Genomic DNA, 272,517 nt, shown 5'->3' on the forward strand with positions numbered 1-272,517 from the left:
ATTGAGAAATCAGGAATTACGCCTGCTGTCCGAGCTGTTTACCTTAAAAATTCCTGAACAGTTATTGCCACTCACTGTCCAGACCCAGCAGGACGTAAGTCTAGATCAGCTCTTGGTTGATCTGATAGATCACCAAGGATCCATTTATTATTGGATTTATTCCTCCCTACACTAAGTTAAATCATTTACCGGTAAATGAAGAAGGTTTAGGATGACCAAGCATGGGCCTTTTTCTGGGTTGAAGGAATGATGCTCTTCCATCTGCCCACCTTAGCAGGTGGGTTCCATGAGGTGGTCTTCATCATCCTGGTGGAGAGGTTGCCTTAGACCTCCCTTGACCCATTTAACTTAATAGTTTCTACACTGGCTGGCAGCTGCTCTCCAGGGTCTGAGAGACAGGAGTCTGTCCCAGCCTTAGCAGGGGCTCTCAGATACTGACCCTGGAATGTTCATGTTCCAGGTTTCTTTTCTTGGAGACTTGCTTTTTTTTTCTCTTCAGGATCAATGGTAAAGGTAAAGGTTCCCATTGATATTTAGTCCAGTCATGTCCAACTCTAGGGCACAGTGCTCATCCCCGTTTCCAAGCCATAGAGCCAGCGTTTGTCCATAGACAGTTTCTGTGGTCCCATGGCCAGCACGACTAGACACGGAACGCCGTCACCTTCCCACCAAGGTGGTACCTATATATCTACTCGCATTTGCATGCTTTTGAACTGCTACATTGGCAGGAGCTGGGAGAAGCGAAGGGAGCTCACTCTGTCACGTAGATTCGATCTTACGACGGCAGGTCTTCTGACCTTGCAGCACAGAGGCTTCTGCGGTTTAACCTGCAGTGCCACAACGTCCCCTAGGATCAGTGAAAACATAAAAGTGACTAAGCTTCCGTGTGTTTTTGTATTATCGAAGATATTTTTTTTTCCACTAAGCCACAGCCCTACTTTTAGCTTCTGCCTTGAGGCCATCGGGGAAATTTTGTGGCCATTGGAACTCAGATGTCTGCCTCTCTATTCGAGTCCCACAGTCCAGAGTCTATGCTAGAGGTGAGCATCTTCAACAGCAGGCCATTCCCACCCCCAACCTATAGATTCTATAGTCACTATCAGTCTCTGCCCCAGGTGTATCGTGTCCATCATCCACCGGTCTGCTTTTCTATATGACATCACAGTGTTAGAATCCCTGCTGGAAACTCACTGTTTGCTGGCATTGGTAAATAATAATAATGATAATGATAATAATAATTGTTACATACAGCACTGATGTTACCTGTCTGTCATGGGTTTGGAGGGAAAGTTCCATCCTATGGGGAGTGGAAGGCGGGACATCAGGAGGAGGGGCTGTACTGTATATATATGTGGAGCGTGTGTGGTGAAGTTAGGAGACGCTAAAGAGAAGAAGCAGCAGCTGGGAAGAAGAAGCTGGTGTGGGAGTCTGTGTGTCAGACAGGGTACTACTGTGTGTCAGTCAGTACCAACCTGATAGGTTCAGGTGTCTGTAGGGTTAGCCAGAACTGATAGGTTCAGGGTCTGTGCTTCAGGTTAAGTGTTCTGTGTGAACCAAACTGTGTGCATGTATGAATGAGACTAAGCCACGTTACTATATCTTATTCACCTGATCATTTTATTTTCCCTGTGTGTTGTTTTAAATAAACCTTATTCTTTTATTTGTTGAAAATCCATCCCTGGTCTGTGTGACTTCTTATAGGGAATGGTTGGTGGCAGCTTAGTTAACGTGTGGCAGATCCCAGTAGGTCTGGGTTTGTCACATTGATTGGTGTCCAGCGTGTGGGATACGACTGGTCCAGTTGTCCAGTGGTCCAGCAAAGCCTTGGCAAGTGTGCCCAGAGCAAGGGGGGTCTAGTCAGGGACAATCTGAGAGCACGTAGGTAATCTTCTAGGTGTACCTCACGGGGGGGGTGCACTAGTAGAAGAACGTGTAACCTCAGATTGGGGACTAGATTAGGGAGCTCTGAGGCAACTTGTTTTGGCGGGAAAAAAGCTGAGGCAAAACTGTGAAATAGCAGTGAGCTAGCCTGCCTGCTGAGAGGCCCAGCAGAGGGGGGTAGACTCTAACTCGCTACAGTTGCAAGTAGTGCTGAAGGACAGCAGCAATCTATAGGGAAAGCTGGTTCTGAGGCAAAAGAGAAAAAAAAAGTGGTCGTTTTATTTTGAGGCTTGACTTTTTAAAGCAGCCTGTTCTGAGGGGGGATTATGCCCTTGACTCGAAGCCAGATGGCAGAAATGGGTGAAGTGAAAGACCCCCAGGTTGACCAAGGTTCTGAGGATGAATTTGGCTCAGTGCAGGGTGACAGCACGGGAGAGCAGAACCCAGAACTCAGAAAATTGCTCCTAGCCCAACAGCATGAACTGAGGGTGAGGGAAATGGAGGAAAGATTAGAGAGAGAAAGAAGGGAGGAAAGGGAGAGGCAAAGACAATTTGAATTAGAGAGAGAGAGAGAGAGAGAATGGAGAGGGAAGAAAGAATGGAGAGAGAGAAAATGGCGTTTGAATTAAGAAAATTGGAACTGATGAACCAGAACAATAATAACAATAGGGATTCTGAGGGAGGCCAACTGTCTAAAGCTGACCTGAAGAAATTCCCTGTGTACCACAAGGGAGATTGTCCTGAGGTGTTCTTTTCCCTAGTGGAAAGAGCGTTTGTGGACTTCTCAGTGAGGGAAACTGAGAAGATGACCATCATGCGATCTTTAATCAGTGGTAGCCTGGCTGAGGTTTATTCAGAGATGCCACAGGAACTGATGAGAGATTTTGCAGAGTTTAAAAAACTGGTGTTTGCAAGACATGGGATAAATGCGGAACAGCTGAGGCAAAGATTCAGGTCCCTCACAAAGAAACCAGAGCAGACTTTTACCCAAGTGGGGGCTCAATTGGTGAGGCTGCTAGAGAAATGGCTATCTCAGGAGGGGACAGAGACCTTTCAGCAGCTTAAAGATTTGATAGCGCTGGAACAGTTCTATTCAGTCCTGCATGGGGAACTGAAATTCCAGGTGAGGGAAAGGAAACCGAAATCTGTGGCAGAAGCAGCCGAGATCGCAGATTTTATTTACCAGATAAGAAAGCCCTTAGGTGAGGAGAAATCTGTAGGAAAATCCAAAGAAACCTACAGCAAGTACTCTCAGGGACCAGGGAAAAACCAGCAAGGGGGAGGGGCCCATGGTGAAGGGAAGCCCTCAGACATGAAACCAAGACCTCAGATTTTGGAGGGAAAACCAAAACAAGATGAGAAAGACTCAAAATATAGCAGAAAATGTTATTTCTGTCAGGGAAAGGGCCATCTAATCTCAGAGTGTGAGAAATTAAAGCAGCTAAAAGGAACTGTGCCTCAGGAGTCGAGTGGAACCAAGCCAAAAGCTGTGTTCTGTGTCCAGAAAGAGCAAGGCTCATTGTCACTGAGGGAGCCTGTTGCCATGGCTACTCGATCTGGAACAGCTACATCTGCTGATCAGGCTGAGGAAAATGGTCCTCTTGTAGAGGTCAGGCGCTGCCTACTGGTGAGAACAGATTCTCAATTGTTTGAGACAGCAGGGGTGGACGTAGGAATACTTGACCGTCAGTATCGGGGGCTGCGGGACACTTGTTCTCAGGTGACCCTGTGCCATCCAGATATTATTCCTAGGGAATATCTAATCCCAAATGAGAGCATGAAGGTGGCAGGGATTGAGGGGCAGGTAATCTCACTGCCAGTCGCGGAGGTACCTGTCAACTTTCAAGGCTGGAGGGGAGTTTGGCGGCTAGCGATTTCATCGACTCTGCCAGCAGCCGTGCTCGTGGGAAATGACCTGGCTGAACATGTGAAACGGGTGCTAGTGATTACACGTTCACAAGCCACCACGGGGACAGTTCAAGGGGGTAATGATGAGCCAGAGACGGAAGCAGAGGGGAGTTCCGAAGCTGTGGTGGAAACCTTAACCACAGACAGCAGATTTGGACAAGAGCAAAAGGCAGACGCCACTCTCCAAAAGTGTTTTGAACAGGTGACTGACGCCCAGCTAACACCTGAAACCCCAGTGAGATTTCTGGAGAAAAAGGGGATTTTATATAGAGAGACCCTGAGGAATATCTCAAAAGGGGGAGATGGGATCAGAAGTCAGCTGGTGGTACCTGCAAAGTATCACCCCATGATCTTACAAAGGGGGCACTCTGACATGTTTGCTGCACACTTAGGGGTGAACAAAACACAGCAGAGAATCACACAGAATTTCTACTGGCCTGACATAGGAAAGCAGATCAGGGAGTTCTGTAAACAATGTGATGTGTGTCAAAGGCAGGGGAATAGCCGCGATAGGACCAAAGCAAAGTTGTGCCCTTTGCCTGTGATTGACACTCCGTTCAAATGCATAGGGGTGGATATTGTGGGACCTTTGCCCAAGGCCACAAAGAGGGGGAACAGATTCATTCTCACCATTGTGGACCATGCCACAAGGTACCCTGAAGCCATACCCTTGACTAACATTGAAACTAACACAGTGGCAGATGCCTTGGTGGGGTATATGTCCAGGATGGGATTTGCCTCAGAAATAATCACAGATTTGGGCGCATCGTTCACATCAAAGCTCATGAAACGCTTATGGCAAATCTGTGGAATTAAGCACAAGGAAACTACTGCCTATCATCCTGAAAGTAATGGGTTAACTGAGAAGTTCAATGGGACTCTAATGCGCATGATTAGGGCTTACTTGGCAGAGAATCCAAACAATTGGGACCAGAAGCTGCAATCCCTTTTGTTTGCTTATCGATCAGTGCCACAAGCCAGTACCGGGTTCAGTCCATTTGAACTTTTATTTGGGAGAAGGGTGAAAGGGCCCCTTGAATTGATCAAGCAAAATTGGGAGCAGATCACCCAGGATGACCCACAAGATGTTGTGACATACATAGACACCTTAAGGAATGACCTAAAGAGAAACCTAGAGCTAGCAACAGAGACCCTGCAAGCTCAAAAGGTCAGAAAGAAAACTTGGGATGACCAGGAAGGCAGGGAGAGGCACTTTGACCCAGGGGAGGAAGTGCTTGGGCCTAGGCTCTGCAAAGAGGGCAAGTGTCAGCTGGGTAGCCCAGGAATAAAGTGCTTGGGTCACATAGTAGGGGGAGGAGTGATAAAACCCCTAGAGGCCAAAATAGAAGCAGTTCGTGATTGGCCCAGACCCACCACCAAGAAAAAAGTCAAATCATTTCTTGTGTTGGTGGGCTACTACAGAAAGTTCATCCCGAGGTTTAGCGAGATTGCGGCTCCGCTGACCGATCTGACGAGGAAGAAGGCTGATGACCGCATCCCGTGGGCCAGCGACTGTGAGGAGGCGTTCCAGAGGTTGAAGCAGGCGCTAATCAACTATCCAGTGCTGCGTGCTCCAGACTTCGACCGGGAGTTCATCGTCTACACCGATGCGTCTAACAGCGGGGTAGGAGAAGTTCTGTGCCAGGAGGATGAGAATGGTGACCAGCATCCAGTGTCCTACCTGAGTAGGAAACTTCAAAAAGGTGAGAGACATTTGGCAACCGTGGAGAAGGAGTGTTTGGCCATAGTCTACGCGATCCAGAAGGCCAAGCCTTACATCTGGGGAAGACATTTTGTTCTGTGCACTGACCATTCACCACTGCAATGGTTAAAGACAATGAAAACCCACAATAGCAAACTTATGAGGTGGGCTTTAAACCTACAGGACTATGACTTTGAAGTGAAGGTGGTCAGAGGGTCAGTGAACTGTGTTGCTGACGCCTTGTCAAGAAGACCTGAAGAATGAAGACGGCGAAAGAACAGGGACTATGTATATATTTTGGTGAACAAAAAGTTAAATGTACCTGTTTTTTGAACTTGGTTTGTATGAATAAAGGTAAATTGATGTAATGTATATGGTAAATGTTTAAATGCCTAATTGCTATGGTTAACTTAGAATGTAAGTATAAGTAAGTATGATATGGTATGTATAACTGTTGTTGTGTGTTTTATCCAGGTTGTTTTTTGGGAAAAAGCACCTTAGCTTTCCCCCTACAAAACAACTTATAAAGAGGGGAGGTGTTACATACAGCACTGATGTTACCTGTCTGTCATGGGTTTGGAGGGAAAGTTCCATCCTATGGGGAGTGGAAGGCGGGACATCAGGAGGAGGGGCTGTACTGTATATATATGTGGAGCGTGTGTGGTGAAGTTAGGAGACGCTAAAGAGAAGAAGCAGCAGCTGGGAAGAAGAAGCTGGTGTGGGAGTCTGTGTGTCAGACAGGGTACTACTGTGTGTCAGTCAGTACCAACCTGATAGGTTCAGGTGTCTGTAGGGTTAGCCAGAACTGATAGGTTCAGGGTCTGTGCTTCAGGTTAAGTGTTCTGTGTGAACCAAACTGTGTGCATGTATGAATGAGACTAAGCCACGTTACTATATCTTATTCACCTGATCATTTTATTTTCCCTGTGTGTTGTTTTAAATAAACCTTATTCTTTTATTTGTTGAAAATCCATCCCTGGTCTGTGTGACTTCTTATAGGGAATGGTTGGTGGCAGCTTAGTTAACGTGTGGCAGATCCCAGTAGGTCTGGGTTTGTCACAATAATGACCATGTGCCATCATATCAATTTTGACTTATGGCAAACATTTTTCAGGCTTTTCCAAGCAGAAAATCGAATTCGTTTCCCATTCCCCTCTTCTGGGGGCACCCTGGGGCTGAGCAGCTTGCCCAGGGCTACACAGGCTGGCTCTGCTCATAGGAGGCACAGTGGGGAAATCAAACTCCCAACCTCTGGCTCCACAGCCAGATACACTGAGCTATTAGACCACTACGTTGGCAAAACCTCTCCTTAAATATCAATGCACCTTGAAAAGCCGATGAAGGTCTCTGTTAAGTCAGATGCAACTTGACGGCACATAGCAAACAAAAACATCTGGATAAAATTTACCTATAGCATGCATAAAGGAATATTGTGTGCAGTGGGGGGAAAGCTTGGTCTGACAAAGTTATCTCACTCCCCCCTCCCAGAACAAAATATTTGGGAATTAGTTTTTGCTATCAGGACAGCTACCTCTGCTTTTAAAATGACAGATCTATATGGCTGTCTGCCGGTCTTTTTCTGTAAAATGTACCTTTGTAATCTTGGAACTGCAGAAGTGGAAGAGACCTTATGGATCGTCGAGTCCAGCCCCTGTCAAGGAGGCACAGTGGGGAATCGAACTCCCAACTTCTCACTCGGTGTCACTTACCTAAACCACTGAGCTATCCAGCAGTCATCTGGGTGTCTATAGGTTAATCAGTCTATAGGTTAAGAAAACATGCATCTTAACCTACATCAGTATCCGTGTCTTTCTGAGCATATGGAGAGGAGAGTGATTTTTTTTTTTGTTACTGAGTGCAAAATAATTCGCACTCTATGAAACAAAAGAAATTATCAACAGATTGAAGGAAAGGCCACATTTGATGTTTTTGTTTCTGTGGCTATTATAGCTCACAAGAACCACATGACTTATAAAGTAAACAAACAGGTCTTTGAACCTCCGTCCTCCTTCCTTTGATTTCATCCAGGAACACATAATTTTGCTACATCAAAGGATACAAAGCAAAAGATACCAAACAAGAAAATAAATATTTTTCAGCAGGGGAAACCTCTGGTGCTGATTCAATATGCAAGCATTTTGAATTATACCAAACTCTTCACCAGTTACAAGTGAGTAAAGTTTCCTATTGCTAATCCCAGCTAGAGTAGGCACATTGACTCAGTGGGGTCTACATTAGTATTGAGTTATTGCTCACCAATTGGTTCAGTGGGTTTACCCTTTACTGTGAGATAAGTAGGATGCTGGCCAATGTAAACATTCATCTGTGCCAAGGGCTTCAATGATGGATTATGCTGTATAAGACAGATGGCAGTCTGATCACAAAATCATACATTTTTAAAACACATTAATATATCAACTCTTGCTGTGAGCCAAGAGTCTGAGGGCACCTTCCCACATGAGAATGTTGCATGCCACTGCAAGTCATATCCACAAAGAATTAAAATCTTTTTTTAAAAACCCTCTGGTTTATGAAAGTGGAATACAGTGGTGCCTCGCATAGCGAGGTCAATCCGTTCCAGATTAACCTTCGCTATGCGAAAACATCGCTAAACGGGTATAAAAAAGCCATAGAAACGCATTGAACGAAGTTCCTATGGCTTGAAAACTCACCGTTAAGCGATGTTTTTTCCATAGCGCCGCCATTTTCGCGCCCTCGGTAAGCGAGGGCAGGGCGCGAAAATGTGGCGCGGACCTTCCGGCGGCCATTTTGGAACCACCGATCAGCTGTTCTCCCCGCTTCGTTCTGCGAAGATCGCTAAGCAAATCGCTTAGCGATCATCGCAAAGCGAAAAATCGCCATAGGGGCCATCGCTGAGCGAACGCTCCAGCGATGGCCTGGACCCCCTCGCTATGCGAATCCATCGCATAGCGAAGCACTCGCTAAGCGAGGCACCACTGTACTGTGCTTCTGTACCCACAATTCAAAAGGCCAAAAAAATAGCCCAATATTGCTGCACAGTATCATGCCCGCATTGCCAAAAGGAACAAGGATGCTAAGCTTTACATGGTAAAGGGCAGCCAGAGTGTTGATAACACCAGTGTCAGCAGTCAAGATGGTCTACAGGATATCCTCTTATGCTTACTACCATTCACAAAATAACACCACACAAGGGAAAATCGCAGAAGCTGGCTCCTTTTTGCAGCAGTTAACCACTTCTCACCCGAACACAAAGCAATTGTCAGGGCTGATTTTCAACAAGAGTGAATATGAAATTTGGTGCTGATCCATAATCCAGTATCAGTTTCACAGTTATAAGCTTTTGTTTGGGACAACCCTATTTTTTGAGTTGGTTTATGGAATGCTGAATCCTGCTGTGAGCACAATATAGTCCACGAAGCCATGCCTGATTGCTGTTGTAATCCTTAGCCGTTGTGTCACTATTGTTTATACATTGTTTGCTGCCTTTAGCTGTTTTTCATTGTTTTTAAGCTGTTGTTTAGAGGGTTTAACTGGATGGTGGTGACTTGCGGTACTAATTGTTTTCTTCCTTGTAGTTATCTGTATAACGTTTGACTAAGGATAGTTGTTCATTCCAACTAAAAATCATGTTGTAACTATTCACTACATTACTTGTTACTCAAAAGTAAACAGTTATAGGTAACTACATGACTTTTAACTTGTGTCTCTCAAGATTGGAATTTTGCCAGCAAATACCACCAAAAAAAAATCATGGGGGCCAAGCATACTCAAAACTCACAGAATGTTGGCTGTCAGTTTGAACAGAAGAATGAAATGTGATGTGGTAGGTCGCACAGAGTATTCCAGACGAAGTTGGGTCTGGCTGGCTAGCCGGCTGGAACTCTGAACAGGAGCTGGAGGCAAGGACATACATTCTGTTCCACATCTCACTTGTAGAACTAGACATGATCACAACATAGAGACAATATTCTAACTTGTTTTGATCCAGTTTATCTACCTGTGTTTTCCTGGAAAGTACGTAGTTGTTGTTTATTTCCCAGGTGTCCCTTTGGTGTCAAGAGGGGTGAATCATTTGGTACACAGTACATTCAGGTGAGCCTGGCATCAAAGCTGGTGGTTTGTTGGCTTTCTGCATGCCTGGATAAGCATATTGATTCATTTTCGGCAGGGAATTATAATGCAGACACGTATTTATTGATAGATGGATTTGTCCAGCATGCTATCTATCTGCTATAGCATTCACAACTCAGTAGGGTTTTAAAAATACACAAACCAGATAAAACCAGAGGACATGCCATTAAACAATTGTAAGAGTTACCCACCCTTGCAGAACCGAAAATTAGGGAACCAGAATCTTGAGTATAACCCAGAACTTCGGAAGACTGAGAAGATTCTAAGACAGATACTTCAAGAGGCTCTAATTCAGGCCCTGGCCTTTTCTGCAACAGCAAAGGGGACATTATAAGGACCCAACAATGAATAGGTACCTACGAAGGGAAAGCATGCCACTAAAGGGTTCTAGATCTTAGTCCACTGGCTGGGGTCTCAGAAGGTTGCTGCTTACTCAGGTATCTGAGCAAGGAAACAATCTCAAGGTGAGCAGCATTAGAGGATGCCTTGGGAAGCAATTCACTCTTCATTCTCCATGAAGCACCAGAACTCTCCAGCTCAACACAAAGGCATTTGAATGTACTTTGCACGTAAGTAGAGATGGGCATGAACTGCTGAACCATCAGTTTGTGTCAATTCGTCCTTTGGCTGAACAGGTGCTCAGTGCTTCCCAGTCCCGCCTCCTCCGGTGAGCACCCACTCAGAGGCAGCATCCTCGCTTCCCTGTCCCGCCTTCTCCAGGTACTGCTTCGGAGTGGATACCCATTGGAGGAGGCGGGGCTGGGAAGTGCCAAACACCTGTTCGGCCAAAGGACGAACCAGCTCAGACTGCTGGTTTGGCAGTTCGTGCCCATCTCTACACACAGGATGTAAAGCAGGAACTACAGAGCTGGAAGGGAGCCTATAGATCATCAAGTCCAGCCCCTGTCAAGGAGGCACAGTAAGGAATCCAACTCCCAGCCTCTAGCTCCTGAGACAGATGCCTAGTCTACTGAGCTAGCCAGAAATTTTTTGATATAAAACCTTCTATACTTTTAGAGCAAATCTTTGTATACACAAATTGGTGGTCAACATTTGGAAGACCCTATTACAGTGGGGTCTTGACTTAAGAACGGCTTGAGTTAAGAACATTTTGACTTAAGAACCACTCTCATAGGAAAATATTGACTTGACTTAAGTACTTAGATTTGAGTTAAGAACTGAAAAAAACCCACGTGGGAGGCAGGGAAAGTGCAAAATTTGAACTTTCAGTTAACTGTTGGCCAGTGAAAAGGGTGCCTGTCTGCTTCCTCACTCCTCCCAGCGTTTAGAGAGTTGATTGGGAGACAGTCTTCGGACTGCCTGGTACTGTACTGCCTGGACTGTATTTGCCCTGCCTTCCCTGAACCTTTCTTGACCTAAGAAAAAAAGAAACAAAATATCCCCCTCTAGTGGTCGAAGGCGGAATAGCAGCTTCCCATTAGTTTCTATGGACAGAAAAGAGCAGATACAGATCAAATGGTTTTCAATGCATTCCTATGGGAAATGCAGATTTGACCTGAGAACTTTTTGACTTGAGAACCGCCTTCCAATACGGATTAAGTTCTCAAGTCAAGACCCCACTGTAGATGCAAGGATGAGATCTCTTGAGTGGGCATACAAGGTGCTGACGGAGCCCACCCAAATGTACCTTGGCTTCATGGCCCTCAAAAAACATGCACTCTTACAGTGGTCCCATGTTATATGCTGTCAAGTCTCCTTGGCTTATGGCAGCTATATGAATGAGTGATCTCAAAAATATCCTATCATACTAATGAGAAAATAATAAAAAATATATATACATGCTTATTGAAATATGACTTGGAGGATGAGAGGGTGAAGGAAACGATGGTAAAATGGGCACAAAATTTTGGCTCTACTATTGATATTGATGAATGGGCAAAGATGTGGAGAGAGAATCATAAAATGATTAAGTCAATGAATCTCAGAGAAAATATCCTTAAAATGTTTCATAGATGGCATTTTACCCCTGTAAGACTGGCAAAAATGTCAGAAGGTAACAATAATGTTGGTTGGAAGTGTAAAAAAAAGAATCCAGGGACTTATTATCATATGTGGTGGTCATGTGAAAAAGCAAATAAATAAAAAATGGAGACAGATATTTTGTTGTTGTTTAGTTGTTAAGTCGTGTCTGATTCTTCGTGACTAATTTTTAAAACTAATTTTTAAACCTGAAATGTTATTATTGAATATAATGCCAGAAATTATTGACAAGATAATAAAATATAGTCTACTGTATATATTCACAGCAGCTAGGTTACTCTGGGCCCAAAAATGGAAGAATAAAGAGACACCAACGACGGATGAGCTATTAAAGAAACTATTGGACTTTGCAGAACTAGACATGCTTTCAGAAGCACTATGGGATCAACCAAAAGACTTTGTAAAGCAAAGCTGGAAGCTGATACATAATTGGGCCCAGAAAAAGACAGGAGCTTAGAGGGAAACTTACACTATAGCAAACTCAGTGCTCGCCAGAATCCTCTTGAAGACATTTGAGGTCCAGACGATGGTGAAATCTCTGATCCATAGGGGAAGGAAGGATGTTAGTTGGTAATTTTTCTTTTTGTCTGTCTGTTTTGTTAAATATAGGTTAGATTGCTAATGTTTGTAAGCTTGCATGTCATCATCATATATGTGTATATATGTGCAACTAACCAAGAGCTGAGAAAACCCATACCTTCGTGTGCAACTGCCCTTCCATGTGCAGTAAAAGTCAACAGGACGTTGGCCTATAATTGGGATACAAGGCATCCCACTATTATATGGACATCTGTGACCAGGCAACCCATGTATCTGCTGTCCAGGTGCTCACTGTAGACTAGCAACTTTTAAAATCATGGAATCCAGCCCCTACCAAAGCAGGAAACCGTAACGCAAAGTGGCCATTCAACCTCTGCTTAAACACCTTCCATGCTGACAAATCCATCGCCTTAAGAGGCAGTCAATTCCATTCTTAAAACAGATCTTGCTTCTAGGAAGGTCTTCCTAATGTTAAACTGGAATCTTTCCTGTAATTTACCGGTAAATCCATTCCTTTGAGACCTACCCTCTGGAACGACAGAAACAAATTAATCTTTCCCTTCAAATATTTGAAGCCTACGGTCGTATCACCTCTTCACAAGACTAAGCATGCCCATCTACCTCAATAGCTTTTTGTAGGGCTCAGTTGTCATACACTTTATCACCTGGTCATCCTGTTCTGGACACAGTCCAGCTCAGAAATGTTCTTGATATGTTCTTAAACTGCGATGCCCAGAACTGGACACAGTATTTGAAAAGAGGCCTGACAAATGCAGAATAGAGTGGTGCTATTACTTTCCCTGATTTGGATAATATACTCCTGTTGATGCAGCTGAGAAACACATTAGTTTTCTTTGCTGCTTGAGTCAACAGTATCACACTGTTGACTCATGCTTTGCTTGAGGGCTACTAAGAAACCTAGATTTTTTTGCACATACTATTTTATATGTGCCGGCATCTTCAGAGGACAGAGGGCATGCTGTGGCTGGCATCTTCGGGGGGGAAAAGAGGAAAGTTTGAAACTCAACAAAACTTGGCTCCCAGCACTGAAAAACACAGCGTGCAAAAAGTAAACGAACTCTACCCAGCCACAAGGACCGGGGATCACCACACACATCATCATAGGCCTCCTTCAGTCTCGAGAGACTATGGTAACGTGCTCAGAATGGAGGATTTGGAACAGCGTCTAATGTTTTGATGCTGTACGCGAAGCTGGAGCGTCCTCTCCAGGGCACAAAGCCTGGGTAAAATAATATGGAGGATAGGCTGTTACCCATCCAGCAAATTCCCCCTCTCTACGTCACTGAAATAGTCCAATGGAAAGGTAAGAGCCAATACAACTGGTTCCAGCGACGTCGCAGGAGTTGCCAGAATGACACGAACTGCCTCCGGGACTCTGGCTCCAGATTTTGCCCCGAGGTTAACTCCTGAAGCCTTTTCCATCAGTGGATATAGCCACAAGGCAGTGGAAGTTTGAAGTCAGAGTTTTCCTTCACACACAAAAGACCAGCTAACGACACCCATCAATCACAGTGATAGATAATCTCTCCTCCTTATCACAACAATACACCCACAACAAAAACACACTGATCACCATAATCACCCATCTCCTGAAAAGGACAAAAGCTGATCTCACAGCCATAAATACTCAACTCCCAAACAAACTGCACCAGAGCACAGAGTGCTGCCCTCTGAAGATTCCAGCCACAGAGACCGGCGAAATGTTAGGAAGAGCAATCTTCAGAACATGGCCTAAGAGCCCGAAAAACCCACAACAACCATTAGATCTCGGCCATGAAAGCCTTCACAAATACATTAAGCCAACTGTTTCCTGTTTTGTGCATCTGATTTTCCCTGCCTAACTGCAGAACTTTATATTTTTCTCTGTCGAAACTCATTTTGATTGTTTTGACCCAGTTCTCCAGTCTGTTAAGGTCTCTCCAAGTCCTGATTTTTTTCTTCTAAGGTATTAGCCACCTCTCCCAGTTTAGTGTCATCTGCAAATTTGAGAAGCATCTCCTCTTCACCCTCATCCAAATCTTCACGTGATTTTTTTTTTTACCTTTAAAACAACCGGACCTGGACTTGGCAGACCTTCAAACACTGGAATGTCCTCTGACAGTCCCTCAAATAGATTGCACTTTGTAAGGTAAACCGTGGGACTGCCTAGTTTCTTCCCACATGATATGACGGCAAGATATTGCGAGATTAGCCTATGCCAGATCATGTATAGAATGACGACATTGCGTGTTATCTCTTTCACTGAAAAGGAGACTTGATATGAGGACTGCCTAAATGGGAAGGAAATGAGGCCAGTAAAAGAGGCAATAAGATATTATAAGACGCCAACAAGTGCCAGCCACCCTCAGTGCTAATAAACTCTGCACACGGCTATGAAAAATGATAAGGTTAGTCCTCTGGCTAACAGGACACAAGTTGTATTCAAAGAAGAATACAAGAAGATTGAGTGGATTATTTAAAGCATGGAAGATCTATTCCCTCAAGTCAACCCGTTTTTGAATGGAAGGCCAGAACTGTCCAGGAGCCCGGATATAGCCTTCACCCATATTTACAGTATTGTATTTTGTTATGATCTTTTTTTAAAAAGTGAGTTGCAAGGCCAAAAACAACGGTAATTATCCAGGTGAACTTCCAGCTGGTGAGAAAAGTCAATGGTCGGTCTGTATGGATGAAGTCCCTCCAAGATCAAGTTATCCTTTGTTGTACATGAATGCTCCAACCTACAGTCCCAATGGGATATCAAGATCATTATGTAGAACGCCAAGGCCCAGACCACTTCTGACATCATCTACCTTCTCAGAGAAATCTGAAGGACCATATTTCAGGGTTGCTCAGAGATTCTAGAACCCTCAAGATGGACTCTTCTGGCCTCAGGATAGCATTAAAATGAGGCGATGAGGTGAAATGGAGGCAGACTTCTTGTACCTTTTCATAGTTATGTGGAAGAGGAAATTTCAGTAAGTGTAGCTGGTCATGCAGGCCACCCTTTCGCAAATTTCATTTTGACACCTTACTTTGGAAGGAAGCTGAGGACTTTGGCATGAGCATGGAATGAAGCTGGCTGCAAATTTGGTCTCATGTCTGTCATGAATTATCTTACAGAAATGTTCCAGAAGGTTATCAGTGGTATCATATGACATTGCTATTAGGAAAAGCAGGACGCTGCCTCCCCATAAGCCTGGTGGCTAGAAAGGATGGTAGGGGGCACATTTTTCCTATTGATATATGTATTAGTAGAGGACAGCAGCCAGAGACAGAGCTTATGACTACTGAAGAGAAATGTTTACTCTAGAGCAGTGGTTCCCAGCCTTGGCTAAACCAGGTGTCTTAGGACTGCATTTCCCAGAAGCCTTCACCACCAACCGTGCTGGCTAGGGTTTCTGGGAGTTGTAGTCCAAGAACACCTGGGTTACCCAAGGTTGGGAACTTACTGCTCTAGAGCAAGGGTCTCCAAATTACAACCTGCAGGCCACATCCAGCCCACGTTGCCATTTTGTCCGGCCCGTCCCCTTCAGCCCATGTGCATGGGGAGGGGTCAGTGGCATGCATGTGGGCAGGTGTCCATGCAGGCAGGCAGGGCGTGTGTGCATACATGCATGCATGCATGTGTACATGTGGGGGGCAGATAGGTAGGGGTGTGTGTGTGTGTGTGTGTGTGTGTGTGTGTGCACGCGTGCATGCATGTGGCAGCACGAACACACACACACACACGTTCCTGTTCCTTTGGCCCTGAAAAATAGAAAATATCCAGTGTTTCGTTTTGTTTCGTTTAGTCGTTTAGTTGTGTCCGACTTTTCGTGACCCCATGGACCAGAGCACACCAGGTCCTCCTGTCTTCCACTGCCTCCCGGAGTTGGGTCAGATTCATTTTGGTTGCTTCAGTGACACTGTCCAGCCATCTCATCCTCGGTCGTCCCCTTCTCCTCTTGCCTTCACACTTTCCCAACATCAAGGTCTTTTCCAGGGAGTCCTCTCTTCTCATGAGATGGCCAAAGTACTGGAGCCTCAGCTTCAGGATCTGTCCTTCCAGGGAGCACTCAGGGTTGATTTCCTTTAGAATTGATAGGTTTGTTCTCCTTGCAGTCCAGGGGACTCTCAAGAGCCTCCTCCAGCACCACAATTCAAAGGCATCAATTCTTCGGCGGTCAGCTTTCTTTATGGTCCAGCTCTCACTTCCATACATCGCTACTGGAAAAACCATAGCTTTGACTATTTGGACCTTTGTCGCCAAGGTGATGTCTCTGCTTTTTAAGATGCTGTCAAGGTTTGTCATTGCTTTCCTCCCAAGAAGAAGGCGTCTTTTAATTTCGTGGCTGCTGTCTCCATCTGCAGTGATTATGGAGCCCAAGAAGGTAAAATCTGTCACTGCCTCCATATCTTCCCCTTCTATTTGCCAGGATGTGATGGGACCAGTGGCCATGATCTTAGTTTTTTTGATGTTGAGTTTAAGACCGTTTTTTGCACTCTCCTCTTTCACCCTCATTACAAGGTTCTTTAGTTCCTCCTCACTTTCTGGTATCATCTGCATATCGGAGGTTGTTGATATTTCTTCCGGCAATCTTGATTCCAGCTTGGGACTCCTCCAGTCCGGCCTTTCGCATGATGCCCAGTGTTTACCTCACTGTAAAAGATTTGGAGACCTCTGCTCTACAGCAAGGGTCTCCAAACTACAGCCTGTGGGCCACATCTGGCCTGCCTTGCCTTTTTATCCAGTCTGGCAAATGTCGCAGGCTCGCGTCCATTCCCTTCAGCCCGTGCACGCGTGCGTGCATGTGTGTGCGCATGCATTCCTTTGGCCCTCAAAAGTGTGTAAAATATATGATGTGGCTCTCAGGCTGAAATGTTTGGAGACCCCTGCTCTAGAGATTGGTACAGTAAAACAAAAAATGAAAAGAAAAACCCTCTGTGAATAGAACAAGATAAGGCCTTTTTCCAAAAGCCCCCGGAACTGAACCCAATGCATGCAAAGTCCTCTTACAGCCACAGTGGAGAAGCCACATATTGCTGTCTTCCTCTAGCTATGAGGAGGAACAAACAGGAAGTGAACTGGAGCAAACAGGAACACACCTCTAGCACTTTTCAAATACAGTACTTGAAAGGCTGTCATTCAGAGGGACAAGTTCTGTCCTTGATCATTCCAGAGTGCAGGACATGTAACAATGGGCTCACGTTACAGGAAGCCAGATTTAGGGTATGAGGAAAAATTTCCTAACTGATAGAGCACTACAGCAATGGAACCAATTACCTCAAGAATTACCTCCAACACCGGAGGCAAACAAGAGGAATTTGGACAATATTTGGCAGATCTCCTTTGATTTGTCTTCTTCCATTGAGCAGGGCGTTGGACTCAATAGCCTTATAGCCCCTTCTGACTTCATGATTCCAGCTACTATCCCCACGAGTCCAGGTCACTTATTATATGTGTTGATACCCTATTCCAACAATGAGCCTGCAGCAGCACAAAAGAATATGTGGCAGCATTTCAAAGACTTATGTATAATTATTGAAAGCCGGAAATGTCACTGTTTTAGATTATAACTTCCAGAACCTCCCAACCAGTATGGTTGACTGGGGGATTCTGGTTTTTTTTCCCCCTATGAAAGTAATGTTTCCAAGCTCTGTTCTTGTGACTGAAGATCTCATGCTTAAGTGGGGTCAAATGCCCTAAGGTTAATATCACAATAAATCTGTTAATCTTTAGGGTCCCACAAGACATGCTGCTCTCAGTGACCCAAATTCCTTAAATACCTGCTGCATGAAACACCTCACTTCGTTGTTACTGCTGTTGTTCACTTTTTTCCCCCACATTAAAAGGAGAGAAGAATGTACTTGACCAAAATATTTATCCACTGGGAAATAAAACATGTCACTCTTGTCAGATAATTTTTATGGCCAGTAAAAAAAAAGCTCCTGACAAAAAAACAAGTCATTGCTGTAATCTAAAGAAACCATCACAATGAACAAACATTGTTACCTGGCCCTGCCAAATGAGCCGGGATCCTTTATTTACTGCCAAAGAGAGGTGAAAGCAGCCAAGAGATTCCTGATGAAACATCATCATATTCGGTGCCAAAAGCATATTGCAGAATTTCCCCACCTATACCTCTCTGCCAAAATGAAGTCCAAATAATGCATGTGAGACAATGGCACTTTTTCAAAGTCAGTGAACTCAAAAATAAATGGATCTGGACTCTCATTAAGAAAGATGTTGACATACTGGAAAGAGTGCAGAGACCAAGCTGATGATCAGAGGAATGGAAAGCAAATGTTATGGAGAAAGGTCGAAGGAAACTGGGTGTGTAGCTTGGGGAACAGAAGACTGACTGAGGCCTTTTTTTTTTCAGATGGAGCAAACATGCCACCCAGTTTTTTCTCTCACTTGGTCATGAAAGAGTGTGGGCTTTATCAGGATTTATATCCAGACTTCCCATTTAAAAGTTACTTCTCTTCTCCCTAGGAAACCACTTTGTTTAGGAAATCTTTCTAAAACTTTGAACAAATCTTTAAGAAATGCACTTCACTGCTGGAGCTTTTTCCTCTTGGAGCTTTTCTCAGGGTGCTGACTGAATAAATGAAAATTTCTGAGGAGGAGGAGGAGGAGGCTGTGATTGCAGGCACGATGCGTTCAAACTGGAAGCATGATAGCACTAAACTCCAGAACAAAGCAATAAACCATGGTGAAAGGAAGAATGAAAAGCCTTGGAAAGTCATGATGGGTTGCGCTTGGGGGGGGGAATGAACAAAGCGAGTCAAGCCTCATGGTATATGGTTGACAGGAGATGCCAGAATCATCACTGCAGAATCTGGTACTTTAGTTCAAACCTGGTATTTTCATAAGTTCAGAGGAGGTCATGATGGCCATCTTTCGAATACCTTGAGGGTCGACACACAGAAGGCAGCACCACAAATTCAGAGAATAGATTCTTTTTGAATGAATATTAGAAGGAACAATGGAATCAGACCCTACGGGGCCTCCCCATTCCAGCCACTTGGTTTTCAATAAGCAGGTGACTACATGATCCATTATTCTGGCTTGTAGCAAACCCAAGGATAGGCTAGCTTGAGAAGCATGTTACTTTCAATGAGACTGAAGTGCTGGCTAGTTTAGCAGATTAGACATCCGGCTTCAGAGCCAGAGGTTGGGTGTTTCATTCCCCACTGAGCTTCCTTGACAGGGGCTAGAATCGATGATCCACAGGTCCCCTTCCAACTCTTGCAGTTCAAAGATGATGATGCTGTTAAGCAATAGATGCAAAGATGGGAAAAGTTACTTTTCTGGAGCACAACTTTCAGAATCTCTCACATACTGCCTGGTCACCCTCACCCTTGAAAAGTATTTTCCTGACCCTGGATTTCCATATTACAGTACCTGATTCCCTTGGTTTAATCTGGATTCTTGGACAATTTCCCTGGATGCCCTTGTGCCCATTTCCCCATGCTGCTGCAACCTATCCTGCCATCTGGGGTAAGAAAAGAAGCATCACTATCCACCACACCCCAGCCCCAGTCCTACAACACGTAGCAGTGTCACTTCTCTGGTTCTTAGGAATGCCTTTGCAGTTGCACAGAACTGTATCTCCATTACATGGTGGCTTTTTTAAAATGATATGGGTGTAAATACAATTTTTTGCGTCAGCTAGAGTAGACCCATTATATAAGTGTTGACTTACCTGTTGATTCAACTTTGATTCAGTCAACCTCCTCTGCTTGGGGCTAAAAAAACAAACAACAACAACAAAACTAAGTGTACTGCTTATCTATTGGCCGCACAACTCTTAAAGCACTCTTTGGGCTGTTTCCCAGTTAATTATGCAGGCTACCCATGGCAGTCCCAGCAAGCTAGGAATTCATTTTGGCAACCTCAGAAGGATGGAAGGCTGAGCGAACCTCAGGTCTTGCTACCTGGGATTGAACCCTGGGTCATGAGCACAGTTGTGGTGCACTAAAGCTGTTTAACCAATATGCCATGGGGCTGTTTTGCAAATGGATTAAGGACTGGCAGTGGTGGACCTACATTTTTGAGGCCCTGAAGCTTGAAGTGCTATGGGGCCCTCTCCACAACCAGCCACAAGGTCTGAGTAACCACTGTTATCTCCTTCATTCAATAAGGTTGTTCCATGAGAGATCATTACAATTTTTTTTTAAAAATGGACTAAAATAGCTTCTGAGGTGCCTCCAGGATTAGGGTCCCTGAAACTTAAGCTTCATCAGTTTCATAGTAGATCTGTCCCTGAGGCCAGGACCTTTTCAAAAATAAGATCTGTTAATTTACTACAGTCTGTTCCTCAGTTTAAAAACAACACTCCACCAAAAGCTCAACCAGCCTGTTTTGCTGTTTGTCTGGGACGGCAAGATGGATGTGTGTGTAAAGACCCCAGGAAGCCACAGTAAATGACCTGTGGTGTCTGAAGTGATGGTTCACAAATACAAGCCTGTGGAACCACCACAGTTAACGCGATGCACAACTGTCACGAGAAAGACATCAGCTTGAACACACACTAAACACTTCTGGCAAGCCAACTGGGTCTCAAGTGTTTGTTACGCAAAACTAACGAGGAGGTGGCTTGAAGAACTGGGACTGGCTGAATTCTTTCCACTTACAATTTAAGGCTCGTTTCGGTTAAACATTAATACGGGCCATGGAACTTTCATAGCTGAGCCAGCTGAAGTTTGATCCAGGAGTCAAAGCTAACAAAAGAATATGAGACAAGGCAATCTGGAGCAAGAGAGCCAAGCTGGTGAAGCTGATACGTTATGAAGGACAACGTTGGGAGAAAATGACACTCTTTCTAAAAAAAAATATGAAAATTCAATTACTCCCCGTCCCAACCCCCAACCCCCACAAAAACAATACAATTCACATTTATGGATTTGGGACATTGTGCTTCTACAATACAAAACACCAAGAAATGGCCCAATATTGCTGATCAAACTCATGCCTGCATTGCCTTGTAAAATGCCAGACTTTACAAGGGCAACCTGAATGCTGATGACACTCATGTCAGCAGTCAAGATGGTCTACAAGATACCTTCTTGTGTTCACTACCATTCACAAAGAGACACCAAGCAGGGGAAATTCCAAGAAGCTGACTCCACTTCTCACCCAGCCACAAAGCAATTGTCTGTCTTTTGAGAAGTTCTCTAGATATCCAAATTGCAGCCATAAAAGACAGTGGCCTCATCTCCCTCACAGGAAATTCCTATTAGGGTCGCTATATGTTGGTTCTAACCTGACAGCACATAATAGAGGAAACAGATGTGCTGCATCTTTGTAAGAGTCTACATCTTTATCCCAGAAAACATGAACCCTAATATAATTAATGCCAGCTCACCTCCCAAAGGGTGTATGCATGTGATCTGCATAAAATTGCATTCACTAGTCTATATGTGGAAGGGATGGCCACTCTCAAATTGGCCTTCCAAGCCACACTAGATGCTGTTCCAAGTCCTCTATTCAGAGCATGTTACCATCGTCTCTCGAGACTGAAGGATGCCTAAAGAACGTCTGTATGTTTGTTGCTCTTCTGTGCCATCAAGTCGGAACCAACTTATAGCAACCCAGACAAGGTTTGCAAGGTCAGTGAGGTATTTAAGGAGTGGTTTTGCCAGTTCCACTCCTCCAGTGAGTTTCCATGATTGGTCAGGGAAATTAAGTCCTGCTCTCCAGAGTCCTGGTCTGTCATTTTATCTACTATACAAAGCTGGATAGACAGTCTACATGTTGTTGTTGTTGTTGTTTAGTCATTAAGTCGTGTCCGACTCTTCGTGACCCCATGGACCAGAGCACGCCAGGTCCTCCTGTCTTCCACTGCCTCCCGGAGTCGGGTCAAATTCATATTGGTAGCTTCAATGACACTGTCCAACCATCTCGTCCCCTTCTCCTCTTGCCTTCACACTTTCTCAACATCAAGGTCTTTTCCAGAGAGTCTTCTCTTCTCATGAGATGGCCAAGGGATTGGAGCCTCAGCTTCAGGATCTGTCCTTCCAGTGAGCACTCAGGGTTGATTTCCTTCAGAACGGATAGGTTTGTTCTCTTTGCAGTCCACGGGACTCTCAAGGGTCTATATGTGCCCATTCAAAATTAGACATTATTTAAAAAAATAGATTTGCAAGGCCTGTCACCCTAATGGGGAAACACTGTGACCCAGGTGATGTGTGCTGGCTGAGTCTGCTACCCAGTTCCTATTCACCGTGGGTGGGCAGCTGCCCCTTCCCGACCACCTCCCTTCTGTTTCTTTATCCTTAAATCAAAAATGGAGGAGACCTTCAAAAGCAGAATCGTCCTCTGGCTGCCTTGCAGGGTGAGGACTCTGTTCACTAAAAGATTTTATCTGGCCACCCCGCCACCCACTTCTTTACATGTGTGCTTCTCCCACTCTCGTCTCTTTATTTACTGAGATTTATTTATTACTGCAATTTGTATACCTCTTGATGTAGTGAAAAGCACTGCTCTGGGAGGTTGGCCATCATGTAAATAAGCCTCCAAACTAATACCAGATCCTGATCTGTCACCCCACCACCCCAGTCAAATTGCCAACAACCCTCTATGAGAAGGTTGTCCCAAACATGTGGGACCACTGCTGAGAAGACTGTGGTGTGCTTCTCCTCCACCCTGGAGAATATTGGTTCCAGATCCCACCTTTCCAGTTGGTTGCCAAGTGCAGGAAATGCCTGGGGCCATTAGCTCCCTTTAAGAAAATCTTCCCATGATTGCTGTTAATTAGCAAGCAATAAGGCCAGTTCTGTCCTCTTTTTTTAAAGTATTTATTTAAAGACAGGGGTAGGGAATACAAAAGGTAAAGGGGAATACTGTAGGTAAAATGGGAAAAGGGTGAGGGGGATAGGAGAACACAAAGTATACCATCATCCGATCAATTCATATTACAATAACAAATCAACTTTTTGCTTTCATCTTATCATTTAATTTTAGTTTAATTCTATGTTACTCCACCACTATCTGGTAACTGCAGCCATTTATACAATACATCCCATCGTTCAGTTTCCTTTTGAGTTGAACAGTCTTTCAGCCCATCTGACATTTTTTCCACTTCCCGTATTTTCACAATAAGATTCTCTTTTCTCAGGGTCTCTGCTTCCTTGAGATTTTTAACATAATATTTTTTAATTTTGGAAGCTGCATAGGTCACTGGATAACTCTCTATCCCATTTATATTGCCTGGTGTCATGCCTAATAAAGACGGCTCTAAAGTTTGCACAGCTTCATTTAAGTTTTGTTTGGCATCTCCTGTCCTGACACACCATTAATTTCTGCTACATCCTCTAATGCTTTCTTAGAGCAAGAATGCCTTGAACCATATGTGTAACAATGTTCATTTCGGAGTTCCATAATTCACTGCCATCATTCATTATTTTATTCATGTCCTCAGGCATTCATTAAATTCAGACTCATGGCATTAATCATATGTTGAAATTATATTCATTTTGTCCTCTTCTTTCACTGTTTCATTTTATGACTCTTATTTTTGCTGCCACTTGAATGATGGCCACAGAACTTCCCCCATGGCAGCTGATCCCACTGATTTTAGGGGCACTAAAACCAGTGGGATCTACTGCCAAAGAGATGTGAATTGAGAGCAACAGAACAGAGCAAAATGCAGCAGGGGCTGATGCTCATTGATGGTGCGAGACATTTATGTCACAGATGGGTGGAGCCAGAAGAAACTGGTGGAATCAGACGCCAAAATGGAGATTCATACACACAGACAAGGGGAGGTGAACACAGGTAGGATCCTGATCTTCTGCCTCTGCTAAGGAGGCAGGCAGGAGTGGGTCATCTGGATATGGTATGAGCATCAAGTGGGGCAGTTTTGAAGGTGCTCTCCAAGGTACTGAACATGTTCAGGATTATGGGATACTTTGGACCTGCTCTTGTAAAGTTCAGAGGTAAATGGTAGGAGTATATCTGTGAAGATTCTCAGTCATCCAGGTCAAGTTATCTGGAAGCTGAGTAATGGCAACTGGACTTCTTTCTTGTTGCAATGTTACGCTACTCATCCAAGTAGCTTCTTCAGTCTGATGAGAGTTGGTAGGAGATCCCTGATATATCCTCATCTGTCCCCAGAAAGATTAGGACTGCACACACCCAAAAGATCACTGTTAACTACTTTTAATGACCCGTGACTATGGGTGGAGAAGGACTGCAGAGGTGGGATTATCCCTCACCCCCCCCCAGTCCTTTGTCCTTCTAATGAGCCTATTCAGACCAGGGGAAAGTGAAACCAACATTGAGGATATATTAGGGGTCTCCTACCAACTTTTCTCAGACTGAAGAAGCTACGCGGATGAGTAGCAAAACGTTTCAATCTAGCAAGAAAGAAGTCCAGTTGCCATGACTCAACTTCCAGATAAATGATGGGAGGTTGAGGATAGATGAAGAACTTCTTCACATAGGTCATCATTAAACTGTGGAGCTCACTGCCTCTAGAAACAACAATGACTGCCAGCCTGGACTGCTTGAGAAAGAGATTTGCTAAATTTGTGGATGACTGGAATGTTAGTGGCTCTAATCATTATGGATATATATTTTCCATCACTGACCATATACAATATGCATCTGTATCAATGGAATCCTAATTCAAAGATGATAAGCTTCTTGGATCGGAAAGATGAGGTCCAAAATTAATTTACTATTTCATTCAGTGAAGGAACAAAAAATGAATGTTGTTTTGGTTTTGACTAAGGACTTGTTTATGATAGAGCTCTTCTGCCTGAGAGCATATTTTTAGCTTCTCTTAGCACAGAATTTTAGGCTACAGGTCTGCTCTGTTTACTGATTCTCCTTTTCCTCTCTTTCTTCCTATTCCTGACAGATATGGGAGCTTTATTCTCTCAAGAGCCTTGTGTCTCTTCTAGAAATCTGTTGGCAGTTTACAGTCAATGCTTCAAGTGTCTGTCTTCAGCAGCTGGTTGTAGCGCCAGCTGGAAAATGAACGGATAGGACAGAGAGAAAAACATTTTGGTGCCCCAACTTAGCCCAGAGGGTTGTGGGTAGCATCGACCTGACCCCGACTCTCCAACTGCTAATTGCACCTCAGCCAAATGACAAAGGCGTACAGTCATCTGCTGAAGTTTCCTACGTTTCTTTTATGCTTGGGAAACAGACTGGAAGGAAATAATGTATTAAAAGTGTATGTGCATGCACTCACACGCAGACACACACACACACACACACACACACACACACACACACAGAGTGCAGGCGTCAACAAAGAGAATTTCTTGATACTACAATTATTTTTTTATAAACCTGACAGTTGATGTATAGAGTAAAGAGTGTTTTATGGCAGTTCAACTTTCCCAGACTCAGGAAACTGGAAGCGAAGGCTGATGCCCTGACATTCATGCCTTTTGATCATGAATGAGTTTGGATGATGTCGCCAATTGTATTTGCTTACAAGTTGCCCTCCGTGTGCCAGGACTTTGCTTTGGTCTTTCAGACCCAAATCCAGATGTAAAAGATGGAACAAAAATGGACCAGCAAAGATGGTCTACCTTGTCTTACTCATCAAATACCTTATGAAGCCGTTGGACGTTGTTACATCGCTAGGGGAAACCTCCTGTCAAATGAGACATGGCTGCTTTATTGGTCACATCAGTGCCAAAAGGAGGGGCCAACAGTGGAAGGATTTTAGCTATGCTTCATGTTATTAGCTCAATAGGTCTCATTTTTATAAGCAACAAAATTATACAAACAGTGGAACTTGTACTCCTTTTTTTAATTATTATTTTTGTAATTCATTTAATAACTCATAAGAACATCAGGATCAGGCCAAGGGCCAATCTAGTCCCTGTATCTCACAGTGGCCCCAGCAGATGCCTCTGGGAGCACACGAGACAACTGGAGACCTGTCCCCTGATCCCCCTCCCCTGCATCTGGCATTTTGGAATACCTTCCTTTTAAGCCTGGAGCTTATACATCCCCATCATGGCTTGTCACCTGCGATGGACTTTTCCTTCAGGAATCTGTCCCATTCCCTTTTAAAGGCATCTAGGTCAAATGCCATCACTACATTCTGTGGCAAGGAGTTCCACAGACTAACAACATGCTGGGTAAAGAAATATTTTCTTTTATCTGTTCTCACTCTCCCAACACTCAACTGGAGTGGATGTCCCCTGGTTGTGGTATTGCGTGAAAGGGAAAAGAGCTTGCCCCTATCCACTTTATCCATCCCCTGCATCATTTTATACGTCTCTATCATGTTCCCCCCCCCAGGTGCCTTTTCTCCAGACTAAAAAGCCCCAAATTCTGTAGACTTTCCACATAAGAGAGGTACCCCAGCCCAGTCATCATTTGAGTTGCTCTCTTCTGCACCTTTTCCAGTTCCACAACATCTTTTTTGAGGTGCGACGACCAGAACTGTACACAATACTCCAGGTGCAGCCTTACCAGCATTTTGTGCAATGGCATTATAATGTTGGCTGTTTTATTTTCAATCCCCTTTTTAATAATACTCCTTTAATAGCATTTAATAATCATGTAAAGAGGCCATGTGTCTTCTGTGAGAAATGTGAGATGTTCAAGCTGCATTCAGAAAAGGAAGAGGCACTAGAGACCGTATTACAAATATGCATTGACTGTAGGAGAAGACCAAAGAAAGACAGTTTGTCTTTTACAGGTTACAGTAAAGCCTAGGATTGCATGCATCATGCGAAACCATGGATAATTTTAAATGAAAAGGGTGTGCCATGACATTCCATTGTCCTGATACATAAGCAATCTTCTGGACCAAGGACTGCTGTTACAACACAAAGAAACAGAATTGTTTCCTATTAGGAAAAATATCAGACAAACTGCCATTTTATTTCCCTCACTGCTCAATCTATAGGCACAATATGTAATCCATAAAGAGGCTCAGATGAAGGAACACTGAAAATTGGTGGAAGAAATATCAATAACTTAAAATGACACCATGTGACCAGCAGAAAACAGCCAATAACTTGAAACAACGGCTGATGAAGTTTACAGAAGAAAGCACAAAAGCTGGATTACAGCTGTCTACTGGGAAGATGAAAACATGATTAGAGAGGAAAAAATATTTATTTAAACATTAATTATGAAGAAATCAAATTTCTTAAAAAGTCTTCTGAACCCGGGCTCGACCATCAATCCAAGCAGAGACCGCAGCCAAGAAATCAGAAAGAGGAGACTTGGAGGAACAGCTATGGGGGAATTAGAAAAGATCTGCTGATTTAAGGAGACTAAGGTCATGATCATCCATAATATAGGGTTCCGATTCGTGAAATAAGGATGTTAAAGCTGGACAGTGAAGAAAGCTCACAGGAAAAGCAATTCATTCAAAATTGGTTTTGAAAGAGAGCTTTGTCAATACCATGAACCATCGGAGAAAGGGTTTCTAGAATGGGTTCGAATCAAGCTTAAACTCTCACTAGAAGCTGAAATGAGTAAACAGAGACCATTGTACCTTGGACATATCAAGACTTATTGAAAAAGGCAATAATATTAGGAAACGTGGAAAGTGGTAGGGGAAGAGGAAGACCTAACATGAGATGGATTGCCTCAATAAGGGGAACCACAATCTTCTATTCCCAACATCTAAGCAGGGCTTTTATTAATCCTAGGGTTCCTATAAATCAGGAACAACTTGATGGAATAAAACCTCATGGGGCTGGAAAGAGCACAACTAACACAGTTAATCAAATAAAATGGTTCTTCTTCAGAGAGTTCTAGTCCCAGCAACTTCGTGGTTTCTCTTTGCTTTTATTTGACCTGAATTATCTTAGCTGCATCCTCAGACAGACACCATGAAAGAACATACATTGCCAGGGGTGTGGGTTCAAAGTAGGCTCTTTTGCAGAAATAAAGAGGCACAATTGAAATGTTCAAAATTATTTTGGAAAGAACTTCCAGTTTTAGTTGCAGCAGTGCAGCATATTTATTTGTTTTGAGTAGCCGTCCTATACTCATTCACTCTGGAATAAGTCCCATGGAATTTGACATCACATACACAAGATCACACTGTTGGTTAGCTCATCCTAGATCACATTGCTTTAACTGGAAAGGTGAGTTGAGCTGAGTGAGAAATTTGAATGCTTTTCTGTGGCTTTTTAGAGCTAGAAAACATGTATGTTGGGGAGACGGTCCACATCAGGGAGGGCACTCCAGAACCACCATCTCCCTTGAATGCTTCATTTCTACATACAGGGAGCCATTTTTAAATGCGAGAGAGCAGTCAAACATCAGCAAATCTACCAATGGGAAAAAATATTGTTTTTTACCATGTATGTTATCTTGTGCTACGTAGGCTCTCCTACAGAATAATCTCGTAGTACAACAGTTACCCTGTTTCCCTGAAAATAAGACCTAAACTAAAAGTAAGCCCTCGTATGATTATTCAGGATGCTCGTAATATATGCCCTACCCCAAAATAAACCCCAGTGAAGTGAAACCCCGCCCTCTATCATTGTGCAGCAACCAGAAGAAGATGACATGACTGTGTTTGAATAAATGTAGATTGTTGTACATGACAAAAAACAAAACATCCCCTGAAAATAAGCCCTAATGCATTTTTGGAGCAAAAATTAATATAAGATCCTGTCTTATTTTTGGGGAAACACAGCAACTAGATGACCCATTCGTCAGATTCCATGGAGACCTTACAATTTATTTATTTTAGAGATTAGGCTGTAATTTATTATGACAAAAGCAGCGATTTAACTGAATTCTAGCCAGTAACACATACAAGGTCATCTTGTCTTGTAATACTTTTTATTTTATTTTTTTACTATTTGCTAAAAGTTCACTCTAATTCATTCCAGATTTATATACTCCTCCTTCTATGAGAAGTAATCATGAACTAAAGAGGCCACTCTCTGAGGTTCAGGAGATGGCAGGAATTGGGGTTTCCATGTTCCAGGAACGTTTGAGAAACCACTGGAACAAAACCTTATTCTGCATTCTGGCTGCTGGTTTTCCAGAGGGTCTCATCTGTTTACATTTTTGTCCCGGCCAGTTTTTTAAAAAAATCCAACTTAACCACACCTTAGAAATGGAAAACGTGTGATTAAAGCCTAGCAGAGATTTCTGCAGCATAAATAACCTCTGCCACAGAACCCAGAGCTGAAATATTTGAAATAAAATAAAATCATACAATTCTCCTTATTCTGGACATAATGTAGCAATACCCTCTGTGCCCATTGCAGAGGTGGGGAAGTTGCTTTTTAAAAAGAACAATAGCCAGAATCCCTCCACCAACCGTCCTGCTGAAGTAGCAGAGATGTAGCCCCTTATCCCCAACTTTTCCCATTTTTAATCCCTTAGCTCATCTTGCCCAGAGACCAGCGAGGCTGTGTTTGGACTTGCTACAAACCAGGAAGAGATGGTTGGCTGCTTAATTCTGTGGTTGGCTGCTTATTCAAAGCCATGGTTGGCCACCACTACTTGAGGGTAGCGGTGGGAAGATTCCATAGAATCTATTCATTTTGTGGTTACGCCACAGCTTCTCAAATGTACCTTCTTATTTGAGGTTAGTTCCCACCAGTTCTTCCTTCTTCTGCTGCAGCAGAAGAGTGTGAGCTGCAGGGCAGAGCCGGCTTTTCTTTATCATGCATGTTGTTGTTATGTCTCGTCAGGTTGCCTCCAAGTTATGGCAGCCCTATGGATGATCAGTCTCCAGAATGTCCTCTCCTCAACAGCACGGCTCAGCTCCTGCAAACTCAAGCCCATGGTTTCCTTTAGGGAGTCAATCCATCTCATTATGGGTCTTCCTCTTTCCCTGGTGCCTTCCGACTTTCTCAGCTTGATTGTCTTTTCCAGAGAATCCTGTCTTCTCATGATGTGTACAAAGTAGGCCAGCCCCAGTTTCAGTGTTTTTGCATCCAGAAATTGATTGGTTGGTTGGTTGGTTGGTTGGTTGGTTGGTTGGTTGGTTGGTTGGTTGGTTGGTTGGTTGGTTGGTTGGTTGGTTGGTTGGTTGGTTGGTTGGTTGGTTGGTTGGTTGGTTGGTTGGTTGGTTGGTTGGTTGGTTGGTTGGCTTGGCTGGCTGGCTGGCTGGCTGGCTGGCTGGCTGGTTGGCTGGCTGGCAGCTTAATCTGATCTAGGACCCACTTGCTTGTCTTTCTGGCCATCCAGGGCAGCCACAAAACTCTCCTCCAGCACCACATTTCAAGCAAATCAGTTTTTTCCTTCCGGCTTACTTTGCTGTCCAGCTTTGCCTGACTTTAGGAGTTGTATTGCTTTCTGATTCACAAGGACACTAGCTCATATATTCCCCAAGCCTGAGGGAATTGTGGAGGGAGATGGAGATAATATAAGACAGGGAGGATTCACTGTCTACTTCTGGGCTGGTCCAAGACATTTTGCTTCACGAAAGACAGAACCTCCCCAAAATTCCAGACATGGAAACCAGGTGGAATGTGGGTCACAGGACTGCTTGTCACACAGAACTTGAGAGTTGCTGGCTAGTTAAAGAGAATAAGGATAAATTGCATGGCCTACAACTGCAGGCTCCAATAGCTTGCCATTGCTTTGATTTGCACATAGCTGGCATTTGCCACTTGAGGCCATTGTGTCATGGTGCCAAATTAAAGGGCCAACGTTGGGTATACACTAAGCAGCCCACCTTTGCAGTCTGGCGGGAGTTTTTAGCAAATCTTTTTGGGAAATTCCAGCAGGAAGGAGTTGCATCAGAATTTTCATCCTGCCAGGAGATGCCTGGGCCGGCCCTACCATTAAACATCAAAAAGCATCTGATTCAGTTAAGAGTCTTTCATGTTATAAGAGGACAACAATTTATTAGTCATTTCTTATTTTTACTGCTAGGACAGGAAGACACACTCGTGGAATTTTCTGCTTCACGTACAAAAATAACTTGGCTTGCTTTAGATCCCGTGTTCCTTGTCTTGGATTGGGCAGGAATATGTAAGCCAGACATTGCTCCACTTCAACCTGACGAATGTCTTGGGAGACACCATGTTTTTGTTTGTTGCTTTCTAAGCTTGCCAGCCCCTGGGACTCCCGTCAGACAATCCTGTTGTGACCTTCCCCATCTTGTCTCCCTGTCTGGTTCAGTTACCAAGGTGGGAGAGAGGAAACTGCATTCAACAGACTGTTGGTAGGAATGTTGGTTTTGGCTTGGCTTCCTGGAGTGGCTGGGATATCCTGCTGCTAAAGGCTGGGTTTTCCTGGATACCTCGGTGTTTATAGATGCACTATGGATGCTCGTCTTGGAACATGCTTTTCCTCTGGGGCCCAGTCCCATCACTGTGCTCTTGACTGCGTGTTGCCTTGGGAATCAGCTGCACTGTTGACTAATAAAGCCGGTTTGCAACACACAAATGCTTGTATACATGCAGACAGACACATAAAAACATACAGAAACTTATAGTAAATGCTCTTTGCAAAAAAAAATAGAAACCATGCAAGACTGCATGGAAGAAAACCCATTCCCACTCCACAGGGAGAAAATCTCCAAATTTATCAAAATAATGAGCAAATCCAGCCAAGAAACTGTTCTAGGTTAAAAGAACAGCGTCCAGAACTCAGAAAGGTTTCTTTTCGGACCACAGTTCTGGAATTCCCTAACCAGCTTGACATCTGGGGAATTGCACTCTTAAAAAAGTAACTTTTCTAAGTCCTGGTATCATCAGTCCTGTTCTGTCCCACATGGCTTGCTTCAGAGTTTAGAAATGTTCCTTCAATGACTACAGAACGTAGAACCAGCTAACATTGCCTAGAGGAAGTTACTGTCCTCAAAAATAACACGTTCGAAGTCTGCCCCCAATGATTTCATTCTGAAATGAAAAGATGGCAGTTCCCAGCCTGTAAAATTTGAGGGTCTTAACATTTTTCTAAATTAGACATCCTTACATATGGAGCAAACATTTAAAATATGTATCTTCTTGGTCACTCAGGGCTTAACTCATTAAAATATTTGCATGGGAAAACAACCAATTATAGGCATAAGCATTTTATGAACCAGTGCATGAGAGAAAAATCATTCCACTGTATAGACATTCCCTGAACTTTTTGGCTGATGTGATTCATAACGAAGATATTTCTGGCCACAATCCAGTAAGCATAAGGCCCGATAAAATAAGCGAAGTTTAATGTTGGGGCATCGGAGACTAAATGAGACACTTTATGCTCCTGGCTATTCCAGGAAATGTTACAGAGTTTTGAATTTTTGGTTGACCTCCTTTCTTGCTGTGCAGCAGAAGAGCAGGAGGGATTTACAGGAAATAATAGCTTCAAGTTACCCAGAACAGTCCACCCTTTTTCTCATCAACTGGCACTTACAGTCTCAATAATTTACTCTGAAATGTTAGTGGAAGAAAGAACAAAAAAAATCATTACTTACAATTGAAGAGATCTATAGCAATTCAAAGAATAATTCACTCTATTGCATATAAAAGAAAATGCAACAAATTGAATTCCTCATCGCAATGCCAATTCCTTTTCTGGGTTTTTTAAAAACTTCAGATTGATAAGAGAATCACATAGAAGTTCACAATATAATATAATGTTAGAAGAGCAGAGCTGGAAGGGACCCGGTGGATCACTGAATATCAAGGAGGCCCAGTGGAGAATCAAACTCCCAACCAGATGCCTAAAGCACTAAGCCATCCACCAGTTCAAAATGTCTGTGCAAACACCATCAGCTTGAATAAAACTTTTGGTGTCTTAAGGGTGTGGTTTGTTGTTGGTTTGGAGTTACTATAGTCTCAATAACTCACTCTGAGACATTTATTGGATAAAGAATTTAAAAATATTTTTTTACTTACGGTTGTGAACAGATCAACAGCAAAGAAAAAAACTCAACTGACTTCAACACAGTAAAGAGAGGGAAAGGAAAAATCAATAGAAAAGCGAGGCTCTCTTTGAATTCAGAGGCAGGAGAGAAATATTGGTTAGGGTTGGACAAATTGACAGTCAGCCCAGCCCAGAAAAGTCCCTTCCCAGTCAAACAAACTGAAGGCAGCATGTGAGGTTGTAAAAATCCCGATACATTCTTCCTTCTAAGGAAACTGATTACATCCATCATCTTAAAATGATGGCCAACCACCACATCTTGTGAACTCTGCATGTTAGTAATCTGTTGTTACAATGCCAAGAATGGGAAAATGGCACCCTTTACCAATTGCTGCTGGGGGATGATGGAGATGATATTCAAGCAACATCCAGGAGGCCACAAGTTGCCAGTTTTGATCTGCTATTTATGGTGTCTTTTGTTCCATGTACTTTGTTTTAACCGTTTGTAAACCACCCAGAATTGTGCTTTGGCACTTATGGGCTGGTATATAAATCAACGTAATCAATAAATAATAAATAAATCTGAAATGCAGTGTTCAGATGCTACTTTTTAGAGCAAATATCCCCAAGCAATGAGACCTGGAGGAGATTTTGTGCTGCCCACGCCTAGCAAGCTACATATGTGTGTGTGGGAGTGCACATGTGCTTGAGGTATCTTTCATCTAAATCTTATTTATTATGGCAACACAGGGGAGGGACACGTCACACTGGTTTCCAGTTAAAATAGGACTTATCCCATGGCAGATTTTAGGCAGCATGTGGGAAATCCTGTGGTCTCGATGTGGGTTAAAATTATCAAATGCAGCCACAGCCAAGAAATGTAATACATTTTCTCTTGTGTTCCCAAGGAGATTTTATAATAGTCATATCTGTTGCTAATGTGAGATGTGCAGAGCAGAAAGAAAAACACTGGAGGAGGAGGAGGAGGCCAGCAGTGGTGAGTGGCTAAATGATCCCATTTCCTCTCACAAGGAGAACAGCCTGGCCACTTACTCATGGGAGACACAAGGGGAGATGTTTCTGACCACGAATGATTCATACAAGCCTCCATTCATCCATCAGCCCTCCCTTTTCAGCTTGATCCACATGAATCCTAGCTTGGGGCCAAAAATGGGAACGCTAACCGTTGCTTTTCCCTGTAGATCATGGTGGAAATATGCTTTTTCCTCGCAATCCCATCAATAAAAGCTCTAGTTCATACCTCAAAGGGGAATGTTTTTCTGTGGACTACAATACCCAGTATTCCCTTCCAGACTGGCTAGGGAGTGCTAAGTTTTGTAGACCAACAGAGTTCACTTTTCCAGGTTCTTCTTGGAAATTGCTGTGTATGTCCGCCTCCAAGAGGGCTGGCAAATGTGATCCCTCTTTTTAAAAATTTGGCCAAAGAGGATGTCCGAACTACATAGTTATATCATCGTGATGCCCCATGAATACCAAAAACCTGAAATTTGTAGTTTGATGTAGTTTCTCTTGAAACAACATCATGTCACGGATAGGCTAGGACTCAGGAGACCTGAGTTCAAATCAGTGCTCAGCCACTGAAACTCAAGTGATGGAGGGTGGCAGTAGTAAACGCATTCCTTAAATATCTCACATACCTTGGAAATCTTTACTAGGGTGGCCCGAAGTTGGAACTGACTTGATGGCACAGAACAACACAGTGGTACTTAGAATTCTGTTGTACAGAGCACTTTCCTGAGCTAAGATAGTCAATTCCAAGTACGTTACCAAACAAACAATGTGGGGGTTTTGTACGGTTTGGCCATGACCGTTAAAACTGTATCAGACCAATATAATCTGTGGAATGTTGTCTAACTCTCAGCAGGGAAGGAAACAAGGAAGCATGTTGAATGAGTCTCATGCATACCGTCAAGGTCTTGGTCAATGTGATAAGCCTCAAGTCAGACCTCGGGGACAGTGGATCACCCTCGGTACATCTCACAGGAAATATCCAGCAGGCGATCCTGAAACAGTTGCTCAAACAGCGAGGATCCTGGCTGACATCACGAGGATGGTGAGAGGGTAGAAATGACATATTGTTAACTTCTTATCTGGGACATATCAACAGAAGGCCTGCTTAAGTAGCTTCATGGCACAGTGGTTAAACTGCAGTACTGCCATCAACACTCTGCTCGTGACCTGGGTTCAATCCCAGGTAGCCGGCTCAAGGTTCACTCATCCTTCCATCGTTCCAAGATTGGTAAATTTTAGTGAATCCTTGCTGTAAGCCGCCTAGAGTGGCCTTAAGTGGCCAGATAGGCAAGATATAAATGAATGAATGAATGAATGAATGAATGAATGAATGAATGAATGAATGAATGAATGAATGAATGAATGAATAAATAAATAAATAAATAAATAAATAAATAATGCCCAGCTTGCTGAAGGGCAGCATTGTGTAGCCTGCAAAATTAAATGGTAAACCACACAGAGAGTGCTCTAAGCGCTATGGGGTGGCATATAAGCAGCACTCTTTGTTCTGCTTTGTGCTTTAAGTAGATTAACATCTTTACTGTTTAATAGGCCAGGAGCATTTCTACAGTTCCTTTTTCAAGAAAGAAAAAGTCAGGAACTCAAACCGTACATTCATCTGTCAGCATCCAGAAGACCTGCTCATCTGTCTTTAACATGTTTTGTGTTTTTGCATTGGATTGATAGCAGTGTAAGTGGCTTTGGGAGCCCATCTATTTTGCATTAAACGTACTACAGAGAAGCTAAATAATCAAATTGTCTGGTGTTGCAGAAATATTCACCGACTTGTATCCTCAATGCAATTCTAGCTGTAAAAATATGTAAAATTAGTTATTTGCAATAAATACTTTACAAAGCATCATAGATGATAAAAGGAATCTCCATGCCAAAAGTATATTTTAAAAAACAATTCTTCCCCACCCATGGTGTCTAGACATACTTAAGTATACAATCACTTTTCTATTGTGATGCATGACTGATGTGTATGTCTCCGAGAAGTATCTGAGCAATGGTAGGTAGACCTATTCACTGATAATGCAGACAAGACAGGACAAGCAACTTTTGAAACAACTACACACTTGTTAATGGTTTCCTTAATTCTTTTGAAAAGTGGTGTTGGAGAAGAATTTCACACAGGCCATGGAGTGCCTGAAAGAGAAATACTTGAGTTCTAGACCAAATAAAGCCTGAAATTTCATGAGGAAATAAAATGACTAAACAGAGGCTATTGCACAATTTACTGGCAATAACAATAAAGGCTGGAAAAGTTGAAGGCAATAGGAAAAGAAGAGAACTGGACATGAGATGATTGACTCAATCAAGGAAACCACCGCCCTCCACCTGCAAGGCCTGAGCAGGACTGTTAAGGAGAAGAATTTTTGGAAGCCATTAATTCTAGGATTGCCAGAAGTGACATGAGGGCATATAATGAGTCATTTTGCTTCCAGACTCTTGGCTCATCCAAACAACCCCTTTTGGAGCAGGCTGGCACAGTGAGGTCATGTGAGGTCACTTGAGGTCAGGCGGAGGTACACTATGCTATTTGGTGTGATCCTTGCATCCAAGTGGCATATGGACCTCAAGTGACCCCGTTTAATTCAGCTCCTTCTGCTGTCAGTTTCCAGCTTAATAATAATATAATTTCAGGATATTGGCAATCTCTTTCAGCAGCAAGCGGTTTTTCAATCAGCACTTCAGACAGGGCAAAGAAACGTCTTTTTAAAAAAATTTAATCCAGGTGATGTAGTACATCAGCAATGGTCTAGCAGAGTAAAATAATAATAATCATCTCGCTTCCCCTATCCCTCCGCTGAGGAACAGGGGAAGTGTTCCATTTGCTGACATCCTGAAGTGGCTTGCTTTTTAAGCCTCTTTACAATACAAGAAATTGACAGCAGAAGGCCCCTTGACAGCTTATGGCTTGCATCTTGGTCCATGCCCAGCCATCGCTCCCTCTGAAAACATAAGGCACACAGCTTGGGGGTTCATTGATTCATCTCTGAGCCTGGATGGCCAGGTTTCAGCATTGGCCAGGAGTGCTTTTGTATAGTTAAAACGAGGGCGCTTGCCGTGACCGTTTGTCAGGGGCCAGGTTGTGCATGGTTGTCTTCAACAGCAAGGTCAACAGGACCCAACCAACAGCACAGAGTGCCAAGCCCAAACTCACACACACAGACCAACTAGCCAGGTTAGGAGCAGAAGCCAGAGCACTGGGCCACAGGAGAGGGACCACTGAGCCACAGCGAAAACAGCACAGCCAAAGACCTATGTTGCCGAGCAGCTTCTGGGAGGAAGAGTCAATCCTTAAGTAGGCCTTCCCTCAGGACTCCCAGGTGGACCTATGAGAACCCTGGCAGTTGCTGCCCCAGCAGGGCTCGATCCTGCACAGGCCAGCTCCTCCTAGGACCAAGCTGGCCCCGATCTTGCAGCTGCCAAGGCGGTGCTACAGGGGAAGGCCTGCCGCCACCCGGATCCTGACACCATTTCTCAAGAGGTCTGATCTGGCCACAGTGACACACGCTCTGGTTACATCTCAGCTGGATTACTGTAAGGTGCTCTATGTGGGGCTGCTTTTGGAAAGTGTTCGGAAACCCCAAAGGGTCCAAAATGCCACGGCCAGATTGTTAACTGGGACTGGTTACAGGAAATATATTGCTCCCCTGTTCCAGCAGCTCCACTGGCTGCCGATCCATTTCTGGGCACATTTCAAAATCTAGTATTTCTCTCAGAAATACATTGTGATGGCAAATAGGAATCCTATTTCAAGTTAACTAAGAGCTTATCTACTCTTTATATTTGCCCCTGCTTAAGACGGGATTCAGTTGCCCGTTGATTTGGATTAGTTTAACATATCCATATGATGTTACTGCAGTCTTTAATTAACCCTTCCAGTTCTTTTTCTATTTCATGGTTATTTCGCTTCACTTAAGAAATGGGTTTTAAATTATAGCCTTCCAGATCTGTTACACTTGTCTGTGCCTTTGTTCAAACGAGCCCAGGACCTTTGGGGCATGTGCATTTACAACTCCTCTGACATCAACTGTGTTGTTATACACACAGTAGTGTTCTCTACATAGAACTGGGCTGCATTTTGCTAACACTCTGAAGGGCGTTGGGGCAGTTGGGAGTGTTCTCTCCAGCACTACTGCCTCTTGCCCTCTGCTTCATGCTTGCCAGGAACACAGTTTTATTCTGCAAGGGGAAAAAAGAGAGAGAACTAATAGTTCTAAACTATCTCTAAAACTGTGTAGACTATTCTCTATATTAGGAAGAATCCAGCACCACAAAATGGAAGCTTCCACACCAAACTAAGAGCCGCTGACATGGGCTGTGATCAGTCATGATGGGAAGGGGTGAAAATCATTCTTTGATTGTTCCAAATGAGCACTGCTTACTTTTCAAATCAACCACAATGATATTGGGGATGGGGAAGACAGATTGTTGTTGTTTTGTTTTCAGTATGCTGAGTCAATAGACCTCAACAGATGGGAAACTCTGACATCTGATCGTTCAGCCTGGAGGCAGGCGGTACATCACGGCCTCTCCCAATTTGAAGAGACCCTTGTCCAGCAGGCCGAGGCAAAGAGGAAGTCACAAAGGAAGCAAAACCAGGGAGCTGGACAGGGGACAGATTGGATTTGTATTTAGTGTGGAAGAGATTGTAACTCTCGAATTGGCCTCCTCAGCCACACTAGACGCTGTTCGAAGTCCTCCATACAGAGCACGCTACCATAGTCTTTCGAGACTGAAGGATGCCTACAATGCTGAGTCTCTCTCATATGGATTTCCAGGCAATGTCAAGGGTGATAAGGTAGAGAATGGGGAAGGGACAGAGAAGAGGAGGCAGAAGGAAGGGAATGCATGTGCAATGATGTAGAAACTTAATCTCAAGTACTTTGAAGGATAATTGACTACAGGAATGAAAACATGGAGTGAGTAAATCTGGATCAATGGGGGGAAAGCCACAGTGTTGCTTGGATTGATTTATATGAACCCACATAAATCAATCCAAGCAACACATCTTCTCTGGATGAACCTTAAGGTGGAGATGCAGGAGCCATGGCTTCTCCCCCCCGCCCCCAAACAAAAGCAAAATGTCTTCTCTATAATTACTGAAAGGAACTGAAGACAGATAATGTGAAAAGGAAAGGAAATGACATCAGCAGCTCTAAGAATATCAGCTGAGGTCGGTGGTTCCCAACTTTGTTCTTGAACTAAAGAACATAGAAGCCTTAACCTCTAGTGGTGCTGGACAGGATTTCTGGATGTTGTCGTCTAAGATCATCTGGGTACCCAAGGTTGGGAGCCACTGGCCTAGGCTGAAGGAAAATCAGCACAGGTCAGAAGAAGTAAAAAGCAGTCCAGTTATCTCAAAAAGCCGGAGCCATCACCCTCTTTTTCTCTCCATGTAGAGACATAGATCTTGTTCCATCACAGCTGTGGGGTGCATAGCCACTTCCAACAAACCAAACTATTTGATTGTGGCCCCAGTTCTGGCTAGCTGGGGGTAAGGAGAGAAACACTCAACGCCACACATTCTTTCCAAATGGCATTGATAGCCGCCTCATTTTGCCCACAGTGGTTTCCATGATTGAGTCTTAACAAATCTTGGAGCGACTCCAGTAAAAAAAATCCCCCATCTCTCCATTCTAGGAAGCATGAAGCATTACTAACTCTGTGGCCAGAACTATTCTGTTTACTTCCCACAGCCATGAAAAAATATCCTGCTTTTCCCCCCCTCAAAAAGGAAATGCTGAGACAGCATTTAATTGTGTCATGCCAGAAAAGAGGTAAAGGGTCCCCTTTTCCCCCCTGCTGTTGATTTCAAACAATGAAACCATCAGGGTTTCCTGAGGAAGAGACATTAGAATACTGTCTTTGCTCTTTCTTTTCTTATTCTTTGTGTTTTTGGGTCTATCTCTGCATAAATCTGAGATATGTCATGCCAGTGCTAAGGGGAGGGGGAGAGAAACCAGGTTCTTTTTAAATCCCTATTTTCTCTTTGTCTTTCTGTCTCTTTCCCAACCTTTTTTTTCCCCACAATGTAAAAAGATAGCCATCTTCTGAGAAAGAGAATGTATGAGCTGTCGTGTTTATAATCGGTCACTTTTGCCAAAGGGTCACAGAAGAGCCAGTAGAACTGAGAAAGAACACGACGTTTCCTTACCCCCCTCAGCCAATCTGCCGGGATGGGAGCATTCAGTATTACCACAGAATTTGGAGCTGGATGGATATTGACCACCTACACACAACTTCCCGGGTGAACTTCCTGACATGTCCAGCTATTTATTACTCAGCGATGACTCAGGCGGGTTCACATAGGATCCAAAATGGTCGAGAGAGATCACCACCACTGTACCCCATCCACTCCAGGCTCTTGGGAAAGAAGAAAATCGTCAAGAACACTCAGTTTTCTATCTGTTTAAAAGAGGAAAATTAACTGCTAACTGTCCAAGGGGGAAGGGCAGATCTTTCAAAACCTTGCTTTTCAATGTGATTGCTGACTGGAGCTGGTTACAAGGACCCCATAAACCCCTGTTACAACAGCTCCACTGGATGTCGATCCATTTCCAGGCACAATTCAAAGTGCTGGTTTAAATCTATAAAGCCCTAAATGGCTTGGGGCCAAGCTATATCAAGGACCCCATCTCCCCTCGTTAAGATCATCAGGAGAGGCCTTTTGGTTTTGCCACCTTCACAGCTGCACTTGGTTGGGTACACAGGAAAGGACTTTCTCTGTTGCTTCTCTCAGACTCTGGAACTTCCTCCCACTGGAGGCCAGACTGGCCCCATCTTCGCTGTCCTTCCTCAAGCAAGTGAGGGGCATTCAAGTTTTCTCTGAGTAACTGGTTGCCTGGGTGGAGTTTTTTAATGGATTCCTGTACCTTACTGCGTTGAATGCATTTTGCTGTTGCTTATACTTTTTAGTATGGTATCCATCTGATTTTTTTTTAGTATCTGTATATTCACTGTTGTTCTCTTTAATATAATGTTTGTAATGATGTAAGGCAGAGTGGACCATAAAGAAGGCTGACCACTGAAGAATAGATGCTTTTGAACTGTGGTGCTGGACGAGACTCTTGAGAGTCCCCTGGACTGCAAGGAGAACAAACCTATCCATTTTGAAGGAAATCAACCCTGAGTGCTCACTGGAAGGACAGATCCGGAAGCTGAAGCTCCAATACTTTGGCCATCTCATGAGAAGAGAAGACTCCCTGGAAAAGACACTGATGTTGGGAAAGTGTGAAGGCAAGAGGAGAAGGGGACGACAGAGGATGAGATGGTTGGACAGGGTCATCGAAGCAACCAACATGAATTTGACCCAACTCCGGGAGGCGGTGGAAGACAGGAGGGCCTGGCGTGCTCTGGTCCATGGGGTCACGAAGAGTCGGACTAAACAACAACAACAAGGCAGAGTGGAGATTTGAATGCCTGGCCCCTGGCCCTTCATATAAATTCTCCAACCTAAAGAGCTATATAGTACGATTCCTAGTGATAGGATTTAGGCCAATGACTTGCATGTAATCATTTAACTACCTTCTGGGCTGAGCAAGAATTTGAATCCAGACTGTCTTAGTTCTCAATACAGCATGGCTTCTACTGTTCAGCGCTGGGTCCCTTCTGGAATCCTGTAGCCCTGAAGCTCATTTAGTAAATTGTTTGGCTGGAAATGTAAGCTATGAGCCAGGGGGTCGTAAAGTAACAAGACAGCGAAGCCTCGGTCTCCGAGCCTCAGTTTGCTTTCAAGGAAAGGGGAATAATGATACTGCCTCCATCTTTTATGGTTATTGTAAGACTTATGTAGTACTTTAATGGACACTGGACTTTTGCAGTGTGGTGTAGTGGATAGAGTGACACATTAGGAGTCTGGAGACCAGGGTTCGAATCCCTGCTCAGCAATGGAAACTCACTGGGGGGATGGACTTGGTAAAACCACTCCTTAAATATCTCAATTACCTTGTAAGTCCTGTTAGACTCACTATACATTGGTTCTGACTTCACAGAACAACCACTACAGAGATGATGATGGTGTTGTTGTTGACAATGATTTGCTATAGGCTGAGCTGTCAGTGTCAACACCAACCCAGAGCTGAATCAGAAAAGTTATTTTTTTTTTACTAGCAGAGTCTTGGAGCTGTAGTCTTTCCAAACAAAACTTTTCCCAGCTCTGACCAGCCCTGCCGTTAGGCAGACTGAACCACCTGCCTCCAGAAGCAGTTTTGGGGTGTTGTGAAAGGGAATTAATTGTTTTACTTATTTTATTTACAGTTGCTGTATTTTTTTTTTTTTTTTTTTTTTTTTTTTTTTTTTTTTTTTTTTTTTTTACTCACAGAGATGTAAAGACGTGCTTGTGGCAATTTTGGTCTGATTTGCCACCATGTCTTGGGGTTACGATGAAATTTATCCTGGGTAGGTGGGAGTTCCTTTTGATACGTCTCAGGCAGCTAAATGTCTTTCCACTGGCCCTGAGTTTATGGTATTCAGTCACACCAAGAAACTTCAAACAGTTGTGATCAAGTCCCCCAAACCAGTCCCCCATCTCCCGTACAGAATCTAGGCTTGAAATGCACTGGAAACCATTGAACTTCTAAATTAAACTTTCAGTTATCTATTGGAATTTATTTTCTGTTTACTTAGAGAACTGCTATCTGCTCAGGGGACGAAGTGGGCCTGTTTGGCTGCTTTCCTGCAATTTACAGTCCTGTTTTTTTTTTTCCTTCAGCCCACGCTTAATTTTGGTTTCTGCAATTTCTGTGTTATGGTTTTTCTGAATGGAAAAACTGTACGGCTGTCCAAATAAGTGACAGCCAAGTTATTTTGGCACATGAGACAGAAAAATCTCTCTGACATGTTTCCTCATACCTGGCAATAAAAATGCAAGTAGAATGTTCACATGTTAAATAATTTACAATTTGCTGTTCCTCCATGGTATTCAAAGTCTGCTTCCTGGGATGTCTGCTTGGCTGTACTTGATGATAGTGCCATCTGTTAAAAAAAATTATCTCAGTCATCAAACATTTACAATTCTTCCACAATAGACAGAAGGCTGGAATTTGATATGGAAATAACCTGGAGTTCAAGATTTTTCCCCTTTTAAAAATCAAGAGAATGACAAAATAATCTTTCTCACAATGTCTGATATTGCCCTAGGTCAGACCTTCTAAATATTTTCTTCTCTGCTAACATTTGGTGGAAGGCACGTGTGATGTAGGTTGACTGGATAGCTCAGTGGTTTAAGAATCTGGCTACAGAGCCAGAGGTTAGGAGTTTGATTCCCCACTGTGCCTTCTGGGAGAAGAGCCAGCCTGTGTGGCCTTCGGCAAGCTGCTCAGTCCCAGGGAGCCCCCAGAAGAAGGGAATGGTAAACTTTGTTGTTGTTGTTGTTTAGTCATTAAGTCATGACCGACTCTTCGTGACCCCATGGACCAGAGCACGCCAGACCCTCCTGTTTCCACTGCCTCCCGAAGTTGGGTTAAATTCATGTTGGTCACTTTGATGACCCTGTACAACCATCTCATCCTCTGTCGTTCCCTTCTCCTCTTGCCTTCACCCTTTCCCAACATCAGGGTCTTTTCTAGGGAGTCTTCTCTTCTCATGAGATGGCGAAAGGTTTGGAGTCTCCACTTCAGGATCAGTCCTTCCAATGAGCATGGTAAACTACTTCTGTGTATTCTCTACCTGAGAATCCATGAAAAGGGTTGCCATAAGTCAGAATTGCTCTGATGCACATGGTTATTGATGAAAGTTGTTATCTGTAGCAGGTTACCCTTTATCTCTTGAAAAGTGAACAACCTCCCAAGCCAAGGAGAGATCATATCATTTGGAAACCTTTTCAGCCTAACCTTCCAAGCTACTTCACACTTTTCTTTTGTTTGTTCTCTTTATCAAGTTCTTATCTTGACCCCCTGCCTCTGAACTTCTGACATCGTAGGTTGTCCCCATGCCAAGAAACAAAGTGGAAAGGAAAGTTTGCACTGAGCTGGGCCTCTAGAAACCACAAAGAGAGAGACGTGCCCTTCACAGGCCAAAAACAAACAGACTGCCATGTTAGAAAAGCTCATACTAAATAAATAAATAAATTCATTTGCATGCAATATTGTGCAGGATGCAAGAGACAGCCAGCACTAATAATGATTGTTACAGTCACATAGTCTGTCTTAGCATGTTGGCAAAGGAAAAGAAAAAAAAGCAGAAGATAGTGGAACTTGAAAGATTTCACAGAACTGCACATCTGACTGCAAAAAAGTCAAATGTGATTTTTAGGATGCATTGAGAGAAATATAGTCTCCACATCCCATGAGGCACTAGTCCCCCTCTATTTGGCACTGGTTAGGCTTCACCTTGAGTATTGTGTCCAGTTCTGGACACCACACTTCAAGAAGGAGACTAACAAACTGGAACAAGTTCAGAAGAGAGCAACAAGGATGGTCAGGGGGCTGGAAACCAAGCCCTAGGAGGAAAGACTGAAAGAACCGGACATGTTTAGCCTTGAGATAAGAAGACTGAGGGGAGAAAGGATAGCACTTTCCAAATACTTGAAAGGTAGTCATACAGAGGAGGGGCAAAATCTGGTCTCAGTCATCCCAGAGTGCACGGCATAAAACAATGCACTCGTGTTACAGGAATCAAGATTTAGGCTGAATATCAGGAAAAACTTCTTACTGTTAGAGCAGTACAACAATGGAAACAAATGAACTTGGGAGAGATGGTGAGCACTCTAACACTGGAGACATTCAAGAGAAAATTGGACAACCCTCTGTCAGATCTACTTTGATTTGGATTCCTGCACTGAACAGGGCGTTGGACTCAATGGTCTCACAGGCCCCTTCCAACTCCAGTATTCTATGAATGTCAGTGTGAATTTTCATGGATCAAAAACCACCTCTCCAAACACAAGAAAACATGCCCCCTTTATTTATCCCAATGGTGGTGAAATTTATGTCTAGGTGGTGATAGAGATAAAAGACAAAGAGAAAATGATTAATTAACATAGGAAAGTGACTGAAAGTGACTATCAAGCTAATAATTAACTAGGGTGATCAGCAGCAGGTCAGAGCAACTCGCCTGTCACAGTAATGCAAAGAGATTCTTGTGGAGTAGAAGTCAGAGTCTGCCAAGGGAGACAAAAATTTTATATTCATAAAATCTTATGGAATGCTGAGTTACAAATACTGTGTATATAATACACTAAAAGCCTCAATCTCTATTTAGGCCTTTAGAGATTCAATGGTGGCAACTTTGAATCTTCTGCTCTCTCGCTCTCTCTCCAGTCGCCCTTTGTAAATTCCTGTGCTAGTGTTCTGTGTTTATTAACGAATCAAAAGAGGTAGCTAGCTATTCAGTGCCAAATATCAGAACTTTTTTGCTGTATAAGTAAAAGTAACAGTTCCTCTTGACATTTAGTCCAGTCATGTCCGACTCTATGGCGCAGTGCTCATCCCCGTTTCCAAGCCATAGAGCCAGCGTTTGTATGAAGACAGTTTCCGTGGTCATGTGGCCAGCACAACTAAACACAGAATGCTGTGACCTTCTCACTGTATTTATCGCATTTTTACATGCTTTCGAACGGCTAGGTTGGCACAAGCTACGGGAGGTCGCTCCGTCGTGTGGATTCGATCTTACGACTGCTGGTCTTCTGGCCTTGTAGCACAGAGGCTTCTGCGATTTAACCCGCAGTGCCACCACGTCCCTGGATAAAGCAGGAGGAAATGAGAGACAGCAGACGGGAGGAGAGCGCTCAGCCCTTCCTGTGCACCACCCCTTCTGAGTCCCAGTTCAGATCTAAGATGGTGACAGTAGCTAAAACAGCCGGTAGAAGAAGCTGTTGAGCAAAAATGATAGGACTTAGGAAAGCAGGAAGCTGCCTTTCTGAGTAGCGTCTGTGATCCTTATCAACCACTCTTCTTAACTTCTCTTTCCGGGTTCTACCAGCAGGTGATTATTTCCTGGGTCTCCCATTCACATACTTACCAGCTCTGACCGTGCTTAGCAGGTGGCATCAGAAGAGACAAAAGTGTGTTAATTTGGCATCCTGTAAATCAGGGGTGTCCAACCTTTCACCTTCCCTGGGCCACATTAGAAGATGAAAATCTGGTTTGGGCCACACATAAATTTGGTTTGGGCCGCATGGGGGGGCAGCCCTAGCCGTCCTCCGCAGCCCCGCTCCAAGTGCGCTTACCGGCAGCTGCGATCTCAGACAGCAGAGGCTGCCAGCTTCGACTCCAGTGGCTTTATGGGGCCGGGAGGGGATCCACCTATTGACGGGGATGGTGCAATGCAGTCACACAGCCCCCCTCTCCCCTCCCCTCCCACTCCTTCCTTCCTTCTCCCCCCCCCTACCGTTGTGACATACCCCAGCTGCATTCAGGCCGCAAGTGCCGGCAGTGTAACTTGAAACTTTGGAATTTCTTTAAAAATAAAAAATTGCACTGGGCCTCATTATGAGCCGACCTGGGCCGCATGCGGCCCTCGGGCCACAGGTTGGACAAGCCTGCTGAAAATGCTGCTGAATGTGAAGTTCCGGCAAGAATTTCAAATGAAATACAAGGCACGTGTGCTAGGACCATTCTTATCTCAAAAGAGGGAGCACTGATATTCAGTCCTGGCGTTCAGTCTTAATGTTCTTGTTCTCAATCTTAATCTTCTGTTTGCAAGCCTAATCTCTTTGCCCAGCAGGAGTGTAGCTATCACAAAGGTCACTGCTGAATAGTGAGAGCTTAGGAACATTACCTATTTGAACTACAACTCCCACAGTCTCAATAGTCCATAGGTCCTTTGGACTGGTGGATTCTGGGAGCTGTAGTTCAAAAATATAACTTCTACAAATCTTGATGGCAGTTTGCCAGCTGTGGGCAGCTCACATCAAGGAGAGGGAGGCAAGTCTATTTAGCAAGTAGATCACTTGCCACCATTTCAAAGGAAGCACTTGTGCTACAAGGGAAAAAAAAGCTTTCAATCCATATTGCTGTGCATGTAAAAATGAGTATGTTATCAAAGACTATGTTATCAAAACAAGCCCGAACTATCTCTGGAGGCAAAAATGTTGATGCTGAGGCTGTCAGACTCTGGAGACATCCTGAAAAGGCAAGATTCTTTTGAAAAGACAATAATGGTGGAAAGATGGAAGGCAGTAGGAAAAGAGGAAGGCCAAATACGAGATGGACTCTCGTTAAAAGAAACCACAGGATTGAATTTACAGGGGCTGAGCAGGGCAGTTGAGGACAGGACATTTGGGAGATCACTCATTCATAAGGTTGCCATATGTCAGAGTTGGCTTGATGAGACATAACTAAAACAGAAGCAACAACATCAAATAAGTTCTCCAAAATGCCTTAGCATTAACAGCTCTGCTAGTTTCTTGCAAACTGAAGCCTGTAGTTCCTTTAGGGAGTCAGTTCATCTCATACATACTTGTCTTCTCTTCCTGTTGCTTTCAACATTTCCCAGCATTATCGTCTTTCCCAGAGAATTTTGCTTTCTCATGATTGCTCAACAGCCTCAGTTTCATCATTTTTGCTTCTAGACACATGACAACAACAAATCAAATATGAAGAAACCAACCACAAACATACAAAGATAATTAACATTACGGAGGAATCTGGCAGGAAGAAGAGGAAAAACAAATATGGTTTAATACGTGATGCACAGGGATTCTTACAGCACAAAGCCCAAAGCTTATTGCACACATTGTAAAAACATCTATCATATAAAGACATATACAGTGTGATACATGATACATGGAGATTTCTGCTAACACAGTGCTTGTCTCATGAATGCTCATTTTTAATTTACAGATTTTTAAATGGTTTTTAATCTTGGTTAGTAATCTTGTTGTTGTTTAGTTGTTAAATCATGTCCAACTTTTCGTGACCCCCATGGACCAGAACATGCCAGGCCCTCCTATACTGTATTCTTAATATAGGTTAAATTGTCTTTAATATAATATTTGTATAGTATTCCAAAACTGTTTGATTTATAGTTTTATCAGTTGTGAGGTATCTTGGGTCCCCTATGGATTATTGCATGTAAAAGGCTGCACCAAGTTAGACCATTTAACCTAACATTGCCAGCATGGACTTGCAACCTCTCTCTAGTGTAGACCTTTTGTCTAGATGGGTGGGATAGAAATCCAATAAATAAATAAATAAATAAATAAATAAATAAATAAATAAATAAATAAATAAATAAATAAATAAATAAATAAATAAATAAAATAGTGTTTCAGACTAGAGTTTACCTAGCCCTGCCTGGAGAAAGTGGAGGACTCCATCTGAGACCTTTTACATGCCAAACATTTTCTCCATCACAGAATTAGTGAACTTTCCCTCTTTAACCCAGTATCTCTGCTTGCCTGTTTTCCCAGTTTGATCAACCATGATCCAGCCTGTGTGGTAGAAAGGGTTCTCAGTAATTGCTAAGAGACATTCTGCCATTTCTCCCTTGCAAATTGCATCTTGATCACACCCTGGAAGAATGTGGCATTAAGTGCTGAACATCTAGCTTCACTACAGAGATTACCACAGGTGGGAAGTGTCACCTTTTTTAGTCTACAATTGCTAGAATCTCCCAGCCTATGCTGGAAGGGGAATTTATGGCAGTTATCATTCCCTCAGGTGCTCCCATTTCTTTTCCATCCACTGACTGGAATCCTGTTGCACAGCTCTGCTTCCACAATGGGGATGACATCATCCACTGCACCAAATCACCACTGATTAAAGGCAATTTTGGTTGCATGCAACTTGTACACAATGCAGTGAAATCATGTGCACCTCCAGATTCCCAAAGAAAGCCTTTATTTGCTTGCAGATGATGCCATCATCACTGTTGCTCATGTGGAGCTCTGTAACACAATTTCAACTCATGAACAATTAGACAGTAAAAATGCTAAAGATTTTTATAAATAAAAGCAGCTGTGTTATTTGTGGCTTAGGGAAGGCCACAGGACCAAAAAGAAGAAGAAAATAAATTGGAACTGGAACTTTTATTGAAAAGAACTTTTAATCTCTAGAGATTAAACAGGGCTTTGATACACACAGCCATCCGCTACCTACAGCACATCTAACTCCGAAGCAGAGCTAGGAATATGAACTCTGCTAAGACTCAAAAATTCAGCAATCAACAGAAACATGGACAACTGTTTTGTTAGGTTCAAAGGTAGCTTTGAGAATGCCCTGTGATAAATTGTAGGACTGGAAAATCTTAATGTGTCGTCATAAATAGGGATAAGTTAAAATTGGGTCTGACTGAGTAAGACAAACTTGTTCCCACAAAGACAGTCAAGACCGATGTAGTCTAAACAAATTAGTAAAGTCTCAACAAACAGCAAAATATGAAACATAAAGTGCCCTTTGGATTTTTGGCCTATATCTTTTCAGGCTGTAGACTTGCAACTATATGGCTAATGTGCACTCTCCCATCGGTCCGTGCACTGATGATGATGATGATGATGATGATGATGATGATGACGACGACGACGACGACGACGATGACGACATCTAGTTCAGGGACTTGCATGGTGTGGTGTTTAGAGACTTAGAATTTTCAGAACTTTATATACTGTACCTTGGTTTTCTTTTAAAAATGAGGAAGACAAGAAAATGCCTACCATGACAATCACTGGTCTTTCAAGACTTAAGGAATTTCTGCTTCTAAGGATTTCATTTCTGCATCAGTCCTGCTATCTCTGTCATATAGCTAGTTAATTCCAAGGCTTCTACTGGTGCTTGTTCCAAGGCATGTTTACTCAGAAGTAAGCTACTGTTGCAATGTTTTGAGACTGGAGAATGCTGTTATTTCTACCAGGCCCTTATCAGGGGATATTTAGCAGGCGATCTAAAACTCCTAGTGCAATACACAGTCAAAACTCTGCTTATGACCAGTGTTTGATCCCAGTGGATTCAAGTAGCTGGCTCAAGGTTGACTCAGCTTTCCATTCTTCTGAAGTCGGTACACTGTGTACCCGACTTGGAGGGGGGGCACAATAATTATATTGTAAACCACCCAGAGAGTGTTTTAAGCACTATGGGGCAGTATATAGGCAACACACTTTACCCTACAGTCTTCTTCAATGTATTTTTAAATATAATATGAATACAGAGCCAGGCACTGGGTCTGTGAATCTATCCAAAACATTTTGCTTAATCCTTACAGATGTTTTCTGTCTGTATGATGGATGCTTTGGCAAACATCAAGACAAGGGCTTATCATGCAAAGATATTCACGAGGTCAGTACTGGATGAGGAAGTTCAATGACATAAGTAAGAGAAGGGGAGAGAGAAGTTGTTTCCAACTATTCCTCATCTGGATGTTGTTCATTTCATCTGTGACCTTGGACACGTGCCTTAATCTCTGTGTGTCATGGGTTTCCCACTGGAGCAAATCTTCTTCAGATCACAAGACGTCTGGTGTCTTCCAGTTTTCTCAAGAAACTGAATACTTAGGACAGGGTTTCAAGATTCCTTTGAAATTAGAAAAAAAATCTGAGGACATTTATGACCTCCAATAATGTACTTTTAAAATAAAAGGTGAATACATGGTAGTTACTACTGAGTTTGCAAACCTATATACCACCTCCGTGGGGTGTAATCCCACTGAAATTAATAAGGCTTACTTCTGAGTAAACATGCCTTGGAACAAGCACCAGTAGAAGTCTTGGAATTAATTTGTTACAAACAACTGGTTATTTGTATTCAAACATTGGGGAAGTTCTCATTGGGAAAGTACATTGGAACAATGTAGCCTCTATCCAAAAAAAGTCATTTATTATCTCAACTCCTAAATGCTTCTTTAAACAAAGATATTACTTAGTCACATTGCAACAGTAACTTAATCAGGGATAATACCACCCATTTTGCTGAATAATTGTAACTTTAAAAAGTTTAAAAACTTTTAAAACTGTAACTAGTCGGGGACCACATAATAAACCAGAGAAAGTGTATTTGTTGTGAGTTAGCTACAATCAGGTGTGACCCCTGCTAGCAATATGTGCATCCCAACAGCAGCGTCTTTTCCCAGTGTGCACACTGTCACCATGGGCATGTTATATTATCAATATCTTTTTTTTATTTTTTAAATAAGGTGTTTATGTACATTTTGGAATGTGCAGTTGTAATGACAGGTTGAAGAAAAAGGAATCATACATCCATGGAGATACAAAGTGGGGAGGAGGAAATGATCTAGGAAACCACAATACGACTCTGTACCATAAAGACCAGAGGAGAAAAGGGTTGGATTGGGCTAAGCCATCTAGGTCTTTTTGAACTAGGGGCAAGGAAGATTACTTGGAGAAGATCGCTTCACTTCCTTCAAGGGTCTGCTTAGGTTCAACCATGATCTGTTTTATTCCTTCTCTTCTGTAATGGTTGTCTCTATCTGTATTGAAACAATTAACAAGTATCCTATGATGTACTCTTGCCAGCACAATTCCATCGACATAAATCTTGATAGAGAACTGCCCCTACTTAAGAGGTCAGAATTTGCATTAGGTGTCACATATCACTCACATGAAAACATGTACACCAACTTCTTAACTAGTGACCATTCATTCATAGAATCATAGAATAATGGAGTTGGAAGGGACCTATAAGGCCATCGTGTGCAAACCCCCCCCCCCCCCCCGCTCAAGGCAGGAATTGAAATCAATTCAGATCTAACGGTTGTCCAATTTTCTCTTGAATACTTTCAGTGTTAGAGCACTCACCTGAGGTAATTGGTTCCATTGTCATACTGCTCTAACAGTTAAGAGGTTTTTCCTGATATTCAGTCAAAATCTGACTTCCTGTAGCTTAAGACTATTATTATGTGCCCTGCACTCTGCGATGACTGAGAACAGATCTTGTACCTCCTCTGTATGACTACCTTTCAAGCATTTTAAAAGTGCTATCATATCTCCCCGCAGTCTTTTTTTCTCAAGGCTAAACATGCCCAGTTTTTTTAAGCCTTTCCTCATAGGGCTTGGTTTCCAGTTCCCTAACCAGCTTTGTTGCTCTCCTCTGTCACCATCTTTCTTAAAATGCAGTGTCAGAACTGGAAACAGTACCAAGATGAGGCCTAACCCGTGCTGAATAGAGGGAAAATTAGTACCTCACAAAAGTTGGAGACTATACTTCTGTTAATGCATCTTAAAATAGCATTTGCCCTTTTCTTGGCATCCACATTGTGCCGTTGGCTCATATTCAGCTTTTGATCTACAAGGTAAAGGTAAAGGTTCCCCTTGACATTTTTTAGTTCAGTCGTGTCCGACTCTAGGGGGCGGTGCTCATCCCGTTTTCAAGCCGTAGAGCCAGCGTTTTGTCCGAAGACAGTTTCCATTGTCACATGGCCAGTGTGACTAGGGAACGCCATTTTACCTTCCCACTGAGGTGGTACCTATTTATCTACTCGCATTTACATGCTTTCAAACTGCTGGGTTGGCGAGGAATTGGGACAAAGCGACGGGCGCTCACTCCATCGATTTGATCTTACGACTGCTGGTCTTCTGACACTGCAGCACAGACATCTGCGGTTTAGCCCACAGCACCACCACGTCCCCAGCTTTTGATCCTTCTCACATGCAATATGACTGAGTCAAGTATCCCCCATCTTGTAAGTATACATTTGGCTTTTTCCCCTTAGCTGTAGAACTTTGCACTTATCCCTGTTCAATTTCATTCTGTTGGTTTCAGCCCAGTGCTCATGCTTATCAAGATATTGTTGAATTATTTTCTTGTCCTCCTAGGTATTACCTATTCCACCTGATGATGTGTCGTCTACAAATTAGGTAAGTATTCCCTGCTCCCCCTCATACAAGTTATTAATAAAAATCTTGAAGAGCATTGGGCCCAGCACTGAGCCTTGTGGTACCCCACTTGTTACCTCTGTCCAGTTTGAGTAGGAACCATTCTCTGTTGAAATGTATACCAGCAGAATGCTGTTGTTACTGCTGCTGTTGTTACATGCTGTCAAGTCACCTCTGACTCATGGAGACCCTATGAATGAGCAATTTCCAAAAAGTCCTGTCCTCAACTGCCCTGCTCAACTCTTGACTAACCAAGTCTATGGCTTCCATCAGAGAGTCAATCCATCTTGTATTTGGTCTTCCTCTTTTCCTGCTGCCTTCCACCTGCCCCAGCATGATTGTCTTTTTCAATGGACTTACACGGCACTGTAGGGAAAGAGATTCCTGAGAGCAAACCCCACTAAGAGAGTTTCTGACAACAGTCCTCTCTCCTATACACAAGCTGAAATCCTGTTAGCATTTTTGGAGGCGTTGACTCACCTAACCCTCATTGATTCAGGGGGCCTACTCTAGTTGCAAAACTTACTAAGCCTGTCAACAGGATTTCAGTCAATGTATCAGAGTTTCTTGGGGCAGGGAGAACTCTTGAAGAAACAGACCTCTTGAAGAAATAGACCCCAGCTCTCAGATTTCCCCAGCCATCATGGCCAGTATGGCTACTTGCTCAGCTGACTGGAGCATTCTGGTAGCCGCAATCCAAAGTAAAATAACTTTCCTAAATTCTGTTTTTACATTTCTGTTTATATCCTCTTTTCCATTAGCTCACTTTAGCTACGGGGGGGGGGGAGGTGGTATTTATTTATTTATCGTGGAGATTTACGGGTTGTCCAATAGCAAAGTGTTCTCAGGGTGATGGTTTGCCATCAAAGGAAAGCAATTATCTGAAAAAGATAATCTGGCTGAGTGCAGAAAGATTATCCAAGAGGATATGGAGAGGAGCCACTTCTCCAGCTGTGCCAACAAACTGCCAGTTTGCTCATCCGCGGAGAGGGCCTGCATAATCTCTCCTGTTTGTTCTTACGGGGATAGGTCAGCGGCAAGGCTAAGCTTTGGTTTGTTTTGTGGGAGGCTGTTGAACTTGGGAGTTGACCTCTGTGTCATGTTGCTTTGGCATCCGTTCAGGGGCTCATTTCCACCGAGCAAGCCAGGGGTACTCTGGGAGTCAGCTGGCTGAAAGGGACCCAAATCCCTTTGCTCAACTTTAAGTGCCCCTATCAATGAAAACAAAACAAAGGTTTTGCACAGAGAAAATAGGCAGAGGGTTGCCAGCTCATTTCTTTTTAAGGGTTCTGGGTCCTTTGCTTTTAATACCCACTTGATATACAAACATTTGCTGGCCTCCAGGCTATGAAAACCTTCCTTCCCTGTTTCCTGAATATCAGGCCATGGTTAACAGCACTGGAACACGACAGGTCAGTGTCTTATCTGATCAATTGGCAACCCTACCCTGTCAATAATGCAGTGGGCTCTGTGAGTCTGTAATCCTGTTGTTGCTGTTTTGGATTTGGGCGTAGGGAGCAATTACTACAAATCAATCCCTCATCAACCTCCCTTCCGCTCCTCCTAATGAGCAAACAGAAAAAAGCAAATTTGCTCATAATTTTATCAGCTTTTTCTCTTCCTGAGGCAGCTGTTCTGCCAAATGCTGAGTTCAGGCTTAGGATTCTTGGCCCTCAAGAGCTGCTGTAACCTAAAAGTACAACATCTGGGGGATTTAAAAGGGTCGGGCTAGGAATCCAAAAGCTCTCTCCCCTCTCCTTTTCTCTCCACCAGACACCTTTCTTGCACATTATGCCATTAGAACATTCTACCAGTGCTTGAAAACATACTACTTAAAAGTAATTCATTTCCATTACTATTACAGTCCTCAAAAGCTACCTCTTATGGTTGGTTAGGTTGCTTGCTGCACTCCTTGTTACTTTCCATTATCTCTGGGAGGTGGATTTAAGATTGAAAAGAGAACGGGATAAAAACTGAAAAAAAATCTTTTCGAATCCCTCTGAAATACCCTTGTAAAAAAGTAATTTGAAAAAAAAAACCAAAAGGACTACTCATTAACTCATAAAATAACTTCAAACTTGCTAGTTATAATGTCAATCTTTGTGAATACAATGCCAATCTTGTTATATGACTGGCCCCATTGCCTTCCTACCTGGTGTGGACTGGATCACCTTCTAGGATTTGCCAATTTTTCTGATTGGTGGTTTGGTTTGTGCCCCTCTCTAGTTGAATTTCTTGGATGTTGTCAATTCTTTTTCCTAATTCTAGATTTTACGGGGATATTTGTATTGATGATATAACTACTATCTGTATATCACCATACAGTTTTGGAAGGTATGCTTTATCATTGTGGGGTTTGAGGGTTTTGAGTTTTAATCTTGTAAACGACTGCTTGAATTAATGAGCAGTATATAAATCAACTGAGGGACATGGTGGCGTTGTGGGTTAAACCACAGAAGCTGCAGGGTCGGAAGACCAGCCGTCGTAAGATCGAATCCACACAACGGAGTGAGCTCCCGTCACTTGTCCCAGCTCCTGCCAACCTAGCAGTTCGAAAGCATGCAAATGCAAGTAGATAAATAGGTACCACCTCGGTGGGAAGGTAACAACGTTCCGTGGCTAGTTGCGCTAGCCACGTGACCATGGAAACTGTCTACGGACAAATGCTGGCTCTATGGCTTGGAAATGGGGATGAGCACCACGCCCTAGAGTCGGACACGACTGGACTAAATGTCAAGGGGAACCTTTACCTTTACCTATATAAATCAACTAGACTAGACCAGTCATTGAGTTAGGTAACTGATTGTAGAGATAGAAGTTGGAAGTTTGATTCTACACTGTGGCTCCCTGATGAAAATCCAACCTGTGTAGCCTTGGGCAAGCTGCCCAGTGTTCCCAGGGGAAGAAGGGAATGGTATACCATTTCTAAGTACCCTCTGCCTAGAAATCCCTGAAAAGGGTCGTCATTAGTCAGAATCATTTTGATGGCACAAATGCTATTAATTATAAAATTCAACTGAGTTTTCCAGGTAGGAAGCTTGTACTGGGCCTTATTCTTGATCAGACAGGCAAAGGGTTGAGTCATACTTGGTGGGAGAACATCCCAATGTATGAGAAGAACATTTGTCCCATCATCATCTTAAATATGAGTCCACTTAGCATCACGACTGCTAAACCATGCCCATCTCTTGAGACACTTCCAAGATGTGAATCAGGCCAAGGCTGAAAAGCATTCCTTGCTTCTCATCTAGTCCATCATCCCCCCCCCCAACACACTCTGATTGGCATTGGCTTTCCAGAGCCTTTGGGAGAGACAGTTCTTTTTTACCAGCTGCCGGCTGCTATTTTCATCTACATGTAATGGTCTCCAGTTACTGAAGGGCAGATTTTGGAAGAATTTCGGTGTTCTATATGAAAAGAATACAGCAGGATAGTGACGAATGTATGGTTATTAAACAGGAAAAACTACTGTGGAAGCTCGTGGTTGAGTAAATATAGAAAATATTGTTTTCTTGCTTCAGGAAATTCATTGTGGGATAATGCAGAGGAACAGCCTTAAACATGATTTTGGAAATTCCTGAAACTCACAGGTCTGCTCAGCCATTATGAAAAAGCTATATAATTGGCCCCAATCTAGCAAAGTGAGGGGGAAAGAGAAAGTGGGCTTAGAGAAAGAAGTAGGGCGGAATGAGTCTAAGAGTAGCAAACTAAACATAGATCAAGAAAGGACAAGTAGTGAAAAGGTTATCTTCCTATCCTCCTCTTGCCTCCACACTCATCCTATCGACATTGCTGCATGTGCTATTACTCTATTCCAGCTCAATATTAGGATGAAGATCTTAAAGACAAAGGCAGCTTGACAATTGAATCAAGGAAGAAGAGGAGGGGTATGTGTCATTCAGCTATATTGACTCTGGTGACTGTTTTGGCAGTAGTGATCAATCTTGCTGAGGCTTTTCGGCTGAGTTTACAAGCATCTATTGGCCCTGAACTAATTTTGGCAATAGGATTCTGCATCTTGAAGAGGAACTGTCAAGTGCAAAGTAAAACCTGAAGCAGATTAACTGTCCTGTTGGCTTCACTTACCTCCTATCCCTACATGGAAGTCTTAAGGAAGAGGCTGGACAACAATATACTAAGAATTCCCCAGCTCTAGATTTCTTACACTGAGCCAAGGGGGCAGAGGAGAAAGATTTATAGAACAGAAATACAAAATTTGTACCCTGATGTACAGCTGGAAAGCTCTCAAGTGGCTAATAGATAGCTGTTATTGCTGTTATTTTTAAGATAGCCCCTACAGTTAGGATTGAAATTTGAAAAGCAAAAGTATGAAAACTTGCATCATCATCATCATCATCATCATCATCATCATCATCATCATCCTACTACTACTACTACTACTACTACTACTACTACTACTACTACTACTACTACTACTACTACTACTACTAATAATAATAATAATAATAATAATAATAATAATAATAATAATAATAATAATAATAATAATAATAATAATAGAACTGCAAAGCTGGAAGGGACCCTGTGGCTCACTGAGTCCAGATCCTATCAAGGAGGCAGAGTGGGGAATCGAACTCCCAAATTCTACCTAAACCACTGAGTTATCCAGCAGTTTTTGGACAACTGTACTCCATACTTTGGGTAGTGTGGGCGGCATATACATTAAATCAATCAATCAATCAATCAATCAATAAAGTAACTTTCCCCCATCTCTTTTAAAATATATGGTGACAGGGAGGAGGCAGCTCATCATCCCTTGGAAGGGACATTCACAACATACGAGCACCTGCCTAGAAGGGGAATTTTGCATATATTGTGCTCCCTTTGATAAGAAGCTTAGACCCTTTCCTTTTAAAAGGAATTCACTAGGGTTCCAACAACTTCTTGGCAGCTAGATTGTCATTATAGTTGCCCTTGTCTATTAAGTAATTAGTGTTGGGGATTATTAATATGGTACATTGCCATCACCAACAGAGTAGGAACATTCAGGGAAATACTCTCTGGTGCCATCTAGAGAGTATTTCTGATACTGCATTTTGGAAATATTTTGACAACGACAGAAGACAACTTTAGATAATATTTCCCTTGCCACTCAAGGATGTTAAGAGAGGATAAAAATAATAACCATAGGGCATCAAATCAATTCTGACTTATTGTGACCCCTTTCAGGGTTTTCCAGGTAGAAAGTACGTACTCAAATGTGCTTTACCATTCCTTTCTTCTGAGGGCATCCTGGCACTGTGCAGCTTGCCCAAGGCCACAAAGGCTGGCTCTATTTGCGGGAAGCACAGTGAGGAACTCCCAATCTCTGGCTCCCCAGCCATATATCTAAACCACTGAGCTATCCGGCCAGCTTTAATACAAGATGATAAAGGATGATAAAATAAATTTCAGTTAAAATGACTCTAAAAATGCTCTAAAGTGTCTTTGAAAAGTAACTTAAAAGTAACAAGGCTTTACATGTTACTTCTAAATAACTTAGGTTTACCCCTACACGTTCAAAAATATTGTAATAACAGATAAATTGCTCTTTGTCTCCTAAAGAAATTAGTTACATGCAAAAACATAAGTTATAATTAGTTATACATAACATTACTTGTAACTAGTTACTTCCAAGCACTGCACCAGGATCAAAGGAAATGTGTCACCATGCATCACTGGGAGGGAACATCTGTGTGCCCAAGATGATGGTTGCGTACTCGTCATAAGTTGCTTAGGAGCTTCCCTCCTTCATTTGGTTGGTCAATTTGTGAACAGAATGTGAACAGAGAAGCTTTGGGAATCCGAGAAGGCTCCTCCTCCATTCGTAATGTCTAAAATAATTTGTATATAAAAGGCTTTTGTCCCTCAGAAGGAGGTAAGGGGAAAGGTTGGCTGCTCATTTTGCCGCTTGGTTAGGCCTCATCTGTACTTTTCGCTGAGCCTGCTAATTAGTTTTAATTGGGCCAATTTGTTGTTCTGGGTTGTCAGAAGTCGTCATCGTTATGCCTTCTGGCCTCGTGTAAAAAATGAAAGAAGTGTGGCAGGCAGTTGACAGCACGACAGGCTTAATCTGAGGCCCACATGGATGCAAAATGGCTCTTGGCAGACCCAGGAGGGCAGGGCCATGCTCAAAAAAACATATTTCCTTGCCCTGCTCAACAAGACAACCAAGACAACTGAAAGCATTCTTGGAGAAAATCCAACTGGACCCTCCCTTCTCGTTTAATTACCACAGGGGAAAACATTGTGGGAAATTCTCCCTGTCATGTTCCTGCCTTTCCTCCTTGCGGTCCTCCAACAAGCCAAGATTCTCAGCACGTGGCTTGGTTTCCATCACATTTCCTCCCAGCTTGTTCTACTTGGCCAGGTTGTTGTGAGAGAAAATGAGGAGAGGAGTGTCATGCATGTCACCTTGAGCTAGTTGAAGGAAAATCAGGATATGTATTTAAAAAGAAAAGAAAGGAAAGTAAATTGGAGAAGTAAACTTATCTGCTCAGTTTTAGAAGAGGTAGCCATGTTAGTCTATGCTAACATAACAGGCAAAATCTGTTCTGAAACCTTTAATGGCATTTACGAGTTACAACCACACAAGCAAAATGGAAAAAGTGAAATTACACAGATTTCGCAAATTAGGAGCGAGAAGCAGGGGACAATTTCAGAACTGCAGATAGGAAACCTGCAACAGCAGCAATCAGGGCATTACATTCATCGCTCGTGAAAATAGAAAGAATTGTCTCAGGAGAATTGGAAAAATAAGAGATCCAAGGTTCAAGAAAAAAAAATCGGAGGTCGGAATGAGCAGGGCATTGAAACAGTAACAGGCAAAATCAAAAGAAAAAAAAATAAAGAAGACAAAATGTTATGGCAGCTTAAAGACTAACTGCTATGTTTTAACAGACCTGATATTATTTAGGTCTGAGTAAGTGGATTTGTCCACAAAAGCTCACATTAAAATATAGCAGTTAGTCTTTAAGGTGCCACCACATTTTTAATCTTCTTCATTTTTCTTTTGTTTTTGCCTGATCTGGTCAGACTTGTATAAATATCTATCTTGTAGACTAGATAGGAAAGCTCTCTTGAAACAGTGAAGATACACCAAAATGTTGCATTGCCAATCCTACTTTATCGATCAGTGCCACCTGCCTAATGTAAACTTCCATATCCAGGAAAGACTGCGTCGTGTAGTGCATAGAGTGTTACATTAGGACCAGTAAGAGCTGAGTTCAAATCCTTACTGGGCCATGAAATCCACTGAGTTCAACCTTGGGCCTGCTGCTCTCTCTCGGCACCAGCCTACCTTATATGGTTATTGTCCTAGTAAAGTGGGTGAGAGGGAGAACAATGTATACCATATTAAACATTCTGGAGGAAAGACAGGATACAGACATAATAAACATGTAAATAAAATCTGTTCAGTGCTTGCCAGTGGTATTATAATTAGCCCATGTGGTGAACGATAAACTGCATTCACACTGCAACTGTATTTTTAAACATGTACATCTTGTTTCTTTGATGAGGAACAAATCAAAGGGATACAGTTAGAGACCCTGCGTCAGGACACATCACGAATGTAAATATGGCTTGATAGAGATAACAAAAACTTGGTGAGATAGCTCCCATGACTAGAATACAGCAATCAAAGAATCTAAACAGTTCGAAAACTAGATAGAGTTGCAGAATATGTCAAAAATTTAATAAAATCAGAACAATGGTAAGTATGGTCGCATGGCGGGAGATCTGGAGAGGAAAAGGAGTCCGAGATAGGTTGGAGTTTCTTAAAAAAGAAATTATAAAGGCACAACTACAAACAATTCCAACAAGAAAAAAGGCAGAGGACGGCACAAATCACCAAAATGGCTTCACAGAAACCTTAGGCAGGACCTGAAAACGAACAGGATATATATAGGACATGAAAGGAAGGCCAAGCCACAAAGGAAAAATGCAGACAAGTAGCAAAGATTGCAGGAATGGTGATAGGAAGGCAAAAGCTGAGAATGAGCTGAAGCTAGCAAGTGATCCTAAAAGCAACAACAACAAAAAAACATTCTCCTGGCAAAAGACTTAGAAAAGAAATTGTAGCTCAGCTATTCAACAGGGATGACAAAAAAAGGGTAACAGATGACAAAGAAAAGGCAGAAGTGCTCAATTCCTACTATTGTTCAGTTTTTTCCCAAAAAAACCAGCCTGTGACTCTCCAGGCAAATGTGAAGTGCAAGTAGAAGGGACAAGATTGCAGCTGGAGATTGATAAACAAATGGTCAAGGAAGATTTTGAATTAGTTCCAGGGGCAGATAAACTGCATCCAAGAATATTGAAGGAACTGGTGGAAGAACTCTCAGAACCACTATCTGTTATTTTCTTAAAATCATGGAAGATGGGTGAAAGTGCAGGATCTTTGGAAGAGGGCTAAAATTGTCCCTATCTACAAAAAGGGCAAAAAGGAAGAACCTGAGAAATACAGACTGGCCAGCCTGACACCAAACTCAAGTAAAATTTGGTACTGGTTAGGCCTCATCTTGAATGATGTGTCCAGTTCTGGACACCGATTTTTAAGAAGGATTCTGACAAACTGCAGCAAGTCCAGAGGTTGGCAAGAAGGATGATCAGGGGACTGGAAACCAAGCCCTGTGATGAAAGACCGAAAAAACTGGATATGTTTAGCCTTGAAAAAAAGAAGACTGGGGGATATATGATAGCACTTTTCAAATACTTGAAAGGTAGTCATACAGAGGAGGGGCAGGATCTGCTCTCGATCATCCCAGAGTGCAGGACATGTAATAACGGGCTCAAGATATAGGAATCAAGATTTAGGCTGAATATCAGGAAAAACCTCTTAACTGTTAGAGCAGTATAACGATGGAACCAATGACCTTGGGAGGTGGTGAGCACTTCAGCACTGAAGGCATTCAAGAGAAAATTAGAAATTATCTGTCAAATATACTTTGATTTTGGATTCTTACACTGAGCAAGGAGTTGGACTCGATGGCCTTATAAACCACTTCCAAGTCATTGTTCTATGAGTCTATGTTTCTAACTGTTTGCATATTGAGTTTTTTATTATTTCTTGGTCTTTATTCTTAGCATCTACATTTCAGATGCTTCCATTGTTTTTACACACTGATCTGTGTTAACGTCCATGACCTACAGTGGAACCAATAATTTGTAACACCATAGAATGCAGTTTTTGCCAAGAAACTTTTCGACCAACGTTGCAGGCTGGAGTATTCCCAGCACTGCTTGCAGTTCATGGGGCTTTCCATAGGCAAAGCATATGTTTCTCACCACTGAGCTGCTTCCCCTCCCCTTTGGCCTAGATGGGCAGGATAGAAATCCAATCAATCAATCAATCAATCAATCAATCAATCAATCAATCAATCAATCAATCTAACTGGCATGGAGATTTGGGGAATCATTGTCCATAAAATTTCCAAATTCTTGAGAGGCATTTCAGTGGTTTTGGCCATGAACTGAATATTTTAGTGTCTAGAGTATTTTGAAATCCATATTATGCAGATACTTTTATAGGCAAATCAAAATGGCAAACTAATCTGGACACATAGCTCAGCATAGCAATTTCACTTAAACGCCTTTGCCAACCAAAACCAAGAAGCAACAGTTACAAGAAATGTAGCTCCCTGCAACTAGTTACTTTTAGAATGTCACAAGCAATACCTAGTTACTGAGTAACACATAGTTACTTTTCAAGCATTACCTTTAAAGCCACATTTAGGCATTTTAAAGATATTTTTTACAAGAACCTCCCATGTTTTAAGCCATCCTCTCACCTATCTTAAGTGGTAGGGGAAGTATTTGTATCTTCCATATTTTTACAAATCTTTTTTATTGCAATATCAGAATTCACCCCTAGAGGGAACCCAAGAATATTTCCCCATATAGTACTTTCTTTTTTGTTCGTTCAACCCCGAGTGCTCACTGGAAGGACAGATCCTGAAGCTGAGGCTACAGTACTTTGGCCATCTCCTGAGAAGAGAAGACTCCCTGGAAAAGACCCTGATGTTGGGAAAGTGTGAAGGCAAGAGGAGAAGGGGACGACAGAGGAGGAGATGGTTGGACAGTGTCAACGAAGCTACCAACATGAATCTGACCCAACTGCGGGAGGCAGTGGAAGACAGGAGGGCCTGGCGTGCTCTGGTCCATGGGGTCACGAAGAGTCGGACAGGACTTAACAACTAAACAACAACAACATCTTGTTGGTAGCTGCGAAATGACGCTTTCTGCCATGCAATGTAGCCATAACTTTAAAAGGCGTGATTTGCAAAAACAAACAGACAAAAAACCCAAGGAGCCATGAGTAACGAAGCGAGTTCCCGTTGAAAGATAACGTCCCAAGGACAATATTGACAATCACTGCGCCCCAGTTTCTCTTTGGAGCTAACCCCTTGAAGGTCGTGCCCCCCTTGATGTAAATCCCAAGTCCAGTCTCTCGTTCTCCCCCAGCCCCGGCAGCAGTCCAGGGCAAACGGAGGCGTAACGCTCCCGGAACGACCGAAACGTTACCCTTCCTCCGCGGATCAGCCGTTCCTTCACCGATGCGCGAGACCAAGGGAGGGCGGGAGCAAGGAGGCGGAGGCGCCGGTGTCTCCGCCGCAGCAGCCAGTCCCCGGCCGGCGAAGCCGTTACTTGATCTGCTTCCTGGGGCTTGCTTTCGTTTTTCCCGGGGTCGCCGCGCTTCCTCGCCAGGGCGCCTCGGAGGCACCGTCCCGGCCAGCGATCCTGATCTGGTGGGAGGGTAAAGCCAGAACGAGGGACGCAAGGAAGCCGCCCTTTCCCCGCTACACCTGGGGAGGTAGGGAGAGGGGGGGCAAGGATCGAGGGGGTTTGGGGGGGTTGGAACCCTACAAAAATCCCACCCACCCCCATCCTCATAACCCATCGTCCACGAGCGTGGCTCAATAGAAGTCCCTCTTTTCCCATCTTGTCCGAAGGACAGCGCAGGTGAGCAGCGCCGCCCGCCCTGCGGTCCAGGATGCTGGGGACGATGATCCGCGGGAGTCTCCTTCTTCGGAGGATCGGGACCACGTCCCGGCCACGCCCCGGGTTCAGGATCCCCCGAAGCCGACGCGCCTTCCATTCAGGAGACACCTACCCTTCCCCTTCTAAAGGCGCCGGGATCAAAAAGAGGGGCTATGACGTCACGAGGAACCCCCATCTCAACAAGGTTAGACTCGCAAACCTCCCAACCAGAAGCATGACCTCTTTTTGTATTCATTTAGCTTGAGGACTATTTAGGAAACACCTTTAAAATGCTCCTAAAATTGAGGGATGTTCCTTTTTCTGACAGCGGCTAGGATCCTGTGGCCTCATTTATGTTGGCTTCTGGAAAATCAAGTACTGTACGTGGCAGCAGCAAGTTGATGCTTGTTAGTAAGGTGCTGATGGATGGATGGATGGATGGCTCAGGGAGTTGGGTGTCTGGTGGTACAGCCAAAGGTTGGGTGTTCGATTCACCCACTAAGCAGCTCCTGTCAATAGAGCCAGCCTGGGTGGCCTTGGGCTTCCTCAGAGGAAGTGCAGGGTTTTAAACCACTTCTGAGAAGTCTCTACCTGGCCAATCCTGAAAAGCATATCAGGATGTTGTTTTTCTTTGGCTTCTTTCTATTTGCCGCGAACATCTGTGGCCCACAGGTCTGAAAGATTTCAGGGACTTGTACCGAAAGTAATCAGAATAACCTCAACCTGCAATGATATGCATGTTTTCCTTAGAAATACAGTGGTGCCTCGCTTAACGAGTGCACCGTTTAACGAAAAATCCGTATAGCGATCCCTCTTTGGGAATCGCTATACGGATCAGCCCCAATCGCCGCACTCGCTTTGCGACGATTGGGGCTCCGGCGGCCATTTTGGAGCCGCCGATCAGCTGATCGGCGGCTCCAAAATGGCCGCCGCATGACCCGAAATGGCCCCTATCAGCGTTTTCGCGCCCTCCCCTTGCTTAGGGAGGTCGCGAAAACGCTGCGGGGGGGGCATTTCGGGCCATCCGCGGCCATTATAAGTTTAATGCGTTCCAATAGGTTTCCCTGCCCCGCACAGCGATGTTTTCGTATAGCGAAGGTTAATCCGGAACGGATTAACCTCGCTATACGGGGCACCACTGTAATTTGTACTGATTTGTACTGGAATTCTCCTTATAAGTAAATGTGTTTAGGATGGGCCTGCCAGCTACCTCTTCTATTGCTGATTCAGATCATAGCAGCATCCTTCTCTGCCATCAAGTTGTTTCTGGCTTACAGAAACCCCAACAGACTTTTCTAAGTACAGTAGTGCCCTGCATGACAACAATAATCCGTTCCAGGAAAATCGCTGTACAGCGAAATCGTCGTCATGCGAAAAACAGTTCCCTATTGAAATGCATTGAAACCGGTTTAATGCGTTCCAATGGGGAAATTACCTCGTCGTCCAGCAAAGATCCTCCATAGGGAAGCCATTTTGAGAGCACCAATCAGCGTAAAATGGCTGTCCTGTGAAGTATGGGCCTGGAAAACGCAGGGCAGCCATTTTAGGAACCCGACGATCAGCTGTAAAGATCATCGTCTTGTGAACAAATGGTTCGCAAAGCAAGGACCTAATCGACGTCCAGTGAAAAAAACCCATAGGAAGCATCATTTTGCGATCGCTATAGTAATCGCAAAAAAGTCACCATCCTGCGGATTCGTCATACAGCGGGATCATCATCATGCAAGGTACCACTGTATACAGTCCTCATAATATATAGTTGTTTGCCATTATCTCCTTCTGGTGGCACTTGGAGCCCATGCTGCCTTCCCAAGTAATCCATCAACCACTCATAGCTCTGGGTGATCTCTCTTGGACCCTCTTCCTGGGAGGCACTGGGGGGGGGGGGAATTCAAACTCCTGTCTCTGCAGACATTCTACCCCACTGAGCTATCAGATTCATTACTTTGGAGTAGTATAAGGGATACTGTTTGGTACCTTTTACCAGTAATGATTTGATGTATTCCTGATGAAATAGCTTATTGGTTGCTATTGTTTTCCCCAACCTCCATCAGTTCCAACATTTTTCCAGCCTGTTTTGGAAACAGCGAGCCATTGACGCAGAGTCAGTTTAAGTCATGTTTTAAAGTGTACACTACTAACATAGCACAAAGTGTTTCAGAAATTATCGGTTGAGGTCACCATTTCTGTCTTGGCTGTCCTTCTGTGCTTTTAACCATGACTGAAATTGTTGGATTCAAGCCCAACCAAGATCTGTTGGAGATCCAGCTAAGGTAGTCTTATTGAATCCGGTTGATCTACCTAAATCAGTGTTGACTGATTTACCATTCAGCAGTTGATTTAGTCAATCTACTGTGACTGAAATTAGTGATGTTGTTGTTGTTGTTTAGTTGTTAAGTTGTATCCGACTCTTCATGACCCCATGGACCAGAGCACGCCAGGCCCTCCTGTCTTCCACTGCCTCCCAGAGCTGGGTCAGATTCATGCTGGTAGCTTCGATGACACTGTCCAACCATCTCATCCTCTGTCGTCCCCTTCTCCTTTTGCCTTCACACTTTCCCAACATCAGGGTCTTTTCCAGGGAATCTTCTCTTCTCATGAGAGATTAGTGATAGGGTTTAGCAAATAAGACTGGCAACTGTAGCAGATTCAATTATGTTTTACTTTGACTAGAAACATTTTTAAAATATTGTTTATTTTATGACCTTTAATATCCCAAGTAAAAATACACAAGAAGAAGAAATTGAAAGCTTCTGTGCAAGGACCAAGGAGGAAGTTGATCACACATGAAAACAGAGTATGCTGATAATCTTGTGTGACTGGAATGGAAAAGAAGACAGTATATCAGAATCATCAAACATTACTGAAGAATTTTGCTTAGGAGTCATGAACAAAGCAGGAGACTGGCTCTGTGAAGTCAGTGGTTTGTCTATTGCAAATGCATGCTGCAGGCAACCTACTACACAATATCACATGTGGACATTATTGGATGGCCAATATGAGAGTCAAACATAGTACATAATCAGAAGCAGAAGATGACAAATTATTATCAACTCAGTAAAAGTGAGCCATAGATCGTGGTACAGACTATGAAGTGCTAATATAAAAAATTGAGATAAAACTGAAGAAGACCACTAAAACAATTATAGAGCCACAGTATAATTTAAACGGCATTTCTGAGGAATTCAAGGACTAAATCAGAATGATTTTATTTACTAAAGCTGTTGCTATTGTCGACTTGTGTTTTCAAGTCAGAACTGAATTATAGTGACCCTAATAGAGCTTTAAAGGTAAGTGAGATATTTAAGGAAAGGTTTTACCAGGTCTCTTCCCCTAGTGAGTTTCCATGGCTGAACAGGGATTTGAACCCAGGTCTCCTGTTTCCTAGTCCATCAGTCTATCCACTACACCACACTGGCTGCTAAAGTTAATTGACGGAAAATGAGAAGAACTTTGGATTGAGAGCAAAGAAGTTATAAGGGACGAATGAAAAAAGGGTATTCCTGTAATCAGAATAAAAGAAGTCAACAGATGACTGATGACACCCTTAAAATTGTTAGCAAAGAAGAAACAAAAATAAAAAATGACAGAAACAGGGTTAGCATCCTAAATGCAACTTTTCAACCAATACCAGAAAGCAACAACAAAAAGAACCAAAAAAAGAATACTGTATTCACCAGTGCAGGGTGGATTTGATTTAATCCCAAACCTTTGAAAAGAGACACAAACAATAGCAATAGGACCATTGCATTAATTTTCCGTGCAGTGAAGTGATGATCCAGATTTTGCTACAAAGTATTTCACCGTAGATGAAGTGAGAAATGTCAGATGATCAAGCTGGATTCAGAAAAAAAATAAGCTGAAGATCCCACTGCAAATATATGTTGTCTGCTGGAGCTTTATAGTTTGTCATAGTCTTTAACTTTGTGGATCATGAAAGGTTATAGGTTGTGCTAAAAGAAATAGGTATGTCAGAACATTTTATTGTTCTAATGCAGTGGTCCCCAACCTTGGGCCTCCAGATGTTCTTGGACTATAACTCCCAGAAGCCTTCACCACCATCCCTGCTGGCCAGGATTTCTGGGAATTGAAGTCCAAGAACATCTGGAGGCCCAAGGTTGGGGACCACTGTTCTAATGTATAATCTTTAATCTAGAGCCTACTATTAGGAAAGAGTGTCATGACAGAAGGCTTTCCTATAAATAAAGGTGCCACAGAAGGGTGTATTTTATCTTCTTGTCTGTTCAAGTTATGCACAATGTGCAGAGTAAAACACAATGTATACACAATGTATACTTTATAGTGTATACTGACAGGTTTAGGCTAAACCTGATAGAATTGTTAAATCAAATTTTGTACATGACAATAAGTAATTGTCAGGATCAGTACAGTTAAGAGAAGCAAAGCTTGAATGTATACAGCTGAGGTGATTAGAACAGCTGTGATTGTAGCCCTAGGATTGGTCATACATGGGATAAAACTAGCAGACCAAGCATACACAATTTGTGGGTTGTTGTTGGTGATGCTGGTTGATGTGTTTGTGGAGAAGAGTCGTCTTGTTCCTGTGCTGGAGAATCCTGGAGGAAGCCGTGTCTGCGAGCTTGGAGTTGAAGAGGAACTCTCGCTACCTGGATGGAACTTATTTACTGAACATTGACTCTGATATATGCACTAAACTCTGTGGAAACTGTTGTGCATTACTTTGGGACTGAGAACAAAGACTTAGCTGTAAATATACCTGTATATTCTATAAATAATACAATATCTGCTGTCAACACTACTCTGGTGCTTGGCGTATTCATCATCTCAGAGAAGATCTTTTTGGTAATCATCCCCTGGTGTTTACCTGTACTACTGCTACTCTGTCATATACAATGCTTTACACAATGTATACAGAATGTATCATATGAAAACTAGAATAAATATGAATAAATCTTTACAGAAGCCTGATGTAGGAGAAATGGAAATTGGTGGAAGACACACCAATTTTTTAGGCATCCTTCAGTCTCAAGAGACTATGGTAATGTGCTCTGAACAGAACGGCTGCATCATCGGTGAAGAGGAAGTCCCGTATGCATTTCAGTTGGACTTTGGTCCTTGCTCTCAATCTAGAGAGATTAAAGAGCTTTCCATCTGATCTAGTTTGGAGATAGACACCTTCGGTTGCAGTTCCAAAGGCCTGCTTCAGCATGACAGCAAAAAAAGATCCCCAACAGAGTTGGTGTGAGGACACAGCCCTGTTTTACTCTGCTTCGGATGTCAAAGGGATCTGATGTTGAGCCATCAAAACTTACAGTTCCCTTCATTCCCTCATGAAAGGACCTGATGATGTTAAGGAGTCGAGGTGGACATCCAATCTTGGGAAGTATTTTAAAAAGGCCATTTCTGCTAACCAAATCAAAGGCCTTTGTGAGATCTATGAAGGCCACAAAGAGTGGATGTTGTTGTTCCCTGCATTTCTCCTGCAACTATCTGAGGGAAAATACCATGTCAGTGGTGGATCTATTTGCTCGAAATCCACACTGTGACCCATCAATAATTTTAAGATATATAGATGATGCCATGTTACTAACAGAAAGGATTTGAAGTAACTACTGATGAAGATTAAAAAAGAAAATATGAATGCTTGAACACCAAGAAGACAAAATTCATGAGTGCAAAAGAATTACATAACTTTAATGTTGATAGTGAAGAAATTGAAGTTGTTAATGATTTTCTGTATCTCTACTTACTCGTCAGTCAAACGGAGACTTCGTGATTTGCAACCATTCAGGTAACATAGTGTAGAATGCCAGCCTTTCAAAAGTCTAGTTTATAGGTTCTGCAGTAAACATAGACTGTAGGAGACTAAGATGTCCCATATTAGTTTATGGGGGGGGGGCTTAAACACTAGACTGTCTTTCCTTTTTCCAGTACCCACTAGCCTAGTAATTATTAGTTGCACACCAGTGACTTTTGTGAGCTTATTTAAAAGGCTAGAACTGTTGGTGGAATAAGGAATGATTTATAGACTTTTGAAGCTTAGCTTTTCTTGCTTTTTGGAGAAGTATTACTGTAAGCCTTGCAGATTTACAATTCAAGAATCAGCAATTTTATTTTATTTTTAGAACACAAGAGTATTGGCAAAACAATGGTTTGTCAGCTCTTTCTCTCATTGCAAGTTTTCTGCGTACTGGTATCTAGATCAAAAATACTACTTTTGAGATGACAGCCATTGTATCTGTTGGCTGGAGGATTAGGAGAGTTGTAGTCCAAAAAGTAACTTTTTTTGGGGGGGGGGAGATCTGGTAATATCTCAGAATGCAGTGTGGTGCTCCAATTCTGCATGGTATGTTTTGCTGGTGCGACAGAACTCTGCTCCAGGTAACCATTTTAAAAACTGCCAATCTACATACAACCAAATGAAGGTAGCCAGAGATGGATTGCTGCCCCTTCATGGATTGCTGCCTTGTCATGGCGAAGGGGCTTGAGTAACTCAGAAAAGCTATGGGCTATGCCATGCAGGGACACCCAAGACGAACAGGACATAGTGGAGTGTTCCGACTAAACGCAATCCACCTGGAGTAGGAACTGGCAATGCCACTCAAGTATCTTTGCCAAGAATGCCCCTTGATCAGAAACAAAAGGCTAAAAGATATGACGCTGGAAGATGGGACCCTCAGGTCGGAAGGCGTCCAACATGCTACTGAGGAAGAGTGGAGGACAAGTACAAGTAGCTCCACAGCTAATGAAGTGGTTGGGCCAAAGCCGAAAGGACACTCAGCTGTGGACGCGCCTGGAAGTGAAAGGAAAATCCAATGCTGCAAAGAAAAATACTGCATAGGAACCTGGAATATAAGATCTATGAACCTTGGGAAGCTGGAGGTGGTCAAACAGGAGATGGCAAGAATAAACATCGACATCCTGGGCATCAGTGAACTAAAATGGACAGGAATGGGCGAATTCAGCTCAGATGATTATCATATCTACTATTGTGGGCAAGAATCCCGTAGAAGGAATGGAGTGGCCCTCATAGTCAACAAAAGAGTGGGAAAAGCTGTAATGGGATACCATCTCAAAAATGATAGAATGATATCAATACGAATCCAAGGCAGACCTTTCAACATCACAATAATCCAAGTTTATGCACCAACCACCACTGCTGAGGAGACTGAAATTGAACAGTTTTATGAAGATTTACAACACCTTCTAGAACTGACACCAAGGAAAGATGTACTCTCATTCTAGGGGACTGGAATGCTAAAGTAGGGAGCCAAGAGATAAAAGGAACAACAGGGAAGTTTGGCCTTGGAGTTTAGAACGAAGCAGGACAAAGGCTAATAGAGTTTTGTCAAGAGAATAAGCTGGTCATCACAAACACTCTTTTCCAACAACACAAGAGGCGACTCTATACATGGAAATCACCAGATGGGCAATATCGAAATCAGATTAATTATATTCTCTGCAGCCAAGGATGGAGAAGCTCTATACAGTCAGCAAAAACAAAACCTGGAGCTGACTGCGGCTCTGATCATCAGCTTCTCATAGCAAAATTCAAGCTTAGACTGAAGAGAGTAGGAAAAACCACTGGGCCACTCAGGTATAATCTAAACCAAATCCCCTATGAGTACACAGTGGAAGTAAAGAACAGATTTAAGGAACTGGATTTGGTGGACAGAGTGCCTGAAGAACTTTGGATAGAGGCTCGTAACATTATCCAGGAGGCAGCAACAAAAACCATCCCAAAGAAAAGGAAATGCAAGAAAGCAAAATGGCTGTCCAACGAGGCCTTAGAAATAGCAGAGAGGAGAAGGGAAGCAAAATGCAAGGTAGATAGGGAAAGTTACAGAAAGTTGAATGCAGACTTCAAAAGAATAGCAAGGAGAGACAAGAGGGCCTTCTTAAATAAACAATGCAAAGAAATAGAGGAAAATAACAGAAAACGAAAAAACAGATCTGTTCAGGAAAATTGGAGATATTAGAGGAACATTTCGCGCAAAGATGGACATGATAAAGGACAAAAATGGGAGGGACCTAACAGAAGCAGAAGACATCAAGAAGAGGTGGCAAGAATACACAGAGGAATTATATCAGAAAGATGTGGATATCCCGGACAACCCAGACAAAGTAGTCGCTGACCTTGAGCCAGACATCCTGGAGAGTGAAGTCAAGTGGGCCTTAGAAAGCCTGGCTAACAACAAGGCCAGTGGAGGTGATGGCATTCCAGTTGAACTATTTAAAATCTTGAAAGATGATGCTGTTAAGGTGCTACATTCAGTATGCCAGCAAGTTTGGAAAACCCAACAGTGGCCAGAGGATTGGAAAAGATCAGTCTACATCCCAATCCCAAAGAAAGGCAGTGCCAAAGAATGCTCCAACTACCGCACAATTGCACTCATTTCACACGCTAGCAAGGTTATGCTCAAAATCCTCCAAGGTAGGCTTCAGCAGCATGTGGACCGAGAACTCCCAGAAGTACAAGCTGGATTCCGAAGAGGCAGAGGAACTCGAGACCAAATTGCTAACATGCGCTGGATTATGGAGAAAGCCAGAGAGTTCCAGAAAGATATCTACTTCTGCTTCATTGACTATGCAAAAGCCTTTGACTGTGTGGACCACAACAAACGATGGCAAGTTCTTAAAGAAATGGGAGTGCCTAACCACCTTATCGATCTACTGAGAAACCTATATGTGGGACAGGAAGCAACAGTTAGAACTGGATATGGAACAACTGATTGGTTCAAAATTGGGAAAGGAGTACGACAAGGCTGTATATTGTCCCCCAGCTTATTCAACTTATATGCAGAATACATCATGCGGAAGGCTGGACTGGAGGAATCCCAAGCCGGAATTAAGATTGCCGGAAGAAATATCAACAACCTCCGATATGCAGATGACACCACTCTGATGGCAGAAAGTGAGGAGGAATTAAAGAATCTTGTAATGAGGGTGAAAGAAGAGAGCAAAAAACGGTCTGAAACTCAACATAAAAAAAACTAAGATCATGGCCACTGGTCCCATCACCTCCTGGGAAATAGAAGGGGAAAATATGGAGGCAGTGACAGATTTTATGTTCCTGGGCTCCATGATCACCGCAGATGGAGACAGCAACCACGAAATTAAAAGACGCCTGCTTCTTGGGAGGAAAGCGATGACAAACCTTGACAGCATGTTAAAAAGCAGAGACATCACCTTGCCAACAAAAGTCCGAATAGTCAAAGCTATGGTTTTTCCTGTCGTGATGTATGGAAGTGAGAGCTGGACCATAAAGAAAGCAGACCGCCGAAGAACTGATGTCTTTGAATTGTGGTGCTGGAGGAGACTCTTGAGAATCCCCTGGACTGCAAGGAAAACAAACCTATCAGTTCTAAAGGAAATCAACCCTGAGTGCTCACTGGAAGGACAGATCCTGAAGCTGAGGCTCCAGTACTTTGGCCATCTAATGAGAAGAAAAGACTCCCTGGAAAAGACCCTGATGTTGGGAAAGTGTGATGGCAAGAGGAGAAGGGGACGACCGAGGATGAGATGGCTGGACAGTGTCTGCGAAGCAACCAACATGAATTTGACACAACTCCGGGAGGCAGTAGAAGATAGGAGGGCCTGGCGTGCTCTGGTCTATGGGGTCACGAAGAGTCGGACACGACTAAACGACTAAACAAGCGAAACGAGAGAGATGAAAGATATTGATTGATGCTTTTATGCATAAACTCAATACAGTTCATTAGCTAGCACTGAAATGCAAATAATTGTTTTTCTTTTTTCTTTTTATCCCATTGAATGCATTCCTATATAAATGCCAAGAAATCGGTTATCCAGTTCAGGAGAACTACAGAGTTTGGCCTTCTTAGCAGATGTGCAAATCTGAATTAAAAGCCAAACCATACGTTACACATAGCGATAGGCACAGACCGGTCTGTCCCAGTTTGTCCCAGTTTGATGGCAGCACAGGTGCTGCTGCTCCCCTTCCCCGCCTCCTCTGGTTCAATCAGCCCCCCCCCACCAGGCCCAGCACGGTAACTTCCTGCACCTTTTGAACTGATCTCTCGGTCCTCGCAACGGCTCAGGCTTCTCTGCCCCGCCCCCTTGGCTGATCTGTCACTCAGATAAAAGGGCGGGGCAGAGAGGTCTGTGCTCTTGCTTGTGACCGGGAGATTAGCCGAGGAGGGGGGAAAAATTAAGAAAGCTGGGCCTGGTGAGGGGCTGAACTGGCTGAGGAGGCGGGGGAAGGGAACAGCAGCGCCTGTGTTGCTGCCTTTATGAACTGGGACGAACCGGTTCGTGTCCATCTCTAGTCACACATAGAGCATTATTAGAAACTGAAATTTATTAGTGTTCTAGAGACATTTGGCCTTCTGAGAGATGAGCCAGCCTGTGTAACCTTGGGCAAACTGCAAAGTCCCAAGATGCCCCCAGAAGAAGGGAATGCTGGACCACTTCTATGTATTTTATACCCCCAAAAAATCCTGGAAAAGACCATCGTGCCTGATCTACCAAGACCCCTAGATACTTACATATACACCGCTTCTAAGCCAGCTTTTATCTATTCTATATGTGTGCATCTGGTTTTCCTCCCTCATGACAGTAGATTACGCTTCTTGTGCAGCAGGTTTTGTACTATAATTCCCGGGTACCCCAGTCTGCATGGCCATAGTGATACTGGAGATTCTGGAAGACAGAGAAGGAAAAAAATGAACTTTTTCAGTCTATGTTGAGTGGATATAAGTGAAGACATTTAGGGACTTGTGGTAGCATTTCCAATGGTATTCATCAGAGGGGTGTAGATTTTTTGGGGGGGCTACAATTCCCAGGCACCTTTTCTGAGAATTGCAGTCAGTACCACAAGTCTGTGCCACTTTTAGTTACATGCCATCAAGTCAGAACCAACTTATAGTGACCCTAATAGGGCTTTCGAGGTAAATGAGAGATTTAAGGAGTGGTGGCACTGCGAGTTAAACCGCAGAAGCCTCTGTGCTGCAAGGTCAGAAGACCAGCTGTAGTAAGATCGAATCCACGCAACGGAGGGATCTCCTGTTGCTTTTCCCAGCTCCTGCCAACCTAGCAGTTCGAAAGCTTGTAAAAATGAGAGTAGATAAATAGGTACCACCTTGGTGGGAAGGCAACTGCATTCCGTGTCTAGTCGCGCTGGCCCCATGACCACGGAAACTGTCTTTGGACAAACGCTGGCTCTATGACTTGGAAACAGGGATGAGCACCGCCAACTAGAGTCGGACACGACTGGACTAAATGTCAAGGGGAACCTTTACCTTTACCAGTCCCTCACTAGTGAGTTTCCATAGCCAAGTGAGGATTTGAACCCTAGTCTTCAGAATCCAAGTCTGTCACTCTATCCATTATACCACACTGGGAACCTGTGCAGTACTAGTTTTCAAACATTACACCAGAGAGCAAATCAGCTTGGGAAATTTTACTTGTTCTGACTGCTAATCATAGAATCTGTCCACCACCATGGCCAGCGTTTATAGGATTATGGAATCTGAAGCTCCCTGAGGCACTTTTCGCAAACACAGCAAAAACCTTAATAATTAAACATTTTGTTTTGCCTTTATAGGCTCTTAGCATTTAGTATCTTCATAGGGTTCAGTGACTGCAACCAAAATAGCACCCATAAATTTTGAAGTCTCTTTTTAATATCTGTCCACCACATTTTCAGGAATAGTGGCAGATCACTGAAGCTCAAATATCATTTTCAATAGCATCTGAATGATAATGGCCTGAGTCCTAAAATGAATAAGGACCTTTATGGAAGGAAAAATTCATATCACATTTTTTTTCCTGGCAGCTGTTCAGAGGCCCTTCCTAAACAATGTGGGCTAGGATGGGGGACAAAGAGGGGAGGGTGGGATAATTTTTGATCCATGAATGTCCTTAGCAGAACTTGTCTTAAGATCTCAGTCATTATGACTTGGATGTGGTCAAAAAGGAAGTGTCAGCTCAATTAAGAGATGAATTCGTTCCTGCCAACCACATTCATTGTTGTGGTGAACAATTTTTATCACCTCAGCTGACGAATAAAAATGACTTCATTGTGCAACTTATTAAATTGGACTAAGTGATCCATAAAGAGGTTTCCTTTCTAAGCCGCTGGCACAGCTCCTGATAGATAGATATGGCATTTCAAAGAGGGTTTTAAACAGAGTGGGTCAATGCCGAGGGCTTCGAACACATGCTTAAGCATGGATTGAGTTGTTATAGATGGCACACAATAGGAGATCTGTTCTCTTTGCTGGAAATTTAATGGTAAAAGATTAGCAAAGGGTGACTGCAGATGGAATCCTGTGTGCATTTAAATTAGAACCAAACCCTGGCAATGTTACTGAATTTTATCTCGGGTATAATCAAATATGTACTGACCTGTTCCACTTGCAAGGAATAGAAAAATACTTCCAATGTTGTAAAAAAAAATTTTTAAAGGTCTTCCACATTTTAATACTATATTCTCTTCCCTTTTGGGGTCCTTTTGTATGCACTGTGTGAAATACAAATTTTTTTGTGTCTACTTTGCATCCTTGCCTCAAGATGGTGACCGATCGAGAAGTGCTAAGGCCAATGAGTAAACACCAAGAAATTGCAAAACACACAGAGAGAGCCAGAATTCTTCTGTCACCTCATGAGAAATGAAAAGTCCAGGTTGCTTCAGTTGATCATTCAGAGTAAAATCAAAATGGGAATAGAAGGAAAGGAATTTACTGGATAAAGAAACTTGCAGGCTGGTTTTGGGTGTACCACAGCGTTATTTTTAGAGTAGCTGCATCTAAAGTCAGAGTAGCCATGGTGATGTCTAGTAGAATTGGAATTTGAAAAAAAGAAGAATGTTTTCCAAATAACATCATCCCTGCGTGCCAGGGAAATACTAGGGGCCCCGAGGGAGGAAGACTGAAAGCAGCTCACAGAGGTTTGAGCATGCTCAGTGGGTATGGAGTTCTAATCAGTTTTTGGAGGAATAGTGTGGTGAAAGGAAATAGAAGAGCATCTCCTGGAAAAAGTCAAGCCAGGTTGGCTGGAATCTTGTAGAGGAGAACCACACACTGCAACATTTATTCTGCATGTAGTGCAGTGTTTCCCAACCTTGGATCCCCATAAGTTTTTGGACTAAAGCTCCCAGAAGCCTTAGCATCTAGCTGTGCTGGAGAGGATGCAAGCCAGTTTTGCTCAGGGATCCTAGCAAGTCTTTGGGCGAGTCCCAAGTCTGAGTCAAGTCCTTGGTACCAAGTCCGGAGTCTCAAGTCCTAAGTCAGAGTCCCTATTTAAAATCAGCTTCCCCCTCCCCAGGGGAAAAAAAACTCCCCAATCAACCAGTTGGCAGAAACAAGCAGCTGAATTAGCTTGCTTGCAAGTTGTCGGCAGCCGGCAAAAGAAGAAGCGATAAATCAGCCAATTTAACATCTTCCTTATCACTGGGTGAGATACAAAATCTTAATTATGCTGCTTTATGACTATCCCTTTAACAGAAAAAAAAGTGTTTCTTAGCCCCACCACTAAATTGAGCAGCGGTGGATCTGGAGAAGGGGAAAGAGACACAAAGAGACGCAAAGAAAATAAATTGGACATTAATTTAAAACTTAATTATACTTCAAGGAAGGAAGTATGGTATTACTTTGGCGTTAAACTTAAGAAATTTTCCTCTTAAAATTATTTTAGCCAAACAACGCTGGGAGTTAAACTGTTATGGCTATCTACAATGTTGGCAAAAAGCCCAGAAAATGACCTTGAATACTCAAACTTGGAACTCTGTTTTGACTTTCCTTTTTTTTTTTTTTTTTTTTTTTTTTTTTGACAAAAACATAGACAATTAACTTTGGAAAGTCTAATACAAACATCGAGTGAACGGGCTGGCAACTTACGTCAGACTGGATTCAAATTAACCCTAAAGGTGATCAGCTTAACAAAGCCGACTTACTGAAGCAATTATTGATGGGTCTGGACTGATTGCTCTAAACTACTTGAATTTCCCAGATTTTTTATCATTGTAGGTTCTGCGAGGATGAGTGGAATTGATGCCTAGATTCATGGTGCTGCTTTAATTTGATGTATAGTTTGTTGACTGTGGCGCTGCAGGTTAAACCACAGAAGCCTCTGGGCTGCAAGGTCAGAAGACCAGCAGTCATAAGATCAGATCCATGCAACAGAGTGAGCTCCCAACACTTGTTCCAGCTCCTGCCAACCTAACAGGAGCTAGGTTGAAAGCATGTAAAAATGTGAGTAGATAAATAGGTACCACCACAGTGGGAAGGTAACAGCATTCTGTGTCTAGTCGCACTGGCCACGTGACCACGGAAACTGTCTTCGGACAAACGCTGGATCTATGGCTTGGAAACGGGGATGAGCACCATCCCCTAGAGTCGAACATGACTGGACTAAATGTCAAGGGGAACCTTTACCTTTACTTTTTTGACTGTGATGCCCATTTGTTTGGCATGGTGTCTGGATTAAACAGCGTGAACCAACAAGCTGGTCTTCTAGAACAGAGGTCCCCAACCTTGGGCCTCCAGATGTTCTTGGACTACAACTCCCAGAAGCCTTCACCACCTCCTCTGCTGGCCAGGATTTCTGGGAGTTGAAGTCCAAGAACATTTGGAGGCCCAAGGTTGGGGATCACTGTTCTAGAATACAGCCCGGGGATATTATGACCTTGAAACATGGCCAACTTGTGATCCACCATTATCATGTCATGAGACATGCCTTATGATCTTTCACAGCCTTCGCTGTTTTATAATACTTCTATAAAAAATGTTCTGGCTGTATATACAAGTCCCCTTTATAGGCACTAGTTCTTAAAGTTGGCACCTACACATCACAGACATCTGGAAAGCTGGGGCAACTGTCCATACTCCCACAGGCTGGCAGCTGCGTGATATCTAGCTTGGAATGATCACCCAAGGCAGTGAAGAAGGTTCATCTTGTATCTCTCCATGGAAGAGACTAATTTGCGAGTAATGTGTCAACCTCTTAAAGTTCTTGGCTGAAATGAGACCTGAGCAGCTGCCTTTACACTTCATCAGACGTTGGGTAACGACTCAGCTGCTCGAGGAGCAGTAAACCAAAAGTGTAAACCAATGACGAGGCCCTTGCGAGATGTGGTATTGCTGATTCAGCAGCTGATGGAACTGTTTGTGCAACATCATGGGAGATTCCACTTTTCCGCTTGATCCATTTCATACAACAGGCATGGGTTTCAGGTCCATGTGCTCCTTCTGGTTACCATTCCAGTCCCATTTTTCTTGGAAGTCACTTTCGTAGTAACTTCCCTCGTAAATTTGGCTAGGATTGTAGGTCAAAAGAGTTCTACATGGAACTCATTTGCCATCTGTGCTTTCTTATAGGAATCAGTAGCTCCTCATTCAGTTACATGAATAGCCATGTAGCTTTGCAAAACCATGTTGTAACAACAATTGTTAATGTGCCATCAGTTATCAAGGAATTAAGGTTTACTTACTTACAGACTGACTGACTGACTTACTTACTTACAGTGGTGCCCCGCATAGCAACATTAATCCGTTCCAGGATTAATGTCACTATCCGGATTCGTCGCTATGCGGGGGGGGGGGGGACCCATAGGAACGCATTAAACTCAGTTTAATGCATTCCTATTGGGGAAAAACTCACCAGTAAGCGAAGATTCCCCCATCCGGCCGCCATTTTCACTGCCCGGTAAGCAAGGGCAGGGCGCGAAAACGCTGCAGGTGGCCATTTTCTGCACCTGGCAGCCATTTTCTAAACATCGCAATGCGAAGATCGGTAAGCGAAACGCTTACTGATCATCGCAATGCGATGTTTAGCCTATCTAAACATCGCAAAAAATGTGTCGCTATGCGGATTCGTCATTAAATGGTGCACTTGTTAAGCGATGCACCACTGTACTTTGTTTGATAAATTTGTTATTTGATCATCCTACCGTTTTCCAGCTTGTAATGGCTCTATTTTTCCATCCAGGGAAAGTGTCTGTTAGGGATTAGAGACCAGAAAGATTAGAAGGAGAACCAGAGGGGTGCGATGATTTAAATGTTGTGCTAACAACCTGGGAGACACTGGTTCAAATCCCCACTCAGCCGTGAAATATACTGGATGACCCTGGGCCAGTAACATTCTTGCAGCTCGAGTTACATCAGAGTGTTTTTGTGGAGATAAAGTGGGGAGGAGTTGAACCATACATGTCACCTCGAATACTTTGGAGAAAAGATGAGGTATAAACGTAGCACATAGATAAATGTTAGGACCAGTAAGTGCCCTATTGCTAGTCCAACTGAGAGTAGGCCCACTGAATCAACTGCTGAATGGTAAGTCAAAACGCTTGTATAGATCCAATTGAATCAATTCTTGTTGTGACTGACAATAAAATATTTATGTGTGTCATGTGCTGTAAAGTTATAACTGACTTACACCAATCCTAACAGGGCTTCTAACACACACACACAGAGAGAGAGAGAGAGATTACATGACTGCATGGGGATTTAAACCCGGCTTCCTGTATCCTAGTCTGTCTGTATCCTAGTCTGCACCACCCTGGGTATCCAACCATAAAATGCCATGTTCACTAAGAGAAATCTGCGAACCAAGGATAGGCCTGCTAGTTGAGATGACTTTTCAAAATGGAGTGTCTAAGGGTGTGATTGCATGGTGAAATAGATGACAATTTGGACTGCTTGTGAGGTGCTCTAGTGCAGTCTACCTCCTGGTGATCACACAATGGGCAAGGAAATGCAGTCCAACCTGATCCGAATCCAAGCTGGACGTTTTGGTCCATCTGTAGGGCCTCTACTTTTAGGGGGACGAGCTGGAACGATGACCTGGAAGACAAAAGGATCAATCCCATGAAAGTGAGCCTTGCCTGTTGAAGCAGGGGCGTGCTAGTACAGTGAGGTCTTGACTTGAGAACTTAATCCGTATTGGAAGGCGGTTCTCAAGTCAAAAAGTCTGTAAGTCAAGTCTCCATTGACCTACAGTGCATTGAAAACCGATTAATCCCGTAACAGGCCGTTTTTGTTCCATTTTGGTTTTTTTCTGGTCTGTAAGTCAATTCTCAGGCTGCAAGTCAAACCTAAATCTTGCGGCCAGAGAAGTCTATAACTCAAAAAGTCTGTAAGTCAAGCCGTCTGTAAGTCAAGAGTCCACTGTATGCTGATGGGTTTTGTAGCAATGGTGATTGGGGCTGAGGATTATGGGGCTTTTTAAATACATTTTATGGTTTACAAAAAAACCCCCAGATATGTTAACCATCAGTGCCAGTTTTTGCATAGCTCAAAAGAGTCAGATTTTGGTGCTGGTCATCAGAGGGTCAGCAAATACTGTAGTCCCTTGTAGTATGTGTGTGAATGTGCTGAAGAGCAGAACTGTCTCCAGGGTTTTGACTTAAATCCCAGATTATTTTTACTGCTGCAGAAATGAATGGAGGATTTTGTGAGGATAAGGAAGGCGATGGGAAAGAGCTATCTAGTCTGCCTCAAGCTTTCCAAAGGAAAGGCATAATATAAATGTAAATAGCAGCTGCTGGTGTCATCATCACACCAAAATTACAGTCCTTTTCCCAGATAGTTTGGTAAAATATGTTTGAAACTATATCTACAGCCTAGGAATGAAGAATGGATATATTGAACTCAGGTTGTATTGTGCTCTGTGACGTACTTTGCATCCCAGATTTTCAATAATATTACTTTTCTTCAATAAATTCCTTTTTGTTAACACTGGTTAGATATGGAAGGTTGTGTGTTTCTTGATGTGTGGACCTGAGTTTCTCTGTCTCCACAGAGAACAGCTCCTTTCTGGTTCTCTTTATGTGGCTCAAAAGATTCAGGTCTTAGTGCCTGATGCCGCTTGGGAGTAGAGGCAGCATTGGTACTTGGACACCATGGGGACTAGAATTTTAAATTAAAGTCTCTGGATGTTTGTTACACAGCATAATCCGTGTTTATGTGTTGCCCCCCTGCCGAAGAGCATGCTTTTATAGCGACAGAAGAGAAAACTGTAGTCTGAATGCCAATGTTAATGTTGTGACATTAACCACATAATTATGGTTTGGAAGTCACACCCTGTGCATCAGTTTTTCAGAAGATGTTTGGGTGATTACATAATTAATATGAAGGCATTTGGTGAAGTAATTACAGACACTCATTGTTTGTTATGGCCCATCAAATCCTAAACAACTTATAGAGACCCTAACAGAGCTTTTATGGTAAGTGAGATTTTTAAGAAGTTGTTTACCATTTCCAGCGAGCAAGGTTTTGAACCCAAGCCTCCTGACTCCTACTCCGTCTCTCTCTCTCCGCTACGCCACACTTACAGAACTAGTAATGTGATTCTTAGTAGTATAAATTGCCATTTAGCAGGGTTGATTTATTTAACTGAAATATCCTGATTGTCTGTATGAGATCCATCATATTATGTGCTGGCTGGAAAGCCAATGGCTTTCCTCTGTGAGTGCAAACAATATGTACCATTATTTATAAGTCCATTTCCAAATAATGCCAACATCAGACAATTGTTGGGACTCCAACAGCCTCAGTCCTTGGAATGCTGGCGCTTCTAGTGCTGTCAATGAGATTTTTCTTCTTATTATTATGGGTGTATTTCAGGTAGACCAGCATTGTGCAGAGGAGGAGGTGGAACAGAATTACAGGAAAGGGTATATAGTCAACAGGCTGTCTGAAGGCTAATTTAGCATCAAAGGCAATATCTAGCTGCCAGCATGATCCTTCATATCAGGATGTGAGGTGCCAGTGAGCCTTGAACTTGTAAACTGTCTGGCAACATGTGCTCCACTGCCAGATCATGACCAAGAAGGGAACTGGACGAAAACAGCAAAAGGATGATATTTGCTCTAATAAGACAGAACAAGTCAGGTGATACTCTCTATAAAACCCCCTCGAATAGGCTTCCTTGCTGATTTTGATTAGGAGTGGGTCCACCTTGGGCTACGTTTTGCTGGTGAAAGAAATAGGAACACAATTCCTTGTTTGTGTTGTTCTCACCCGTAAGAAGGAGAAACTACGGAATTATTTTCCTTGTCTAATGAGTCCAGAGAGTGTCTCTTGTCTCTCTGCTGTAGGACATGAATCTTACAAGGCTTGAAAATTCCTTCTTGGAGTGTCTTATTGAGTCAAGCAGCCTAAAGCACGAGAGTGGAGCATGTAGGGAATCATTCTTTACATCTCTGCAGAAAAAGGGCAAAATGACACGATATGTCCTTTCCAGGGGGAAATAACAGCGGAGTCTGTGTGTGAGCCAAGGCATGGGGTATGGGCGGCTAAAGGGTGCATCAAGGGACATGTCAGAGAGAGACCCATTGCTATTTGGCCTTGGAAGGAAGCTGTTAATGAGCCTTTTGTCTGTGACTGGCATATGTGGGATGTGAATTAAGTTGCTCACCTTTATAGGCCATTTGCCAACTGTGGACTTATGGGAATGACATGGGACATGTGGTGGGTGTTCTCGTTTGTGGCTAATTAGGTCTAGGGTTATTGCTGTGTCTCAGTGGGAAAGGGTTCGGGGAAGGGAGAGAGAGAAAAAGGTTAACATTTACAGCTGTGCTAAAGAGGCTATAAACATTCTTGAGCATTTTCAGAATGCCAGTGTGTTGTATCATTGGGTACTGTTCTGTTGTGGTGCTGTTGACATCAAGGGTGCTGGTGGCCAAGGAGATCCTTTGTTTCCTAAATTATGAGCATTGTTGCATGCAGTCATTGGTGTGTACAGCCAATTGCGACAGTGGTTGCCCCATGTAGGATTTTGTTCCTTTAGTGGAAATCTGTGTTACTTGCCTTTCAGTCTGTTTAAGATTCTAAGGCTTTTGACAGTGTTTTTAAAATAAAACCTATAAATCTCTGAATGTCACTGGATCCACATTTGTTGGGATTTCTTTTTCTTTTCTTTGTGCCAGTAGAATGGTGTGACTCATTGTGTAAAATATTAATTTTGAAAGGAACTGGTTGCGTCAAAGACTGCATGCAACAATGTTCATATTTTAGGGAACAAAGGGTTTCCTTGGCCACCAGAACCTTTGACATCAACAGCACCACAACAGAGCAATACCCAATGATGCAACACATTGGCATTCTCAAAAATGCTTAAGAATGACCCAAGACTGTTGGAACTGGTTGCGTCATGTCTTGGAAGCTAGGGTGCCATTATAATTGTTGTGGTTCCAGTTAGGTATTTGACTGCAGAGTCAGAGGTTGAATGAAAAAACAAACGAATGAACGAATGGCCTTGAGATTTGTGATAACCACAAAAAAGTTGTAGAATGGCTGGAGAACTGCTTTGAGAGGCATCTGACAAGCAAGTGACAGGTTCCTTATCCTTATTCTAAAACACAATGGTTACCAACCTGGGGTCCCCATATGTTCTTGAACTACAATACCTAGAAATTCTGGCCAGCACAGTTAGTGGTGAAGGCTTCAGGGAGCTTTCGTTTAAGAACTCCCAAGATTGGGAACCACTGCTAAACATGAGAGGAAGATTAGGAGTGATGGCTGAACCAGCATGCTATTGACTAGAATATGCACATGACATGCAGATGGGAAATGAGAATGTTACTAACTGTAACACACACACTCTGTGTGTGTGTGTGTGTGTGTGTGTGTGTGTGTGTGTGTGTGTGTGTGTGTGTCCATCTCCTCACTCCCCATCCCTTAGAGGTAAGCAACTCTGATTGGCCTGGGTGACCAACACACAGAGGGTGTGTGAGTCACAGTTAGGAACACTCTCATTTCTCATTTGCATGTCATTTGCATATGCCAATTGGGCATTTATGTATATGAAGCGGTGAGGGAGGAAAAACTGGTTATTTAGGGATGTTAAATATGAGATGAAGGGGAGGGGGATTGGCTGTGGCAGTTGAAAGGTAAATTGTCAATATTGGTAAGTATAGATGTAAGTGCAGGAATCAATAGTTCTGCTGGGAACCGATGTGATGGTTAGAATGTCAGAGTAGGACTCGGGGGTCTGAGTTCAAGTCCTTGCTGATGTTTGGAAACTCACTATATAGGAAACAGTGTAAAATTATTCCTTAAATATCTTACACACCTTGAAAACTCTGTTAGGATCGCCATGAATTTAAATGGACTAGACAGACAGACAGACAGACAGACAGATCTTCTCCTTTATTATTTTTTAAGTCTTAACATTTCCATCTTGTTCTGGAAAAATCACAAGTAGCTCAAATGCAAATAATAAATGTTGTTCATTCCTGAAGCTGTTTGTGAAGTGAGACAGCAGCCGGTAGCTAATTCAAGACGTTGTTCTTCTAACGTTCACATTTCCCTCCCCGGGATGACCTGCCTTTTATATTGTTCTTCTTCCAAGTCTCTTGTTTTGTCTCCCTTGTTTTTCCACCCCATCTCTTATATAGGAGGAAGACATTTATTAAGAATAAGGAACATCCTGTTCTTTTCTGTTGTGTTATCTGATCATTCCTTTTCCCTGTTATAGTCTGTGTTGAAGAAGCTGCTGATTTGCAGCTGCCTTTTCATGTGCGAACATTTATGATAAAAGATATCATCATTTCCCCCAAGGAAAAATGCCTGGGGTGATGTTGGCTTTCCAATATCAACATTTGTGTAGTCTAGTGATAAGAGTCCTGGATTGTGACCAGGAAGGTCCGGTTCGAATGGCTACCTAACCCTGAAGCGCAGCATAAGTGGTCTCCTTTCTCAGTCAGACATACCTAGCAAGGTTGTGGAAGTAAGAAGGAGCTACGAGACGCTATCGCTGTTACGGGACCCTGCTGTGAAACAACAAGTGAAACAAGCATGAAAAGTTGACAGGATTCAAAATCTGCACTGTGACCCAGGCTTGGCATTTAGTGCAGAGGTTATTTGGACATGCAGATACGTTAGGAGGCAGGGAAAGTCAATTGCTGTACAGAGTTCAGATCCCATACCAGCCTGTGAATTCCAGAATCCACGTCATGGCCATCACTTTGTTGCTGAATCCTTGCAACCGTTCACTGAAACCTTTTCTTCTCTCATGCATGGATGTTTCAAAAAGCTTGTGAAACAACTCACATAACCTTTCTAACCACAGATTTGGATAGGTACGTATTTTTGTGGCATGAAAAGCTACCTCATCCTCATGGAATGTCACAGATGTTATATCAGAGTAAGATGTGTGTCGTTTGGATGACGGGACATCTAGTGATATTTCCCAGATCTATAAGCCAGCCTGGAGCATGATAAAACCCCTGCCTGGTTTTTCCCACTGGGTCATACCCCCGATCTGTCAACTCTTTTTTTAAAAAACTTTACTATGGTCAAAGACCAGCCACAAATAAAACATCAAAATATATAAATATACAGAGGTATACAAAAATATTGGGAACAAATGCAAATACTCGGTTCTGAGGTGAACAACAACAGCATCAAAACATGTCCCCTAAAGCAATTCCAGAATTTCTAGAAAACCATGCTCTAACTACAGAGGCTCATACGCTTTTAGGGTCCTTTTTCTAATGCCCATTGCAGCAGTAAGAAATTTGGCAACCCTATGTGTAAGAATGGGATTGGAGTCAGACAGCAACATATGCATATACAGTGGTGCCTGGCTTAACGAGCGCACCGCAGAACGACGAAATCGCATAGCGATGAGGTATTTGCGATTGCAAATGCCGATGGCCCCTATGGGCAAAACTCGCATTGCGAAGATCGGTAAGCGTTTCGCTTACCGATCTTCGCATTGTGATGTCGGGGGAACAGCTGATCGGCGGTTCCAAAATGGCCGCCGGAAGCCCCAAAATGGCCGCGCGCAGCGTTTTCACGCCCTCCCCTCACTTACCAAGGGCACGAAAATGGCTGCCGGACCCTGGAAACATCGCTGAACGGTGAGTTTTTTGCCCATTTGGAACGCATTAAACGATGTTTAATGCGTTCCAGTGGGCTTCCCCGTTCCGTACAGCGATGTTTTCACATAACGAGGGTTAATCCGGAATGGATTAACCTCGCTGTGCGAGGCACCACTGTATTGTGCTCCATACAACCAGGAAATCAGAGAGGAAACAAGTTCTTCACGTACATCCTTGTAAAATGTGCACTACAACAGGACGTGTTCAATTGTTTCTATCTGCTCCATTCCACATGGGCAAAGGTGCTCTGCCCAGGGGATCTTTTTGTACCGTCCCTCCTGCACTGCTGAAGGTAGTGCGTTAAGCTGGGCCAGAGTAAACGCCCTTCTATGTATGCCTGGGTTGCTTCAACTAGGCAAAATTAAGGTGTTGCTGTAACCTTGTATAAATTGTCCTCCCTAAGGTAGAATTCTGGGGCACTGCTTAAATCATTTTGTCTCTCAATGTCCTCAAAACGCTGTTTGATTATTTTCTTTGCCTGTTCCATTCCCATGGTTAACAGAGTCAACCTAGAGAGACCCAAAGAGGCTATTTTTTGCTCAATTAACTGAACTCATTTTGACTTTAAGGTGTCTTGCAGAATCAATGGTGCAAGACCAATAGGGAGATGAGAAAGTCTGAGTCAGTACATGAGAATTGCAACCCATATCCTGGCTTTGATTTTAAGTTTCCAATCTTAGTTTTACGTTGGTGACATCTCTGGGGATTCCTAACATTGGGCTCAGGAATTTTGATTGTACACATTCTAAGGTTGCAATATTTGGGAAGAGGGCTGTCAACTCTGGTATTGTCAACACTTACTGATGGCCCTGCCGGGACATTGAACTGGGGACCTTTTTGCGCTCAAAACGTGTTGGCACTGAGCTACAACCCACCTTCAGCGTGTATAGGGTTGGTTGGTGAGACTTTTACCTGTTAGTCCACACTACAGTTCACTGGGCTCTAGACAATAGGTGTATCCTTGGACTTGATCCTCTTTGCCAAGAATGTAGAAATCACAGCTATATCTATTATTAGGCAGCTGTTTTAACAGTGGGAGAAAGCGCCAATTCTGGAATGAGTAACACTATTTTGCAACAGGATTGCTTAAACATATTATTTTTGGTTTGTTTTCCTGACTTAGCACTGAAGTCACTTTTTGCTACATCAGCTTAATTGTGTTTGGCATTTTTTAGAAGATCAGTCATCCTTGTGTATGAGGGAAGCACCAAAAATATACATTAATCCAAGAAAGCTTGATGAGTTTCTTTGTAGCCAGTACATTAGAAAGGCATCTCAAGAACCGGTTCTCCCTCTCCCATTGTGGGTCTGAAAGCCGTCTATTAAACTTAAAGGGCCCAGATGTTCAAAATGATTAAGTTAGAAAAGAACTTGGAAAAATCACAGTGACAATGGCTATTCTGACTGGGAGATAGGGGAGTTCTAGTCTAAAAATGTAACTTTTTCAAGCTCTCTGGTTCAAAATGTTCCAGTGTAACCTCAAATGTTGTGTTCTAAAAAAAAAAATAATCCAAGTCACTTGAGTGTGACTTATTTTCAGATAAATATGTATATTGGGTTTTCCTAATGCTCTTTATAGGGATGTGGTGGCGTTGTGGGCTAAACCGCAGAAGCCTGTGCTGCAGGGTCAGAAGATCCGGCAGTCGTAAGATCGAATCCACGCGACGGAGTGAGCGCCCGTTGCTTGTCCCAGCTCCCGCCAACCTAGCGGTTCGAAAGCATGCAAATGCGAGTAGATAAATAGGTACCATCTCGGTGGGAAGGTAAACAGTGTTCCGTGTCTAAATCACACTGGCCATGTGATCACGGAAGATTGTCTTCGGACAAACGCTGGCTCTATGGCTTGAAGAACGGGATGAGTGCCGCCCCCTAGAGTCGGACATGACTGGACAAAAATTGTCAAGGGGAACCTTTACCTTTACCTAATGCTCTTTAATGGTGATGATTATGTGCCATCAAGTCAGTTCTGGCTTATGGCAATCCATTCCAGGGTTTTCCAAGTAGAGAATACTCAGAAGCAGTTTACTATTCTGATCTTCTGGGGACACCCTGGGACTTTGCAGCTGGCCCAAGTCCAACCAGGCTGGCTCTTCTACCTGGAGGCACAATGAAGAATCTAAACTCCCAACCGCTGGTTCCCTATCAAGATACCTAAGCCATTGAGCTATCCAGCCAGCTACTGCTCTTTAGGTACTCTGAACTTCAATTCCCCAAAATTCTTCACCAACTGAGGCTTGTGGGATTTGCCACCCGAAACATCTGGACTTTACTGGAATGTACCAGACCGGGGGAGATCGCTATCTAGATTGCCATCTAGTTTTAATCATTTTAACCTTTGTGTACCAGATTGTACTCTCTATCCAGGTACTGTAACGACAGTAGGGCTTCAAAGGTTGTATCACAACAGTCCTGTGCATTTTGTTGCTGTTGTTTAGTCATTAAGTCGTGTCCGACTCTTCGTGACCTCCGCTGCCTCCCAGAGTTGGGTCAAATTCATGTCGGTCGCTTCAATGAGACTGTCCAGCCATCTCGTCCTCTGTCATCCCCTTCTCCTCTTGCCTTCACCCTTGCCCAACATCAGGGTCTTTTCCAGGGAGTCTTCTCTGTGCATATACTGTACGTATTCAGAGGATCTACTGAGTTTGAGAAGAGGGATTTCTCCAAAGTATTTGTTCATATTTGCACCATTTTGGGTAAAGATTAATCCTGCCCTGGATTGATTAGTTTCACAGTTTACAGTAAACATGGTTTAATAGTAGCTGATTATAAAAAGTGCAGCATTTCATTGGTTAACATGTGAAATTAACTCAATTACTAAACTTTCTGGGTAATCTGAAACGGCATCTCTTTTTAATCTTCTTTCTTTAAGAGAAAGAAATGCTGAGCATTTCCAACGTAAGCATTTACAAGAATGGAAAGTGGCAGGCACGGTTATAAAAGTCACATTCCCCTTTCGTGCTCACACGGGAGACTGTGGCCTAAATCCAATTGCTAATCCTTTCTAAAGAAGGTACATTGAATCAGCTGCTGAATAGGGGGTCAATGCTTTTTTAACAAATACTATTTATTCAATGCTAATACAGTGGGGTCTTGACTTAAGAACGGCTCGAGTTAAGAACATTTTGACTTAAGAACCACTCTCATAGGAAAATATTGACTTGACTTACATACTTAGATTTGAGTTACAAAATGAAAAAAAACCACGTGGGAGGCAGGGAAAGTGCAAAATGTGAACTTTCAGTTAACTGTTGGCCAGTGAAAAGGGTGCCTGTCTGCTTCCTCACTCCTCCCAGCGTTTAGAGAGTGGATTGGGAGACAGTCTTCAGACTGCCTGGTACTGCCTGGACTGTATTTTCCCTGCCTTCCCTGAACCTTTCTTGACCTAAGAAAAAAAGAAACAAAATATCCCCCTCTAGTGGTCGAAGGCGGAATAGCAGCTTCCCATTAGTTTCTATGGACGGAAAAGAGCAGATACGGATCAAATGGTTTTCAATGCATTCCTATGGGAAATGCAGATTTGACCTGAGAACTTTTTGACTTGAGAACCGCCTTCCAATATGGATTAAGTTCTCAAGTCAAGACCCCACTGTACAGGCCCTACTGTATTAGTCTTAGGCAAACTGTCTAGATTTAATTATTTTTAAACTCTTTTTATTGGTTGACAATAGATGGAGTGATCAATCAATTTATTGATTGCCACTTATGTCCTCCCTTTCCTCCAGTTATCTCAAGGCATCAAAAATGGTTCCTCCTTCTCTTTTTATGCTCACAAAAGCCCCGTATGGGTTTAGAGTGCTGTGCCAGGAGTTGGGAAGTCAATATTCTGGCTTCGACTGAGCCATGAAACTCCCAACGTTTCTAGAGCATTCAAACTACAACTGCCATTATCTTTAGCCAGCGTGGGCAAGATGAAGGATTGTGGGACTTTCAGTCCAACAACTTGCAGATGGTCCCTGTCGGCTGGGCCTGGAAGTACCATAGCAGATCTGTAAGAGTCTACAGATGTAGTAAGAAATAGTGATCTAGGAGTTCAGCAGCACTTAAGACGGTTTGGCCAGAGTGTGGAAAACCACAGTCAGAGTCAAGTTAATCTTCAGCATTTTCTTCACATGGCCCCGAAAACTGGGGAAGATGTAGAGCAGGTACTTGAACTTCTACAGCCCTGGTTCTTCAACATGAGTCTTTAGATGTTCTTGGACATCAGCTCCCAGAACCCCCAACCGTGGTAAGCCATTCAAGAAGTTGTGATCCAGCAACATCTGAGAAACATGTGCTCTAAACATCCTGCTGAGACAGTTCTAAAAGTTGTAGTGGAAACTAACTTTTCTAAGGTCTGTTTGCACACATGGTTCATTCCTTGTTCTTAAGGTTTGGGAAGAGAGGGGGGAATTATGAGTTAAGGATTTTCCTCTCATCTCTTCAGAAATTCCACACCGTCTCTTCATCACTCTGCCCTCTCTCTTCCTGACCAGATAGTATTCAAGTCTCCTTTTAGCCTTTCAGGCCTCCCTGTACAGTGGTCCTTTCCAGCTCTGCAATTTGCTGCTGCTAATGATGAGTCTGTGTCACCAGCAATGTCAAACACTCTTTCTTCTGATGTCAGATATCTGCCAATTATCCTAGTTTTACCAATTACCTATTTTTGCAAGGTTTTCCAGAGTAATTCAGTTTTACCTTCTGTTTTGATGGATAATATGAATTGATCCAAATTTTATATATTGTTTTGTGTTGTATATTTGATTTATTATTGCATACCAGTTTGAAATCTTCAGCTGTAAGTAGCTTATGAATTCTCATAAATCAAGCAACCAGATTGGAAAAAAATGGACCATCAAACTCCACCCACCTCTTGGCTTTGATCCATGCCACTTTGACCAGGCACAAAGTGGCATATTCAGAATCTGCCCAGTAGCTGAACTTCCCATTCCCGTCAACATGAAAAAGAAGTATTTTAAAGCTGAAGTCATTTCCTAATATCTAACCAGTTAATTATGTTCTTCCACCATGACGGACTCAGTACCTCCCTTAGATTAATGACAGCAGGTAATTGTCATACGAATTGCTGGTTTCAAAACAATCACAATCTTGTGGTTTACTTGGGGAAGGAATTTCTCCCATTATGGAGGACTGCGAGAAGCACAGTCGTTGGAAGCCTGTTTGAAGTGTGTGCTATTTTTGTGTGTTAAAGAACCAGGACATATTTCAGCCTTATTAGGTGATCCTACTCTATAGGCCAGAGTTTTGGAAGATGCTGAGTTCCAAATTGCTGAAGTTGAGCTATAGCTTCACTCTGCTTCCCAGCTGAGTGTTTGTTGAAAAGTTGTTTCTTTAATAATCTTGAGAGATGCCTCTCAGGGTTGGGTGGGGAACGCAATTTTTGAAGACAAACATTGACCTTTGCTACATAATACATCAACAATTTACATTGGCTGCAGTTGTATTAATGTCCCATAGGTCCTGTACAGTATCATTTTTTTCTCATCAAGTTTTGGATGGAAAGAATCAAGCTTGCCTTTGTCTTCTGCCTAATGGCTTACCTGTGTTAAGGAATGATTCTGATTTTTATAAGCTGGGGTGAACATCATTCAAAGTGACCTTAGAGAACCTTGCAGCGCAGTGGTTAAACTGCAGTCCTGCAATCAAGACTCTGCTCATTACCTAAATTTGATCACAACAAGTTCAGGTAGCTGGATCAAAGTTGACCTCTGTCCTTCTAAGGTTAGTAAACTGAGTACCCAACTGGCTTGAGGGGGGAGCAATGTGTAGCTTGCATAAATAAACTGTAAACTGCCCAGAGAGTGCTGTGCTGTGCTGTGCTTTGCTGTGCTTTGCTTTGCTTTGCTTTGCTTTGCTTTGCTGCCTGACTGGATGCAAACGTTTGCCGAATTTGTGCGCTTGGAGGCAAACTCAAGTTTGGAAGCAAACTGGTTAACCATAGATTAACCAACTAAGATTTTGATTAACCAACAAAATATATTTAACTGTATTTTGCACAACCCAGCAAGAAAGTAGAGTATATACAGCATGATATATGCTGTATATACATATATCATGTATAATGTGATATATGTATATACAGCATGGCCAAATAGTTGATGAAATGGCCAAATAGCTGATGAAAATTACCATAGTGTAAAAGCATAATAACGCAAATCAGGGGGAAAAAACACCACTAATACAAAGGTACCCCTTCTCCCACTGGGACCATCTGGAGACATAAGCGATTTTCCATGTTTATGGAGCGCCGTTCCCCTTCCAAAACTGCATTGATTCTCATGAAGGTATAGAGCTCTTCCCTTTTAAAATACAAACTTAATAAATTCTCCCAACGTATCAACAAAATGTCCTTATTAAACTTCACATTTAACTTCCCATTGCATGTTAAATTTATCATAAGGAAGCAAATTTAAAGGAGCATTAAAATGCACAGAAGTTTTTTCAGGGGGGAGGGAGCATTGTTCCATGATGTACATTTGTTCTTGGCAATAGGGCGCTTGTTCTGCAAATCCATTTAAGAAGGGTGTTGCAACCGTTTATTGGGTGTAATGTTATGCCTTTATTCATATGTGGCACATGGGGGGAAAAAATTCTGTTCGCTTCTTTTCTGCTGATGCCATCTCTCCGCAGATGCCAAGGCACCCCATTGGTGGCAACGTATTCCAGAGAACTCTGGCTGCATGCTCTTGAACTTCACGTGGCTCCTTCCCTCACACTCTTTCCTTGCTCCTCCTTGGGAGGTCCTCATAATGGGAGGCGCTCATAAAGGAACCTTATGATACCCAACGGCATGGAACAGCCGGCCATCCCTCTGTGGTTTGAAGACAGCCCAGAGGGGATTAAGAAAAGAAAAAAAGCTCTCTGAAATAGAACTAGAGAAATTGATGGGTGGAGTAGTTGTATTCTTAGTCATTCCCAAATTTGAAGAAAAGAATTTTCCTTTTTTTCCCACCCTTACATACTTTTTCCTTCTTCATTCCACTTGCAGCAAGTCAACTTTGACTGAGTCAACTTTGACATGAAGTGCTGGGTAGCTCAGTGGTTTAGGTCTCTGCCTGCAAAGCCAGACATTGGGAGTTTGATTCCCCCACTGTGCCTCCTTGACAGAGGCTGAGCTTGATCTTTTATAGGTTCTTCTTTGTAGCCTCTGTGAATCACACTGTGAGTGATCCGTGCCTGCACGGAGCCTCTTTGGAATATTCTAGAACTTCTGTGGTAGCAAAAAAACACATTAGAATAGATTGTTGTGGGTTTTTCGGGCTCTTTGGCCTTGTTCTGAAGGTTGTTCTTCGTGACGTTTCACCAGTCTCTGTGGCTGCATCTTCAGAGGACTGGAGTAGGAACTCTGTCCGTGCTCTTTTGGTGTTTGTTGGATAGTTGAGTATTTATAGTTGTGGGAAACAGCTTTTGTCTCCCCCCCCCCCGAGATAGGGTGATCAGCATGTTTTTGTTGTGATAAGGGGGGGAGAGATTATCTGTCACTGTGATGCTGATCACCCTATCTCTGGAAAAAAGACAAAAGCTGATCCCACATAAATACTCAACTATCCAAACAAACTGCACCAGAGCACGGACAGAGTTCTGACTCCTTTCCTCTGAAGATGCCGGCCACAGAGACTGGCGAAACATCAGGAAGAACAACCTTCAGAACGTGGCCAAAGAGCCTGAAAAACACACAACAACCATCAGATCCCGGCGGTGAAAGCCTTTGAGAATACATTAGAATAGACCTCTCCCCCTCCTTATAAGTACCTTGGCACCAGGACTCTCCCTTCAGTTTCTTTTAACCACTGCCTTGAAGAGCCTCATACATCTATCTTCTGTGAGTCTGAAAGCAAAACAAGTTCCTTTTACTGCTAATTTTAAACTATTTTTCTTTATTATTAATACAAAGACACATATTATGAACTGTTTTTAGTTTTTTTCCTCCGGCCATCTCTCTCTCACACACACACACACCCTCATCTTTTTTTTCCTTAATTGTTCGTGGCTCCTTTGGGCCCGTTCAAGCACTGCGTGATCTGCGATAATAAGATCCTGCTATCGGATGGTCACACGAAGTGCCTTTTTTATCTAGGCGAAGCTCATCAAACCTCCTCGTGCCCTCATTGAAAAAAATTTAAACAAGGAGTCCTCCGTTCTTGCCTGTCCCAACTCAAACTCCATCTCTGGGAACAGTCCTTGCAACTGGCAAAACCTATGGCTCAACCTCTGTGTAAAGCCATTTCACAGGCTAAAGCCATGGAAAAAGCCATTGCAGATCAGCTGCATTGAATGATCAGCTGAAACAACCTGTGTTTTTTTGCTTCCTGCTATGCATCTAGAGTATTCTAGCCTTCTTCATTTTACGCATTTTATTTATTTGCTTTACTCTTTCTCAGTCCAAAAAATTCTTAGCATCCTTTGGTCCATCCCCATTTCAAATACTTCTGACTTTTTTATATATAACAGCCTATATGTTGAAGTTTGCAGCTTCATGAGAACCTAGAGTAAATAGCACCAATTTGGTCTAGAATCCACAGGTCACCTCGCAAGCATGGGCAGTAGCAATTCTGAGAACAGCCATCCAAAGGGGTAAATTTTTCCAGCTGTGCCGCTGATCTAGAGGCATGCTGAAGCATTGTTGCCACCTTTTGCTTCGTGATGTGTTCTGTCCCCCAGTGACCTGTGACGGGCATTTTTTAAACAGGAAAAAAAAAAGTTGGAAGGGAATTGTTCTTGTCTGCTTCAAGGCATTGAACAAATGTGTTGTTATTTACGTCTGTTTTCTATTGAGCTACTAGCTGTACTTTGGGAATTAGATTCTTTCAGCGGCTGATCTCGATTTATTTCCCTAGCAAAAACTGTGAAATAGAAGAACAGCACATGGATACTTCACTGTTGAAACAGCCACACACTGGAATTATGTGCAGGTGCAATTTGTGTTCAGAGGATTTCACAAGAGTGTTAAAACAGCCCTGGAAATCTCACTTCCCTGCTTCGTATTTCCTAGCAATGATGGCAGCAGGCTGTATTAATAACATCTTGTCATCCAGGAGATACACCCGAGCAAACACTTCCTCACATTTTTCATCTGCTTTGTAAGATCTAAACACAGACATCCCCTGGGAGAGGCAAGCAGGAATGCTTTGAAAAATTAAACCAGAGGGCCAACACCATCTTTTAACAATCAGAGTCTAGTTTGACTTCCTCATTAAAGCCAACGACACCCTGTGACCCATATTTTTCAACACAGAGGCAGCATGCAAGCTCTGCCTTTGCCCAACCGTTCTGCGGTCTTTGACATTTGTCCCTTAAGCTTAGGAGGGGAGGGAGCTGCCGTACGCTGAGAGTAGAAGCTGGGAAGTTGGAAGGTTTGTAACTGGAAGGTGATAAAATGTGCCTAGTCCACGATGCATTCTTCAGAACTGCTGTATTTGCACAATCAATATGGAAATGAAAGCTGGTGTGTTTACCTGTTGATGAAACCAATCATCGCAAATTTTCGACCTATTTTTTTATTTTATTTTATTTTATTTATATCCCGCCTATCTAGTCGCGGTGGACTACTCTAGGCGGCCAACAACAGAGATAAAATACAATAAGAATAAAACAGCAAATTCAAAACAATTAAAGGTAGAGAGACAATAAAAGAGAAAAGACAATCAAAAGTAATCTGGTGAGAAGGCCTGCCGAAACATCCAGGTCTTTAATAAATTCTTAAAGGTGCCCAGCGAGGGAGCTCCGCGAATACCAGGAGGTAAATTATTCCACAGGCGAGGAGCCACCGCCGAGAAGGCCCTATTTCTTGTTTTCTCTTTTCGGGCCTCCCTCGGCGTTAAGCTCCTCAGCCTCCCTCCTGGCTCGCCCGTGTGACCCGGGTAGAACTTGGTGGGAGTAGGCGTTCCGCCAGGTATCGAGGCCCTAAACCGTTTAGGGCTTTATACGTAAGCATTAACACTTTGAAGTCGATGCGGAATCTGATGGGCAGCCAATGCAATTCGGCCAGAGTGGGCGAAATATGTTGGAATTTTTTCACTCCACTGAGTAATCTGGCCGCCGCATTCTGCACCACCTGTAATTTCCGCAGCAACCTCAAAGGAAGCCCCACGTAGAGCGCATTACAGTGGTCTAATCTTGAAATGTAGAACTTAATGAAACTGTGAAAAATGATCTGTCCTTTACTTCCTAAGGCAGTTCTCACAGTTGGATAGCTGTCATTGTTTCTGTTTCTGCCCTGAATCAGACTCTCGGCCCATTTAATTCTGTATTGCCAACTCTTGACCAACAGCAGCTATGTAGGATTTCAGGCAGAAGTTTTCCAAGCCTCACTCAGACATGCTTTCATCTCACCCTCTTCCCTCTAGTCGTCTTCTGTCAAATGCTTAACTTTCAACCTTATTGGGGCAGGAGAAATCCCCTTTAAAATCCTTGGAAAGCATTATGCAAACTGATGGTGTCATCCTCGCATGCCTCATTGTGGTGCCCAAGAGTAAGAGTTTTTCCCATCTTGTCTGTGAGATGGAGATCTGTTTACCGCTGGTCCTGATAAAAAATATTTGCAATGGTAAGAATGATTTTGATGCATTTTTCACATAACTATGATAGCTGCTGCTGTGTCTCATGCATTTGAAAAAGAGAAGCAGTAAGTAGATGGGTAGTTTCTGTCTTTTTTTAATCAGTGAGGCAGTCTTTCTGAGCTACTCCCTGTGTGTGCTTTGCTTCACAAAGGGAAAAGAAAGGGGTTTTGTACAGAGACATATTTCACAACTTCCAGAAAATCTTGACATGAGTAGGGCAATCCCTCGTCTTGTTCTTGTGCTGAGAGCAATCTCACTGAAAACAGCGCATGAGCCCACCTTGCCAGGAATGAGTAATTTTGGAAGGATTCTTTCCGTCTTTAGTGTCATTCTCTTTGCCATCTTTACAGAATTGTAAAATTGCAAAGTCAACATGTTATTTAGCCCAATTTCCCCGTCAACAGAAGAGCAAACATGGTTATCCTCATCGTTCTTTAACCAGGATACCACTTGAATGCAGGTGCTCAGAAACCTGGAGTTGTTATAGTGATGGGTAAGCCTCGCCCTTGGCTTTCGCCAAGTTCTTCTTTCCTGCCATTTTTTAATAGGGAGGGCAGAATTTCAGAAGTATATCTATTTGTGCATTGGGAGAATAGACAAAGTGAGTGAGGGACTTACACTTTGTTTTACTCCACCCCTTAACAAATAAATGTGCCCCCCATTCCCAACTAAATTTTTTTTAATTAAAAAAAATTCTCCCTACTTCACTGCACACTGCTTTCATCAGTCTGCTAAAAGGAAAAAATAAATGAAATAATCAGCATACGATACTAGGTGGCTGTTTCACTCTCTTGTGGCTTACATGGACCCATATCCTGGATAGAGGACATACACTTAACACACAAAAGTGCCCGTGTTGAAATTTGGATATTCCTTTTTAGAGGTCAGAGACCAAGCCAAGGATTAGGAAAAGTCTTGAAGGACTGCAAACCATCAGAATAAACTCTGTTGGACAAGATGGGTGAAGGACTTCAGGGGATGAGATCATTTTATACATTCTCCTGTCTTTCTGGCCTTTTCAATGTTCTGTATATATTTTAATTAGGCAAGAAGGACCCTCCATCATTTCTCTCCAAAGGTGAAGTAGGGTGGACATGTCTGTTCTTCTAGAGAGACCAGCTGACTGTTTGAAAGCGGTGCCACAGGATAGTCTTCTTGCTCAAGATACCCCCTGTGCAAGTTTGATTTAAGATAAAGAAGCATAAGGAAGGAAAGCTGAGGCCTTGAAGTCACAAATCTAGATGTCAGGCTCAGAAGGCAGACAGGCCACCTCTTCACAGTCTTCTCCGCTGAGGTGAGATGTACAGTAGGGCCACCACAACCGGTATCCACATATTCAGTCTCTCAAAGTTTACCAAAGCCCTATATACAGCATACAGGAGCACCCCCTTGTGACCTTTGGCCCACCACCTTATATATGCAGATATATGAACCCTATATGTGTGTGGGGGGGGTTTCATATATCTGCAGTTTCAGGTATCCACGGTAGATCATGGCTACTGTGGCTACAGGGGGCTAATGTATTGATATTCTATAATTAATTTGTAAAAATCATTTCAAGTATGTATTTTAAATTATTGCATTAAGAAAGTGTAGTTTTGTACTGAAGCCATGTGCTAATAAGATGAGGAATAAGGTAAAAGAGAAATCAGGAGAGGTAGCAGAGAAGTAGCTAGTTTTAAATTCGGAGTCATCAAATATATTTGATTGATTGATTGATTGATTGATTGATTGATTGATTGATTGATTGATTGATTGATTGATTGATTGATTGATTGATTGGATTTTTACCCCGCCCCTCTAGACCATGTCTACTTGAGGCGGCTTACAAAATAAAACAGAACAGTGTAAAAATATATATTGTATATCATAAAGTGTAAGAATATGTCACTGATGATCAAGATCAAAATCATACACACTCTTGTAATTCTGATCCCCACGTATGGGTGTGAAAGCAGGACAGTTAAGAAAGCTGGCAGGAAAAAATTGATTCATTTGAAAGGTGGTGCTGGAGGAGAGCTTTACAGATGCGCTGGACTGCCAGAAAGATGAACAAGAAGGTCCTAGAGCAGATCAAGCCTGGACAATCTGTGGAGGCAAAAATGGTGAAGCTGAGGCTGTCCTACCTCACGCACCTCATGAGAAGGCAGGATTCTGTGGAAAAGAGAATAATACTGGGAAAGGTGGAAGGCAGCAGGAAAAAAAGGAAAACCAAATATGAGATGGATTGATCTCCTAAAGGAAGCCATAGGTTTGAAAATTGCAAGAATTGAGTAGGACTGCTGATTACAGGACATTCTGGAGATGGCTCATTCATAAGGTCACCATGAGTCAGAAGCAACTTGACAGCACGTAGCAACAGCAACAAATATGGGGCCTGGGATATTGAGGAATGGTGGAGAAATAAAACTGGTGGAATGTTCTTTGAGTTTGTTCCTAACCTTCTGGAGTGAGGAATAAGTAATCTGCCAAGAGCAAATGTGATGAGCTTTTACATAAAGGCATGAATGGGTGGCTATTTTGCAGGTGAACAGGCAGCCATTCAGCGTGTTGTGAACAAAACGGAACATTTTTTGTGTGGAGGAGGTGAAAAGAACAGGGTAATGAATAAAGATGTTGGAAAATATGCAACCTTTCAAACAGAAGAGTTCATTTGTAATAAGTTATCATGCCTGAGTCATGCACGAAACATGCTGGATATAAAGAAAATAATTTGAATGGTGCTATGGAGAGATGCTTTTTCCGTCATTTCTGCTTACATGTGGATGCAATTAAGGCCTCAAGGTTTGGTTTTGTTCTATTTTAGTTAAACATAGAATAGACTCCCCCATTCAAATATGTGATTTTTCTAAACTGTTAAGAAAAATCTGATAAAAAGAGGCAAAAACCAGCCATGAACCCCTTTGTGGGTAGAGGCTGGGGACAGAGAAGTGGCGCAGATTTCACTCATATTAAAGGTAAAGTTAAAGGTTCCCCTTGACATTTAGTCCAGTTGTGTCCGACTCTAGGGCGTGGTGCTCATCCCCGTCTCCAATCTGTAGAGCCAGTGTTTGTCCATAGACAGTTTCCGTGGTCAGGTGGCTAGTGCGACTAGACACGGAAGGCCGTTACCTTCCCACCGTGGTGGTACCTATTTATCTACTCACATTTTTACATGCTTTCAAACTGCTAGGTTCACTCATATTAGGAAAGAGTTAAATGGTAGACCCAGCCTGGGTGACCTTGGGCAAGCTGCTGCACAGTCTCAGGGCATCCCCAGAAGAAGAGGATGGGAAACTCCTTCTGAGTACAATATTTGCTGCCTAGGAAACCCAGGAATTGGTGGCCGTAAGTCAGAATTGACTTGACAGAACAGAGAGAGAGAGAGAGAGAGAGAGAGAGAGAGAGAGCACCCTTTTGGAGGCAAGGACCTGTGTTTTCAGAAGTGATCCAGCCTATGACTGAGATTTGCCATAATATCTTATCAAGTACAGTGGTGCCTTACTTGACGATGTTAATTTGTTCCAGCGAAATCGCCGTAGGGTGAAAATATCATCAAACGAAATGAAAAAACCCATTGAAACACATTGAAAACCGTTCAATGCGTTCCAGTGGGCTGAATACCTGCTCGTTCAGCAAAGATCCTCCATACGGCGGCCATTTTCGGTGCCTGTAAAGCGAGGAATCCATCCTAGAAAACAGCAGGGGGCCATTTTCTTCAGCCGGTAGCCATTTTGAAACCCCACGATCAGCTATTTGCTGATCGTCATAAAGCGAAAATCGGTTCCCGAAGAACCGAACATCATTAAACAAAAAAACCCATTTAAAACATCGTTTTGTGATCGCAAAAGCGATTGCAAAAACCTAATAGTATAGGAATTTCCTCGTTAAGCGAGGCACGACTGTATCTTCAGCCTGGTGGGATTCCAGCTACCCCATTGTACATAGCGCTTTCAGAGCGAACGGGACTTTACACAGGACAAGGAGAAGGCAGTTAGTTTCCCTTCTTCCTGCCTCCAGACGTCCGACCCAAACTTAGTGCTCTTGATTTGGACAGCATGACTTGGCAATGTTGGGGAAATGCCTTGTCAAGCCTGAGAGCCTGAAATTCCAATGTGCCTTATCTGCTGATCTGAATGCACTGGGCAGTCCTTTTGCCTCTAATTTCCGTCCTGCGCACTCCTTTCTCCACGGTAGACTTGTCATGCTAGGACTGCTAAGAGGCAAAACAGGCCGTGTGATCAGTGACCGGATACCTGACCCTCGGTTGTTACTGTTAACTGCAAAGCAGAAAAGAGAGGGTTTTGATTTTGATCTGAGTCGCAGCTCCCTGGGAAGGAGAATTTGACCCTTCCTCCTTCAGTCGTGCAATTTTCTCCTGTGAGCTTTCCAGTTCTCATGTCCAAAGAATCAGTCTCTGAGCTCATACGCATACAAACCAAATTGAAGTACTGTACCCTTTTGTTTTCTCCTATTTCCAAGTGAATTAAAATAGAAGATATTTGCATTTATAAAACTGCATGGGGGAGAGTTTAAGCCTTGCCTCTCTGTGCTACTGTCCGATCAAAATTGCAGTCTTTCATGCCTGCTTTAGACTAATGTAGTGCTTTTTGGTGGTATTATGTTTAGAGCAGGGACAGGATTTTCTGCTTCCTGCACCAAACGGGGGGAAAAAACCACACACACAGCCCAGTGGCAGAATCATATTTCAAGGGGGCACAGTTCTTCTCTGAAAAATGTGTACCTCCTGCTCACACCTTATTTTGCCCACGACATTGTTTTCAAAAGTTTAGAAGCATTTGTTGAAAAGTGGAAAGGATCAGTATAAGAGTGGTCTTAACCAACCAGATAGGCGGGATATAAATAAAATAAAATAAATAAATAAATAAATAAATAAATAAATAAATAAATAAATAAATAAATATAATCCTTAGTGGGGTGGGAATCATTCCCAGGGTGCCCTCATATGGCCTATACATACCTGGTTTAGAGTGTGGCACTAGTTCTCGTCCCTAAATCTAGAGGTTCAGATTCTAGTCTGTACTGGCCCATAGAAACTGGTTGGATACTCTTAAACCAGTTACAGTGGTACCTTGATTTACGAACTTAATCCATATTGGAACAGTGTTTGTATGTCAAAAAGTTCGTAAGTTGAGGCAGACTTTTCCCTAGGAATGCATTGAAAAACATTTAATCAGTACCTTCTGTTTTTCGTTCGTATTTCTAGGCGCTGTTTGTATGTCAATGCATTAGTTCCCATAGGAACTAATGCAAAGCCAATTAATCTGTACTCTACCACTAGGGGGATAAAAAAAATTTATTTTTTTTCTTCTTTTGACCTAAGATGAACTTAGGTCAAAAAAGGGCAGGAAAGGGGTTTTTTTTTCCCCTTTGGTTTTTTTTTCCGTTCGTAAGTCGAGGCTCCGTTCGCAAGTTGAAGCAACTTTTTACAAATGGAGCCATTCGTAACTCAAATCGTTCACAAGTGGAGACATTCGTAAGTCGAGGTGCCACTGTATTAACCTCTCAGGACTTTTTGGGGGGACAAAAGTTGGAACTTGGAAGTTACTTTCATCTCACTGGAGAATGGTGTGATATAAATATCGTAGTTCTTCCATATACTGTAGCATCTCCTTTGTCCCAGTCATTTTTTTTTTTAAGATTCTGGTCTTGTAGAAAGGGCCAGAATAAGAAATCATAGTTGAGTAGACCGGATCCTGAGTTCAAATCTCTTTATTACCTACAAACCCCCTGCCTGTTCTTTTCTTCTTTAATCCACATAGGCAGATGTTTGTGGATCTGTGAGCTTCCTTACAATGTACTGTATATAAGATCTGAGGCTATAGTTGATAACTGCTCATCTCCCTCCTGCATGGTTGTTTTTACAAATAATATGAATCATTTTTTAAAAAAAAAACTTTTTTTCTGCTTGATGTCAGGATATTTCCAAGATATTTTTCTGTCGTCCTTTCCTAGAGCTCCTCCTTTTAAAAAAAAAAAATCCAGTCTGTCTTGCAACTATTTGAAAAGCCTATGTTAGTCATCAGAATTTGGCCCATGGGTGCTATAAACATTAAAAGTTCTATATCGGACCAGCTCAAAAGCCTATTTTGTCTAGTTCCTTGGAGTGACCAACCAGATGCCTCATGCAGGACAGGCATCTGAAGAAATCAAGATGCACTCAGACAGCTACAAAGGACCACGTCCAATTGGCCAGAAAGGGTCACTTTAATAGAAGCCATCTCCCTTAAAGCCGCCCTTCTGTCTGCCAGGAAATCTTTCCAGCCCAGCCCTCAAAAATAGAATTCCTATGGTTGGACCCCAAAGGTTAAGCTTTTAGGAATCAGGCTGTACTTAAGCTGTGCTAGTTACACAATTTATGTAAAGAATATTGTTTGCAAATCTAGAAGGGCAGAATTTATCTTCCACTTTCTCCCGGGCAAGAAGAAAAATTCTGCGATTTCTCATTCGTGTATGAGAGAATGAGACAAGCCAAAGCATACGCCTCTTAGACGTTCGCCTCTCAGAATCTAGTTTTGCTAGTTTTCTGCTTCTGACGGGGTTTTCCTTCTCCTTGCCAACCCATAGTCAGTCCACCCTGTTGAAGAACCTTATTAATCAAGATGGAACTTGTTCCTAACTTTCCTCCTTTCTCTCTCCATATCCTTTTTTCCTTGTGTGAACTGCTAGATAGCTCAGTGGTTTAGGTATTTGGCTGGGGAGCCAAAGCTTGGGGGTTCGATTCTGGATGCCATGATCCATAGGGTCCCTTCCAGTTCTGAGATTATTGTTGCAGCTTTTTGGAAAATATAGGCCGTAAGCTTGAGAGCGAGGACTGCCTTGTTGTCGTTTTAATTGATATGTGAAGCATATTGAGAGCCTTTTCAGCTTTACAGCAGGAGGTTCATAAATAAACAGGCTGATCCTTGATGAGTATGTGTCCTTGTTATTCAGCTCTCAATGTTTTGTGGGCTGCAGGAGTAAAGAACCCATCTGTGTTCTTCTGTTGATACGGCCCTGAATGGAGGTCTCTTCTGTAAAACAGAAGCTGTGGTGCAGAATGAATCAACCAGCGGGGTCCCTGGCAAAGGACGGCTTCGGTTCCAGCCAAATCCTGGTTCCCCTGACAAAAGGGTACAGTGTGTATCCGTGGTTAGAAGCTGGCTGGGTTCTGTGAGCTTTGCCTAAATGTTAGAAGGAGAAAGAAGGGAAGAAATAAAGAAATTGCTTGTGGTTTCAGAGGTGCCAAATGGACGACAAGCTTGAATTTACATTTGAAGTGAGCAAAAGCCCCCTTGGAGGCCATTGTCCGTGCTTGTCTATAGATGTCATCAAGAATTTCACTTCTGAACTGCAAATGAACAGCTGGAAAAAAAAAAGGAGAAAGGTACTGAAAGAGTGGCATTGTGTGCGCGTTTTTTAAGGGAAGTTGTTTTCAACAGCTCACTCTTCATGTAATTTGGCTGGCATCAGGAGAAACAAAAGGGTCACTTTTCGTTGTTGCTGTGACTGACCTGGAATACATTTCCCTTTTATCAGGACGGAGAACAGAGCGTTACACTAGCTCTTTTGTCAGCTTACAACACAGCTGAAAGCGCTGTTTTGGGAATGTGCAAAAAGTTGTCTACTCATGTCCAATCTGATCTTTTCTTGTGGGCAGATTAAAGCTGCCCTTTGGTCCAGAGGTTAGGTCTTAGAAATTTAAAGCTTCTGGTGGGGTGCATTTGAGACGTTTCCATTTATAAGGACATAAAAAAGTGTCCTGCTGGATCAGACAAGATGCCTCTCTACAGCGGGTACCCGTGGTTAGAACGTTGGACTAGAACTTGTGAATTAGACTAGGACTTAAGCCATGAAACTCATTGGATGACCTCTTGATCAACCTTACAGGGTAGTTGAGAAGGTGGTGGTACAAGGAGGTGAGCCATGCTAAGTTATTTTGAGCTTTTTGGAAGAAGAGATGGGAGAGAAACAAAACCAATAAATAGGGTAGGCATGTTTTCTAGGAGTAAGAGATCTTATTCAGTCTGAGGACTGTATTTCTCATAGCTAACCTTTCCAGGAGTTGCATACCCATGATACGTAGGATCAGGACCAAAGAGGGCAGAGCAAAAACCAGCTGGAGAGATATTGCACATGCAACACAGAACCCTCCAGGAGTTTCCTTGGAAGTCCACAATTGTAGATGAAGCCATCTTTTCCTATGCTTGTTCCTCAGGATCTGAGGTTCAGAGATGCAGTGCCTCTGCTCATGGATGTTCCACAGAATGATCATAGTTGACAACCCCTGCGGGGCTCTTCCCAGCAGGGCATTTTTGTCATCGTTTGTTCTTGATGCTGCCTTGATAGTATCCCAATGTTGAAATGATGTTCTTTCTATAATACTTGTACTGTTTTCCTCCCCTTTGACTTCCTGGATTGTCCCACTTTGCCAAACCATTTTTTTTTTTTTGGTAGTTCTGGACGATGGAGTTTAGTCCTGTGGTATTTCCCAAACATTTCAGTTGTCATCTTCTCTCAGCATTCCAACCCAGGGAAGCATGTGTAAACGTTACTGGACAGCCATGGATTCTTGTTGGATCCTGGCAGGCCGACGTGCCGGATGCGTACAACCCTGAAGCAGAGAGCCAGTTCAGTGTTGGATCACCTTCTGTCAGGACACAGCTCCTGGTAACCCCGATGAGCCTCTGCCATCAAGTAAGGGAGCCAAACGTAGAGGTACAAAGGCCCACAGCAAGCTTATAAAAACAACGACAACCTCAGTCAGCTCTTACAGGCCCCAACATTTGCAAGACCTACTCCGCATAGACATTTTGGCAAGCCAGCAGTCTGCCTTTTGAAAACCAGCACCCAAAAAAAAAAAAGATTGGTACACCAAAATCATTATTTCAAATGGTGGTGGACCACAGGGGGCAGGAGGAATGAATGAGTGCAGTGATGGTGTGTATACACATGGGACAAGGGCCGTATGTTGTTGGCCTGAAACCACATGAGACTGAATTCAAGGAGGAACAGCAGAAGTCTTAGTTCAGTCTGAGTGAAGTAGTTGGCTCAGGCAACAAATGCTAGGATGTGGTCCTTAAGATGCTGGAGAAGGAAGCGTTCGGCTGTGCAGGCTTGAACTTTCGATAAGAATGCACTGTATCACTTTTGTTGTTGCTGCTATGTTCCACTTTTAAGAAGAGCCAAGTAGGTTTTATCCTCAATGTTTTGTAATAAGTAAGTGTGTGCTATCAAGTCAATTCTGACTTATGGCAACCCATTTCAGAGTTTTCTAAGTAGAGAATATTCAGAAGCAGTGCATCATTCCCTTCTTCTGAGAGCATGCTGGGACCGCCCAGCTTGCCCAAGGCTACACAGGCTGGCTCTTCTGGGACGCACTGTGGGCAATCAAACTCCCAATCTCTGGCACCATGGCCAGATACCTCCCGCACTGAGCTATCCAGCAAGCTACTTATTTTCTAAGAAACTGAAAAATTAGGCGTTCATTTTATTTTTATTTTTCATTTAAAATCTATATTTATAATTTAAATAAAAACACTGAAAACATTTTTAAATTGTGGTTGTAAGTTTTTCGGGCTGTTTGGTTGTGTTCTGGAGGTTTTTCTTCCTAGCGTTTCGCCAGTCTCTGTGGCCAGCGTCTTCGGAGGACAGGAGTTAGAACTCTTTACTTCCTATTTTATTGTCAGCTTATGTATTGGGAGAATACAAAAATCTCAAAAAATGCAATGTTTCTTCCCATTAATAGAAGATGGGCCACGCCCTTGGCTGCCTGAGCCGTATCATCTGCAGTTCTTATTGAGTTTTTATTTGAACTGCAAGGTCAAAGGGGAGCAAAGTTCATCCTGCAGGATTTGCTCCCATTCTCTTCTGATTCACAAAAAAACCCTTCTCATCAGCGTTTGCTGGACTGAGAGGCTTCATCAGGAAACCATCACAGGAAAACTGATTCTTTCATGATATTTCCTTTGGCCGCAGCGACCGCTCCAGTTCCAGGACCTAAGATTTTTGGAACTCAGAGAACTGGGATCAGAGCCTTGTCCGTTAGGAATAAAATAAACCACTGCCAAAGAATATCAAGCAGCGTGGCCAGGAAAACTTCTACTTGAAGTCTATGAACTTTTGTACAAGTCAGCAGTGTGCGGACATGACGTTGCTGATTGGCCATCCCCTTGCAATGTGCCCTGCTTGATATTAGAAGAAGGGGCCAACCAATCAGCAGCCCTGTTCTTGGATGAAGCTGACCGGGCTCCCACTACATCTAGTGGTGTTTCCAAAGGGTTCCTCAGTCTCCCTTACTGAACCACTTCACCAGCTACCACTACATAACAGCACACCCAGATCTTTACCATCTCTACTGAAATCCAAGTCCAGGTTCCTATGCCAACATGGAGCAAGTTTTGTATCATAGTGTGGCTGAAATCTAGTAGTAGTCTTCAACTAGAGTGGACCCGTTGAATCACTGGAACATATGGAGGAGTTAAGTCACCATATCCCCACTGGTTCAGTGGGCCCACTCTAATTGTTACTTACTATTGGATTTACTGTTGGATTTCTAAGGGACACAGTGGCGCTGCTGGTTAAACCGCAGAAGCTTCTGTGCTGCAGGGTCAGAAGACCAGCCGTCGTAAGATCGAATCCACGCGACGGAGTGAGCTCCTGTCACTTGTCCCAGCTCCTGACAACCTAGCAGTTCAAAAGCATGTAAATGCAAGTAGATAAATAGGGACCACCAAGGTGGGAAGGTAAGTGTTCTGTGTCTAGTCACGCTGGCCACGGAAACTGTCTACGGACAAACACTGGCTCTACAGCTTGGAGACGGAGATGAGCACCACGCCCTAGAGTCAGACACAACTGGACTAAATGTCAAGGGGAACCTTTACATTATTGGATTTCAGCCATTGTTTCCTTTGACTTCTGAAAGGATGGTTCAGCCATGTGGGTAGCCGAACAGGAAGACTATGATAAGACCTGCTGCCTCCCCAGACAGACTCACTCCAAGTTTTTTTGTTTTTTTTAGGCAGACTGCTCTAGCCAGATTGTGTCCTGATAGCCTTGCTATTGGGCTCATTGGTAGCCTAACCTAGCTGTAGTGACAGTGTTTCAAGCAATCATTACATATCTTAGGAGTCCCCGAGAACAGAACAATCCCTTAATCCTGTATGTCTGCTGTGGGAAATGCCCCTTAGAATCATAGAATGCTTGATTTGGAAGGAGCCTCTAAGACCATCGAGTCCAACCTCCCATTCAGGACAGGAATCCAAGTCAAAGCAGGCCTGTCAGAGGGTTGTACAATTTTCTCTTGAACATCTCCAGCGCTGTAGCACTCACTCATTGGTTCCATTGTTGTACTGGGCTAACAGTGAAGATGTTTTTCCTTATAGTCAGCCTAAATCTGGCTTCCTTTTGTTCCTATTATGACATGTCCTGCACTCTGGGATGATTGAGAACAAATTCTGCCCCTTCTCTGTATGACGACCTTTTAAATATTTGAAAAGTGCTGTCATTGAACTAGTCTTTTGTGTAAAATGCATCCTAATCCAGTAGGTCTGTAGATCAGCTTTGCTGTGGAAAAAGAAAGAAAGAAAAGGAGTCGTGAAAAGAACAAAATATATTGTATGTTGTTGTTTTTCTAAATCTGTTTTTTATTTTTTTAAAGCTTTTAAATTTATTAATGGATTTCAAAATTATGATTGTGTATTTAACTGCTTTTTAATTACGATGGACAACGGTTGTGCCAGAAATAATATTGTTTTCATGTCAGTTATTGCATTTGGGAGTATAAAGAAATGAAACATATGCATTATGTTTTTTAAAAAGGTCTCGTTGAAAGGGTCTCCAAGGGTTGACATGAGTCTTGGCTTCCACATCATAACAAACAACTCAGCATGTGGTATCACGTTAGCAAGGACTGGACGAAAATACTTTTATTAAAATATTGGCTTTTGAGTTCTTTTATGTGGAAGAACTTGTGAATGATTTATAACATGAGTTTTTAAAATGTCCTGTTCTACCTCAGAATTTTTTGTTTCTGATTCTGTTGCCCATCATAACCCATTGTGAGATCACAACAGCTATTATGAGCTGCCCGCTCAGAGGTTGTAACTCACAACTTGCAGATGATTCTCATGATGTGCCCTAAGTATGCCCTAATGAACTTACTGCTCGTCATTAGGAGAGAGAAATCCTAAAATGTTGAGCTTTTCATTTCATAGAATTGCCGTAGGGTTGGAAGGGGCCTTGGAGGTCTTCTAGTCCACAACCCTGCCCAAGGCAGGAGACCTCATACCATCCAGGACCTCCTACCATCTTGGACAGATGGCTATCCAATCTTTTCTTGAAAACCTCCAGCCATGGGGCATCCACAACATTGAGAGGCAAGCAGTTCCACTACTTAATGGTTCTCACCATCAGGAAATTCCTCCTTATTTGGATCTCCCTCTGACAAGTTTCCACCCATTGGTTCTTGTCCTATTCTCAGGTGCAATGGAGAATAAATTGATGCCCTCTTCCCTGAGGCAACCTTTCAGATATTGCAAGACTGCTATCATGTCCCCCCTCAGTCTTCTCTTCGTTAAGCTAAACATACCTAGTTCTTTTAGTCATTCTCCAGTCCCCTTATCATCTTTGTTGCTATTCTCTGCCCCCTTTCCAGGGCCTCGGCGTCTTTTTTGTAGACTGGACACAGCACTCCAAGTGCGGCCTCACCAGCATGGTATAGAGTGGTTCTATCATTTCCCGTTATCCTGATGCTATCCTGTTGATGCAGCCTAGGACGGTGTTGGCTTTCTTGGCAGCTGCAACACACTGCTGACTCATCCTTAGGCGGTGGGCCACCAGGACACCTAAATCCCTCTCACAGGTTGAGCCAGGTACCACCTGTCCTGTACCTGTGCATCTGGTTTCTCTGCCTACGTGCAGGACCTTACTTTTCCTGCCACTGAACTGCATCTTATTGGATAAGAACATTTGTTCTGTGGTTTGCAAATTAACTTGTTTTGTTTTGTGATTGGTCATGGAGCAGACAAGTACAGACTTTGCTTGGAGATACGGTAGCTCGGACATCAAAGTGGGCCAGAATCCTTCTGACGCAGGAATGGAATTTCAGCTTCTAATGATGTTTTGTCTTTAGTGTGTCATTTGGCACTGAGTTGTTGAGAGGATATGGAGTGTGGGGGGGGGGGGGAGGTGAACAAATTTACTCCTTTTTAGTGCATCCTGAAGAACATCCACTGAAGTGGAAATCTAATTATACCTCTTTCTATTAAGAGGACCGACCTAGTCTGTTGCTTTAACGCACCTGCCTGCTCTTCTTTCCTAGGGAATGGCTTTTACCCTTGAAGAGAGGCTGCAATTGGGAATTCACGGCCTGCTTCCTCCTTGCTTCTTGAGCCAAGACGTTCAAGTTCTCCGTGTCCTCAGAAGCTATGAGACCAAATCCAATGATCTAGACAAGTAAGCAGATGAGAGCTGGAGGATGGAATGGGGTGGGGGAAGGAGATTGTGAAATCTGTGACTGAAGCTGACCATTGTGGGATATTCACAGAAAGCAAGTTTGCCCGACTCTGATTGACTCTTGTCGGCTGCCTCTTGTGATGCTGGAGAAGTTTGGAATGAAATTACACAACATCATGCAGTTTGCAGTACAAGATGCTTCTATGCATGAAGAGTAGCAGTGAATCTGTACACTCACATGTCCTCTGTATCCAGCTCAGATACTGTATATGCTTTATGAACAGTCTTCTCAGGCTTGCTTGGGTAGCTCTTGATACATCTCCTTCACATCGAGAGCATTGTCCTGTCAAATTTGTCAAAACAGCCCCTAAAAGCATATATGCACATGTGCATTAGATTCTTGACATCCCTTTGAAGCACCAGCATCCTAAAATTCCACCCTTGGCAACAGAAGTGGCAGCAGAAGTGCCTCGCTTAGCGACGTTAATCCGTTCCAGAAAAAACGTTGCTAAGCGATTTCATCACTAAGTGAAATTAAAAAGCCCATAGAAACGCATTAAAAAGTGATTAATGTGTTCCTATGGGCTTAAAAACTCACCTTAAGTGAAAATCCTCCATAGCGCCGCCATTTTCTTAAGCGAGGCAAAACAGCGGGCGGCCGTTTTGTTTTTCCAGCAGCCATTTTGAAACCGCCGATCAGCTGGCCGAAAATGTGTTTCTTGTATTTTTTAGCCGTGTAACTACTATTATGTGTATCTCTATTTACTATTAATTTCCCAAGTGTATGTTTTTAAGTTTCCTATGCCCATAAAGGTTACCGAATTGAACTACCCTTCCAATCTATATTTCCTCAGCAGAGTTCTGGCCTTCATGTTTTCTCAGGGTTGTGGAGCATCAAGGAGCTTCTTCGTGGTCAGGAAAGTTGCTTTTTTGAATTATTGTATAGGTAATTGTAGTTCTAAAAAGTAACTTCTCCAAGGTTTGCACTAGCCCTTTCCCCCTGTATATCATAAGCTGCAGTCCTGGGTGTGCCTGGAAGTAAACTGCGTCAAACGCTAGAGGACTTCTGAGTAGATATGTATGGGTAACTGCTAACCCACCTGAGTATGCCTTAACCTCCAGCCTGATGTACTTCCTTGGACATTGCTCACAACCTTTGAAGTAATCCTTCTTAATTGGGTATCCTGCAGAAAAATAATGCTGCAGCACCCGTCATCTCCAGATGACAGAGCTGCTGTGTGGGACTGGTCTTGTTGTTCAACCATCCGGAAGGCTTCTGGTTGGGGAAGTCTGCTTTGGAAGAGTGTTGTGCAACTCTAAAACTAGCACCTTGTTTTTATAAGAGAGGTAGAGGAAGATTGAGAGCAGGGGAAGCTCATTCAGAGGAAACCTAAGTGCTTTCCCATACTTCCATGTAATCAGAGCATTGGCACAATCAGTGAAGTGCTCAGCCACCTTAATGAAAATATTGAGACGTCCTGATTAAGAGGCTTGAAACTTTTCCAAATCTTGCAGAGAGTCAGCTGAAATGTTACACTTGGCATCAACGACACCTTTCATCTCCCTCTCACTTATTTTCCAATTATTCCCCCAGATATATCATCTTGATGACCCTTCAAGACCGAAACGAGAAGCTCTTCTACCGAGTTCTCACATCAGACATTGAGAGATTCATGCCAATCGTCTACACTCCTACCGTTGGCCTGGCCTGTCAGCAGTATGGGCTAGCTTTCAGGAGACCTCGGTGAGTCAGGGGATCTATTTTAAAAATTCTCCTTACCCCATCTTTCTGTTCCTTCCCCTGCCCCCACAAACCCACTGAACCTTAATCAGAAATAAATGTACATTTTGTCAGTTGGTACACCTCATGCTATGGGTGGTCTCCCAAGAGGAGGGAAAAGGCGGTCCTTGATTACATGATGTAGTTGTCAAACAGCTTGGATTGTGTTTGTGTTTGTTTACAACGAGCTGGGGGGGGGGGAATTCTTGTGCTTCATCCCCTACAGCAACAAGACAAGAGCGCTTTTGTTCCAGAACTGTACTTCTTTTACAATCAAGTACAGAAGACTCCCTAAATGCAGCCACAAAATGTCACTGAGATTTCTCACATTGGCCTACCCCTCTGCCAGCTCCAAGCCCGCCATCATTCTTGTGTTGGGCAGCCTTGGACGTAAAAGCTATAAGGGCATGGGGGGGGTTATGATTTCTGAGCCAAAATACCTTTTTCCTAAGTAAGGAAGGACTCGAAATAGTCACTTTTTTGGACTACAGCCACCATGAGGAATGCTGATCCGAAAGAAAATAGAAAAAGCAACTTCCCTGGTGCTTGGTGGCAAAGTAGACTTGGCAAAGACTAAGTAAGTGAGAGAAGAGAAGAAGGCAAAATTGGCAAATAAACACAAACAAGCTGGTTTAGGACAGTCAGAGGCCTTGCAGCTAGAAGAGTTGAGTAGTCTGTTGATGGGCTAGATAACTAGGACTTTCTGGAAGCTGCCTGTTACTCATTAAGGAGAAAAAGGCTTGTATGCATAAAAATAATGACTGTGTGTCATCAAGGCAATTCCAGCTTGTGGCAATCCCCCCCCCCCCCCAGTGTTTCCCAGGTACAGAGTACACCACTTCTGTCTACCATTCCCTTCTTGTAGGGTTGCCCCGGGGTTGTGCTGCTTGCCCAGGGTTACACAGGCTGGCTCCTCCTAAGAGGCACAGTGGGGAATTTAACTCCCAACCTCTGTCTCTGTTGGTGTAAGTTAGCAGAGTTTTGTTTCAGTCCAAGCAGTCCAGTTGAATGACACAGACAAAGACAGCTTCTTCCAACACCAAGTGTATTTACAGTATATACAGAAGTTCAGCAGTACAGACCAGCAGCATAACAGCATGACATTCATAGAAGAGATCCGTACCTCTTCCCCACATGTCCGCAGTTATACACATGCACAGCCAATCAGTGTGGACATTGCATCATCCCAGACTGCATGATTCAGCATTTTGCACACTTGTCAAGTATGGCTGCTGATTATCGTGGGCCTTGTTCTGCCTCAGTGTGGACAGTCTCCGCCACCAGGTACCTAACTCACTGAGATATTCATCCAGCTCCTATGTGCATACAGGTCTTCTTTGCATTTGGAAATACTCAACTGGCCATAGTCCTTGACTGTAAGAAGCTGCCGCATATATGTAAGGCTCTCTGTCATTAATGCTGAATCTCAGCTGTGACAAGGAATATCTGTACGAGCCTCTAGGACTCCCAACTTTCAGCTTTACAATCCTGTAGGAGAAGTGTGGCTTAGGCCGAGAAAACCTGATCGATCTGAAATCGGCTTCTTGGTTGAGTGAGCTGAAGCTGAGTCTCCCCAATAAATCTAATGCACCACACTAGCTAACATATAAAGAGGAAAGGCGCACAACTGGTGGCCTCCAGATGTTGCTGGATGGCAAACTCAACCAATGATGAGGGACAATGTGAGTTACAGTCCAAAGCATCTGGAGGGATGCATGTGGTCCACCCTGATCTATTGTTCTGAATATTGTAGTGCAATGTTCCCCAACCTTGGGCCTCCAGATGTTCTTGGACTACAACTCCCAGCTCTCAACTTCACCACCACTTCTGCTGGCCAGGATTTCTGGGAGTTGAAGTCCAAGAACATCTGGAGGCCCAAGGTTGGGGACGACTGTTGTAGTGCATTCCTATTGATGACAGCAAGTGTAGGTGTGACGGACAGGTCAGGAACCACTCCTGTCCATCACAGTGGAACCCTGATTCAGGAGCCAATGGCTGTAAAGAAAAGGCGGGACTAAGGATATATAAGAGAATGGAAGTCAGTTAAAGAGCAATTAGAGTTAAGGATTTCAGTTAGAGAGTTAGGGTTGAGTTAGGGACCTCAGCTAGAGAGATGCAGTTTTGGCAGTTAGGACCAGCCTGGTGTTAGAGAAGAATAGAGATATAGAGAATAAGATGTGAAATGACTAAATACTTGGATTGACATGATTCTATCTAAGCAAATATGTTATAAAAGCACAGTTGATTGCATGAATAAAATAAGACCATTCATGATTTACTTTACATGATTTACTTGCGAACACTTTAATAAACATTGTTTAATTGAATAACACTGATTGAAGAGTCCTATTTGATGTGGTGAGGAATATTACCTCTGGTGGCAGCGGAAAAGGATTGAAAATTAAATGTCACACCCAAAAGTGAACCTGGGTTGTGTGGAGAAACAAACAGGGGAACGGGTGCGTGACAGTAGGCAACCTAGGGTAGTGGCTAGACTTCAATGTGTTTGCATGGAATCCTTCACCAAATATCAGAAGCCTTCTAGCAGTGGTAGGTTCAAGCCTTTTCGAGTATGATCTGCCCCTGTTCCCAGAGCATTTTCCACCCATAGTCTCCATACCTGGTTAATGGACAATATGGGTGTCTGTTTCCTTGGTATCTCTCTTCTCCCTGTCCTCATTCCATCTTCTTTGTTTGCATCTGTTGGACTGCAGTTGACACCAAATGTTTGCAAAACGGGGGTGGAAGAAGTTCATTGAGAACACAAGACAAACTGATACATGTTTCGAGGGAGTCTGCACTTTGTCAAAGGATATAATTGAAAACAAACTGTAAAAATAAGGCCGCACGCTGCACCAGAGCGTGGATGTTATTTGTGTCAACTCTGCAGAATCACGGGTGAAAAGTAATTCATTTTGTCGTACAAAACTAAGCCACAAAGAAATGTGGTTAAACTGCAGTTTCTTGGATGACAACAGATAAACACTGTAAGATGCACATATTTTCCAAATGTTTAAAATCTGTATGAAATATACTTATTAGCTTTCCAGAAGGAAGGAAGGAAGGAAGGAAGGAAGGAAGGAAGGAAGGAAGGAAGGAAGGAAGGAAGGAAGGAAGGAAGGAAGGAAGGAAGGAAGGAAGGAAGGAAGGAAGGAAGGAAGGAAGGAAGGAAGGAAGGAAGGAAGGAAGGAAGGAAGGAAGGAAGGAAGGAAGGAAGGAAGGAAGGAAGGAAGGAAGGAAGGAAGGAAGGAAGGAAGGAAGGAAGGAAGGAAGGAAGGAAGGAAGGAAGGAAGGAAGGAAGGAAGGAAGGAAGGAAGGAAGGAAGGAAGGAAGGAAGGAAGGAAGGAAGGAAGGAAGGAAGGAAGGAAGGAAGGAAGGAAGGAAGGAAGGAAGGAAGGAAGGAAGGAAGGAAGGAAGGAAGGAAGGAAGGAAGGAAGGAAGGAAGGAAGGAAGGAAGGAAGGAAGGAAGGAAGGAAGGAAGGAAGGAAGGAAGGAAGGAAGGAAGGAAGGAAGGAAGGAAGGAAGGAAGGAAGGAAGGAAGGAAGGAAGGAAGGAAGGAAGGAAGGAAGGAAGGAAGGAAGGAAGGAAGGAAGGAAGGAAGGAAGGAAGGAAGGAAGGAAGGAAGGAAGGAAGGAAGGAAGGAAGGAAGGAAGGAAGGAAGGAAGGAAGGAAGGAAGGAAGGAAGGAACATGTTAAACTGGAAATGACAATTTTGCTTGGAGAAATGGATGGCTATAGAAAAAGAAGACAACCAAATATGAGATGGATTGACTTAATAAAGGAAGCCACAGCCTTAAGTTTGCTAGAGCTGTTAACGAAAAGAACTTTGTGGAGATCTTTAACGGTCAAGATTTGCCACAATATTATCAGCGTAAACACATTTCTGTGATAGACATCATTATCAGAATTTAGAATTAATTCTAATTTAAACTTCTATTACGTTTTTGTGTTTATTTATAATTTATTTATTTATAACTCCAGAAAAGCAGCTGGACCCGACTTAATTCCTGGTCGGGTGGTAAAAGACTGTGCTGATCAGCTAGCCGGGATATGGACTGTGATTTTTAATCGATCCCTGACACTATGCGCAGTTCCCGTCTGTCTCAAGGCTTCCGTCATCGTTCCACTGCCTAAAAAGTTGCCTACAAACAGTCCGAATGACTACAGGCCGGTGGCACTAACTTCAATCTTAATGAAGTGCTTTGAGCAGTTAGTTTGGAAATATATTATCTCCTGCCTTCCTGATCCCTTTGATGGGCTTCAGTTTGCTTATAAAGAAAATAGATCAACCGAGGATGCGATCAATACTGTGCTTTATATGGCTTTATCCCACTTGGAAACACAAGGGAATTATGTAAGAATGCTGTTCGCGGACTTTAGCTCTGCTTTTAACACCATTATACCCCACAGATTAATAGACAAACTTAAAGATCTTGATTTTCCAGATTCTATCTGTCTGTGGATTTTGGATTTTTTAACAAATCGTCCACAAAGGGTTAAACTGAATGACTACATCTCTACTGACAAGATACCCAGCACTGGCACTCCACAAGGCTGTGTCCTTAGTCCACTACTGTTCTCCATTTATTCATCGGATTGCACCAATAACCATCCCAGTAATAGGATTGTCAAATTTGCAGACGATACTACACTAGTAGGACTTATCTCTGGGGATGATGAGTCTGCGTATTGGGACGAGGTATTACAGCTATCCCGCTGGTGCAAAAAAAACGATCTTTTATTTAACATCCAAAAAACCAAGGAATTCATAGTGGACTATAGGAAAAAAAGAGCAGACATTCAGCCACTGTATATAGATGGAGTTTGTGTGGAACAGGTGGTTGAATGTAAGTTTCTTGGGACTATCATAACAAATGACCTGACTTGGAGTGCAAACACCGCTGCGTTAATCAGGAAGGCACAACAACGGTTGTATTTTCTAAGGATTCTTAGAAAGCAACAATTGACTGAGAGTTTGTAATCACCTTCTATCGGAGTTCGATTGAGAGCATATTATCCTACTGTCTCTGTGTATGGTTCACGAGCTGCACAGTGGCAGAGAAAAAGGCAATTCAAAGGGTGATTAAGACGGCCCAAAACATCATTGGCTGTTCACTCCTCTCTTTGGAAGAATTGTATAAGAACAGATGTAAGAGGAAGATATCTAACATACTGAAAGACTCCTCTCATCCGGGATATCAGCTCTTTAAACTATTACCATCAGGAAGGAGATTCAGGGTATTGAAAGCAAGGACAAGCAGATTCAAGAACAGTTTTTACCCAAGTGCAGTATTGAGTTTAAATGCGGGGCCATAGGTTTTTGGTGGAATTTTAATTGCTGAGAGAAAATGGGGTATCTATATTTGGATGGTGAAAGTTGTGTATATTGTAACTTTTTTTTGTAGTGTTGTCCAGTTTTACCTTGGGGAAGAGCACCTCATTTCATTGCACCCACTTGTGAGCGCAATGACAAATAAATTTCTTATGTCTTATGTCTTATGTCTTATTTTTAATGTTATATTACTATATATATATATAAAATTAAAATTATTTATATAGTTAAAAGGGGGTGGATGGTGGTAAAAGAGGTTTGGGGGCAGAATATGGCAGATTCTTGAAATCAAACATGGTTTGGAACACTTTGGGAACTGCTGTAATTCTGAGTTATGCAAGGCATTGGGGGGTGGGGGTGACAGGATAAAGGAAGAGGGTATGGGATTTGCTGTTACTGTGGAAGTGTAGCCACATGGCAGCATTGTCTGTTTTACCACCTCACTTTGCAATTTTAATGTTATGACAGGGTGGCGGTTTTTTGTTTTTTACGTTAGGGGTAGACATTTGGCAAGCGTTCTTTAGCTTCTTGAAAGAAATAGCAATTTTTGCGGCTGGAGTTATACAGAAAACAGATGTACGTAAAGAAGGGAAGCCAGTTTTATGAGGGGAAATGGGAAAAAAAATAGGGAAAGGAATTTTGGCTCCTTTTTCCATAAACACAAAAATCATAGTAAATACCTTAAAAATGGCTTCCTCATATCTAACAGCTTTCTATTTCTAAAAAAAACACAAATCTTTCAAACCACTTGGGCATTTTTGCCCATAAGAACAATCACTGCTTTTAGCATTATGCATTCCCTTTTTGTGTTATTGAAATTCGTTTATGTGAGAACAGCTAGCTCTTAAATCAAGCATACGCATTTCAGTATAGATGCAGTGACCCCTCTGTGAAACTAGAACAGATGGTCAGGAGAGGCCTGTCTCTCAGTCCCACTACCTTCACAGGTGCATTTGGTGAGGACATGGGAGAGAGCCTTCTCCGTGGCTGCTCCATTAGACTATGGAACTCCCTCCCACAAGAGGCCAGGCCCCCTCTTGGCTGGCCTTCCTCAAGCAGACAAAGAACTTTCTCTTCAAGCAAACTTTCTCTTAATAACTAGCTGCCTGAGTGTGATCCTTAATTAGATGGTTGTGCCTTACTACTTTGAATATGTTTTAGGGTGTTGCTGTTGTTTTCCATCTTTTAGTGTGCTGCGATCCTTTTTAGTATTTGTATATTTACTGCTCTTAGCTTTAAATGTTGTCATTTAATGATCTAAAGCTGCCTAAGGTCCTTCTTAAGGAGAGGTAGGGCAAAAAGATTTTAAATAAATAAATTAATTAACTCCCCTGATCATAGAAATATGATTAGAGAAAATGATAGGTGCAAATAACCCATCCTTAGCTTCTAAATGTGTACATGTGTAAGCCACGAGACAGGAGCTTTCAAGTGCAACCGGTGCAGTTTGCACAAAAAAATATTCTAGCATGGGGAAAAAATTAATTTGAGACTGATATACAATGCCTCTCTGTCTCCCAAGTGAGGAGCAAAATCTGTGGTTTCTCAGGCAAGATTTTACATCCGTAGCCCATAATTTGCTGTAACTGTGGTGGAGTGATTATGTCTGTATTAACTCTAATCGGAATTGGCTTTGCAGCCAGGATTTGACATGGGCTTGGAAACACAAATTGAAAGGGCATATGCATCCTTTAAACGTGATTTGCCTGGTGCAATGCCACAGGATGTTTCGAGAAGATAAGAGAAATTCATTCAGTGACGGGCCGCGAGTGCTCATCATGTGTTTGAAATTGATGTTTTGGAGATGTTTCTGTATCAGGTTGTATCTTCTTTCCAGTTATATTTCAATTAGATAAGGATACAACTGTTGTGCTGACCTCTTGTTGCAGAGCAACCTTGAGTCTGATCCAGAAAGGCAAGTTTTAGGTTCTTCCCTTATTCTGTTTTTTTAAGAAAAAGAACTAGATGTTATTAGAGATATGGGACTGTGTGTATTTTCCCATAGCCTCTCATTTAGACCTTCCCATTTTAGCCTCCTCCAGATCCTCTGTGCACGGAGAAAAGAATCACAGTCTTCAGAACACCAGGATGAAGAAGTATCTCATTTAGTTTTAGCACTCATTTTGTTTGTTTGTTTGTTCGTTCATTTAAAATATTTCTATCCAGCCTTTCTCTCCCAAAAGGACCCAATTTGTCTTACATTATTAAAACAGTATTTAAAACCAAAACAGTAAGTATATAAATATTTTTAAAATAATTAAACAAGGATTATATGGCTAGAGATTATCATGTACTACACCACACACTCTATAACCAAGAAGTAGACGATGTAGAAGGACACTGGTAAGGCCGCATCTGGAGTTATTGTGACCAGTTCTGGTTGCTGCAACTCAAAAAAAGACATTGTGGGACCTGAAAATGTGCAGAAGAGAATGAGTAAAATGATGACTGGGCTGGGGCACCTCCCTTATGAGGAAAGGCTACAGCGTTTGGAGCTCTTTAGAGAAAAGGTGCCTGGGGATGGATAAAGTGAATAGGGGAAAGCTCTTTCACACAATACCAGAACCAGGGGACATCCACTCCAATGGAGTGTTGGGAGAGTGAGAAACATGGTATACATAAACATGGTAGAAATTTCTTTACTCAGTGTGTTGTTAATCTGTGGAACTCCTTGCCACAGGATGTGGTCATGGTATCTGGCCTAGAGGCCTTGAAAAGGGGGACTGGAGAGATTCCTGGAGGAAAAGTCACATTGCAGGTGACAAGCCATGATGGGGATGTATAATCACCAGGCTTAAAAGAAAGGTACGTTCAAATGCCAGATGCATGGGAGGGGGAATCAAGAGACAGGTCTCCAGTTGTCTCGTGTGCTTCCAGAGGCATCTGGTGGGACCACTGTGAGATACAGGGAGCTGGACAAGATGGGCCGTTGGCCTGATCCAGCAGGGCTCTTCTTACGTTCTTAAGACAGCAATGCCAATTTGTATGTAGGATTAAATAAAATATTAAGGCACTGGTCCTTAATATATATTAAGGTGTGACTACACTGGAAAGCTGAATCTGAGCAATTTGACTTTGCTGTGATTTGATTCACAGCTTGTATTATATTTAAATGACAGTCAGTGCTCATGCAGGGACTGCAGGTTAATTTGGGAGTTCACCCTTCATAATGGAAGCAGTGTGATTTGCATTCCAGCCCACAACCTATCCTTCTTTCCTTCCTTCCTCTGGTCCCGCCTCTGTCAACCCTTCCTTCCTGTGGTCCCACCACTGCCGAGTGATGAGGACATAAATACAGGAAAGACTAATAACAATGGCCCAGCAATAAGGTGATAGGGTGATCTAACACTAATCTCATATAAGTAAGATTTTTTTAAAAAAAAATTAAAAAACATTTGGAGGTTTATCGGGGAGAGGAAAGAATGTGTAGGTCTGTTCCCTCAGTACTGAACATCACACCCCCAACTGTCTGTGTCAATGAAACAAATGTTGACAACTCCAATTGTTTACAACTAAGGTTGTAACATGATATAAATGTATTTTTAAAACCCCGCAGGCATATCAAATTAGTAAGCGGAGACACTGGAATCCTCTTCACTAGCCCCACATATACAACCACCTGTTGCATGCATGGTTGGGCTTTTTCCAGCCCCCTGGAGCCAGACCATCCACTCTCCATCTGCTGGTGGCGGTGGCTCCACTCTTCCTTTCAGTTGCTTCAGAGCTCACGGTCGAGTAGCCACTCATCAACCTGGAAGGGAGGCTCATCTTCCCTCCTTCTGCCAGGAGTGGCTAGTCAACCGCGATCTCTGGAGCGATTGGAAGGGAGCGTGGAGCCAGCGGCAGCAGTGAACAGGTGAGTGAACGGTCCTGCCCCAGGAGGTCAAACCCTTGTTATGTCCACCTGTGCAGGAGTATTCGTATACAAATATCCCCATCTCTACTATAGAGTACTCAGAAGTGGCTAATCAGACTCTCAGTGGAACTGCAGCTTTCCCAAAGCTGCACAAGTAGCAGACTACATAACCCATGAGCCACATTTGCTCAGGGTGACCTCAGCCAATGCCAGGATGATCTGTTCAAATCTGGTACAAAAAAACAACAAAATGACCTCGAGTGAACAGAGGCAACATAATTGGGTGGATGACCCCAACGTTTCATCATAGGGCTTTGGAAATTGTATTATCTGGAACTGAATTTCAAAAACGCATTTGTAGCTTCAGTTAAAGTAAAAAAGCAACCTATTTCATTCTCACGCAGGAGTTGAGAAACCTCATCATGTTAACAAAAGCTTGTTTAATTGGCTTTTTCTGCTTTGTGCATATGTACAATTTCAAGAGAAATTTAACCCTGTAACAAATTATTGAGATCTTTTACTAGTAGTTCCAGTCTGTGATGCACAAGCATCTTTAATTACCATTAGAATTTGGCCAAGCCAGGAAGTTAAAAAAAAACCCACCCTCAGCTATTCTATGTTTTGTTTTTACACACTTGGTAGCAGTTAGCCAAGTCTTTGCACATACATGCAATAAAGAAAACTATTAAAGGTGGTAATTAGTCACTGAAGTTATTTAGACCCATCAGATGGCAAATTATGTTTTCTGCTTGGAGAAATGAACTGCAGGCTGAAACAAGAGTTCAGCTCTCTGTTCTTGGGCAACGTATTAGCTGGAAAGCTTTCCCTAAAAAACTAAACAATTTGAGAATGTTTGGTTTGGAGATATCAGAGCCTAATGCAGTTGCCATGGCAACTGCAAGAAGAATATCTGAAGAAATAATGGATGGGTGTGGATGGCTCCTCAGAAAGGGTCTCCAGAGCCCCATACCTCACTACATATAAGATTTTTGAGTTTTTCTCCTGGAAATAAACCAAGACACCTTTGTCCAAACTTATTTCTTATGTACTGCTGAGCGGAGCCCTCATTAATTGACATGTCGTATTGAGGCAAAAATCTGAAGCACTAAGGAGAGAAAGGGCAGAGGTGATAAAGAATAATCTCCTATTTATTCTTGAAGGCTTTCACGGCCGGGATGTGATGGCCGTTGTGGGTTTTTCGGGGTCTTTGGCCGAGTTCTGAAGGTTGTTCTTCCTAACGTTTCGCCAGTTTCTGCGGCTGCCATCTTCAGAGGATAGGAGTCAGAGAGCACCAACAGAGATTTTCCTGTTCTTAAAAGTTGGATGTGACATTGTGTGACTGCAGGAAACATGCATTTTAAAGAAGAAGCAGTCATCCAGGGCTCTATTAGTAACTCAACCACAGAAAATGGAAAGAAAGACTATTATTCCCACCCCACAAGTGCTGGCACATCAATTTAGTTGCTACAGAATGAGAAGGGAAGCCTGATGTGTCTACTGATACATATAGCTTAGGAGAAGATATTTTTCTTGAGATAAAACTCTCCCTCCCTCCTCGGTATGGCTCCATTGAACATGTTCTTGATCATCCCAGAGTGCAGGACATATAACAATGGACTCAAGCTACAGAAAGCCAGATTTACGGTGAATATCAGGAAAAATTTCCTGACTTCTAGAGCAGTACAATAGAACCGACTACCTCAGGAGGTGGTGAGTGCTCCAACACTGAAAGCATTCAAGAGAAAATTGGATGACCCTCTGCCAGATCTGCTTTGATTTGGATTCTTACATTGAACAGGGGGTTGGATTCGATGGCCTTAGAGGCCTCTTCCAACTTCATTATTCTGTGATTCTATGAACATATCCCTGAACTATAGTTTATTATCAAATTGTTAATGCGGGGGTAGGCAACTACTGTAATGCCCTTTAGATGTTGTAGGTATAAAGTATATATGGTGTGAATGGGAAATCTTTGATCCTCTCTAGTTGTTTTGGGTTCAACCCTGAAATCAACCCTGAGTGCTCCCTGGAAGGACAGATCCTGAAGCTGAGGCTCTAATACTTTGGCCATCTCATGAGAAGAGAAGACTCCCTGGAAAAGACGCTGATGTTGGGAAAGTGTGAGGGCAAGAGGAGAAGGGGACGACAGAGGACGAGATGGTTGGATAGTGCCATCGAAGCTACCAACATGACTTTGACCCAACTCCAGGAGGCAGTGGAAGATAGGAGGGCCTGGTGTCCTCTGGTCCATGGTGTCATGAAGAGTCGGACATGACTTAACGACTAAACAACAACAATGTTGTTTTGGAATTAATCTCTCATAAATCCTGGCCAGTGTGGAATTATGAGCCTTTTGACAGAAAACGCCTAGACTATTTCTGCTTGCAGACTGCTGAGTAAATTTAGTTTAGCAGAAGGAGAAATTGGCTTGCTGGTTGTGAGGGAGTCACCACCAGCATCCTGGGCAAGCCGTCTAAGGCCAAAGCTCCCAGTAGACAAGGATGAACTTTGCATCCTGGAACGGTGGAACCAATGACCTCGAGAGGTGGTGAGCCATCCAGCATGGGAGGCATTCAAGAGGGACTTAGACAACCACCTACGTACCTGGCAGATATCGTTTGATTTGTATTCCTGCATCAAGCAGCGTGTTGGACTTGATAGCCTTATAGGCCCCCTTCCAACTTCACGATTCTATGATTCTGCGAGGAGCGATAGGTGGCTATGAGTGAGCTGACTGATGAAGGGCACCTGTGAGGGTCAGACAGCGGCCGGGAGAGAAGAGGAAGACCAGGAGGGCTCAGGAGCTTTCTTCAGAGAAATGGAGGGCAAGACAGAGACCTTGGAGGAGAATCATGCCATGGGACACAACATTCATTGTGCATCTACTGTAGTGTGATTCCATTTACAAGGAAGCTTAAAGCACAAAAGTGGGATTTGTTGTTTGGTGTGAAATTAAAATTACTTCCTTGTTTTCCTGTTCTTAAAAATCCCATATTTTTGTCCTCATTCTGTTTAGAAAGGTGGGCGCAACAAGAGCGAAATGTGGAGATGAATTCTCTCTCTCTCTCTCTCTCTCTCTCTCTCTCTCTCTCTCTCTCTCTCTCTCTCTCACTCTGTGCCATCCCCTTCCTTTTCTGTCTCTCCCTTTTCTTTGCATGGATGAAGACTCTCGCAGAGACCTCAAGTGTTTGCTTGCAAAGGGCTTTTGAAATTAGGCCAAGGGCTTTATGTGCCCCCTAGAACTGTTGATTTCTCATCTGAATGGGAGCAAGCAGGTTGTAAGGATGACAATGGTCCCTCTCGTAAACTCTCAGCCACAACATATAAACTCAAGAGCACTGCAGCAAGTCTGAAGAGCATCAAAATGTGTGCTGTGGGTGGGAGAAAACATTGGATTTTGAAGCTGAGGTCACACATCTTGCTATCACGCCTTCTCGCTCAGATGCTGCACTTCAATCTGGACTGGTATTTTTCTTTCTATATTGTTGACATTCTGCAGATGCACATCAGAGCTGGCTTCATAGCTGAGCCACAAAAGCACACAAATCGGCTTCTCCTCTGCAAAAACCTCATGTCCTTCTAGCCACACCCTGAGATACATTAACACCATTTTTCAAACACTGAACATAAAACTAGAGTGTACAAGCAGGTCAACTAATTGAGGCAGAGCGTTCTCCATTTTGAAGGTGATGGTTGTTTGTCAGACAGTTCCCTCTGAGTCTGCTTTACGTTCAAGTCCAGTACCCAGTTTGGATTTGTTGTTGTTTAGTCGTTTAGTCGTGTCCGACTCTTCGTGACCCCATGGACCAAAGCACACCAGGCCCTCCTGTCTTCCACTGCCTCCCGGAGTTGGGTCAAATTCATGTTGGTCGCTTTGATGACGCTGTCCATCCATCTCGTCCTCTGTCGTCCCCTTCTCCTCTTGCCTTCACACTTTCCCAACCTTCAGGGTCTTTTCCAGGGAGTCTTCTCTTCTCAGGAGATGGTCAAAGTATTGGAGCCTCAGCTTCAGGATCTCTCCTTCCAGTGAGCACTCAGGGTTGATTTCCTTCAGAATGGATAGGTTTGTTCTCCTTGCAGTCCAGGGGACTCTCAAGAGTCTCCTCCAGCACCACAATTCAAAGGCATCATCCGTTTGGATTATCCCCTGCAAAATAGAAGCTGTGGAAAGCAGGTACAGGAATCTCAAGAGGTACTTCCTGGTCTTGTGCCTGGTTGTGTGACTGGCACATGACAGGAACTTCTCTAAATAGCTTTTGCTGCTTTCATGACTTCACAAACATGAACTGCTGGATAGCGCAGTGGTTTAGGTCTTTGACTGCAGAGCGAGAGATTGGGAGATCAGTTCTCCACTGTGCTTCCTTCACAGGGGCTGAACTTGATGATCCATAGGCTCCCTTCCAGCTCTGCAGTTCTAAGATGATGATGATGATATTATTATTATTATTATTATTAAAAGGATACTGGACAAGGTAACATAACACTGGGCCTGTCTAACAAGGGCTAGAACTGATTATCCATAGGGTTCGATCCAGTTCTGCAGTTCTAAGATTACTATTACTATTGCTATGTTACTATCTGCATATATACAGTAATATATATGCAATATTATGCAAATCAGTGCCTTATTTTGTCCCAATTTGGAGGGATGCAGGTCCTCAGTCTATTTTGTGTTTGAAAATCTAAGTAATTAGGGTTGTATCCTTAGAAGGGAGAGTTTTCTTACATTTATACATGGTAAGTATATTTCCCATCTGAACGGGAGCATTCTCTAGACTCACGAAGAGAGTATGGCTTAATAAGAAGCTGACGATATATACTAAGATCCAGGTCTATAGGGCCTGTGTCCTGAGCACACTCCTGTACTTCAGCGAGTCCTGGACCCTTTGTGCACGGCAGGAGAGGAAGCTGAACACGCTCCATATGCATTGCCTCCAATGCATTTTTGGTATCACCTGGCAGGACAAAGTTCCAAATAGAGTAGTCCTACAACAAGCTGGAATTTTTAGCATGTATACATTACTGAAACAGTGACATCTACGTTGGCTCGGGCATGTCGTGAGAATGGCTGACGGTCGGATTCCAAAGGATCTCCTGTATGGAGAATTAGTGCAGGGAAATCGCCCCAGAGGGAGACCACAGCTGCAATACAAGGACATCTGCAAGCGGGATCTGAAGGCCTTGGGAATGGACCTCAACAGATGGGAAACCTTGACATCTGAGCATTCAGCCTGGAGGCAGGCGGTGCATCATGGCCTCTCCCATTTTGAAGAGACCCTTGTCCGGCAGGCCGAGGCAAAGAGGCAGTCCTGAAACCAGCAAAATCAGGGAGCCGGACAGGGGACAGACTGGATTTGTCTTCAGTGTGGAAGGGATTGTCACTCTCGAATTGGCCTCCTCAGCCACACTAGACGCTGTTCCAAGTCTTCTCTTCAGAGCACATTACCATAGTCTCTCGAGATTGAAGGATGCCTAATCTAATCTGACATGGTAAATCTGCAAAATCAGACTTGGCAGTTGTACAGATGATGCTCTGAATTTACATTGTGCTCACCGAGATATCCCTTCTTTTCCTTTCTCCCTCCCTCCCTCTCTCCCAAACAGCATAACTACTTAATAATTGCATTTTTTCATATTCTAATTCGTATCTAATTGTTCACTATGCCTGATATATATGTATTTTTCCTCCCAGTGGGCTGTTCATTACCATTCATGACAAAGGACATATTGCAACGATGCTGAATTCATGGCCTGAAGAAAACATTAAGGTAACAGATAATGGAAATTTTAATTGAATAAAACCCAGCTTTATAAAAAAGGATTACAAAACATGCTGATGGTGAATTAGATATCAGGTGTGGAACATTTCCCAGAGGAGAACCTGACTGGTGCTCAGACTAGCTAGTGTTTCATTACAGAATGCAGTCTTAGTGCCAAAATGTATGACGCATCAGCTTTGCAATCAGAAGCAAACCTCCCTTAAGAAGTCAAGAAAATTTATTTATCCCATCAACTGGTTTCTGCCACATGCTGCAAGTTGGATTTCTCTAGAAGGATAGATTTTTATCACCTTCTAAGTGGCCCTCACTGTCAGGGCTCAGTGGTAGATTTGCTATTACACTGCATACCCAAAAGGCAGCTCGTGGGTTCTGTCTTTTTGGACCTTTACTCAGTGAGACTCTGATTCCATATCCAGAAGCAGTGCACCTTTAAGAAGAAAATGCTGTCTATGTATTCTAACATGAGTCTGCCTCTGCCTGCTTTTCACATATTAACTTGTTTCTGTTTTGGAAATTGTCCATTGTTTGCGTGTTTGGTGACTCCGGCACATGGAAGTGAATGATCTGTGTGCTTGGAGAAGTACAGCTGTGAGAGGAGGAAATAAGCTTTTGCCTTGAAGTGTTGTCCCTTGTAACCTGGGTGAAAGATCCAGAGGACACAGGACAGATAAGTGCCGTTCAGCCAGAGCCACGTAGAGCTTTTGAATGTGGAATTGTTCCGTTCTCAAGACCTCTGGTGGCCCTGGGAGTATGGAGGTGGCATACTCCAGTAGGTCTGGGGTTGTCACATTGATTTGGCTCAGCTGTTCAGCATTTATCCCATGTCTGGCAAACACCAGTTTTTTAAACTCAGCGAAGTCTTTCAACCGTTCCACTGGCATCTCCGCATAGACTTCTGCCAGGCTGCCACTGATCAAAGATCAGACCTACTGGAGTATGCCACACTTTAACTAAGCTGCCACCAACCATTCCCTATAAGAAGTCACACAGACCAGGAATGGATTTTGATAAATAAAAGAACAAGGTTTATTGAATTAACAAACAGGGTAAATAAAAGAATCAGGTAAATAAGATAAGGTAACGTGGCTTAACCCCAATCACACACATATACATATAACAGTTTGGTTCCCACAGAACCCTTTAAAGTAAAGCACAGACCCTGAACCTATCAGTTCTGGCTACCTATAAAGAAACCTGAACCTATCAGGTATGTACTAACTGACTAACAGTTGTACTCAGTCTGATACACAGACTCCAATTCCTCAACTCCTCACATCAGCTCCAAATATATATACAGTACAGCTCCTCCCCCTGATGTCCCGCCTTCCACTCCCCATAGGATGGAACTTTCCCTCCAAACCCATGACAGACAGGTACCATCAGTGCTGTATGTAACAAGGGGCAATCTGGGAATAAAAATCAAGGCTGTTGGGGAGCCCCCAAATGGGAAAAGTTGTCACCACCTAGAAGAAATATGGGGACTTTGAACCAAAAATGTGTTTTTTCCCCCAGAGGTTGAGAATTGGGGCTGGGGGGGCACGGGATTGCAAGGGACTGCATTTGGACACCCCATGTAGCCACTTGCCCACTCCTGCTCAAAGCAGCTGGTTCTGTGAGTCCAGCCTAAGAAGCTAAGCCACTTTAAGAAGTTGATTTTATTTGCTTATCCTAGCAAAAGGTTTATCAGCTCCACATGTTCAGATTAGCTTGCTTTTTTTCTGGCTTAGGAGAAAGGAATACATATTCGGGGTGTGTGTGCCATCTGATCGTGCAAACAGGGCAGTTTTAAAAGATTACAATTTTTGGAATAAAAAAAAATTACCTAATTGCGAAACTGTCATCTCCTCTGATTTGATGCTAAGCTACAGTCCTTCCCTAGAAGTAATTTTAAAACTGCAGGGGAAATTATGGACTGGAAAGGTACCTTGGAGATCACAGGAATTACAAGGCAGATAGAATTAACCTCTACTGTATCCACCTGATGGCTCTTTATCACCACCACAACTTTGTCTGGGTATTTAAATCTAGGTTTCATTGAGTGGCAACAGGAGAGAGCCATCAATGCCACCTTTAACTCACTAAAGGAAAGGCAGACTCTAAAGAAGGCTAATAAATTGAATGAATAAAGTGCTCACTTTTCACAGATACCAAGTTCAGATTTACAGCTGCTGCTGCTCCTGCTGCAACACACACACACACACACAGAGAGAGAGAGAGAGAGAGAGAGAGCACAAATCAGGCAAAACCTAAAAGAAATATAAAAAAGAAAGAAGACAAAAATGTTGTGGCACCTTAAAGACTAACTGCTGTTTTAATGTAAGCTTCCATGGACCAGTCCACTTCCTTAGACCTTGTTCACAAAAGCTCACATTAAAATACATTTAAAGACAGAGAGAACTCCTACAGCAAATGGTTTATGTGGATTGATCAAATAGAGAAGCGATGGCGAAATAACGGCACGCGTGCCAAGCTGGCACGCAGAGCCCTCTCTGCGGGCACATGAGCCAAAAGTCGCCAGATCACTACTCACCACCACCACCCCCGCAGCCAAACCTAGCTGGTGCCCCGACAGATGGCAGGCCAGGATCCGGAGCAGCTGGCGCTGGCGACGGATCCGGAGTGTGGTCTTGAGGAACCTCCATGTCGGGGATTCTCACTTCTGCTGCCAGTTCTGCCAAGAGCCTCGTGGCGCAGTGGTTAAACTGCAGTACTGCAGCCAAAACTGTGCTCACGACCTGGGGTTCAATCCCAGGTAGCCGGCTCAAGGTTGACTCAGCCTTCTATCCTTCCGAGGTCGGTAAAATGAGTACCCAGCTCACTGGGGGGGGGGGGATGTGTAGCCTCGATAATTAACTTGTAAACTGCCCATAGAGTGCTTGAAGCGCTATGGGACAGTCTATAAGCAGCACACTTTGCTTTTGCTTTGCTTTACTTCTGCTTCTGCTGCCACCCACTGGTTTGTAGGGTGTGTGTTTTTTTCCAGTTTGGGCACTCGGGGGCCAAAAAGGTTCATTGCCACTGACATACAGGCTGCATGCGGTTCTCTATCAATCCGGGCTTCAGTGCCACAAATGACTTTGAGAGTAGAGGACGTGATGGCTATCTCGGATGATTTGGAGTCTCACGTTTAGTTCTGAACGGGCTTCTGCACTGTGAATATCCTCTGACCTGATTCCTGATTAGGTGCTGTTGAGAAATATCCAATGAGCAAGCCCTGGGTAGACTCTGAGGTGTGTTTAGCAAGACCGGTGGGATTCAGAAGCGCACCAGACTTAGCAAGCAAGTCTAAACCATCCAAACCACAAATGCATGCAGGAACACTTTCTCTATTTTTGTGCAAAGACAATAACCTTCCTTGACCCACACCCATGTCACAAAGGACCATCTACAGATATGATTTTTGCATGATTTATCTCCTTAATAAACTCTATGGATAGACCTGGAAGAAGAAGGAAATAGTCATATCCCTGGGTGGTGCTCAGTGCCTTTTGCTAAATAGCATTCTCTATTTCTCTTCAACCATAAGAACACAAGCCATATGGCATAAGTTTAAATCCTCCTATGACTTATCCTGTTAATCTTATCCTGAAATATGTTGAGGATACTTTCGAGCAAATTCTTTCTCAACTAGGAAAGAATGGCTTGCGAAATCTGTTATTCTTTCTCTAAGTAAACACAGCTTTGCTTACTCCCCTAGAGCAGGTAAGGGTGCCAGAGTTAAAATATATGTGTTTTGCATGAACTACATGACTTGCAACTAATCATGGATAAGCCTGGACTCTTTTTTTTTAATAGGCATCAATTGCTTTTTGTTCAGTTAACAAGGTTAGAACTTTTTGGGGAGCAATTCCACTGACATCACATTTTTGTTTGTTTGTTTCTGGCATGTGTGATCCACCTAGATTGGTCCAAAGACACAGCGACAGATGTGACCTAGGAAGTTGTTGGAGGAGGGGGAACTTTAAGAAAAAAAACTTGGCAAGTGTGATATAGCACTGTTTGATACAAGAGCTTGTGAAACTGAAGTGCTGATTTGACATAGCGCTAAATTGGACAGTCATAATAAAAATAGTATTCAGAGGTGCTCACTTGAAGGGGATGTTCTCGTTGTACTAACATACACTTCAGAGGAGCACAAAGTGCAAATGCATTAGGAACATCCCCTTTAAGTTTATGTGTCTTGTCTCTCCTCTGAACATTTTTAAAGTTACAACTGTCGAATTTAGCGTTGAGTGACAGACAGACAGACAGAAACCTTTATTGGCATACAGTACAAAATTAGAACACACTAAGATGCAAATAAAACATTCAGCAGCTAACATGGGGTAGGGAACAGCCAAATAACATCGTTAGGGCTTGGCATTCTGCAGCAGCAGGATGTGTGTAATTTGCTAAAAAAAATTGAAAGCTGATAGGGAAGAGGGTAGTGTTAATGATAGAGGAGGGTGGGCGACTTTTGATCCCGGTGAGAATTGTAGCAGTTTGATTTGCTGGGATAAATAAACATTCCATGTGATGTATTTATGTGCCATAGGAAACTTTGAGTAGTCCTAATCAATCTTCTTTGTCTAGCTTCCTTGTCTAGTTTTACCCTTGATCTCCAGAAATATTCTATGATCTCCTATTCTTACGGTTTTCTTCTCTTTCTCTGTGTTTATATGTTCTTCCCAGAAGTACCGCAAATCAACTTTATGCACTGAGAAACACCCATCCTCTTTGTTTTTAAAACTGGGCAAGATTTATAGGCACACTGTAAGACATTTATGCAAGGAGATAAATAGGGACCACCTCGGTGGGAAGGTAACAGCGTTCCGTGTCTAAGTCGCACTGGCCATGTGACCACGGAAGATTGTCTTCGGACAAAACGCTGGCTCTATGGCTTGGAAATGGGGATGAGCACCACCGCCTAGAGTCGAACACAACTGGACAAAAATTGTCAAGGGGAACCTTTACCTTTACCTTTTAAGACATTGAGGCTGAAATATAGTTCAAAGATAGGCTACATGCTTTGCACACAGAAGGCCCCAGTTTGACTCCTAAATATCTGTGAGCCAAACATTAAAGGTAATGTATGATCCCTGTGAAACATGTGTTGGATATGCAGCTTGAGATTTACTCGAGAGATGCATGTCTCATCAAATATAGGTACAAGTTAAGACTATGTTTACCTTCCATCAGTCACAAAACAGTGTACTGTATACTGCAATACAAGATTCATGGTTGATGGAGAACGTTTGCTAGGATAAACATATGTCTTTCACTACTTGAAGGAGCTCTGCTTCTAAATATTTGCTGAGCGCATCCTCTAGTATGACCAAGATACAACCTTCAAGGAGGACTTGCTAGCAATGTAAAGAGAGGGCAAAAGTGCAGACAGTGGTCCTTGGTGAGGAAAAAAAACAGATATTGCAAAGATGCAAGGACTCCATGGTTGTGTCCTTGGCCATGCTGGTTGGGGCATTCTGTGAGTTGTGATCCCAAAAAAATGTACCATATTTTCCAATGTATAAGATGCCCCCGTGTATTAAAAAAAACCCGACTTTTCTAATACAAAATTAAGAAATCCAAGTGGAAAGGGATCAAAGTGCTGCAGGATCACTTTGATCCCTGCTTTCCCCTCCCCTTGTTTTTGTTCTCTCCTCAGCTTACTTCCATGTATAAGATGACCCGCAATTTTTAGTCTAAAGATTTTAGACAAAAGTATAGTCTTATACACGGGAAAATACGATATTTTCTCCACCGTGCTCCAGGATTACTTCCATTGACTGCCATAAGGCCTATGAGGAAAGCCACCTAAAACAGCATCAGCTCTTGTAATCGTCATCATTGTGTGTCATCAAGTCAATTCTGACTCACGGCGACCCATTTCAGAGTTTTCTAGGTAGACAATACTCAGAAGGGGTTTCCTATTCCCTTCATCTCGAGGTGTCCTGGGATTGTGCAGCTTGCCCAAGGCCACCCAGGCTGGCTCTTTTGGGATGGACGCACAGTGGGGAATTGAACTCGCAACCTCTGGGTCTACAGCCAGAGACCTAAACCAGATATGCAACCAGATATCAGCTTTTGTAGCCTTAATTTAACTCTGGAAAATCACTTCTGGTTAACTGCAGCAAAAACTATTAATAGATTGCTTCTTTTGTAAAGAAAGAGGAGGGTTTTTTAAAAAAAACACTCCAGAGAACAATTTCTCTTTTGTTAACCAAGCTCCAGATTGTTGTAAGTTTTTTCTCCATAGGCTATACCAGTTACTGAATTATAAAAGAAACACCTACCAGAGGCAGAAGGGTTAGAAGAGCTAAATTATACCACTTAGAAGCGAAGGGAAGCTCTTTAAAAGTGTAGTTTGTCCTTCCTGTGGGCAATAATGGCTGAAGTTACATTTGCTGTTGGCCAAAAATGTATGAATGTAAGCAAATGAAATTGCTTCCTTCAAATGATAATTGCAGCTTGTTGCTTTTTGCTCTTAAGGGGCATGTAGAATGGAAATTTCAGGCTCCTCTTTTTGCTCTGCTGATTTCCTGTGTACCTATGTCATTGTCTACGCAAGTTTCTGGCTGGTGAGATAATAGTTTTCCTCTGAATTGAAAGTAGTCTGGGAAAATGATGTGTGCAACTTATTTCTCGAAACAATACAAAACCTGTCACATCTGTTCAAGAAGCAGAAGGGACAGAAATGGAAGTACCAAGACTGGTAATTCCCACTTTGGACCCATCTGTTGAGAAACAAATATCATCACATCTTTAATTTTGACAGTTACTTAGCCTGCTTCATTTCAGGTGTTACTGAGTCCTGTGCTACAGTATACAACAGCGATAAATTAGACACATTGGCTGAAATCTTACTGCTTGGTGTAGTAAGTCATAAGCAGAGTAGACCCATATGAATCCATGGAACTTACAAAGGAGTTGACTCACCAAATCCCAACTGATTCAACGGGCCTATCCTCGCACAACTTCCTGCACTAAGCAACAGGATTTTAGCCTATGAATCTAACCAAATGCGTACATCCCAACATCTGCATTAGGTTTGATAGGATTCTGCATAATTTTAAAAGCCTTTGCAAAGCTATTTGACCAGCGGCAGATACATTCCCCATTCCCAACATAATCTCTTGGAAGTCTGGATAACACAACTACTTGACACAAGGTTTTTCAAGCTAACCAAGCTGTGGCTATCGTACATTTCCCTTTAGCGAGGAAACAGATGCTCACACACCTTCCTTCCTTGACGGTAAAGAAGGATGGAGCAGTAAAACAATCAGGAAAGTGAAGTCATCTACTTTGTGGTCTAAAATTGTATGATATTTACCTTTGGGTTTAGTAAACCAAGCACAGAGTCAGTTCATAATTGTCAGCTTATTAAGAACAGAATAGTAGCTAGTCCTGAATGTTATGTAGAGCCCCTTGTTGGTTCCTCAGGTCAACTGGTTCTTTGGTGTTGAAAAGGTGCCACACAGCCTTTTGCCATCTGCAGAGTGTGTCTAGCCGGTCTTTCTCTCTTCAAGCAGTCCTGTAGGGTGAGCAAAGCCCAACGCCCCAGGTATTATTGGACTATAAGGGCAAGCTGCCCAAGCCACAGTATCCCATTGTGAAGACTGCTGAAAGCTGCAGTCTAGGCAATGTTGGGAGGACTGTATTTTGCCCCCACCCTTGCTAACGAATAAGGGAATGAGTGCTACTGCCAGAGTCCCTGGTTCAGGAGGGTGCATAATGGAGGGCATCCTTCTGAGCCTGAAGAGAGATTTCATATTTATTGAGATGACACAGAAGTTTCTTCATCTGCAGTGTGAGCCTGGCTATTTCCCATCTTCACCACTAGCATAACAAAACTACCTTCTTCCTACATTGAGTAGCTATTAGTTTTGTTTTTTCCGTTATGAGGCAAGTGGATTTTTAAAAAACTGCATTCGTATTTATTCACTGGTATATTCATTCCTAAACAGTTCCTGACTTTATTCTGTCTGGGGAAAAAAAAGAACAGAACAAGAAACAAACAAACAAAAACACATGTATTGGTGTAGCAGTTGCATTGGTTGACAATATGGGTGCTGGCCAATCAGCGCTTGTCACTGCAGCATGCAAAAAGTTTTTTTTGCAAGCAGCAGTTTTTCAGAGACTGGTTTTGAAAGTGGTGGACATGTTTCCAAAATGACCCTAGTGTGCTATGAATCTGATGTTCCCCCTGGCTGATCAAAGCTTCTTGCAACACCATGTCAAATTCTTCTTCTTCTGTTCATTTCCAGGCTATTGTGGTGACCGATGGAGAGAGAATTCTGGGTCTGGGAGATCTAGGTAGTTATGGCATGGGTATCCCAGTCGGGAAACTTGCTCTCTACACGGCTTGCGGTGGCGTCCACCCGCAGCAGTGCCTGCCTGTCCTTCTTGATGTTGGCACAGACAATGAGGTGAGTCTGATGGTGTTTCAAAACGAGTCTTGTTCGTTGATTTAGGACAATTTCCAGCAGTCTTTGTACTATTTTGCATCAAACGGAATAAAGAAGTGTGTGGCCTCTTCAATATTAAGAAATCTACTAAAGCACCTGCTTTTTGTGAACTAGAGGCTGGTTGGAAAGTTTAGTGGGTTACATCTCTGGCTACAGAGCCATAGGTTGAGAGAGCAGTTCCCCCACTGGGCCTCCCAGGAGGAGAGCCAGCCTGTTTGAACCACTTCTGAGTATTCTTTGCCTGGAAAACCCTAGAAAGGATCTCCAAGTCAGAGTTGATTTGATAGTAGACTATTATTATTATTAGTAGTAGTAGTAGTAGTAGTAGTAGTAGTAGTAGCAGTAGCAGTAGCAGTAGCAGTAGCAGTAGCAGTAGCAGTATTATTAGTATTAGTATTAGTATTATTAGTATTAGTAGTAGTAGTAGTAGCAGCAGCAGTAGCAGTAGCAGTAGCAGTAGCAGTAGTAGTAGTAGTAGTAGTAGTAGTAGAGGCTGCTTTAGTTAATTCACAGATGTATCTGATAAAAGTGGACCGCAAAAGCGGATGCTGCAATATTTTTTTTGGATCTCGTAGCCATGATGTCTCTCCTCATTTCTGGACTTTTTCACACCCCTGTTTTTGGATCCCCTAATTCTGGAACACCAGGAAACTTGCACACTCTTCTGTAGTTTTTTTTTTTCTTCTTCACGGTTTTGAGTGTTAGATTTCATAAATCATTGGAACTCTTGGTCATGGAATTGTCGAGTTTGCCATGGAATTGCAAAGTTTGAAAAGAGATTCCATCTGAATCTCAGGAAGAACATCCTGACCGTCAGAGCTGGTCGTCAGTGGAATAGACTGCCTCGGAGTGTGGTGGAGTCTCCTTCTTAGGAGGTTTTTAAGCAGAGGCTGGATGGCCATCTGTCGGGAGTGCTTTGATGGAGTTCCTGCATGGCGGGGGGTTGGACCCCGATGGCCCCTGTGGTCTCTTCCAACTCTGTGATTCTATGATTCTATGAAAGTGATTATTCATACCATTTTCATTTTAAATAAATTGCCTACGTTATAAGTGAGGGGCTACAAAAAGTCTGAATACAAGGCATTTTAAAATTAAAAACAGTAAGGAATAAAGCAACTGCTAGAAAATAGTGAAAGACTAAGGTGAAACGAAACAGAAATAATGAGTAGTGGCTTGTCACTAGATGAGTGGCATCTAAATGTAATCAATAGATAAATAAATGTTTGAGCTCACTTCAAATCCTGAGAGAATCGAGCACTCCAGTGGCGAATGTAGGAAGAAAGCTGCAAAATTTGGATCTCTCTGTAGAGAAGACCTTGACTCTGAGCCACCTTTCTATCCTCTAGATGTAGAAAAAACACATTTTAAAATGCTGAGTGTGATCCAATGGGGAAACAGCTCGCATTCTGAGCTGCTCATGACACCGTCTGCTGCAAGCCATTTCCCAGAAATCCCACGATGCACAGGAGATCGTGAACCAGCCTGACGCTGATCCGTGCCCCAAGCTGGACCTTTTTGCTCCAGCAGCAGGGCTACTCTGTTTCGGGGGGGAGCATTCTGCATGAATGAAAGGGTCACTTAAAGGGAGATTGCTCCTGGCCAAGTGACCCTGTCCAACACAATCAAGATGTGCTCCTTTCCTGCCTTCTGATCACATCTTGCGTCTGATCAGCATCCACCACCAAATCTAAGTAGATTGCAATTCACCACAGTCAAGAGCAGGTGAACTGCAGGAAGATGCCCACCGCATGTCTAACTCTGAATGACATGATCAGGAAGGTGAGCCCATGGGAATCAAAAAGTATATTTACTGCAAATAGAACCTCCAGTATCAGAGGTATAAAGGTAAAGGTTCCCCTTGACATTTAGTCCAGTCATGTCCGACTCTAGGGCGTGGTGCTCATCCCCGTTTCCAAGCCGTAGAGCCAGCGTTTTTTCCATAGACAGTTTCCATGTTCACGTGGCCAATGCAACTAGACACGGAACACCGTTACCTTCCCACTGTGGTGGTACCTATTTATCTACTCGCATTTTTACATGCTTTCAAACTGCTAGGTTGGCAGGAACAGGGACAAGTGACAGGAGCTCACTCCGTTGCGTGGATTCGATCTTACGACAGCTGGACCTTGCAGCACAGAGGCTTCAGCGGTTTAACCCGCAACTCCACCACGTTCCTCTATCAGAGGCATATATAAGCAAAAAGTTAAGTTATTAGCCAGGGATACCGTTTAACAAGTTTGATTGAAATCTACAGCATCACAAACTGGATACCAGTCTGAATCCACCCACAGGCTCAAGCGGCCGTTATAGCACAGCAGGGAGTTCTTGTCAGCTTGTGCACGGACGTGGTGTTTAAAATGTTCAGCAGGCCTTGTGGCAGCTGATGAATGCCGGACATCCTCCTGTTCTCCTGGCTGAAAAGCAAAGCAGGTTTTTTTTTTTAAGCCAGCAGGCGTCGAAGGGGTCAGCTGCATCTTTCAGCAGGATCAGGCGAGTGAAAAAGATCTTGCCCAGCTTAGATGCATATTTTACTTTTCCTGGGATAATCACAAGGAAGGCATCACGTCCCCATGCTGGTTTGGAATCGGCGGCATTTCAACAAAGAGAGAATCCCCCAGTGGGTGGTTTGAGCCTAATTAATTTCAGCGCTTTGTCAGATCGCGGACTCTTAACGCTTGTGATAATAATGCGAGAGGACTGCATCTGTGAGCAGTTTTCTGCCTTACGATTCAAAAGGGATTCTGTCCAGCAGTTTTAGCTCGTGCCAGGAGAGACATCTGCAGCATTTTTATATTTTCTCATTACCCAGTACTGTACTTATGTCCTGACTCTTCACAAGTTAACAAAATATTCTTTTAAAAGAAAACAAAAAATACATCCCCAATACCTTAATTATTTTCAAATATCAGGTGACAAGATAGAGTATTATGGCATACAAGGTGCCTTGGCTGCAATCGAAAGTTTCCTAGAAGTGCGGGAGGGGGGAGAGATTCATTTGAAATATGGTGCCGGAGAAGAGCTTTGCGAATATCCTAGAGTACCAGAAAGACATATAAATGGGTCCTAGACCAAATCAAGCCTGAACAATCCTTGCAGGGGGAAAATGATGAAACCCAGCCTTTCAGCACACATCATGAGAAGGCAAGACTTGTTGGAAAATATGATAATAGTAGGAAAAGTTGAAGGCAGCAGGAAAAGAGAAAGACCAAATATGAGATAGACTGACTCCCTAAATGCAACCTTAGTTTTGAATTTACAGGAGCTGAGCCTGGCTGTTCAGATCATTCATTCATAAGGTCACCGTAATTCATAGGCAACTTGACAGCATGTAACAACTAGGGTCGATAAGTGTTCCCATTCTAACAACTGTTGGAGAGCCACAAGTTGCCCAGAACTAGACTAGATTTTAAAAATGTTGAGTGTGTTATTCATTCGGGAGAAAGGAAACTGAAAGTATTGTTCAAGTTCAGTATAGTTTCATGTGTGTTTCCTTTTAAATACATGATTCTCTTTTTCCCCCCGCTTCTGAAGGAGGCACACTGCAATCCGTTAGACATTTTAAGAGTTTGGTTGTTGTGGGTTTTTCGGGCTCTTTGGTCATGTTCTGAAGGTGGTTCTTCCTAACGTTTCACCAGTCTCTGTGGTCAGCATCTTCAGAGGACAGGAGTAGCACGCCTTCGCGAATACATTTGAAGAGTTATGTTATGTGCTGTCAAGTCAGAAATGACTTATATTGACCCTTAATAGGGCTTTCAAGGTAAGTGGGGTATTGCCACCCAGAGTAGTCCTTTGCTCTAGATGGTAGAAGTTCAATTAAAAAACAACAACTGGTTTGACCAGTTCCACACACCCACTGAGATTCCATGGCAGAGCCAGGGAATTGAACCCAGGTCTTCCACGTCTTCCTCGGACACTCTGCCCACTACAACACACTGGCTTTTCTTGGGAGGAAGAGTGGGTGATGAATTGAATACAATTCATGAATACAGTTCATCACCTGCTCTTCCTCCCAAGAAAAGCCAGTGTGTTGTAGTGGGCAGAGTGTCCGGGGAAGACCTGAGTTCAATTCCATCAAAATGATGGTGATGGTGGTGACAAACCTAGATCATTTTGTGCGAAAACCAAAACCTTTTGGCATGGACCTGACAATGGTCCTCACCCCCCAAGAAGGCTGGTCTTGTTTGGGGACCATCCCCTTGTTTCCCTTCCGGTGAAATGGGAGACAGTGGGCATCTTCCTTAGACTTTGCCCGTGCAGAAAATACTGCCATAAAATGTTGCCTTTTTCTGCTGTGAATGTGATTATGGCAAAACGGAGAAGAATTTGAGTCACAATCCGGAGAATCTGCCGTGTATGTTTCCTGGTGAAAGAGCACAGCTGCACGCCTGCAGCCTTGAAAAACAAGAAACAATAAAAAAACGAGGTGAGAGGGTAAAATGTGCCTACCCTGTCTCACTGGGAAACAATAGGTCATTTGATGGAAACCCCCCCCCTTTTTTTTTTTCAATAGAGTTCATTGAGTCACCAGTTCCTTGCAGGGTGAAAACAGAATCCCTTTTCACTTAGTCACCAAGCTCGGTGAGTCATCCTGCCATTCCACACACCTATTTCTATTTCCGTCATTCAGTCCAGGATCCTGTTTCCCACCAGACTAAATTGGCCCTTCTGGAGGTAGCCTTTCCTGTGAGTCATTGGTTTATCTGGACGCTCCAGTTTGGCATCAGCGTCGTTCAACAGAGATGGAAAGCCATCACGCAGCCAACAACATCATCTGTGTCTGTTTGATTTGGAACGGCAAGATAAAGACAGCTGGTCTAAAGCATCGACATGCTGTTTACCATCAGGTTAACATATCTCCAAAACTAGTACAGTGGTGCCTTGCTAGACAGTTACCGCACATGAGAGTTTTTTCGCTAGACATTGACTTTTTCCAGTCGCTATAGTGATTCTCAAAACAGTGATTCCTATGGGGGAATTTCGCTGGACAATGTTTGGTCCCTGCTTCGCAAACTGATTTTCACTAGACAATGATTTTGACAGCTCCCTCTGCACTCGCAAAACAGGTGTTTTCGGGACCTAAGCTTCGCAAGACAGTGATTTAAACAGCTGATCGGTGGTTCGCAAAGCGGCTTTCCTATGGCTGATCTTCACTAGACAACGATGATTCTTCCCCACTGGAACACATTAAACAGGTTTCAATGCATTCCAGTGGAGAAATGCTTTTTGCTAGACAATGATTTCGCTAAACAGCGATTTCAGTGGAAGGAATTATCATCATCTAGCGAGGCACCACTGTATAGTAGTTAGGAGTGTTAGACAGGGAATGAGAATTCCAAGTTCTTACCTGCACTGAGAGATGAACCTCTCTGGCTACCTGTGGACTAGTCCTTTTGCTCAGCTTGAGCTAGCTTCCAAGACTGTTGTGAGGATAAAGCATGAGAAAGGGGAGGCGTGCAAGCCCCCTTGAGCAAAATGAACGAATTATTGTTGCTGTGTCACCTCTGATTCATGGTGTCCCAATGAATGAGCAATTTCCAATAGGTCCCATCTTCAACTACCCTGCTCAGCTCTTGTAAACTCAAGCCTGTCTTCCTCTTTTCCTGCTGCCTTCCGCCTTTTCCAGCATCATTGTCCTTTCTAGAGAATCCTATCGTCTCATGATGTGCCTCAAATAAGACAACCTCAGCTTCAATGTTTTTGCCACCAGAGATAGATAGTTCAGGCTTGATTTGATCTAGGGTGTGCTTGTTTATCTTTCTGGCAGTCTGGGGAATAGTGGAAAATAAATGTAAATAATATATAAATACCATCTTCTTAACAGTGCGTTGTGTTTCAGAGACCTGAGCCTCAATGAATTTGCTTGTCCCAATGAGAGTAGACCCACTGAATCCATTGCTGGGTAGTAAATCAATGTTTACATCAGCAATTAATTAGCACTAACAATTGGATTTTGAGCCTGTTCTGGGGTAAGCCCTCCGTGTGACCAAAGGTTGGTCTGGTCCAGAAAAGCAGTTTTTATATCAACACTCTCACTTGTATCCTGGGAATGGTGGTGGAAAACGGAAGTCCTGATGACCCTCATGGTTATGCTGTAATGGATAAATCAGAGTAAACAATAAACCAGAGCTTGGAAGCAAGGCATGATCAACAACCTGTGATGAGTTACAGAGGACATTATGTAATTACATAGGTGTCTGTTTATTTAGGGACGTGGTGGCGCTGTGGGTTAAACCGCAGAAGCCTCTGTGCTGCAAGGTCGGAAGACCTGCAGTCGTAAGATCGAATCCACGCCACGGTGTGAGCTCCCATCGCTAGTCCCAGCTCCTGCCAGCCTAGCCGTTGGAAAGCATGTACAAATGCGAGTAGATAAATAGGTACCACATCGGTGGGAAGGTAATGGCATTCCATATGTAGTCGCACTGGTCACGTGACCACAGAAGATTGTCTTTGGACAAACGCTAGCTCTATGGGTTGGAAACAGAGATGAGCACCGCCCCCTAGAGTCGGGCACGACTGGACAAATTGTCAAGGGGAACCTTTGCCTTTACCTTTACCTGTTTATTTTGGTAAAGAGCGTGATTAAGTTGCATTTCAAAAGCTATGTCGCTAGTAGGAACAAAGCCACTTTTGTGAAATGAATAACATTTTCTGATCCCTTTTTTAAAAATAACCTGTGAAGAGCATATTTTGGCACATTGACAAGGATTTTTCAGGTTCCCTACTGTTTGCTTATCGGTTGTGATGGAGAAGTAATGAGCAACACAAGAAGTAATGTAACAAGTTACATTTTGAATACTGTGATAAATAACAACCACAAATTACTTTTCCAATACCCCCAACATGTAATGTAGATGAATTGCTTTTTCAAAGCACCCTTCCAAGCTACAGGAGAAACCTCTCATATTTCAGAGAATCTTAGTGTTTACCTTGGGTTTGGCAAAGAGAGATTAATGATAGAGAAAATAAGTGATCTAGTGTGCTAACCTTGAAATGGAGATACCGTAAGCATCCGACATGCTCGTAACTCCATGAATACAAATCTCTGCCTTGCAGCGTGGGAGAAAGCAATGGCAGACAGACATAGTTTGTTTTCTCTCGCTCCGTCCTAGGCCCTTCTGAATGATCCACTCTACATTGGCCTGAAGCACAAGAGGGTCCGTGGGAAGCCATACGATGACCTACTTGATGAATTTATGCAAGCTGTCGCGAACAAGTGAGTAGAATTTTGTGCGTGCGTCCCTTCGCTATTTTGCTTTAGAGGGGTTCAGAAATGAGCACATAAACATTCAGTTTGCAACCTGAATTCACACAGAGAAGATCCATTAAATGAGTTTCCCCATGGGTGGTCTGAGACCCTTTGTACATGAACACTGTTCGGTCAAGATTATTTATATCCGTAGAAATCTGATGGGACACTGCAGCAATTTCCTGCTTCAATATATTCTCAGGGTATTCCTGCTTCGATCTGTCATTTACACAGCTTGGGTGGTGATATTGCAAAACTCGGAATTTGTGCCACACAATGCTACAAAGCTAATACACAAAATTGGCATAGATTGTGTGGGAATAACAAATTTAGGGAGCTCAGAGTTAATACTGCTGCTCACGTGGACTCTTGAGATGGGGTAAGCGTGCCTTATCCAATGTCCCTCCATACCAAACTAAATAAATATTTCCCACCCCCAGAAATCTAGCATCTGATGGAGAAGATTAGCCTAGAATACTTTTCCTGACATACTAGTTTTCTCAGTGAAGGTAACGTTTCTGTCTCTCTCTCTTTTTTTTCCAAAGAAGCTTACAGTCATAACCAAAATACACATAAAATCATAGTAAGGGATAATTTGTCAGAATCTTTCCTGCCAGCTGCCATTGTTTGGCCCTAACTGTGTGCGGCAGGGATAATCCAGCTAGAGCAGGCTATGTTTATTCACATATCTCCATCAATTTCCTGCGTAACTGCTCCACAATATGAAGTGGTGCTTCCGGTGTCAGATTTTCTATAGGGTACGTGGGATTTCTCCCCCCCCCCCCTTGTCAGGCGACCACTTTCTGGCTTCAGAGTGATAACTGGTTCCATGCAACCGGTACCTGTGGGGCAAACCAAAGGGTCAATGTGACACAACCGTTTTCTAAGTCTTTAATTACCCTTTTATTACTAACCACAAATAAAAGATAATGGGGAAAACTTGGCTTGCATAAAGCAGATTCCCCCCATCACTTTGTAAAAATATGAGCCAGAAAGGAAATCCGGATTCTTCTATCCACCATGAGTCATCATTCAGCCCTCACCATCATCTTAGTATACACTTTGAGCTGATGGCAAATTTCTGCACTGGAAAGAAGAGGGAATCATAGAATCGTCGTAAGGTTGGAAAGGACCTTGGAGGTCTTCTAGTCCAACCCCCTGCCCAAGGCAGGAGACCTCGTAGCATCCCAGACAGATTGGCTGTCCAATATTTTCTTGAAATCTCCCCCCCCCCCAGCAATGGGGCAGCCACCACATCAGGAGGAAAGCTGTTCCACTGCTTGATGGTTCTCACCATCAGAAATTTCCTCCTTATTTCCAGGTTGGATCTCCCTCTAATGAGTTTCTACCCCTTGGTACTACCCTCAGACACAATAGAGAATCAATCAATGCCCTCTTTCCCTGTGGCAACCCTTCAGATATTGGAACACTGCTATTGTGTTTCCTCTCAGTCTTCTCTTCGTTAAGCTAAACGTACCTAGCTCTTTTAGTCGTTCTTCATAGGATATAGCCTCCAGTCCCCTTATCACCTTTGTTGCTCTTCTCTGGCCCCCTTCCAGGGCCTCAGCGTCTTTTTTGTATTGTGGTGACCAGAATCAAACACAGCACTCCAAGTGTGGCCTTACCAGCGTGGTATAGAGTGGTTCTATCACTTCCCGTAATCTCGATGCTATCCCCCTGTTGATGCAGCCTAGGACTGCGTAGGACTGTGTTGGCTTTCTTGGCAGCTGCAATACACTGCTGACTCATCTTTAGGTGGTGGTCCACCAGGACACCTAAATCCCTCACACAGGTACTACTGTCGAGCCAGGTAGATATGCTTTTTCCTTCAGCATTTATTTTATTTATTGATTTGATTTGATTTGATTTATATCCCACCCATCTGGTCTGGTCGACCACTCTGGGCGCCTTCCAATAAGGTGTATACGAAAACATAAGAATTTTACAAACAGTCCATAACATATACAATAATAAAACAAATAATAAATGAAAGAAAAAATAAAGAAAGAATTAAATATTGACAGGAGAGAAGGCCTGAACATACAACCATGTTTTTAGTTGACTCTTAAAAGTGCCCAGCATAGGGGCCGCACGGATAACCAGAGGAAGGTTATTCCAGAGGCGAGGAGCCACCGCCGAGAAGGCCCGGTTTCGTGTCCTTTCCTTCTGGGCCTCCCTCGGCGTTAGGCTCCTCAGCCTTACCTCCTGGCTCGTGTGGGTGATCTGAGTAGATCTAGGGTTTACAGTACCTGCATATCAGCTACATTCCCACACTTAGATTGTTCCAGAAAGAAAAGATTCTGTTTCCCATTGTTCGGGGGAAGTCGTGGTGCTTACCTTTGAACCCATCTGATGTGCATGGCAACACTGGGAGACCCCGTACCCTTCTAGCTTTAAAATCATTTTATTTGTCCAGATAGGAATATAGTACGGTGGGCCCTCAACTTACGAACAGCCCTAATTGCGAACATTTCGGGTTATGAACCCGATCTCATCGCAAGTAGTACACCCTACTTGCTAACGCGGATCGAGTTCCGAACCCAAAAGGCAGGGAGAAAGGGCGGGAAATTCGAATTTCCTGCCCTTCCTCCCTGCCTTTGGAGCTTTCAAAAGGCTTCCTCCGACATCGTTTGGAAAAGCAAACCGGGCGGCTGGGGAGAAATCAGTTCCCTTCTTTCACCCGATGCGGAGTCCCCTTGTAGAGCTAGGAGGTGATGTGACACAGATCTCTCAAGGTTGCTGTTATTTCTCCACACTAATTGCACAAAATCTTTTGCCTTGAAAAGCTTAAAAACAGATCTTGATTTAGGATTGTGTGGGTTTTTACATGCTCATGTGAGCTGTAGTGTTAGGAATCCTTCTACCAAGGCAGAGAAGCATGGCAAAACAGCAGGATGTGGGAAGGGGAACTCAGTGGAGAATCATTGTTGTGATGTTGTCACTTCTGAGTAACCTCAAGCAGCTGTTCTGGTTTTCCAGAATTCCAGTGTATTTGTTTAATTATCCACTAGGTCTCAAGAGACAGCAGTAGAAAGATTTTTGAGGAGCAGTGCCATATGAGGTGATAAACAAGCAATTCTCTCAAAGCTGAATACAGTGGGGTCTTGACTTAAGAACGGCTCGAGTTAAGAACATTTTGACTTAAGAACCGCTCTCATAGGAAAATATTGACTTGACTTACATACTTAGATTTGAGTTAAGAACTGAAAAAAACCCACGTGGGAGGTAGGGAAAGTGCAAAATTTGAACTTTCAGTTAACTGTTGGCCAGTGAAAAGGGTGCCTGTCTGCTTCCTCACTCCTCCCAGCGTTTAGAGAGTGGATTGGGAGACAGTCTTCAGACTGCCTGGTACTGCCTGGACTGTATTTTCCCTGCCTTCCCTGAACCTTTCTTGACCTAAGAAAAAAAGAAACAAAATATCCCCCTCTAGTGGTCGAAGGCAGAATAGCAGCTTCCCATTAGTTTCTATGGACGGAAAAGAGCAGATACGGATCAAATGGTTTTCAATGCATTCCTATGGGAAATGCAGATTTGACTTGAGAACTTTTTGACTTGAGAACCGCCTTCCAATACGGATTAAGTTCTCAAGTCAAGACCCCACTGTATGTAAAACAAGCAAGTTTACAAAAGTCTCTTTTAAAAAAATAGATGAACAAACCAGCTTTACACCTTTTTTTGGAAAAACAAAAGCAACCAAACAAGGAAGCAAACCGCTCTACCTGTATCAGGCAGACAGTGCAGAATTTCAGATCACCACTGGAAAGATCGCCCGGTTCCTTCCAAAACCTGATTGAACTTTATTGCTATGTGCTATCAAGTTGCTTCATGAACTAGCAACAAGCAACCAGGTTTGAACTTTTGAACGAATCCAAAGTTGCTTTCTGAACTAGTGATGGGAAGATTCCACAGGATTTGATTCACAATTGGTGTAGCAATTTTACCCATAACTGGAAATGATGGTTGTTGTGGCTTTTTCGGGCTCTTTGGCCATGTTCTGAAGGTTGTTCTTCCTAATGTTTCGCCAGTCTCTGTGGCCGGCCTCTTCAGAGGACTGGAGTAGGAACTCCAGTCTGTGCTCTGGAAATGTTAGAGAAAGGAAAGACTCTTCCTCACTTTTGAATCGCCTCTGATCATTACTTGGTGAAGAAATGTCTGTTCTGAATGAGACGGTGGGTAAACATTTTTTAGAGATCATGAGGAGAAACTTCACAGACAATTTTAATTCAGGAAGAGTTTATGAGATTCCATGCCATAATACAAAAATTTGTACTATCACAAGTCCTGGTCTCCTTTGTCTGATATACATTGGCATTGGACTGCCAAATGAAAAACAACATGCTAACTTAGTGCCAAAATTCATGAGTGATATACTTGAAATAGAAATGCCCTTTCTGCTTTCTTCATGGCATCTCTAGAGTTAATTTACAGCATGATCCTCACCTGTTCTGATTCATAGCACCCTTTCCCAGGGATTTCTAGGTCTGATGTATCAGTCCCTTTTTTGGATGGCACTCTAAGGACCCTTCAACATGCCCACGGCCACCAGGTTACAGTCAGGACATGTAACCCCATCAGCCCCATGCTCTCCGGCAGGAGGACTCAGCTGGCACCTGTCATTAGGAAGCATAGTGGGGATTTGAACCCCTGGCACGTGGGTCCGCAGCCAGACAGTCCGACTCACAGAGCTGGACCAGCGCTTCCTACATGTTTATTCAGAAGTAAATCTTACTGTCTTCACTAAGACTTACTGCAGTGCAGGTAGGATTAAAATTACAGCCTTAGATAACTATCTTATGTGCAGTAACCTGGAAATTTGTCTCATTGAACATAACAAGACTGACTTATGAGTAGCCGTGCCTAAGATTTTCCTCTTACACTCCAATCCCGTGCATGCCTACAGGCTTATATAGATACATTTTCCCCACAGCTTAGAAATATCACTTTTAAAAACTGTAGCTGGCAGAATCACCCCAAGCATCATGGTCACTGGCATGGCTAAGTCAGAGGTTCTCTGCGTTTAGTTCCCTGAAGTAATTTTTCCAAGCTTCACTTATTTGGAAGTAAGCATAGCTCAGTCAGAAAATATGTTTGATTACTCTTTTTTAAAAGATATCCTCCTAAATATTTTTTCTAGATATTTCAGTGCAATAATATTAAAAGGCCAAGTAAACAGAAGGGAAATGTTGGAGTGTACCTTCAGATCTTTGGTTCTCAAACTTTTGTTCTCCTAGATGTTGCTGGACTACAGCATTCATCATTCCCTGCCAACCCAGCCAGTGATCAGGCATGATGAAATTTGTAGTCTAACTTCCCGTTGAGCCATGAAATAGCTGCAGCTGAGAGAGAAGGACTGGTCCTTGAAAATCTTGGACCAGCCCCTCTATCTCAGCTTGTGCTACTTCAGAGAGGAGAGGGTAAAATAGTGAGTGGAAGATAGCCATTTATGCTGTCTAGAACTCATTGAAGGAAAATTAGAATATAGTGGTATTTTGAGTTGCGAACTTAATTTGTTCCTGGATGATGGTTGTAACTCAAGTTGGTCGTAACTCAAAGCACAATCTCCCGTAGGAATACATTGAAACGCAATTAATCCATTCCGGCCATTTTTTGGTTGTATCTCAAGGCGCTGGTTGTATCTCAAAGGAACTTGCATTAATTCCTTTGAGATTAGTTCCTTGCTGGTTGTATCTCAAAGGAACTTGCATCTCAAAGGAACTTGCATTAGTACCTATGGGAACTAATGCAAAAGCGGTTAATCTGTCCGCTAGGAGGAGACTTTTTTTAAATCTAAGACGACCTCTAAGGTTAAAAAAAAGGGCAGGAAAAGAGGGAGGGCAGGAGCCTTTTTCCAGTTGTATCTCAAAGCTCTGGTCGCAAGTCAAAGCAAAATTTTGCGACCAGAGCTGGTTGTAACTCGAATTGGTCGCAAATCAAGACGTTCGTAAGTCAAGGCACCACTGTATTATTAAACTAACAAATATTAATAAAGTAGCATTTAATTTGCTAACTTAGAGTGTAAGTACACTGCAGTTTACCCTGCAGTTTGTGCTGGAGCTGGTAGGTTTAAATGTGATGCATTTTCTGTTGACTGCACGATGTACAGCCCAGTCTTTTATTTTGAGTGTTTATTGCTTTTCGTTCAGCTATCAGAGACTAGTGTTTTCTGCAATGATTCTCCTCCCATTGCAGAATCAATTTGTCGTGTCCTGTCCTGTCTTGTGTGTGATCACATGTACCAGTTCAAATAGCAGTGGCAGGTATGTCTCAGGATGACGTTGGTGGTGTGATTCTCCTCCCATTGCAGAATCAATTTGTCGTGTCCTGTCCTGTCTTGTGTGTGATCACATGTACCAGTTCAAATAGCAGTGGCAGGTATGTCTCAGGATGACGTTGGTGGTGGAACATCTTTTTTTTTAAAGGCAAGTGACGTAAAGCTAAATTGATATAGCAACTTATAAAACTGCAGTGGTCCTGACATAGCGCTATAGTGGAAGAGCACAATTTAAAAATTGTTCTTCCTGTCCTCACACACCGCATCTTACTAAAGAATATATCAGTACAGCAGAAATGTCCCTGGCAAATTAACACCTCTTGTCACTCTGCTGAACTTCATTCTAATTGTGTTTTTCTAGTATAGTGTTACTTCAAGAGAAGCAGCAAAGAGGGAGGTGTTAATGACAGAGAAGTGTGGATGACCTGTGATCCCGGTGAGAATTGTAGAGATTTGAGGTGCAGTGTGGATTTTTGCCCCAAAATTGCCCAGAATAATTAATTTTGGGAGAAAAGTCCACGTTGCAGCTCAGATCTCTACAGTCTGTGTGAATGACAACAGTGATTTAATTACCATAGGAAACGTGGAATATATCCTAATCAACTCGATTTGTCTAAGTCATTAGTTCCAAACCTTGGGTAACCCAGGTGTTCTTAGACTGCAACTCCCAGAAGGCTTCACCACTAGATGTGCTGACTGGGGATTCTGGGAGTTGCAGTGCAAGAACACCTGGATACACAAGGTTGGGAACCACTGGTCTAACTGCACCTTCTTTAGTTGCACCCTGAATGAAATAATAATACCTTTTTCAGGCAGAGGTGCCCTCTGACCCAAGGTTGAGAATCACTGCTTTGGATAACTTAAACTTGGCAGTAGATTCAGCCTTGATTTTTACAAATACCTTTGAATCCTCACATATAGTGTGAATCCATGTTTTGGAAGGTACGTTGGAGTCAAACAATTCTGAAGTTTCAAACAAAAGCAGTCATTCAGTGTCTCAAGAACTTCTCCATTGCTCCTCTCTGTCATCAGCCCTCATTTTGTGCTGGGACATGATGTAATAAGAATTCCATGAAGCTATGCATTCATAAGCTGCCATATGTAAGATTCACAAACGATTAAATCACAGACAAATCGCCATTCTCTTGATTCAGCGTCAGGGTTTTTCCAGTACTGGAGGTGCAGACTGATACTTTCTTGCCGTGCATGGGAATTTTCCGCCATGCAGCTGAATTAATTTGTTTGTAAAGTCCCACTGTGAAGTTGGCCCCTTCTCTCCAGCTAAGTGGCAATTCTGGATACATTATGATGTGATGAACAGCAGGGGCAGGTAGAATATCTGCTCTCCTTAACAGGATCATAAGTCAATAGACATTTCTGATGCTCTATGCTATAAGAGAGAATCCTTAACCTAGAGCTTAGGAAAGTTACATTTTTCATCACAACTCCCAGAATCCCCCATAGATTCATTATGCAGGCTAGAGATCCTTAGACCCATAGTTCAAAAGTGTAACTTTCCTAAACTCAGCCACGAAGTTACTCCAGCAGCTTTGCACATACATCCCAAAGTACAGTAAGTGATTTGCTGATACCATTGCTTTTATTTTGTGGGGTTTTGTTGTTGTTTGTGACATTTTCTAGGTGTTACATGCTGTCTGTTGTAGACCCCTGAGCATCAGAAAGGTGAGAAAATCAGGATAGCATAGTATAATGTTTAAAGTGTTGGGTCAGATCTTGGGGCATCCAGTTTTTGCTGTTCTTTGAGCCATGAAAATTACAGCCCAAAGGAAAATGGGGTGTGATATCTTTATTAGACATTTTAAAAATCACAAATGTGAGTTAACTTTTGACTTCCTACAGGCCTTCATCAGGATGGGCACCGCACAGCTGTGGATGGTGCAGAAAAAAAACATAGATGTTCCAAAATCACGGCCTGATGTGCAAAGTTCTTCCTTGTGCAAAAAAACCCAAACAGCTTGAAAATGTTACCCTTGTGGAATACAACTCCCAGAATCCTGTAGTTGGCTTGGGGATCCTGGGGCGTGTAATCCCAAAGAGTGAACAGTCCACATTGGGGTAGGCTTGTACAAACAGATCTGAAGGGAATTAATACTACATGCGAGAAGGATCTTGGAATTACTGTAGATCACATGCTGAATATGAGCCAACAGTGTGATGAAGTTGCTGAAAAGGCAAGCTGTTTTAGACTGCATTAATATAAGTACAGTCCCCAGATCCTGTGAAGTACCAGTTCCTCTCTATTTGGCACTGGTTAGGTCTCATCTGCAGTAACAGGATCTGCTCGCAATCAATTCTAGCGTGCAGGACACATAATAATGGGCTCAAGTTGCAGGAAGCCAGATATAGGCTGAATACCAGGAAAGCATTCTTAACTGTTAAGCAGTACAACAATGAAAGCAATAACCTCAGGAGGTGATGAGCACTCCAGCACTGGAAGCATTGAAGACAAAACTGAACAACCATCTGTTAGATTTGCTTTTATTGGATTCCTGCATTGAGCCAGGAATTGAACTCAGTGGCCCCTTCCAACTCCATTATTCTATTATTCGATTATTATTTAGTAAAAGTTCCAAGCTCTGAAAATGATAACAATAGACAGAAGCTTTAGGGACCACGCTTTGTTGCAGTTACTTTTCCTGATTTGCTAGGTTTCTACCAGCAGGAACTTCTCTTATGAATAAGAGAATGTAGCCATGTGACTTCCCTTCGACTGTGAGATGGCAGGAAGAACTGTAGCATGTTTATATCAATACTTTTGATGAGTTTTAGGTGACATTTTGGTTTCTCCATCATGTCCTTTCTCTCTTTCTGATTTTTGTATTATCTGCTGAGAATGTATACTATTTCCTCCCTATATAGATGCACACGCCTGCATATTTGCCATATTATTCATTCTTTCTGCCGAATCCATCAGGCAAACCCAAGCTGTTCTTCTTCCTTTACAAGCTTCAGTGAAGAGGCAGAACTTGGACAGCAGTCCTCTCTGTCTTTTAAAACAAGCATCTGCCACCAGGAATGTTGGTTTGGGATACACCCTCCATAAATATCAAGGCCTGGTTAGCAAAGAGTTACTAAGCACCTTTAGAGCAGGGGTCGGCCCTGATTAATTTGCATGGATTCTGGCAATGCTGGCAGAAGAGCAGTATTTTTGAAAGATTTCATGTGTTTGGATTCTTTGAAGGCTTATAATAGAAATTCCAGGGAAAAAAGAGATTCACAACAGAAGCTGCCACAAAGTGCTGAATGTTTTGTTTTTTAAAGATGCGTCAGCAGCTTCAGAAGTAGGAACCCTCAGGCCAAAATACATGATGCATTCAATGTGTGCTCATGTTTTATACATCTTGGCGTTCCTTTGTTAAATAGCAGCTAGAGGGGAACTCAATCAGGACTATGGAATTGGGGGGGTGGAGTGAGGTGTATACCTCTAGATTTATACTGTGGTCCTCACAAAATTTTCTCCCCCTCTCTATGGCAGGCTTCTATCTATTGCAAAGAGGATTGTTTATTTATTAAATTTATTGTCATTCTAAGTATATACATACTATACACATAAAACAAAACACAGATACCCAGAGACCATACCCATATGCACACACATAAAAAATCCCCAAACACTCCCCAGTCACTAAAAATCCCCCACTAAGAACACAAACATCTGCACCACAGGCAAAGTAACACTGGCCAACTGTTCACTGCTGATGGTCTTTAAGTTCATGATTAAACACTGCAACAAGGATAGATTGAAAATATCTGCAAATATTCTGCAGCGCAGCCCCTAACACTTCATCCCATGATTCCATCTGGTCCAGCTGCCTTTCGAGCAATAATATTTTGGAAAGCGCATCTCACATCTGAAATCTGCAGTAGTAGTGGTTGTCTGTCGATGGTAGATTCTAGTGATGTACTGTAGATAGTTGTTGTTGTTTAGTCAAGCCTCCCGGAGTTGGGTCAAATTCATGTTGGTCGCTTCTGTGAACCTGTCCAACCATCTCGTCCTCTGTCGTCCCCTTTTCCTCTTGCCTTCACACTTTCCCAATATCAGGGTCTTTTCCAGGGAGTCTTCTCTTCTTGTGATATGGCCAAAGTAATTGGAGCCTCAGCTTCAGGATCTGTCCTTCCAGTGAGCACTCAGGCTTGATTTCCTTCCGAATGGATAGGTTTGTTCTCCTTGCAGTCCAGGGGACTCTCAAGAGCCTCCTCCAGTAGCACAATTCAAAAGCATCGATTCTTCGGTCCAGCTCTTACTTCCATACGTCGCAACTGGAAAAACCATAGATTTGACTATGCGGACCTTTGTCGGCAAGGTGATGTCTCTGCTTTTTAAGGTTTGTCTGCTATCTCTGCTATCTAGGTTTGTCATTGCTTTCCTCCCAAGAAGCAGGAGTCTTTTAATTTCATGGCTGCTGTCCCCATCTGCAATTATCAAGGAGCCCAAGAAAGTAAAATCTGTCACTGCCTCCATATCTTCCCCTTCTATTTGCCATAAGGTGATGGGACCAGTGGCCATGATCTTAGTTTTTTTGATGTTGAACTTCAGACCATTTTGTTTTGCACTCTCCTCTTTTACCCTCATTAAGAGGTTCTTTAATTCCTCCTCACTTTCTGCCATCAGAATGGTATCATCTGCATATCGGAGGTTGTTGATATTTATTCCGGTAATCTTAATTGCAGTTTGGGATTCCTCCAGTCCAGCCTTTTGCATGATGTATTCTGCATATAAGTTAAATACATTGGAGGACAATATACAGCCTTGTCGTACTCCTTTCCCAATTTTGAACCAATCAGTTGTTCCATATCCAGTTCTAACTATTGCTTCCTGTCCCACGTATAGGCTTCTCAGGAGATAAATAAGGTGGTCAGGCACTCCCACTTCTTTAAGCACCTGCCATAGTTTGCTGTGGTCCACACAGTCAAAGGCTTTTGCATAGTCAATGAAGCAGAAGCAGATATTTTTCTGGAACTCTCTGGCTTTCTCCATAATCCAGCGCATGTTAGCAATTTGGTCTCTAGTTCCTCTGCCCCTTCGAAATCCAGCTTCTACTTCTGGGAGTTCTCAGTCCATATACTGCTGAAGCCTACCCTGTAGGATTATGAGCATAACCTTGCTATTGTGTGGAATTGGTGCAATTGTATGATAGTTGGAGCATTCTATGGCACTGCCCTTCTTTGGGATTGGGATGTAGACTATTTGTATACTTACTATTTTTAGCTTTTAAATATTGTCTTTTAATTGTTGTAAGCCACCTTGGTTCCCTGTAAGGAGAGAGGTGGCGTAAAAATATTTTAAATAAATAAATAGATGCTCCAGTAAGTATATGCAGAGACAAGGATCCCCCTCAGATCTCAAGTCATTTTGAGCATTAGTAATTTTTGAGCTTTTCTTTTGGCAAGGAAAACAGAATGTCCCACCGAGCCTGTATGCTTTTCCAGACAGTAAAAATCTAGTAATGATGCATCAAGTAAATGAGAGTATATTGCCCTTTCATGACACCCTGAATTATCTGCCTGAGGTGGCTGCCTCTCTTTGCCTAATGGTAGGACCGATCTGGATTACCCAAACAGTAAGTTGCAACTTCCTCCTCAGTATCTGAACCCAGAATACGCGTGAGTGAGCCGTTGTGGATTCTGTATGCATGAGCCTCCATGTTTTAGGAAATATACACCTTTCCCCCTCCCCACAACAAATAGCTAGCAACGTGAAGCTACGGGGATTGGCCTTTGGCCGTCACAACTCATTGGATGGGCTGGTTTTGACCAATTATTTGCACCGATTCGGAATCTGGAATCTGCTCTTACCCCCCACACTATCTGCACCATGGGGCATATTTTAACCTTTGCACTGTTTGCTTCTTTTTCTCCTCCTCCTCACTTGTCGTTTCACAAACGAAAGGGGATGTGATGGCGGAGCCGCTAGTGCGAGTGACCTATTTTAGGTAGGTCTGTAGAACACAGCTTTTGTAGAACACAGCTTTTTGGTTGAAGACCTCTGTGGAATACTGCTGTTATTATGGCAGCCAGGAAGGAATTTGATGCCGTTTTGTCAGCAGCCACAAAAGGCATGACTTGCAGGAAGCTCTTGAAAATACCGACACCCTTCTGAAGACTAAATCTGATGACATTTACGGGAGGCGAACCCTGTTTTCTTCAAAGCAAGGAAGTTGATGAAACATGACTGAGTTACTTGTCTGGATCCACAGAGGGAAGCCATAAATGCCCCTTCCATTGTTTTCCTGCTGACAGATACTTCTTAGCACTATGAAAAATGTTTAACAAATATGGACAACAGGAAAAAAAAACACTGAAAGAGCCTGATAAAAACCAGGAACCTTTTAAAGCTGTGATGAATGGAGCTTTCAGTGGTCCGTGTATAAACAAAGCAAGGTTTCACCGGTATCAGTTACTGGTTTAGAGTCTTCCGTGCATGAGATTTCTCAGGAAAAAAAATGCTAGGGTGCCTCTCATTGAATTGGGAGATTTTTCTGCGCCAACATTTCCTTGCAGTGCTTAGGATCCCAAAGGCAATATTTTACTTTTCATATACTGAAGTCATGAAGTCTTCTTTTCTTTTTATCAAAACGTTAGTTAGCCACTGAACAAGCGAATGGCTCGTTCAGCAGTTCCATATGCTCCTTCTGGTGCTTATTCAGGTGCATTCGAGAACAAACAGTTGAAGTTATCTCTGCTTTGAAAGCAGCGAACAAGCACTGAAATGCTAAAGTTGGAGACTTTTCTCTCAAGATATTTTTCTTGTAAAGTTCAAGTAGTGGTTTTCAGTCTTTGGAGTCTTGGAGAACATCTGCCACGTCAATGTGACATGGCAGCTTATACTCTGCCACAGAATTGATTGCAGAGGATATAAGAACATAGGAACCTGCTTTGCACAGAGTTAGATCATTAGCTCGTGTCACTCTCTGAATGACAATGGCTGTCCAGAGTTACGGCCAAGAGTCTTCCAGAGCTCTTCCTGGAAATACATGGGTCAAACATGAGATCTTTAGACATTGTTCTAACAGTAAGAGTCATTGGTCAAGGGTTCCTGCTGGCTCCAAGGGTAGCGGACTCTACTTCATTTGAGAGTTTTAGGCAGAAGTTGGATGGTCGCTCATCTGGGATGCTTTCCTTGTGGATTTCCTGTGGGACTCCATGACCTTTGAGGTCCCTTACAGCACAACTGTTCTATAATCCTATGGCTGAAATCCCGTTGCTTAGCATAGTAAGTCACAACTAGAGTAGGCCCATTGAGTCACTGGGGATTTGGTGAGGTAAGTCCTTTGTAAGTTCCACAGATTCATTGGGCCTACTTTGTGGTTGTTTAATCGTTAAGTCATGTCCGACGCTTCGTAACCCCATGGACCAGGCCCTCCCGTCTTCCATTGCCTCCCAAAGTTTGGTCAAATTCATGCTGGTCGCTTCGAAGACAGGGCCTACTTTAGCTGCATCTCATTATGCTAAGCAAGAGGGTTTCAGCCTGTGATTCTGTGCAAAGGGTGTGATTGGCCACAGAGCGATAGCTGTTCCTTAAGATGTTTCCTTTCACATTAAAACTTCACACACATCAGATTTTAGATGGGTCTGTAGGACTTCTGAGTAACCCCACGCGGATTGAAAGCATGCCATGTTTTCTATAGCTTTTGTAGTAAGGAAAAAGCAGTTTGTGTCAGAAAACTATCGTTCAAGTCTGATTGCATTGCTTCTATTACAGCTGGGGAAGGAAATGTGGGATGTGAGCTACATACAGTATATGCTCTCCTTTTTTCTTTTTTACACCATTGAATTTGCTGCTGTAGCAACTAAGCTCCAGTGTGCTGGTAAAGAGCCAAGCTACAATTTGACGTTAAAACAAGGTGTCCACTTCCACGAATTTGCTCTTCATGACTGACACCACCATGCTCCTGAAACTGGGTGATGCAACAGCAGATTCAGTTGAGTAATCGTGAGTTTGACCATCGATGCATGGCATATGACTCCTTCATCCCTTGGAAATTGCCCATCTTGCTTTCAAGAGAAAAGTGTGACTTCCACTAAGTTACTCTTCAAAACACTTTTTCTCTTCTGCTGTTAATAGGACTTTTTTTAAAAAAAAAAGGTGCCTTCTTTATATATTTCTCTGCTCTCCTTCAACACACTTCCAGAGTAATTAAGCAAAACCATATGATAATAATCTTTTGCTTTAAAAAACAACAACAAATAGTTGATGCATTGGAAAGAAGCAGCATTATTGCAGCCCTTAAAAAGTTCAGCAGAACCTGTTGAACAAAAATACACAGCTAGTTTAGAAGAGGTGAAAATCAGGGTTTCTTAAAAGCAGGAGTGGGGAAGACTCTTTTGTTTTCGTAAAGAGGAAAGTGAAAAACGGAGAAACTCTCCTTAGCTGGTCTTGCACAAAGAGCGATGTTTGCTTTTTAACTCTCCTGGTCTTCCATTTCAACTCCACAGGTATGGAATGAATTGCCTCATTCAGTTTGAAGACTTTGCCAACGCAAACGCCTTCCGTCTTCTCAACAAATACCGCAACAAATACTGTACATTCAACGATGACATTCAGGGTAAGAGATACAAATGTCTATTGGGGAGATGGCATATAACATGGTGGATGCATTCTTGTGTAAATTCCCTCTGTGTTTCCTCTGTCATTCCCATTCTCCAAAAGCCAGGGCTGGACAGAGCTCAGAAATCTTACCTCACAAATCTTTCATCCTTTATGATCATGCTTGCTAAAAGAATTCTTGGCAGCCGCCACCCCAAAAAAGGAACTTTTCCGCACTCTAAGCTTAGCAACAGCATCCCTCACCATTGCCTAAGTTTGTTAAGGCTGATAAGATGCTGATGTCCAACAGCATCTAGACCATTCCTCAAATCTGTAGTATGTTCTTATGGGCTTCCGAGTGTAAGAATTTAATCTAAGTATTGTGTGACTTTGTTTTGTTTTGTTGTGAATTTGGACTCCAAATCCCAGAATTCCACAAAAATTCCACACGCAGAATTTGGGCAGTTCCTGCCCATGATTACATACATATACAGGCACCTATCTTCCACTCACCTGGAAAAGACCCAGGCTTCTACATCATGTACAAAAAGGGTACTGCCCCAGTGCTTCCTGGTAGGCCAAGGTCTTTATGGGAAGTGTAGTCTTGCTGCCCATTAGGCTCTATAGAAGGCATCCCCTCAGAAAACTATACCTCCTACAAGAAACAGGCAGAGCACCTGTAAAATTGCCAAGGTGTCCCCTAGTCAATGTGTAACCTGCATAATTGAAATTGCAAACCACCCAGAGAGTGCTTTAAGCACTATGGGGGAGTAGATAAGCAGCACAATTGTGTGTTTTTTTTTTAAAAAAAGTATTTACAGTTTCACAGTAGAATGGAAGAATGGCGTGTTAGAAACGGGTGTCCTAAGAAAATCCTGTTAGAATTAACATCAGAGCCTAGTCACAGGGCAGTTTGTATTGACCGCAGAATATCTCATTCCAAACTGCTCAAGGAAACAATTAAAGGTTTTTTTTAAAAAAAAGGCTGATGTGTGGACAATGGCACATTAACTGGGTAATGGAAAGAATTACCCAGAGGCAATTAATGTCCACGTATTCGAGAAGGCTTTAATTCAAATTATTTCCCACTTTTTCCAAACAAGATTAACTCTGCAGCCCTGAACATACCTGAAAATAAAACCCACTGAAATTAAAGCAGATTACTTGCCAGTAGAGATAGGAAGGGTGAGGGCATTAGCAGTGTAACTATTCTTTATTAATTTAGGAAAGTTTTGGTGAAAACTGGAACTCGGAAAGCAGAATCTCTGTAGTAGTATATGATGATTTCTATTTTCCCTTTTTCTTTGATTTTTTCTTTCTTTCTTTTTTAATGAGCAACTCTTTGGGATCAAACAAACATTTCTCAACCAACAGTTTATGCAAAGCATCTGGGGACTCTTGAGAATCTTCTCCTCCACCACCACCCCTTTTTTTATCAGCAAAACCTAACCCTTGTGATAAATAATCCTTTTGCATCCAAGACAAATAAATGTTGGTGTGCTTTAAGTAACTGACATGCAGAACTATTTGTGGAGATGATGGAGAATTAGAAGCATATTAAGAGGGGGAACTTATGGCCATTGCAACAAAGTCTTGCAACTTTCCATTCTGCTGGCAATCGGCATCCAGAATGGTGAGGAATGGCTCACCCTGTCTCTCAGGGCCAGGAGGCTTCTTTAAACCACATTAGAGAACAGGCGGAGTCATAAGCATCCTCTTCTCGTTGTGCCCTCCCCATCCAATCTTTATAAGAATGTGTTTTTTTTAAAGGCACTTGCGTTTTCTGTTAGCTAAATATGCTGCCAATTGCTCAGATGATAAAGAATTAATCCTTGGCTCCCCCTAAAGGACAGAAACATGTACAACAGCTATGAGATTTTTTTGAGAGGCACTTTGATTTTTGAAGTTTTGGAAGATGTAGCTAAGTTAGTCTGTGCACGCTCATTAGGCCGAATCAAAAGGATTTTGGATTTCACCTGATTTGATTTTTGAGGCAGCTTAAAGGACACAAACAGGTTGGCTCTACTTTCAGGGGACACAGTGGGGAACTGAACGCCCAACCTCTAATATACTAGTTTTAAAGGTCCGCTAATGTCCTTTGGAGGGCTGAGAGTCAATTTTGCTAGATTTTTAGGTCCCTCACCTACCTACAGTTTTCCAAAACATTAGGCCACTTGAGAGTGCAAGGTTTGTTTTTTGGATTTTTTATTTATTTTAAAAACACAGCATTTGTTAAAATAGTGGGGGAGTCATAAGAGTAGGCTCACACCCAACCTTTCATTATCCAGAAAAAAGCTAGAGTTATTCCAGATGTCTGACATACAAATAGTCTTAATTCTACTAGCTCGCCTGGGATATAACAAGGAGACCAACGAGTCTGATACTGAGAACCTGAGTACATAGGGTAAAATGCTGATTTGCATTTTTCCCATTGATCGCATGATGCAGCAAGAAATGCTAATTAGCCAAGAGTCCCACACCCCCAATCTGTAGTTTTTCCTTCATTCCAGAGACCTTTCTGCTTTTAAAAGTGGTATTTTTTGCTTTCGTTCAAAGCATGTCATCACTTTGAGTTGATATAGAAAGACCAACCAATCACGCATATACATACACAAAGCAGTTCCTGTACTCACAAAGACCCTTTCCACTTGCCTTAAAAGGGAGAGTGTTCACATGCACACACACAAGCAGTGCTTGTACTCACCCCTCTCTCCCAAGACACTTCTCTTTTTTAACACCTTTTCCTCCAGCAGATTTCCAGTATATTTATTACACTTTAGCAAGATCCACCAGGCAGCAAAATAAGATGAGGAAATGAGTGATGGAGGAAGGAAAGCCTTCTTAAGGCAGTTCTTTTGAACTGCACCACCTACAGGTGCTTCAAATGGAACTGCAAGTAAAAGGCTTTTTTCTTTACCTGTGTGGCCACTTATATGGGAGAAAACTGAGTTAATTCCCATTTCCCTCTCAGTGTAGTTACATCTGTTGTCAAATCTTTGCACCAGACTTCTTTGGTGAACTTCCCAGAATCCTCTGTTTCTTTTGCAGGAACTGCTTCCGTAGCAGTAGCTGGAATTCTTGCTGCCTTAAGGATCACAAAGAACAAGCTTTCTGACCACAAGTTTGTCTTCCAAGGAGCTGGAGAGGTGAGGGAAGGCCAACAAAAATCACAGTGTCCAATTCTTTTATTTTCTGTTCTTTTCTTAACAATATATGTTATAATAGGTGAGAAATGGAAAAACATTGGGGTTACCTGAAGCCTTTGGGCAGAAATAATCCCACTGCTGTTAACCCTGCAGGTCAGCCTGGAAGAGTTTACAAATAGAGATGGGGATATTCATATACGAATATCCCCGCATAGTGGCATTCCCGCGTAGTGGCATAGATCGGTCCACTCACCGATCTGCCGCAGGCGCGGATGGTGCAGTTCTACCAATGGCTCAGCAGTGTGCGATCTGCGAGCCACTCTTCGACCTTACAGCGAGGCTTGTCCTCCTGCCAAGAGCTGTATACGGATATCACCTGTGCAAGGATATTCGTATACGAATACCCCCATCTCTAATTACAAACTGTGATGGAAACTGCCCAAAACAACCCTTGTATTTATTTCTTGGGAAATGAACCTGTACTTGTGCCAAATCTCCAAAGAAGTGAAGCCCCTGCAGAGTTTTGTAGAGAATGACAACAGACCCATCAGCCATGACCCATTCCGGCTATTGACCCTTTCACCTGCTTCTGTTTTGTATAGGTGCTGAAATAACTGATGCCTCAGTTTTTTGAGGAATTTATTTTAATGAGCGCTGAATCCAGACTCCTGTCTCATCTGTTGTTGATTTTAGTGAAACCCTGGATTGGAGGCAGAAATCTGGGTAGGGGTAGCCTGAGGTGTCCAGGGATCTACTGGAGTTGCCTGGTATTTAGAGATCGTTGGGCCCAGATATCCTTGCTGCTTGTTAAAATAACCTTCCGGATAGTTTAGTGATTTGGTTACCTGGCAGCAGAACCAGAGGTTGATAGTTTGATTCCCCCTTGTGCCTTGTGGGACAAAAGCCAGCCTGTGTAGCCTTGGATGAACTCCGCAGTTCCAGAGTGCCTCTAGCTTAGATTGTGCATTCTCCAGGTGTGCTTTTAGGACTCCACCTTGCAGAATTCTTCCAGAATTCGCTATGCAGAATTCTGGGCCTTTCAGCCCATTGGCCCACATCTTTAGACACTTGCATTTTGCTCACCTGGAACATTGTGCCCATGTTTAACTCTACACAGAGGTCTTGGGCCTTGTTTCCAGTATTTAATGTACAAAAAAAGAATGCTACTGCGTTTTTCTTCCTGGGAGTTGTAATCTCATTGCACTTTAGGCTCTACAGTGGGGATTTTCTGAAGAACTACAACTTCCAGGAAGCACCCATGGTAGCTTCCTCTTTTGTAAATTAACAACAGGAAGCAAGGCTTATGAAGCCTTGGAGGAAGGCCGTTCTCCAGGTGAGTGAAATGTAGGTGTGGGTCTTTGGGCTGGAATTCTTGGACAATTCTGTGAGAGAGAGTCTGAAAAACATTTTTCTGGAGTTTTTCATTACTTCTTGTTTCACAATCTTCTTCTTCAGCATTCATTCATTCATTCATTCATTCATTCATTCATTCATTCATTCATTCATTCATTCATTCATTCATTCATTCATTCATTCATTCATTCATTCATTCATTCATTTATATCCCGCCCATCTGGTATATTCTAGCACTCTGGGCGGCTTCCAACATAACATATATTCATTAAAAATAACACAAAACATTATGACATAGTCAATAACAGATAGCATACAAGAATATTTATTTTATTTTTATTTATTTATTTGATTTTTACCCCGCCCCTCTAGACCATGTCTACTCGGGGCGGCTTACAAAATAAAACAAAACAATATAATAAATAATGAATAGCAAGAAAGAAAAGAGAGTCAAGTGCTGACAGGAGGGAAGGCCTGGATGTACATCCATGTTTTTAGTTGGCTTTTAGAGGCATGGGGGCCTCGCAAATCTCTGGTGGAAGGTTATTCCAGAGGCGAGAAGCCACCGCCGAGAAGGCCGGGTTTCATGTCTTCTCCCTCCGGGCCTCTCTCGCCGTCAGGCTCCTCAGCCTCACCTCCTGATTCGCGCGGGTGATCTCGGCAGATCTTTGTGGGAGCAGGCGTTTCACCAGGTATCGAGGTCCCAAACCGTTTAGGGCCTTATAAGTAAGCATTAAAACTTTGAAGTCAATGTGGAAACGAATGGGCAGCCAATGCAGTCTGGCCAGTGTAGGAGAAATGTGATGGTGTTTTCTCACTCCTGTAAGGAGTCTGGCCGCTGCATTCTGCACCACCTGAAGTTTCCGCATCAGCCACAAAGGCAGCGCCACGTAGAGCGCGTTACAGTGGTCTAATCTTGAGATTACGAGCGCATGCAGCAAGGTAGTGAGCGCCCCCTTGTCAAGGTAGGGCCGCAGCCGGGCAATCCGCCAAAGGTTGAAAAAGGCGGTATGGATTACCGACGCCACCTGGGTTTCCATGGTGAGTGTCAGGTCCAAGTGTATGCCCAAGCTGTGGACCCTACTCTTTGCAGCCAGGGTCACCCCCCCCCGAACAAGAGAGAGTCACCCAGGCTGCCAGCCACGGGGGCCCCCACCCTCAGAACTTCCGTCTTGTCCGGGTTCAGCCTCAGCCCATTTTCCTGCATCCATTGCAGTACGGCCCCCAGGCAGTGCTGAAGGGACAGGACGGCATCACCTGTAGATGGTAAAAAGGAGATGTAGAGCTGGGTGTCATCAGCATACTGATGACACGAGGCTCCACACACCCTGATGACCCCACCCAGTGGCCTCATATAGATGTTAAACAGCATTGGGGAGATGATCGACCCCTGTGGAACCCCACAATTGAGACTCTACGGGGCCAAGACACTCTCCCCAAGCTGTACTCTCTGGGGATGGTCCTCCAAGAAGGAACGGAGCCAGGCAAGCACCATGCCACCAATTCCCAACTCGGAGAGCCTCCCCAGGAGGATACCGTGGTCGACAGTATCGAAGGCCGCCGAGATGTCAAGGAGAACCAACAGAGACATTTTGCCCCTGTCAGCCTCCCTCAACAGGTCATCGTGCAGGGCGACCAATGCCGTTTCTGTACCGTGGCGCGGCCTGAAGCCCGACTGAAACGGATCCAGGCTGCAAACTGGTCAGGTGAAAAACTAGGGGGAGGCCTATCACCTGAACCAGTTCCAGATAGGTTGCACACTATACGGAACAACTCCGCCTGCTGGTTTGATGCTTCGCTTATCCGTTTAGCGAAGAATGATCGACATACAGCCTTTACCTTATTCAGTCTTCCTTCCATCATCAATTTTGGGAAAGGATAAGGGATTTTTCTCCTTTCATGAATCATGGAGCCATGTGGAAGGATATGTTTTCCTTGTCTAAATCCTAGGTCAGTTCTCCAAAAAAAAAAAAAAACCAGTAATAAATCTCCTATAGCAAGACACAGACAGTGCAGAACTGTTGTTATTCAGAATATGGGGTTCTGGGCTGGATGTTCCAACAGTTTAATTCAGTGTAAAATGGTTCCTCCTATCCTTCCGCAGAGGAAATGACATTTCTCTTTTGTCTGTGTTTGTAGGCTGCTATGGGCATAGCTCATCTGATTGTTATGGCTTTGGAGAAGGAAGGAATATCAAGAGAAGAAGCTGTCAAAAAAATCTGGATGGTGGATTCAAAGGGACTCATTGTCAAGGTATTTCAGTGTATTGTTGTTATCCTAAAAAGCCAGACATAAGCCTAAGCCGGTAAGAAGAGAAAATGCTTTTAATTCTATTGAAAATGAATGTTGATCATGGCTGACTGCCACGGCAAGAGTAAGTGGAACCAAATTAACATGGAAAAACACACCTTTCTACAAACTATAGAAAAGATGAAGCTGTTTTGCAAATGTTTAAAATGGTTCAATGTGAATAATAAAAGGCACCTGTTGGATAGCGTCCATGACGTCATTAACATGCACATGCATCCACAGGACACATATACATGCGGATCAATTTAATTTGACAGTGCAGAAATTGACTCCCTGGTATATGTGTTTGTAAGGCAAGTTACGAAACTGAGCTCATAATGTAGTTGAGGAACTCATGAGTTTCTTTCCTGTCTTCTTCCCTTCACGCTTTAGAAAGCTAGACTGTAATTCCCAAACGCCTCTGTGCATAAGTTGTTTTATTATATTAGCATTAATATTGCTTGATTTAGATATATTACTCCATGTCCTGAACTCTAAGGATTTGGAATCTATTCTTTAAAGACAGAATGAAACTGAGAGAACGGTATATCCAATAAATATAAAAACAGTGTTTCAGTTATGAATACATTTTCCCTTATTTTTTACTGTGACCACATTCTTCAGACATCAGTACACTGATTATCTTGTACATCTTTCATTTAATAGTCTTGGGCCTTGTTGAACTTCCAGGAGAGACGATGTAATTTTTTTCACATTTGGAGAGGCAGGTCACGAACACTTCTAAGCACAGCTGGAAGTCTCAAGCACATATATAGGAAAACAGATTTTATTTTCAGTCTTATTTTTACCCACTATGGTGTTTGTTCGTCTCATAGGGCAGGAGCCACCTGAATCATGAAAAGGACATGTTCGCTCATGATCATCCCAGTATGAAAACCCTGGAGGAAGTGGTGCGGACTGTAAAACCAACAGCCATCATTGGTAACTGTCCGTCTTGTTTTCCTTTAGATGCTGACGTCTCATGTCCCTTCATTTCCCCTCTGCTCCTTCTTCTTTGTTTTAATCCTCACCTTCTGGAAGTGTTGGCATGGTGTGAACTTCCAGTTCACTGTAATGGCAGGTTTCTTATTCTGCCAAGAAGGAAGACAGTGTCCCATGTGTGTGACTACCACCAAGAGACAACAGGGCAAAAGGAAGGAGTTTGAATAAGTACTTGCAGGCGTTGCTACCTGAAAGTACTTATTCAACTCCGGGAGGCAGTGGAAAACAGGAAGGCCTGGCGCGCTCTGGTCCATGGGGTCATGAAGAGTCAGACACGACTAAATGACTAAACAACAACAAATCCATTCCTTATTGCAAGAAGCTAGAATAGTTTTTTAGTGATGCAGCAGCCCAGTGAGTAGCCTAAGGGGAGAGACGGTGACATCATCTTCCAAACCCATTTACGAATTCTTCTTTGTCTCGCTGGTTGTTCACCTCACGGCTGTAGGTGTGGCTGCTGTGGCTGGAGCCTTCAGCGATCAGATTTTGAAGGACATGGGAACCTTCAACGAGAGGCCCATCGTGTTTGCCCTCAGTAACCCCACAAGCAAAGCAGAGTGCACAGCTGAGCAGTGCTACCGCTTGACAGAGGTAAGGCACCTCTTCTGGTAGCTTCCCTGCCATTTTGCTCCCACAAAGGAGGCCTGCTTTGGGGTAAGCCTTCTTTTTCCTGTGGCAGAAGAGGACATTCTAAGAGAGGTACCCTACCCAATGTTCCTTCCTTTTTCACGTTCCATGCAATCTGACGGAAGTTCCTGGACGGCCATGAACCTTCTCTTCTGCTCCTTCCGCCCCCTTCTTTTTCTGCTCACAGGGGCGAGGGATCTTTGCCAGCGGCAGCCCGTTTCCCAAGGTGACCCTGCCCAACGGACAGACCTTCTTCCCCGGCCAAGGGAACAACGCTTACATTTTCCCAGGAGTGGCTCTGGGAGTTATCGCCTGTGGAGTTCGCCACATTTCTGAGGACATCTTTCTTACCACAGCAGAGGTCTGGCATCTCCTTGCATCCCTGACCCAATGAAGGTGGAATGAATATTTTAGAGATATTTTAGGCTTCCACTTGGAGTGCCTTCCGAAAGCTGCCTTCCTTCTAACTTTGGGCTCAAAGGCTACCTTGGTGGCTTAACCTCTAATAGCCTTTCCATACATTAGTGATCATAAATATAATCATGTGCCACTGAGCCAATTCTGACTTGCGGCTACCCTTTTCAAGTTTTTCCAGGTATTTATTTAAAATATTTCTGTGCTGCCTTTCTCCCCAAAAGGATCCATGGTGGCTTACATTACTAAAACAGTATTTAAAAGCTAAAACAGTAAGTATGTAAATATTTTAAAAGAATTCAAAAAGTACTATCTTAAAGTGGTAACTAAGATCAATATTAAAACACATTTCAAACAATGGAGTACAACAGTTCTTTTAAAACCTTTCTCGGACCACCAGTCATTAAGGAAAAGCCTGCCCGCAGAGAAAGGTCTTTGGCTGCCTGTGGAGGACCACAAAGATGGGGCCAGCCTGGCTTCCAGTGGGAGGGAGTTCCAGAGTCTGGGAGCAGAGGCAGAGAATACTCTGAAGTAGTTTCCTGTTCCCTTCTTCTGCGGGCGCCCTGGGGCTGTGCAGCTTGCCCATGGCCACACAGGCTGACTCTTCTCCTTGGCACAGTGGGGAAGCAAACTCTGGCTCTGGTTTATAATAAGCAAATGGTATTTACATGTTAAGGGTGCAATGCTTCTAGATAAGGACTCAGCAAAGCCCCGGACCCCCTTCAGATGGCTGCCACCAGCAATATTGTTGCCAGTTAAAATAAGAGCCTTCCCTGAATTATGTCAAATTTCTAGGAAAACCTTGCCTTTAGAAAGAGTGTGCATTTATTGTACAGTGGTGCCTCGCTGAACAAGCGCACCGTTTAACGACGAATCCGCATAGCGATGCAGATTTTGCGATCGTTTTTGCGATTGCATTGCGATGTTTTAATAGGTAAAACATCGCATTGCGATGATCGGTAAGCGTAAAACATCGCATTGCGATGTTTTCAGAACAGCTGATCGGCGGTTCCAAAATGGCCGCCGGATGAAGAAAGCGGCCGCCCGCAGCGTTTTTGCGCTGATTCCTCGCTTACCGAGGTGGCAAAAATGGCGGCCGGATTGAGGATTTCCGCTTAGCAGTGAGTTTTGTCCCCATAGGAACGCATTAAACGGAGTTTAATGCGTTCCTATGGGGTTTTTTGCCTCGTATAGCGACGTTTCCAGATAGCGACGATTTATCCAGAATGGATTATCGTTGCTATGCAGGGCACCACTGTACTGACAAGGTAATGGTGTTGCTGTGGACGCAGTGAAAACGAAAACAAATCTAGAAATTGTTGTTAGAAACCATTTCTTAACCTGAAGCTCTGTTCTCCTTCCCCAACATAGTCAATTGCAGCCGAAGTGACAGATAAGAACCTTGCGGAAGGAAGGCTGTATCCCCCTCTGAGCTCCATTCGAGATGTCTCCTTTAAAATTGCTGTCAAAGTAAGTGGCCTCATGTGTTGATTCTGGTGAGAAGGGTGAAATAATTTTCTTGAAAACAAAGTTCTGTGTTCTCCTGCCTTCTGAAACTAAAGATGTGAGTTACCGGGTGAACCTCAAGGGCACAATCGCACACTACCAGGTATGTTCACACCTGCAGATGGAAATCAGTGCAGTGCTTGGTAAAATCCTTAGAGGAGCCTTGTGGTGCGGTGGTTAAAGTGCAGTACTGCAGCTCAGACTCTACTCATGAGTTGAGTTTGATCCATCAGGTAGCCGGCTCGAAGTTGACTCAGCCTTCCAAGGTCAGGAAATTGATAACCCAGCTCACTGGGGTGTGGGGGAGGCCATGTGCCACCTGCCTAATTAAATGGTAAACCGCCTAGAGAGTACTTTAAGCGCTATGGAGGAGGTATCTAAGCAGCAGGCTTTCTGCCATTTCCTCCAAGTTGGGTCCTCAGATTTTGTTGGCTTCAGCCGCCAGCCTGGATAATGGTCAGGGATCCTGAATGTTCATTCCGATCACCGCTGAACATCCCAAATTGGGGAACCACCACTCCATACCCCATGTCCTACATTCTTAGTGGAATAAATATAAAAAGCGAACTGACTCCAGATTTGGAGTAGAATGGACAGGAACTTCAACCAGCCATGACTGACTCCCATATCACACCTTTTTGTAGGTCTTCTTCAAGTCTGACTAAACCAACCTGTTCAGATGAATAGAATAGGCATGTAGGGGCCTCCTGTACTGAGTAATTCACATCACACCACAATACACCCACAAGGAATCACCAAGAAGGGAAAGGCAGAGGGCTCTGTTGGAACTCATGGCCAACCCCTTTTCCTCTTGCACATGGCTGTGTTGCAAAGGAAATGGATATCATTTTTAACACTTCCAGGAAGTTTTGGATTACAACCACCCTAACCTCTAACCCTCTACCATGAGGACTAGAACCTTTGATAACTAAAATCTAAAACATCTGTCATGGTGAATGCTCCTGTGCCCCAACCCTATTGTCCATCGTTTTGTGCCTTTGTTTGCTAATGGTCTTGACCGGTGAACAAGGAACTGTGCTCACAATACACATGCATGCGGTACATATTACTTTTGTTGGCGTGGGTCCAACTCCAAAGGCAGATGTAGCATTTTGCCTCTCCAGAAGCTTGGAGTCAAATTTGGATAGTGAAGCTTCCAAGAGTGCTCTGTTAGGGGAAACAAACCTTGGAGCCCAAGATAACAAGTTACATAGAGCCTTTTATCTGGTAGCTTCAAATCCTCCCTTTTACAGTGGGGTCTCGACCTACGGAATTAATACGTATGGGAACGGAGTCCGTAGGTCGAAAAGTACGGAGGTCGAAAATGCATTCCCCATAGGAATGCATTGAAAACCATTTAATCCGTAACCCGCCCAACCCCCCCCACACACACACATACAAAATTAAAATAAAATTTTAAAAAGAAAAACTTACCTTTCTGAAGTCTTCCAGGGGTCCCCCACCGCCGCCATCGCCATTGCAGGAGGACTCCGAGGGCTTCGGTGCGGCTGTTGGATGCCTCTCGGAGCCCCCCCCCCCCCGACGCAGGGTTTCCCAGGGTGGAGTGCTTCCCCCGGTAGGCCCGCTCTACCAAGCTTTCCTGGGCAGTAGACAAGGCCTACCGGGGGAAGCCCTCCCCTGGTAGGCCCATCCACCCTGGGAAAGCCTGCGTTGGCGGGGTGGGGACCTCCGGAGGCCTTTCCCGTCGCCATGGGAGGCCTCTTGGAGGTCCCCCGACGCCACCAATAGTGCTTCGGAGGCACAATTGGTGGCAGGGGGACCTCCAAGAGGCCTCCCATGGCGGCAGGGAAGGCATCTGGAGTTCCCTCCCTGCCGCCGCTGCTGCTGGGAGCTGCGTTCCGCGCCTGGCCAGTCCAGGAGTCCGAGTATGGCTGGGATCACCAGGCGCGGCTCAGCTCCCAGCAGCAGCGGCGGTGGCGGGGAACCTCCGGATGCCTTCCAAGGCTTCTCTGGAAGGCATCCGGAAGTCCCCCCCCCCGCTGCCGCCCCCAGCGATAGTGGCTCCGAAGCACTATCGGCGGGGGGGGGCTCCGAGATGTCTTCCATGGCGGCAGAGCAGCTCTGGAAGGCATCCCGAGGCACGACCTATGGCCTACAGACTGGAAGGGGGAGGCGGGGAAAGCCTTTCCCCGCCTCCCCCTTCTGGTCCGTAGGTCGATTCTCCGACCACAAGTCGAAGTAAAACTTTGTGGCCGGAGAATTCTGTAGGTCGAAAAGTACGTAAGTGGAGCCAACCGTAAGTCGAGACTCCACTGTATAAGCAGAGCAAAGACGTGGACGTATAAGGAAAAACACGGAGAGAGTTCTGATAAGACTTAAAGCATAATATATTAGACTTATATTAGCATTGGTCAGACATATATACATGGCATTATACACCTAGGGTTGTGCATAGATGTCTCAGAGCAACGTAACATTCACAGAAGTAAAGTAATGACCACCAGACACACAACCGAGTGGCAAAGTGTTGTTCTCACTCTCTTGCTTAAATAGTGAGAGCAGCCTATCACTGCAGATATAGCAGATGAACATGGTTAACAAGCACTACCTAAGCTTGTTCCAGCTGCATGCCATCAGTCATCCAATGACTTGATGTTTACAGGCATGACTTTGCATTCTCACTACAATATTAAGTTTAACCCCTTGTTCACTTAAAGGAACAAATCCTGACACATTTTGCTCATCCTGGGTGAAGAAGAAAACCCAGGCTGAGGTACTGAAGCCATGCATTACTAACTGGAAATCCTACCCTAACCCTCAACATGCCTGCTAGTTGAGGCTCAGTCATGTAGCCCTAATCCAGTCTTCTTCTGTTCAGTACATCTTCCTTCTCTCTTTTGCTTCTAGGTCGTTGACTATGCCTACAAGCACAGTTTGGCCTCCTGGTACCCAGAGCCAGAAGACAAGGAAGCCTTCGTGAAGTCCCTCATATATAGCCCTGACTATGATTCCTTTGTTATAGATAATTACCAGTGGCCGCAGGAAGCCATGCAGACTCAAAATATTTAAATTTCTTTTTCTGGGAAGGAACGTGGGTGGGTTCTAAAGAGAGACGGGTCCTTAAGACGCCCGCATTTCTACCATCTTTTGGTAGAAATGTGTCTTTAGGTTTTTAAAGTCATCAGCTGTGAATGGCGGTGAAGAACCGCCCGTCTTTCCTTCCCCTGCTTCCTTTCGTGCTTAGAAACATATCTGAGCCAGAAACAGAACAAAGACAATGGGAAAATGTTGCACCCTTAGCCAAATGAACAAAGGTGCCTCGGTGGGATCCGGAAAGGATCCATTCTGCTGCTCTCACCTGTCTTCGCTTAAGCAATCTCAGCCTGCTTATGAAAAGGGATCTATACTAGAGTTACTGTCTACCAGATTTTCCTCACTCCCCTTGAATAATCATCCCACCACCTCTCCTCAGCGTAGCTCAAGCTGAGCTCCAGCAAAATCCACCATATTTGGGGCCTGAGGCCATCAACAAGCCACTGGCCCTGCGGCCGGTGCTCCACTGCTGTCAGAGTGGTTTTTTTGTACTTTTCCGCCAGCCGGAGGCAGAGCTTAGAAATAATGCTCTTTCCTTCTGGAGGCGAATTCAAAATGTGGTTTCTGTCTTAAACAGGAGCACAAGCATCCAAAAACTAAAGTTTTGAAATGACTAAAAAAAAAACTTTGCTTTCAAAATGTGATTTTCAAAAGGTTACCCCGGTTCACTTCTCCTCATCTTTAATTCAGGAGTGACGCTGTGAAGGCAAACGCTTTTTCCCAGGCTGTAGTGAGCAGAGTGTGTGGTTGCTTGCTAGGGCTAAAATCCTCTCGGTCAATGTGCCAGCAAAAGGGCTCTGCAGGCAGAGTGCTTCGTTTTGCTCCCAGCGACCTGCAGCTTGCAACTGTGCAAGCCAGAGATTCCCCCGATCATCACAACAAGGATTTCTGCTTGATTGTTGGGTTCTCCTTGTGCAAACAGCAGGGAAGGGAAAATCACGCACGGAACCAAGCATTCCAGCCACAGGTCTTCAGTGACAGGATACAAACTCAAAGGTACTTACGACCGCTTCCGCCTTTTTGAAACACAGTGGATTCTGGCATGGCAGTGGGGCTGTGCAGTCCCTTGACTTCAGGCCCATGTCCATTTTGGCACCACGGTGTGGTGGGCAGGGAAAATACTTGATGCCTGTGGGAGAACATTTCAACATTTACAAGACTATCAGTCAACCCACTGCAATGTGGTTGCAAAGGTAGCCCTTAACAGGCATGACAGAATTCCCACAACACCATTATTGAAAAATCCTCTAGATCTCTGCCTTTTCAAAGTTCTTGTATGAGAGCATGAGCAAAAATTGCTGGGATTCTATAAAACTCACAGCATTTGGGCTGTGTGTTAAATGTCAGCAGCTTGAGAACCACCTAGAAAGTCTGTGTCAAACCCACGAGCTGTGTCAAGCCTGGTCTGTGGGGAAAATACTTAAGCATTCAAAGCACTCCTTTTAGAGGTTTTTTTAAAAAGATATTTTCAGACGGTTTCATTAAGCTTGGTCCTTAACTTTTCTCTGAGGTAAAAGGGAATGAACTGATAATAAAGCATGAAAAGCTGCTTCAACGTGTGTGTTTTAGACACTGGAACACCATTTACTTTACCCTTAGCACTCGAGTCTCCTTTTCAAGGGAAAAAACGGAAAGAAGCAAACCACAGGACCTGCTTTAGAGAGCAGTTCCCTGAAGGGAAAAAGCTTTAGCAAGTTCAAGCAGCACATTTAGGGAAAACGGTGTTCTGGATGCCAGCTTTCAAACCAGCCCCTATAGCTGCCTCATAGACTGAACTTTGAGTAACAGTAATGAGCAAGCGATCAAGGTCCACATTATCTACTTGTTCAAGTATCTTTTAAAGGTATTGTATTCATGGCCAGTGGCAATTAGAGATAAGCACAAATCGCTTTGTGCGGGGTCATCACAAATCATTCCCTTCCCACATAACCCAGCTAGCTCGCCCACTCATCAGCCGGTGTGCGCTGCTTATCTCCTTCTTTTCGTGTGACCGTCCGATTCCCGTGCATGCTTCCCTCCTGTGCCTCCTCCAGCAGCTGCCCACTCAAAAGCAGCACTGCAGGAATCCCTGCCCCGCCTCCTCGCCTGAGTGGCCGACTGGCAGAGGAGGGGGAGAAGCATGCACTCCTGCTGTGATTGGACAGCCATGTGAAAAGGAGGAAACAAGCAGCACATGCCGGCGATCTGGCGGGGGTGGGGGGTGGGGGTGGGGAGAGAATGTGGCATCGGTGGAGCCACAACAACTCATGACGCCCCGGCACAAAAACGATTCATGCCCATCTCTAGTAGCAATATCTTGAGAAGAATGTGGGTTTTTTTAAAAAAAATCTCTTATTGGGTGCCTTAAGCCTGAAAACAAGAGAAAGCAATACATGGTCTTCTCAGGGGGCTACACGATCAGCATAATGACATGATATGGCTTGGCTGTGACTAAGCTGTTTGAAACTGGGGGCTGTACCTTTGATAGTATCTCCTAATCAATGTGGGGAGAGAGTTCTTTGCAAAATTGCATGTGGGTAAGTAGCATATCCCAATGCAGACTAGACGAGAACCTTCATCATTTCACCAATTATTCTTTATTAAAAGCTCATTGTCAAGCCCCGGTACACTTAAGAACATCATAAAAACTCTACTGAGTCTAACCAAAGGTAGATCATATTTTTAAATGGCGGCTGATCAGAAGTCTCCAGGAAACTCATAAGAAGGGAGCAGTAGATGAGCCTCGTGGCGCAGTGGTTAAAACGCTGTACTGCAAGCTAAAAAACTGTGCTCACGACCTGGGGTTCAAATCCCAGGTAGCCGGCTCAAGGTTGACTCAGCCTTCCATCCTTCCGAGGTCGGTAAAATGAGTACCCAGCTTGCTGGGGGGGCAGTGTGTAACTTGTATAATTAAAAATTGTAAACCGCCCGGAGAGTGCTTGTAGTGCTATGGGGCTGTATATAAGTCCAATAAATAAATAAATAAATAAAAATAGATGTGCAGTAAATAAAACAGCAAACCCTATGGCTTAGTAGTTAAACTGCAGTCCTGCGGCCAAGACTCTACTCACAACCTGAGTTTGATCCCATTGGGTTCAGGTAGCCGACTCAAGCTTCACTCAGCCTTCCATCCTTCCAAATTCAGTAAAGCAAGTACCCAGCTCTCTGGGAGGACAAAGCGTTTCTTGCATCATTATGTCGTGAACTGCCTAGAGAATGCTCTAGCACCGAGGAGTGGTATATAAGTCAAAACAATAAATATGAAGGCAGTCGTTTGCTTCCGGTTCTTGATTCTCAGCAACTGAGGTTCAGTCTTATATGATCTCTTGTGAAAGTTGTAGAAAGTAACCCAGAATTTAGGGAGAAAAAAATTAGTTTGTTATGGTGGAGGATATCATTTGGATCACCAGTGGCTGATGTGTCCTTGGGCTTGTTTTGTTTAGCATTGTTTAAAACGTATAATTTAGCCACCGCTGCAAACAGAGAGTAGCCTTGCTATCAGTATCTCAATGACTGCCCTGTCCCCCCCACACTCAGTCTCACTAGGAACAGCGCTACGTCACTGCGTAATAAGTGTTCCAGAGGCATTGTTAGGGAAAAAACAATGTCTAGTGGGGCACTGAGGAAGAACCTTCAAGTCACTTCCAACTCACGGCGACCCTAAGAATGAGCACTTTCCAAAATGTCCTGTCCTCGGCCACCTTGCTCTACTATTACAAACTCAAGCCTGTGGCTTCCTTTCAGGAGTCAGTCCATCTGGTGTTTGGTCTCCCTCTTTTCCTGCTGCCTTCCGCCTTTCCCAGCCTTATTGTCTTTCCCAGAGAATCCTGTCTTCTCATGATGTGCCCCAAAGGAGGACAGCCTCGGTTTCAACATTTTTGCCTCCAGAGATAATTCAGGCTTGATTTCATCCAAGACCCACTTTGTTTGTCTTTCTGGGCAATCTGCAAAGCTCTCCTCCAGCACCACATTTCAAACAAATCAGATTTTTTTTTCCTGACAACTTTCTTAACTGTCCAGTTTTTTGTTTTTAAAGATGGTGCAGGTGGGGCGGAGCACAGCTGCTCCTTTCCTGATTGGCTTCCTCTCTGCTCCCCCTCCCAAAAATATTCTTATTTTCTCCCTCTAGGGAATCACCAGAGATTTTCTCTATTTTTACATATGGGCCAGTTACCAGCTGTTCATACTACCTTAGCAAGTGATCTTGGTTGAGAAGTATGATGATTAGTTCTAACAGAGATCTGGGGCAGAAATTTGCATTCTGTGTATCTATAAAGAGAGCACTGCACAAATAAGTACATGGAGAACAGAACGGGGGAATGGGAAATATTTCTTCCACTTTCTATAATTCCCATTCTCGGCTGGACTCAGAAATGGCAGAAACACTCCTCTACTGTGCATGCATTTCATTATGTTGGGTTGGATCTTTTGAACATTACAGGTCTGTGTCCATAACAAAAGCATATACGTAAGTGATAACAAAGTTAAAAAAGGAAGAGCATTTACTTACCCTCAAGTAAACATGCAGTGATTTTTCTAAACGAAATGTAAGTGGACCTCTGTTTCTAACACGAGGCCGAAGAAGACACCCATCATGACTCATAATTGCCAACGAAACTACATCTCGCCAGTCCATATGTCAGAATTACAGTACTGAGGTCTTGTATGATCTTTAGTTGTTTACTGTGCGTCTTTTAAATCAATACTTCAAATAGTCAGTAATTTTCTCCAGATGCTGGACTGTGAACAAGCAAACTTACCACCTTCCGTTGATCTGTTTTCAAACAAAGCTTTGCTTCGTGGTGATGTTGCCTTGATTTAAAACCAGGCATCATGTTTGAATTAGGATTTGAATTATAAGAACAAACACACAGGACTTGTGGTATTTAACATGACAAGCAAGAAGCTGTTGACGGCTTTGTGTTAGTTTTTAATGATTGACTTTGCAGCCCGATCATTTTCCATTGTGGAATTCTCAAAATGTACAGCAGATGTTTTATTGTACTAACTGAAGTTGTCATTTACCTAATTTTATTTGCTGAAATTTGTCTCTTGATGTCATGTGAAAGAAGGCTTCCTTCATCGATTGTGTGAGACAATCCTACTGTATTTGCTCCCTTCACATATTTAGTGAAACTACCCCACGGTTTTGTTTGTTGCAGCTGTGATGTTGCGTGTGTACATATACCGCAAATTCACAGAAGTGGCAAATCTGACCACATGGCACAGACAATTGGCCTGCCCACACAATGGCTATATTGACGCACAACACAGCATCCATGTAAGAACAATACATAAAACACAATGTAAAATACCACATTGACACAAAATTTACGTCTGCCTATTATACTAACCCATTGTCCTTCTGTATTTCCGTGTATAAATGATAGCCATAGAGTCTCACTCTCATGTCTGAGGAAGTGATCTATGAAAGCTCACCTTAAAATATAGCAGTTAGTCTTCCGAATGTCTTTTTATTTTTTTGTTTTGTTTCTTGTCTGAAACCACACGAAAGTAGCTCCCATCTTGCTTGCTGTGTGTATGAAAGGTGCTGAGTTGTTCCTAAACACCTTCCATGTGTTTCTGAAAGTATTATCCTAGTAAACACACTTGGAATAAATTCCTGCCACCACCACTCCAGTTTTACTTCAACAGAAAAAAAATATTGGTAAGTCAAAAACCCAAATCTTACTGTTTATCATCTCATCTATAACTATTTACTGTCTCTGAGCTTGTAGCTTTAAACTGCTTTATAGCTGCTAGTGATGCAGCTATAAAGCAGTTTATAGTGTGTGGCAAGTTTTTGTTTCTGTACCAGCAGACGTTGCCTATGCTGTATAACAGAGGTTGCGGGATGCTGGTTATAGGTTTTTCGGGCTGTTTGGCCGTGTTCTTAAGGTTTTTCTTCCTAACGTTTCACCAGTCTTTGTGAGTGGCATCTTCAGAGGACAGGAGTCAGAACTTTGTCTGTGCTCTAGTGCAGTTTGTGGGATAGTTGGTAGCTGTGGGATCAGATTTTTGTCCTATTCAGGAGACGTTGCAAGACCTTTTTTAAAAAAAAAAGTGTTGGAGGCCCTGACCTCTCTCGCTAAACCTTCTACACCAGAAATCATGAGAGAAAATATCAGCTTCAACTTTCAGGAATTCAGCTTCATTACCAAATGAAGATTTTGAATTAGGGATGCAGTGCAGTACACATTCTTCCATCGAGCATTGGCCAGTGGGCAGCTTCATTAAGTGAGCTACAGGACTAACAAGCAGTTATCCAGGGCCCCAGCTGGCTGGATAGCTCAGTGGTTTAGGTATCTGGCTGTGGAGCCAGAGGTTGGGTGTCTCCTGCGAGTACAGCCAGCTTGTGTCCCTTTGGGCAAGCTATGCAGGCCCAGGGCACCCTCCAGAAGAAGGGAATGGTAAACTGATGGTTGTTGTACGTTTTTTTTGGCTATTTGGCCATGTTCTGAACAGCCCAAAAAACCTACACCAACCATCGGATTCCGGCCGTGAAAACCTTCGGGAATGGTAAACTATTTCTCTGTATTTTCTACTTGGAGAAGCTTGAAAAGGGCTCCTGTATTGATTTGATGGCACATGATGGTTCTTATGATTGCAGGTTGCAGTAGTAGTTTAAGGAGCAGCAGTGGTATAGTGTCCTGCTTCCGGCAACAAGGCGGACGATACTACTGCTAAGTTCATACAACCCTGTTTCACTCATACAGAGAGACAGACAGACAGACAGACAGACAGACAGACAGACAGACAGACAGACTTTAATTCCAAATAGTTGCAATCTGCTTTTTCCATCTAAGAAGCTGCACCTGGCCCCGAACAATGACCATGAGACTTTTGGACTTTAATAAAAACATGTAATTTTGGAGCTACCCAAAAGAACTTGGTGTATAGCTTGAAGAAGATGAAATATCATTGAAAGCTTGCTATTTGTTTTTTGGTTGTTGTTTTTTTACTGCTCCAATAAAAGTATCCCCTGTTGCTGCATTTGTATTGTACTGTATAAGACCTCTTTAGTCAACAAGTATTCTTACTTCTGTTCCTCCAGGTAATGATCTGGTAGATGCCTTAGGTTGAGCTGTCTATATAATCCTACAGTTACATTCCTAGAACACATCAGCTTTTAAAAATCTTGGACAAAAATGAATGTTTTGGCTGTTTACTTATAAATTGTCAAAAAGCACCCTATCAGCAACTTTTGGTGCGGTGTTTTCATGATGTGACAAAACCAAGCACTTAAGTATGTCAGAGAGCAAAAATATGTGTGTACAAATTTATAAATATATTAAAAGTCTGGTTTCAAAAAGTCAGTTGTGTCCATGACTCATGCCAAGAGTCTAGCACTTATAAATGGGCCTTTCTTGAATATGGTTATCTAAACTCAGAGTAAAATGATTCCATATAAATAGAGAAGCTCAGCTAATCTTTTCTCTCAATTTGATCTCCTGCCTTCTGTTCATGTCTAATCCCAACATTTTCATTGAACTTCAGCAATGCAGAAAAGCAGTTCTTGACTGATCTTGAAAGATGTTACTGAGAGCTCTTGAAACACAGTTCACAGGGAAAGAGCCTGGTCTAAATCTCCTTTTCCCTCGGTATTTACTAGGATATTTACTATTAATAATAGTAAATAACCTGGGTATTTACTATTTATTAGGTATTTACTAGTGGGCCTTAGAAAGCATGGCTAACAACAAGGCCAGTGGAGGTGACAGCATTCCAGTTGAACTATTTAAAATCTTAAAAGATGACGCTGTTAAAGTGCTACACTCAATATGCCGGCAAGTTTGGAAAACTCAACAGTGGCCTCAGGACTGGAAAAGATCAGTCTACATCCCAATACCAAAGAAGGGCAGTGACAAAGAATGCTCCAACTACCATACAATTGCACTCATTTCACACGCTAGCAAGGTTATGCTCAAAATCCTCCAAGGTAGGCTTCAGCAGTATGTGGACCGAGAACTCCCAGAAGTACAAGCTGGATTTTGAAGGGGCAGAGAACTAGAGACCAAATTGCTAACATGTGCTGGATTATGGAGAAAGCCAGAGAGTTCCAAAACAATTATCTACTTCTGCTTCATTGACTGTGCAAAAGCCTTTGACTGTGTGGACCACAGCAGCAAACTATGGCACATGCGCACACATCCATACAAAAACGCACACACACACAAAATTTTCACAATCTAAGGAATTATTGTGAGGAAGGAAGGGTTGGGTTAGGGTGTAATTACAGTAGATAAACCTAAGGCCCACCCACACAAAATCCATTGTTCTGCCTCCTATTCAACTGTTTTATGTAATAGTCTTTTCCACACAGTGCCCCTTAATGCCATTCTGCGTCCAGCTGGCACAAGCAGCTGAAATTGTGCCTAATTAACACATTTCTCTTTTCACCCCTGACTTTGTGTCAGACACTGGATGGTCATTCTCCTTTCACACACATAGAAACACCAATTCACTTTTCAAGTCATTTTCTTAAAATTCCATCTCAACATTTCCCGCTGGCTGACTCCCTCCCAGATTAGTTCCTGGGATGATAGCAAAGGAGCAACAGTTCAAGCTTTCTTTTTAATTTTTGCAAAATAATAGCCAGCTCGGGTCAGTTTTTCAGCAAATTCTCATAACCGTGTTTTTTCTTACAATGCACAAAAAAGCCACATCATCCTAGAAAAATGCAGAAGACTCAAAACAATTTCTGTGTTTAAAAAAACCCAAACTTGTACTGCCAGGAAAGGCTGATCCATGATGCATCTCAGGCACGTTGAATTTTATCTCTGGGGAAATTAGCCAAGAGTTAAGATATGAAAATAGCATTCTGCTCTGATTTGTTCTGCAGAACAGGAAGACCTGTCCAACTTTTGAACTAATAATAAAATAGCATTCTCCACTTCTTCACTGAAAAGCTGCCATCTCAAAGCTGGGCCTGAATAAGAACTGGGTTTGATAACTGATTTTCCAAACTTTGTTCTTGTATCTTTATATCTGCCAAGGAGAACAAACCTATCAATTCTAAAGGAAATCAACCCTGAGTGCTCACTGGAAGGACAGATCCTGAAGCTGAGGCTCCAATCCTTTGGCCATCTCATGAGAAGAGAAGACTCCCTGGAAAAGACCCTGATGTTTGGAAAGTGTGACGGCAAGAGGAGAAGGGGACAAGAGAGGACAAGATGGTTGGACAGTGTCATCGAAGCCACCAACATGAATTTGACCCAACTCTGGGAGGCAGTGGAAGACAGGAGGGCCTGGCATGCTCTGGTCCATGGGGTCATGAAGAGTCGGACACGACTAAACGACTAAACGATGATGATCTGGTTTGTTATAGGTTTTTTTTAAAGCTTAATGTTTCTTCTTTTTCATTATCGTTTCAAAATAATTAGAGCCGCATGGTGCGGTGGTTAAACTCTGCTCACGACCTCAGTCTGATCCTGACGGGCGCTGGTAGCCAACTCAAGGTTGATCTAGCCTTCCACCCTTCCAAGATTGATCGATTGAGTACCCAACATGCTGGGGTGGGAGGAATGTGTAGCCTGCATAATTATAAAATGCCTAGAGAGTGCTTTAGGTGCTATGGGGAGGTACCATATTTTTCCATGTATAAGACTATACTTTTGTCTAAAATCTTTAGACTAAAAATTGAGGGTCGTCTTATACACGGAAGTAAACTGAGGAGAGAACAAGAACAAGTGGAGGGGAAAGCAGGGATCAAAGTGATCCTGCTGCGCTTTGATCCCTTTCCCCCTGCACTTGCTAAGCCCCACGTAGATTTCTTAATTTTTGTCTTATACATGAGGGCATCTTATACATGGAAAAATACGGTATATAAGCAACACACCTTATTTTCCTTTTGCTTTTTATGCTTCTGAAATGGAGAAAACATGGATAGACCCCATGAGTAGGTTTTCACATGGCAGGACTCTTGGCCATGTGCTGGAACTGAGAACAGAAGTCTGATCTCATGCCCAAAGAATTTTGCTCCTTAACTCCACCTGTCTGTCATTACTACATCGAGCACAATTTTGCAGCCAGTTTCACAAAGCAACAAGGTAGATTCGACAAACCTGCATTATGATATCAATCGCCCATCCACAGAGGTTCTCACAAGATGTCACACTTACTTCATGTCTAGAAGCAATGCTCCCTCAAGTGGTCAAGATGGTGTAATTGTGAAAGCATGTTAAAAGCAGCACCAGGACTGTCAAAACAGTAGCTGGAACATAAACAATGGCTTCCTTTGCATGTTTAATTGCACGGGGGGGGGAACTATGTTGCTGGGGGAAAAATATCATAAAGAACAACATGATCAGTGTCTTCTGTAGTGAAGCACACATACATAGTCTCCGTCAAACATAGTGTGCCTACATACTGAGTACCAAAGCAAACAGCTGTGTTGGGAGCACTTGTATATTTTTTTTTAATTCAACATAATTCTCAACAAAACATACCAAATTTAAGTGTACAAAACCCTGTAGCTAGGAAACAAGAAAAGGGGCAAAAACTCAATCAGAAGCCCATCAGCACAATAAGGTATCTCTTATTTTACAATTAGCGAAACGTTTTCTCGAGATAAAAGAGAGGTGATTGAAGAAATGAGATGACCCACTAGATTCAAACAATTAACCGGGATCCAGGGACGTATTTTGTGTCTGTCCATGTACTGACTTCGCTGCAGTGGTTCAGCCCTCTCTTGCACTGGTAGCAACGACGAAATCTTGCACACTGGTCAAGCAGAAAGAGTTTGTCGCCAGCACTGCAGTCAAAGGAAATAAGAATATATCAACAGCAATGGGAGCCCTTGGAGGAGAGAAGATGGTCACCTGCCTGTCCTCCAGCCCAGAAGCGCCCAGTGTAACTCAGTAGAATTGCATATTTTTAAACGGGCAAGACATTTGCCTAGGCTACATGCACATACACCTCCCAAGGCTGTTTTTTCCTCTCTTTTTTATTTGTATCCATTTAAAAATTATGGACATACATATATGAGATACAAATTAAAATATTGTGATAATTAGACTATTTTCGACCCAACGTGGACTACTTCAACAGTGTTATCTTGACCATTTGCTAGACCTTCTTTCGTACACATGGTGGGGCATACATGGCATGCACATACATGCTGCATGGATTGAACTTCTCCACAGTCACAGAAAATTTGTCCGGTATCCAATACAGTGGGGTCTTGACTTGAGAACTTAATCCGTATTGGAAGGCGGTTCTCAAGTCAAAATTCTGTAAGTCAAGTCTCCATTGACCTACAGTGCATTGAAAACCAATTAATCCCGTAACAGGCCATTTTTGTTCCATTTTGGTTTTTTTCTGGTCTGTAAGTCAAATCTCAGTCTGCAAGTCAAACCTAAATTTTGCGGCCAGAGAAGTCTGTAACTCAAAAAGTCTGTAAGTCAAGCCGTCTGTAAGTCAAGGGTCCACTGTAGCCCCACTTTACTTGATTATTCTTTGAAGCCCCTGCTATGTCACTGTGCCAGTTTCAAAGTCATGAATAAAGTCATACGGACCTAGATGAATTTTCACTAAAGAGACATTACAGATTCAATTTAGATCTTGGGGAAAACAGGTAAACTACAACCGTGTATGACCTGGACATAGAAGAAGCACACAAATGCAGGCTTTAGAGATACGTAATTCCTCAGTCTTGGGGATGCAGGGATAAAGGGACTCCGCAGTCTTCATCAATTGAGCACCATGACATAGCTATCATGCAAGTGTTTTCATTTCAGCTTCGGAAGTACCATGGGAACCAAGATGATTCCCATCTGGAAATGGGAATCATCTTGGTTCCCATTTCCAAGACAGGCCTGGAGAAGCAAAGAATATAATTTGGGGCCCCTAGCAAATCATTACAAATGCAGGAAGAGGTGATCCCTTTCATCGACCATTAAGAATATGTATATTAAAAAGTGAGCTTTTGATGATAAATCATCATCTTCAAGGCTGCGCATCAAATTCTGGTGAGTAATTCCAAACTTAAAGGATGTCTTTTAAGAGATGGGTCATAAATTCCAAACTGCTTGCTGAGGAGGACCTTGAAACCAACTTGCACATTTTAGTCATCTCCCTCTAAGAGGCGAACCTGGCCTCAACACCATCCGCCATGTGAATTTGGTACGTTAATAACAGCCTATACTGTAAGTTTGGAACTACCCACAAGAACTTGATGCATAGCCTTGAAGATGATTTATCATAGAAAGCTTGCAGTTTGTTTGTTTTCTTTAATATTCTTAATGGTCGATGAAAGGTCTCACCTCTTCCTGCATTTGTATCGTTTCTACGACCATGCAGCCTTTTCCAGATCTCGGCTCATAATTACCGCTGAAAGAGTTGCTCTTCATAATCCCTCTGCCTTTTCATCCTGGCACTCTTCCGCCAGTCCTCTTGAAGGGCTAAATTCATCTGGAAGATCCTCTCAAACCGGGCTCCTTTTTCAGCCACCCACCTATACAAAGCCAAGAGAAACCATTCAGACTCTGTCCACTTCCAACCCGGGGCACTTATCTTGGAACTGAAGGACTGAGAATCGGACAATGGAACTAGCTTGGGAGGCAGGGTGGTATATTGGTTAGATTGCCTATCAAGGACTTGGGAGGCCTGGGTTTGAATGAGATGAAATGGGGGAGGAGAAAAGCCACGTACGCCAACGTGAGTTGGTGGAAAAGAAATGTAACAAATAGATAAATAACAAATGGAATGGTGTTGGTTGGCTTTTGGCCATGAAAACTGTCCATCTGGAGCAAATATCAGGTGACATGTAGCTCTGAGTAAATAGCACACGTCTGTATTTACACTGGATGAAAACTAAGAGCACCACCTGAAAAGATGCGGCTCCTTCCTCTTCACCACATCTCAAAATAACAGAAATACAGGGGAGGATCATGCCCTGCCTGTTCCACTCCCTTTTAATTCTCCTGGTTTTTATCACAGCTTGCCTGAAGATAAGACCTCAACGATCTTGAAAGCCTTCACACATTTTTGTGCACTTTGGGCCGGCCTAAGGAAGCCATTTCCTAGCTGGATAATACAAAAAAAAAAGGCTCTTGAAGGGCCTAGGGTCCATTTTTTTTCTTTTGCCTCTCACAGATACTGTTCCTCCAGTAGTCCTCCCCCAAATGGCTATGTTTTCCTTCAGAATTACAAATGGCACCTCCAAAGGAGACCGGCTGGTCCACTAAACGTTATCTCAATCCGTACTGGTCTGGTTTTAAACATTTAAAAGGCACTTTAAAAAAAAAGAAAAAACAAAAAAAGTGGCCAGCTGGCAGCTGGGGGTCACAGTGCGTCTCCTGAGGTGGCCCACCTGGTTTATACAGAAAAATCTCTCCTTGTGTGATCCAATTTTGAAATACAGCGGTGCCTCGCAAGATGAAAGTAATTTGTTCCGCAAGTCGCGCTGTCTTGCGAAATTTTCATCTTGCAAAATGCGGTTTCACATAGGAATGCATTGCAATGCATGCCTATGGGAAACCTTGCAAAACGAATGAATTATTTTCATTTTGCAAGGCATTGGTCTTGCGGGGGGAAATTTTTTTGTGAAGCACAGCCATAAAAGAAGGCGTCTTGTAAGTCACCAACACGATCACAAAACGCTTTCGTCTTGTGAATTTTTCATCCGGCGAGGCGTTCGTCTTGCGAGGCACCACTGTAATGCCCTCCCCACACAGCCTAACCCTGTGATCTGTTGCAAAGAAAACCAGTACAGCAATCCTTACTGTTTCCTTGCCCTCTGAATCATGTCTGCTGCCTTCCTCTGGTCCACCAGCTGGCTGAGGAGAGCCGCCCGCTTGCGCTCCGCAGCTGCCTCTAGCTGATATTTGGAATATTCCTGGGCTCGTTTCCTTCTTTCCTCCATTTTTTCATTGGTCATGTCGTTCTTCCCAAAGATCACTTCGGTTGAATCAGGCACGTACTCTGGTAACAGAGGCACACCCATCTTTATCTGTGTCCAAATGAGGGGAGGAAACTTCATTAAGAAACGAACCCTTTGCTCGTAACTCTTTCATTTTCAGGATGGCTTTGTCACCTGTTCCTGCCAAAAGCAGGCATAACATTATCATTTGGAAACACTCCTTCTTCCAAATTGCAATTTATGCAAAATTTAACTTCAGTTTCTAGCTTTGATCATTCTAAGAGCACTTTTATGCAGAATGACTTTTGTCCGCATAATGTTTGGTTTGATCAACATGTCTGGGTTACTTTGTATACTTAGGAGCTGAAAACTCGCATTGGCTTGCAATTTGTTTTGTTTGTTTGTTTGTTTGTTTGTTTGTTTTTTAGTGGTCTAATACAACAGTGGTTCCCAACTTTGGGTCCCCAGATATTCTTGGATTACAACTTACAGAAATCAGCAAGAGGTGAAGGCTTCTGGGAGTTTTGAGTCGAAGAACCTCTGGGGTTGGGAACCACTATTAAGTAGAGGATTTGTGTACCCTTGACTTTGGAACACACACAAGGACCACAAAGTCTTTCCCCCCTTTGAGTTGGGCTAATAACGATACCCAGGGCACCATGAACACTGACTTAACAGCAGGCCAACAAGACTGTAAACTGAGGGCAACATATTCCTTCAAACACTATGTAATACTGTTAATTTAGCAGTAATTGGCTTACCTAGTAAGTAATTCTGACTTCTCCGGTAAGCGTTTTGCCACATTCTTGTGTCACCACAATTCTCAGCCAAAACAGGATTTCTGTTTCAATGCAAGACCACGAAAAAGGGGAGGCAGGAGTGCTGAGTGGCTGGCAGCCATCTCTCTGGCATGTTTGGGACAACTCAATTAACATTGCAAAAGAGTGGAGTTCAAAATAGAGATGGGCAGGAATCGATTTGTGCTGCTTCGTATGAAACTTGGCTTAGCAAGTGCAGGAGCACTTTGATCCCTGCTTCTCCCTTCATTTGGCTTAGCAAAAGGAGGAGGAAAGGGATCAAAGCAATCCCACAACTGCACAATCATTTTGATCCCTTTCCCCCTTCTACAGCCACTGGATTGCTTTGATTCTTTCCCCCCTCCGTTTGTTAAGCCTCATGGGACTTAGCAAGCAGAGGGGAAAGCAGAGATCAAAGCAATCCTGCAGCACTTTGATCCCTGCTTTCCTTTTGCTAAGGATTAGCAAGTGAAGAGGAAAGCGGGGATCAAAGCCCTGCAGGAACAATTTGATCCCTGCTTTCGCCTCCTCTTGTTTTTGTACTCACCTCAGCTTACTTCCATGTATAAGACGACCATCAATTTTTAGTCTAAAAATTTTAGACAATAGTCTTATACTCGGAAAAATATGGCAGTTTGCCACTGAAACTTTGATTCACTCAGTTCATCTGAAATATGCACATAAGATGAAGTAAACTCCACTGAAATTAGTGCAGCTTACTTCTAAACAGATATATGCAGGACTGCATTTTTAGCTAGCCTTTACCGGGGGTTTTGTTTGTTTGTTTTGAGCCCTCCATTTTACCTGGGTGTCTAATGCCCTCTTATAACATTGCATTTCTTCCATCTTGTCCTTCAGATATTTCGCTCTCTGGGCTGCTAACCTAGAAAAAGAAACATGACAAAGATTTAGCCAAACGTGGCTGAGGACGATCTACTTCTTGTTGACAACTCCCATGATCACTGTTACTCTACAGCTGCCAGCTGCTGAGGGGATAAAATTCTGGAACTTACTGTGGGCAGAGAAACATCTGGGTCAAAAGAAAACACAGCTGAAGTTTCTAGGTATGCTCAACAAAGCTTTAATAGCCTCCAAAGTGATTTTTTTTTTCATTTTTTTGTGTTATAAGGATTAGCTTTTGGCATTCTCCATTTGGCAGCAGGAAGTAGATTTGACTTTTGAGGGAGTGCACACTTTTTTATGCTCATGAAATCAAGATTTTAGAATAACAAGTAAATAGGACTCATTGTGCCAAATTTTTGAAATAGTTAGTTATTAATGCTTGCAGGGGTGGAAATTATGGCTGTTATCACCTCATGGGCTGCAAAAGATAATTCACTGGCCAGAATCTTACTACATACGTCAACCAGTGTTTAGTCAAACTGCATAGTTTATTGTAGTGAGCAGCTGCACGTTAAAAAGTCAGTGCTGTATTTCTTGTTGGATCTCAAGTCGCAGAGCTGGTGTGAAGTCAGAAATACAAGCCCGGACTCCTTAACTGGACTTCAAACTGATGGGAGTTACAGTCCAAAAACATATGGAAAAAGCCACATTGGAGAAGGCTGGATTCAATGAAAGAATGGCCAGATTTAGCAACACTCATGGTTTGAGGTGGGTGGGTGGGTGAATGGTTTGCAAACCTCAACAAAAACCCTGATATCTCCTCCCCCCTCCATCACTGACCAGACTTCAGAGACCTGTCAGAAGAAAAAGGTAGTGGAGTTACCTGCACATTGCCTAGAAACACACGAGGGACATTTTGTTACACTATGTAATCGTTTGGATGAGGAGCAGCACAGGGGCAGTGCTGGGGGAAATATTTTGCCCACTATTGAAGTAAAGCTTGCAGGGGAAATATCGTAAAACAGGGCTTTTTCGGTTGCAGAGGCAGACTGTCAGAATACCCTCAAGTTAGTCAACCTCATTCACTGGCCCTTACCGTATCACTCCCTCCCTCTGAAACATGAATCGTAGAAAGAATAAAAACGTTTCATTACTTACAGTTGAACTGATTTTAAAAAAAGCAAACTAAGAACAAACGTGACTGCTTTCAGCGCAGGTCTCAACAGACTCACGGCTTCCGACAGACTCAGGAGAGGGGAAAGAGCTCTTAGTAGGGAGGCATGGCTCTCTTTGAATCAGGCAGATAAGGAATGGTCGGTTCATGCTGTGAGTGGTTAACCGTCACCCCAGCCAAACCTACTAAAGGCAGCATGCGAGGTTGCACAATTCCTCCTTGAAGACTTACTCTTCTGCCAGCTGCACATGTTCCAGGCGGTCCCGGAGGTCCTGGTCCTGTTTTTGCTTCTTCTCCCTCGTCACCCGGTCCTCAATTTGTTTGTCCAACTGTTGGCCATAAACCTCTTGCTTTTCATGAGGGGTGGAACTTGGTGGCCTCTTCTCAAAAATGTAGGAACTCTATGCAGGAAAGAGGCACCAGATTTGTTCGTTAAAGGTAAAGGTAAAGGTTCCCCTTGACATTTAGTCCAGTTGTGTCTGACTCTAGGGCACAGTGCTCATCCCCGTTTCCAAGCCTAGAGCCAGCGTTTGTCTGAAGACAGTTTCCGTTGTCATGTGGCCAGCACGACTAGACACGGAACGCCATTACCTTCCCACCGAGGTGGTACCTATTAATCTACTTGCATTTTTACATGCTTTTGAACTGCTAGCTTGGCAGGAGCTGGGACAAGCAATGGGAGCTCCCTCCGTCATGTGGATTCGATCTTACAACTGCTGGTCTTCCGACCTTGCAGCACAGAGGCTGCTTCAGTTTAACCCACAGCGCCACCACGTCCCTGTAAAAATTTTAGTGGGGAAAAACTGCCTCCAGAGACCAGCAAAAGAGGTGTTTTAGACCAGGCCTTTCCAAAGTGACACAGTCCTAGCATAGCAGAGATAACTGGATCTCCGTTCTCTATGCTCTACAACACAATTGCCGTCCTCTACGGATCAATTTCCTGCTCCCAAGACCCCACACCACAGGCTGCATCATACCTCAAAACTCAATTTTAAAAAAAAAGCTGAATCAGAAACGACTACGAGACGTCCACTTTCAGTTTTGTGCGGTTTGTGGCTGTTCTTGTTTTTCAAGGGCGCGCGTGTGTGTGTGTTGGCCTGGCTGGATGCAAAAATCCTCCACAGGAAAGTTTTAGGGGGAAAAATCCTCCCTCTCTCCCTCCCTCTCTCTCTTAGCGTGTGTGTGTGTGTGTGTGTGTGTGTGTGTGTGCGTGCGTGCGTGCGTGCGTGCGTGTGTGTGTGTGTGTGTGTGTGTGTGTGTGTGTGGTAGCCCTCACACACCATATTTTCTCCACATGCACACCCTGCTCTAGCAAGGTCCCCCTTCATTTCACATACTGTGTTATCTCTCAGAGCTTTCTCTGGTTTTTTAAAAAGCGACATTTTGCATTGACAAGAATCCCATTCCCACAGCCACTGTGTGGAAAAGCTCCATGAACCTAAACGGCATGTAGGATTTTAGGTCTTTTCACCTTGAGGTGAAGCCACACAGTTATTTAGGAGAGATTCTTTCAGGAGCAACTGGCTGGATATGGTTCAGTGTGTTAGCCATTAAGGTTTTGATTCCTCCCTGTAACTCCCAGGAGAAAAGCCAGCCTGTATAGCCTTGGGCAAGCTGCACAGTCCCAGAGAACCCCAGAAGAAGGGGATAATAAACCATTTTTAGTACTCTATATGTGGAAGCTCCTGGAAAGGACTGGCATGTCAGAATTGACTTGACAGTACATCATTATTATTCATTTCCCATGAGCGTGGGTCTTAGTGTATTATATCTAAAACAGGATTATGGATGTCCAGATGTCCGAGAAGCCCTACCCAGTATGGCCAATAGAGAAGGGATTGTGAAAGGGGAAAGATTTATACAAGCTGAAGAGAAACCAGAGTATTTGGTTCATAGAGCCTACCCCCTCCTTGATATCGGTCCAAAATTTTCTGGATAAAACTTGAAGGATCAACCTACTTTATTAATTACAGTGGTGCCCCGCATAACAAGCGATTCGTTTAACAATGAATCCGCATAGCGATGTGTTTTTTGCGATCAGAAAAGCGATCGCATTGCAATGTTTTAGATGACAAAACATCACTTTGCGATGATCGGTAAGCATTTCACTTACCGATTTTCGCATTGCGATGTTTTAAAAACAGCTGATCGGCGGTTCCAAAATGGCCACTGGATAAAGAAAATGGCTTCCTGCAGTGTTTTCGCCCCTTTCCTCACTTACAAGGCAGCGAAAATGGCAGCCGCATGGAGGATTTTCACAGAATGGTGAGTTTTTTCCCCACAGGAACACATTAAACTTATGGGCTTTTTTTGCCCCGCACAGCGACAAATCCGTATAGTGATGATTTTTTCAGAACTAATTATCATCGCTATGCGGGGCACCACTGTATAAGCAAACTATCATCATATTGCAAAGAATATAGTCTAAAGGTGCGGCTACAATGAAAAGCCAAATAGGAGTGATTTGGCTTCGCTGCAATTTGATTCGCAGCCTGGGTTATGTTTGGAATCATAGTCAGTGGTCACACGGGGGCTGTGGATTGATTTGGGAATTGAGCCTCCATACAAGTCTCAGTTCGGCTCACAGCCCCTCTAATTTCCTTCCTTCCTCTGGTCCCGCCTCTGCTGATCCTTTTATGGGACCTAAATACTGGAAATAATAATAACAAGGACCCAGTGATAAGCCGGTAGGGTGAACTAGTGGAAAACCTCATATATGTGAGCATTTTTTAAACAAATTACAAATTCAGAGGACAACTGAACATCATGTCCCAAATGTGTATGCCACCGAAACACCACCTACATACATGCCCCCATCATACAAGAATATATCACAACTAACCACACCAGCACAACTCTGTTTGAATTGTTCCGGTTTGAAAAAGTAGAAGCGCCCCCAGCAGCAGAGGGGGGGGAAACCTTTGTGACCGAAAAAGGGCTTGACCGATTCGAATCGGCCTTTGCATGAAATACAGAGCAAATTCCAGGTATTTGACCATGTCATTGCATCCTTACGTAGGTTTCTGCAGCTTTTTCATTCTTCTGGTCTCTTTTGGCTTCAGCAATGCCCAAGTTAAAAGCGGCAATTTTCTGGTTCTGCTCCCTGTTTGTCATGGCTCGCATCTGCAGCGGAAAAGACAGTTAGATGCACGTGAGACAAAGGGAGAAGATAACAGTAGTCAATGGGGGGGGAGGAAGCTCCTTAAGACACCAGCAAAAAGAAGGACACAAAAAAAGACCTCAGTTTGCATTAGAGATGGGCATGAATTGCCAGTTTGGCGGTTCGTAAAGGTACATTCTTTGGACTCACAGTTGTTCCATGGGTGCCCTGACGTCTCCTCCTGCTTCCTCTGGTGGGCACCCACTCAGAGAAGGAGGACACAGGGCAGGGAAGCCAACGTGTCTGCAGAACACCTGTGTGTCTAAAGAACAAAGCTTTACGAACCGTCAAACTGGCAGTTCGTGCCCATCTCTAGTTCGCATACAATGGCATGTGCTAATTTATACATCCGGATGCACAAATAGAAAGGAATTTCTGTTCTGTTTTTTTAGTTAAGTTTATTTTTAAAGTTTTAAATGTTTTAATAATTCAGCATATTTTAATTACTACTATAGTTTAATTGTTTTTAATGTACAATTTATTATGTTTTTAATTTTTTTCCAATGCTGTGAAGTGGCTTGAGTCTCCCAATGGCAGAAAGGTTGGCAATCAATCAATCAATAAGTCCGTCCATCCATCCATCCATCCATCCATCCATCCATCCATCCATCCATCCATCCATCCATCCATCCATCCATCCATCCATCCATCCATCCATCCATCCATCCAGGGTTTTTACAATTTAAACAGAATTACAGTGCATTTCACTTAAGTGGAGAAACCTGAATTTTTAGGAGTGCAAATTTCCCTCATTGTTGCTCTTTGGCCAGTGTTCTGTTGTGAATTATTCACTGAGTGAAATTTGTGGAAGTGGTTGTGATTGTTTGGTAAGGTTCCTGGTGAAACACACAACAGGCACCTTGCTAAGCAGGCACAACTGCTTAATCAACTGTAGCTCCATGACCATAATCCACAAAACCATCCTGCCCCTTGTCTGTAAATCAGGTTTGGGCCAAAGAACCCTTCAAAGGGAGAAAAGCTGCAGGAGGAAGACTGTCCTTTGAGAAACCTCCAAATTCAGGACTGGCTTCCCTGAAAGAGGACATGTGGCCATTCTAATAGGAAGCCTTCAACAAATATGGAGATGGTTCCAGAAATGCCATGCACACAGCGATGTAGTGAAAGCTTTGGAAATATATGTGCTGAGCATGACACTACCCATAGACAGTCTCCCCACACTGTACTATGACTCAGTCCCAAAATGCAGACAGCTGGATTGATCCATATCAAGAAATGAGTTCTGCTCAATGAGTTGGAAACAGCTATTTTGCAAAGTTAAGGGTTCCTACTTGCCCATACAAGACCAAGCAACCTTTGAAAATGTTGCATTTCCAAAGGGGCAGGTTGTGACAATACAATGACAGCTCATTTATTTACACCTCTGTAAATAAATGATTATCAGGATAAAATCAGTCTGAGTAAAACAAGCACTGATCCTGCTGATTTTTTTTAAAAAATCCATTTTAAGAAAAGCAGGGATTTGTTTATGCCAATACCAGCTGCTTCCGAAGGGCATCTTGATCTTTCATGGCCTGATACTGAGCCAGGATCCGGTCTTCTTCCTTCTCCTTCCTCCTCCGTTCCTCACCCATGTACATCGGAACATTCCTTTGAGCACGCTGCAGGCACAGGTAACACATTTCCTGGAGGTGTGTGGAAGATGAGACACGGCATACATGACTTGGTAGAAAAATGGGCTTGTTTTGGTTATTTAATCTTTGGTTTTCTCAGTCTCAAAGTCAACCACGATAGTGGATGCAAGCAACCTAGGCCTCTCTGGTTAGCATGAAATGGGAAAATGTGTCAAGTTTGATTTTGCTCAGTTTTCCATTTTCACATTTGTTTCAACTCATTTCCACATCCGTTTGGAGCTTTGCTTACCAACATCACCATGAAGAATTGTATGCATTTTCATGCACATTTCTCTAACGACAGCATATGTTTGCCCGTTCTTCCCCCATATGTGGATTGTTCACAAGCTATTTTTCTTAATATTCTATATATATTTTCTCCCTCTTATTTTCTCCAGTATTCAGATTTTTGTCCTTCTTTCCCTAAAAACAGCTCTTCCATGGCTCTGGCCACAGAAAGAAAGAAAAAAAAGCAATTTGATGCACCATCATCATCTCACTCCCTCCGACAGCTGTATACACGGACCATATTTTTCTTCGTTTTCCCCTATTCCTCTTGGGTGATGCCCTACATTTCCGACTGGAAACAGGCTAAACTGTAAGCTGCTCCGGGAGCCTTTTTTCCCCCACTGAAGAGGATCAATGTAATAAATAAACAGCTTTTCTGTGGAAACCTGTCAATACAAACTCCAGAAAAGTAAAATTACTGAAGTATAGCTGCGTTTTAGACTGTGTCTATGTTCAGCCTGTCCAAACCAGGCCAATTCACATCAAAAAGTGAGGCGATTTGAAGTAATTCCCTCAGGCAGCAACTGCAAGGAATCAGAAACTTCAATCCTTGAGCTGTTCTTTCTGAGTTTGGACCGTTCGCTTCTGCTGGAAAACAAAGCTATCTATGTTGCATGCCCTGGCTAATGTTTTAAGTTAGAACGGATGTATATTTATCATCATCAGAGCTGGAAGGGACCCTATGGATCATCAAGTCCAGCCTTAATGGCATATGATATGATTTGAGGAGATAAAAAAAGGAAGGAACATGAGATGGACTGACTCAGTAAATGACACCACAGTCTTGAGTACGCAAGACCTAAAGGACAACAGCCAGATGAAGAACCTCCACCCAGAAGCACCAATTTATACTCTCCAGCCCATCTGGAGTTGGCCCCACCACAGAGCAGAGTGAAGGAGTGACCTTAAGGCACTGAAGGTTGAGAGTGAAGAGGGATCGCAAGGAGTTCAACAACAGGTCTATGGGAGCTAAGCAGTCTGTCTCGTGCCCCCTAAAGAGTCTGCTCCTCCCCCGGCCCCCGGTATGGCAGGCAGGTTTATCTCATCTCCTATTTTCAAGTCTGTTTAAGTCCGATCCGCTTCGGCATATAGGCTAGCAACCTGCTGGGGCGAATGCGTGCCGAATCGAAACTGCAAAATAGGCAAGGCTCTTGGGTGAGATTATGGTCACACAACCAGGCATCTCACCCAACAGTTGTATTGACGGAAACAGTGCCCGTTCTGCACATGGCATTCCCACCTGGATAATAGACACCAAGCAGGGAGAGGAGTCACTTTGACCTTAGCCTCTGGGAGTGAAATGTCTTGGGTTAGCCCCAAGAAACCTCCATGTAGACTCAAGCTGGGTGGACCCAACAACCCCAGGAGTCTGACGTGGGGAAGCCATGAGCCCTGTAGAAGCAGGCTGGTGACATCAGGAAGCATGGGCAAGACCACTAGGCTGTTTCAGGATGTGTCCACCTTTTCTAACCAGGCTGTGGGCTGGACCAAAAATCATCAATCACCCACCCAACAGAAAAGCCTAGGAGACTGGTGGGCCAAAGTCATCCATGCCCAAACCAAAAATGGGCTTTGCGGGCTGCCTGTTGCTAACCTGTGCCTCATATTCTCCCAGCCAGAGTTATCCATAAGCAGATACAACTCAAAAAACGAAGCATAGAAAATGAAGAATAACAGCATATTATACCTGTCCTGCCCTACCGTGCTCTTGGCAAACTGGAGATGGAGTCCGGGATCTGGGGGCAGCAATCGGGGCGGGGCTGGCTTCCTGTTCTGTTTTGGGGGCTTCATGAGCAGGCGTTGGTGGCCTAAGGAAGACAAAATGGAGTTAGTAGGAGTTGATATTTCCTATGAGTCACAAAGGCTTTCTCAGAGACCTGAATGCCGATTATGCAGAGTGCCTATAAATATGTTCCGCCTGTCAAGGCCAACCCACAATATTTTGGTGCAGGAGGCAAAGCGCAAGACCGTGCACCTCATCCATGCCCAGGGGTTTACTGGGCTAGCAGTTGACTCCTTCCTCCATTCAGCTGGGGAGACCGTCTATTCCACTTCACCTGACAGCAGCAGGATCGCTTCCAGCAGCCGTTTTCAAGGAGGGCCATTGGTCCCTCGGCACATTTGAAGGAGGCCACAGATTGGAAACCGTTCTTTAACGTGACCTTATAAGGTTTGTTATGAGACTTAATAGAATCCTGATTCGGCCTACTAGGTTCAAAATGGCCGGCTGACAGGAGGCAAGCGGTATGACGACGGCATCTCCTTTCCTTCAACCTGTTGCTGTCCTCTCATGGCCTCATAGCGGATGGTCTCACTCTGCCTAATGGCAGGGCTGGACCTGCTGCCTATTTATATGAAGCAAATCTTACAGAGACACTGCTGGTCTCCAGGATCCTCTCAGGCAAAGGAAACTAAACCCTGTCATGCTACCCCTGGAGTCTCTCATCACCTGAAGAGGGCTCAAAAGCATTCAGAATACTAAGGGGTATGTTGTAATTCCACCTGCATGTTCATCTATAGTGTTTCTCTTTGTATGGCCTGTTATCATCACCTTTCCTTGCAAAGGGAAGGGTACTGCATCTGCCCAGACCCCCTGCAGCGCACGAATAATGGAGGAGGTCTCTGGTTTTATCTCCTCCAATTTCCCCTCAGGATCCCCTTCCAATGAAACACAAAGGCACTCCTACCTGTTTAATACTTCCTGAAAGTCAATATTCTCCACATATGCTTTCCAGCAATGGTTGGCCTCCCACACACCTCAGACAAACCCTTAAAACATTTAAAAGCGGACCAGCCGGGAGGACACCTGAGCTTCTCAAAACCCCAACAGGAGGGAGGGATAGGATTTATTCCCCTCCAGAAAGAGGATCCCAGTATGCTTCAACCATGCTTTTTGCTCAGAGGTCATAACAGGAGCTAGTAAAGAGAGGCGCAATGCTGGGAGAAGCCTTTATAACGACAGCCGTGTGTCATCAAGTCAATTCTAACTTAGGGTGACCTTTTCCAGAGATTCCTAGGTAGAGAGTACTCAGAAGTGGTTTATCTTTCCCTTCTTCTAGGACTGTGCAACTTGCTCCACAGCTAGTTCCCTAACTCACTGAGTTATTCAGCCAACCAGAGAAAATTTAGGAGCCACCTAACTGCACCTCACACTCCAGCTTTCAGGAAATGGATTGGGATGTAGTGACTTGATGTAGAGACTTCAAGACAAAACCCAGGTATTGTTCTTTTTATTAAAAAGAATGGTCCCATCGTCTTCCCATCTCGTCCTTCCAACTGGCTCTCCTGGGCTGCGGTTTAATCCTCACACAGTTGGAGCAGGCGGTAGATGTTCCTGAGTAACCATATCTTGTTCTGAGCTCTCCCAAAATGCCAATTGGTCTTGAACCGAACTGCAAACCAGATACTTCATCGTTTTTTTCATCGTTCGCGGTTCAGTTTGTGCCAATCTCTGTTTTGAACCTACAGATTCTGGTCCCACGTGTTGTTATGTATCGGAAAAGCAGAAAAAACCTTCCTCCATCTTCCACATAGACAGCATTTCAAATATTTAAAGATATCAGCTCAGCCTACTCTTCTCCAGGCTAAAAGTATCCAGCTCCCTCCAAAATTCTTCCCAGGGCTTCCTTTCCAGCCAGCTTACCATCCTGGCTGCCCGCGTTATTGATGCTATTGTTATTATTCATCAGGGAGGAAAAATATAAAATGAGAAGTGACCTAAGCATTTCTGGTTTTGATTTTCAGGTTTGGCAGGAGCTCTTACTTCTTCTGCCCTCTGCGAATGAGACAACGATCTTACGAGCCACCAGAAAAAAACATCTAGATATGGTTCAACAATAAAGTCAGGAAAAGTTGAAAGCAACAGGAAAAAAGGAAGGCGAAATACAAGATGGACTGACTCCATGAAGGAACCATGCCTTCCAGTTTGAAGCAGCTGAACAGGGTGGTTAAAGGCAGGACATTTTGGAGGTCACTCGTTCATAGAGTCAACACAAGTCAGAAGCTACTCACCAGCACTCTACGATGGTTCAAAACCCACCATAAATCACACCTGGGTGGTGTACCGAGAGGGAAACACAAAACTACTCTGGGGTCGTTGCATCAGGCTGCACTTTGCCGGATATTTATGTAGACCATGCTAGACTAGATGCATTAAGGGTTGCGCAAGACAGTCACACATTCATATGACCAAGAGCCAGAAAAATAATGCATCCTGAATTAAACACTCACCTCACCGGGTGTGGCTTGGGCTTAAGGTTTTTCTCAAGATCTTCTGTTGGACCGACTCCTGCAACTTTGGTCTTCAAGTTCTTCTCCTGTTCTTCGGTCTGATTAACTCCTGCGACTTTGGGCTTAAAAGTCTTCTCCAGCTCATCGGTCAGACAGACTCCCATGACTTTGGCTGGAGTAATCACCTGGCGGGAGAGGAGGCGCTTCGGGGAAGGTGTTTCTGGGCAAAGAAGAGCAGCGGCCGCTTGAGAAATCCACACCATGACTGGAAGCCATCAAGAAAGAGACCTCAAAGCTAGCTTTGAATAACTGAAGCTTGAAATTGTGGCTTTTGGGCTACAGCTTCCAGGTTTCCCAGTCCACATGGCTTATCTCCATGCTGGCTGGAGATTCTGGATCTGTAGTCCAAACATAGCATCTCCAAGCTGCCTGAAAAACATACACGGTCATCCAACCCTTCCTAGCTGTCTTGTAGTACACACAGTAGGTACTTGTGAAGACTACAAACCCCATATTCTTAAAGGGTTGAACTCCAAAAAGAATCTTTTTTGCAAGCTGTATCACTGGGAAACTGCTAACACGCCATAAAGAACACATGGAAGGACCGCCTCCTTCCATATGAGCCTACCCGGCTGTTAAGATCTAGCCAGGGGGCCCTTTTGAAAGAGCCATCCCTCAAGGAGGTAAGAGGGATGGCTTGTAGACAAAGGGCCTTCTCGGCAGCTGCCCCCAGACTATGGAACGCCCTCCCAACTGAAATTCGCCTGGCGCCGACACTGATGATATTTCGGCGCCAGGTCAAAACCTTCCTGTTCCAGAAGGCTTTTAATTGAAATAACATTAACTGTGGGTCTTAATGATGGCAATTTTAATTGTATTTTAATTGTATTTTAATTGTATTTTAATCATTTTATTTTATTGCACTGAATTTTAATTGTTGTAAGCCGCCCAGAGACCTTTGGGTAGAGTGGGCGGCATATAAATTAAATTAAAAAAAAATAAATAGACTAATATGGGGCTTCTCAAAGCCCAAACACACTTCTAACCAAGAGGTCTGCCTGTTGCAGCTTTGTCTGAGTTACAGTTCTGATTTTTGTCTTCTTTCAATTCACCCTGTGACAATTGTGGTTCTATTTGTCATGCCCTCATAGCAGGTGTCACCAGAATGAGATCCCCCATTTTGAATTTCACCTAACGTCCAGGGGTGCTCGGTAGACCTAGGTGTATTTATCATGGGTGCAGGAATAAAGTCCCACTGCAGTTTGGTCAGTTTAGTTTCCAAATAAATCTACACCTCTGGCATTTATCCTTTAAAATGGAATCATAATGTGTTGTTGAGTCAAATCTGACTTGGAGTGATCCTTTTCAGGAGTACTGTACTGTACTCAGAAGTGTTTTACCCTTCCCTTATTCTGAGGAGGCCCTGGGACTGGCCCAAGACTATACAGGCTGGCTCTACTCCCAAGAGGCACAGTGGGGAATTGAACTCACTACCTGCAGCTCCACAGACAGATACCTAAAGCACTGAGCTATCCAGAAAGCTTTAAAATGTCAGACATAGATATCTACAGAATTGTCAACTTCTGGACACTGCTCTACAAACATCTTATGTTTGTAAAGCAGTGAAGTAAACCTGGGTGGGTGGGGAGTATATTTTATTCCCTTGTCTCTTATTGCTATCATCTTTGTTGTCATCAACCTCCTCCTCTTCCTCCTCCACATGATTATCATTACTATTATTAGTTTCATTTCTATCTCTACTTGCTCCAGCGAGCTCAAGATCGTCTGTGTGTCTTTCTCTGCTACTCCTACTTTATCCTCACCACCACCTTGTAATGGAGGTCAGGCTAAGTCAAAAAGAAAGTGGCTGGCCCAAGATCACTAGTACGTTTCGGGGTCTAGCGGGGATTTAGAGCCAGGTTTCCTGCGTTGAGTCCAACATGCTAACCACCATTGATGGGTAGGGAGGAAATGGGCGGAGCTTAGCCCATTTGGCTGCCTGAGGGAAAAAAGAAGATGGTGTCCCATACATGATCTTGGGCTGGCAAATCAATTTTATTTCATCACTGGTGAGAGGGCAGGTTTAACCTGACGGCAGCTGGGAAATGTTGGGTGGCAAATAACACCGTGCAGTGCACGAACTTTTCTTCCAACTGCTATTTGCTTCTTCTTAGCATCTTATATCCTGCCCAATAGTTAGCTCTGATTAGGACCAGAAGCATTGGTCCCTGATAAACAGTTCTGCAGATAACATACTGAAAAAGAAATGCCAAGGTGCCAGCTTACAAACATCGCCCAACCTTTCCTGATGTTCTCTCTACCCGTCTCCTCTTTTTCTTCGCTGGGCTTTTCCTCTTCCTCTGCAATCGTTTCCATGTCCTTCGTTTCGATCCTACAGAAAAGGGGTGAAAATTCATTCCACAGAAAGGAGGCGTTTCAGGCAACACACTTCTCATTCGATATCGCTGGGAGGGGAACGTGTGGTTCTCCAGACGCCGTTGCAACTCCCTGCAACTTCAGCAAGCCAGCCGTGTGGGAGGATAGGCGTTGCAACCCAACAAGACCTCCTATTCAGAAGATACATCCCAACCCATGGACAGGGAAGCATGCAGGAACTTTTTCCTTACATGCAGAACAAAAGCTAAGTGTGCTGCTTCTATACCACCCCCTCATAGTGATTAAAACACTCTCTGGGTGGTTTACAAGTTAATGAGGCTACACACATCCTCTGCACCCTGCACAAGCTGTTTACCAACCTTGGAAGGACGGAAGGCTAAGTGAACCTTGAGCCTGCTATACCTGGGATTGAGCCCCAGGTCATGAGCAGAGTTTTGGCTGCAGTACAGCAGTTTAACCACACGTGCTTGAGTGTATCTAAACAATATGGCACTAGATGCCTTCTTCTGCTATCTTAAAACCTTGTTGTACATCCCGTGCTCTCCAGCCTCCTCTTAAAAAAGCACATAATCTGAAGAGGAACAATGTACAAGTGGGGGGAAAGGGCCCAATGCCTGATATTGTCTCAAAGGCTGGCCATGGCATAGCAGTCCAGGCCTTTGATGGAGAAGATTGTTGGTCTCCTCTCTGGCGTGTCTGATTAAAACTCGGGCCTGCAACAAGTGGGTCTGGATGCTCTAACCCATGGGTGGGGACCTTCCAGAGGACAGAGGGCAGAAGGCTGCAGGTACTCACCCCTAGACTTTTTACTTATTGATTTCCCCTTCACAAAGCCCCTTCATCCCACCTAATGACAAAAAAAACCCTCACATATAAACAAACCAGGGGAGTGGGTCAGAGATGCCAGGAGGGACCAAAATATGGTAGAATGGTCTCCCATGTCCTCTAGAAAAGGCAAGGGATTTTCTGAACAAAATGAGGGTTTTCTTAATATAAATCTTGGGAGTGGAGTGCCAAGGATCACAGTTTGGGCCCCTGGAGATCCATATGAGGTCCAGGACACATGCAGTGCCAATTCCTGTTCTAAAGCATTGAAGCCTGACCGAAGTTTAATTGGAAGAGCAGCAGTGCCAAGAGAGCTTGGATATGTTCTCTTCTCTTCTCTTCTCTTCTCTTCTCTTCTCTTCTCTTCTCCCCTCCCCTCCCCTCCCCTCCCCTCCCCTCCCCTCCCCTCCCCTCCCCTCTCCTCTCCTCTCCTCTCCTCTCCTCTCCTCTCCCCTCCCCTCCCCTCCCCTCCCCTCCCCTCCCCTCCTCTCTTCTCTTCTCTTCTCTCCTCTTCTCTTCTCTTCTCTCTTCCGATAGCTGCCAGAGTTCCCTATACAGCAGAAGGCCCTTGGGATTCTGGGAACTCTAGTCCAGAAACATTCTCCTTTTCTAAGTTCTAGAACCATCGTTCCCAACCTTGGGTCTCCAGGTGTCCTTGGACTAAAACTCCCAGAAGCCTTCATCACTAGCTGTGCTGGCCAGGATTTCTGGGTGTTGCAGTCCACGAACACCTGAGGACCCAAGATGGGGGAACCACTGCTCTAGAACTTTCCCCAGCACTGATATTACTAGACACTTCAGGCTCAGCACAGCTGGATTGCCACGAGAACTCCTCAGCAGGACCCATGTCCAACGTCACCTCTCTTAGGCCAGTTTCGAAGCCCTGTCCACCATCCCAAAATGTCCCACCATGGCATCTCCCTGGAGGATTGTGGGAGAATGAAAACAGTGTTTTGCAGCTGTTAAGAAAGGGAGAGGTCTGACAAAACAATCTTTTTCTGAAGGTTTCCTGCCACCTAGAATCCGTTGTTGACTGTTTTAAAAAACGGTTAAAAAATTAGGAAATGCATGAGATCACAGGACAATTCTGCATCTGAACAGACCAAAACCTGCCACTTCTACACCATTTGCATCCTCCTAAGTCCTCGCTGGTAGCCTTGTGTCTATATTGAGCCTTGCGTCTGAGCAGCCTTCAGAGGAAAGAACCTCATTTACAAAAAGGGCAATAAACGCACACGCCAGATTGGCACACTCACCTTGGGAACACGACGACATTACCGGAGCGTGAAGGTGGAGTGGCGCTTTCTCTGGCTGATAGCACTGAGTCCCCAGTCCCAGGCCTCTACAGCAGAAAATGAGGGAGTCACTTTGGGCATTTGACAAATTAAAAAAATACTAGCACAACCTAGGCAGAAGTTCTCAGAAAACCAATGAAACACGCAGCATCTGGAGTTTTCATTATAAGAGGGAAAGTGGGTTAAGGAAATATGGAAGACTTTTTTCGAATGACTGCAGTACATTGTACATGGAACTGCTTTTGAAAACCACTCAGAAACTTCACATGGCCCAACACAGGCCACTGAGTTTCTTAATTGTCGGAGCTTGGAAATATTACTTTTTCACAGTTTTACTTGCCATAAGCATGTGTAGACTTTAGCTCACTTCAGCATCAGATAAAGGAGAAGTGAAAACTGGTGAAAAAACTATGTAAGAGTTGCAGGTGACACTGTATTACTGAAAGAAACAGTAATGACTTGAAGAATCCACAGAAGAAGATTAAAGAAGAAAGCCCAAATGCAGGATTACAGTTGAATATTAAGAAGAAAACATTCATTTACATTAACACAATGTAAATGTTCACAATGAATAAAATGAAGTTGGCAAAGAATCAAAACGGAGACTGCAGGCGAGAAATCAGAAAAGGACTGAGAAGGACAGCTTTGAAGGAACTAGAAAAGATTCTGAAGAATTTATCACTGGAAGATCATCCACACTGTAATATTGTCAGTTACCATGTATGGGTGTAAATGTCGGACAGTGAAAATATCTGACGGGAAAATAATTGATTAATTAAAAATGTGGTGGTGGAAGGGCATTTATAGATATCATAGACCACCAGAAAGATAAATCAGTGGGTGCCTAATTAGAAGTCTAACGTCTATTGCACAAAAAGACAGGACTCATTGGAAAAAACATTAATGCCAGGACAAGTTGAAGGCAGCTGGAAAAGAGGAAGATGAAACATGAGATGGCATGACTCAGTCAAGAAAGCCACAGCCTTAAGCCTGGAAGACCTGAGTAGGACTATTAATGAGAAGACCTATTGTTGATTTTGATATGAGCCATCAGGCGACATCTAATTTATGATTAACTTAATAGGACTTCCAAGTTCTCTCAGATGCTTACGAAGTGGTTTTACTACTGCAACCCTCCAGTAAGTTTCTATGGCCAAGTGGGGATTTGAACACCACCTCCAGGAACTTCTGGAGGTCATTTATTTATAAGGTTGCCAAGAACCGGACAAGGGACCTTATACCAATACATACCAACAAACCCCACTGAAGTAAATATTTCTAGCTAAATACTGTAGATATAAGATGCAATTCTATACACCCTTACTTGGGAATGTCTCCTATCAAACTCATTAGTATTTCTAGATTGCACTGTACCTGTATTTTAATCAGTTAATACATTTAAGCAACTAATTTGTTGCAGCTCTAATAGTGATCCGTTTCTTGAACACAGTAATAAATGTCCCAGGATATTCCTTATACAGCTCAGTGCCCGGCATAAACATTTGGCTAAAAAAACCTCCAGAGCGAACCAGCCTGACTCATTCGGATAAAGTTCATACAACTAACTGTTTTAATTAAAATAATTGTGTGCCATCCAGTCAATTCTGACTCATGGTGACCCTTTCTAGGGTTTTCTAGATAGAGAGTGAACAGGTTTCCCACTGGAGACTCTGCAGTTTTCCCAAGGCCACCCAGGCTGGCTCTTTTTAGATGCACAGTGGGGAATCAAATTCCCATTCTCTGCCTCCGCAGTGAGTTAAGTGGAAACTTAACTCACTGAGCTATCCAGACAGCTAATGGTTTAAACCCAAGCATTATTACATTGGAAGATTAAAAAATAACATCAAAATAGCAGCATCTATTTCCAAAAGGAAACTACAAACTTACATTTGAAAGAGCTTTCAGCAGGTTTCCACTCCCATCCATGGCCTGTAGGAAGTCTTTATAAAACTTCATTTTCACTTTATTGTCCCGGATCACCAGAACACCAATTCCTTTAAAGGTGAACTCGACGGCCTGCTTGGTGGCTATAGACCGGGAGAAAGAGAGGAGCGTCTCTCGGACACAACCCTCCACAACATCTCTGTTAAAGGGACCCTCCAGAGATAACACGATGAAATTCAAGTGAACAATTGGGATATCACCTAGTAGAGAAGGGGAAAAATTAAAGGAAGAAATTATTTATATGGAAAGCAATGCATCCCAAGGAGTAAAATGACAAATTACATTTAAAAAAAACTTGGTGGCCATTTGCCACCAATTAACAAGGTGCTGGTTGCATTTCGGAGCATGCGCCTGATCATATAATCAGGCACACAACCAGCACCTCATTAATGAAGGACAATTGGCTGCCAAGATCAGTGTGATTTCATTTACACAAGCATAAATCACTAGTAGGATTCTGGCTATTCACCCCTATATCCCAGCGACACCCACTTCAACCAAAATGCTTTGTCTCATTTGTGTTTAGAGATGCATTACACCAATTACACCACTGTCTGACTACGGAAATGCCCTCAAAGTGTTTCTGATACATACATAGATCGAGCTGGGAAAGGGGAGGCTGTTCTTTCCAATTTAACTGGACACTGAACTTGTACAATGCTGACTGGCTGGCGTTTGCATAAGCTGTAAAGCAGCATCCCTCCCCTTCAAAGCACATGCCCTCCGAGAGTACAGTTTGGCTGCTTTGCCAACATGCCAGCACGTCAAGAGGTTTTGCAACTGGCCTTACAAATATATATAGAAGCCAGTCAAATGCAGCCTTGGCAAGGTACGAAGGCATACTTTTTAAAATAATTAAATAAATACGATGCATCAGCCTTTTACCCAGGACTGTCTATATTTTTAATTCAATTTTTTCTAAAGCATTATCCTCCTCCAATTAAAGCAAACCATCTTAAAACAGTATTCACGAAGGCTTTCACGGCCAGGATCTAATGGGTGTTGTGGGTTTTTCGGGCTCTTTGGCCGTGTTCTGAAGGTTGTTCTTCCTAACGTTTCGCCAGTCGCTGTGGCCGGCATCTTCAGAGGACAGCACTCTGTGCTCTGGGTGAATGCTCACAGAGTGCTGTCCTCTGAAGATGCCAGCCACAGAGACTGGTGAAACGTTAGGAAGAACAACCATCTTAAAACTAATTGCAAAAGCATTTTCGGTATTGTGCATCTATTTGTTGGGGATATGCTAATGTTAGCCAATAGCTGCCCACAACCCATTAGGGTGTTTTTTAGGTGGAGAGTGAGCAGGGTCAGTCTGAAACATGCTGTAAAACCAGAGGACTGTTTTTCCAGAGCCGGATCCAGCACAGCAACAAAGAGCCCTGTGATATTTTGTGCGATCTGGCCAGTGCTTTAAATGTACTTATCTTCACTGCAATCTATTGTAATTCTTGGTACCTGTCAGGGAAGGCTGAACAAAGAGCTATTTCGCATCTCAATGAACCGGCCCAAAAGATTGCATGTCACAGCCCAGTGCCAGAAAGATACGGGCCAGCTCTTAAAGGGGAAGAATAGCTCATTTTAAGTAGAAACCCAAGCAGACGAGGTTGTGTTTTTTTCTGTGCCAAACAGTGCCATCACAATATACCATAACTATGCCCATGGGGACAGGCTCGAAAGCACAACACAACAACCACCAGCGCTGTGGAAGACTGCTTGAAGAGCACATAAACAAGGGTTTTCTCCTGGTGTTGCTCCCACATCCGTTACAATCATTTCTCACTCACATGGCTTTTAGGAAGAGTGTGCCTCTTACAAATGGCCTTTTAAACTATTTTACTGACAAGTGATCATTTTAAATGCTTTGATCAGTATCCTGTTGGACTCATCAAGATCATAAGGATCACTGCACAAGACAATGGATGCTATTCTGATGGCTGCCCATTGTCCATTCGGTAGTGCTTTTTATGCACAATTAGTCACACACCTGACAGCGCGAAAATGTGAAAATCATCCGCATGACTGCCCTTATACACATGGCATAAATACAATAGACTCTCGGCCTTTCCTGATTGTGATTTTAGTTGTTTTACTGTTCAGTTGCTTTCTAATTTGTTTTTAATCTACCTTATTTGATGTTCGTGAGCCATTTTGAGTGCTGTGATTTTTAGTGGGTAGGAGTGATATCAATGCATTGAAAAGCTGGAATATGTCCAGGAGACACCAGCTCAGATGGTGACACATCTAGGAGCTAAAGGATGAGTGAATTGGGCACGTTTAGCCCGATGGAAGACTGAGAACTGATACAAACAGCCTTCTCAGGTATTTTTAGTGGCCCAATAAACATATTGCGCGCTCCTGCATTTGTACGGGTTTTTAAGGGGGCATCGCATGGCCTTTTCTGATTTTTTTTTCTGAACTGTAAAGAATATCCCTTGAATAGCTGCCCATTGGAGAACAAATGAACTTCTGACACCAGCCAAGCCGTACTGCATGCTTAAGAAAACACCCATCAGCTAATCTGACTGTGATTGCATACTGTCTCTCTCAACTCATCTTAAAAAAACTTGCCTACCACGAACAACACTATGGCATGAAACTTTGGGGCTATACATCAGATCCTGGTGCACAGTCAGATGGCGATGCATTATCCTTGAAAGCTTTTTCAGTGGTCCAATATGAAATATTGCCTGTTCCTGTATTTGTATTATTTTTTGTTTGTTTTTTGAGAAAGGGGACCACATGGACTTTTTCTGATTATTTTTCTCAGATATCTTAAGGCCAGCCATATGTACAACAGATCCAACTTCTTTCTGGGTGTTTCAGGGGATAGAATCAAGAACGAGTTGGTCCAAATTATAAGAAAGGATTTTTTCACTAAAGGTAACAAAGTTACCTCCAGTACTTTGGCTCCAGTACTTTGGCCATCTCATGAGAAGAGAAGACTCCTTGGAAAAGACCTTGATGTTAGGAAAGTGTGACGGCAAGAGGAGAAGGGGATGACAGAGGATGAGATGGCTGGACAGTGTCTGCGAAGCAACCAGCATGAAATTGACAGAACTCCGGGAGGCAGTGGAAGATAGGAGGGCCTGGCGTGCTCTGGTCCATGGGGTCACGAAGAGTTGGACACGACCAAACGACGACAACAAACAAAGTTTTTCCTGTGACAGTGGAACAGACTATCTCAGAAGGTGGTGACTTTTGAACAGAGGGTAGACAGAGATGCTTTCTCTGTGATTTTCCTTCAACGGGCAGAGGCTTGGATCGCTTCCAGCACTGTAATTCCATCATTCTGTGTTTTGAGGCCAACGACGGCACTCTCTGCCTGTCTTAAAATGTTATGCCCAGTGCATGATCCATTGCTTCAAAGATTCCTCTCTGAAAATTTGAATTGCTGCCATCTGTCTGTCCCAAACTAGGCTGTCAGACTCAGTAAAAAACAAACAAACCCAGTTTCATATATTCCAGGACTGATCTCCATTTCCACAGCTCTGTTATCATTATAGTAACAATATTTAAAGAAGCAGCTGCATCACTGTGTCTTAGCACAGTGGCTAAAAGAAAAGAAAAAGGAGAAGACAGGCAAAGTATTGTAAACACTGTAAGCACTAACAATTTTATTTCAGTGTCAGCGTTGGTGGATCAAAATCCCCTTCCTCAGACACAAGAGCAGAAAGACATGGCTTGGCTATTTTTGTTGTTGTTTAGTCGTTTAGTGGTGTCTGACTCTTCGTGACCCCATGGACCAGAGCACGCCAGGCCCTCCTGTCTTCCACGGCCTTCCAGAGTTGGGTCAAATTCATGTTGGTTGCTTCGATGACACTGTCCTCCATCGTCCCCTTCTCCTCTTGCCTTCACACTTTCCCAACATCAGGGTCTTTTCCAGGGAGTCTTCTCTTCTCATGAGATGGCCAAAGTATTGGAGCCTCAGCTTCAGGATCTGTCCTTCCAGTGAGCACTCAGGCTTGATTTCCTTGAGAATGGATAGGTTTGTTCTCCTTGCAGTCCAGGGGACTCTCAAGAGTCTCCTCTAGCACCACAATTCAAAATCATCAATTCTTTGGTGGTCAGCTTTCTTTATGGTCCAGCTCTCACTTCCATATAGTGCCACAATATTTAACCTCCCCATCTTTCTTTTTCCCCCTTTCCTTTTACCAACATTATAATAACATTACATCACAGCTCCGACCTGCCTTTTGAGGAGTATGTTTTCTTTACTATAGAGTAAGCTTATTGCTGAGCACGTAACTTGCACACCCTGGTACCAGATAAAGCATTGCACTGCAAACCAATCTCTTACCCGGAGTGTGTATTTTGTTAAATTTCAGCCCATGAATCTGTGCCAGTTTCTCCGACAGAAGGAAGACAGGCCGTTGCAGGAGGGTATGCTTGTTATTGCCAAGTTGAAGCTTCTGCCTCAGAAAGGAGAAGGTCCCCAGTCCTGGTATCAAGACCCCCTGAAAAAAGAAATCAAAAGCTGGTCAAGGTCACAAGCTACAAACAGCTATTATATCAGACTCAAAATCAGCAGAAAAGCCACTATCCTGTCCATGATCGCTTATATGGAGTAACAACAGTAGTCCTCATAATCATGATTCTCAACCAGTAGGGCATCACTCCATGGGGATCATTGTCACGAGTTTAGGTTGGGGGAAAAATACATTCAATGTTGCATATACTGGAACAACACACTAAACAACCGCACACAAATTTTCAATATATATAGCAATGAATGTGTTTTTTCCCTATAGGATGGATGCCCCCATATATATAAAGTTAGGAACACAAGAAAAATGTAGCCGTTGATTCATTTTAAAGTGTGTCCTTCTCTCTATACACCTGCGCAATCACTAAGATCTGCTAAGGAGGGCCTCCTCTGTGTCTCACCATTGAGAACATTCAATATATGAAGACATGGGGGTGGGCTTTTTCTGATGTAACATTCCAGCTGTGGAATGCTCTCCCCTTGGAGATCTGATTGGTGACCACGCTGGCATCACTTTGAAGTCAAGACATACTTGTATTTTAGAGTCTTTGGGGTTGAGGATCAGAGCATGCGCAGATTTTAGTGCAACGGTTTTAATGTTTTAACTTTGTCTTTTAAATGGCTTGACTTTAAATTGTTTTAAATATCTTACGTTTAACATTTATTTTATACAGATATGTGACCTACTCTGAGCTTTTGTGATATAGGGCAAGTTATAAATAAAGTCTCTGGCTGTGGAGCCAGAGTTAGGGAGTTCGATTTTCCACCCTTCCTCCTGCAAATAGAGCCAGCCTGTGTGGCTTTCGGTAAGCTGCACAGTTCCAGGGTGCCCCCAGAATCGTTAAACTACTTCTGAATATTCAGAAGGGAATAGGGAATAGTTAAACTACTTCTGAATATTCTCTACCCAGAAAATTCTGAAAAAGGGCACCATAAGTCAGAACTGACTTGACCACACAGGTTTTATTATTATTATTATTATTATTATTATTATTATTATTATTATTATTATTATTATTATTATTATTATTATTATTATTATTATTATTATTATTATTATTATTATTATTAACAAACAAATAAAAGTAGAGCCAGAATGAAGCCGTCTTCACCAAGATGAAAAAGGGGTTGAATCATTCATAACACGACAATTCCAGCAGAAGAAATAAACTGTGCAGGATCCCACCTTATTCATGGAGAGCTGCTTTCCCACAAATTCAGAAACCGCGGCCCAAATACTAAGGATCTCTGAAATGTGAAAAAAAAAACATTGCATATTTATTATACAATAACCTTAGTCCTGTGAGACGTTACTGCAGGAAGACCACACACACTGAGCATTTTCAGCAAGTTCTTCATTGAACTTCTGGTGGTTTAGGCGTTTGGTTCCCCCACTCTGCTTTCATGACAGAGACTGGACTTAAGTGATCCATAGGGTCCAACAGCAATGCAGTTCTAAAAGCCAGCATGGATCAGCCCATCACTAGAGCGGTTCCTACTGTACTTTTCTGAATGTAGGTAGAATCAGTCCCTGTTTTACGAGGGTATTGCAGGAATGCAAGCTATAGTTATACAGTACAGTCTAAATACATTTTAGGTAAGCTACATCAGAAGTGATAATACAAATATATAGTACAGTTATGTTACAGTACATCAAGTACATTTGAGATATATTCGAGTACATCAAGAAAGCTTGTGATATAGATACAGAACAGTGTTTATGCTTCATAAGTACATAGAGATACACAGAGAAACTTCCAAGCGTTATCAGCACATATAGTTGCAGTAGATTGCAGTAGTTATGTTAAAATACAGTTTCCTTATCTCCCCGTATCACTATGATTGCTGTGATCAAGCCAAAGCAGAACTTGCAGCTTTAAATTTGTTTTTTTGTTTTTAATTTTTCTGATACCCATAAGCGGCTTAAGGAGACTGCTTAGCCCCTTCACAATATTGGGAAATTAAAAATTTTCCTCCCGCTCCTCCATGGAGGAAGGCTTGGAAAACTGGCTTGAGAGCTTTTCAGAAAGATGATCCAAACATAAAATTTTTCCAGAGACGCAGTTCTCCGCTGGACTTTTGAAAAGTGCCGCAAGCGAAATAACCAAAAGCCGCTTACCCTCCGAAGTGAGTTTAGGAAGCGTTAGAAACACTTTCCTGCCACCCTCTAGGATGGCTGCGTGGATGCTGTCCAGCATGTTCACCTCCTTCCCACCAACTTGACCAGAGCAGAAAGCGAGGGGAAAAAACAGGTAGACTGCGTTGCCCTTTGGAGGTTCGTCGCTGCGAGGGAAAGGGGGGAAGTCATGCACTTTTCCAGACCCCCTTTCCTGCTCATCTGACTTTAAAGCACAAATTTCCAAAGCTCGCCCCCGTGTTCTTTCTCCTCCCCGTTCTTCATCAGAGGAAAAAATAATAACCGGCTTCTTAAAAGGCAAGAGAGAAAAGAGGAGGAACTTCGCCAACGGGAGAGCACTCTCTCCGTGAAGGGGCGGGGCCAGGGACGGGGGAGGCGGGGTCGTTGCTAGGACGCGGACTCCCCGAACTGTTGCTATGGGTGACGTCACAACAGAAGTGCCCCTCCCATCTTTGCAGGAATTGCCCCCATCACATTCTCTTGCAAGTGAAGAGAGGCCGGTGATTGGCAGGAGGAGCAGCAAATAAGAAACATCCGAGGCGGGCTTCGGTAGGCGGCTCTCCAAATTTAGGGAAAGGGTCACTTTAACATGACAGAATGTCGTTGCGATCACTTAAATATTTACATTATTGGGACTCTGGGGATCCAGATTCAAATTCTCCCCTTGGGTCACCTCTGGCTCTCATCCTGGCCTGTGACAATAAAAGGAGGGAGGTGGAGATGCCTGCAGGGTGCCTTGAGCTCAGTGGCCATAAAGTGGGCTAAAAGTTAGCTCATGAATACGAAAGAACGAACTAACGAACTAATATGAAGTGGGCTGACTCACCAAAGGAAGACTCAAAAATGTCTTACAATGCCCTTTAACGATCTTTTTTGAAATTAACTAGGAAGCATTACTTTAGGACACAAAATTTTGTCTTCCAGTCCTACTATTTTCGAGATGTCCCTTCATTACAACAGGGACTTCTCATGGGGTCAAGCAATTTCAGGGGGTGCCTTTCGTTGGTCATGCACTCCCTACATGTTACAGGTTGTTGAAAAGAGACTTACGGGTCACTGTATTATTTTTACCTCATCATGGTCCAAGCTGTTTAAGGATTGCAGTGATCATCTGGACCCCTCATTGTTGAGGGACATATAAGGAGCCTCCCCAAAAAGTGGGAAAAAATTTAGGGGTATACTTGGGCATCCACCTGGACAGTGGCACACAGTTGGCAAATCCTTCCCTTCCAGAAGCCTTTGCACTAGAAGAGTACCAAATCCAGACACTTCACGGACCAACCCACCATGGACAAACGGTCAAAAATGATCCAATTGTCTTGACATTTTAATTGGTGTTTTATTTTGCTTATATTTCATGTGTGTTCATAATTCTGAATTGTGCAATGCTCTGATATGAATAAAGAAAAGATTGTCTACTCTGGCTACAACCAACAGCAGCTGCAGAAGATGAACATTACGTTGCCCGCCTCTGCTTTAGGACAACCCAGCCTCCGCCAGAGAACCATTCCTTCTCAAGCAAGGCCCAATCTTCAGGTGTAAGGAAGCACAGCATCCGAGATAGGGTAGGCAAAGTATGGCTTCTGTGCCACAATCAGCCTGTCCCAGCTCTAGATTTGTTTCAAAATACTTTACTACTTTTGCTCAGTCCCCTTGGTCCTCTAGTCTATATTAAGCAATTTTACCATGTTTTGCTCAACATCTCTGTCCCTTCCACCCACCAATGCTGGTTGTTGCCCAGAGGGTGCCAGAGGACTTCTCCAGTTAAAACACACCAGCACTTTTTGAAATAAAAGTTTAGGGAGAGAACAATACATGTGAGTGCAAGCAGCTCTCAAGGTCTGAGGTCAGCACATGCAGACCTTGGCCCTCTGGTCTACAAGTTCTAACATGCAGAAATGTAAATGCTGTGCCACAAAATACCTGCAGCAGTAGGGCAAAATTGCTGACCGGCAACAAACATCTGTTCAACATGACAGCTGTCGAAACAAAAGCTGCTAATGGACCTCTATAGCCCCTTGGTTGTGCACAGGGTTTGTTATACACAGTATTAACAACACCAACAGAAAAGAAATTGACCTTGTTGTTTATGAACCCACTGATAAAATTATGTGTGCATTTCATAAGTTGTTTGGATGGAATATAGATCAAGATATCTGAGTTTTTTTAAAAAAAACAATAATGTTATTTTTAGGGCTTTATTTCCAAACAACATCCCCCAATTATTACAAAAGCTGCAATGGCAACCCCGCCCCCCTCCACCTCTTCTTCTCACACTTTTAATTGATCCACTGAAATCTTCTTTATAAGGCTGACCTTCCTGTAACTTTTAAGTTATGGCCTGGTGTTAGAGTGCATTTCAAAAAAACTTGACTCAAGACTATGTTTTCCAAAAGAAAGGATTCTGAGTTAGTCTTCTTTGGAAATTCTCATACCTGGAAAAAAAGGAAGAGGGAAGATTAACATAAATAAAATGTGATGTCATATGAAAGCCACTGTAGCCATCTAGTCACTCGGCTACACTTTCCAGATGACTATTTTGTCACCTCTATGTCTTTTCTAGGACAAATGTGCATAACTTCTTCAACAACACTTGGTTGCCAGACATTTTATCATGCCAGCTTCCCTCCTCTGGACATGTTCCAGCTTCTCAATATTATTCATAAACTGTGATGCAAGAACTGGCTGCAGTATTCCACATGAAGTCTGATCAAAGCAGATTAGGTAAAGGTAAAGATTCCCCTTGACATTTAGTCCAGTCCTGTCCGACTGTAGGGCGCAGTTCTCATTCCCATCTCCAAGCCATAGAGCCAGTGTTTGTCCGTAGACAATCCTCCGTGGTCACGTGACCAGTGCGACTAGATATGGAATGCCATTACCTTCCCACCAAGGTGGTACCTATTTATCTATTTGCATTTGCATGCTTTCGAACTGCTAGGTTGGCAGGAGCTGGGACAAGCGACGGGAGCTCACTCCGTTGCATGGATTCGATCTTACGATGGCTGGTCTTCTGACCTTGCAGCACGGAGGCTTCTGCAGTTTAACCCACAGCGCCACCACATCCCCAAAGCAGATTAGTGATACTATTTTTTAAATTTGATTTTCGTAATATGTGCTCCTCCTACAAAGATTTAAAGGGCTGTTATGCAAAAGATGGCACAAGCTCATTTTCTCCAGCTTTATAGGATAGGACTCAGAGTTATGGGCCTAAATTACAAGAGGTAACCGTATTAAACTTGATCTGATCTAATCGACAAGAGATAATTTCAATTAAACATTAGAAAGAAATTCCTGACAGTAAGAGCTGTTCAACAGTGGAATAGACAGCCTTGGGAAATAGTGGATTCTCCCTCACTGGAGGTTTTCAACAAAGATTGGACAGCCACCTGTCAGGGTTGCTTTATCGGTGGATTTTGTGCTCCTGCAGAGAGCTGGGCTTGATGACTCTTGCCCTTGCTCCTGACAGCCCCTTCATAGTTGCCACACATAACTGAATGGCTGTTGACAAGAGAAATATGGGACTGCACTACTAGTCATGCACCATGTATATTTTACTAATGCTAGATACAGGTATTCACATATTAGACTAATGGTCAGCTAATATATTGAAATATATTTGACTGACATATTCAGATCCTTGACTAATATTCATATGATCAGTTCATGCTATTTTCTTACAGTTAGCGAGAACTTAAATATTATTGCTACAAGTATTAGTCCTGCCGAGACCTCATATGTTAAAGACATATTTACCCCTTACCATTTCAGAACTACGTTGGCAGGAATAAAAGCTTCTGAAGGGTTGGGTGTCATTTGGGCCTGAGTGACAGCAAAAGACGAAGCGAAGTTATAGAAGTTGTCTAGCATCTTTTGAGTGAACTGAAATACAAAGTAGACAACAACAAAAAACAGTCAACAATTCAATTAAAATAATCTCTATTGTCAATTCTTCCAAACACTTTAAGCTATTGCAGAGAACACTATTCTGAAGGTGAAACAATCTTTTTATATGCAAATATGATCTGAATAAAATCATGCAAAGACACCACAAGGTCCCCCATCACAGTACATTCACCTTTGACAGAGCCCTCACTGTTCAGGAGGTTCCTACACTCTTATTGAGCAGGTTTTGGGACGGTTACAGGGGCTGCAGTGGTTAAGAAGAGGAAGGGAAAGAATGTTTGTTTGTGTAAACTGCCTTCTGCTTCACAACTACTGGATATAATCAGCAGAATATAAGACCAATTATGAACCTCCCTAGTTTCTGTATAATGGTGGTAAACTGACCCTTCTGACACTTCATGGCTAGTTTCAGTAAAAGTTCAGGACACCAGAAACTGCATCCAGATGTCAGCAAGGAGATGGAAACAAACACAACGAGGAAAAAAAGGCAAGGAAGAGAAGCCCCACCATCACAGTGTGAGTGCTTCTGGTCTAGAAAGGTGTCTTTCCCAAACAGACCTTTTACACTGCTGTAATTTGCAAACAGCCACCAGATGTCAAAGCAGCGAAGAAGTGATGAGTTTATGTGCTCATTTTCAAATAGATTTTAACCATCATTTTAGAAATGACAATTTTAGTTTGGGAATAATAAAAATATTCTATATATGGTTTTAAAAGCTTGTGGGATAGCTTAGTAGTTTAGGTATCTAGCTGTGGAGGCAGAAGTTGGGAATTTGATTCCCCACTGAATCTTCAGGGAAAAGAGCCAGTCTGCATGACTTTGGGTAAGCTATACAGTCATAGGGCACCGCCCACACCAAAAGAAATGAAAGGTAAACCACTTCTATGTATCCTCTACCTAGAAAACTGGAAAAGGTCAATATACGTTGGAATCAACTTGATGGCACGCAATCGTCATCACTGCTTTATATGGTTTAAATTTAAAGGCCTCTGGGATCACATACTAATGAAAAAGACACCGTCAGGAAATCAAAGAAGAAGCTAAACCAGAAACGTTTCTATGATGTTCAGTATTCTTCTTGAATTAAGCTGAGCACATATAAAAATATGCTGACTTGCTACAATGGCTTTATTTTTAGTGTAATATTATTCTTGTTATAGTTACATCTCTCAGAGATCTTTTTCTAAAAAAGGACATGGCCATCTTACAGAGAAAATATACAAAACTAAAAACAATTTAAAAAATAGCATCTCATTACAGAGACAACCACTTGCTCTAAGACAGATCTTTAAAAATCTACTAATTTCATACCGCAAATGTCTGGGAATGATATAATTACAAATAAAATCCATTTCATCATGTGAGGGATTTTTTTGTGGTGAATAATCTGTTAGTAAAATGGTATTTGTGTTTGATGCAGTCTAAATTTCCAAAAATATTAAATGTTTTCTTAAAAATCCATTTAAATGCACTGTCACATGACAAAGGAGGATTTACACCCCCAGTCTCAGTTGCTGTGAAAACACAGTTGGATGCACCTTGCAACATAATGGCTAAAATTCTACCAGAAAAAAATCTCACGCATTGTACAGCGGTTTCTTCTTGCTGGTTTGCCAACTGCTATGCAACCAAAAAGCACAACCAAGGGTGCAGCAGCTTGCCTGAACCAAGGAAACTCTTGTGTCAATGTGCTGCGCAGATGGGTTCGCTTGACAACAACCTGCTTCAGTTGTGTGAACCCAACTGGATTCTGACCAATGGTATATATACACATTGACTTATGTAAAATGTAAGGCATGTTTCCTGTCTCCTCTGACCGCCTAGAGTGGTCATATACACTGGTTCTTAACCTTGGGTTACTCAGGAGTTTTGGACTGCAACTCCCAGAAGCTTTCATCATCAACTGTGCTGGCTGGGATTTCTGGGAGTTGCAGTTCAAAAACATCCGAGTAACAAAGGTTAAGAACCACTGGTCATATAGACCAGATGGGCGGGATATAAATCAAATAAATAAACAAACAAACAAAGCTGCCACCAACCTCCACTGAATCCCAGCCTCTGTGCTACGCAGAGGGGAGTTTCAAGAATAATGCAGGATGGATAGGAGGCAACACAGAATCCCAGATTCTGCCCCTCTCCATTACTTTCTGCACTCCCTCTCAAATTGATCAGAAACCCCATTCCCATCACCCAGAAAGGCTTTCCAGGGTCCAGTTGGAAGAAGGGACAAGAAATGTTGCTCCCAGCAACCTTCTTCCACTCGCTTAGTTCAGGATCCAAGGTACTAACTGCAGATGAATTGAAGAGATGGCTACATCTTGCACCTTGAAAGGAACTAGTAAACGCTTTCTTAGATCACCAGATACTCCACTGCTATCGGTTTCCACAAATACCCTTCCCATCTAATAAGGAATCCATAAACAACGCTGAGCATTCCCCAGCATTATACTTCACTCTTGTGTAAACAGACTGTGCTTTAGAACCAAATCTTGGAAACTCTCTCTTCCTTTTCTTAAAACAGAATGGCTGCGAGAATCAGGTAGTTCTACTCCAAAAAAAGGTAAAATTTTCAAATTCTGCTGAGAACAAACCCTTTAAAACTACACACCTCAAACATAGATCAGCATAAATGAATAGCTGCCTTTCAGCAGAGTCTGTCCATTGCTACCATCCCTTTCTAAGAACCCCCAAGATTCTTTAGGACATAGTTCAACAAGTGCTTGTCTAAAGAAAGAAAACACCATTCATGTACCACTTTTGTCTCGCTGGATCATGTTCAATATGTCAAGGTCTATTAATGAAGATGTTGCTGTGCTAGTAATTAGTGGCATCCAAATGCCTTCCCAATTACCTCTGTGAAGGAATTGACCGACGATACAGCAGCACTTGCTACAGGGGTTTGCTGAGCCAAGAGTTCCAGCAGCTCTACGGAAATCCCGATCTGAGCTACAGACGGCATTTGGGGCAGATTCATGGCTCCAAACGGATGTTGGCTGCCTTTCCCTAAAAGAGACATCAAAGATGGGCTAATGCATCAGCCCTTGTCCCAACACCAGCTCACTTCAATCCCAACCCAGATTTACACCAGACTCTGGAACAGCAAGCAGCATCTACCCTGACAGTATGGCAAAATGCAAGACAAAGCCATACAACAAACATTTTTTTAAAAAGCATACTGTTGCAGAAGAATGATTTCTAGTAATTAAAAGAACATAGTGAACAGCACAAATCAAACCAGCTGTCAGGAACAGTCATGTGTTCAAATTCAAGGAGATTATGTGTGGCCTTCTTTTGCGGCCATTCTTGAACGAATGGGAATTTAACACACCAAAAAGTGTCAATAAATGCTAAATCATCATTCAGCTGCCATCTTCTCCACTATAACATGTAATGTCAGAATGCATATGGCAGTATATGCTTGGAGGACTCTCCCTAAAGAGCAATTTCAGCTATTCTTTTCCCCAGGCTTATTAGGCTGCGTAAAGATTTTGCCGTTGGTTCTGAAAGGCCCCAAAGGGTAGCTTTTGAGAATGAAGAGGTGTTTCCTAGATACATCCCTTCTGGATTTTACAGAGGCTGTGCAGATGACAGTTTTTTCAACTGCAAGGACTGAAGGAGCAGCAACACTAACTAAGACACCAACAAAATTCTTTCTGCTTTAGATCCACCCTGTGATTAGTGTTTTCCCTTTAGGGGAACACAACCTCTTGAGTCTTGAGAGATGTATCCAGTGTCATTTGTGTGTTCAACAACCAAACATGCACACAAGGACATATACACCTGTGCAAATGTAGGAGTCAATGCTCCACCCAGCCAGGTGATTAGTTGGGCCACAGGGAAAAGTTTCAGGGATCACACTCAGAGTAACCAAAGAGTGGTAACAACTGTTCAGAGAGGAAGTGGTTAAAGAGCCATTCATTTAGTCTCACCAGTAAAAAATGGTGAACACAGTTATGTTGTGCTTCTAAACAAACTATCACAAAGGATGAACTCAGCTCTACGGTAACCCCTTCCTAGCTTCCAACAGCATTGTTTACTCATCTTACCAGATTTTAGGCCTGAAATTTTGAAGATGGCACTTGGTTTTTCATTTGTGACAAACCCTAGCAGCTGCCACACTGCCGCCCCATTTTCATCAGGATAGCAGAAGTAGACGGATCCACCCATGCCCTCTGGAAAGGGTATGGTCCCCAGCATGAAGACCACGACATGGTTGATGCTTTCGTAGTCAGCCAAGTCGAACACAAATTTGTCTTCTGCCACTTGCTGTGCAACTGTCTGCACCTATTAAAGCAAAAACATAGAACAAAATGTGAATTTGGACTATCAATACCGTCTTCACTCTGCAGAAAAAATAACTCTGTGCAGAATAATTTTATTAGTTACATGTATATCTTGCCTTTTCCCCAACAAGGTCAAAGTGGCATACGTGATTCTCTTCCTCATTCCTCATTATGTGACTATGCTGGTCTCATAAGAGGAGCATACAACCCTTGCTTTATCTTTGTGAGGAAAAGTCAGGATGGGTGGAGGTAAATACAACATTTGTTTCATGCTCACTACAGTGCTACAAGGCAGGCCAACTGAGCGGGTCTAAATGGAGAGACCCTGAACCTTGCTTGAACAGACATCACAGGTGGCGTTGTAGCAACCTTACTTTCCCTATAAGGACTCAGTAATTAAATACAGTAAAGAAAAGAACAGTAAATTGATGTACCTGTTCATCTCACAGTTGACACTGTATTAAACAACTTGTTTAAACAAGTTTTACATAGAAAATGTCAGCTGATTCAAGACTGTTACTCAATAAAGTATGTACACATATTTTAGTCAATTTAACGAGTGGTTACATTTACACTTAGAAAAATCAACAATAAAAACTTTTGATTTGAGAACAAATCCTTTCTCAAACAGGTTTGGATGCCTTTTTCAAAACAGATGTAGATTTTGAAATCTGGTGTAGATTTTTTTAAACAATACTTTTATTTTAAATATTTTATCTAACTGCTCAGTGGTTTGACTATCTGGCTGTGGAAACAGAGCTTGGGAGTTGGATTCCCCACTATGCCTCAGTTCCATTTTAAAACGATGATTACGCACGTTTCAAAAACCACTTAAAAACAAGAACTATAAAGAAGAGGTAATATACTCTATAATACTGTATGTATACTTTTAGAAGTTCCAAAGATCTGAGGCCACCACTGAAAAGGTCCTATCTTTAGTGCCCACCTCTCTAATATATTGTGATGGTGGGCTAAAAAAAAACATTTAAGGTTTTTTTAAAAAAACAAAATTGTTTAAAGGTGAATGTCCTGTATGAGAGATGGAGGTCTGGGAATCAAGGAATTCAGCTTTCTATGATTAGTTTCACCAGTGTCTCAATTCCTGCCTTAGCCTTTAGGGAAGCACAGATATTTGGTAACTACCATTTAAGTAATAGCTACACTGAACAAGTCACAACATGACTTGTCGCTTTTTATAGTTTTCTACAGGTCCTGACTCTACTTTTAACAAGTACCTATTGCTGCTTCCCAGCTGGATTATTGTAATGTGCTCTAGGTGGGGCTGCCGATGGAAAATGTCAGGAAACTTCAATGGGTCCGAAATGCGGCCGTCAGATTGCTGACTGGGGCTGGTTACAGGGATCACATAACTCCTGTGTTACAACAGCTCCACTGGTTGCCGATCAATTACCGGGCACAATTCAAAACACTGGCCTTAACCTATAAAACCCTAAACAACTTGGGTCCAAGCTATCTCAATGACCGCATCTCCCTTTATGAGTCTTCTCGAGTGTTAAGATCCTCAGGAGAGGCCTTTCAGTCCTACCACCTTCACAGGCGTGTTTGGTGGGGACACAGGAGAGAACCTTCCCTGTTGCTGCTCCCAGACTTTGGAACTCCCTCCCACAGGAGGCCAGGCTGGCCCCATCTTTGCTGCCCTTTTGCAAACCGACCACCCTCAGCAAGGCTTCCCTCTGTAACCAGCTACCGGTGTGTGATTTTTACACAATTATACATTAAGGGTTTGACTGGATTTTTAGTACTACCTGTGTTTTCTACTTTTCTGTTCTCCATTTCTCAGAATGGCATTTAAAAGACTGTATATTTATTGATCCTTGCCTTAATATTGCTTGATGATGATGATGATGTAAATTGCCTCTGTTCACAGTTTTGAATACTGTCTTCCAATGATGTTAAACCCTGTTGTGCACTCACTCTTTTCAAGTTTAAATATTGTCTTTCATTGTTGTAAGCCGCCTTGGGTCCTTTACAAGGAGAAAGGCAGAGTAAAAAATATTTTTAAATTAATAAAATAAAGAACCTCTCGATGAATCCTCTTGCTTGTTTATTTTGTCAGTCCTGTTAAGCCCTTTCCAGTCCTTTCATTTGTGAATCCTTGGGGCCTTTTTTCCAAGGAGAAAAAGGGGGGGGAGGGTACTTTGCTCTTCCAATTCATCTCCTAAAAATATAATTGTAATACCTCTGCCTCGACTATGCCAAATCCAAATTGAAGTCAGTTTGCATGGAGGATGATAGGCAAGGGCTGGGAGACTGAATAGGGGAAAAAGTCAATGGAAAGAATGAAGGGTTGCATTATATGGAGGTAGCCAAGCAGCCCCACACCGTTCACCATGGAAACCCCATGGACTCTCCTCTCTCCCTGTTGCCCCTCCAACTCCTCTCCGTGGTCCCCATAGAAACCCAAGGCGGAGGGACCCGCCCACTCCGGCCTTTCCCCCGACTTACCAGCCTCCCAGCAACTAAACAGCCAAACATGGCGGCGGCGGGGGGGGGCACCGACACCTCCGGACCGTCTCCTCGGAGCGGGGCCTGTCTAGAGACGTACAGCCCTGCGCCACCTTCGTGACAGGACCCCCCCTCCTCCCCGGCCCACCCCCCAAAGAAAACACATCCGGGGCAAGCGGAAGCAGAAGACTAGACTATGACCTCCCCTAGGCAGCCTCCTTTAAAAAAAAAACAACACCTCTACCTCCCAGCATGCAGCGCGCGAGACTCTTCGGGAAGCGAATGGAGGGAAAGCGACGCCTGCCGAAAGGCCTAATGGGAAATGTAGTCTTTGGCGTTACCTGAAGGCAATGGTGTCTTTTTTTTTTTTTTGACACTGGCTGAGGGCATGGAGATAAGGATGAAGAGATTCTGTTTGGCTCTGAGGGCGTTTCCCCTCTTGCAATGAAAAATGCAGTTTTTCCTCCCGTGGGAGTGGCAGGTCTGGAGCAACTCCCCACCTCAGGTGGCTGCTTCCTAATTATTATTATTATTATTACATTATCATTTAGGGGAAATTTCACAGCAGTGCAATGGTGGAGGGTCGTCGCCTTCCTTGTTCCTTGGGGGTGGGGGAGAGAAGGGAGTCGGTGTTTCTTTGGCTTCTGCTGGGGTGTGTATGTGTGTCTGTGACTGCAGGATGTGGGATTTTGCACGGACGTTTTCTTCTTCAGAAGTGCAAAAAATAATACTAATAAAAGAGGCAGGAACGCTTGGACGCTCGAGCTTGCCATGAATTATGTCCTGCCACCCAGTTAGATTTCTTTGCAGATCGAGTCGAAGAGAAAAGACCTGGCTAGGAAGAACGGATGCCTGAGGTAGGAACATTGTGACTCCAAGGGATGACACACTCTTGGGAATGTGTTTTTTTTTGGGGGGGGGAGGCAAAAGCTTAATAAAAGGTAGCCTCTGGACTTCAGGAAAAGTGCTTCCCCCCCCCCCAGTAAGTTTGAGGGAATACTAGATGAAATTTTATGGGCAGAAATTCTCAAGGAGTCCAGAGATGGACATAAAAGAGAGCTCAACACAAAATAAAATACAAATGCAAGTGTAGACAATACTTTTATATTTCTTTAAAATATTTCTAGGCCACCTTCCTCCCAAAAAAAGGACCCAAGGCGGTTTACATCATAAAAAACAGTATTTAAAAGCTAAAACAGTAAGTATACAAATATTTAAAAAGAATTAAACAAGTATTAAATGGTAGCTAAGATCAATGTTAGGGACGTGGTGGCGCTGCGGGCTAAACCGCAGAAGCCTGTGCTGCAGGGTCAGAAGACCAAGCAGTCATAAGATCGAATCCACGCGACGGAGTGAGCGCCCGTCGCTTGTCCCAGTTCCCGCCAACCTAGCGGTTCGAAAGCATGTGAATGCGAGTAGATAAATAGGGACCACTTCGGTGGGAAGGTAACAGCGTTCCGTGTCTAAGTCGCACTGGCCATGTGACCACAGAAGATTGTCTTCGGACAAAACGCTGGCTCTATGGCTTGGAAATGGGGATGAGCACCACCCTCTAGAGTCGAACACGATTGGACAAAAAAATTGTCAAGGGGAACCTTTACCTAAGATCAATGTTAAAACCTGTTTACAGTGTGTTTTATAAACCGCTAAAAAAATATAATCAGACAGCACAACAAGCTTTTGTGGGTCAGGATCAGTGTGAAGAATTTAAAAGTCCACGAGTTCATGGCAAGAGGGATTTTGTCAGGAAATTATAGGCAAAAACAAAATAAAAGTTTTTTTTTAAAAAAAAGACAAAAATGTGGTGGCACCATAAAGACTAACTTTTATATATTATTTAATCTGAGCTTTCATGGACAAGTCCACTTCATCAGACAGGAAATTTGCTCTTGGGTGTAAAGTCCAAAAGTTCATGGCAAGATGGATTTCACCAGGCACATCTTTCTCAGATGTAAGTCAGGAAAGAGGCAGCCAGTATTTGAGTTGTTTTAAAGTTACAGCCAAGGCAGTTATGTATTGTATATTTGTTGTGTGATATCTGGGGTACTGAATAAGAATATATTTAAAGATATATGGGGAGATTTTATTGAGTATAAATAAAACGGAAAGATCAGTTACCTACACAAGAGACATTACAATTTTAGAGAGAATGGGCGCAATTGAATAATACAATTTTAGAGAGAATGGGAGCAATTGAATAATACAATTTTAGAGAGAATGGGGGCAATTGAATATCAGAAGTATCCATGTTGGTCTTAGTGATAGGATTTTGGGTAAATGTTGATTGTTATATTGTATTTTGTTTCATATGTTTCTTTTTTTTTTTTAAGCGAGGCTCTGTCATTTTAGTAATCTAATGAAAGTAGCACCAATTCTTGTCTTTAGTTTGTGTAGAAAACTGCTGTTTAGCGAAGTAGTTTTAGTATCTGGGTATGATGGGGAAGAATGTGGAAGGAGGAAATGATGCTATCCTTGGGCATGAAAGTGAATCTGGAAAATTGTGTTGCTGGGTCAGATCAAACAGAGGCATTATAACAGATAAAAACATTTCCTGAATGGAGAAGCTATCCTTGCAGTAGTTGCATACTGTTGTTTATATTATGCATTCTTGTATTTGACAGTTTGTACTTTGGAATGATCACTTAAAGCTATAAAAGAGTAACTATTTTGTTACAGGCACTCCTCACTTAACAACCTTCCTGTTTTACGACTGCTCTGATTTATGGTGACCTTTTTTTGCACCGGACAACAAGATGTCAGCTAAAAGGAAGAACATGACTTCACCCAGAGGAAGCACCAAGATTCGAAGGAAGGCTATAGATCTTGAGATGAAAATGAAGATAATAAATGAATATGAAGCTGGTAAAAAAGTGAAAGAGATAGCACGTGATTTGGAGCTGGCACATTCAACTGTTTCAACAATCTTGAAAGATAAAAACAGAGTTAAAGAGGCAGTAAAAGCATCAGTAGGGTTTAAAGCCATAATAACTAGGCAGAGAAAAGGCCTCATCCATGAAATGGAAAAATTATTGGCCATCTGGTTTGATGACCAGATACGAAAAAGAATGCCGATGAGCCTTTTAATAATTCAAGCCAAGGCACGCAGTATCTTTGAAACACTGAAGGGACGTGAAGGGGAAGAATCAACGGAAACATTTACGGCAAGCCATGGATGGTTTCAGCGGTTCCGTCGAAGATTCAACCTGCATAATCGGAGTGTCAGCAGTGAGGCGGCAAGCTTGGACATAGATGCCGCAGAAAAGTTTGTTGACCAATTTGACAAAATTATTGAGGAAGGCAGATACCACCCGGAACAGATCTTCAATGTGGATAAAACTGAGCTTTTTTGGAAAAAAATGCCTGGAAGATCCTACATATACAAAGAAGATGAAACAATGCCCGGTTTCAAGGCTTTTAATGACAGGGTCACCTTGTTGTTGGGAGGAAATGTCGCTGGCTTCAAGTTGAAGCCTTTTCTCATCTATTGCTCCGAGAACCCACATGCATTGATGCAGGTTAATAAGGTTAATAACACCCTGCCTGTTTACTATCGTTCAAATAAAAAGGCACGGATGACGCAAGCTTTATTTGAAGATTGGTTCACCAATTGCTTCATACCCTCGGTCAAGCATTATTGTCTAGAAAAGGGCATTCCCTTTAAAATTATCCTCCTGCTTGATAATGCTCCAGGCCACCCCCAGCAACTTGATGGTCTACACCCGAATGTAAAGGTAGTGTATCTGCCTAAAAACACAACTGCTATCCTACAACCAATGGACCAAGGGGTTATAGCTAAGTTCAAAGCATACTATTTGTGCAAAATGTTTTCCAAAGCTGTAGCAGCAACAGAAAATGATGAAATAACCCTTCATGATTTTTGGAAATCTTACAACATTTTACACTGCATAAAGAACATTGAATCAGCTTGGGAAGAAGTGACAGAAAAGTGTATGCAAGGAATATGGGAAAAATGCTTAAAATGTTTTGTGAATAATTCCGAAGTGTTTGACAAAGATGAGCGTATTGATGTCGTACATAAAACAATTGTGGATCTTGCTAATGTTCTTAATTTAGATGTTGAAGTGGAAGATATTGAAGAATTAGTGGAATATGTTGAAGGAGAGCTAACGAACGAAGATTTAATAGAGTTGGAAGCCCAACAGCGCTTGGAAGAAGCAGAAGAAGAGGAAAAAGTGGAAGTACAAAAGCAGTTCACTGTAAAAGGATTAGCTGGTGTGTTTTCGAAAGTGAATGCTGCTCTGTTAGAACTAGAGGGTATGGATCCGAATGTTGAACGGTTCACAAGAGTGGAACAGCAAATGAACGAACTTTTACGATGCTATCGTGAAATTTATGAAGAACAAAAGAAACTTACAAAGCAGACCACAATATCAAGATGTTTCTCGAAAGCTACACCCAGGATCTCTGCCCCTAGAAGTATTTCCATCTTACCACTGTCGTCTCGCTTACCCGGGCCGTCCACATCTCCTTATGATAACTCCGATGATGACTTCAAACCACTGCCACGCTTTGAAGGAATCAATGACTAATTTTTTGGTCCTGTACATCATTTCTATAATTTTAGCTGATTGTATTTTTATGCTCTGCAACATGTAAGCGATGCAAATTAAAACAAAGTTACCAAGTTGGTGTTTCCTTTATTCCTACCGGATTTATATTATTATGTTGTGGTGTGTCGTCTGCTTTTTGTATGGATAGAATTACAGTACTGTGTTCTAGTGTGGTGTCGTGTGATATCTATTGAAAAAGACGGTGCCATGACAAACCACAAGATATCTGCCTTTAAGCTCCTCACTTATCGACCAATGCTCGTTAAGTGAGGAGTGAGTGCCTGTATTCAGGGGCAAACCACTTGAATGATCCTCCAGCTTTCAAAACTAATAAAGCTTATAGTTTTGATACTATGGTTCACTCTGTGTTCTTTTTGCCAGCCCTCAGCTAGTGAATTGGGATACGTCTTCTTTAACAGAGAAGAGCCAGAGCTTGGGAGTTAGGTTCCCCCCTGTGCCTCCTTGAGTTTAGATGATCCATAGGGTCCCTTCCAGCTCTGCAGTTCGAAGATGATGATGATTAGGACCATGTGTTTTTTTTCTCTTTTGTTAGCAAAAATGAAAAAAGAAAAGTGTGCTGCTTATAGACTGCCCCATAGCGCTTAAAGCACTCTCTGGGCAGTTTACAAATTAATAATGCAGGCTACACATTGCCCCCACCCACCCCCAGCAAGCTGGGTACTCATTCTGCCAACCTTGGGCTACCTTGGAATGAACCTTGGGTCGTGAGCAGTTTTGGCTGTCACAAGGCTCCCTTGTTAGGAGCTGCAAAGTTATTTTCATCATCATCTTAAAAAACTGCAGAGCTGGAAGGGACCAATGGATAATCAAGTACAGCCCCTGTCAAAGAGGCACAGTGAGGAATTGAACTCCCAGACACCTAAAAAACTGAGCTATCCAGCAGTTCTTCAGATGTAATGTGTAATACCTACATTAATTAGCTGTAACTAGGAACACCTATTTCTTTCCAGAATTTACTTCTAAAGGCATCTCTTCAGGTTTTATGTAATTCTGTTATCCTAAATGGGAACTACACTTTGGTTTTGTCTTGTATTTGTGTTGTAATATTTCCATAGTGCAATATAAGAATCTTAACCGGGCAGACTTGCACTGAGACAGGCAGTCCCACAGATAGCAAAATCTGAAGGTCAGACTCACCAACCCACCACTGGTGCCTCCAAGATTTACTAAATTGTCAATCCCGACATTTCTGTCTGAATTGGGATGACAGCAGTTATCATCTACTGTATATTGGGAAAGCTGCATTAAGCTGTTTAGAATTCTGGAGGCTAAAATTCTGCATAGATTGCAGCAAACAGATTGCACCACCTGTGGTGATCTTTCAGTATTGGGATCATACCATATGCTGGTATTGGCTTAGCTACTCCTTTTTTACAGCTTCATTCCTACTGAAGATTCCAAATAAATGTAAAGGAAAGCTTCATACTAAAGGATTAGATTAGGCGTCCTTCAGTTTCGAGAGACAATGGTAACGTGCTCTGTATGGAGGGCTTGGAACAGTGTATAGTGTGGCTAAGAAGGCCAATTCGAGAGTGACCATCCCTTCCACACTGAAGACAAATCCAATCTGTCCCCTGTCCAGCTCCCTGATTTTCCTGGTTTCGTGACTCCCTCTTTGCCTCAGCCTGCTGGACAAGGGTTTCTTCAAATTGGGAGAGGCCATGATGCCTCCAGGCTGAACGCTCAGAGGTCAGGGTTTCCCATCTGTTGAGGCCCATTCCTAAGGCCTCATAATAAAGGAAAGCTTCATCAAAGATGATGGAACTAGATGATGGATGGGTAAATATTGCCAGTTCAATATGCTCTTATTAGACACCAATTAAGGAAATAATAGCTGGCTAGATATCTCATGTATCTGGTTGGGAGTCTGAGTCCCCATTGTGTCTCCTGTGAGTAGAGCCAGCCAGCATAGCCTTGGGCAAGCTGCAAAATCCCAGGGTTCCCCTTCCCCCCAGAAAGAAGGAAATATTTTATTTCTGAGTATATTGGAAAACTGAAAAGGGTTACCATAAGTCAGAATTGACTTGACCGCACATATTATTTTAAGGAAATATGTTATTGTCTGAGAAACTGAGTTCTGAGCAAACTATCTGAAGATTTGAAAAATAAGTACAAATTCCACTCACTTTTTGTGTGACTTACTAGATTTAATGATTTTTATATTTTTTTCTGATTACATCTCAAGCAAATACAGATAAAAGCATTTCAAAGATTCTAAAATCTGTGTGTTCCACCATTGGAAGTGAAGTTTACAGTAGAGCAAAGGAAAGAGTTTTTTCAGTGGTGCTATTAATGTTGTGGGAATCATCCCCCCCCCCACCTCCAATCTTGAAAGCTTATCTTTCCCCTTATAGGGCATTTTAACTGCTGGATGTTTGATTTCAAATTCTGGGATCTGTAAGACATTGCTGGCTGCTTATTCACTTGTCCGTTCTGTTGATTTTCCGCTTATTCTTTTTTCATTATTTTTTCCCCAGTTAAAAAGCAAAGGGGGGGGGCTTTTCCCTCTTCTCCTCCTGAGTAGGCTACTAGGGAAGGAACAGATCACTCCTACCAGACTACTTGTAGAGGGTTTCAGAAAAGAGAAACTGGGCCAAGAGCTGAGGCTTTGTCTGTGCCTGTATTCTGGGGCTTTTGTGTGACATACAGATGCCGTCCTAAATGCAAACACTCTAAACCAGGAAGTTTAAACACTGCGCCAATCAAGCTAAGCAACTGCCACCGTTTGGATTTTCAGGCTGGGCACCATTGGGATTATGGCGTGTACCTGCATGTCATGAAGTGCATACAACATCCTATAATACAAGTGCGGACAAACTGCAGGAACCTGTACAAAAGACACAGTATTAATTTAAATTGTTTTATTTTCTATTATCTTGCCTTTGCTAGTCAACAAGGGCGAGAAGTGAAACTCTGCCCCAGCTGTTGCAAGCTGTGTTCAATCGCTGTCTCTGAGATTTTTAGTAGCACTGGCTCATCCCCTTCAAGGAGGTTTTCACAGCCATAAGAACACCACACATTGGCAAACAAAACAAATATTTTCAGGAAGCAGAAGCCTTTCTTCCGCATCCAGAACAACAAAACATGCACACACATTTACACCCCCATGTCTTTGCTTGTGGTTCAACATATACAAGCCTCACAACACAAAGAGCAAGCATACACGTGCAGTACAGAAGAACTTTACAGCTTGCAAATACCGAAGTAAAACAGGCAATAGACGAAATTTACAAAAATATCTTTTTTATTAAAAAGCAGCCATTGCTGAACAGGACAGGACTACTGGAACAAAATGTATACTTTATGAAGTTCAACTGGTCATGGAAGCAGGGGAAACTACTGTGAAAGCAGTCAGAGTGCTAGCAGTTTGGCTGATTATTCTGACACACACACACAAAGCAATGTTGTGTTCTTAGGAGTCAGTTATCGGAGTCTATCCCAGCGCCAGATACTGGCATCATCACACACAGCAATAAGGATGCTGCTATCTCGGCTAAAGCTGGTTTGTCGAATTGCAGCAGCGCACTTTGGATGAGTAAGTGTGGTACACCTACGGAAAGAGATTCAGCATCACATTAGGAGTTTTGTTTTCATTCACATCAGTAACACTTATCACATCAAAGGTTTGGGACCTCGGTACCTATCGGAGCGTCTTTCCCATGCCACCCGTTCCTCTCAGGCCATGGTCCTCTGGATTGCCACTCTTTAGGGAGGCTAGGAATTCATGAACCAGAAACAGGGCCTTCTCCGTCATGGCCCCATCCTTTCGGAATGGGCTCCCAGTAGAGCTACTCTTGGCCTCCTCCTTTACAGCATTCAAGAGGATACTCAAAACAAGTATGTTGACCTCTTTATTTTTAGACTGTTCGTCATTGTTCAGTTTTCCATCAACTGATGGTTGTTTTACTTGATTATATGTGATGTTTGTAACATTTATCACTACAGTGGTGCCTCACTTAACAATGATAATCCATTCCAAGAAAATCGCCGTTAAGCGAAAACATAATGCCAAAAAAAAAAACCAAAAAAAAACCATACACAATTGAAATGCATTGAAACCCCTTCAATGCGTTCCAATGGGGTCAAAACTCACTGTCCAACGAAGATCCTCCATCGGGCAGCCATTTTCGCTGCCTGTCTTGCGAGGAATCCATCCCAGAAAACAGCGGGGAGCCATTTTGTTTACCCGGCGGCCATTTTGAAACCGCCGATCAGCTGTTCAAAAAACGCTGATTTGCGAAGAATTGGTTCCCGAAGCAGGGAACTGATCATCGCAAAGTGAAAAAACACAATTTAGACCATTGTTTTGCGATCGCAAAATGATCGTCATAATGCGGTTTCGTCGTAGTGCGGGGCAATCATAAAGTGAGGCACAACTGTAATTTGTGCAGCATACAAGTCAAATGAAAAGTCATTTAGCATTAAGTTGTAAAGAGAGTCTTCAAGAGTGTATGGACACATCAGGGAGGATTTAGTACGATTTAAAACAGAGAGACAAGAACAAAGGAAGAAGATACATCTTTCTGGCATGAAAACTGGAAACAAGGTTCAGTTGGCAAATATGAGATGTAATAATTATTATTATTCAAAAATACCAGGCACAATCAATCAAAATTATAAAAACATTGGCTAGTATGTATATAACAGATACAAGTTTTAACCAAAAGGTTAAGTATCTATTAAATATTGGCACCAGCATTGTTGAAGGGAGGAGTGTATTTTACTCCCTTCAACTTCTCAAACTACAGTTATATAAAGACACATGCCTGTCTCTTCTCTAGTACTTAGAAGAGACAAAGTGTGGAATAAGCATTCAAGATACTCACTTGGCCTTATGAGGATCTTCTACTTCTAAATCCCAGACATAAAGCTTGCCAACCTGATTGCCCAGAGCTAGCATCTGGAAAACACAAGATGTACAGAGGTCCTGCAACAATCTATACTTCCTTTAGTTTTTACAAAGAAACAGTTTCAAGATTACAACTTGCTCTAGGGCAGGGGTCCCCGGGTCTGTGGCCATGGCAGGACTGGACTGGACTGTGGAGACAGATCTCCTCCCCCCCCCGCATGCACTCCTCCCACCCACGGCCCGCCACCCACACGCACAGCCCCTCCGCGCATGTGTACAAGCACGCTGCACACCTCCGCGAGCACACTCCGTGCATGTGTGCAAGTGCACCCCTCTGTGAGTGGAGGGGTGTCCCACCGCCCCCCCCAACCGGCCCGCAATTCAAAAAAAAAGGTTGGGGACCACTGCTCTAGGGAACCTGTGGCCTCAAGATGTTCCTGGACTGCAGCTCCTGGCAGTTCCAGCCAGTGTGGCCAGTGATAATAAATAACGGGCACTGTTATTCAGCAACTTATGGAGTGCCAATGATCCCTCACTCGTGCTCTAAACAGCCAAGCCAAATAAACAAGATTGGCCAGCTAAAGCTTCTAGTCCACGTATCAAGTTACCTAGTCATGACGTACACTGGCAGTATCCTTCTGGTGGGTTACATGCTAAGGGCGTTAAGCAACAACTTACTAAGTAATAGCAAGTCACCATTGTGATTTACACGATTCCACTTACATTGTCATAACTAACCAACAGGATTCTGGCCACTGTGTTTTAGCAGTTATATAAGGCAAAGACTGAAAAAGAAGGATTGATCTGGATTGCACATTGTTTTTATAGACAATGGCCTGATTCAGATGAGTCTTTGGGCTATGAGCTCCTTCCTTATGAGTTCCCTCCATCACCACACTTACAAAGAGACTGGCAGCATCTGTGTGATAAGAAATTCAGCGAATTATGGTTTACAATTACTTAAGCTGTTCAAACGAGTCAGCTTCAAGCCATGTTGCTGCCTTGCCCTACAGATATCCAGCTCTGGGCTCCAACAGTAAGCCATGGAGAGCTTTCAGTCTCCTTCTGCAGCCACACATGAGGTGAAGGGAGCATCTAAGTCACAGCCATATGCCCAGAGCTCAAAAATGACTTATAGTTAAGCAAAATTGTTGGTTTATTATCAAATGGCCTGTGGTGAAGGATGTTCTTCCTTGAGATCATACACAGAATCTGAACTTAAAATATCTTAGGCTTCATGCTTGAAAATTCTAGTTTCTAATATAATTTGTGGCAAAAATATATTTGAACACACATTATCCGCACAAATTCCACTGGGTCAAATCCTTATATAGGATAATTATTATAATCACATAATCCTATAATTATTTATTTATTTATCCTATATAATATTATATTATTTATCCTATATAATGATAATTATATCCTATATAATCCTATAATTATATAGGATATAATTATCATTATATAGGATAACTATATCCTATATAAATCCTTATATAGGATAATTCACAGTGGCCAGAATCCTGTTAAAATTATCCATTGGCAAAAGGATAATTTTTCCTTGTTTTACCATTACTACTGCCTCCCATCCAGAACATGTGTACCTACCCACCTCGTTTGTCACAGATAAGTGATTTAAGAAACTGCTAGCAAACTAAAATAGTTTATATAAAATTATGTTCCCTTCTGTAAGATATTTAGGTTTAACCAGCCAAATGCTTTGCTGAAGATTATCAGCATCCTTATAAGATCAGCTTCTGTCCATTTATCTCACTCACTCCCATATGCACGCATGCATACTTCTATACTCAAAATGTGAAATAGGACACACAGTAACAAGGACTGCGGACAATCCTAAAGCACACAAAGCTGAACGAGTGACAGTATAGAGCCAGGTCTTCCAGTGTCTCTCTTCTACCTCTCTCTCTTGAGGCAGGGAGTTTATCTCTTTTAGATGCCAACTGAGTCCATCACCCGTCAGTACCAACCTGCACAGCCAATAATCTAGGACAGGGGTCTCCAATGTACGGCCTGTGGGCCACATCCAGCCCGCCTGGCCTTTTTATCTGGCTCGTGCGTGTGGGCAGTCAGGAGTCCAGACAGGTGGGAGTGCATGCAGGTGGGTGGGTGGGTGGCACTGTGTGCGAGCACGCACGTCTTCCTTCGGCCCTCGAAAATATCAAAAATATATTATGTGGCCCTCTGTTGTAAAAGTTTGGAGACCCCTGGTCTAGGATGATAAAAGCTACAGTCCAACACCATCTATAAGGACAGAGGCTTCTCACCTCCAATGTCCACGCCTCCCATGCTGTCTCCATGCCTCTCTGAACACCATCCATGCACTAGGCTGACCTTATAAATTCTCAACATCCTAAACTTACATACTTCACCTTTGTCCTTACCTTTTGCCAGAAATCCATGGAAAATCTCATATACCAAATATCACACTGACTGTAATCAAATCTTCCCAAAATAGTCACATTCGACTCACTGGGCTTAATTTTGTCTATATCATCTTCCATTTTGCCAGGCTTCCAGCACACAATGGCATTTTCACAGGACTGTAGAGAGAAGGAAAGCTATTGCAACATAAGCCACAAACCATTCTCATTTATCAAGACTGATATTCATAGGATACAGACTGTTCCTCACACCTATCAATTGTATTTTATTGTTGAAAGAGCGCATCTCATCCAATACAAAATTCTTGCTCAATTCAAAGGAAAACGCCACCCCACTGCATTCCCTGCTTTCATAGTCCATGAATTGAAAAGTATGTCAGTCTTCTAGCAATTAGAACCAAAATATACACATGAAAATGGTTTTAAAACTGAAGCCATTCTGACCTTGGAAAGAATGAGGTCTCCCAGCCATCTCACACAATCTACATAATTCCTGTGTATATCCCTGGTAGAGAAGTCAGGGAAGTGGATCTTCTGAGACACAAATGGCCTGCAGAGAAAAGAATTAACATATCCAGTTAACAAAAGGATGATGTTGGTGGCGCAGGAAGAAAAGGCAAATGCTTTGAGTGGAGAGATGGCCAGAGAACTGTTGTTGGGGAGTTGGCTCAGTTCAGACATACGAACGTATGGTTTCTGAGTCCAAAAATAAGTCATGTACTGTACCTACAAGTTCCCCAGCTTCAGTGACCTATCTTTGTTCATAACTAAATAAAGCTAGGTCACTGAAGCCAGGAAAGGAGGGAGAGAGTAGGTGCATGTCTCATTTCTATACTGAGTCCCCCGTGAACCAGGAGATCATGGTTTAAGAGCTTCCCCCAACCAGTTTATGAATTTTTCTGAATTTCTGAATTTTTATGCTAATACTGTATTATTCTATAAAGTTGTTTTATTTAGAATCTATCATTTTTTAAAAATTATGAATTCCACAGATAAGCAGAGCTGTAAAATCTATACTGTACAAATGGATAAAACAGAAGAGTGGTCCTGTACCCAAGGAACTGAAAACTCCAAATGGATTCAGTGAGACATATGGTACTTCTGAGTGAACATCTATAGGACTGCATTACCAAGGGCTGTAGCTGGGGGGGGGGGATGAACTCATAGGCCAATGTAGAGGTGATCCCACTTTGAGATTGATCCAGCAGTTTTCAATGGTGCTGATGTGATTTTGGTGAACACGTTAAGAATGTCCGGGGAGAAGCATCAAATTACGATCAGGACTGTCCTTACCTGTTGGTTTTATTGGGATTGTACTCATAGGACTCCTTGATAGCGTTCATCATCCTCTTTGAATTGATCCGCCAGAGTTTCAGGGAGTGATCCATGCCACAAGACATGATTTTCTCACCAAGGAGGTCATAATCCTAGGCACACACATTGTAGTAGCTTATGATTGTGTCGACAGTAAAATGAAATCAGTACAGTAGCTACAAAGATAACTTTAATCCCCACTTCCACAAGGTGCTGCCAAAATGGAGGGATCAAAATATTACCAATTAAAAAACTACTTTTCTGTCCTTATCTCCTTAGCAGATTCTTCTGTGGGAGTGGGAACAGCAAAGAGGTCTAACAAAGAGAAAGCAATGTCATATTTACCTTTAGCAAAACTGCGGATGAAAGACGCATCGTAACTGCACAACAAAAGTGTCATTTGAAAGCACTAAGTTAATTCAGTTACATTATTAAGCATATATCTTTGGCATATGTTTCGTAGAACATATCTTGCTACCATATTCCAGTCCAACAAGCAACTGTGAACATGTCTGGCAAAGAAGATCCTAAGAAGAAGGGAAGCATGAGCAGGGAAGACACCGTTCTACAACCAATTAAGGATCTTCCACTTACTGCACTTAAAACTTCATCTCTGTGCCCTTCAACTCCTCCAAATATTGCAACCAAAGTGTCCGTCTGAATATTCCATAATCTCAGTGCATGATCTGGTCAAAAACAGAGGTTAGGCTGTGTCAGCCATGCATCTCACAATATTAGCAGCCATCTAGAAGTGCACATTCTGATTAACGAGAGTCTAGTGGTTCTCAACTCTGGGTCCTGACATGTTGTTGGCCTGCAGCTCCCAGAAATCCCATCCAGCACCACTAGTGGTGAAGACTTCTGGGAGTTTTAGTCCAAGAACAACTGGGAACAAAAGGTTGGGAACCACTGAAGTAGACAGTTTAACTGCAAACGTACATAAAATATATGGGAGATAGCAACAATATTTAGAAATTTCAATGACAGTGAGCTACTAGCTTCGTATTAACAAAAACCTGGTCAAGATTTTCTTTCTCAGTTCTGTACATCATCTTGAAATATATCAATTATCTAGGAAGTAAAGTTTGTTTGATTCTTAATTAGAGTCATGCTAACCAACTGCTACTAAGAGAGAAAGAAATTGGCCTATATGATACTTTGCACAACTACACAGGCAACACATACAGGTTTCTGATCTCAAGATCAAGAATTGCAATTCAAAAATATATGAAGGCTACACTTTGCCCATCTGTGCTGAGGTTCCAAGACTGAAAGCGCCTAAAGTTCATGAACTTTCTTCCAGCAGCACTGCAAAGGGACAGGAAGAATTAAAACCAACCAGTTTCTCACAACATCCAAACTGAGAACTCTAGTTGGTTTAAATGAGGCAACCTAGTGCCCTGTAGACATTTTCTGCCCTAATGTAATCCAGAGTGTGAAAATCTTTTATTAACTCCTTGTTTCTTGACATAAGGCATGATCAGAAACATTCTGTCTTGTTTCGATGAACTATACAGCGGTGCCTCGCATAGCGAGGTTAATTGGTTCCAAAAAAAACATTGTTATGGGAAAACATCGCTAAGTGAAACGCGTTTACCCACAGAGATGCATTGAAAACCGGATAATCCGTTCTAATAGGAACGGATTATCCGGTTTTCTCCCCCACCATCGGGCGCAGTGCTTTGGGAGAAGCTTGGGGGGGGGAGATGGGATCGGTCCGTTCAATGGATTTAAATGGGGAAAACAAAAAATCACCAAAAATTAACGAAGACTCAGAACAAAACCAAATTAAGTTTGCACAGGTTTCACAAGGTGCACTACTGAATCCAAGCATTTAAAACAGGTTTCAAACATTTTAAGACACTTAAAAATGAGCGAAAACAGACATCGGAAAGCCATTCAAAAGCACTGAAGCCAGCTTCAGTGCTTTTGAATGGCTTTCCCTTGGGGGAAACATTGTTTCACTTGCTGATGTTTCCTTTGGGGATTTTCGCTTAAGGACGGCAATCCGTTCCCATTGAAATGGATTAACCGGTTTTCAATGTATTCCTATGGGAAATGGTGTTTCGCTTAATGATGTTTTCCCATAGCGATTTGAACCAATTAACATCGTTAAGTGAGGCACCACTGTATAGAAAGAATTTATGTCCATTTAACTCTCCATTAGGATTAATAACTGAAGTAGAGAATTTTCCTGCCAATATGAAAGTTTATGCAAAACTATTTAAAGAAAAAAGTGATTAGATTAAAAGACTGGTTGTATAAAATGAGATCCAAAGATCAAATGAAACAAATCCTTCAAAATAAAAATATATCACAGTTGAATTATATGCAATTAGAAAGATGGACTAATAAATGGGTAAAGAAGTAGAATAAAGGTAGAGAATATACATAGTATGAACAATTTCTATTATCACATGAAGATATTCAGATGACCGATTCAGTAAAGGGTACAGTGAGTAAAATTTATAGATTCCTGCTTGATCTAGAAGAATTAGAGATAATTCTGGAGAAGAGGACAATAAAGGAAGAAGAAGAATAAAAACAGAGGAAGAAGAGGGTTACTGCAAGAGGTCCTGACTAGGGTGGTGGGGAACACAGTCGATTTGTATTTTGGTTTATGTATTCTGTTTATGTTGTAGTTTAAGGGAAAAAAAATAAAAATGGAAGTGGATGCTTCCAAGTGATAGAGGACGAAACAGGAAGTTCCAAGTCTTATGTGAGCTGATCCCTGTAATGCTAAACTAGGATTCGGGATTATGCCCAAACTGAGCCAGAGAGTGGTTGAAGAAGAGAAGATCATACAAGATTAGGGAAAAGGATGCAAGCAAATACTATTACATGATTTGAAAATGGTTTCTATGGAAACATATTGGGTAGTGATACACTGTCTACCCATCATCTATGTGAGGTTTATTGTGCTTTGTTTTTCCACCTTTCCTTTTTACTCTTAACAGAAACATTCCCGAGCATTTGCAAAGTGGCCATTCTCATACCTTTGCTTACAGACAAGAGAAGATTAGGATCCCGAGGGTGAAACTTCAGTTCATTGATTGCATTCCCGTGGCCCACATAGTGCTGCAACAGAATTTAGACCTCTGATTATTCCCTCCACACTATCCTTTCATGCTTGACATTGAAAAAAAATCAGACATTTTTGCACACAGTATTTACACCTTGTTTCAACTCACCTTTATGCACTGCATGGTAATTGGATTAATTATCCTAATAATGCCTCTAGATCCAGCCACAGCCAAAAGGGGATGGCTCGTGTTGCTGTCATAGGTCCAGGCACAAGTATAGAAGTTTTCATCTGCCTGAAGTGTGCCACTAAGGACTGGACATACTGTATCGTTGCCCACTGCCCATCAAATATTTAAATAAAACTTAATGTATTACTTTGGAAAATCCATTGGTAGTTGATCAAAACAATGTGTAATTTAGAACAATGTTACTTACAGGGAAACCATAGTTTTCTCTTTTAAAGTATTATCATGAGCCACAAAAACAAAAAAGGAGGAGGAGGATGAAGGACTGGTAAGCCATGAAAATACTGGAGTTCAGATGCAGACTCTGTAACACCAGGGAGACCCAGACAAAGCTGGGAGACTCAAAGGCTACCTCTAAGGGTCAGCTGAATGGGTAAAACTCAGGGTCAGCAGCAAGTATTAAACTCATCAAAGGATACAATGTGGAGATAAAAACTATTAGCACAGATTTTTTTCATGTTCCAATTACAGACACCAAGATCCCAAAAACAGGGAATTTGGCAGTAACTTTTTGTTAAGCCCACTTTCCTCGACTACAGTTTTCCCCAATATCCTCAGACATTGTGTTTATATTTCCTACTGCCAATGCGTTCACTCTCTTAGCTCTGAAGCACATCAGGGGGAGGAACTATGGCCTGAACATAGCAGCAGGACTGACAGGGAGCTCCATTGGCACACAGCTTCTTCTGCAAGTTAGAAAGTGCCAAGGCCAACTTAAAGAAACTAAGCCTAACCGAACACCTTTATCATGTCCCACCTTGCTCTCCTTTAGCACAAACTGTTACATCCTTCCTAGACAGGCTGCTTACTCAAACCCTTTAATCATTTAGGCCACCATTTTCTGCACATTTTCCAGGTCAACAATATTGTTTCTCAACTGCACTGAACAAAACTGTACACAATACAGTGGTGCCTCGCTTAACGAGCGCACCGTACAATGATGAAATCGCATAGCGATCCCTTTTTTGGGATTGCTAATGCGATCGCTCAACGTTGTTTAGATAGGGCGAAACTCGCTTTGCAAAGATCGGCAAGCGTTTCGCTTACCGATCTTTGCAAAACGAAGCCCCGACGATCAGCTGTTCGGCGGACAAAATGGTCACCGGAAGCCCCGAAATGGCCGCGCGCAGCGTTTTCACGCCCTCCCCTCACTTAACGAGGGCGCGAAAATGGCTGCCGGCCATAGGAAGCATCGCTGAACGGTGAGTTTTCGGCCCAATGGGTTTTTTTGATCCGTTCAGCGATGTTTCGCTATAGCGAAACGGATTAACCTCGCTATGCGAGGCACCACTGTATTCCAAATGTGGGTACACTACCAATTTATATAGTATGATACTGGTGTTTTTATTTTTGATTTCTAATTATGCCCTTCGTAGAACAGTGACACCTATGTTGACATTTTCATCTATGACAGCAGTCGTAGAAATATGATCAAGGATACATCGGCATCCACGTAGGACTGCAATAACCGTATTTCTCCTTGGGAATGGCATTCATAAAGCGTAACCTGGAGGTAGATAAGGCACAAGAGATTAATGTTCCTAATAGCCATGACCAGACTCTTCCACATAGTATATTAAAATCAATCTCTACTGCCCAAGTTAACTTTCTCTTCTGCAGAGGGACTATGGGTGGGAGAGGATAAAAATGGAGCTAATTATGTACATCCATAGTATATTATCAGAAAATTAATTTGTTTAAATTCTGTTGTTCATTCATCTTGCATTATTACACTACGTGGCTGTTGACAGAGTTGAGATGCCTAGGGTACAACTGGGGAAGATGTGAACCATTAGAAGTTATGAGACTTCAAATCCCCAATACCCTCGGCCAACAGTGAGGGATATTCAGATTTGTCGTTCATCAACATCTGGAAAGCCACAGATTCTTCACTGCTGCCATAGGAGGCATCAGCAGTAGGCTTTGGATCAGTGGGTCTCAGCCTTGGTTCTTGGACTGCAACTCCCAGAAGTCTTTCTCATTGGCTGTGCTGGCTGGTTTTTCTAGGAGTAGCAGTCCAAGAACACTTGGGTTCATCAAGACTAAGAACCATTGGTTTAGATCTTTATAGTTCCCTAGTTTTATTTACTGCAAGCATGGAGTCTAAATCACATACCAAGACCCAGGTCTATAGAGCCTGTGTCCTAAGTACACTCCTGCACTACACCGAGTCCTGGACCAGAGGAAACTGAACACGCTCCATATGCATCGTCTCCGACGCATTTTTGGTATCACCTGACAGGACAAAGTTCCAAATACAGTAGTCCTGGAACAAGCTGGAATTTTTACCATGTATACGTTACTGAAACAGCGACGTCTACTTTGGCTCGGGCATGTCGTGAGAATGGCTGACAGTCGGATTACAAAGATCTCCTATATGGAGAACTAGTGCAGGGAAAGCACCCCAGAGGGAGACCACAGCTGTGATACAAGGACATCTGCAAGCAGGATCTGAAGGCCTTAGGAATGGACCTCAACAGATGGGAAACCCTGACATCTGAGCGTTCAGCCTGGAGGCAGGCGGTGCATTACAGCCTCTCCCAATTTGAAGAGACCCTTGTCCAGCAGGCCGAGGCAAAGAGGCAGTCACAAAACCATCTGGACAGGGGACAGACTGTATTTGTTTTAAGTGTGGAAGGGATTGTTACTCTCTAATTGGCCTTCTCAGCCACACTAGATGCTGTTCCAAGACCTCTATTCAGAGCACGTTACCATAATCTCTCCAGACTGAAGGATTCCCACCTGGAGTCTAAAGACAGGACATGGGCATTTTTGCTAACATGTAGCTTAAACAGCTTCAAAATGTCCTTTTTGAACTGTTTAAATAAGCTTTCCTATTCAGCTGAGTCACTGTCTTCAGTTAGAATTTTCACCTACAGAAAACAACATGTCCCGCTGACCACATCATTATAATAATGTGCCATCAAGTCAATTCTAACTCATGATGACTCCTTTCAGGGTCTTCTAGGCGAAGAATTAGTTTACCATTTCCTCCTTCTGGGAGCTGTGCAGCTTGCCCAAGGCCACACAGGCTGGCTCTTTCTGGAAAGCCCACTGGGGTACTGAATTCCCAACCCCTGGCTCTACAAGCCAGAAACCTAACTCAGTTCACATAAACATGTATAATTACTATGATAAACAGTCACTAAGTTTGTACTACATTATAAATTGCAAGATCCAGCTTTTGTGATCAAAAGCACTGCCCAGCTTTATGGCAGGGTAGGAGTAATAAAATACTTCTGTGGGTTTAAGTTTTGAGACTCAAAAGACGTTGCTCAACTCCTACTCCAGAATCCCAGACCATCAGCATGCTGGCTAGGGCTTCTGGAAAATAAAGTCAAACACCATCTGGTGACCCAAACTTGGGCATTATAAAGCAAATAAAGAAGGAACCACAGGAAACACTGTTTTGTACACACTACTCACTCTGTTGCTGCCAACAGTGGCAAACACCAAGGGGTCGCCTTCCTTGCTGTGCCAGTTAAACTGGACCCCAAACAGCGGCTGACCATGATCTTCCTGAAAAGGAAAAAAGCAAAATGGAGGTAAATTCAAACCACGACATTTGTGCAGTCTTTTTGCAAGAACATAAATGCATATAGTTATAGCATTCCATGAGTATTCTTTTTTTCAGGGTACAACTGCATTGCGGAAAACATGGGATGCTTCTGAAAATGTGACCCCTTCCTCCCTTTGTCACAAATTACAACAGTGACATGTTGCAGTCTCATCACACGGAACAATGTCCAAACTCCACTCGGAAACAGCCAATTATTCAGTGCAATGGATGTGCTAACACACAACATGATTCCACAGGTTTTTGGCATCATTCACAGGAAAGGGTTCCACACTATACGGCTTGCGTGCATTAGCAAAACATTAAATGCATCCCTTTCCTTGCATGTGAAAAAGTAAAAACACATAATATTGTCTGGGGGAAATTACTACCATTACCTTCCCATCTAAACAAATTCCACCTAGAAAAATTAGCTGCTAGAACTGGGAGTTCATAAGCTATTTGTGAAAGCCAGACTTGCCAAGATCACACAACTGAAAGGGTCTCAAGTGTAATGCAATGCAGTGCAAGATAATCAGTATGACTCGAGTGACTATAGTATAAAACTGGTGATATCTAATTCTAGTACATGCCAGATATATCAATACAGTGGTGCCTCGCACAACGGGCGCCTCGTAGAGCGATGAATTCGCTCTACGAGGCCGTTTTTGCAATCGCAAATGCGATTGCAAAACGGTGCCCGTATAGGCAGGAAATCGCAGAACGAAGGTCGGTAAGCTGCTCGCTTACCGACCTTCGCTTTGTGACCCGACAATCAGCTGTTCCGCAGCTTCAAAATGGCCGCCGGAACAGCCGAAAGGGGCCGGGGCGCAGCGTTTTCGCACCCTTGGTAAGCAAGGGGAGCGCGCGAAAATGCTGCGGAAGCCCCGAAATGGCTGCGCGCAACCATTTCGGGGCTTCCGGCAGCGTTTTCGCATGCTCCCCTTGCTTACCAAGGGCGCGAAAACGCTGCGCCCCGGCCCCTTTCGGCGGCCATTTTGGACCCGCCAGACAGCTGATGGCAGCCATTTTGCCGCCCTCGTTGTGCGAGGGGAGGGCGCAAAAATGGCCGCCAGCCCCTGGGAAACATCGCACAACAGTGAGTATTCTATGGCATTGGAACGCATTAAACGCTGTTTAATGCGTTCCAATGCCTTTTTGTGTTCCGTAGTGCAATGTTTCCCACAGGGAAGGTTAATCCGGAACGGATTAACCTCGCTGTGCGGGGCACCACTGTACGTTCCCTTACTCACTCCCCCACAATGAGAAGCATTATATTGACTTTAATATAGTAGTCATTTAAAAAAAAGAAACTATTCCTGTTTGTTGCCTCATACAGGTGGGATGTGATCAAGTTGCCAACATAGTCAATAGTTTGGCATTTTCTGAGAAAAACAAAGTAGGAAAAGAGTACATAGATTTATAGGGGACTGTCTTCTCTCTCCATCCATTTCCTGTGACAGGTACATGGACGATGGCTTTGTGGAAGAGCAGACGTTTTGACAGCCAGCATGAGGTAGTTTTTGGAGAGTTGATCTAGGACTCAGAAGACCCCAGTTCAAATCCCCACTCAGCCTTGAATCTCACCAGAAGAAACTACTCTGGTTACTCTTTCAGTCTTACCTTTATCAGAATAAACTGGGGAGGAAGAGAACTTTGTGTGCCACTATGAAAGGCAGGATAAGAAATGTCACAAATAATAAATCTTGTCTATATATAAACATGCCCAGATTCCATCCCCAGCATCTTCAGATATGGCTGGCAAAAAGCTGCTGCCAGCCAGGACAGATATTATTACCTTGAGGCTGTTTACACATTTGAAGGAGTATTTGCATTTTTTCGACTTCCATTTTCCTTTTCCCCAGCTTTTCCTTCCTGGTGCGTTGGGAGTATTTGTAGGAGTGTCGGGGCGTTCAGTGTTAGTGCCACTCTCTATGCTAACAGCATCATCCTGAAAGCATAAAACAGGTTGGTTTTCAAAACAAACAAGACAGATTTATTTGGGCTGCAAAGTACATCTGCTAAGATGCAGGAATGTCTCCCACCTACTCAAAAATGGTGAGAGAAACATGTTCAGATACATGCCATCTAAGAGAGTATTCAACAACCATGGTCTAGACCATTGGTTCTTAACCTTGGGTTACTCAGGAGTTTTGGACTGCAACTCCCAGAAGCCTTCACCACCAGCTGTCCTGACTGGGGTTTCTGGGAGTTGCAGTTCAAAAGCATCCGAGTAACAAAGGTTAAGAACCACTGGTCTAGACCAGAGATCCCCAAACCCCGGCCCGTGACCCGGCAGCAGTCCGTGGCCTATCTAGGACCAGGCTGGGGACACCGATCTACTACAGTGAGTTCTTGCTTATTTCACAATACATAATACGAGCTTTTACAAGTTCACCAAGGTTATTGCTTTTCTGTCAGCAAGCAACTCACATACCTGCCTTTCTGGGATTATGTACAAATGATAGATGCATCCAGAATTGTGTTTTTAGTATACTGTATCATATTACCAAAGAAATATCAAAGTGCTGTACTGGGCAACACTATGGGACCAGATGCCCACCCTACCATTTACGCTGCAATGGCAATCCTTTCTCTGTCCACCTTTTGACTGCAAAGAAAATGGCTACACTAGAAGTCTGAGAAAGGAGGGTTGGTTGGGAGGGGGGAATAGTAAATTCTAGGAAAAATGGAAGATAGTGGGAAAACAAGATGACCAAACATGAGATTCAATGAGGGAAACCATAGCTTTTAGGCTACAAGACTTTGAGTAGGACTGGTAAGAACAGGATCTTTCACGAGTCATTAATTCATAGGGTTGTCATAAAAAAAAATCATCACTGTCATCACCTTGACATATAAGCCTAAATTTGACACACAAGGATTCTTGGCCAGCCTTTTCTCCATGTACCCCCTTTCCGGATGCAGAGGGAGGCCTGTGCCTGTGTGTTATAAGCCTTAGGGTTCTCATCCAAAAGATATAAAAGGTGATGGGTTAACTTAGGAGGAGGAAAAAAGACAACCGTTCTTAAAATTATAATTGCATGCAAAATGCCTGCAAGGAAGTCTGCTCCTGCAGGGAAGCCTGGATGCCAGCTTGGGGGGGGGGGAGAGATGGGTTCTAATCCAACCTCTTCCCTGACATGTTAGTTTTCTCCATACAGGGACCTCTTCTCCTTCCCCCCCCCAAAAAAAACCAGCCACAAACCCCTTTCCCACCTCCCCTCCCCAGCCAGAGAGGGAAAGGGGTCCCTCTCCCCCCCACACACACACACACTTTCCCACCTCCCCTCCCCAGACAGAAAGGGAAAGGGGGTCCCTCTCCCCACACACACACACACACACCACACACACCACTTTCCCACCTCCTCTCCCCAAACAGAGAGGGAAAGGGGGTCCCTCTCCACACACACACACACACACACACACACACACACACACCACTTTCCCACCTCCCCTCCCCAAACAGAGAGGGAAAGGGGGTCCCTCCTTCTTCTCCCCCCTCCCCGACTCACATTCTCGTCCCCCGAGAGGTCGCCGGGGTTGCTGTTCTCGTCGCTGCTCAGCTTCTGCTTCTTCGCCGGCATCTCCGTTCCCGCCTCGCCGCTCCCGCTCCCGCCGCCACCGCCACCGCCGCCGCCTCTTCCGCTCCCGCCACCACCGAGGCCGCCGCCTCCTCCTCCTCGCCTCCGCTCAGACATCTTCCCCGCCCCCCATGGCCTCGCCGGCGGCCGGAAAGCGCGGAAGACAGGAAACAAGCTTCCCCTCCTTCCGCGCCCGCGCGCGCGCCCGCCCGCTCGCCCGGGGCGAACGCGGAGGCGTAAAGCGCAGCCGGCCATTCGGCCCTTCCTCCTAACGTCGTAAAAGCAACCCAGCAAGCCACACTGCTGCAAAAAAAGACCTGGCCTCTTAAAGAGGCAATGGCGGTTGTGGGCGGGGCCGATTAGAAGGGCGCCGTGAGAGGGCGCGCGCGACTGGGGAATTTCTCTCTGAGAAAAACCCGGTCCTTCTTGACTCGCGAGGTGGCCGAAAATGACAAATTAAGAAAAAACAATGTTTTATTGAAGAATACGGCCAAACAGCCCGGAAAACCCACAACAACCAAAAAAACAAATGTTCTCCTTCAGGGTGAGCCTGAAGAAACGGATGACTTCACTGAAATCCCGTCAGAATCAATGCGTGGGATTTGGCTCGAAGGCAGAAATTGTTATAACGGCTTTTCCTTGGCATGAAAATGTAGGAACAATCAAACAGCTACCAAAGATTCCCAAATCTCTTTTTTTTAAAAAATTGGAAATACGTACACAGTTTCTGACAATGAAATATAGAGTCGTGAAACGTGTACCTAAGTGTTTGTCATGTAATCCCACTCTTATATCTGAGGAAGTGGGCTTCTCTACCAAAGCAAGTCATTCATATTAAAATATAGCAGTTAGTCTTTCCAGTGACACAACATTTTTGTTTTTCTATTTATTTATTGCCTGATATGCTAGCGCAAATTAACCCCGCTAATTTTTCTAAAGCTATCAAGATCTAATGGGCAGGAACTGAATTGTCACAGACTACTTTTCCTGCCTGACAAAATGGACTTCTCCACAAAAGCTCCCCTTAATATACAGTACAGAAGTTAGTCTTTAAGGTGCAACAACATCTCTATTTTTTATTTTGTTTTTGCCTGATGCACTTTTCTCATTTCTTTGCTATTTGATTCCATGCTTTTTTTTCACTTTTGGTCCCTCTCTCTCCCTGCAAATCCCTCCTTTTGTGAACTATTTCATCAAGCTATTGATTGGCTCACCCCAGCTGGCACTTACCCTGTACCCATGCCACCAAGATGCCTGAATATGCTTCCGTCCTAGCTGGTAATAGAAGAGGAATTATAAATTTAAGAACTGTTAAGACTCCATTTTTCCTCCTCCTAACCCATCCCCTTTTCCTTCTGTGTTACGTATTTCAGATGAGAAGCTTAAGGCTTATCCCCTTGTAATGCAACCAATATTTGTAGGCTACCCTAAAACCCTTTGTCACCAAGGAACAGGTGAAAAAATTTAGATTAGGCGTCCTTCAGTTTCGAGAGACGATGGTAACGTGCTCTGTATGGAGGACTTGGAACAGTGTCTAACATGGCTGAGAAGGGCAATTCGAGAGTGACCATCCCTTCCACACTGAAGACAAACACCATCTGTCCCCTGTCCAGCTCCCTGATTTTGCTGTTTTCGGGACTTCCTCTTGACCTCGGCCTGCTGGACAAGGGTCTCCTCAAACCATGAAGGGGCACCTCCTCAGCCACACAGTCTGGTCAAGCTCAGCTAAGCAGGTGCCTTTTTGTTTTGTTTTGTTTTTGCAAGCCCAGCAACTCCTCTGAGAGGGTGTCCAGATGAAGTCATCAAACAAGGCTGGTATGTGGGGTGGCAGAGCAGAAGGGGACCCAGGGATCCCTCCATCTCTCAGGAGAAAGGCGTCAGGGGAGCTGCCTCTCTGCTTGGCCTCTTCTCTCCCTGGCAGCTTCGACGTGGCTTGTTATGAGCAATTTGGCTCATAACTAGCAATGTTCTGAATAATGAGCAATATAACAAGTCGTTACAAAGCCGTGGTAAACTAAAGTAAGAAGCATTTACAAAGTTATTTTTGGCATAAACAGTTCCTTTTAAAAGGCATCTTGACAGGGGGTTTCCGGGTATATGACGTTCTTCTAAACCTGATTACCAAGTTTTGCACTTTGTCTTTATGTAAATATTTGTAAAATACAATATCAGACTTGGAGAGACTATAGATCTGGTTTATTAGATGCTATTAACAATATTTCAACATATTAACAGAATGTAACATATTAGCTCCAGTATCAACAACAATCGTTTCGTTTAGTCGTTTAGTCGTGTCCGACTCTTCGTGACCCCATGGACCAGAGCACGCCAGGCCCTCCTATCTTCTACTGCCTCCCGGAGTTGTGTCAAATTCATGTTGGTTGCTTCGCAGACACTGTCCAGCCATCTCATCCTCGGTCGTCCCCTTCTCCTCTTGCCATCACACTTTCCCAACATCAGGGCCTTTTCCAGGGAGTCTTTTCTTCTCATTAGATGGCCAAAGTACTGGAGCCTCAGCTTCAGGATCTGTCCTTCCAGTGAGCACTCAGGGTTGATTTCCTTTAGAATTGATAGGTTTGTTCTCCTTGCAGTCCAGGGGATTCTCAAGAGTCTCCTCCAGCACCACAATTCAAAGGCATCAATTCGTCTGTGGTCTGCTTTCTTTATGGTCCAGCTCTCACTTCCATACATCACGACAGGAGAAACCATAGCTTTGACTATTCGGACTTTTGTTGGCAAGGTGATGTCTCTGCTTTTTAACATGCTGTCAAGATATGTCATCGCTTTCCTCCCAAGAAGCAGGCGTCTTTTAATTTTGTGGCTGCTGTCTCCATCTGCGGTGATCATGGAGCCCAGGAAAATAAAATCTGTCACTGCCTCCATATCTTCCCCTTCTATTTCCCAGGAGGTGATGGGACCAGTGGCCATGATCTTAGTTCTTTTGATGTTGAGTTTCAGACCGTTTTTTGCACTCTCTTCTTTCACCCTCATTACAAGGTTCTTTAATTCCTCCTCACTTTCTGCCATCAGAGTGGTATCATCTGCATATCGGAGGTTGTTGATATTTCTTCCGGCAATCTTAATTCCGGCTAGGGATTCCTCCAGTCCAGCCTTCCGCATGATGTATTCTGCATATAAGTTGAATAAGCTGGGAGACAATATACAGCCTTGTCGTACTCCTTTCCCAATTTTGAACCAATCAGTTGTTCCATATCCAGTTCTAACTGTTGCTTCCTGTCCCACATATAGGTTTCTCAGTAGATAGATAAGGTGGTCAGGCACGCCCATTTCTTTAAGAACTTGCCATAGTTTGTTGTGGTCCACACAGTCAAAGGCTTTTGCATAGTCAATGAAGCAGAAGTAGATATTTTTCTGGAACTCTCTGGCTTTCTCCATAATCCAGCGCAAGTTAGCAATTTGGTCTCGAGTGCCTCTGCCTCTTCGGAATCCAGCTTGTACTTCTGGGAGTTCTCGGTCCACATACTGCTGAAGCCTACCTTGGAGGATTTTGAGCATAACCTTGCTAGCGTGTGAAATGAGTGCAATTGTACGGTAGTTGTAGCACTCTTTGGCACTGCCTTTCTTTGGGATTGGGATGTAGACTGATCTTTTCCAATCCTCTGGCCACTGTTGGGTTTTCCAAACTTGCTGGCATATTGAATGTAGCACCTTAACAGCATCATCTTTCAAGATTTTAAATAGTTCAGCTGGAATGCCATCACCTCCACTGGCCTTGTTGTTAGCCAGGCTTTCTAAGGCCCACTTGACTTCACTCTCCAGGATGTCTGGCTCAAGGTCTGCAACTACGTTGTCTGGGTTGTCCGGGATATCCACATCTTTCTGATATAATTCCTCTGTGTATTCTTGCCACCTCTTCTTGATGTCTTCTGCTTCTGCTAGGTCCCTCCCATTTTTGTCCTTTATCATGTCCATCTTTGCGCGAAATGTTCCTCTAATATCTCCAATTTTCCTGAACAGATCTCTGGTTTTTCCTTTTCTGTTATTTTCCTCTATTTCTTTGCATTGTTCATTTAAGAAGGCCCTCTTGTCTCTCCTTGCTATTCTTTGGAAGTCTGCATTCAATTTTCTGTAACTTTCCCTATCTCCCTTGCATTTTGCTTCCCTTCTTCTCTCTGCTATTTTCTAAGGCCTCGTTGGACAGCCATTTTGCTTTCTTGCATTTCCTTTTCTTTGGGATGGTTTTTGTTGCTGCCTCCTGGACAATGTTACGAGCCTCTATCCAAAGTTCTTCAGGCACTCTGTCCACCAAATCTAGTTCCTTAAATCTGTTCTTTACTTCCACTGTGTACTCATAGGGGATTTGGTTTAGATTATACCTGAGTGGCCCAGTGGTTTTTCCTACTCTCTTCAGTCTAAGCTTGAATTTTGCTATGAGAAGCTGATGATCAGAGCCGCAGTCAGCTCCAGGTCTTGTTTTTGCTGACTGTATAGAGCTTCTCCATCTTTGGCTGCAGAGAATATAATCAATCTGATTTCGATATTGCCCATCTGGTGATTTCCATGTATAGAGTCGCCTCTTGTGTTGTTGGAAAAGAGTGTTTGTGATGACCAGCTTATTCTCTTGACAAAACTCTATTAGCCTTTGTCCTGCTTCGTTCTGAACTCCAAGGCCAAACTTCCCTGTTATACCCTTTATCTCTTGGCTCCCTACTTTAGCATTCCAGTCCCCTAGAATGAGAAGAACATCTTTCTTTGGTGTCAGTTCTAGAAGGTGTTGTAAATCTTCATAAAACTGTTCAATTTCAGTCTCCTCAGCAGTGGTGGTTGGTGCATAAACTTGGATTATTGTGATGTTGAAAGGTCTGCCTTGGATTCGTATTGACATCATTCTATCATTTTTGAGATTGTATCCCATTACAGCTTTTCCCACTCTTTTGTTGACTATGAAGGCTACTCCATTCCTTCTACGGGATTCTTGCCCACAATAGTAGATATGATAATCATCTGAGCTGAATTCGCCCATTCCTGTCCATTTTAGTTCACTGATGCCCAGGATGTCGATGTTTATTCTTGCCATCTCCTGTTTGACCACCTCCAGCTTCCCAACGTTCATAGATCTTACATTCCAGGTTCCTATGCAATATTTTTCTTTGCAGCATCGGACTTTCCTTTCACTTCCAGGCACGTCCACAGCTGAGCGTCCTTTCGGCTTTGGCCCAACCACTTCATTAGCTCTGGAGCTACTTGTACTTGTCCTCCACTCTTCCTCAGTAACATGTTGGACGCCTTCCGACCTGAGGGTCCCATCTTCCAGCGTCATATCTTTTAGCCTTTTGTTTCTGATCATGGGGCATTCTTGGCAAAGATACTGGAGTGGCATTGCCAGTCCCTACTCCAGGTGGATTGCGTTTAGTCGGAACTCTCCACTATGTCCTGTCCGTCTTGGGTGTCCCTGCACGGCATAGCCCATAGCTTCTCTGAGTTACTCAAGCCCCTTCGCCACGACAAGGCAGCAATCCATGAAGGGGATCAACAACAATAAGTACTGTAAAAACTAAAGGTATATGCTTGTATATAAATGTATGGCAAATATTGCGTACAAAATGTCTGAGTAGGTGGGTTGTAATCACAAAAGTCGACAATGCAAAGAAACCCATTCGTCTTTCAGGTGTTAGAATACTTCTCATCTCCTTGACTGTAATTTATTTGTCTCCCCGCAACGAAATGTCTAAACTATTAATCCAGGGCTGGGAAATGGTTGAGCTACAGATGTTCTCAGACTGCAAGACCCATCGGGATCAGTCATCATTGCCAATTGTGAGAGAGTCAGTTGAAATTTCCAGCCATCGTAGAGAGCCACAGTTGTTACGCTTCCATGCACTTACACCCACAAGCACAAAGTCTGATAACTTGCTTTTTGTAAGGAGCCAGTTAAAAAGTGGGCGGTGGGTCCAAATGAGTGAGGCTTACAAACACCGATATAAACAAATCTTGATAAGATGCAACTTGCACAGGTCTGATCATGCATGGTGACTTAAACTTTTGAATGTTTCTGAGGAATAAACTGTTGGGTTGGGAATAAAAATATGTAATGCCGCTGGAACAAGTAAGAGAATCAGAACAGGAATGTGGCTTGAAGATTATTTCAAATTTAGGAAAGCTGGTCATCTGTCAGGTGTTGCCATCATTGGAGGAATAGAAGCAGAGGCTAGGCATCCGTTGAGCAGAGACGCCGGTGCTTGAAACCGGCATTGCAGAGCGCATAGTGTGCAGGGGGTTGCACTCCCGGGGGGGGGGGACAGTGGCAGGGAAAACTGGAAGGAAGGAGAAGCAGATAATGCTTTTCCCTTTCAGACAGAGTGGTGGGGCGGGGGGGGGGGGAACTGTGATGAGAGATCACAGGAAGCAAAGGAAAAAAAGAAGAAAAGAGGTAGAAAGGAAAGAGGAAAACTCTACAATGATGCCTCAACTTATGCAAAACCGACCCAGAACAGTTTTTAAAAACCGGCACCTGACCTTACCAGATGGTCCCAAGCCGATGCCTCCAAGGCTGATAGTGCCCCCCCCCAATGGCGCTTCCAGCTCTGGAACCAGCCCCTCCCAGAGGAGCGCTGGGAGTCTGAGCGCCAGGAGGCTGAGCCCGGCAGCTGCGCTCCATCCGGCTGGTCACTGGAGTACTTCCTCCAGCCAGACTCACCCTACCGGTGCTGGGCCACCCCCACCACTGCCATGAGGCCAGCGGCCAGAGGGAGCACCCCAGCCAGAGTCAGCCTCCTGGCGCTGGGCCACCGCTACTTACGACCATTTCGAGTTACGACCAGCTCCGGTCGCAAAATTTTGCTGCGACGTGTGGCCGGAGCTTCGACTTCCGAAAAGAAAGAGGCAGGGGAAAAGGGCGGGAAGTTCAAACCGTTGGTGGTGAAGAGGCTTATTCTTTGTAGCTCTTTCACCGCAACGGTTAGGGAAAGGGTTGCGCCTCCTGCCGGTGGCCATGGCCCAACTCTGGGAGGCTGAGCCTGGCCGGGGGGGGGCTCCTTTGGGCCGCTCGGCTCGTGGCGTCGGCACCAGCAGCGATGGCCCAGTGCCAGGAGGCTGACCCTGGCTGGGGTGCTCCAGCTGCTTGCCTCCCGACAGGCTCCAACGACGCAGGGGTCGCCTCTGGGCCGATCCCGCTGCTCCAACGAGTGCCGACCTCTGCATCGTTGGAGCCCATCGGGAGGCAAGTGGCCAGAGGGAACACCCAAGCCAGGCTCAGCCTCCTGGCACTGGACCACCGTTGTCATCCCTGGGGATGCGAGAGGCCGGAGGGAGCACCCCGATCAGGCTAGGCCTCCTGGTGCTCAGCCTTCTAGCTGGGATGTCTCCCTCCGGCCGCTTGCCTCCTGGCGGTGGTATTGGCCCATGGAGGGCGGCGGCGAGCATCATTGGAGCCCGTCGGGAGGCAAGCGGCCGGAGGGAGCAGCCAAGCCAGGCTCATCCTCCCGGTTCTTGGCTGAGCCTGTCCAGGGTGCTCCCTCTGGCCACTTGCTTCCCAACGGCTGCGGTGTCCCAGTGCTGGGAGGCGGAGCCTGGCTGGGGGGCTCCCTCTGGCTCCAACGATGCCGGGGTTGGCGATCCTCGTCGCCCTCTGTGGGCCAGTGCCGCTGCTGGTGCCCAAGGCGGTGGCGGGCACGAGCGGTGGCGTCGGCCTGGAGAGGGCGCTGAGGAGCGTGGAGCCCAGCCTTATTAGAGGCCATTGGTAGGCGAACGGCCGGAGCACCCCGGCTAGGCTTAGCCTCCCTGTGCTTGGCAACCGCTGCCTCCGGGAGGAGACGGGCCAAAGGGAACACCCCGGTGAGGAGGCTGAGTGCCAGGAGGCCAAGCCTGGCCGGGGTGCTCTCTCCATCCAGTCACCTTCCGGCAGCGGCAGCGGCGGCCCAGTGCCGGGAGGCTGAGCCTGGCCGGGGTGCTCCCTCCAGCTGCTCACCTCCCAACGGGAGCATGATGAACAATTTAAAGATGTCTGAAATATTATTAATGATAAATTTACATGTAAAATGAATGGGAAAAATGATTTGATAATTAAAAATATGTTTATAGGTATTTGGGGGCAATTTATTTATTTGGTATTCAAAAAGGGGAAAGGTTGTGGATCTTCTTTTTTAAATTTTTTATACTTTATTAAACCAGCATCCAAACTAAACAACATAAAGCTAACACCCAATAAAATAGAATTACATTTTAATACACCTGTACCACCTTCACCCTCAGGGCTATCATTAATAATATTTTACAATTTTGAAATAAAGGAGTCACCCAGCTGTGCAAACACTTTGCTTAAAACCACAGCCTGGGCATACAATAACGTTGCTGTAGTTATTTAGGATGACAAGGAGTTAAATAAAAGATTTCCTGCAATATCTTCGAGGTCCATCCCGCTTGTCGACCTGCGGCCACATTGGAAAACGGAAACTGCCAGAGGAGAAACGGGGGGGGGGGGGAATGAACCATGATCAAGATCTCAAATTGAGCCCAGTTCCTCCCAGTTCCCACAGCTATAAATACTGAATTATCCAACAAACAGCAACAGAGCATGGACAGAGTTCCTACTCCAATCCTTTGAAGATGCCAGCCACAGAGGCTGGCGAAACATCAGGAAGAACATCCTTCAGAACATTGCCAAAGAACCCGAAAAACCCATGTGACATAGCAGGCCACTCTGATGTCACCCCCAACTCAGGCCTCTCAGAATGCCCACCACACCACTTCACACTCGCTGCCACCAATTGTACTGTCTATTTAAGAAGGATCAAGGTTTCCTTCAAAACAAAACAGGTTTATTGAAATAACAAAATAAAAGATGTAAATCACAAGTAGCTAATCAAGATGTCAATCACTGTATCTTATTTAATCAATCACAGACTTCCCTCACTGACCACTTAGGCACGCAGGCCTCTAAACAAACTCTTTCTCTCTCACACACTCCTGATCTGATTTTTCACACCCTCTTCACCCCCTTTTTCTTCCAGCTCCTCCCTCTTCAGCCCCACCCTCCGTCACCCCATTGGCTCATGATTCACTGCCCAATTGTGATGGACAGGTAAGGTCAGGGCTGCCTGTTACAACCCACAACAACCATCAGTATTCAAACCCACCATAAAATACAACAAATGTTACGGTCAGCAAAGGACAAAAGGGACCCCCTCAGCACTGCAGGAATATACCGGATACCTTGCAGTTGTGGACGAGTATATATTGGAACCACAAAACGAAGCATCCACACCAGAAACAAAGAACACGAGAGACACTGCAGACTAAAACAACCAGAAAATGCTGCAGTAATTGAACATGCCCTAAAATAAGAAATTCTATTGCAAAATACTGAAGTACTAGACAACACCAGCAACCACTATGTTAAGACTGTAGAGGGAAGCCATTGAAATCCACAAACATCAACAAAAAAGAAGAAGGCCTAAAACTAAACACGGCCTGGCTCCCAATATTGAAAAATTCAGCCTGGACTGCCAGAAAGATGAACAAGTGGGTTCTAGGTCAAATCAAGCCTGAATTATCTCGAAGTAAAAATGTTGAAACTGAGATTATCAGTCTCACGTAATAAGAAGGCAGGATTATCTGGAAAAGACAATAATGCTGGGAAAAGCTGGATGCATCAGGAAAACAAGAAGACCCAGTCCTAAAGGAAACCACAGAATGAGTTACAAGAGCTGAGCAGGGCACCTGAAAACAGGAAGGTACTTATTTAACAATTGGTTGCCTATAATCTAAAATCTGTTGCCTGAAGCAGTGGCCTAACTCTGGCCAGTGACAGGGTCAGAGCTGGCTGCAGCCTCACTTCTCTGGGAAAAGAAAAACATTGTAGCAGCATATAAGGAGGGCAGCTTCTGTTTTCAGTCTGGAAACCTTTGTATTTAATTATTTATTTATTTTAACAATATTTTCTAGTATCCCCCCAGTAAGCAAGCCAGTGTTTGCTGCTTAGAATTGAACCGTTGTTACCTGCCTGCCCTACTACTTCCCTGCTTTTAAAATATATACACACGTGGAGTGTTTTTAAACTCTTCTATAGGAATCGTTCCGTTCCTATTTCTGAAATTCTTGTTTAAGATTCAAGAAGTGAAGTTCCCACTTTTATTAGAGTCTGCCTATGTTTTGCAGGAAGGAAGCCCTTGGGCTAAAAAGGAAGGGCAGAAATATATGTCTTAAACAGGAATCATTATATTTTTTTTTCTCTCATCTTCCATGAGTAATCTTGGAAACATCTGGGGATGCTTTTTTATTTAAATCCAAAATCATGCATTATGTTTCCTTTTTTAACACCCTGACGGCATGCTGTAACACCTACGGACTGTCATAATAGATATAAGTGCTACTGGGAGAAGCTGGTGATTGTAGCCACAGAATTTTTATTGTTTCTTTTGCAACAAAATTAAACAGAAGCAGGATAAAACGAGTTACCACTCTGTTTGGAAGGATATGACACATGCCTCATGGCAAGAGCCAGACTTACACAGCAGTTGTCCTACTGGTCAGCTTCTCGAAGTTGTTGAAGTCTGGAGGAATGCAATAGCCTTTCCAAATTCAAATAGTTAACATCAGAAGCCCCCATCTACTATAACTTCTGCAGGCAGTGGTGGGTGAAACTTCACTAGATCACTGAAAGATCTCAGACATAAGCCAGGTTTCAACCCCGTTTGGGTCTTCATAAGGCAGAAAATGTTGGAGCTATTTCAACCTTGCATGCTGCCTTTATCTGCCGACAGTTTACAGTTAATGCATCTATTGTATATCTATATATTTATTACATGTAAAAACAAAATTAAAAAGAAACAAAAGAACAAATTTAAAAAGGTAAAAACTTGGTGGCAACTTAAAGACTAACTGTTATATTTTAATGTGAGCTTTCCTGGACAAATCCAATTCCTCAGACATAAGAAGAGAGAGGTACAATATGTCATGGCAAATATTTGAACAAGGCATCAAAATACCAACCAACTATGATCTCTATATTGTGTTATATCTCTCTCTTATAATGTCTTAGGAAGTGGATTTGTCCATAGAAGCTCACATTGACAGTTAATCTTTAAGGTGTCACCATGTTTTTGTCTTTTTTTATTTGTTCTTTTATTTTTTTATTTTTTTATGTATTTTGTTTTTACCTACAATGTTTGCACAGACTAAAATGGCTACCTCTTCTAATCAATCAATCAATCAATCAATCAATCAATCAATCAATCTATCTATCTATCTATCTATCTATCTATCTATCTATCTATCTATCTATCTATCTATCTATCTATCTATCTATCTATCTATCTATCTATCTATCTATCTATCTATCTATAGGTTTTTGAAGCATTCATATTGCCTTTTTTGTTAGTCCCATGCAAACCCATTAAATAACAACATTGATTAGATCAGAGAGCAAGTAGCCTCTGGTCTAGCTAGTTTAATTTCTAAAACTCCAAACAGAGGCACAGAAAGAAAGACAAGACAAAAGTGAGAGGCAGAGCTAGAATGGACAAAGAAAGAAAGAAAGAAAGAAAGAAAGAAAGAAAGAAAGAAAGAAAGAAAGAAAGAAAGAAAGAAAGAAAGGAAAGAAAGAAAGAAAGAAAGAAAGAAAGAAAGAAAGAAAGAAAGAAAGAAAGAAAGAAAGAAAGAAAGAAAGAAAGAAAGAAAGAAAGAAAGAAAAAGAAAGAGGAAGGAAGGAAGGCAGGAAAGGAGGGAGGGAGGGAGGGAGGGAGGGAGGGAGGGAGGGAGGGAGGAAGGAGCTGTTGAGAAGGAAGGAAGGAAGAGGAAGGAAGAAAGAAAGAAAGAAAGAAAGAAAGAAAGAAAGAAAGAAAGAAAGAAAGAAAGAAAGAAAGAAAAACCTGCAATTTTAGGATCTATACACAAACTAAAGAATGTGTGCAGAAGAATTGGGAATATATATTGAAGTGAATGAGAAAGAAGAGGGCCAAAGCCTTCATTATCTGAGAAAATTTTTGCAGAGAAATAAGAACAAAGTAGCATCCTTATGTAATGTTTTGCCTCTGTACATAGAAACGTATAATTCATTGTGGCAGGAATCTAATAGGAGTCTGAGCTCCACCAATTCCTGTGGTTCTAAAGAATTTGGATAATGCTGGAACATGGCTGTTGTTAATAAAAGAAATGGCTGAGCGAGAACAAAAGTCATTGATTTCAGAGTATTCTCCCAGTGAGGGTGTTTCCTAAGCACAACCTAGCCAGATGCAGTATGGAAAAACACATGTAGGCCATATGGAGATGGCAACCATCCTAGAACTAATTATGGACACTTCTAGTCTAGATAACTAGCATTCAAGGAGTGGAGGGGTAGATTGATTAGTGTTCTCTCTCTCTCTGCGTATCTGAGCAGCTAATTGCTTCCTTACTTAGCTGGGATGGCTGGTGGCTATTAACTACCGGAAGAACCCTACTGTTCACATAAGAACCGTATAAATGTACACAAGAAGAAACTCCCATATCCCTGATGCTGTATGGCCAACCGAAATTACGTCAACTTATCTGTTTGCCATATGTGTATATATGGTGTGTGTGTGTGTGTGTGTGTGTGTGTGTGTGTGTGTGTGTGTGTGTGTGTGTGTGTGTGTGTGTGTGTGTGTGTGTGTGTGTGTGTGTGTGTGTGTGTGTGTGTGTGTGTGTGTGTGTGTGTGTGTGTTTTGAAAGGCATGGAAGCTTCCATGTGCTTTCAAACAACCCTCCTGTGCTTTCAAACAACCCTCCTGTTGTTCTAAAGAAGATTGTGCCTTTGAATTTGTGCAGAGTACAAAACTGCCAGATTTCTCTCTGTGTGTGTGCTCATTCCATTTTCATTTAATTCAAGTCTCATTCAGTTAGACTTCTAAGAATGTATATTTAGGATTTTGGGCTTGGCTTCTTTTTGCAGTTCTCTTTCAGGAAGAAGGAATTGCTAATATGGTTCTGTGGCCAGAATGAGGACATGCAAAGTTGGCTCAAGGTGGGTGGAAAAATTAATCTGAGTGGTAGAACTGGCATGTATTCTACTGTTAGTGTTGGAGGAAGCCACTAAGCTAGGAAGGACAACCTTCACTTTGCTTATATTTTAGTATTATTCAGCTGCCACCAGAAGATTAGGCAGCTTAAATATCCCAAAGCAGAGAGGCATTGGCTTTGCAAAAGACCTATTCCTGGTGGAGATGAAAACGACTAGAACTAGTCTGTTGCGTCAACGTTGCTGTCTACATTTGGACTCTATCCTAAGGCACTGAAAGGTTTTAATTTTTGCATATGACAAGCTGTATGGCCAACCAAAATTACGTCAACTTATCTGTTTGCCATATCTACACATATATTATGGTCTACAGCTAACTGCATTTAGTAAAATATCCTAGAACATAGAGCAACCTGGCTTTGAAGAAACATAACTGCTTAACTGAACACCTTTTCCCTGCTTGCTTGTCCTGCCCTATAATAGTAATTGCATGCCATCAAATTGATTCTGAGTTATGGCCACTTTTTTCAGGCTTTTCCAGGTAGAGGAAACACAGAAGTGGATTACAATTCTCTTCTTCTCAGGGCATCCTGGCGTTGTGCAGTTTGCCCAAGGCCACACGGGCTGGCTCTTCCCCTAAGAAGCATGGTAGGGAATCGAACTGCCAATGTCTGGCTCCACAGACAAGTATCTAAACCACTGAGCTATCCAGTGAGCTAGTCCTGCCCTAGACCCAAGATTGTCCTGGAACTGGCCTCTGAGGAGGTAATGCCACCTCAACTTTATCTAATGGTTCCTGCTCAAAATTAAGAATATTCCCTACAGAAATAATGGACATTAATGTACAAATGTCTCATTGCTTCGTTGAATATGGCTGATAATTAATGAAAGAGGAAAAAGAACTAATTATTATTATAGTTACCGTGGGAAGGCTGATATTTGCAAAGAATTGGAAAAATAATAACCAATTTAATATGGAAGAATGGCATGAAGACATGTGGGAAATGGCTATTAATGATAAATTAACCTGTGAAACGAAGGTTAGAAAGGGAATATTAAAATGTAATTTATTTATTTATTTATTTATTTAATTTATATCCCGCCTATCTAGTCGCGGTGGACTACTCTAGGTGGCCAATGATTTTAAGAATATATTGGTATGTGTGTTTCAGGAACACAAAGAGCATATATACAGCTGAAGAAGAATCAATGTATTTTTTGAGAGAAATAGGGTGGTAAGAAATATAAATGTTAACTAGTCCTGGGGGTGGAGAGTTGCACGGGGGTGATAATTGTGGTTTTGTTAATTTGATTTGTTAGTGTGTTTATTGCTGTTAGTGTGTTTATACTGCATTCTTGTTTATTGCTTGGAAATTTTTTAAAAATTGGTTGTCGGTTTTTCAGGCTGTTTGGCTGTGTTCTGAAGGTTTTTCTTCCTAACGTTTCACCAGTCTCTGTGGCCGGCATCTTCAGAGGACAGGAGTTAGAACACAACGACCATTGGATCTCAGCCGTGAAAGCCTTTGAGAATACATTAATAAAAATTGTATTAAAAACAAACAAAAATATCCCCATCAAGTAGAATATCTGCCAGAGCTGCTAGTAATGAGGTTTTCTTTGCATGCCTCTTTAAATAGGCAGTGGTTTAGTAGACCCAGGACTCTCAGGGTGAAAGCCCCAGGACTTTCTTAGCAGTAGGGATTATAGTGTCATCCTCCATCTCTTCAGACTTCCCTGTTGCCTCTGAGCTGAGCAGCCATCCTTACAGAAGCTGGAAGATAAAAGGATTTTCTGAGGAACAGTATATTCCTGACTTCTGCCTCAGCCTTTTTAAAACAGGATGGGATTTACTTTCTGGGCGAAGATGCGGCTGAACCAACTTAACCAAATGAAGAATTTAATCTGATTTTCATTTATTGTATTCGTGGGAAGAGCCGTGCTGAATAGATCCCCCCACTCTTCTTTTGTCCCATTGGTTAACTTAACAAACAGGAACCCAAGGTTATTAGTGTGTCTCTTTATGTTTAGAACATTTTGCCCAGTGCTGGAATGCAGCTGTTTTTGTGGAAGGAAGCATAGCAGACATTCCGTGTGTGCTGTATGCCAGCAGAATTACACAATAGTGCAAAGGAAGGGAACTGGAGAATAGTTTATCTGGCTGCGGAAATATTAAAGACCTCTGCTAGCTAATGATGAATGTTGCACAGTATATTTTACTGGTGACAGCCGCTGATCTGAAGCTAAATTAAGAATTGAGATAATCTCCAAGATTCTCCCCCAGGGAAATTCCAGAAAGTTTTAATGCCTCGTTTGAGGCAATTTGTGGTAGCACTTCTCTTCAAGATTACCAAGCTGTAAAACCTAGGGATCCTGTCCATTCTAATCTAAATAGTCAACAAGACTACCTATTATATTCACACTTTTTAAAAGCCTGCTTCAGCTGGCCACTTGTGTCTTGAAGGAAAAGCGGGCATACAGGGCTCTGGATCAGCTTCACATGTGAAATTGGTTGCAGAGTAAGCACACAGCTGCAACATTGGTGTGTGGGTTTAGCTATTTGAAATGCCAAGCCCGAGCACTTACACTCTTCATAAAGGAATCGTGTCCACAGTTCTTTCTAAGAAAATAGCAAGGGTTTGTTTTTATCAGAGAAATACACTTGGAATAGGAAAGGTGATGGATGTCTTAATTCTAGCTAACTGAAAGTGGGAGACGTCAGGAGCTGTGACTTCCCTTTTCAACTAGAGAATGAAGGCAAAATGAGAATCTCCTTCACAGAAAGGAAAGAACTCTAAGAAAAGCCAACAAGAAGTTGAAGGAAGGTCCAAGCAGGTGAGGGACACTGTAGAGAAACTGAGGAGATGCTCCCTTTCTTCTCTTCTCCTTGTCCAGCATGTATCTTCTGGAGCGTAAACTGTGGATGCAACCAGAGAGCTGGAAAGGCGTGCACCAGATCACACCAGAAAGAGTCATTTTACCATAAGTAATCTCCTTTAAAGCCACTCTTCCATCTGTTAGGGAATCGCTCCAGCCGGAGGGGCCCCAAAAATAAGAGCCCTATAGCTGGACCAAAAAGCTGCAGCTTGGGCATAGATCAGGGTTGGACGGGAGCCCCTTTCCCTGTACCTCATGCGAGCATTCCACAAGTGGTCCAAAATGCATCTTGATCCCCCTCATGTGACCACATTCTCAGTTGCACCCAGTCACTGCCAATAAAATCCCTCCTCCCGCCCTGACGTTTGTCTACATCATTGGTTCTTAACCTTTGTTACTCAGGTGTTTTTGGACTGCAACTCCCATAAGCCTTCACCATCAGCTGTACTGGCTGGGGTTTCTGGGAGCTGCAGTTCAAAAACACCTGAGTAACAAAGGTTAAGAACCACTGGTCTACATTCACATTTCAATGAAGGCAAACAGGAGTAGCAGGCGTTCCTTTGCTAAAATATTTCTCCTCACTTCAGGCCATACAAGCACTTAACAATACCTATTAGCCCTGTTGCCTTGGCCTGCTATTTACATTTCATAATGTGTGTGGATGTTAAACACATGTTTGGCCCAGCCTTCTTTCCTATCTTCCTTCCTTTTGTTGGAAACTTTACTGGGGGTGGGGTTTGACATTTATCATATTTTTCCGTATATAAAACTACGCTTTTTCCTAAAATAATTAGAGGAAAAATTGAGGGCCATTTTATACACAAAAGTAAGGCGGGATCCCTGGCTTTCCCCTCCACTTTCTTGTAAAGAAAGAAATGTTGGGTTAGAAAAGTATGGGGCATCTTAAACACGCAAAAATACGGTATTCATTTATTTGCTTGAATATTTTTTACCATACCTTTTTCCTAGTAAAGGGATTCAAGGAAGCTTTTAGAGATGTAAAAACACATATAGTCCAAATATGTAATTTTTCCAATCACTGGCTAAACCAGACACAATTTTAGAGCCGTGCTAGCTGCATCATGGAGGGCTGGAGGCCTGAGTAAGTTGCTTTCCATGGCCTTTCCTCTTTCTGACCCACCTTCGCTCAGTGCCCATGCCATTAAAAGGAATAGTATAGGCAAATGAGACAACAGTGGAATAAGGGTAACCATAACCATCAATTCCCCAAGTAAAGTTCGAATAATCAGCACTGTTCTCAGTCTAGGAAAAAAGCAAGTAAGCAGGGAAATGGTAGAATTTCATAAAACAAGGCATGATGTGGATAATGTATTCATTCATTTCTTTATATACAATATTTCACCCTGCCTTTATCCTTGGAAAAGGACCCAAATAATTGACAGACAATATTTAAGATCCACCACCGACATGGTATTTTCCCTCAGACAGTTGCAGGAGAAATGCAGGGAACAACAACAGCCACTCTTTGTGGCCTTCATAGATCTCACAAAGGCCTTTGACTTGGTTAACAGGGACGGACTTTTTAAAATACTTCCCAAGATTGGATCTCCACCTCGGCTCCTTAATATCATCAGGTCCTTTCATGAGGAAATGAAGGGCACTGTAGTTTTTGATGGCTCAACATCAGATCCCTTTGACATCTGAAGTGGAGTAAAACAAGGTTGTGTCCTTTTTGGGATCTTTTTGGCGGTCATGCTGAAACAGGCCTTTGGAACTGCAACAGAAGGTGTCTATCTCCGGACTAGATCAGATGGAAAGCTCTTTAATCTCACTAGATTGAGAGCGAAGACCAAAGTCCAATTGAAATGCATGCAGGACTTCCTCTTTGCTGCCCACCTGGCAGGACAAAGTTCCAAATAGAGTAGTTCTAGAACGAGCTGGAATTTTCAGCATGTATACAATATTGAAACAGCGCCGTCTACGTTGGCTTGGGCATGTCGTGAGAATGGCTGATGGTCGGATTCCAAAAGATCTCCTGTATGGAGAATTAGTGCAGGGAAGCCGCCCCCGAGGGAGACCACAGCTGCGTTACAAGGACATCTGCAAGCGGGATCTGAAGGCCTTAGGAATGGACCTCAACAGACGGGAAACCTTGACGTCTGAGCACTCAGCCTGGAGGCAGGCGGTGCATCATGGCCTTTCCCAATTTGAAGAGACACTTGTACAGCAGACCAAGGCAAAGAGGCAGTCACAAAACCAGCAAAATCAGGGAGCTGGACAGGGGACAGACTGTATTTGTCTTCAGTGTGGAAGGGATGGTCACTCTCGAATTGGCCTTCTCAGCCACACAAGACACTGTTCCAAGACCTCAATACAGAGCACGATACCATAGTCTCTCGAGACTGAAGGATGCCTACACAATATTTAAGAACAAAACATTGAGTATATGAAGGTGCCGTACATCATTAAAAGGCAATATTTAAAGCTAAAAACACTTAAGTATAGAAATATTTAAAGGAAACAAATATCACTCTGAGAAATGGGAGACAAGCAATACTAAAAACATAGTCAAAGCAGTCAGTCACTGAGGAAAAGGTTGCCTGAAAAGAAAGGTCTTCATCTGCTTGGGGAAGGACAGCCAAGATGGGGCCAGCCTGGCCTCCTGTGGGAGGGAGTTCCAAAGTCTGGGAGCAGCCACAGAGAAGGTCCTGTCCTGTGTCCCCATCAGACACACCTGTGAAGATGGTGGGCCCAAGAGAAAGGCCTCCCCTGATTATCTTAATGTGGAATTTTCCCCATGAGTTGTAACTTTGAAACACAGAGGCTGAAATCCAGTAGTAAATTGTATCTAGAATAGGTCCTTTGAAGAAATGGAACTTACAGGGGTGTGGATTCACTAAATCCCATTTCATTCAATGGGGCTCCTCTGGTTGAGGCTTAAAGTTGGGCTTTGTCCAGAGTCATCTTTAAGCAATGGTGACACAGCTCATGTGATGTAATGCTTGGATGATTAGACTCGGAACTTAGAGAATCCAGGTTTCAAACCCACTGTGCCTTGAAACTCACTGGGAGACCTTGGGCTACTCACTCTGCATCAGCCTGCTTTACCTCACAGGGTTGTTCTGGGCATAGAGTCACACTCTATGGCTTTTGGGCACAGATAGATCAGTCTTGAATTTGGAAGTCACAATGGATTACCGCATAATGAAAGTACAGAGAGTTCTGTTTTTCAAAAAAAACAAAAACAAAAATCTGTTCCCTTGATCCCCTGAAGCCATTATTGCTGCAGGATTTTGTCATTATTGTATGGGCTTTTCTTTAATACAGAAAGATGGAGTTACCCACCCTCTCTGTCAAATGTACCATCGGATTGCTGGGTGAAAGTTGCATGATTCTGTCCCGAATAGTTACCGGTAGTTATAAGGATACACTCAGTTCCAGGTTCTTGTGGACATGGCTGATGGCTATTATTAGCTTCTTTCATATATTGCCCCAGTCTCTTTGATGTCAAACTGTGAGAAAGCAGTGACATTTCCCCCGCTCCTCCCCAGAAGCAAAAATAAAATCATGTGAACACATTTGTTATTCCCTTTGGGGGTCATTTTTCTTGTTCACTCATGAAAGCCCACATAAAGCCAGCTTGCATCTGAATTATGAATGATTGAAAAGCACTTCCTCAAAAGCTCAGCTCCAGTTGGCTTGTGAATAACATCGTGAAGAAAAGAAAAAGTTTAAGTAAAATGACAAAAGAAAAGAGCACCAAAGAGGGAGTGATTGCTCACTGAAGGTGCCCCATCTCTCATTTTTACAGCCAATGTGTAGCACTATATCTGCACAAATTTCAACTTTGCCAGAAGAAATGCAGAAGAGAAAAATGGCATGGCTTAGTGTTAGAGTCTGGGCTTACACACAGAAGGTCCCAGGGCAAGTGGAACCAGAAAGGCTATGCAGTAGAATTACAGAGATCCACAGAGGATGATTGCTTCAAGTTCTCTGGAGTCCACCCCTTCCTCATTAACTGGCACTTATCACCTTGCCAACAAAGGTCCACATAGTCAAAGCTATGGTTTTTCCTGTAGTGATGTATGGAAGTGAGAGCAGGACCATAAAGAAGGCTGACTGCTGAAGAATTGATGCTTTTGAATTGTGGTGCTGGAGGAGGCATTTGAGAGTCCCCTGGACTGCAAGGAGAACAAACCTATCCATTTTGAAGGAAATAAACCCTGAGTGCTCACTGGAAGGACAGATCCTGAAGCTGAGGCTCCAATATTTTGGCCATCTCATGAGAAGAGAAGACTCCCTAGAAAGACCATGATGTTGGGAAAGTGTGAAGGAAAGAGGAGAAGGGGACGACAGAGGACGAGATGGTTGGAGAGGGTCATCAAAGCAACCAACATGAATTTGACTCAACTCCGGGAAGACAGGAGGGCCTGGCGTGCTCTGGTCCATGAGGTCACGAAGAGTCAGACATGACTAAACAACAACAACAACAAAGTCTTAATAACTCACCAAGAGACATTTGCAAGAGAAAGAATTTAAAAAATTACTTACATTTGCTTGAAATTACATTTAGCGTATATGCTGCTTTCTTTCTGTGTACATACATATCCACCGAAAACAAACAGCAACCTACCAACAGACTAAAGAGAGGGAAAGAAACACTTAGCAGAGAGGCAGGGCTCCCTTTGAAATGAAAGGTTGGAAGGAACAATTGGTTTGTGTTGGCTAGACAAACAATCATTCTCGACCAGAAAATTCCCTCCCGGTCACACAAGTCACAGACAGCATGCGAGGTTGCAATTGAAACTCTAACAAAAGATTCCAGCCTGAACTCCAGGAGAATGGCTGCCGGGCAGTGTCAATAACACTGAACTGGATGGACCCATGAACTGATTCAGCATAAAGCAGCTTCCTACGCTTTCTGACTTTGAAGTTGGCACCCCTGACTGGGTTGCCATTTCATTACAGCAAACTTAGGGGCTCTGTCTCTAAACAAGCGTAAACAAGCCAGGGAGAGGGAAGGAAAAATATTATTGTCCAATATGAGTTGGGAGAAAAGGAACATTATTTTCCTAATTGTCCAGAATAAAAGCATGAATTAACACATGGGAATTTGCATATATATCATCTTTCAGTGCGACAAGAGACCCGAAATAAAGAGGGTGGGCTAATTTGTTCAGTCGCTTTCTTGATCTGCCGATGGGCCACCCAGAATGCCATGTGAAAAGCTCATTAGATCCTTGGACTAACAACATACCATTTTAATTATGTAAGCTGCTTCGCAGTGTTTCATTGTCTTCAGCCTGCAGAATCAATGTTTCATCCAATTTCTGTACTTCACTGAAAATATATAAAATGGAAATTTCAGGGGAAACCTGAGGAAGCAGCCAAAATTAGCCCAGCTCTGAGGTCGACGGCAAAGTTCCTGGGTAGCAGGGTTAATTTGGAGCAGTGTTTATGCATTCACAGGCTCATATGCAATAAGCGGCAGAAAAAGGAACTCAATTTTTTTTTTGAAAATACATGTTGTTACATCTATGGGAGGTGTCAGTAAACTGCAATGCTATGCATATTTATTTATTTTAACTACTACTTATTAATTCATTGTTGTTATGTGCCATTAAGTCACCTCCGACTTATGGTGACCCTATGAATGAGCAATCTCCAGGACTTTCTTTCCTCAACAGCCCTGCTCAGCTGCTATAGACTCAAGCTTGTGGCTTCCTTTCAGGAGCCAGTCCATCTCCTATTGGGTCTTCCTCTTTTCCTGCTGCCTTCCACCTTTCCCAACATTATTGTCTTATCCAGAGAATCCTGCATCCTCATAAGGTGCCCAAAGGAAGACGGACTCGGTTTCATCATTTTTTGCCTCTAGAGATAGTTCAGGTTTGTTTTGTTCTAGGACCCACTTGTTTATCTTTCTGGCAGTCCAGGGTATCAAGCTTTCCTCCAGCACCGCATATCAATGAATCCAATTTTTCTTTCTTGTCCAGATTTTGCACCCACAAGTGATATAAACCATACATAACCACAACTTTTTAAATTGTATTTTAATATTATTGCATTTTTAGCTGCCTGTCTTTTAAATTCATGTTGTAACCAGCCTGGACCCTGTAAGATCTACTTGTCCTTCTGTCTGTCTAAAGAGACAAATGGTGTGAATGCATAGGGAAACAGATCACATTTTGGACGGCTTGCAGAGTTATCTGGGGTGATCTATTTCCGGGTGCTCACACAGTGTACAGGGAATGGTGTTCTAGCGCAACCCTGTTCCATGAAGCTACTGCTTTTGGAGGCTGGGCTGGAGTAATTCCCTGGCAGACAGAAAAGTCACTTTGAGGGAGCTGCTCCCATTAAAGCAGCCCTTTCTGGTGCAATTCGAGGTGCTCCCTTTTCATTGCATCCAAAGAGAAAAAGATCATACACAGCTTATTCCTGAATGGGTATGTACAGGATCAGGCTATTAAATGTCAACCATTCTATGTACTGTTAGGTAGATTTGCCCACTTCTGACTCCATCATCTTTACCTGTTCCTTCACAGTAGAGCAAACCAGTGTTAATTAGCAGATTCTGATCTAATCTTTATGTTCTAGTCCCTTCCAGGATGGGTGCCAGCTGCACTTAAGTTCTTGAGCCACGGACCAGATTACGTCGATATGTGTATCCCCACTTCTTAACCTCCGCCAGTTCAGAAAGAGGTTAGAAGACATTTTTGTCCTTCCACATCCAACAAGCATCTCTACCCTGCTGTCAGAGTAAAAGCAATGACTCTACTGGCTGGCAATGTTGGCTTTTCTATACATTTTCCACTCATCCACCCCAATATGATCTACCCTGATTGCGTTCCGGTCAGGGCTGTTTATCAGAGCTTAGGCTACCTGGCTACCCAAAATCCTTTTAGCTGGGGATCTGAATTAATGAACTCAGGACTTTCTGTATGGGAAGGTTTCTGTGCATTCCACCACAAAATGGTGGGCTCCCTTGCCATCTTCAGTTCCACAAAGCAAGTGTTTACTTCCACGCTCCCCCCGCCCTCCCATATTATGAACTCATCAAGTCCAGCTATGGAAGGCATCACACAGGATCGCTGGCAACACATTATTTCTGGCTCCTTCTAACAATACCCTCTGAAGTGCAATGACTACATTGCTGTTACTCATCCATTGTTTTGCAGGATCCAGATGTTTTCCTTCAAGCTACTGCTTCTGTTGTGGGGAGATGCCTGGCTGGGAAAATAATAGCTTTCTCCATAACGATATAGCAGCATGAATCCTGAATTCTAGATGCTCTACCTGTGAGGTTCCCATAAGCATCCGTTTGCCAATGTGGAAACAGAGTTCTAGACTACAGATAAGTCTTATCTGATACTCGTATGAGATCATTAAAGGAGTTTAGTGTGTATTTCATGCTCCATCATGTCTAATGCAACAGTACTGTTCCATGCTTGGCTTAAGCGTGATAAAATAAACATATTTGGCTATGTGTGTTCTGTTTTAAAATGTTGTTTTGGTTACAGTTTCTTTCATCTGCCAAGTACTGCATAGTTTCTCTTTTCCCTTTCCCACAAAAAAAGGGGGGCACATTGTACTTCTGACGTGGTCCAGGACTGTGCTGGCAACACTTCAGCTATGCCAACAAGAATAAGGAATACAGTCAGCAGCCCTGTTTTTAACTGTTTAAAACAAGTCACAGACACATAACAGGCCAGTCAACGCCAACCCTCCCTATATAATGTATAGGGAAATGAGGGCCTTCAAGAGCAAATTAAAGACCTAACTCTACAGGCGAGCCTTCCTAACAGTCATCACTTACTGTTGTTTTGTTGTTGTTGTTGTTTTGGGCCCCATCTTTTAATGTATGTATGTTTGCATTTGTGTGTGTGTGTGTGTGTGTGTGTGTGTGTGTGTGTGTGTGTGTGTGTGTGTGTGTGTGTGTGTGTGTGTTTATAGATATAGATATAGATGGGCAGTATGCAAGTCAAATAAATAAATAAATAAATACATAAATACATAAATACATAAATGTGTTGAGTGTTTCCCTGTACTTATCATTTGGGTTTTAAGATTAGCTGGAATCAATCAGAAGCAGAACAAGGATGTGTCACTGGAGACGAATGTTTTGTACAGACAATTGCTTTGTAGAATAAAGAGAAGGCTCGTAATTTTAAAGGCGGAGAGATTTGTGGCTAACTATGTGACATAATCTCCGTAGAACTAGCAGTCTCTGAATTCCTTGAGCTGAAACAGCTGGTAAAAGGAACAAAATGCCATAATAATCAGGCACATGGATCCCGGGGCCACAGTGGGAGCCAGTGCAGCTGGTAAGATTTTACAGTTTGAAAGCATAGGTAAATAAAATCTAGTTTCCAACGATCCTACGGATCTTCCTTGCTAATTTTTGTTGTGGATAGTGGCATCTGTAAAAAGAAAAGAAGATTCAGTTCTACTTTTGGGAAAGGCTACCGATTACCACCAATTTCTTTTCCTCTCCAGTTCTCTATCTCAAAAGTGAAACTTTGCAAGCATAGCCCATTCCTGAAGATTTCCCCGCTGGCTGAGCGAAACCAGATTCTGTATAGGAGTTATAGGAGGAGAGTACATTCTATTGGCAGTGCACATGCGCAGATGTTCATCTCTGTGACTTTTAAATACACCTTGCCGTGCCTGCCACTTAATACACTGCAAGTGAGGAGATATGTTTTGAACAGTGATAGCTTAACACCACACAACAGTTGTGTTTTTCTTATGTCTTTTAACACTGTTGATTTCCAGACCCCAGGATACAGGGTGGCTACCTATCAGAAAATCAGTCATCCTGGCCTGCTCTTGCTACAGCTTTAAAATGTTTGGATGTGCAAAAATCTGTAAGTAGGATTTCCTGCCACATAGAGATAAAATATTAATGCACACACTAATGTTTGCGCATGGAGGTGCAAAGACAGGGGACCATTAAAAAGCCAGCAATTTACAAGTGTCTGTCTACCACTCTAACATACCTAAGAGTCTTGAGGAATGTGGCTTCCTCTGGCCCTGCTTTATTTATCATTTAAGATGTTTACCTCCTGCCTTTGTGACACATCAATACTATAAGAGTGGGTAACACAAGACAAAAATTAAGTGAATGTAATTCTCTTAATTCAATTCACTTCCAAGGAATTCAAACTGAAACAGTGAATCCTACATGTTAATTGAAATGGCAAGAGTGATGGGACAACCCATAAAATGAATAACTGGAGTTATCCAATTCTTTAGTTGTATTTACCTGGCTCCAAAAAGACAAAGTTGGGGACATGCAAATGCCTTTCTTTGGCACCGTCCCAGAGCCTGGATATACTATTTTTCTCGGATACAACCCTGAGAATCCTTGGGAGTTACAATCCAAAAACAAAAAACAAAAAAAACCACTATGTTTATGAAGTCTGGTGTCATCGTGAAAGCTGCTGTGTCTCCGATAATTCTGTGCCGTCAAGTCAATTCTGACTTAAGGTGGCATTTTCAGGAATTTCTAGGTAGAAAGAATTGGTTTATCACCCCCTTTTTCTGGGGGGGTCTCCAAGGACTGTGGAGCTTGCTCAAGGCTACCCAGGCTGGCTCTTCTGGAAGGCAGAGTAGGGTATTGAACTCGCAGCCTCTGACTCTGCAACCAGAAACTGAACTCACCAAGCTGTCCAGCCTAGCCTGCAGACAGACATATCATTTCTCAATCAGCAAGCACCTATAAGCACCTGCTGTTGACATAGACCTGTGGGAAATGTCTAATAAGCCAGTTTTTTTCTACATGTAGTTTCATTTTGTTTTGTTAATTTTTAATGGCATTTTTTAAAAAAATGCAGCACTTTAGCAATAATACCCAATGTCATAAATTTACTTGAATGATAAACTCTCTGTAAATATTGTTCAAACTTTGCACAGAAAGAATAAAACTCTCCCATTGATTCACCTGGCATCCAGGAGGTGTGAGAGAAATTGGAGGGGGAGGGTTTGGCTCTCAATTTTTCTGTGTTAATTTTTTTCCAATCCTCTCCCCTCCCCACTTACTTTCAGACTCCGTTCCACCCTTGACATTAATTTACATCTGTTTCCATTTCTGTGCAGTGGCTTGCTGCTGTGAATCTACTACTGTTTTAGGAGGAGAGCCATATATGCTGCCTGCAACTTTGTTGAAGATATAAATGCATCATTTCCATCTTCCATGTTGTCTTCTCATCATGCCTTTCTATTTAACCTTAAAGGGAGGAGGACCAAACGACAGCTTAATAACGCACTGGCAACAGGTAACAATCAACCAACTTAACTTGCCAATTAAAGTTGGATCAATATAAATAAAAAAATTCTCAGTCTATGTATTAAACATTTAATAGAAGCTACGTTCCCATTCCAGGCTTCAAAATGGCCAACAAATCATTGGTGGCAGCACATTAACATTCTGACATGATTTTTGTATCTTCAAAAAATGAGGTCGCTATTTTCCAGGCTACTATCAACCATCAATAATACTTAACATTTATACAATCTATTTCAAGTGTTCCAAGTGCTTCAGGGCATAATATTATCTGCTGAAAGAAGAGTTTTGTAGCATGGCCAGTGTGTCATATTGTCAGTGGTGAAATTCAGGGCTGGCACAATGTAGTTTGCTGCCTGAGATTGGGCAATAAATTCCATGCACACCCCATGCCCTGGGCAGACTAACACGCCTTAGTACCCAAAAACCAGACAAAATGTTTTGGTCTGTGAGAAAGAAGATCTCCCAGAAACTTCTCCTCATTTTAAGCCACTCATATCATTCCATTGATAGGTGAGAACAGACCAAAATATGAACTCTTTTCTCTTTACATAATAATGTAGGAAGCTTTACTTTATACCAAACTGCACCTTCAGCCCATCGAGCCTAATCTCATCACAGTTGACTGCAAACAGTCCGCCGCATTTTCAGGCATCGTTTATATATTTATTTATCGGATTTCTATCCTGCCCACCAAGACCAAAGGTCTACTCTGGGAGGTTCCTTCTTATTGTTTGTTGTGGGTTTTTGGGCTGTTTGGAGAAAACCTCTAGAACACGGCCAAACAGCCCAAAAAACCCACAACAACCATCAGATCCTGGCCATGAAAGCCTTCAAGAATACCTTCCTTCTTCTTCTTTGCTAGTCTCTGGTATTTACTGATAGTCTCCCATTCAAGTACTAACCAGATATGGCCCAACTTAGCAGCCACAGTCAGATGAGATAGGCATGCTCAATGTCATGTTCCTTTATCTTCCCTACCTCCTTTCCTTCTTCAACCTGGAAGTGGCCCAAAATTACAGTATGCAGATCCCTCTTGCCAGCCAGCTCGACGTATTTCACTTGCAGAAAGCTTTTGAAATTAGGCCAAAGTCTGCAGTCTGCCCGCTCCTGCTTTAGCGTGACACTGCTCATGGACATAATTGCAAGAACAAGCTTACTGCAGAATTTATGGGGCCTAGCAGGGGGAAAAGAAAGAGCATAATAAGATGCAGAAGATGACTGAAAGCCAGCCAAGGCATCTGGAAATGGGTGTGCTCGTGGTGAGAGCAGCTGAGTATAATAGATAATAATGACAGGTTTTTGAGTTTGCAGAAGGGAACAAGCAAAGGGAAGATTCTCAACCCATGTGCTACTGTAGAACCTTTGCATATCCTGGGGTCTTGGCCATGTATCTAAGGGTAGCCAAGATCTCTGTCAGGTGCCCTGCCATCATTTCAAACTCTGTGGAACTTTTAACCATAAGCATTGAAGTTTCCTCCTCTTTCACATTCCACAAATACTTCCCCTTGAACCTCTCTCCATCAGGGTGCAGTGGTTAAACTGCAGTGCAGCCAAAACTCTGCTCACAACTGGGGATTCTACCCCAGGTAGCTAGCTCAAGATTGACTTAACCTTCCATCCTTCTAAAAGTTGGTAAACTGAGTACCCAGCTTGCTAGGGATAGGCACAATTTTTTGCCTGTACAATTAAATTGTAAACCGCCCTGAGAGTACTTTTAAGTGCTACAAGGCGGTATCTAAGCAGCACATTTTGTTTCTCTATTACAACACATGATCCATTAATTTCCGTTGGGATGATTCACACCCAACAAGCCTCCACTTGGATATCTAGGGTTACCACATGCGTATAATCTTTGCCATGTGGTGGGTGTTTCTGTTTTTAATAATAATGTGGAGGTTTAGACAGGCACAGTGTCCTAGAGCTATAAGTCTCAGTTTATGATGTTTGAAATGCTGGTTTAGAAATTTAGTCAAGTCCCACACAGTGCATGAGAACCAGTGTGACAGAATACATAGTGTCAAAGGGTGATTTATTTATTCATCTATTGCCATCCACG

General features: G+C 43.1%; 4 protein-coding genes, 3 long non-coding RNA genes and 1 other non-coding gene across 9 annotated transcripts; 3 read left to right on the forward strand and 5 right to left on the reverse strand.

The window, feature by feature from the left end:
• Nucleotides 1–18,129: 18,129 nt before the first annotated feature.
• LOC140705384 (uncharacterized) lies at nucleotides 18,130–19,901 on the reverse strand. Its single transcript, XR_012084764.2, has 2 exons — nucleotides 19,837–19,901; nucleotides 18,130–19,401 (listed from the first exon to the last, which is right to left on the reverse strand). It is a non-coding gene; the product is annotated as an uncharacterized LOC140705384 (long non-coding RNA).
• Nucleotides 19,902–42,200: 22,299 nt separating this feature from the next.
• LOC144588093 (uncharacterized) lies at nucleotides 42,201–77,455 on the reverse strand. Its single transcript, XR_013543437.1, has 2 exons — nucleotides 77,417–77,455; nucleotides 42,201–42,251 (listed from the first exon to the last, which is right to left on the reverse strand). It is a non-coding gene; the product is annotated as an uncharacterized LOC144588093 (long non-coding RNA).
• Nucleotides 63,373–172,694, forward strand: ME3 (malic enzyme 3). 2 transcript variants are annotated; one of them, XM_072993548.2, is made up of 15 exons: nucleotides 63,373–63,511; nucleotides 63,651–63,883; nucleotides 110,363–110,496; nucleotides 112,091–112,240; nucleotides 127,157–127,232; nucleotides 135,488–135,649; nucleotides 142,798–142,901; nucleotides 157,663–157,772; nucleotides 160,802–160,899; nucleotides 164,392–164,505; nucleotides 165,378–165,483; nucleotides 165,992–166,134; nucleotides 166,358–166,531; nucleotides 167,956–168,054; nucleotides 170,959–172,694. In XM_072993548.2, exons 2-15 carry the CDS (start codon nucleotides 63,692–63,694, stop codon nucleotides 171,118–171,120), a joined length of 1,824 nt encoding a protein of 607 aa, XP_072849649.2. In that variant the 5' UTR covers nucleotides 63,373–63,511; nucleotides 63,651–63,691; the 3' UTR covers nucleotides 171,121–172,694. The 2 variants fall into 2 exon arrangements, with proteins under 2 accessions (XP_072849649.2, XP_078246271.1); XM_078390145.1 differs by having other exon boundaries at nucleotides 63,442–63,511; nucleotides 63,691–63,883.
• Nucleotides 172,695–181,516: 8,822 nt separating this feature from the next.
• CCDC81 (coiled-coil domain containing 81) lies at nucleotides 181,517–210,794 on the reverse strand. Its single transcript, XM_020809429.3, has 15 exons — nucleotides 210,168–210,794; nucleotides 209,235–209,296; nucleotides 207,863–208,019; nucleotides 203,512–203,768; nucleotides 201,586–201,671; nucleotides 199,408–199,499; nucleotides 197,108–197,327; nucleotides 194,565–194,685; nucleotides 192,455–192,601; nucleotides 190,814–190,921; nucleotides 188,030–188,199; nucleotides 186,586–186,664; nucleotides 184,848–185,074; nucleotides 183,452–183,577; nucleotides 181,517–181,876 (listed from the first exon to the last, which is right to left on the reverse strand). Exons 1-15 carry the CDS (start codon nucleotides 210,244–210,246, stop codon nucleotides 181,735–181,737), a joined length of 2,073 nt encoding a protein of 690 aa, XP_020665088.3. The 5' UTR covers nucleotides 210,247–210,794; the 3' UTR covers nucleotides 181,517–181,734.
• Nucleotides 210,795–212,369: 1,575 nt separating this feature from the next.
• Nucleotides 212,370–221,001, reverse strand: HIKESHI (heat shock protein nuclear import factor hikeshi). Its single transcript, XM_020809444.3, has 5 exons — nucleotides 220,839–221,001; nucleotides 218,136–218,373; nucleotides 216,941–217,092; nucleotides 213,946–214,064; nucleotides 212,370–212,620 (listed from the first exon to the last, which is right to left on the reverse strand). The coding sequence occupies exons 1-5, from the start codon at nucleotides 220,866–220,868 to the stop codon at nucleotides 212,566–212,568; spliced, it is 594 nt and encodes a 197-aa protein (XP_020665103.1). The 5' UTR covers nucleotides 220,869–221,001; the 3' UTR covers nucleotides 212,370–212,565.
• Nucleotides 221,002–221,076: 75 nt separating this feature from the next.
• LOC110087604 (uncharacterized) lies at nucleotides 221,077–225,484 on the forward strand. The gene is made up of 2 exons (XR_012084964.2): nucleotides 221,077–221,343; nucleotides 223,515–225,484. It is a non-coding gene; the product is annotated as an uncharacterized LOC110087604 (transcript).
• A 2,072-nt stretch (nucleotides 225,485–227,556) lies between these two features.
• On the reverse strand, nucleotides 227,557–244,593 carry EED (embryonic ectoderm development). Its single transcript, XM_072993547.2, has 12 exons — nucleotides 244,339–244,593; nucleotides 242,622–242,774; nucleotides 240,694–240,786; nucleotides 238,709–238,774; nucleotides 237,190–237,315; nucleotides 236,995–237,076; nucleotides 234,593–234,684; nucleotides 233,978–234,111; nucleotides 233,129–233,234; nucleotides 232,685–232,843; nucleotides 230,257–230,330; nucleotides 227,557–228,980 (listed from the first exon to the last, which is right to left on the reverse strand). The coding sequence occupies exons 1-12, from the start codon at nucleotides 244,522–244,524 to the stop codon at nucleotides 228,854–228,856; spliced, it is 1,398 nt and encodes a 465-aa protein (XP_072849648.2). The 5' UTR covers nucleotides 244,525–244,593; the 3' UTR covers nucleotides 227,557–228,853.
• A 13,918-nt stretch (nucleotides 244,594–258,511) lies between these two features.
• Nucleotides 258,512–259,076, forward strand: LOC144588094 (uncharacterized). The gene is made up of 2 exons (XR_013543438.1): nucleotides 258,512–258,576; nucleotides 258,746–259,076. It is a non-coding gene; the product is annotated as an uncharacterized LOC144588094 (long non-coding RNA).
• The last annotated feature ends 13,441 nt before the right edge of the window (nucleotides 259,077–272,517 follow it).

The sequence above is a fragment of the Pogona vitticeps genome, chromosome 3 (genome assembly GCF_051106095.1).
Source record: "Pogona vitticeps strain Pit_001003342236 chromosome 3, PviZW2.1, whole genome shotgun sequence".
Taxonomy (NCBI): Eukaryota; Metazoa; Chordata; class Lepidosauria; order Squamata; family Agamidae; genus Pogona; species Pogona vitticeps.

Excerpts from the sequence above, each read along its gene's own strand:
- CCDC81 (XM_020809429.3), bottom strand. The coding sequence starts at position 210,246 with ATGCTGGACAGCATCCACGCAGCCATCCTAGAGGGTGGCAGGAAAGTG. Across the intron at positions 203,769-207,862 it reads TAACAAAATACACACTCCGG|GTGATATCCCAATTGTTCAC; the intron begins GTAAGAGATTGG and ends CTTCTCTACTAG. Across the intron at positions 194,686-197,107 it reads CCCAAGCCACACCCGGTGAG|GCCACCAACGCCTGCTCATG; the intron begins GTGAGTGTTTAA and ends TGTCTTCCTTAG.
- ME3 (XM_072993548.2), top strand. The coding sequence starts at position 63,692 with ATGCTGGGGACGATGATCCGCGGGAGTCTCCTTCTTCGGAGGATCGGG. Across the intron at positions 127,233-135,487 it reads GGCCTGAAGAAAACATTAAG|GCTATTGTGGTGACCGATGG; the intron begins GTAACAGATAAT and ends GTTCATTTCCAG. Across the intron at positions 160,900-164,391 it reads TCTTCCAAGGAGCTGGAGAG|GCTGCTATGGGCATAGCTCA; the intron begins GTGAGGGAAGGC and ends CTGTGTTTGTAG.
- EED (XM_072993547.2), bottom strand. The coding sequence starts at position 244,524 with ATGTCTGAGCGGAGGCGAGGAGGAGGAGGCGGCGGCCTCGGTGGTGGC. Across the intron at positions 234,112-234,592 it reads GAGATGAAGTTTTAAGTGCA|GATTATGACCTCCTTGGTGA; the intron begins GTAAGTGGAAGA and ends GTGTGTGCCTAG. Across the intron at positions 230,331-232,684 it reads CCATGGATTTCTGGCAAAAG|ATGCTAGCTCTGGGCAATCA; the intron begins GTAAGGACAAAG and ends TGTGTTTTCCAG.
- HIKESHI (XM_020809444.3), bottom strand. The coding sequence starts at position 220,868 with ATGTTTGGCTGTTTAGTTGCTGGGAGGCTG. Across the intron at positions 217,093-218,135 it reads AATTTCAGGCCTAAAATCTG|GGAAAGGCAGCCAACATCCG; the intron begins GTAAGATGAGTA and ends TGTCTCTTTTAG. Across the intron at positions 214,065-216,940 it reads CGGTCAATTCCTTCACAGAG|TTCACTCAAAAGATGCTAGA; the intron begins GTAATTGGGAAG and ends TTTGTATTTCAG.